Here is a 288,358-nt window from a genome sequence, read left to right on the forward strand (position 1 = left end):
CTTCTGATCTAAATTTGCTTTTTCAGAATATATAACACATTTTCAGTTGTTTCTGATAATATAACTACAACGTATATCAAAGGGTACAATTTCAATCTCTGTCCTGGATGTGGTCTCCATTGCTCAATACAAGACCATTGTTTCTTCAGTCACTTTCAGGTGAAGCCTCAGAACTTTCCAGCTAGCTTCTCTCCATTTTAATTCAAGGGTAGTTAAGGGTCATTAGAGAAAAGGCTTGGGCCAACTAAGTCCTACTATGATGAACTTATCCTCACCTGGTAAACCAAGTCTTTATTGCTTGGTAGTTTAATTTTCATTAACCCTTCTGCAAACCATAAACATTTCAGGAAAACAGTGGTAACCCCAAGAAATAGAAGGGTTAGACAGCAAAGGAGAAGCCTATTTTTAAAACAGGCAGATTTGAATAATTTAGCTTCTTTTCCTTCCCTACCCCTGGTTATCATTGTCCTGTGCCCCTTATCAAACTCTCTTTAGAGTAAATGTATGCTTTTGATGCTCTATGGCCATGGAAAGGTTTTCCTAATTCCAAAATGTCTATGATTTTCAGGACATTTCTGAGCATCTTTCTAAATTGGTCTTGTTTCCTCTATATTGGACTCTGTTTTAAAAAAATTCATATCAATCATATTTTGAATTTGTGGTATTTAGTCCACATTCCAAATATTCGATCCCATTGTCAGAACATGTATCTCATTTTTCTTTTCATTTTTTACTTTTTTGAGATGGAGTCTTGAGTCTTGCTCTGTTGCCCTGGCTGAAGTGCAGTGGCATGATCTTGGCTCACTGCAACCTCTGCCTCCCAGGTTCAAGTGATTCTCCTGCCTCAGCTTCCCAAGTAGCTAGGCACATGTCACCACGCCTGGCTAATTTTTGTATTTTTAGTAGAGACGGTGGCAAACTCCTGACCTCTGGTGATCCACCCACCTCGGCCTCCCAAAGTGCTGGGATTACAGGCGTGAGGCATTACACCTGGCCATGTGTCTCATTTTTCTAACGCTTATCCTTATTGGGTTATAGCCAATATAACCCAAGTTAGGGTTATAAACCCAAAGGTGCAACACTAATAGAAGAGTGATTCTGTTCTCTGCTCATCTCACATAGTTAGTGGAAACATAAAGTAAGTATTGAAGATTTATATGGGATGGTGATCATTTTTAGTTAGTCTTGAGTTGCTGGATGGAAGAGTGATAAGTCTTGAATTGCTAGAGGAAAGAGTGATAAAAGAAAATTGATATGGTTTGGCTCTGTGTCCTCATCCAAATCTCATGTTGAATTATGATCTTCAGTGTTGGAGGAAGGGCCTGGTGGGAGGTGATTGGATCATGGAGGCAAATTTCCCCCTTGCTGTTCTCATGATAGTGAGTGAGCTCTCATGAGATCTGGTTGTTCAAAAGTGTGTAGCACCTCCTTCTTCACTCTCTGTCCTGCTCCATTATAGTAAAATCTGCTTGTTTCCCATTCGCCTCTGACAGGATTGTAAGTTTCCTGAGGCTGCCCAGCCATGCTTTCTGTACAGCCTGCGGAACTGTGACTCAAAGCTCTTTTCTTCATAAATTACCCAGTTTCAGGTAGTTCTTTATAGGAGTGTGGGAACAAACTAATTCAGAAAATTATTTTCCGCCATTTAACTTTAAACTCAAAGATAAAGGTATGTTAACGGCAGAGCAGAGACACAAAAACTGTCTTGGTAAGTTCTGTTAAGTATGTAATTATACTTTCATGTATTGATAGACATGTACTTTGAAGAACTACAGCTTGATAATTATGTTATAATGAAGTACAAAAACAAATAGAGAAAACTGGCAGATTTACAACTTACTTTCATAAGTTATTCCTAACATGACCCATGAAGCCATATAATTGAAGTAGAGAAGTTGCTCAAGAACAAAGTTATTCTCCTTTTCATCTCGAATGCTCAGAATTTGTGATTTTGGATCTGTTAAATAAAAAATAATCAATAATTTTAATAATTACTTATCTAGAACACTTTGATAGGTTTAAAACATTTCAATTCTCACTTTAATATACTTCAAAACTTAAACAATATTGGACAATTAGAAAGATATGTAAAATAAAATTATGCCATTATACTAACAGGTTAAGGAGTTTTCAAATGTTTGATGTTAAATTTGGTCTTATGAAAACTAGTAGCTGAGTAGAGAATTTAAAACATTGATTCACTTCACTTTCCCCTATTTAAAGGTAATTTTCAGTTGGTATAAATCCACCCATAGTAATGATAGACTGTCAAAGATTACTCTATAATAATTAAAACCTCTTAGATGAACCATAACAGGGGTCCCCAAGCCCCGGGCCACAGACTGGTACTGTTAGGAACCAGGCCTGTTAGGAACTGGGCCGTACAGCAGGAGGTGGGCAGCAGGCAAGCGAGCATCACCACTTGAGTTCTGCCTCCTGTTAGAGCAGAGTGGCATTAGATTGACAGAGGAGCACAAACCGTCTTGTGAACTTCGCATGCGAGGGATCTAGCTTGCACACTCCTTATGAGAATCTAACTAAGGTCTGATGATCTGAGGTGGAACAGTTTCATCCTGAAACCATCTACCCCTCCCTGTCAGTGCCAAAAAGGTTTGGGACTGCTGACCTATATGACAGATCTTCCTTTTCCTTAGTTATCAGTATGAGGGTTAAAAGGCTTAATATTTCCCAAAGGGTGTTCCTCACAAAATTAACAAGGAGGTTCCAGAAAAGATCTACATGGATTTTAAAAAAGTTTGCAAACATTGGTTTAAACACAGTTAAACTCATTTATTTATGCCAGTATTTCTTAAGGTATATGTTAATGTACATTTGTTAATGTCCAACAGGAAGCTATGGTGTCTAGTGTTTCTCAATCTTTTTCTTTTTTGTTAGTTATTTTTTTCAACCCTATTCTAAGGATTTTTTGCAGAACATCTCTCAAGACTAATGTTATATAGAGCATGCTTTGGGAAATAATGGTTTGATATTTTCTATAGCAACTTTCACTAAGTTCATTGCTCCATTGGTTCCAACAGTTCCATCATTCGGAAGTCACAAATCCTTAGTGGATATCATAGGAATTATTGAGAGCCGAAAGTGTGAAATGTGCACCTCTTTAAGCTTAGCTGCTGCTTTGTGGTGTGTCTAAGCTTTTGACTGCTCCAACTAACCTATTTTCACTTCCTCTCTTGTGTGCCATTTCTTTCCCCCTTCCTTTTTTTTGGAGATAGGGTCTCCTGTCATCCAGGCTGGAGTGCAGATGGTGCCATCACAGCTCACTGCAGCTTCAGCCTCTTGGGCTCAACCATCCTCCCTCCTTAGCCTCCCAAGTAGCTAGAACTATAGGCATGTGCCATCATGCTTTTAATTTTTTGCAGAGAAAAAGTCTCACTATGTTGCCCAGGCTGATCTTGAATGCCTGGCATCAAACAATCCTCCCACTTCAGCCTCCCAAAGAATTTGGATTACAGGCATGAGCCAATGTGCCTAGCCCATTTCTTTTCCTTTTAAAGGAGAACTCACCTTCCTTACAACCATAGACTAGTTCTTGAATGGATGAGTAAAGAAAGGAGTTATGCCTATACTTTCCATTTTAACTAACACAAATTTTAATACTTTGTCACTGATAATGTAGATATTAGGAGATGAATATTTTTGACATCTAGTTACCAGTGCTAATTAGAAATATTTATAACACAGAACTTTTTTTTTAATTAGCAAAATACAATAAGTAATGACAGTATAATATACTTGATATGGTTTGGCTGTGTCCCCATCCAAATCTCATGTTGAATTGCAGCTCCCATAATCCCCAAGTGTCATGGGAGGGACCCGGCGAACTGAATCATGAGGGTGGGTCTTTTCCGTGCTGTTCCCATGATAGTAAGTCTCACGAGATCTGATGGTTTAATAAAGGGCAGTTCCCCTGCACATGCTCTCTTGCCTGCTGCCATGTAAACATATCTTTGCTTCTCCTTCGCCTTCTGCCATGGTTGTGAGGCCTCCCCAGCCATGTGGAACTGTGAGGCCATTAAACCTCTTTTTCTTTATTAATTACCCAGTCTTGGGTATGTCCTTATAGCAATGTGAGAATGGACTAATATAATACTTACTCAGTTTCTGGCATTTAGAATGAACTTCATCCAGTGTTGTTGCCATATGCCTATTCTTTGTTATTATGAAATTGTAGCAACAGTTCTGAAATGGTATCCATGGAGTATTTAGAACAGGAGATGGACATTTAACACTGTCAACTGGTTTGACCTCTTTTTCAGTCTCATCTAGAAAAAGAGTTAATGGTAAGAATTCTAATTTGAGATATAAATGTTAAATCCTGTTTGCAGTCATTAGGCTTGATTTGTAGGAAATATTCAGGAAGCCAAGAAGTAATATCCCAGTGAAGCCTGTCTGTTTATACTCAGATACAGCACACAAAAAGCCAACTTTCTATAGGAAGGAAATTACTTGACACAATTTTCTTACCCCTGCTGTGGCATGGAAGAATGTAAAAAGTGAGGTGCTATTAGGTTAAATGCAATTTCTGTCTTCCTGCATTACCAAATGTCAAGTACAAGGGGCCACCCCTAGAGATACTGTACAAACATATTCATTATTAAAAGTCACCTAACTATAACTTTGAGAATTCATTTTCAAGTTTCTGTCTACGGATACTATTAATTTTAAAGGAACATTTAAATGAAACACTTGATGTTCTAAATAAGTTATTGCTTTAACCAAGTCAAACAGAAATAATATTTAAAATCTGACATCTACAGTATCTGATTATGATCTTTTTCCATTTTCTGAAAAGGCCATACATTCACAAAGATACAAATATAAACATAGTCCACTTAAATAAATTAAACTGATTTAATATGTGGCAGAGATCACTCAGTATCTCTCCTGGATCACAATAAGTCCCTCTGTCCATGAAGCAATGTCTTCTTTCTACCACAAACCCACAAATGTGACCTTGACAGTTGTAAAAATACTTTCCTCTGACTGGGCTAGAGATTGCACACCTGACTCAGGCTAAGTTCATGAGATTTTCTCTAAGGATTTACGAAGTGAAATTTAGAAATTGTCTCAACTCATCTCCAGTTACAGGTTCAGCTCTATCCCCATTTTGGAGATCCTGAATTTCCCCTTGTTTTAAGCTGGCTTGAGGTGGTTGCTGTTACTTACAAACAACTGAATCTTTTTTTTTTGAGACAGAGTCTCGTTTTGTTGCCCAGGCTGGAGTGCAGTGGTGCGATCTTGGCTCACTGAAACCTCTGCCCCTCCAGGTTTAAGCAATTCTCTGCCTCAGCCTCTGGAATAGCTGGGATTACAGGTGTGTGCCACCATGCCCGGCTAATTTTTTGTATCTTTAGTAGAGAGGGGGTTTCACTGTCTTGGCCAGGCTGATCTTGAACTCTTGACCTCGTGATCCACTCGCCTCGGCCTCCCAAAGTGCTGGGATTACAGGTGTGAGCCACCGCACCCGGCCACAACCAACTGAATCTTAAGAGTGACTCATAAAAATCATGTTAGTTGTGATACTATGAATCACAAAAGAATTCTCATAAGTGTAAGCTTTCTACAAGTATAAATGTATGCAGAAAGAGATAGAGTAACATTGGGACTTTAAAGTGTTAATCCCCATTGTCAGCTGACGTAAAAATAAAGCATGCCTAAAATAACCCATTAATAATAATATATTTAATATATAATTCTGCTTGAATACAAATTTTCACAAATGTTCCTATAAAAAGACATGACTATAATTTCTTCACAATTCCAAAACCAGATTTTACAAAACCACTCCTCAGAAATTTTACCACTTATGAGACTGTTAATAATTTAAGAATTAAAATATATGAAATTCACATACTTCCTGAATAGTAGCAAATAGCACCTGGTTGATTGTCATTGCAATCAGCTGTTTTCCAGAATCCATCAGTGTCTAATATTACACAGTCTTCAAGTTGCCCATTAGTTTCAGCCCAGCGACTAAAATGAAGACGTTTCCCATCTGACCAACCAAAGTTGAGTTCATCCTGTAAGGAGCAGAAATACATTTCAAGTGGCACTATTCATGTTATCCCTTTGTATTATTTTGACTCCCATGGTCAATCTAATGATTTTTATTTTTTTTATATTTAACACACATTTACTACATGACAAGCATTGTTCTAAATGCTTTATAAATATTGGCTTACTTAATCCTTGTAACAACCATATAAGGGAGGTGCTATTATTATCTCCATTTTAAAGACGAGGAAACTAAAGGTATGCAACTTTGCAAAGTCCCACGAATACAAACCACACTGCTGGGCCTCTCTGCCAGGCTGTCAGTCCCTACAGTCTACGTCCTAACCATTATGCTATGCTGTCTCACACATAATTGGATCCACTGGTTATCAGAAATCAGAAAACTAAAATGGGATGAGGATCACTATCGGCACTGATTAGATCAGAGACAACCTGGTGTAGTGGAAAGAATATGGGCTACAGAGCTAAGCCCACATGGTTTTGAATCCTGATTCAGTCACTTACTAGCTTTGGTGTGCCATGTCTCCAAATTTCCATCCCCCATCAATGAAACCAGTGTGACACTTAACTTTGTGGGGCTGGAATTAATGGGATAATGTGTAAAGTCTGCAACTTAGGGGCTAGCTGGCACACAGAGAGCTGGTGGTTCCCTTCCTCTGAAGTCATCAGGCACTGTGGATCTCACACCACTGTTTTCACACTTGTTGGGGAGGGAAGCTTCTTCATTCACTAGATTCTGTTGTGTGCTAGAAGTCTGTGAACATCTGCCTTTACACTCTCCCAAGGTCCTGACCACCCATCTAGGTACAGGAGACGGACTGTGGGGTACAGGCCTATCTGAGCTTCCCCATGGTGCTGCCAGAGCACCGGGCCTTACATACCCACTGCTGAGTCTGGTGCTGGCCTAACAGACCCACTGAGCTAAGCTTTCCTGAGTCCCAAGACAATCTACATCACTAGTTTATTTGAAATATTGAACGAAGCCACACTTAGTGAATCATAAACAGCAATACAGTCAAGCTTCAACACCACTGGCTGCTTCATTCTGAAATGTTCATGACCAGAGTTCCAGCTGTAATCCTAGCCCCTAACCCTAACCCAGTCAGGGCCTAAGCCACTGTGGCCTCCAGTGTGGAGGCCGCGCGACTTTGCCTGCACTCATCCATACTGCCCTGCATTTCTTCCCCTTTGAGGCACTCCCCACCTAACCCTGTCCCTGATCCTTTGGAATTTCCATTCCATCTAAATAAATCATCCCACACCTTTTATCTTTTCACTGAATACAAAATATTAAGACTATAAACATCTTTTCAGTAATTCTTGATCTTAATTGATCTTAATTTAACTCTGGCTAGAATGCTCACACATTGTTGGTGGGATTACAAATTAGTTCAGCCCCATGGAAAGTAGTTTGGAGATTTCCCAAAGAACAAAAATAGAATTACCATTCAACCCAGCAATCCCATTGCTGGGTATACACCCAAAGGAAAATAAATCGTTCTGCCAAAAGACACTTGCGCTCAAATGTTTGTTATAGCACTATTCACAACAGCAAAGACGTGGAATCAATCTAGATGCCCATCAACAGTGGGTTGGATCAAGAAAATGTAGCACATATACATGATGGCATACTGTGCAGCCATAAAAAAGAACAAAATCATGTCCTTTACAGCAACATGGATGTAGCTGGAGGACATTATCCTAAGTGAATTAATGCAGGAACAGAAAACCAAATACCACATGTTCTCACTTATATAAGTGGGAGCTAAATATTGGGTACACATGGACGTAAAGATGGGAATGATAGTGTCTGGGGACTCTAAAAGTGGGGAGGGAATGGAGCAAGGGTTGAAAAACTACCTATTGGGTACTGTGTTCACTATTTGGGTGACAGGTTCAACTGAAGCCCAAGCCTCGGCATCCCACGCTGTATGTATTGTAACAAACCTGCACATGTACCCCCTGAATCTTAAATAAATACATAAATCTGGCTTTTCCAAGGGAATAATCTCCTTTCAGCACCCACAGGAAGGCTATTTGATATTCTATTCTTAGATACCACAGGGGCTGTGAGAAAGGAGTAGTGGATATTTTTATCTCCTTTTATTTCCTTTGAAGATTACTCCCTTTGTATCACTGCAAACTCCCCATGACATTCACTGAGGACTTGGTCGCCCTGCCCCTCCCTGACATTCAGATGGACATCCTAAGATGTCCCAGTTCTTGCTCTCCTCCCGGCCCTACCATTAACTTGGGATGCTTGTGTTCATGTTTCCAAGCCTTCTTGACTTCCTTTAATTCTATGTATTTTTACTTCTTCAAGCTGGGTACTTGAGTGACCCACTGCATGGCCACACTCTGCACTTTACATAACCCAGAGCTGCCTCCCCTCAGATACTGTAAAGGCCAACATCATTTCCTGCATGAATTTATAGAAAAATAACTGCTCTCCCTCTCTCCAGCTGCTTGCATCCTCCTCAGCCTTCCACACAGTGTCTTCTACTTAAATAAAGTAGAATAAATTCCACTTAAATAAAGTCTTATATTGTTACTACTCTGTTTAAAATCTTTCAGTATCTTATCATTGCTTTCAATGTAAAGTATTTATTAACATCCTGTAATTTTCAAAGAATTAAGGCAGCTATTAGGATATATAGTTAAACAGCTACACAGATTATGTTAAAATTAAGGGTGAAAGGGAAAAGAGAACCATAGGTAAAGGTTGAAAATAGGATAAGAAGTAAAACCCAAATCATTACATTGGGGGGAGTTACAAAATAGTCTGACTCCAGCTATCTAAAAAATAAATAGGTACACATAGAAAAATAACCTGACAGATCCATACCAAAATATTGAATCATGTTTATTTTTAGGTACTGGGATTACAGGTGACTTTAATTTTGTTATTTTAATTTACTGACAAATTTTCTACATTGCAATATTGTTTTTGTCTCAAAAGATTTGGGGTGACTGAAACTAGGAAATGTAATCACTCATTGCTTCCTCACAACAGACACAATGACGCATTTCACAGAATTTCCAACACTGAAGATAAAGCAAGTAAATGCAATGCTATGAAACAGTTGAGACTGTGAGGACTGGGTAAGCAGCTTCCCAATCTCCTGGCTTGATCTGGGTTAATTTAATTAAATTAATTAATTAATTTATTTATTTATTTAGAGATGGAGTCTCACTCTGTCGCCCAGGCTGGAATGCAATGGTGCAATCTTGGCTCACTGCAACCTCCACCTCCCAGGTTCAAGTGATTCTCCTGCCTCAGCCTTCCGAGTAGCTGGGATTACAGGTGCCTGCCATAATACCCAGCTAATTTTTGTATTTTTAGTAGAGACAGGGATTCACTATGTTGGCCAGGCTGGTCACAAACTCCTGACCTCAAGTGATCCACCCGCTTTGGCCTCCCAAAGTGCTGGGATTACAGCCGTGAGTCACCATGCCCGGCCGAACTGGGTTAACTTTAGAATACCCCGTGACTCAGAGAGACTATTCTTTAAGCTATTCCTAAACACTACTTTTAATTGAGCTTCTGATAACAATTCTTGTTTTTCCATCCATTCTTCAATTCAATTCTGAGTCTTCAATCACATTTTTTTTCCATGCAGCCCTAGATATACAGCCCTGGTATACTTTGGGATATACCATGGCTGAGAAAAGAGGTGGCCTATAATGCCAATAGGAATACTACAGCTTTATTTAAAAATCCCTGATTTAATTACAGCCAAAACTTCAGCTGTGTAACAATTCCAGTTTGTGCTACATGTGCAGAGGTTAGTGATGGGAATTAGTAGGAGACTAGCATCTTTTTTTTTTTTTTTTTTTTTTTGAGAGAGAGTCTTGCTCTGTAGCCCAGGCTGCAGTGCAGTGGCATGATCTTGGCTTACTGCAACTTTTGCCTCCTAGGTCCCGGTTCAAGTAATTCTCCTGCCTCTAGACTAGCATTCTTTGTTGGGCTATGAAGTGAATGAGAAGCACCTGAGACGTCTATCTAGGATCAGCACTTAAGATGGAGGAAAACATTATTCAACTTCCTTTTCAGAGTTGCTTAATTTTACTTTGCTGATTTTTTTCTTCTTAGAGACTGGGGTCTTGCTATGTAGTGCAGGCTGGATTTGAACTCCTGGGCTCAAGTGATCCTCTTGCATCCAGAGTAACTGGGACTACAGGTGTGCACCACGGTGCCCAGCAGTGCTGCTGATGTTGAAAGAGATGGAAGCTGGGTGTGGTGTTTCACGCCTCTAATCCCGACACTTTGGGAGGCTGGGGCAGGCGGATCACTTGAAGTAAAGAGTTCAAGACCAGCCTTGCCAACATGGTGAAACCCCATCTCTACTAAAAATACAAAAATTAGCTGGGCATGTTGGTGCATGCCTGTAATCCCAGCTACTGAGGAGGCTGAAGCATGAGAATCGCTTGAACCTTGGAGGCGGAGGTTGCAGTGAGCTGAGATTGTACTACTGCACTCCAGTCTGGGTGACAGAACAAGAACCTGTCTCCAAAAAAAAAAAAAAAAAAAAAAAAAAAAAAAGATAAAGAAAAAGAAAAAAAGAGAAAGGGATGGAAAGGACTCTTTAAAACTATCCATAGTGCTTCCACACACCCAACCACATCTGATTTTTAAATTCTTCTCTTATCTTTTCGTTGGCTGAAGAGATATGGGCAGCTTCAGATTCTAGCTCAGTCTTTGATTAGAATAAAAAAAAAGAAACGCTCAGATATATATATATATATATATATCTCCATTAGAACCGTTTCCTCATTTAAACAATGAAGTACTAGATCTTTCAATAGTGGAAAGATAATTGTCTCTAAAAACCCATATTGCTGCTAGGTGCCATGGCTCATGCTGGTAATCCCAGCACTTTGGGAGGCCGAGGTGGGCAGACTGCTTGAGTCTAGGCCTTTGAGACCAGCTTGGGCAATACGGCAAAACCCTGTCTTTACAAAAAATACAAAAATTATCCAGGTATGGTGGTGTGTACCTGCAGTCCCAGCTACTCAGGAGGCTGAGGTGGGAGGATCGCTTGAGCCTGGGATGTCAAGGCTGTAGTGAAGTGTGATGGCACCATTGTACTCCAGCCTGGGCGACAGTGTGAGTGAGCCCTTGTCTCAAAACAAAATAAAAAAACCCTGACATATTCCATGAAATTTACTGGAGTAAGATTTTCAGGTCTCCTGTTTGTTTTAGTCTGCTATGAGAGATGCTATGCACAATAAAAAATGTCGCTTTCCATCTCCCAGTCCTGGCAGCTGGGACTGAAAACTTACATCTTGACTAAAGAGTCCGATCCATAAGGAAGAGTTGTGAAGGAGCGCCTGCACGCTGAGGAACGCCTGTTGGTACGGGTCCGTGATGCTCACCAGCTGCATACTGTTTTTCAGACATTCCTTTCGAGCGCCGTGCCAAGTCAGAGTCTTTGGGATTATTTTGTATAGATTATTTAGATATTTTACAGTTTCTGAAGCATTCTGCAAGGTCTGTCTGCCTTTAACTTCTGCATGTAAAAGAAAACAACAACAACAAACCCTTCCCCACACTCTGCAAGTTATGGGACATTTTTTTCACATTTTCCCCCATAAGAATCTACTTTAGAAATTATTTACCTATTTATTTTATATTTTGGGTGAGAGAATTAGGTATGTCTTGCTGTATATCTTAAGTAAAATGTGTGAGCTGCAACGTTTATTTTCTAAAATCAGAACAAAATTCTTTTTATTTTTTTTTTTTGAGACGGAGTCTCGCTCTGTCGCCCAGGCTGGAGTGCAGTGGCCGGATCTCAGCTCGCTGCAAGCTCCACCTCCCGGGTTTACGCCATTCAGAACAAAATTCTGTTTCGTTTGTCTGATTTACAAAAGAGAAAATCTGCAAATAAATGTAACCTGCATTATCATGTCGTGTTGGTGCTAAATACCTCTTTTGTTTGAACTGCTTCAACAAGGAAGTAAATGTATTAAGTATCCCCTTACAAAGTTTTCACCTGGGAGAGCTAGCATGGAGAAATGTAAGAAATCATCCGCAAGAGGAGGTATTTGAATTATTGCTTTACAGTAGTACTTTGCTAATAAAGGAGTTAGTTAAAAACATGGAAAAAATGGGTAAAGATTAATTTAGCAAAAAAAAATTCCGCCAAAGCACATGAAATATCTACTTACAGTTCTCATTACATGACAAAATTTTTTCTTGATCATTTCTTAAAAACACATTGTGATCAACGAAAAATAATGTAATACTTTTTTAAAAATATATTTTTCAAAATATGGATGATTTCTACTTTTAAGTATGCATTCTACTTTTATTTGGATTATGGAAAGGCACAGTGATCTTTTTATAATGTTTCAAATCCCCACTTGTTTATTTTTTAATACTAAATTTAACAGTGACTACTACTAGTGGGCTTAAAGCTCAATACTGCACTCAGTTAAAAATATGAAGTTTTTTCTTTTCCTTTTCCCATAATAAAATGTAAAATCTGAAAAATGCCAGAGTAGAAAAAAGAACAAAATTCAATTACTATCATGGGATAACTCCTATTAACAAATTCCATCAGATACAATTAATTAATTAATTATAGCAATGATCCTTTAAAAAAATCATATTCCATTTGATAAACTCTGACTCACTAAGCCAATATGGATTTAGCCATGCTGAAATTTTAAGCCATATGATTATAAATTAATACAAATTCATTTATAGTATTAAAAAAGTTTTTCAGCTTTTATTTTAGATACAGGGGGTACATGCGTAGGATTGTTACATGTTGTATTAGACCCAGGTGGTAAGCACAGTACCCAATAGGTAATTTTTCAACCCATGTTCCTCTCCCTCCCTATATAGTAAGTGACTGTATATATCTAATAGCATAAAGTACCATAGTTATCTAGATAATGATTGTTACCTGAATATTTCTGACAGAGAGACACAAAGTGGCGTTCACTGCAGGATGTAAAATTCCACGTCCCAATAAACGGTGATTTTTGGAGGTTGAGAATTAGGGCACAGTGGTAGTGAGACTCTTCCTCAAAAATCTAAACAAAAAGGTAAATACATAGATGGAATCAGGTAACAATGGTCTAGAGATCCTAGCAAGAAAAGTTTAGATTCTAGATTGAATTTGTCCCCCTATAAAAGAATTCCATGAAGGACCTGACCATGACATTTCTTAGAAAATCTTAATAAACTTTCAAAGCATGGATAAAGGGTAATTAACTTTATAAAAAACAAAATAGTGGCAATCTTGATAAACATATTTTTAAAACAGATAAACTGTTAGAAATAAGACGAAACACCTCCAGTCACATTTAACACTCGACTACAGTGTAAGTAAGCAAAACATAATGGTTCAACTTATTAGATTTTTACAAACTTTTTGTAACAATAAGCTGCGTACCACATAACAGAATATACCTTTGAAAAGACTAAAAGGCAGAAATGAAATCGACAGGCGGACAGCCGGGGCGGCACCCTGAGCCTGGTTAAAGATCGACCCCTGACCTAACCGGTTATGTTATCTATAAATTCCAGATGTTGTATGGACAAGCGTTGTGAAAGTCCCTGTCCTGTTCTGTTCTGTTCTGATTACCGGTGCTTGCAGCCCCTAGTCACGTACCCCCTGCTTGCTCAATCGAAACCACCCCTCTCCCACCCATGGTTAAGCAAGCAGTTTGTCTAAAAAACAAAAACCCCTAGACGTTTGTGGTTTACAAAAGGGCGGGAGCCAATCAGAAACTGCCGAATGTTCAAACTTCAAAATGTCAACCAATCCCAATCTTGTAACTGCAAAAATGCCCTAATCTTCTGTAACCTGTTTGTGCCTTACTATAAAAAGTAGACTTGAGCTGTGCTCGAGACTTCTCTCTTGCCCTCCTGACTACGCCTGTACGGAGAGAGGTCCGGGTTCGAACCTGCAATAAAGTGATCCCGGCCGCTTGGCTTTGACTTCGGTTTCTGGTGGTCGTCTTTGAGGGGGGTCTCGGAATTCAGGGCACAACACCTTAAAGCTTTGATTCTATACTAGTCACTATAAAAATCTCCATATATTAAAACAAAAGTATCTAGATTTCATTTTCTGATCGCAATCGATAATATTAGATATGAAAATTTATTCTAAGTATATTATCCCTATAATTTTCTGTGTGTTTCGAACATATTGCACTTCGAAAGATAAGAAAAGTAAGTTTATATCAGGAGATACAAACAAAAAAAAATGCTACTCAATAAATAGGAAACCAAAAATGAACGAAAATAATTATGGGAAAGAATAAAACAAGAAATGTCAAAAAAAGAGGTATGGGTAGAACTTTATGTGGAGCCAAATGTGTATTATTAAATGTATTCTCTTTTTTAAAAGGAAATATGAACTGAATTTCATATAGAAGATTGGAAAATGAACAAAAACAGAACCCCAAGAAAAATGGGGTAGAAAAAGGTAGAAATAGTATTCATAATACAGGTCAAGCAATAGGAGTAGAGGGTGGAAAAGAGAGTGAACAAAACCAATAACATGCATCTGTTTCTGTAAAAATGTAAATAATGCAAAGTAAAAATGCAAGCAAAGATAATGGAGATTTTTAAAGTACCATAAGCAACTTTACTTCAATACATTTGAAAATCTAAATTAAATAGACAACTTTCTTGAAAAATGCCAATTAGCAAAACTGTCATAAGGAAAAGTGGAAACACCAAAATGTACCAATGACTTTGAAGGAAATGGAAAATTAATAATGGCTATTTGTTTTTTGTTTGTTTGTTTGTTTTTACTATCTGTCAGGTACTATTGTTAAAACTTTAAATAAATTATCTTATATAATCCTTATGTCGACCTTATGAGGTAGTACAACAGTATTAGAGCTTGCAGATAAGAAATTGAGGCTTAAGAAAAGTTAAGTAAACTTCCAAAGGCATAGTAAATTAAATGGCTGAATCGGAATTCAAACCCAGGCAATCTGATTTCAGAGCCTGGGCCCTTCACTGTTGCACCAAATTCCTTTATCATTAGAGTATGATCTCTGCAAAGAACAATGTAGTGTATATTTCAAGATAGATAGAAGAGAAAGTTTTGAATGTTATCTTTACAGAGAAATGATAAATCTTTAAAGTGAGGAATATGGTAATTACCTTGATCAGATCATTTAAATGTATGAAAGACTCAAGTATTTCACAGAGGTATAAAGAGCACTGATTAAAAAAAACTTACATTTTCTGGTATTCTCAGTCTCCTACTAACCAATAACGGGTGAAAGTTACTGTATGTCAGCTCTCTGTTATCCGTCCATTTGTTTATCCTTTCATAGGCAGTCCAGCGCAAACCAATCCATAAAGTAGCTTCCATATCCGGAAGCAAGGATGTAATAAAGTCTGTTAGAAAGAGATTTTTAAAAAGCATTTGATTTATTCAAATTAAAGATATACTAAAAATGTCAATGAATATCTTTTGTTTATCCTATCAAGATAGTCTTTTATCTGTTCCATAAAAAAAGAAGTTTAATAAGAATTTTTGTGTGTTAATTCCTCATAGCCTCCTAAAACTAACCTTGCCCCAGATCAGAATAAAACATGTTTCTCAAATAATTCCAGTACCTTGTTCAATCTGGCTCAACACTGAAGGAAGGGTGCCACCATAGGAATGACAGGTATCGCTTGCTTGAGAAAATGTGAGAGACATGGGTTTGATCTTTAGAAAACACTGCAAACAAAGACATATGTGAAACATGAGATTCCAGACACAGGAAAGCTCACATAGGAAGTAAAATGCTTCATCTTTTAGAGGGCTGCTAACTTTCGGTCTGTGAGATATGGTAACTCGCAATGTAGTACCATAAGAATTGAAGTTTATGCTCTCATTAATTTTTTATTTTTTTAAGAGACAGAGTCTCTCTCTGTTACACAGGCCAGAGTGCAGTGGTGCAATCATAGCTCACTGTAACCTTGAGCTTCCTAGGCTCAAGCTACCTTCTCAATTGAAACAACCGAAGAGCGGTCTTCAAACTTTCATATATATATAAATATATATATCATATCTTATATATCAGATACATAAGATAGTACATATAATATTTTATATATAATATCTTTAAATATATATATTTAAAGACCTCTCATTTATTAAGTGCTTCCTATGTGTTAAGCAGTTTGCGTAGTATTATCTCATTTAACTCTCACAACGGAGAGAGAAACTGAGGCACAGGGACATTAAATAACTTGATCCATAAGTGAAATAGACACACGATAGTAAGGTCAGTATTTATACTCTGTTCCACCTGATTTCAAAATCTGTGTCCTTAATCATCATCTCCTTATATCAAGAAACACTGTTGAAAAATTCATCTTTGGCAGGATATATTAATTCAAATTTATATCAGCTATGCAAATTAACACAGTACAATTACCTTGAGGAATTAAAAAGATTGTCCTAATTTTAAAAAGTTAAAATGTACTCCTAACTTTACTACAGATCCTTCCAGCTGTCAGACACATCTCTTTTTTCCCTTTTTCACATTACGATTGCTTCGGTATAGAGTGGTATGTCCCAAATTGCGTTCCTTGAAACATCCTACAAAAAGTTTTTTTTTTTTGAGACGGAGTCTCGCTCTGTCACCCAGGCTGGAGTGCTGTGGCCGCATCTCAGCTCACTGCAAGCTCCGCCTCCCGGGTTTACGCTATTCTCCTGCCTCAGCCTCCCTGGTAGCTGGGACTACAGGCGCCGCCACGTCGCCCGGCTAGTTTTTTGTAGTTTTTAGTAGAGACGGGGTTTCACCGTGTTAGCCAGGATGGTCTCGATCTCCTGATCTCGTGATCCGCCCGTCTCGGCCTCTCAAAGTGCTGGGATTACAGGCTTGAGCCACCGCGCCCAGAAAACATTTTTTTCCAGCTTTCTTATAGACTGGAGTGGTCAATGAGCCAAGCTACCCAACGTGGACAACCTCATCGGGTAACTTCTAGAAAAGACCCTCGCGAGAACACCCAGAATTTAAGCTCAGAAGCCTTATATTAAGGATGGCAGAGCAAAATCACAAGAAGCCTGATTTTGAAGACTTCATGGTGTTTTCACACAAACCTGCTTATCTTCAAATGTCTTTAATGTGACAGAATAAATGTTTTAACATACTGTAGCAACCTCTTTTCAGCAGCCAAATGCATTTCCTAATAGATACGTATACCAACATGGATTATGCATCTCGAAGAGGCAGATACAGAATGCAGCATTTCTCTAACCTATTTAATCATGAAACCCCCATTTGGAGGCAAGAGCGATGATTAACATTTTGTAGCATATGTGTAGTCCCCAAAAAGTAGTTCGTGAAATGCCAGTCTAATTTGATTGGCAGATGCTGCTTGGATGCTCTCCTTGAGGGGAAAAAGAAAACACAAGCCAGAAATTAAGTCAGTTTCCTACAAGGCCATAGGGATAGTCCTGACTATTCAATGCCTCCCAATCCATCAACAGATCAACTTTAGCAATTTAAGTGTTGGTAGCAACAAAATAGAAATGCTGCACTTTAAAAGACCTGTAGGCATGACCAACTTGAGAATTAATTCTCGATACCATCCACGGTTTCTGGCAACACAGAGGGCCAGGTGGGATCCTGAAACATGTAGTCTATCTCAGTGATGTTGTCACTAATGGGTTGCCATTCTGCCATAGGCTATATAACCAGCATGGAAGCAATCATTGTTGCATAATGTAGCAATTCTCTTTTTACCTTATTCTGAAAAGCAATCCATTGCTCAGAACATTGCACTTTAGCTGCAGAATCTGGGCTGTATTTCTCTAATGAAGAAACATTATATTTTTCACAGATGAAGGGCAACTTGGTATTACAGTCTGTTGGTTTACTTAAGTCTGAGAAATGAAAAGCAAGGATTACTATGGTGAGAATTTTTCAGTCAGTACTTTTTTTTTTTTTTTTGAGACAAGAGTCTCGCTCTGTTGCCCAGGCTGGAGGGCAGTGATGTAATCTTGGCTCACTGCATCCTCTGCCTCCCAGGTTCAAGTGATTCTCGTACTTCAGCCTCCCAAGGAGCTGGGATTACAGGTGCATGCCACCACACCTGGATAGTTTTTGTATTTTCAGTAGAGACGGGGATTCACCATGTTGGCCAGGCTGGTCTTGAACTCCTTGCCTCAAGTGATTTGCCTGCCTCAGCCTCCCAAGGTGCTGGGATTACAGGCGTGAGCCACCACACCCGGCCAAGTCAGCACATTTTAAAAGTAACCCCAGTAGTAAAGAAAGGTTCTTGAAATCAATCTTTCCCAAATGCTTAAGATATATTCCCTTTCTTCTCTAGCCACTTCTCTCTTCTATGATTATTTTTATCTGTAGGTTACAGCATACCAATACTGTCTATGAAACAGCATGTATTTTGTGTGACTACCATACCATCCCAGCGTGAAGGCAGGAGGTAGGAAGTTGAAGGGGCAGTGTAATCAGGGGAACGGGACCTAAACTATATTTTAGAACTGCTGCCTGCTTATCTTTGAAAATTTGCTTAGACACTTGTCAATTAGGAAAGTGGTAAGTTTATTTCTAAATAACTGCTTTAGGATAAAGGAAGTTAAAATATTCACAGTGAAAAGTACCTTTATTTGCATTGGGGATTTGAGCTATTGTTGTTAATAATAAATCAGAATAAGATGAAGTGACCAAACATATAATCAAAAGGAAAACAAGATTAAGCTAGAAACTGAACCTGAAGTTCACATATTACAAAATCAGCATTAAAGGATTTGAATTAACTTTACCGATAAGCCAAGTCTTGGCAGACATGTACAAGCATTCGTCTCCAAATGTCACAGGAAAGCGGTGCCATGGATATCGTGAGCTAAAAGAAAATGACAGATTTGACAACTCGTAATGTAATTAGGTGTTTCATTTTTTTTCTTTTTACTGTAAGTTATTTTATTTCTAAATTCAATGTTAATACCATCATTCTATACCCCTTTTTTCTTGATGCTAACATGCAAAAGGGCTTGTTTCTCTAATTTAGGCAGTTTATGGATTAATGTTCAAACTACTTATAAATAGAAATCCATTTAGTAAAAGGAATTGCTTCTTTTAAGTGATAACTTTACAAAGGTAGAATCAACGATGTCACCTACTAGGTAAAATGATCATCTATTGGCTGCTCGCTAATTCTTATCCACCACTTCTGTTCATCACCAGATATCTGAAAAACAAGCCAAATATCCATGCTTATATGTGCTGAGCTTTCTTGAGGGTTTTGATTCAAATACCTTGTCTTACTGTAATCACTAACCACTATAATTTCTAGACATTCCTTACTTAGATTTCAAAATTATACAAACCAGGACCTTGTGCCAAAGAGTAGTTGAAAACTCTCTGTATATTTACAGATCCTATTGTGGGTACAGGAAACATAGTAGCTGTAATTATGGGCATATATTAATTAGATTAATACTTTAAGTGGGCATACAGTATCCTATTGCAATTAATTATAAATTTAAAAATACAGAAATTATTTTTCTTCCCAAAAGCTATTTTGCAAAGTTACTTATTAGTAGAAACAGAAACTCAAGTTAACTGTAAAGTTGACTTTTAGTAAAAAATGTGACAGGGAACTAGAATCATTTATATTATCTACTGATGTTTACCTTATAAAGTGACATTTATTATTAATCTTGTATATTTTAAAACATAAGCAATTCTACTTAATTTTTCTAACATGAAACAAATTTGGATGTTGTGAGGCAGATCTGACATTAGAGAAAAATTTAATGTTGTAGATTTTGGCAAAATTTTTGTAATATTTTTAAATGGAATAAATACAAAAATAAGAAACATATTTAAAATATATTCTTTTAAATTACATTTGCTATTTTGTTTTTGATGGCTTTTAGTCCCGCAAAAGATGTTAGAGTAGCAAGAAAGCTGTGATTGCTGGCACAGTACAGGACGGCTTCTTCATAGTTTAGGTGAAGATCAGCAACAAACCAATATTCACTTCCTTCAATTATAAGTGGAGGTCCATGAATTCCAGCACGCTCTAAAGAAGAAGAAGAAAGAGATTAGAGTTATGACTATGCAAAGCAAACTGTGTCCTTTAAGCATGAGTTAATGTTCAAAACTATAAATAGTAATCAGATTACTAGCCCTCTCTGGCTGGGGCAGTACTGACTACAAGGAACAAGAGATTCCTGAGCCAGTAACTCTTGCCATTCCCCTGCACTCACAGGGAAAGAAGAAACCACCCTCATCACCTCATCCCATACCAGTCACTCACCTTCCTTGCCTGGAGAAATTTTGTCTCACTTGAAGATGTACAGAGAAGAAGCTGGCACTTAAATAATTAACTAAATGCATTAGTGACAAGGGAAAAGCAGCTTTGGTTAAATTTCAGTTTTCTTAACTCACCTGGATTGTACCAGTCTGGTGTTTTTGGAGTACGGCCTGTATGAGGAAGAAAGCAAGTGGCATTAGTACTCAATGACAGATCAGGGTATACTATAAGTAAGGCCTTTAATGTAGCTCAAAAGGACTTGCAGTATTGTTGAGGCTTGTCCATTTCTGGCCAAGCCATTTCACGTTTTGATCACTTTAGTTGTATTTTGTGGGGCCGATGCTAAAGCTGCTTTAGGAGCAATCCAAAAGGCATATCTGTTAAATATTAATGAAGTATTTCTAGCAATCTTTTACCTTGTGTCACAGAGGTCACAAAAGAAGTACAGATGGATAAAACATAGCTAAGAATTAGAAAGTAAAAACAAGTAAATAATGATATTGTCTGTGTCACATAGAAGCATAAGAAATAGGAACCAAAATAATCATCATTGTAAAGGGAAGTTATTCAGGAACCATTTCTCCATCTAATGAAACAAATAACTATTCTATAAACTTAGGTTGATAGAGTTCATTGTCTTCCAAGATATCCTTGGAAACAACGTACAATGCTCCAATGTTGAACCTTTTGAGAAGATGAGACAAAACTGAGAGGAAAATAATAAAAGTCACTGAGGATTCTCAGATGGAAATGGAGGAAATATGGCATGCTACACAGAATTCCGGGTTGGAAGCTGGGCAGGTCAGTGTGCAAATGCCCTTATGCATTTTGCTGCTATGGTATTTCGGATGAGTTGCTTAACTCTCTCTGAGCCTTGATTTTCTCCTCCATGAAAACTAGATGGCTGCCTGACTCACAGAGAGTGCAGGTCACATGTGACGCCCTGGAGGAAGCGGCCAGCACAGGGCCAGGCACAGAGCAGTTCCCCGTGGGAGCCTATTTGCTTTCTTCCCCCTTTTCATTCTGGCCACAGATCACATTGGCTTCAAGTCAAAGACATCATTTGCTTAATCTTAGAAATTACAGAGTAAAATAGCTAGTCTTAATTTTGGTGTGGCATGTGAGCTTCAGGCAGGCATCAGAAGACCCGACTCAGAGGACTGCCTGCATAGCCAGCATCTTTAGTCTCTCTCTCTGAGCCAATTCTATTCGTATTGGATAATTTCCAGCAATAACATTGCAAGTCAGCTCAAAATGTACATAGTTTCTTGTCTGTAATCTTGTCAAAGGCTTCTGATTATTTGTGTGTGGGGGAGGCAAAGCTATGTCTAACCTTTAAATACCTTTAAATTGTGAGAAAAGTAGGATGCAAGGTGTTTTTTATACAAGATTACAACATGTATGTGTGTATAAGGCATCAAGAAATACAATAAAAATAGCTATGTTTGGGTAATGGCATCATAGGTAATATTCCTAAAAACACTTCTATGAGCCTTATTTTTCACATAGTTTTCTCAATTAAAAAAAGAATATTTAAAAAGTACAAATATCCACTATGGTTGACGTTACTTCAAATTTACAGGTTGTCAAAATATCTCTTTTAGGGAAGACAGGATTCATTAGAACCAAGTAATAAAAAGGCAAGAGTCAGAGAAGAGGCATGGTGATTTAGGATACATAAGAGGAAAACTTCTTTGAGAAAACCAGAAAATACAGATGAATACAAGTTGAGAAAACTTAGGCTGCTCTAATAACCAAGAAAATATCCAACCAGCTGAATGCATCACATCATAACTTAGAAAGTTAGGTACAGTATAGTCAAAAAAGGGTGAACATAACATTTAAACCCTGGAGCAAGCAATCACTGATTGCTTCAAGTGATTGAGACAGACTGAGAACAGGAGTTTAGTATTTTATTTTCTTTCTGCATGGGGATCATAGAGGTGGAATTCTTTAGGTTTGTTTGATTAATTGATTTATATTTGCTAAGTGGGTTAATTCCTTTCTCTCTTGTTAAAAGTATATGTTAAAAAATATATATATACTCCTCCACATGCCTTCATACTATTTCCTGTGGTGACTAATTTGCCATTTCTAAGGTTGCCCTTGTTTAAACTCTGGGGTCTGCTCCGCTGCTCAAACAGGAGGTGGGGGTAGCAGCTCCCATCGAGGGCACCTTGGTTGGAACAATGACACTGTCTGCGGAATGCTAACAAATGCCAGAGAGTAATGGGAGGCGCACATTAACACTTCAAAACAGAGACATCGTCCGAATTAATTATGTACAAGTTACTTTTCCACTTGTTTAAAGGATATCCAAACTGGTTTTCCTTTGTCCCTTTTTCGGGTTTAATAAAGTAATCAAGAAAAACTCAGGCATAATTTATCCTTTAGAAAAACCCTCAACACAACTCTCTCTCTCTCTCTCTCTTACAAATGGTTTGACAGTTTGCCTTTGTGAAAGAGATTCGCTACTACCTAATGTCACATCTGAAGCTCTTTTAACTATTTTAGGGAAAACAGTCTTCTAATAGTCAGTTCCATGATGTGAACTTTGGGTTCTTTGAGAACTGGTAGGAGGATATACCTTTAGTTTCAATGATCTGTTTACATTCAGTTCAGAGATTTATTTTAAAACCTTCTATGGGTTTTCTGCTAATTAATTTAATACAGCCAATGTCTGCTTAAAAATAATGTGAGGCTGGGTGCTGTGGCTCATGCCTGTAATCCTACCTAGCACTTTGGGAGGCTGAGGCAGGCCAATCACTTGAGGTCAGGAGTTCGAGACCAGCCTGGCCAACATGATGAAACCCTGACTCTACTAAAGATACAAAAATTGGCTAGGTGTGGTCGTGGGTGACTGTAGTCCCAGCTACGCCGGAGGCTGAGGCAGGAGAATCACTTGAACCTGGGAGGCAGAGGCTGCAGTGAGCCAAGATCGCACCACTGCACTCCAGCCTGGTAGACAGAGTGAGACTCTGTCTTAAAAATAATAATAATAATAATTTGAGAATTAAAATCTTCTTGACATTTTTCTTAATATTTCATATTTTCCTGGAAAAAGTGAAGTAAAATGGTATCTACATTTCTCCCCACTCTCCTGTTACCAAAGGCTATATACTATCAATCTAACTGGCTTCTCAAATTTGAATTTATATAAAGTATTAGCAGTTTTGTAGTTCATTGAAAATTGCTTCTAAATTTTACAGGGACCTGCCACATTTTTATTTCTTGACTTCTGCCTTTATTGTTCCCAAGATTATCTTTATTTTTTCATTTTGCATCAAAATAAAAATTAAAATGATTCTACATTTCTCCTTTTGCTTAAAATAATATTTCATCCAAAATCTAATCTCCCTAAATGAACCTTACATTTTATCTTCTATGCAAATTTTTGCATGATCAAGAGTAAGATGTCACCAAACTTCAATAAGCTAGCCTTCTATTAGAAGCCAGAGTCAGGCAGGGGGTGCTCCACATATCAATTGCATCATCATAGGCTTTTAGACCTTAGAATTATAGATCACAATGCTCCCCTAGGTACTTTGAACTGAGCATTCACAATGTTAACATGAGAAGGTTGTGAAAGGGAACAATTACCACTTACCTTTTGGAATTTGGCACACCCATTCAAGTTTTGTATCACAAGCAAAAGGCCTCAAATAAATAAATTCTCTGTCATCATAGAAATGCCAGCCTCTTCGCCATGGCCTATGAAATACCTAAAAGAGGAAAAGTATTGCAGAACATTTTGAAGTTGATACATCCCTTATGGAACACTAAACTGTAAGCCCTATGATTTTGATCTGTATTTTAGCTCTAGCACCTAGATACTTGTTCAATAAATGAACACATGAATTAATGGAATATTTAAACAGTAATACCCTGAGCAAGAGCCTTCAAAGGGGCTAATAAGGGAAATATGTTGTAAGGTCATGTTTATGTCCAAAATGCAAATTTTCTCCCCCACGCCTGACAATTTTTGTTAGGATATTTATTTCAGAGGTATCCAAGCACCAAGCTGTGATCAAATGAGATCAGAAAGTGACATAAAAGTCCAGCCTCAGCGGCTCAGGCTCCTTCTCTGGTGTTACCATGCCATTTCTAGGATTTTGCCCTTCTCCAGGATGGCTCACTACAAATCCAGTTAGCAAGTAGGAGAAAAAGGATAGGGGAAGGCATTACTCGCGAGAGCATCCATCACTTCTTGGACTATTTTCTCTCAAGACCAAGTTTGTGGGGGTTCTGTGGCAGGTGAGGTAAGATTTTCTTACAGAACATTGCCCTGGTTGGGCTTGTTCCTGATGCAGGATGCATTAGTATCTCTTTATTTATTTGGTAGATTTTCAAATCTCTCCATACTTGGCAACTCTATTTCCCTAGAACACAGTTTATTGTACCAGTGTTCTCAACACTCCTAAAAATTCCATAAGCTTCTCTGAAGTTCTCACCTTTTCTTATGTTAAATTGGGAATCTATAAAAATGGCATGTACTACACAGTTTATTACTAAAAGAGTTACTTTGAAAATCGTGCTTTCCTGTGGCTTTAAGTTTCTTATTCTTATTTGTTATCCTGTTCTTATTGGCCTCAGCCTTCCTGTAACATTTCTGGTCAGCCACCTTGTTCAATCTCTTTCTTGGACTACAAATCAAAGATATTACCTGATGTCTCCTCCATCTTCATCTTTTTTCACTCTATATGTTGGCAGTTCCTCCAAATTCACTTCTTGGCCCCCCTTTTTTTTAAATATACATTTTCCTTTCAACTTAGGACTCTTGATCTCAACTTACCATAGCAAACATCTAATAGCTAGCTTGGATTCAAAATATCTAAACTAAAACATACAATTTTCTCCATAAATCAGTACCCTTTCTATTTCTATAAATGCCTAGTCATATAGCATAGTGGTTAAGAGTACCAGACCCAGACACACTTGGGTGTAAATCTCAGTTCTTTCAGTTTAAATTTACTCCATGTAAGCTGAAGTAAATTACTCACAGTTCGAATTTCCATGTGAGATGAATATAGTAACAGTGCCTACCTCACAAGATTGCTTATGTGCTGTGTGACATATGTGACATGCCTAGTCCAGTGGCTGGCTGATAAAGGAATTAATCAGATCAGTGTTAACTGCTGCCATCATCATCATCACAACCACCATAGACTATCACCATCACCATCATTATTATTGTCCCATAATATTCTTGTTCTTGCATAAAACATAGTCCTTACTCAATGGTGTCGTAATTGCTTGTTTACTTGTCTTTATTTTCGACTAGACTTTAGTTTTGTGAAGAAAACGGCTATGCCTTGTACCTTGTCACTGTTCTATCCCCCAGTGCCTCACTGACCCCTTAGACTGTTTATGAAATGGATTCATGAATGCATTCTGCAAAGGAAGATCCCTAACTGGTCTTTTATGCCTTCCAATCTTACCTGTTGCATTTTGTCATCTGTCTCAAGATGAATCTTCCTCATACCCTCCTTAGTTCATGTGACTCTCCCTACTCAGAAACTTTAAAAAATGCCCCGTTGCCTATCTAGAAGTATAGAAATTCCTTAACATGGCATCAATCTGATTTCCTAATACTGTTATCAAGGACAGCACCAATGAAAACTTCTTGATCTGTATTCTGTTCTCCTCACTGCCCTCTTCCTTCCACTCCCACCTTGTTTTATGCCACTTTCTCATACCATCCCCTCATAAGAAAGCCTTACCCTATCCCATCTGTAGAAACTCTATCCATCCTTAAAGTCCCAGTTCAAATCCTACCTCTTTCTGGAAATGGCCATGGGACTCACTTCCTCCTCTGAATTTCATTAGTCTTCCTCAGCCCACTCATTAGGAGCTTATTACTGCATGGTAATGAGGGAGGTTTTTTTGAATATGAATTTTATCCTCTCAAATGAAGTGTAAGTTAGGCTGCTGAGGGCCAGGCCATGGGTGTGCTTATCTCCAACCACATCTAACATCATGCTCCACACACAAAGACACTCCATGGATCTATTACTTGATTGCATATGATGATGGATTTATGTTTTAAATATGCAGATTTTCCAGCACTGTACTGACCTTGACAGCAGCACAGTCTCTGATGTCATAATCCTGCTGAAACTCATTTGGCATGATAATAGTAGACACCTGAAAAGACAAGAGAGGCTTGAGAATTTAAGACTGATGTACAAATATTTGCAATTTAGATGTAATGTAGGCAGCCTTAATCACTCAAGTGTGTTCATATGCCACAGAAAGAAAACTTTTTCATCTCTTTTTTATATCATGATGCTGAATCATGAGAGGACTTAGCAAACGGCATAATGTCATAAGTTTCCAAACAAAGGAAGCCACAGTTTCAGAAGTTGAGGTTAATGGTGTATTAAGTTCGCCATTGGAGTCATAGAGAATCAAGCTTGCAAAATGCTTTTCTCATTTTTTTTGCACGTGTTGAAATGCTTGTTATTTGACTAACTAATCTCAGGTATGCTCCAATTTAAAAATAAATTCAAGGAGTTTTACATTTAGAAAGAATAAAAAACGAGGTGACACAATCGTAATTTGGAGTAAATACTGAATATCTGAGAATAATTTTGCTCCTATAACTATTACATTAATATCTCCTTAGGATAATATAAACGTGGAATAATAGCAAGGATTTTTTAGAGGTTTCTTCAAACAAATAATTTCCTCCAATAAGGATACTTTTGGTCAGGCACAGTGGCTCATGCCAGTAATCCCAGCACTCTGGGAGGCCAAGATTGGCAGATGGCTTGAGCCCAGGAGTTCCAGACCAGCCTGGGCAACATGGTGAAACCCCATCTCTACCAAAAATACAAAAATCAGCTGGATGTGGTGGCATGTGCCTGTGGTCCCAGCTACCTGAGAGGCTGAGACATGAGGATCAATTGAACCCAGGAGCTTGAGGCTGCAGTGAGTCATAAGGGCACCACTGCACTCTAGCCTGGGTGACACAGCGAGACTCTCATCCCCACCTAGTCCCCTAGAAAAAGATATTTTATTTTTTGTGTTACTCTTCCATATTTAGATAATAAAAAGAATAGCTTCTCACTATAAAAATGAAAATAAAACAGCATAAAGAGAAAGCTTTGAAAACAATCACTTGTGGCCAGGTGTGGTGGCTCACACCTGTAATCCCAGCACTTTGGGAGGCTGAGATGGGTAGACTGCCTGAGTTCAGGAGTTTGAGACCAGCCTGGGCAAAATGGTGAAACCCCATCTCTACAAAAAAATACAAGAATTAGCTGGGCATGGTTGAGCACTGTAGCTCACGCCTGTAATCCCAGAACTTTGGGGGACAGAGGCGGGTGGATCACGGGGTCAGGAGTTAGAGACCAGCCTGGCCAATACGGTGAATCCCCGTCTCTACTAAAAAATACAAAAATTAGCTGGGCATGGTGGTACACGCCTGTAGTCCCAGCTACTCGGGAAGCTGAGGCAGGAGAATGGCGTGAACCCGGGAGGCAGAGCTTACAGTGAGCCGAGATCACACCACCGCCCTCTAGCCTGGGCAACAGAGCGAGACTCCTCTCAAAAAAAAAAAAAATTAGCTGGGTGTGATGGTGGGCGCCTGTGGTTTCAGCTACTGGGGAGGCTGAGATGGGAAGATTGCCTGAGCCTGGGAGGTGAATGTTGTAGTGAGTTGAGATCACACCACTGCACTTCACCCTGAGTGACAGAGTGAGACCCCATTTCAAAAAGAAAAAAATCACTCATACTACCCAAAGATGACTACTATATTTATAGCTTTATTATTTTTTGACTATATATAGAGAGACTATACATATGAGTTTTTAAAAATAAAAAGAAGACTTGTAACTTGTCTTTTCCCTTACTGCCTGTATGTGACTCTATTTTCATTTGACACATAATTTTAATGGTTGTATGATATGTGAATGTATTTATTTTATTTTTTACATTGGCAGATACAAGTATATGCATTTATCATACACAACATGATGTTTTGAAGTATATATACATTGTGGACTGACTAAATTTAGCTAATTAACAAATGCATTATTTCACATAGTTACCATTTTTGTGGTGAGAACACTTAACATCTACTTTTAGCATTTTTCAAGAATATAACATATTATTAACTATAACCAACTTGTTGTACAACAGATCTCTTGAACTTATCCTTCCTATCTAAATGAAATTTTGTATCCTTTGACCAACATCTCCCCAGTCCCCCACCTCATCTGCCCCAGCTCTTGGAAACCACCATTCTACTCTCTAGCTCCATGAGATCCATTTTTTTTTTTTTTTTTTTATTCCACATCTCAGTGACATCACATGGCATTTGTCTTTCTGTGCCTGGCTTTTTTCACTTAACATAATGTCCTCCAGGGTCATCCATGCTGTCACAAATGGCAGGATTTCCTTCCCTTTTATGGCTGAGTAGTACTCCATTGTGTACATGTACCACACTTGCTTCATCCATTCATCTGTTGATGGACACTTAGGTTGATTTCATATCTTGGCTACTGTGAATAGTGCTGCAGTCACCCTGTGAGTCTCTTAAACATTCTGATTTCATGTCCTTTGAATATATACCCAGTAGTGGGATTGCTGGATCATGTGGTTAGTTCTATTTTAAATTTTTTGAGGAATCTTCATACTGTTTGCAATAATGTTTGTACTAATTTACATTCCCACCAACAGTGTGCAAAAGTTCCCTCTTCTCTACATCCTCACCAACATGTATCTTTTGTCTTTTTTATAGCAATCATTCTGACAAGTGGGAGGTGATAACTTACTATGGTTTTAATTTGCATTTCCCTGATAATTAGTGATGTTGAACATTTTTTCATATGACTGTTGGCCATCTGTATGTCTTCTTTTGAGAAATGTCTATTCAGTCATTTGGCCATTTTTAAATCAGGTTGTTTTCTTGCTATTGATTTGTTTGAGTTCCTTATCTACAGTCATGCACTGCATAATGGCCTTTCAGTCAACCACAGATGGCCTACATGTATGTTCCTGCCTCCATATGCTTGTGTAGATAGTCTTCCTTGGAAGGTCTATCCTTCCTCCTCTAGGCCAATCTGAATACTGGCATTCAGATCATGGCTAGAAAGAAATGTTAGCCATCCCTTGAAGATGTGTTCCCACAAGATTATATTTTTACTGTACCTTTTCTATGTTATCATTGTGTTACAAATCCCTACAGGATTCAGTACAGTAACATGTTCTACAGGTTTGTAGCCTAGGAGCAATACAGAGCCTAGATGTGTAGCCTATATGTGTAGTAGGCTATACCATCTAGGTTTGTTTAAATATGTTCTATGTTGTTTGCACAAAACCGCTACCTAACAATGCATTTCCCAGAATGTATCCCATTGTTAAGTGATGCATGACTATATTTTGGATATTAATCTTTTATGATACATATATATATATATATATATATGATTTGCAAATATTTTCTCTTATTCTGTAGGTTTTCTCTTCACTCTGTTGATTGTTTCCTTTATTGTACAGAAACTTTTTAGTTTGATGTAATCCCATTTGTCTATTTTGGCTTTTGTTGTCTGCGTTTTTGAGTTCATATCCAAAAAAATCATTGTCCAGACCAATGTCATGGAGCTTTCCCCCTATGTTTTCTCCTAGTAGTTTCATAGTTTGGGGCCTTTCATTTAGTACTTCAATTCATTTGGAGTTGATTTTTGTATATTGTATGAGATAAGGGCTTAATCTCATTTTTCTGCCTGTGGAAATCCAGTTTTCCCACTATCATTTATAGAAGAGACTGTCCTTTTCTCATTGTATGCTCTTGGTATCTTTGTTGAAACTTTGTTGGCTATAAATATATGGATGTATTTTTGGCCTCTCTATTCTGTTCTGTTGGTCTATGTGTCTGTTTTTATGCCAGTACCATGCTATTTTGGTTACTATAGCTTTGAGGTGTATTTTTGAGCTCAGGTAGTGTGGTGGCCTCCAGCTTTATTCTTTTTGCTCAATATTTCTTTGGCTATTCAGGGTCTTTTTTGGTTCCATATAAGTTTTAGGTGTGGATGTATTATTTAACAAACAACTTGTTATTGAAACAGTGCTTCCATACTACCTAAAACAATAATGTTTTAACTTACTGGTGTACGATCACTCCATTGCCATGATCCTTGTAAATCTGGGCTCCTTTTATTCAAACCAATCCACAGCCAACGCTGGCCACTATGTAAAAGGCAAGTGTTAAAAATACAAGGACAATGCTTGGCAAAAATATTTAGCACTCACATGTCTAAAGTGCATCACTAATTGAAAAGCACAGTTTCAAGTAACATAAAGAGGTCTTTTGAAACGAAACTAAGCCCTTAATATGGGGTAGCTACATAAAAAGTACCATACTTTTAAAACTACATTTTAAGCTGTTTTCTTCATATGAAAGGCAAAAACCATTCTTTGAATTTTAAGAGGAAAAAAATGGAAATTATTCCAAGAGTTTTACTGTAGTGCTTGAATATTAAACAATATTTTCAGATACACTCAAAAGCAACAATAGCATTTCTTTAAAGTGTTTGTCTATAACACTATCAAATATTCTTCTTTAAAATGCAGAACTATTTGGCTACATTTTTGTTAAACAATATTTGAAACATAGTTGAGTTCCTACTACCCACTAAGATTAAACAAGAATGTGAGTATTGCTTATGTGCCAAAGAAATATACCAGAAAAATATATTAAGTAATCATTTAAGTGATTATGCTTATCATCTATAAGTATTATACTTTTATGTAAAAGGCATTGAGCTAGGAGCAATGATGACATAGAGAAGTTTAAGACCTACATCTACTCTCAAATGTAATATGAAATAGAGATAAGATATATATGAACAACAAACTAAAGACCATTTATGACAGCTATCAAATGAGTTGTATACATTTTAGATGATACAAAAGTTCAGAGAAAGGAGAGGTCACTGTGGACTGCAGAAAATGAAGAAAGACTTCATGAGGTTGGTAGGTCAAAAGATATTCTTCAAGGGATGGCTAACATTTCTTTCTAGACATGATCCAAATGCCAGTAATCAGATTGGCCAAGAGGAAGAAGGGTAGGCCTTCCAAGGAAGACTATCTATACAAGCATATGGAGGCAGGAACATATGTCTAAGTTATCCTTTCCCCTCAAATACATTTATGCTCTGGCCAGGGATAAATATACAACATAAGTAGACGTGATATAAACATAGAAAATTTTCTCTGCCTCTAACTCCATTTGAAAATATTTTCTAAAATTTATTATACTTTTGGGTGACAAATAATAATCCATATAATTTAACCTTTTTTGTTGGCACATGATATGTATGATCAGTACATGTGTGTATACATATATAAATGTAATATGCCTGTAAGTATAATATAGAATACATTTTAAAGAAGGGGTAGATTCCAAATCTAAAAACAATGCATATTCTCAAGTTCAGCAGAATATATGAAATATATGGAACATATAGCTATGAGTCTACAGAGAAATATAATAAGTTCATTTTAATAAAATATACTAGTGAATCAAAGGCTGAAACAAAGAATTTTAAACTAATTTCTTATTTTTAAATAAATAATTGCTTTTCTTTATTTCTTACCTTTGTTCAACATTACCTCATATTTTAACAACAATAAGTACTTTTTCATCTTTTCAACCTCAAGGTTTTTGACTTAATGCAATGGAATATGAATGAGGACTGTCCTGTTTTGGTTTTCATTGTTATATTGTTTTCTTCCACAGAGAAAGATCCACCAATTTGTGGATTTAAGATATATCCAGTGGAGACAATCAAGTCCAGTTTAAATTTAGTAGCTAAAGAGGAATTTGCAGTTTATGCCTTCTGCTCATCAGGGCTCTCTTACAGGCTTCCGAGTGTATCATACCACCCGAGTGCTGGATTTCTAAACCACAGGGTCTAGACAACTGGCATATACAGCACAAGTAGAGCCAGACAGCTACAATAGAGAGGCAGTTAAGTATTCCTCCTCATACTTATTTGGGGGAAATAACTTCATTTCTCCCAAATCTTTGCACACTATATATTTGGGCCTGGGGAATTCGTGTAGAATTTTGTGTTTCCCTAAAGTAAGCATTAGCTATTTTATCTTCTTTACACAATCCACAATACAACCAGGAAGACGATCAAAGATCATTTGTCACCTGCATTGCAGAGGCTCCCACTGGCAGCCTTTTTAGAGGTTTGTCCTCAACTTTCTAGGCTCCTTAATCCCTTACCCAGTCTTCTCTCAGCTAGTAGCTCCCCTTCCTTCCACTTAGAAACATCTCTGCTTTCAAGCCCATTTCTGGCTCCTTGGCTGCATCTCAGAGGACAGTTTCCTAGAGAAGAGTTTGCTCGATTGTCCAAAATTTCTAATCTCTACTACTTTCTGAAACTGAGTTTCATCTAAACACAGAAATTTACAGATTTCAGCTTCATTTTAAAGAACTCCCTAACATGTCATAAATATAGAAAATAATAGCTACGTGTATGTTATTTTTTTTGTGCGGGATCAGAAGTAGAAAATATTTCCTCAATTGTAACTCATTCCTGGTTTGACCTAGTTTAGCTGTAGGAAGATAAAGGGAAGAAGAAATTGGCTATCACACTAATCACTGCACACTTCCGATGTTGATTTTGGAAAATGTGAAGGAAAAAATTGTACCTGATCATAACCAGCGAATCAAGTCAAACTGAGATTCCCTCTTTCTCTTTACAAATTCCTGGTACTCCAAGCACTAAGTATATGGTTTTAAAACTACTGGGTTATGAAGAGATTGCATAAAAGGTTAATATGTGTAATTGTGTTAAGATTCCTATTCTCAATCAAATTTTCTGCTGTATCTGGTTGCTAAGGAAAACAGTATCTTAGCCATAAGCCCCAGTAAATACTATTTGATGAGGGTGCTTATTCTACAAAGCCTTAGATTTATGTCTAAATCCATTCATGCCACATCACAGGAGGTAGTGTACACAGCAGCAATGGCATCGCAAACAAGGCTTTCTTATCTAATCCTGTGGCTATTTTTGCCCTACAATGGCTTTCCCTGTTGGGCTACCATTAGCAGTTGCAAAGATCTTAGAGCCTTAATGATTTGGTGCACCATGAATCTTTTCCCCTGAAATACAAATAGAGATGTGGAACTTAGATTGTGAGAGGTACAGCAGTAATCTGACTTAACTCCTTGGCATGCAATACACAATTTGGGCAATGGATATCTTGCTGAGAAAGGTCAGTTCCTGCAATAAAAAGCCAAGGCATCAAGGAGTACGCTTTAGAATCAGTTTCTAATATAAACGGGTTTGCTTCCTTCTTTCCTTTAAGCCATAGTTATAATTTTGGTTTTAGAATATGTTCTGTAAGCACAGCACAGGCAAACAATTTCTTTATTATGGAGAAGTTATTAAGAAAACAATGCAGTCTGCTTACTATGGCATTGTGTTAGCTGCTAGGATTCGAGTACAAATAAAATACAGTTCCTATGAGTGAAGGGATTATGGAGATTTGTTTTTTCTCTGTGCTGTTCTGTTTTCTAAATTCAATATGCATTATTTTTATGATTAGAAAAAAATTAAACATAGTACATTCTGTGGAAAACAGGTTTTGTAAAAGCTATACGTGTAGAGATGTAAGTAAATGGAAAGGGTTTACATTAAGTGTTTACTATGTTTATAATCAGGAGCTAGGATTTGAGGTGATTGTTTGCTTCATTACCCGTTTTTATCTTTTCTAAATTTTATATAATGAACTTGTATTAACTTTTTAAAGAAGGGAGTGCTCAACAAGTGTGATTCAAAACAAAGAAACAAATCATAAAAGTTTCCTTTCATGTTTTGTTTCCTGGTGTAATTCATTCTGTATATGGATGCTCTTAATGGTAATTTCTATCACATATGATATTCCAATGTTTTCTACTTATTGTTTCTCACAAATATCTACAACCTCATTGCTTAGTACTTATCCATGGCTCTTCGTTCCAGTTAGAGTTACTAACTGCTTGCTTGGAATCTAGACCTTATATCAGCATTTTACTTAAAAATACTTTACCTTGATAGTATGATATTGTCTGTGTCAAGCTTGAAATCTGAGGGCCGTTAAGTTGCCCTGCTTGAAACTTACACATCAGGAAGTATTGGTGGTGTATTAGAAAGGCCATGCCCCACACATATACACTGTGGAATACTATGCAGTCATAAAAAAGGATGAGTTCATGTCCTTTGTAGGGACATGGATGAAGTTGGAAACCATCATTCTGAGCAAACTATCACAAGGACAGAAAACCAAACACTGCATGTTCTCACTCATAGGTGGGAACTGAACAATGAGAACACGTGGACACAGCGTGGGGAACATCACACACTGTGACCTGTCATGGGGTGGAGGGATGGGGGAGGGATAGCATTAGGAGAAATACCTAATGTAAATGATGAGCTAATGGGTGCAACAAACCAAATGGCACATGTATACATACGTAACAAACCTGCACATTGTGCATGTACCCTAGAACCTAAAGTATAATTTAAAAAAATGCACATGTACCCTAGAACCTAAAGTACGATTAAAAAAAAAAAAAAAAGAAAGGCCATGCTCCAGAGGTGGCCACCATGAGGACTTCCATGATCACCAAAGTCACACTGGAAGCTTTGGTCATGAGCAGATTGAATGTGAGAACTGGGTTAATGTCGCTGAAATCAGAAGCTTGTTCATTGGCATGATGGTAGGATTGGGCTCTCATTGGTAAAATACAAGTTATTTGAGATGCGGGGATTAGCTAAAATATTTAGAGAAACTCTCACACTTCTCAAGAATGTATTAGAATTTTGTGAGGCCACAGCCTGTATCTTAGTAGGGCTTGATTCTAAACAATCCCACATCCAGTCATTGGGTCCTGTGATTATGACGGCCTGATACTCACTACAATAGGAACAGAATGCTGCCACAGAATGCTGCCACATCTGCTCAAGTAAACCTGTACAAGGTGATAATTAAAACACCAAAAAGGACAGAATGCTGGGATGTTGTCAAGCTTACAAAACAGGTTGTATAAAATGTTTTGTGTCTGCTTCAATGAATGTTTGCATAGCAAATGTCTGTGTGTATGGAAAATTTTGGTCTGAATTTTGTATTTGTTATAATCTATTCTCAAGGTTGAGGGAATAGCTAACACTCACCTCAAAAAGAACCCGAGAGTTGGCATTTAGTATATACAAATTACCTTGGGTCAGTCTGCAGTGAAATTTTGTATATTAATTTCTAACACTAGACAATGATGTCTAGAATACCTGAGATTCTACACAGATGCTTAATAAATAAATATTTATGGAACACAGGTATTGTATTTTACATTAGGTTCCCAGTACACTGTAGTGAAACTACATTCTCTAGTGAGAAAAACACAGCAGAAACTATATTAGAGCAAATCTGGGCCAGGCACTGTGGCTCACATCTGTGATCCCAACACCTTGGGAGGCCAAGGAAGGTGAATCGCTTGAGCCCAGGAATCTGAGATTAGCCTGAGCAACATGGAAAAACCTGTTTCTACAAAAAAAACACACAAACATCAGCTGCGTGTTGTGGCATGTGACTGTAGTCCCAGCTACTTGGGAGGCTGAAGTAGGGGGATTACCTGAGTCTGGGAAGTTGAGGCTGCAGTGAGCTGTAATCATGCCACTGGACTTGAGTGACAAAACAAGACCCTGTCTCAAAAAACAAAACAAAACAAAACAAAACAAAACAAAAAGCAAATCTGGAAAATATGGAAATTTCCAAAGAAAATATTTTATTTATTTTTTAGAGACAGCATCTCACTCTGTTGCCCAAGCTGGAGTGCAGTGGCACTATCTTGTCTCACTGTATCCTTGAACTCCTGGGCTCAAGTGATCCTCCTGACTCAGCCTCCTGAGTAACCAGGACTACAGGTGTGTGCCACCATGCCCAGTTAATCTTTTGGTTTTTTTTTTTTTTTTTTTAATAGAGACAGGGTCTCCCTATGCTGCCCAGGCTGGTCTCGAACTCCTGGTTTCAAGTAATCCTCTCATCTCAGGCCCCCAAAGTGCTGGGATTACAGGTATAAGCCACCATACCCAGCTCAAAGAAAAGACTTTAAAAATCGCTCAAAATCTTACTTCCTAGAGATATAATAGCCGTTACCCTTTTTGATATATTTTTGCAGTCTAGTTTAAAGTGTAAATAATATGCTTTACTCTTTGATAATTTATCTTTTCCTCTGCTTAATATATATAAACATTTACACATTATAGTATTGTTTTTATCTTAATGTGCATGAGATGAATTTCAAACCAAGATTAACAATAGTGATGATATAGGGATCCTTACGTTTTTCAGACTTTCAGGGAAATGCACTTAACAATGCTTCATCATTAAGTGTGATATGGCTATTAATTTGAGCTATTCTTCTATTCTAATAAGAATTTATATATTAGTTATATTTATTAAATGTAAGTGTATATTTACGTATTAAACCAGGAATGAATAGTGGATTTTACCAGATGCATTTTCAGCACCTATTAAGATGATCACATGACTTGTGATTATTAATTCAATTGCTATTTGAGTACATATGAGACAAGCACATAACATAAGCAAGGGAATTGGAGACAAGAAGTAATAAATTAGAGACCATGGCAAATCGGAGAGTCAGGCCCCATTTCTGGAGGCCACCAGCTACTCAGTACTAACTTATTTGTTGCACAATGAAAATGTTGCTAGTTGCTTTAATTTTTAAAATTAAAAATTTTGTTTAAAAATTTATTTTTTAAAGGATTTTTATTAGAATTTCACAATTTTGTAGTATTTTGTGGCCCCTTCCTCCCAGGAAAAGAACATTATAGTCTTAGAGCTGGATAAGTACTAATTGGCAAGTTTTGTTTTAAGTCTCTTTCAAAAGCACAGACTTTATTCTTGAACAAATTTGCAGACTCACACTTAATCAAAACTGAAAATGGGCTGGGTGTGGTGGCTCATGCCTTCAATCCCAGTACTTTGGGAGGCTGAGGTGGGCGGATCACCTAAGGTCAGAAGTTCGAGACGAGCCTGGCCAACATGGTGAAACTCCTTCCTCTCTGTATATATATGTATATATGCATGTATATGTGAGTGTGTATAGATATAAATACACACACAGGCACCTTGTTTTTGTTTTTTGTTTGGTTGTGTTTAATGACTTAAGATCAAACTCCTTTCCTGGCAAACAAGGACATTCCAATTTCATATCCAAATCCCATTTTCTAGCTAATTTGTATGACTCATTTCTCCTTGACCATATCTGTACATTCTGGTCTCAGTTCCTTTGCTTATGTTCTGATTTTTTTCTGGCTCCTTCTCCTTCTCCTATCTTGCCTTTTGAAATAATACCTACCTTCTAAGAATCAGCCTTCTTTATGACATTTTTCCTGATTATACTCCCGGAAATACTCCCTCCCTCCTCTGAATTCCCAAGGCCCTTCCTTGCCTATGTTCTAGATTTTCTGCCATACATTGCTGTTGGACTTTATTAAACAAAGGGTAGGGAATACATCTCATTCATCTTTAGATTCCTCATAGTGTCTGCACATTAAGAGTGCTTGATGCTGCATGACTGCTAAGCAACAAATGACCTTTCAGATAATAAAACATGTCCATTTTTTTTTCCAACAGGGAGAGAGGGCAAGAACATGCCAATTTTGAATACCTAGAGGACATCAAATTCAGCATAGAAATTCTCATTCTAAAAGCATTACCTGAACTGGTCTGTTAAAAAGTGAAGAAATTCCTTTATTTCATCCACACGGCTGAAGCTAGAAAGGTGTGCTCCAAGGGCTTGGCAGAATCGTTCAGCTTCTTCCCAGTTCCTCTTTCTCACAATTCTTTCTGCATGGAATACCTTAGCGAAATATAACGTTCATTTGTTTTCTGGTATAATCTTAAAGTATTTCACAGTGTTAAAGTCAATTACTGTCATATATGTGGGCCCCTGAAATGAATTCTGAAAGGTGTAATGAAGGCTCAGGTAAATGCACAGATACTGAGACACAGACTGGTCCGGCTGAAAGTGCCAATTCAACTGAAGGCCAGCACAGATGCCAGTCCCTGTGGTCAGATGGATGGCCTTCCTCAGCCAGGCTGGGGAACTAGTCCAAAAAGATCCATGTTCTCCCATATTCCTAGGACCTTGAAAGATAAAATGAACCAGTAGGCAAGGCTGTAAAGGATACATACACATGCTTTGGGAGTAGGCTTTGGCAAAGAAATGTGCTAACAATAGAAATTTTGAATATAAGACACTGTGACCCACACAAAAATAGAACTATTTCTGACGAGGTAGAACCAAAGAGCAGTCTGCACTGGTGTGTGAACATTGATAGAAAGTGGCAAAAGTAAACCTGGAACTTGGGCTGTTTCAAAAGAAGAAGAAAGGGGAGAAAAAGAAAGAAGAAGAGGAGGAGGAGGAAGAAGAGATGATGACACAATGACAGGCCAATTTACATTTGTCCCAATTTTTCAGTTCCTTGTAATATAATTAGATGGTCTTGCCACAGCCCCCTGGTGGGTGGAGTATACTTCTTTGTCCCTTGGCATGGGGCTTGGCCATATGACTTACTGTGTTGATGGGATATTAGTGGAGGTAAAGTGAGCAGAGGCCTGAAATGTGCTTACATGGTTGGCTTGCCTTCTTGGGCTCCAGTGATATACCACGAGAACAACCAACCCCTGCAAACTGTTGCCCTTTCAGCCTGAGCCCTAGAATGAAGGGCTGGAGCCCAGCACAGCTGACCTGAAGTTGGCAGCAGAGGTCACCAAACTAGATCAGTCAAACCCTAGATGGCTTGGAGATCTGTGAGAATGTGAGGCTATGTGTTTGTTGTCATAGCCACTGAATTTTGGGGTGGCATCTAATGGTTTGTTTATGGGACTAGCTGACTGATGCAGACCCAAATATATAAATATAAATATATATATATAATTTTTCACACTATAAACAGTGCAGGAGCTATCAATTTGACAACAAGAATTAGAGGAATATGAGGATCATAGGCAGAGCGGCAGTGTGGCATATAGTATACCAACTTACTGGGAAAAAAAGACTTTGGGAAGGAGCCAGTTCTTGGGCCTGCCTTTTTGGGCAAGACACATGCAGGGTGTGGGGCTGAGCCACCTTATGCCAGAGGTTCAGCAATGCCCTGCCAAGGACTCTGTGCTCCAGAGCACTTTAGTTAGGTTACGTAGGACTATCGAGAAGAGCATAATTTGTACAAGGACATGAACTAGGATAGTGGAAAAATACCTTCATTGAAGGATAGAATGAGAATGTCACTTTACCTTATAACAAGAAAGACTTGTGGGGAAACTCTGCCAGCCTTCAGGACAGGGGTCATCAGGCTTAGGGGCTGCTTCTTCAGGCTCAAGGGGTCCACTCATTTTCTTGCAAATTGAAAGTGCTTTGAAGCTTCTGCAGTCCTTCACCTCCCACTTTCCAAGAGACTTTCCAGTAGACATAGCCACGCAGCCGCCCGGGGAAGCTGGGATTGAAGTGGAAAGCTCAATTAACAATTAAAATGTTAAAGTTCAAACATCTTCTAGGGTTCCTACTCTTTATTTCAGCCAAGTTGGGGAGAGAGAATAAAAAGACATGGAACAAAGAGAGGAAAGAAATGTGTTGTTCAGAATAATAATGATAGGTGTTTACTATTTGTAAAGTACTTTTTGAAAAAGATTAATCCTCACAACAAACATATGGGGGGATTCTATTGTCATAATTTGAGGTACAGTGAGAATTGACTTGTTCAAGGTCATAGAATTAGTAAGTGGTTGCCCCCAGGATTTGTGCCCAGGTGGTCTGTTTCTAGAGCTGTACCCTAAATACTATTGCTGCTTAGGATAGTGGTTCAAATTAGCTTAACAACTTTGAGCAGTTTTTTTTTTTTTTTGTTTTTGAGACGCAGTCTCTCTCTGTCCCCCAGGCTGGAGTGCAGTGGCCAGATCTCAGCTCACTGCAAGCTCCGCCTCCCGGGTTTACGCCATTCTCCTGCCTCAGTCTCCGGAGTAGCTGGGACTACAGGCGCCCGCCACCTCGCCTGGCTAGTTCTTTGTATTTTTTAGTAGAGACGAGGTTTCACAGTGTTAGCCAGGATGGTCTCGATCTCCTGACCTCGTGATCCGCCTGTCTCGGCCTCCCAAAGTGCTGAGATTACAGGCTTGAGCCACCGCGCCCAGCCTTGAGCAGTTTTTAAGCAACATAGTAAACCTCAAAACACAACTCTCCCAGATTCTGATCCAAAGGAAAAGCTGGTATAATATAGAAGGAGGTATGTGGTAACATACATTTGTTTACTATTTATTTTATGACAGTCATAATTTTATGTATTCATAACAGTATTAAAAGTATGAAACAGTATTAAAATAAATAATGCAAGATAGCCTCCATACTTCTTATCCATTGAGAATAATGGAAGAAAACACATTCAGTTTTGATAGAAGGTTAGGAAGCAGAGAGATGAAAATGTAAAGAGCCTCACATGGGCGCTTCGAGATTCTATTTGAGATTTACACAGAAAAGATTTTAAAAACTCACACTGGTGCTTCTAGCTCTGAGCCATTAGGTGGTGGTTTGGGAGAACTAAGTTTTTGAACTTCTTTCACTGGATTATTCTCAAGGACATAATAGGGAAGACACAGCCACTGCTTCTATGTATGTTTCCATAGATAGCCTCCAATCCTGAAGATCATCACGTCCCTCACATTTCAAAAGTAAGTGAGGAACACCTTTGAGAGGAGTGCTGCCTTTCACCAGTCACAGTATACTGCTACTTTAGTGCAGCACACTAACATGGCACATGTATACATATGTAACAAACCTGCATGTTGTGCACATGTACCCTAGAATTTAAAGTATATATATAAAAAAAGATTAAGACACTCACCTGGCTCAAGAAAATTCCAGTTGGAAAAGGTTACAGACCGCCTTGTTCCACCAACAGTTGCCCAATTATACTCTCCACGAGAATTTACATCTCTCAGGCCAGTCCAGAAGTATTTTCTTAGAGATTTATCATACTTTTTCATCAAATCATTTAGGTATTCTTGTTCAAATCTACAAAAGGAGAATCAAATTGGCAAGTGTTTCACAATGATTGACTCTATTTGAAGATGCACCTTTTTCTTATGAAGACTGTTTAGCAAAAGAACTCAGAGTTGAAAGTTTCTGAGTACAAGTTTACTGATGGTCACACCTGCTAGTGATAGTCAGATTGCAGTTTGTTCCAAAAGGGACCTCATCCTCGTAAATCTTGTAACAGGTTTCTCCATGTCTCTTCCAGCCCTAAATCAGAGGAAAAATGCTGTCAAACTGTTTTCCAGACTTGATGGTGTCCCCTTCCGGCAAGCATGTTTCTGTTACATTGATAGCATCTTAGAACATGTGGAAATTGAGGACATAGCTATTGAATTCACACATGTGATGGGGGTGGGATGCAATTTTCACAGATAACTTCCACAAGACTGTGAGCCTGTGTCAGACAAAAGGTATGGGTTAATTTTCTTTATTCTTGGAGGCTGGCTCATCATAAGAGTATAATATTCACTGGATGAATTATTTTTGAATATTGATAATATTAGTGGGGGAAGTAAAGACATCAGCCTTGAGGATAGTAATTCTACAAATATTTATAGAAATTTTCAAATTTCTGCTTCTGTAAGAAGCAATATGCTATAACTCACTGCCTTCTGGCTTGTTCTAACATAAATAAACAGAAACTAGTAGTTTCCTCAGTTTTATAAGTCTGAATTATTTAAGTCTCAGCTACCATTTCTAATCAAGAAGTTGTAACACTGCTTGAGAAAATTTACATAGGGATTTCACCTACCTCATTTGGAGGACACATCTTATCAGAACTTGCGTCGTTCAGTTTTTCTCCCTTTCTCTTGCATACATATTTTAGTTTCTCCTCACATGATTGGACTTTCCACTGACCTAGCTTTGAAAGGAGACAAAAACATTTGCTTGGAAAGGAAATTATTTACCGCATATTCAAAACTGAACTCACAAAAACTATGAGAGAAAGAGAGAGAGAGGAAGAGAGGGAGAGGGAGAGAAAGAGAGAGAGAGAGAGAATTAATATAAATGAATTATCAAATGTGAGAACACACTCCTAGAAAATGCTACTCAACAGGCCTGCAAAGTGATGGCTCACAACCAGTTACCTCAGCATCACCTCCAGGTCACACTGTGGATAAATTTCATTTTCTTATAAGAGTTGCAATAAAACCATCAAAGGACACTTAGTATAAAAGCTGAAGAGAGAAGAACTCAGCCCACAGTTGCAGCATTCTAGTCTTCTTCCTTATGGCACAGCCAAAGTTTGAAACTTTTAGGCACATCATCAACCTCCCTTTCTCAGTTTCCTCACGTGTAAAATGATGCTGGTGGCTAAAATAGCTATTCTCCACGAATTCTAGGTCAAAAGTTTCTTTCAACTCTACCTCAACCTGGACTTCAAAATTCTCTCTTTCAAATATGCTACTTAATATTAATTTGCTTAATTGACTAAGTCACTTTGCTTTCTTCGAATTTTAATAAGACGATTGTGCTAAGGGTCAGTTTTGAACGTTGGAATGCTGTCTAGGTATGTCATCAGTTCACTCTTGCCCATGGGAACCCCTTTCCATTTCTGATGTTCTTCTAAAGACATGTTGGATATCATTTTGAATAGAGCTTCAAATGTGACACCTTTCTAAATTTCTTTTAAATACACATAATATTTATTGCTTCCACTTAAGTCTCTTTAGATGTCTGAGTGACACAGTCACTTTCATAACCAATTAGGAGTCCACAGGAAAGTGATACAAACAAAACATAGAGGTACATATATCTTTTCTGCTCAAGACACAGCCTATTTTGGATTATTAAGGCTGAGCATTCTATAGGAGTAAGATGGTTTCTGAAAGATGTTAGGCCTAGTTTTTAAATAAAATCATTTTTTCACTTTTCAAAGTAGTATCGATATAAAACAATCTAAACATGAATTTGGAAGATGGGATTTTTCAGGTTAAATTGTGGTTATCTGCCAAATATTATATTGATGGCAGAAAGGTGGGTGGAGGCCCTGGTCCTGAGAGAAAGCAGGTTGCTAGAATCAGTCTGGCACAAGAATCTGAGTTCTAAAGGGATTCTCTGTATCTGTTTGAGACCAGAAAAGATGCTCTCAGATAGGATGTAGGTTGCTTATTTAGTAATTGCTTTTATTTACCTTTTTAAAGTAACTACCAGAAAGACAATCTAGACTTGAGATTATTTTTTGCCAACCTCTGGCACCACGGACCAGTTTTGTGGAAGACAATTTTTTCCACAGAGGGTGGCGAAGAGGATAGTTTTGGGATGAAACTGTTCCACAAGGAAGTGCAACCTAGATCCCTTGCATGTGCAGTTCATAATAGGGTTCGCCCTCCTATGAGAATCTAATGGTGCTGCCGATCTTACAGGAGGCGGAGGTCAGGTAGTAATGTTTGCGTACCCACCACTCACCTCCTGCGGTGCGACCCAATTCTTAACAGGTAATGGTCTATGGCCCTGTACCCTGATCCACAGGGCTCCTATCTTTTCTTTTCCAGCTTATACACAAACTTCCCAACCAAAGAAATCTTAATATTATCATTAAGTAAAACAATAAGAATATAAAGAAACCATAGGAGGTTTCCTACCTCTCCTAAGTAGGAAACACAGTTAGGCGTCTTATTGTAGGGAACATTTGGCTCATTCTCATCCCAATATGTTAGAGTAACTTCAGTACCATCTGACCACCGAAATAAAGTTGGTATATTTATGTTTTTAAGGCCTATCCATACTTCTTCTTTGGCATCTAAAAGAAAAATGTTTTATTTCTTTGATTTTGCTCAATTACATACTTTAATATTTATATTGTTATACGAATTTTTACATTCTGATACGGAGTTTTAAGAGCCTTTGTAGTACTTTAATTTGGTTATTAATATGTTGGTAAGACAGGCAGGTTGGGTAATGAAGGCTTTTTAAGTCACTTGTGCCAGTAAAGTACACAGGTAGAGCATCTGCAGGCTGGGTGTTCCTGATATCTGGTGTAGATAAACTTTGCTTTGTGGGATGAATGAAATTCTATAAATACAATCATACATATCCCAGTTTGAACAGAAATACTGTCCACTGCTGCCCTGGTATGACTCTGCTGCCTTCACAAGTGAAACAAGGAGCACCAGGCTGGCACTGAGTAGGTACCTACTCTGAGCTATTATTAGTGAATTCTAGGAAGAGATTATACTACTGTCAGTCTAGTATATTTTCCTTTACCAGTATTTAGCTTTCAAGTAATTATAAAAGTGAAGTAATTATCACTTAAGTTTTCTGAGCAACTTAAATAAAATTTAGCTCATGAGAAGAGGGAGATTATTCAATCAATGGTAGTACTGTCAAATTGGTTGCCACTAGGCACATGTGGCCACTTAAATTAATTAAAATGAAATAAAAGTAATAATTCAGTTCCTCAGTTGCCCTAGCTACATGCCAACTGCTCAAAAGCTGCATATGGCTAGTGGCCACCATACTAGACAGTGCTAATTGTAGAACAGTTCCATCACCAGAGACAATCCTATCTGACAGTCCTGACCTGTGGGATCAGACTGTAAGCTTTTCATTCCCACCAAGAGTCTAAAACCAGGGATACTTTAAAATGCCTTAAGCCTTTCAAATAGGATATTTTTAAAAACTTACCCTCATTATGGAGTTTTGTGATCACCACCTCCACATCTGCTAAAGAATGAATGCTGATTAGGTCACTACTGAAGTCTTTGCATTTCGCATGTGCCTTATCCCAGGAATTACTTTCATTTACCAGTAGATAGCAAAATCCATTATTTGGCAGCCAGCCTGCATCACAGCGGGTATCTGAGTACGTCCAGACATCTGGGGGAAAAGCAGCTATTTATATTCCAGTAAAGATACATCTATTTTGAATCAATAACATTGCAAATTATTTTTTCTTGAATAATGAGGGTCCTGGAAAACTGGGGAATGTGATGTCAGATGCTACAGTGACACGAATTCATGCGGTGCCTACCACATAAATGAGGTATATATGGCATCGTAGGAATTCCCACTGGGATTCAGAAAATGATGTGACTTTAACGTGCTTCAATGTGCTATATGGCTGAGCACAGACTATTAAAGGGTTTAGACACAATCAAGGGAGAAATTGCCCTTAGTCCAAGTAGACAGTAGAAAGATGTGCCTTAAGTCAGTTTCTGACAAATCTTTTCCTGGGTATGGAATTTGTTAGGTTTCCCTCCAGTCTCTGTCCTTGAGAAGATTATAAGAGGGCAAGCCTCGTTTTCTTGTATGGTCAGCTTAGCAAGGGGATGTAGATTAATGCTCACTGTTGAACAAAGGACAGGCAGAGATTTAAGGGACAGAATAAGACATTTATACACTTCGCATCCAAGAGATGGCAGCAACGGAGGGAAAGGGCAAAGGTTACCCCTGCACTTCTTTCCTTCCCTCTGTTAGACAGATGGACCTCATGGAATTAGTGATTCTGTTTTGACCATGATAAAGCTCACAATCGAAGGTCTAATCTTTCCAGATTAGAAAAAATGAAGTATAAAACTCTACAGAATACTTCTACCCCTGTTAACAAAACCAGAAAGTGAGTTGGTTACTCAGCCTTCACTGATTCAGAACCATTTGGAATATCCATTGTAAGAAAGCACAGCATCTTAAAAATGTGGACAGTTTGTTTTCTTACTGAAGGATAAAGTGATTCAGATTCAGCTAGCCTCTTACGCTTGGAAGATAACTCAATTAACTTTAATATTCTGAAATAGCATGTATTATTGTTATATTTCATAATTATGATAAAGGAACAGAGGAAAAATATCACCCACAATGGAACTTAATGCAATCATTTTCATATTCTAGTCTTTGTCTCAATGAATATATATTTTTACAAGATTAAAATGATAAGTAGGAATATCATTTGGTTTTGTTCTTTGTATTTTCCTGCTGGCACAGTTATTTTAGTAAATGCATATTATTCAATCATGTGGAAACATCATGATTTACTTAATAATTGCTACTGCGAGATATTTACTTAATCTATTATCAATTGCTCTAGCTTATTTTCATTTGTGCTGGCTTTTCTATTATGCCTTCTGCTGTATGGACTAAATGCGGTTTGAATCAACTTGAAAGACAAATGTTCATTTCCCCTATTATCTTAAAATATCCCCTTACATTCTTTATTTTAAATCTAGTTTTTCCTTAAAAATTGCTCTATGCTCCTTTTTAGATGACAAGACATTTGGATGCTTTATTCCCTTCACTCATAGTTCCTTTTAAAGCAGGACATTTAAAAATCATCCTTTCCCCTTGATATGATTTGGCTGTGTCCTCATCCAAATCTCACCTTAAATTCCCATGTGTTACGGGAGGGACCTGGTGAAAGGTAATTGAATCATGGGGGCAGGTCTCTCCCGTGCTGTTCTCGTGATAATGAATAAGTCTCACGAGATCTGGCAGTCTTATAAGGGGGAGTTTCCCTGCACAAGCTCTCTTTCTTTGCTCACCACCATCCATGTGAGATGTGACTTGCTCCTCCTTGCCTTCTGCCATGATTGTGAGGCCTGCCCAACCATGTGAGACTGTAAGTCCATTAAACCTCTTTTTCTTCCCAGTCTTGGGTATGTCTTTATCAGTAGCATGAAAATGGACTAATACACCCCTCCAGTTTTGAATATTAGTTTCTCTCATTTGGTGAGGATGTAATTAAATACCAGGTATACATCAGGCCCTGTGCTTGACAGGCAAGGCACTCCTCTTCTCCATTCTTTCAAAAACTCCTCACACCTTTCTACTCCTCAAAAACTTCAGCTGTTCTTAAGTCTCTTTCATCCCCAAACTCCCTGGAAAAAACCCCTCATTGTACACATTTTGTCCCTCTGCACCTCTCCTTTTTTACTTGAGTTTTCAATGCAAAGACCTGCCTGGCAGAGAAGGACAGAAAAGGGCCGGGTGCTATGGGGCACAGGGTGAAGAAGCCTGGGATTACTCCTGTGTCATAGGTTTTTGCCTTATTACGGATGCATGCACAGTAGTGGTTCTCAGACTTGAATATGCATCAGAACCACCTGGAGAGCTTCTTAAAACACAGATTGCAGCCGGGCGCAGTGGCTCACGCCTGTAATCCCAGCACTTTGGGAGGCCGAGGCGGGTGGATCACCTGAGGTCGGGAGTTCGAGACCAGCCTGACCAACATGGAGAAACCCCGTCTCTACTAAAAAATGCAAAAAAAATTAGCTGGGCCTGGTGGCACATGCCTGTAATCCCAGCTACTAGGGAGGCTGAGGCAGGAGAATTGCTTGAACCTGGGAGGCAGAGGTTGCGGTGAGCCAAGATCGTGCCTTTGCACTCCAGCCTGGGCAATAAGAGTGAAACTCCGCCTCAAAAAAAAAAAAAAAAAAAAAAACCACAGATTGCTCGACCCCATCCTCTAGTTTCTGATGTAGCAAATCCGTGGTGGGTCCTGAGAGCCTGCATTTCTAACAGGAAGAGGTGATGCTGATGCTGTTGGTCTGGGGATCACCCCTGGAGAACCGCTGCTCTGGAGAAAAAAGAGCCACATACGAACAGAAGTATATTTCCTATTTCGAATATCTCTGCCTTCTTCTGGGCATGTACATCCTTTTATTTAATATCCTTTACTACCTCAACCAAAGCTTTATTCATATATGGTTCATAACATCTAACCACAGGGTTAAAAATCAAGTACTTTTCGGTACTATCAGTATCAGAAGGAAAGGTAGAAATGGATGTCGGAAAAGATTTACTTGTTTTCACAAAACTATGATTTTAAGACCTATTTGTATAAGCATGTAAGAAAGATACCTGTTAACTCCACCGTATTATTTAATGGTTTCCTGCAGACATAGGGCAGTTGAGCTTCACAAGAAAAGCTCTGCCACAGACCAGACTCAGCATCCATTCTTGCGCAGCTGGAGCCACCAATAGTAGGTGCACTGGGCCTGTCTTAAAAGGGAACATTTTTCAAAGCATTAGAATGAGAAAGTTAGGGCCAGGATGGTGGTCAGAAAGAATAATTTGTATTCCTAATTTTATGCTTTTATGGGAACTCATAGTATAGTTAAAACTTAGCTAAATTGAAATGCATAAGCCTCAATGAATAATTATGTGCTTAAATCCTTGAGGAATCGCCATACTGTTTTCCATAATGGTTGAACTAGTTTACAATCCCACCAACAGTGTAAAAGTGTTCCTATTTCTCCACATCCTCTCCAGCACCTGTTGTTTCCTGATTTTTTAATGATTGCCATTCTAACTGGTGTGAGATGGTATCTCATTGTGGTTTTGATTTGCATTTCTCTGATGGCCAGTGATGATGAGCATTTTTTCATGTGTCTGTTGGCTGTATGAATGTCTTCTTTTGAGAAATGTCTGTTCATATCCTTTGTCCACTTTTTGATGGGGTTGTTTTTTTCTTGTAAATTTGTTTGAGTTCTTTGTAGGTTCTGGATATTAGCCCTTTGTCTGATGAGTAGATTGCAAAAATGTTCTCCCATTCTGTAGGTTGCCTGTTCACTCTGATGGTAGTTTCTTTTCCTGTGCAGAAGCTCTTTAGTTTAATTAGATCCCATTTGTCAATTTTGGCTTTTGTTGCCATTGCTTTTGGTGTTTTAGACATGAAGTCCTCGCCCATGCCTATGTCCTGAATGGTATTAACTAGGTTTTCTTCTAGGGTTTTTATGGTATTAGGTCTAACATTTAAGTCTCTAATCCATCTTGAATTAATATTTGTATAAGGAGTAAGGAAAGGATCCAGTTTCAGCTTTCTACTTATGGCTAGCCAATTTTCCCAGCACCATTTATTAAATAGGGAATCCTTTCCCCATTTCTTGTTTTTCTCAGGTTTATCAAAGATCAGATGGCTGTAGATGTGTGGTATTATTTCTGAGGACTCTGTTCTGTTCCATTGGTCTATATCTCTGTTTTGGTACCAGTACCATGCTGTTTTGGTTACTGTAGCCTTGCAGTATAGTTTGAAGTCAGGTATTGTGATGCCTCCAGCTTTGTTCTTTCCCATTACTGGGTACATACCCAAAGGATTATAAATCATACTGCTATAAAGACACATGCACACGTATGTTTATTGCGGCACTATTCACAATAGCAAAGACTTGGAATCAACCCAAATGTCCATCAGTGACAGACTGGATTAAGAAAATGTGGCACATATACACCATGGAATACTATGCAGCCATAAAAAAGGATGAGTTTGTGTCCTTTGTAGGGACAGGGATGCAGCTGGAAACCATCATTCTCAGCAAACTATCGCAAGAACAGAAAACCAAACACCGCATGTTCTCACTCATAGGTGGGAACTGAACAATGAGATCACTTGGACTCAGGAAGAGGAACATCACACACCGGGGCCTATCACAGGGAGGGGGGAGGGGGGAGGGATTGCATTGGGAGTTATACCTGATGTAAAAGACGAGTTGATGGGTGCTGACGAGTTGATGGGTGCAGCACACCAACATGGCACAAGTATACATATGTAACAAACCTGCACATTATGCACATGTACCCTAGAACTTAAAGTATAATAAAAAATAAATAAATAAATAAATAAAAATAAAACACTTGACCCAAAAAAAAAAAAATTATGTGCTTAAATATGTCTTTCTTCTAAAATATAGGATCTAAGGGGAAAATATTATGATACATTGTAGTTAATTTTAAAAACAAAAACAAAAACCAAAACTTTTTCCTTAAATGACTTCCAGGTCATATTCTATGGTTAGTAGCTCTTTTTTTTTTTTTTTTTTTTTTTTTGAGATGGAGTCTGGCTCTGTCGCCCGGGCTGGAGTGCAGTGGCCAGATCTCAGCTCACTGCAAGCTCCGCCTCCCGGGTTTACGCCATTCTCCTGCCTCAGCCTCCTGAGTAGCTGGGACTACAGGCGCCCGCCAACTCATCCCGCTAGTTTTTTGTATTTTTTAGTAGAGACGGGGTTTCACCGTGTTAGCCAGGATGGTCTCGATCTCCTGACCCCATGATCCACCCGTCTTGGCCTCCCAAAGTGCTGGGATTACAGGCTTAAGCCACCGCGCCTGGCCCAGTTAGTAGCTCTTAATCTGCTACTCCATAAAATAAAAATATTAAGTTGTCATTGTCATGCCATTAAGGCCTTGAGTTTTAAAGATTAAATTATCTTTAAAGATTCTATTTACTGAAATAATAAAAGTATTACTTCATTTGCTGATAAGGAAATTTAGCAAACTAAATTAATTCAAGTGACTAATTGGAATTTTATTGCTCTTAACTCAGTTTTCCTGTATGTGTGCAGAGCAGTTTTATACTGAAATCAGTGTTAACTTTAGGTTCTACATTTGTTATAAGTCTAAGATTTTATTTTTCAAAATTGTCTAATCCTTCCTTTGGGGAGAAAGTCTTTTGGCTAAATGGCATTTTGTTTGTTTTATCCCCTAAAAGACTCTCTTTGAGGTATTTATTTGTATTAGAAAATACAACCATGATGTTGTCAGTACTTGGGTGCTATAGTGGGGAGAGACCCCAGGAGTTTGAAAATGAAGGGATATTTCCATATTAGAGTTAAGCTGCAGATGAAACACAGCATGGGTGAGTCACAGCCATGCCAAGTTCTTTAGGGACACAGAATGGCTCCTGGGTCATGTGGTGGAGCTCCTTCTGCTCTTACATAAAAATGCAGGGCTGTTCTAAAGGTCTAAAGGTTCAAATGCCCAGTTGTCCATGGATGGTGTGGTTCAGTTTGGCAATAACAGTACCACAATTAAGAATGGTTTAGGAAGAAAACATTCTTCTGAGAGGTAACCATAGTAAGAGTTGCCAAGATGTGAAACTTTTCTAAGCTATTGGTGAGTGAGAAGTTTTTGCTTTTTTGAAGATTTGTTCTGTGCAGACGGGGTGGGGAAGGAGCAGTTACCTGGATCCCAGTTGAGAAAGTTTAATGGTTTGTGGTCTGACCATTCCCAGCCTCTAGCAGAGTATAGCTGATTTAAACCAATCCAGAAAATTTTAGCAATGCCTTCTTTTTCTGTAAGAATTAAAAAATTTTAAAAAGTGACAAAGTTGCCTAAGTTATTATCTAAATTAGACTTATTCTACTAATAACAAACAAATGTGCAGACCTTGATTGTAAGGCAGCAGTCACTGTAGGAGGCTGTCTATGCATCAAAGGCAGGCAATGCTAATAGACAAAAGTCTTCAGACTATTGAGAAACCCAAAGGCTGATAAGTTAATTCAATTCTTCTCTCCGATTAGCTTGTCAAATACCCTTTCATCTAAGGTAAGAACAGAAGCTTCTTAGAGTAGCTGTCTCACTATCTATTTTTAATCCTCTTTTATTAACATAGAAGACTTATCAAAAGCAGTTTCCATTGTACTTCTAGATTTGGAAGATCTGACTGGATTCTAGACCGACAATTTAAATTTATTAGGCACACATATTATTTGCCAGGTTCTAGGGATATAAAAACTGAAATGACAAAGTCCCTGTCCTCATGAGAATTTCAATCTAGTAGAAGGAGACAGACATGGATCCCTCAAATGATCAAGTTTTTTCTGGGACTGGATCAGAAATATGTATAGCAGCTGTTTCATAGATAATGAAATATATATATATGGCTCATGGCTCTAGGTCCCAAAGGGTCCAGTTTATACTAGAGATACTGAATGAGTCTCACACACACACGCACACACACACATGGTACAATGGAGATAAAGCATTCAAATTTATTATTTGATGACCAGATGCTATCAGCAATTAAGAAAGATAGAAGGTGGGTGGATCACCTGAGGTCAACAGTTTGAGACCAGCCTGGTCAACATGGTGAAACCCCGTCTATACTAAAAACACAAAAATTAGCCAGGTGTGGTGGCGTGTGCCTGTAATCCCAGCTACTCGGGAGGCTGAGGCAGGAGAATTGCTTGAACCCAGCAGACAGAGGTTGCAGTGAGCCAAGATCGCACCACTGCACGCCATCCTAGCTTGAACCCAGCAGACAGAGGTTGCAGTGAGCCAAATTGCGCCACTGCACGCCATCCTAGGCGACACAGCAAGACTCGGTCTAAAAAAAAAAAGAAGAAAAGAAAGAAAGAAAGATAGCTGGAAAGCAGATGTAATTTAGGTAGTGAGGCCAATTTCTGATATGTGACTCAATGTGCATATGCCCACAAAAAATGGATGCAATCATGTTGGTATGGGTTCATGTATATTGGAAAAAGAATGTGCAAATGATGGTAACGATTTTCAATACTGCTTAGGAAGTCACTACTCCTAGATCAGTATTTACACATGGTAGTTTTCAGTAAAGGGGCACTTAATAAAAATTTCTTTTCCAGATTTGGATATTGTGAGTTTTAGAGGTTAAAACACAGTTTTCTTGGGTCTTGGGAAACCAATAGTCATAATTAGGCATATTGATATGCCTAAGAAGCTTTCATACTGGAAAAGGAACTTGAAACATTAGAAACAGATATACTTCTAAAATTAATGGTATGTATTAAATATGGGGCATGTCTAGCCAGGAGTAGGGTGCAATAAGGCCCTTTACCATATTACCTTACTTTCATTAGTTATTAAAGACAATGGATGCATAAAGAATCATGCAACATTTATTCCTCCAAATGCATCATTAGATTGTTTAGTAGGATGTTGATTGTCACTTTGGCACTTTTCTCCTTGATTGAAGTCACAGTTTCCAAATGTCAATATTCTAGGAATCTTTAATTATTGGCACTTTTCATTCTCAACAATATTTTTTGTAAGTCTTCAGTGAGGTCTGGAATACAACTCCAATGCCAAACACTAGCCCATTCGGCTTATTTGGCAGATTTTCATTCTAAAGATCTGAATATTCAAGTGCCAAACAATACAGGAAAAGGGTAAAGCTACGAGTAAGAAACGAGGTCTGAATAAAGCTGTAAACAAAAAGAATGACAAAAGGCTTGTGGTCTTTTAATGATAAAAAGAGATAAAGATATCTAAGAGGGGTACGTAGTATTAACAAAAAAGTAAGCTGGGCATAATCCTGTGCTCCTGTAGTCCTAGCTACTTGGAAGACTGAGGTGGGAAGATCGCTTGAGCCCAGGAGTTCTGGCTATACTGTACTCTGATCACATCTGTGAATATCCACTGCACACCAGTCTGGACAACGTATTGAGACCCTGTTTCAAATAAATAAATAGGGTTCTGCAATTCTATATGTCGATATTCAAATCCCAATCTGATACTTCTTAGCTGTATGCTGTTGGGTATATTATTTCTAAGGATCAATTTCCTTATCTAGTGATAAACCATTTGTTTGATGAGGTTGTAGTAATGATTAATGGATTTATCTGGAGAAAGTAGGGCTTGCTTACAGTAAGCATTTATTAAATATTTCCAGTTTTTATAAAATAATGTGACAGAATATATCTGAATTCTTAGACAATACATGCTTGTTTACTATATAGCAATAAAGCTTACAGCTTTGTGCAAAAGTAAAAAATAACCCATGAGACCCATTTCTGCCTGCAAAGAACTTACAGTCTTATAAAAGGTGAATCCATTTGTATGTCTGATGCAATTTGTTTTCAAGTCAAACTGACTATTCAAATTTAGGCTCTGATAAATACTTGTGGGTGACTTTGGACAAGTTATATTTCCTCTCTGAGCCTCGCATTCCTCATCGGTAAAATGAGGATAACAATAATGTCCACCTCATAAGGTAGTTAGATGGGGATGAAATGAGATAATGTATAAAAAGCATTTAGTAGTCTGTCTGGCACATCATCATTATCATATATTATAATTATTTGTCTTTCATTCAAAGAATAACTCATCACGGACTCAGTAACTTGGGTTCCTTGATTTTTAAATATAATATTAAAATTTCTTTTTATATAGTTTATTTTGAAAGATATACAAGACTCTGGAAAGAGTTATAGAATTTCACTGAGTACATAAAAGAAGTCCTAAATAAATAGAAAAGCATATCATTTTCATGGTTGAGAAGACAATATTGAAACAGCAATACTTTTATTTATTTATTTATTTATTTTTTAAGACAAGTTCTTGCTCTGTCACTCAGGCTGAAGTGCAGTGATGCCATCATAGCTCTCTGCAGCCTCAATCTCCTAGGCTCGAGTGATCCTTCTACCTCAGCCTCCAGAGCAGCTGGGACTACAGGCACATGCCAATAGCCAAATTTTTTTTTTTTTTTTTTGGTAGAGACTAGGTCTCACTTGGCTGCCCAGGCTGGTTTCAAACTCCTGGCTTCAAGTAAACCTCCTGCTTTTACCTTTCAAAGTGCTGGCATTGCAGGTGTGAGCCACTGCACCTGGCCAATTCCTTTTTAATGAATCTATCATTCAATACGATTCCAATTAAAGTTACAATAGGGCTTGCTACTGAAATTAACAAGGTGATTCTTAAATTCTTATGGAAGGATAAGTGGTCTTTTAAAGTTTTTATTTATTCTTATCTATTAAGTTTTCATAATTAAAAATTTAAAAATTACAACTACCATCTCCCAAACAAAACAAAACAAAGTCCTATCTACTCTGTATCCATGTTATTAAACCCATGTTAAGATTCAGTAAAACACTCCTTGCCCCTGAGGACTGTACCCTTCCACTCAGTGGGAGGACCTTTACTGAGGCCATCTAGTATAACTTAACCATCTTCCTTCCCTTCCTTTAATTCTCTATTTTTCAATGTTCAAAGAGTTTAACTGTTCACTTTTTGAAAATTCCTTTCATTTAGGATTAGGGTGTCAGTCTAATCTTACTACGCAAACTTGTTTTCTGAACATCAATCTCTCTTTAGTTTCCATCACAAGATATATTTCTCAATGGTGAAATATGATTACATTCGGTACTTTTTTGCTTATGGGTTTCAGTGTAGAAGTTTAAATCCCGAGAGGTCAGAAAAGATACATACAAAGAAACACATCTGGATATGAAAACAGAAGAAGAAGTACCTTTACAATTTTAGCCAATTTGCTCTATCACATGCAAATAAAATCTACCTTTAAGGTAAGTTAATTCAGCAGCACTGTTGATGCTCAGTAAATCAGCTCCTTGATTCTGACATGAAACATAAGCTTCTTTCCAAGAAAGAGCCGTCTGAGTATTAAATTGGTAGCAACTTCCAAACTGCTCGTTCTTTTCCCAATTATCTTCACAACCATTTTCTGTTGATAAAGACACGTTAGTGATCATAAAGTAAGGATGTAATGTTTTCTATTACTTAGGATGCTTACAAATACTGCAAGTCAATTTGCATACTCTTAGGATATGCCCAAATGGAGACTGCCATCACTCGTTTAGACCATATTTTGATCACAATACAATTGGAATCATAACACACCAAATGACTCAGGCTGGTTGAAGCTTCCACTCTTTCTTATTTTCCACTCTCCTTTTATCCCTATCAATTACAATGCTGTGTTTTCGCCCATGTCCCTGACTGCCCTCTGCCTGAGATGTGAGTCTCGGTGTGCATATGTTGTGAACACTGAGCTAATGGAAAACAAGCTCATTTGAACATAGTGGCAGACTACAGCGGGTCTGCCCACAGCTTGCATAGAAACCACTGTATGTGTACGTGTGTGCACAGACATGCTGCTTAAATGGCCAAGATATTGAGCCCAAGTGACTACCTTATTTGGGAAACTATGTCTAAATTTCTCCTTAATATTTTAATAAAGAATCAAATATATGATATATAATTCACATTACATATGATTTATATATGTATATGTGTATATATGTGCATATAAACACATATACATGTGTTTGTAGAGTATACATAATTTCAGACAAAGAACCTGCAAGCTGTTTCCTGAATGAGATATAAAAGTTTTTTGACAACTGGTTCAAAATATATTCAGAGCCTTCTGTGTACACCCCACAAGAGGGGAAGTCCAGTGCAGGCTGTGTCAAGTGCATCCCAGGCTCCAACTGGGGGACTTTCCAAAAGGCCTCCTATAGCCAGTTACATATCAGATGTTATACTCATGATACTATAAGCTGGAAGGGCCTTTAGAGATCATCTTGTCTAATGTCCTCATTTCACACACAGGAACAAAGATCTAGAGGTGACTGTGGCAGAGCTATAATGAGGGCACTGGTCTTGTTGATCCTCTGAATGGCACATCCTGCTGCTTCAGCCATTTCTCTATGGCATAAATAGCAACAGAGATTCTGACATTTGGTAAAAACAAAATAGGGTGGATTTGAAAGCACATTGTCTAAAGGTTCATTATTACGACTAAGGCCCTACTTTTGTATATCCAGAAGCTTCCAGGAGTGGGATGGCCGTGTGTTCGCTATACAATATGACCTCTATGATTTAGCAGCCCTCAGGTTTGAGAAACTCAGTCTTGCTTCTTCCATAAAAAGTAACTCTAGGAAGCATATGCAGGCATTAACAACACTGTATGTGTCACACCCCCAAACCCCCAGCACACACAATACCCACAGGAGGCTAAAGGCACCAAGACACATCCCTGTCAAGGCAGCAAGGTACAGTGGGGGTAAGTATGTATAGCAGGGAAGGAGGATAAGGAATCCTTCACCAGTTTCCACAAAAACGTGGTCTGATCCTGACAGGCCGTTTCATGGATCTGGGCCTGCTGCCTCTCACCTGAGAAGCAGGGGTTTGCATTGGATAACCTCTAAGCAACCTTTCACATCTAAATTTCTGATCCAAATAAGGAGAGTTAAATGAAGTTGATACCTGCTTGACCAAACTCTGTTTATTATCAATTACAGCTGAAGAAAATACTGGCTTTTTCTATTTTAGTAGGTAGGTTACAGGTGTTGAGAAGCCTGAGCCTCTAATTAGATACGTAATCCTCAAAGACTGGTCCCCAGACCAGCATTATCAGCACTACCTGGAAACTTGCCAGATTTGGTGGTGCCACCAAAAATCTACTGAATCAGAATCTCTGGGCCCTAGATACCTGTGTTCTAACAAACTCTACACGTAATTCTGTTGCACCCTGAAATCTGAAGTCTTAACCCAGTATAATCTCTTCCAGTTGCTTAGAACTCTGCATTCTGAAGCTCAGATTCCCAAAGGAGGGATCAGCATTACTAATACCACCTGGCTGGCTGCTCAATGAGTCAGTATTGTGTAGCTGTTTGGGACAAGGACTTCATAGCCAGACTTTCTGGGTTTGAATCCTAGTTCTGATATTTATTAGCTGTGTGATCTTAGGCAAGTTACGTATCTCCCTTGTGCCTCACTGTGATCATCTGTAAAATGGGAATAAAGTATGATACCTTTCAGGGTTGCTGTGAGGATTAAATGAGTTAATGTATATTGAGAGCCTGAAACAGTATCTGACACCTGGCAGAGCCCTGTTAAGTATTAACTATTATTACTTAGGTCTGGAGCTCTTTCCTTTCTCTTTGCTATAGATTCTTTCAATCTATTGTCCATTAAGTAATATTTTGTGAGTACCTATCACATGTCAGGTACCGTGATCCCCTGTAACTCTCACCTAATTGGTGAGAAACTGTTTCTGTTATGTGCCAGATAATGATGTAATTGCTACTTTGGTCTCCTGTCTTTCTAAAGAATAGCAAATTCTTTAGCAAATCTCAGTTTGCTTCTGGTAAGAAGTAATGAGAAAAAGCACTCTGACAAACACACAGGAATGGTGGAAGGAACAGTGTCACCAATTTTGAGAGCCCCAGGAGGATCTATCTCTTCTCTTTCCTGCTCTTTGCTTCAGGCCATAAACATACTTAATACTTCACCATTCTAAAAGTGTTTTTCAACTGATCTCTTTCTTAAACTACCCTTTGCTTTTTTAAATAAAAATTATAGGAGGCCGCTGTTTTGGACTAAGCTCCTGATCTAGGACTCAAAAATCAAAATGGAGTCACCCATGCCAAAGTTCCACTCACCAAACTGAAACAGAGTTGTTATCTGGCCTTTTGGGAAATCAAGAGAGAGAGACAACTGCCTAATTTCCCAAACAGGCCAGTTTCAATCTTTAATTGGCCTGATTAAAATGAAGTGCCCTCTGTTTTAATGCTTAACCTGAAGTCACCTGATGTTAACCAATCGATTATTTCTCTATTGTTCTTACAAGGAAAGTTACTTTGAAACGACCAATCCACTCTTTGATTTTTGTTTTTGCTTTCTTCAGCCCTTTTTCTGTCTACAAAGCCAATCCTCTCTGTTCAACGAACTGGAATACTTACAGTACTCTTTTATGAAATGAGGTGTTGCCTGATTCTAGAATTGCAATAAAGCCAAATGAGATTGTAACTACATAAATTGGTTGCAATTTTGTCCTTTGCCAACTGTCTCTTCTTCTGCTCCGTGACACTTGCGAGGCTTACTTCCTTCTGTTCATGCTTCATTCCACTACAGCCCAGCTTCTACCCCCTCTAGTCTTCTGAAACTACTAAAGGTCAGCAGCAATTTCCTAACTGTGCATGCTTTTTCCACACTTCCTCTCCTTGAGGTGTCTGTGCTATGGAACACTCCCTCCTTCTTCTCCATGACACTATCCGCCTTGGTTCACTTCCAGGCCTGCTTCTGAAGGCAAATTCATGGCTACACATTACCTCTCTCTTCTCCTCCAAACATACACTCCTTATCCAGGATAATATTTTTGCAGTTACTTTTGAGTCGCTTTGAACTCTACCTTCTCCTTGTTGCCTCATATAAATGTACTGCCTTTCCACATAAAGTTTACCAGTCCATACATACCAGGCTTTAAGCAGATGCCCCACTTTCGGTCATATTCATAATTTAAGGTGGTGGCACACCATGGCCCACTATGGTCCTCATCAAGGATGCAATCATGATGCCAGGTCCCATCAACTAAGAATGGAAATTCACAAGGTCTCCCGTAGGAGTTCCCATCTCTGGTATAGATCTCTGGGTTGGAGAGGAAGTTGGGGAAAAGAGAGTTAAAAACTGGGTAGTCAAAACAAAACAAAACAAAACTGGGTAGTCAGCTTCAGTTGGCTCATTTCTAAAACTCTTTGAAAAAGAAACATTGTTGTTTAGAATACAATACCTGAGTGCAGGAATTCAGAGCATGGGTGCTATCAGGTCTGGACATGAATGCCGGCTCCCTGCTGACCCACCGTTTGCCTGTGGGCTAGCTATCCAACCCTCTAGTAGCCTCTGTTTCTGCTTTTGCAAATTGGGGCTAGCATTCAGTGATCATCCATGTGAAGCTTCACTTACTGTTGTGTGATGAGGAACTGAAATAGCCTGGCTTGGTCAGGTGAGGGTCTACTAACTCTGCTGTGGGCCACAGAGCACTTCACCAGAAAGGGTGCCCCGGCTGAGGTTACATTTACCTTTATTTTCTTTTCTTTAGAAAGTGTTAGAGCCAGAAAAATACCTTGGAACCACTAAGGGTAGGTGTGGACTTTGGAACCACCTGCGGAATTAGAAAGATGGACAAATAGTCCCATTGTTCAGAGACTGGAAATAGAATTGAGACTGTGGTTTATAAGCAAGTAAAAGGAAGAGCTGCTGAATTTCTGAGTAGCTTCTTGGGGAGGCACAGGGCATGGTGATTTGGGGTGTGAAAGAAGAAGCAATTTCAATGGGGCAGTCATGTGACTGGCTGGTGGTCAGTGAGGTAGTAGATGTAGCTTTTATTTTAATCATTTTCCCTGGTACATGGGGAGGAACTGAAAAGTGATTCCAACCTCAAATATGCCTGGAAATGCTGGAAAGAGTGTTTGATACTTATATCAATACTAATTCTCTTGGAAAGGTGTTTTTATAGAACGGCTAACTCTGTATCTCTTTCTGCCACAATTTTCCAAATCCTCAATTTGCTAAAAACCTCAGTCATTTACAGATCAAATAACGGTCATTAGATAAATCATAGTAATCAAATCTTATCACCCTTTGCCAGGCAATTAGGGTTCCTCAAAATGTCTCACAGATGTGCTTAAAAGTGTGGTTAAGACAGTATTTGATTCTACTTTCTTTTTCTCAAGTATCTGTCTAAAGTGTCAGGCCATTTAACAGCTTAGAATGTATTAAGCAGAACTATAGCAAAAGGTAATAATAATCTGGATGCTTTTCTTCACAAATAGTCTTTTAAAGATCATTGGCTTTATTTTCCTATGTCATATAAATAGTTTTCAAAAGGGTACTTCTGTTAAAGAGTAGGTTGACCTTACATTTTGTAAGGATTCTGCTTATTACCTATGTTTCAGTTTAACCACATCAAAAACCCCCCAATAGCTCATGACCAATTTCTCTTCCCATATTACAAACCTAAGAGGACAGTCCCTGAACACAAGGACTGTTCCTTGTAGAACCATCAGTTTTCTTTTCTAAAACCTTTGATTTTTGGAATATAAAGTGCCTTGGTATACACTTCTGTCATTTGTTCTTTATCATAAACCTGTGAGATCATAGGGGAAGTATTATGTTTGTCTGGGAAATCCCCATTTTTGCAGAGTAGTCAAGTGAGACATTCAGGCACTCAGCCGCAAGTGACAGGGATGAAAATAGGCTCTCTCTGACTGGACTCTTGACCTATAAGGACAACTTGTGACATCAGTGGGTGCTTTCTCAAGTTTCAAGTTAAATTTCATAGCTCAAAGCTGGGCTTCAATTAATAAGCTCTCTAAGTCACCATACATGCTTTGAAGAATGATAAGCATAGAACCACCACACCAGAAGCAGCTACATTGCGCTAACTGTTCGCTAAGCGTTTTGCTCCCACACATTCTTTGCTGATGCTGGACCTCTTACATGCCATGGGCTTCCTTAGCAAGACAGGCTTTCCTGGGAAGACTCTTCTCTGAATGTGCAAATTTATGGTGATAGCATCCTTAAAACAACAGCTTTATTATGCAATAGGTACAAATTTGTGAGATGAGGTGATTATGCAGAAAACTAGCAAATTAATGTCATCAGTAACATGAGACAAAATAGTTTCAATGGATAAAGAGGTTGTTGGCAGGCTTCTAAGAGTTGCCCAGAATTCTGATAGTTCTGCAGCCACCCTACCACAAAAAGTCCATTTCCTCTTCATGATTCACCAAACATTCAAAATTTGAAAAGTCCTAGTGAGATCAAGGTATCTTAATGCTATAAACGTACACCTGGGTGCTAGGTAAAAGCAGTTCACTCATAAAATTTATACAACTTCAGTTTTCTCTGAGATGAACATGACTCACACAGGATGGGAGTTGGGGTGAGAGGCAACCCAAGGCACAGTCATAAATTAATGTTCTTGTATCACAAGTGAAAACTTTGTTTATACTGCTAAAGCCAAGGGGGAAAGAAAGAAGCTGTTTGGGGGAAAGGAATACTGGTTTCGAGCCCTAGCTTGGCTGTAACAAGCTAGGTAACCTTAGATTTCACTTTGTTGGGACTCAGGTACCTTGTATGTTTTGTTTATATACTGCTAGATAGGAAGGTGGGGACAACAATCAGTATTGAGAGTCTGAGAGAGGAGTCCTAGAGAAAGTCCCTAACTTAAGACAGCAGTCCCTAACCTAAGAACAGAAGGGATATACATAAATTGAAAAGGGTAGAATTGCCAGGACTTCATATTTGATTATACTGGAGTGGTGGAAGAGGCAAGCCTGAAACCTCTCAGGTGACTTGCTAATTTCTGACATGTAGAACTTAGATGGTACCAGTCACCCAGACAGAAACAGAGAAGAGGTGGCAGGTTTGGCCCTGGCTTCTGTGCAAATTAAAACATGAGTTATGCCTTGACTAGTCACAACTATATATGCTTTGAAAAAAAAGCTTTAGTGTTTCAAACATTATATTTGAAAAAGTCAAGAAACATCTCATGCCTGTGGGCTATGCTGGTGGCATCGCTTAGCTCTCTCTGGGTGGTCCCCTGCGTAGGTCCTTAACCTTTTTTGTGCTACTGATCTCTTTGGCAGCTGGGTGAAATCCACAGAAGAACATTAGAAATGCATAAATAAAATACACAGGATAAAAAGGAAAACCAGTTATTTTGAAATGAAGACACTCTGGGGACTGAGGGAGTTTAAGATTATAACTATGCCCCTCAAAAGAATTAGATCAGGAGACTAAAAGAACACTGCCAAGAAAATTATCTTTTCTGATCCCTGGACAAATACAATGAAACAAGTTAAATCCAATTAAAAGGCTTTTTTTTTTTTTTTTTTTTTTTTCTTTGTTTTCTCTTAGTTGGCAAGTTGGAGAAGGCTTTTGTGGCACAGAATTTAAATTTGCTATTAAGTCATATCCAGAAAGCAACTGCTTTACTTTTAGGAGGAAACTGGCTCGCAGAAACAGACTGTCAGCTATTCAAAGGTTAGGGATTGATGAAAAGGAAAACCCCATCTCTAATTCTCTAATATTTCTCCATAACAGAACTTGACATTCTCAGAATAATTTCTGCATCCTCACTAGGAAATAGAAAGACTAGAAAGAAAAACTTGTGCGGATGGATAATGGGAAGTATGGAAGCGAAGCTGCTATCCTGACTTTGAGGCCAAATTTCGCTTAAATGATCTTTAAGAGAAGAAGAAAGCCACTGTAAAGCTAGGGAAATTTTTAAAGAAAGGCAAGGGGAAATAATATGACTTAGAAGACATAATTACATGCATATTGACATTTGGTGTAATTTAGAGCAACACAATGAAAAATATTTGCTTGGGAGATGGCTAATTACGTTTAGTGGTTAAAAAAATAAATCTACTCATTCTTTAACTTGGAAATTAGTTGTAGTCCAGTGCCTAGACTCAGAGCTAAGTCCATGGTCGGCTCCCCACAAGGCAATATTAATATACTTATTTTTGGAAGCAACTGAAAAACTCCACTCTTAAAATGCTGAATCATAAATATAAACATCAAAATTTGGTTGCTATGCCAAAAATGAAAATAAATAAGAAAATCCACTCAAAATTTTCCCATTTTATCAAAATCCGTAGGCAAGAAAAAATACATTTTTCCCCCTTCTCCTTCTTTTCTTTTTTAAGAGATGGGAGTCTCACTATGTTGCCCAGGCTGAAGTGTAGTGGCTATTTACAGGCGTGATCATTACACGCTACAGCCTTGAACTCCTGTGTGCTGAAGTGATCCTGCTGTCTCAGTCTCTTGAGAAGCTGGGACTGCAAGCATGCACCACTACACCTGGCCTTTCTTCTTCTTTTAAAACTTAGAATAAGATCAACATTATTAGATCATTTGACTTTTAGCCTGCAAAAAGATTTCCTGTTAATCGAATGTTTCCTTTCCTCTAGGCTTTAGAAGACCATCATAAGAACTACATTATCTATCTGATGAAATCCCAGGTTTATCACAACATGGCTGTGTGACCTCAGACAAGGCATTTAACCTTTCTTAGCCCTACCTGCAAAGTAGAGGCAAATATGCACTCGTAAGAATGTCACTCAAAGTAACTGCACAGTGCCTGGAACTGAAGAGCTCACTCACTGCCCTTATGAATGTATGACTCTATTTTTACTAAATTGTGCATGTTCAATATCACATGTGACAAGCACAACAGCAAATCGGTCAAAGTCCCTCTCTACTACTCACCGTGATAAGGCTGGTCACAAAGGCTTTCCTCTGAGCCTCCTTTCTTCCAGACATCAGATGCATTTGAGATTGCTGCGCCATGCCCATTCTTCAGAGCCAGCTGGTACCGGGCAGCACCGTACAGAAAGTGGTGCTCACATTTCCACCACAGCATGACACTGGAGTCACAGCTGAACATTCTTACCTCATTCACCGATTTGGTAATATCTAGGCCAAGGCACTTTTGGGAGTGCAAATGAAAGAGCCGATGCTGAGACACCCACTTCCATAACTTGTCCTCAGTTTCATCACAGTCCTCTGCTACTATCCAGCCATACACTGGCTTGATGCACTTGCCCGTACTTCCATGGACGATGGTGAAGGGGTCATTAGCTGAGTCAAATGGATAGACAGATTGTGGATTATGTGGTTGAAGTGCCTTGCTCCCTACTTGCTGAGGAGAGTCTGAGCACTACTGGACCGTTCCCATCCTCAGACTGTTCTCACTCTTTATAAGCTGCAGGGGACTACACAAGGTGGGACAGTGGTGAGCAGAGAGGCAGTGCAGTGTGTAGGGTCAGAGCACGGGTTCTGGAGCCAGTCCGCCTGAGTCCATATTTTGCTCTTGCTACTTATTAGCTATAGGATCAGGGCAAATCATTTAGCCTGTGTGCTCCAGTTTTCCTGTGATGGGTGTGAGCATGAAAGGAGCTAATCCATGTAAAGCATGTAGAGCAGCATGTATATTTGTTGTTGCTATTTCATGAAAGATTTTTCCCTTCTCATTTAATAAGATAAAAGAAGCTCTTTAGTTTTCATCTCAATGAAAAGTCTAGTTGGGACCATAATTCTGCCTTGCTTACATGTTAGCTACTATGACAGGGTAAATTATTATATGAAAAGTTGATGCTTAACACAGCATGTTCACTATATATATGTTCCTTTCTTCAGATCCAAGTACACAGTGAGGCCTCTGTGGTCCTCTGCCTTAGGGCAAGTTAGTGTGGCCACTAAAAAGGAAAATTTAAGGACAAATTTCTTTTTTTTTTTTTTTTTTTGAGACGGAGTCTCGCTCTGTCGCCCAGGCTGGAGTGCAGTGGCCAGATCTCAGCTCACTGCAAGCTCCACCTCCCGGGTTTACGCCATTCTCCTGCCTCAGCCTCCCAAGCAGCTGGGACTACAGGCGCCCGCCACCTCGCCCGGCTAGTTTTTTGTATTTTTTAGTAGAGACGGAAGGACAAATTTCTTACAGACCACTTCCCCCTAGATATTTTTTGGAGGCCTAAATTCATTGAGGTATGTCAGAGGAAACGGGGAAACTTCTGAGGGAGCAGCAGAACAATGGGGGTACAGAAACAAGAAGAAATAGAGATCTGGGTTCTGAGGGTAGGGGAACCTGTGGCCAGCTGCATTGTGGCACCCTCAGGAAGATAACAGGACCTGGGGAAACCCGGGGGATTGACTGTGTGGATCACCTAAGAAGGCTGAACCCCAAACTCCAGGAACTACCAGAGTGATGGCTGATGAGTCTTGAGCCACCAGATTCAAGATCCTGTGGGTTTGGACAATGGGAAACCCAGAGGTAACCAGCGGGATCCAATGACTAAAGAAGAATCCTCCCTGAATGTTCCCCTAGGACTCTGCATGAGCTGGGAAAGACCCCAGTAAGGACAATTATTGAAGTTCTGGCAAGCTGGTGGAATGGGAGCTCAGCATCAAATTTAATTGGGTATTCTGAAAATAAAGTAATGCATTGTTTCTTGCACACCTGAGTTTGTGGAATAAGATTCACATCTGTTACAAGAAACTATAATCGGATAATTTCGTTAGTTCTTTTACAAAGGAAAATTTTAAACAATTATAGCAGAGATCATCATGTTGATAAGAGTAAAGCTGAAATATTTTAGACAAGCTTAAGCAATCACTGTCAATGAACCAGAGTTCAGCAGAAAGACCTATAAAATTTTGGTTCCCCAAAGACACTTTCATTTTGATATCAGCGTCACAGTCACTGGTTTCACTAACACCAGATGCTTTTCCTAGTAATAATTCAAAGGCTTTCAGAGTTAAAAATTCCCATACCAGGGACTGGTGACTTGAGGGGAATTTTACCATGTAAATAATAACTATAAAATTAAGTCTGACTGCAGCTTGAACTTTGGAAGGATTTTTTTTTGTTCTGTTTTAAATAACAGAAGCAACAACAAGGGAACAACAAGAACAGCAACAAAAATCCTTTAAAGCTTATTTTAAATCTGAATTTTAAAAGTATTCCACAGGGTTGCAGGTAAGGATGTTTGATGTTTGCCATAGCAGCTTTCCTCCCTTACACTTTTTTTTTTTTTTTTTTTTTTTGAGATGGAGTCTTGGTCTGTTGCCCAGGCTGGAGTGCAGTGGCACAATCTCAGCCCACTGTAACCTCCGCCTTCCAGGTTCAAGTGATTCTTGTGCCCCAGCCTCCCGAGTAGCTGAGATTACAGGTGCCTGCCATCACACCTGGGTAATTTTTGTATTTTTAGTAGAGACAGGGTTTTACCATGTTGGCCAAGCTGGTCTCGAACTCCTGACCTCAGGTGATCCACCCACCTCGGCTTCCCAAAGTACTGGGATTACAGGCATGAGCTACCGTGCCCGGCCACATCCCTCACACTTTCTCCTTTGACATTCCTCTGCCATTTTCTGCTTGATGGACACAGGCTGGAAGGACAGTCAACAAAAAAGGAAAATGTACTATAAGATTACTACTTACACTTCCTCTCATGGCGTTCTCCCACAATTCAATAGCTACTCAGACCTCTGATCTACATCTTTTCTAAACTATTCTCTCTTGCCTCTCCAAAATAAATCTTGCATTCCAGAGTATCAAAAATTACAGAAGAAAAAAGAAGTCTGCTCCTGCAGGAGACGTGCCCATCACCCTTGTTGGAAACATCCCCTCTCCTGCCCTGCAGTCTTGCTGCTGTCTTTCCCGGGCATTCCGCTTTGTGCGCTTGATCCCAAACAGGTGAACTGGGGAAGCAGCAGCTTTGCCTTCCTTTGCAGTTTGCAATTCTGCATTTTTCAAAGTTTTTGTAGAATCCAATGGATTAGCTACATGTCTTTGTACAGTGGAAAAAGCAGGAGTTAGGAGTCCTAGATTGAAATACTAAAACACTACAGGAGAGTTGTGGAGTAGCTCTGTTAAAGTAGAGCTGCCAAACTTCCTAACAAACTGCTACATCTCTGAATATAGACGTTTTTCTCAGACTAACCCCTTGTTTGAACCAAGTATGCAATTGCAATGTTTGATACTTATAGTGGTCACTTAGTACAGATCTTAATTATTCATATACTTAAAGGAAACTTATTAGCCTCCATATATAAGGTACGTATATGCATACATTAGATAGGGAGAGTCCTATCCTTTCATGATGCTTCCCTGTATCTTTCTTTACCTTTAGCAGGAGCTGTTCAAACTGCCTCAGTCTTACGACCCTCATTGGGACAGTAGGTTGAAGAGCCGGAAGGAGGACTGAGAAAGAGTGAACATATTCCCTTATTTAGAAAATTTGGTATAGAAGGGCATATAAGCTATTTTAGAAATATATTATACTTTGAAAAGGTAATTACAGAGTAGATCTTATTTTATAAAACTTATTTTATAAAACAGATTCTTTATCAATAGCTTCCTATTAGATTTTGTTCACTTTACAACTTTATACCAGTCCTCAGTGGAGTTTTAGTATTTACCTCCAAATACACCATTGGGGCAAATCTAAAAGGCAGAATTTGATGAAAAGAAGCCTCATTACCCTCTAGATACATTTGTATATGCTTCATTTTATATAAATTCTCCAGTGTTTGAGAGAAAATGGCTAAGTAGCATTACCAAAAATTGAAAATAAATTTTTAGTATTTTTACATCCATCAAAGGAAAATCATCTCTCAGTGTTTTCTTATTGTCTGATCACTAAATAATTCCTGCCTTATAAACTCTAGACCAAACAGCTTCACACATTCCAAAGAGGAGCTGGATATTGACATATATAACCACAGACAAATGGATAGGGAAATAGCTTGGGAAAACAAGAAGGATGAAGATGGCAGCATTTATAATTTCAGGGGAACGTCCATAGATCACATATTAAGCATTTTGTAGAGTCTCTAACACGTGTTCAGAATGTACAGGTAAGTGCAGCAAGACAGAATCAGAAGTCTAGGTTTGTTAGTTCAAAAGTAGGTCCTGAAATGACAGCTGAGTCCATGGCAATGTCCAGGGAGTCAGAAAGTCTTCACGCATGATTGGGTGGTGTTGGCTGGTGAAAACCTCAGGAGTCCCTGACGGATTGGTTTACTTAAAGCTGTTAGCTCTCCAAGCAGCAGAAATGTAAACTAAGCACCTGGCACCTCCCCAAGGACAGAGGTGCTCCTTCAGTGTTTGGGTGATAGAGGCCACCTGCACAAGCCTAGCCACGCACGTGACGAGGTGCATGCTATCACCAGCATCATGAAGCGGACACTCTTGCCAAACAATTGACCCAAATGGCTGGGGGTTCAAAATTCCAGTGCTTCCCCAAACAAGGCCACAAGTCTGCTCTGAGGGTGAGAAAACATCGATCAGAGCAGCTGCTAGGAGTAAGGAAGGATACAGGATAACAAAACCCGTGGAGACCTAGCACAGGGCAAATAGAGTTAAACCTGGTGCTTTTTGCTTTGGGTCAGTGATAAAGGGCAGTGATTGCAGAGATTGCAAGAATTAAGGAAATCTTGAAATTTGTGAAGGAGATAAAAACAGGACTGAAGCAGATGTAGATGGGAACCAAGAGGTTAGTGATTGAAAAGTTAGTGCATTTTCACGGTAGTTAGTTGTTGCAGTGAACTTTTCCACCTTGGATTGTGGGGCAGGCAGAATAAATTCTCAAGGCAATAAAGGATCTTATTTTAAATGATTCCTTTGGTAGTTCCTAGCACACAGGGTCAAAGGAGACTAGAGAAGTGTGACTCAGAGCAGGGTTCATTGACAGGTCCTCGCTGTAGATAGGATGATAGCACTCACACTCTGAGAAATCTCTTCCCATCACTCTCCGAAGAAGTCTAAACCAGATGGTAACTTAGCTTAGCTGCAAAAAAAATAAGAGCCACCAACAATTTAATGTTTTTCAAACTGCCTGGACAGTCTTTTCCTTCCTCATACAGGCACAGTAACAGAAGTGGCCGGTGGGGGGTGGCCCATTGAGTGCCTATGATGCGGCCCAACCAAGAAACAAAGTCCTCTGCACACCTCTCGCCCGGGCAAAAAGAGAAAGTAAAAGCAACCGGTTGCTGCCAAGGGGTGTGGTGGGGTGGCGCTGGCACTACCCTGAACATCAGTGAAGGCTGTTTCTGGTCCTGCTTCCCCATTGAGAGGCAGCAGGTCCCCAGCCAGGCCCTTCAGCGTGGGGCTGTCAGCCTTGCGGGAGCGGGGTCGTTTGGAACTGATAAACCAAAGAGAAGAAAGGCTTGCTGCTCTAGGCGGTGGGTGACGGCATCATAGCTGACTCTTGGTCTTGGTCACTTTCAGAGGAGATGGTTTACTTAACCTGACTGCCTTTCTGATGCGCACCGTAGGCGCAGTGAAATCCGGGAATCGTTGGGAATCCTTGGCACTGTGGCTGGAGGCTCCTCTTGGCCCTGTGGCCAAGGTGACCAAGGGGCGAAGGAAAAGCGAGAACGGCCGGGACAGGACGCAGAGGGTAGATGGGGAACCCCATACTCCAGCAACATTTTATAAGACAGACGACGGAGCAGGGCACCTGGTCAAAAAAGCCTCAGTGAGCCTACTCTACGGTGGCCCGCGTCCCCTCTGCACCAGAAGGCCCCTGTCCTCCCACATCCACCGCGCCCTCCTCCGGGCCCCCGAGGGCACTGGGGCGCCTACTTCGCCACACCTCCCCTGCGGCTCACTCGTCCGGCTCCAGAGCCCCCCCCAACAGCAAAGCAGCCGTGACCTGCGCCGGGGGCGCAGCCCTGCTCCGGGCTGGAAGGCGGCAGAGCTGCGGCGTCGAGGCACCCAGTGGACTGCGGGGCGGACGCGCCCGCGGTTACCTGCGCGGCCAGAGGGTTCCGCGAGCTCGAAGCACCAGAGGAGTAGCATGAGGAGCCCCGCCGGGCGGCGAGGGGTGGCCCAGTCTGTCCTCATCCTGAGCAGGCGCAAGCTTTCCGGCCGGGTCCTCGGGGGCACGCGGCACCCGCCCCTCGCCCCTCCTGCTGAACGCTGCCTGCCCCACCCGCTCCTATATCAGGCCTTTAAGGGCGCCCCGGCCCCGCCCCCGCCGAACCCGACCAATCAGACGTGCGTCTCCTCGGCCCCGGGGCGGAGCGGGCCGGGTGTGGGAAATGAACAGGGCGGGGCGCTAGAAAACTCCGTGGGGTGGGACCGGCGAGGAAGAGGGACGTGCGGGTCGGTGGGAGAGCCAGGCACCGCACAGGCTCCTGCACTGGACGGTTCGGTCCCCGTCTCTTCATCAGCCAAGCTGGGGAGATGCGGCCCTTACTGGGACTTGGCACCGCCCTGGTGGGTGGGTTCTGTCAGTTTAGAACCTTGGGCTCTGCCTAGTTCACTGTGGTCAGAGACGACTTCTCCATTCCAGCCTAGACTGGAAAGGGATCCACGGTGTCTCCTGCCCCGGAGAAGGAAGTGAGCACCTGCCGCGTGGGTGACTGCGGCCAAACCTAGGAATTCAGTCGTCCTTGGCAACGTCTTGGGTATTTTGATAGTGCAAATGGTACACTGCAGTTCTACCCATAGTTGTTAAAGAATTAAAAGCAAGAATTACTAGAGTGACCAAACGACACTTCTAAGGATGACTTATGCTTTATAACAATTTGAGCTTTGCGAGTAAGCTCTTTGCGTAATAATTTAATGATAATAATAATTAGCTGGTAGAAATGTAGAAGTCTGCATGCAGAACCAGAAATTTCATGTCCCACTCACTTTCTTCCTGTGGACACTGCTATCATTATAAAGAGGCCAAATTCTTAATGACCTAAGTTGCTCAAATGTGAATGTTTTATACTTTTAAATCCGTCTTTGCTGAGCACATAATGTGTACCTGAGGTGGCCTCCATCCTTGTTGCATGAGGACACAAAGACCTAGGTTGCTCTTCCTGACTTCCACTGCCAAGGCTTCACAGACGGCTCCCAAACCTGCCTCGGCTCTGTCCTCTCCCCAGGGTCTGGCCTTTCAGTTCCGTAGATAGAGTGAGCACCTACCATCACAGGATCTGGGCACTCCATGGAACAGGAGGACAAAAAGGCAACATCTCTGCCCTCCCTTTAATACTGGGGAGACTGGGGCACTGTGATGGATAATATTGTCAGCTTGATTGGAATGAAGGAATGCAAAGTATTGTTCCTGGGTGTGTCTGTGAGGGTGTTGCCAAGGAGATTAACAGTGGACTGGGAGAGGCAGACCGGCCCTCAATCTGGGTGGGCACCATCTAATCGGCTGCCAGCGTGGCTAGAATAAATGCAGGCAGAAGCTGGAAGGACTTGACTGGCTGAGTCTCCTGGCCTTCATCTCCTCATCTTCATCTAGATGCTTCCTACCCTTGAACATCGGACTCCAGGTTCTTCAGCTTTTGGACTCCTAGACCTATAAAAGTGGTTTGTCAGGGGATCTCTGGCCTTTGGCCACAGACTGAAGGCTGTACTGCTGGCTTCCCTACTTCTGAGGTTTTGGGACTCAGACTGGCTTCTTTGTTGCTCAGCTTGCAGATGGCCTGTTGTGGGACTTCACCTTGTGATCGTATGAGTCAATACTCCTTAATAAACTCCCTTTCATATATACATGTATCCTATTAGTCCTGTCCCTCTAGAGAACCCTAATACAGGCACACACAGTGACACAGGGCAGAATGAATGGGGAGACTCTGATAAAGCTTAAAGGAAGGCAACATCTTAGCTGGGTCTTAAAGAATGGGTAGGAATTTGAGCAGGCACAGCTGGTGAGAGAAAACTAGTGACAGGGCAGAGACCAGAAAACGCAAGCAGAGTCAGAAGACAGTCAAGAGTCCAGGGTCGCTGCCCTGCAGGGTGTGTATCTGCGAGAGATCAAAGTGGTTGTGGTGGGGGCCCCAGTGGAAATGACAGCAGAAAGGTGAGTTGTGTCTGTTTTGTGAAGGGCCTTGACTTTGTTCTAAGGAACACATGGTGGGAATTTCTAAGTAGGAGAACCTGCCACTGATCTGATCCCCTCTGCCTCTGTGGCTGCCTGCCTTTCTTTCTGATCCTGCCCAGCTTGGAGCTCCTTGAGGGCAGTGGTCTTGCCGTATTCATTATCACATCCTCAACACTGGGCACAGGGCCTGTCCCAAAGTAAGCTCTCAATAAATGTTAGTTTAATCAATGAATGGATTCCTAGGGCCGCCACCTTAGTTAGCCTAGGGCTGTATGAGCTCCTATTTGCATTATATTGCAATAATTTCTCAATTGACCTCACTGCCAACAGTTATTATCCTCTCTGGCAAATGAATCCTTCTAAACACTGTTTGGAACATGCCACTTTTCTATTCAAATCCTTTCAGTGCTATTTGCATATAGCAGGAGTTCCTAAATGCTACTTAAGGGAAATTATGAAACGCTGAAATTTTGTGCAGCTTTATAAATGCACTGTTTTTTGAGGAGCAGGAGGAAGGGTACAAGGCTTTCATGAGAATCCCAGAGAAGCCCACGATACAAAAAGAAAACTCTAAGACAAAAAGCAAGTACCTCTACAATCTGAACCTTTCTCTTTTTTTGAGACGGAGTTTCACTCTTGTTGCCTGGGCTGGAGTGCAATGGCGCAGTCTCAGCTTACCGCAACCTCCACCTCCTGGGTTCAAGCGATTCTCCTGCCTCAGCCTCCCAAGTAGCTGGGATTATGGGCATGTGCCACCACGGCCAGATTAATTTTGTATTTTTGGTAGAGACAGGGTTTGTCCATGTTGGTCAGGCTGGTCTTGAACTCGTTACCTCAGGTGATTCACCCGCCTCAGCCTCCCAGAGTGCTGGGATTACAGTTGTGAACCACCGTGCCTGGCCTAATCTGACCCTTTCTCTTTACTCCCTTCGTATGTCACTCTTTGGTTCAAGCTACCTGTCTGAACCTGTCTTGCCTTTTCTTACCTCTGCCCATATATGCATATCCAGAATGCCATTTTCCCTCTACTTAGTTCGAACATTTCTTGAAGTTTCTGTTTAGATCTGACATTTTATGTAAAACACTTCTATCAAGGGATTAACCCTCTTCCAAAAATCTACATAATAGTGTGCATTCCGTTCACTTGGCATTTAACATGTATTACATCTTGCCACGATTTTTTCTTCAGGGACGTGCGCTGATTATTTCACCTAGGTTATAGATTCTCAGTAAATATTGTCAATGGTGACAATAAAAAGCAATGTGTCCTTCAGGTCTCACCTTGGATGTTACTTTCCCAAAGAAATCTTTTTTTTTTTTTTTTTTTAACTCTATGGTCTAGGTGAGCTTCCTCTATAACAGGTTCTCCAGGCTTCCCACACTTCTTCCTGATAGCACTTAGCACAGCTGGAGTAGATCATTCTGTGCTTGCTCATTTGTTTAATGTGTATCTCCCTCACCAGGCTGCAGGCTCCATGAAGACAGTGACTGTGCCTGCTTCATTCGCTTCTGTGTCCCTAATACCTGCCACATGATTTGCTACATGAATGAATAAGTAAATATATAGTAATGCCTCATAAATGATGCAGGCAATGGAAGGTCTAGACATTTAAAAGAGGGGAAAATTGGCTTGGGTGGGAGCAGCAGTTTTCAGGCACTGAACTGGATGTCCTTGGATGAGAAGCATTCAGTAGATAGAGGCAATGAGGATGCTACAAGCTGAGACAATGGTGTAAACAAATTACAAACATCTGCCACCCACTGGGAGCCAGGCCATGTGCTAAGCATTTCCCATGTACTCTCTTGTTTAGGAATCATCCTACAAAGTAAGTATTCCTATAATCCTCATTTTATAAATGTGGAAACTAAGAGAACACAGAGAAGACTGATACCTAGACCAGGTTAATAGCCACAAGTGAAGACACTATGATGGAAATCTAACTATAGAACTTGAATGAGTGTGTGAGAGTGTTAGTAATATTTTATTCCCAATCACAATTAGGGAGGAGGGGTAAAGGAGCTTTTAGAACTTCTGAAGTCATGTTTTTTAATCATAAAATAAATCATACCCCGAAAAAGAACAGTATGCTTGTTGGCCTTTGTGATCATATTCACCTTACTCCCACATCGAGGTAACCTCTCCTCTGAATTACTCGTCACTCTTTCTTTACAGTTTTCCCATGTATCATTCATTCCTTAAAGGGTACCTATAATTTTACATATTTTTGAATTTCATATAAATGAATCATTTCAAGGGTTGTGTTTTACTTGTCACTTGTCTTTTTGCTCTCAATTCTGTCTGTGACATTCTTCTGTGTTGGTGTGTGTAGTTGTAGTACATTCATTTTTATGTAACATTTCATTATAAGAATAAAGGACACTTTATGCATTCTCTTGTTGGGGGATGTTTGAGTAGTTTCCCGCTGGGTAGTTTCCATTTGGGTAGCTTGCTGCTCTTAATGCTCCTGTGAAGTTTTTGTACCTGTCTCTTGGTGCACATTGCTAGAGTTTCCTGAGGATATGGTCCTAGAAGTGGAATTCCTGGAGCATAGGGTATGTGTAGCATTACAATTATTGGACAATGCCAATGTGCTTTCTGATTTACACTGGTGTATATAAGCATTCCCACTGCTAAACATCTTCATCAATATTGGCATTGTAAAATTTTTGGTGGGGTGTAAAGTGGTATCTCCTAGTGGTTTAAAATTGCATTACCTTGATTGCTAATGAGGTTGGACATATTTTTCTCTGTGTATTGGTTATTCGTATTTCCTTTTCACATTCTTGTACAGGTTATTTGCCTGTTTTCTCGTAGATCTGTTCCCTGCCCTTTTCTGCTTTGAATCCCAAGTGGCTACCTTGCATTTCCCAGACCCCCCCTTACCTGTTTCCTTCTGGTTAGGGTCAGCCAATGGCCTGAGATGGGAGTTTGGGAGGAGTAGAACCCAGGGTATTTCTTTTCTCTCTGCTTTGGGAGAAGACCAAGCAGTGGCTGTGCCTCTTTGTGGTTCTAGCTCCTGCCTGGAAGCCCCAGCCTTTGTGTTCCAACTCCCACCAGGCAACCCCTGCCATACTACCAGCTCCTTTTGGGTTCTCCAATGTTCTAGCTCCTACAGTGTATCCCTGGTTCCTACACTGATAACATCCCTTCCCTGTCCTCAGGCCCCATGGATGTCAGTAGCTTGTTGTAGTCGTTGCTTTCAGAGTAGCCTCATAAGCACTTATTTTTAGCTCTTCCAGCACTTCTGTAACTCAGTATTTCCCTATATTAAATTTCTTCAATTGAACTACCTAGCATGGGTTTTGTTCTCCTTATTGGACCTTGAAGATATTGATTTTGCGTACAACATAATAGTACCTTGAGACAGCATCCAAAATTGAGTTAGATGTGGACTAGAGAAATAACACATGGGACATATTTAACCGCCTGGGGAGTTGTGGCATGAAGAGAACCAGTGTAGGAGTCATATAAACTGCAATTATGACGATGCCCACTGATTTTCCCAGGTGTAGTAAGAAGGGCCCCGGAGGCCCAGATAAGGACTTCGTCAAAGAATAAATTTTAAACAATTCCCACTACACCACAACAATTAAGATCTGCATTTATTCCTGGTCATAAGTAAACTCTTAAGGACTGTAGTCATGGATGTAGACCTCAAAGGGCAAATATAAGGTTATAATTCAACCACTTAAAAAACAAAAACAAAACAAAAAATTGAGTAACTCATCTTATTAGAATAAACTGAACTTTCTCCACAGACTTTAGAAAGAATTTCAGACAAGCAAATACCCAACTAGCATATCTACCGAACAGTGACAGCAGAGACTGGACAAGGAGTAGATGTGGTTGACTCATTCACTTAGTCCATTCCCTGTCCTCTCCCTTTATAGACAGGGAAACTGAGGTAAAGAAATTTTGGTGACCACTGTGGAAACGAGAAGCATTAGAGAGATTAGATGTAGACCCCTAAGATTGATGGAAAGATTACAGAAGTACAAATGAGAGCATCTTAGGGCTAGTTACCTGCTTCTGATGAGGGCAGAAGTGAAATTTGGGCATCCAACGGTGGATCACAGGTCAAAAAAATGCTAGTGTTGGTAAGAGTGTGTTACAAGGATCAATAATGTGTTTTGGGTAGGAGTGTAATATCACTAGCATGGTAGAATTCTCTAGGAGACTTTTTCATCCCATGTGCATGTTTTGGAGAATAAGGAAACAATTTTAGTGGTAAAGAGGATTTTCTGGATGTGAGAAATGTGATGAAGAGACAAGTTTTTGACTTTGGCAGAGACACTTATTCATCATATTTTGGCAAAGAGGCAAGAACTGGGGTGATGTGTTTGCCTTTTACTTATGTAATTGGAGGCTCTTTCCTCAGGATGAACTAAATTCATTGCTGAAATCTGTTCCAAGAAAACAACAGTTGGAATATAAATAATCAAAGCCCAGGAGTCTCTGCTCCTTGGGAATACTGATCAGGTTTGCGCTTTAGGACAGTTATTTTCCCAACTCTCACAGAAGATAGAAAAGGTCAGATTTTCTAGTTTTGGAAATCACAGTGTGATGTGACCCTCTTCCAAGCAGACTCATAACCCAGTGTCAAGTCTCAGGACCACCTAACCTGTTAGCAGAATGCTGAATTCCTGATTTTTAGAAACATTTTTGAAGGGTAACAGTGAGAGCCTACTACAAAATTTGAGCACTGAGAAGTATGACATCACGAAATTACTGTATTTATCAATGTTGCCATTTGTGGGCCTTTTCTTGACCTGCCCAATATCTCTCTCTGAGGCAGATGGTCCAATCCTTTTCCTGTTCAAGACAAGACCCAGCTCCAGCTCCCTATGGGCTTCTTTCAGGTCTTGCTTTGCTGATAGGCTCAAGGCCACCTGATGTGAGTTCACCACCTCTCTGTAGTCTCGTCTGCTTCTCAGTCTTGGAGGAAGAGCCAGCAGTCTTTTTCATTTTCCTTTCTTTTCTTTTCATTACTTTTAATTGACACATAATAATTGTACATGTTTATGGGGTAGAGTGTGATGTTTCAATACTAGTATACAATGTATAATGATCAAATCAGGGTAATTAGCATATTTAGCACCTCAAGCATTTATCATTTCTTTATGTTGAGAACATCCAAAATCCTCTTTTTTAGCTATTTGAAAATGTGGAATAAATAATTGTTAACTATAGTCACCCTACAGTACTACAAAACACTAGCACGTATTCCTCCTGTGTAGCTATAATTTTGTATACATTCACCAACCTCTCTGTATTCCTCTTCCAAATGTCCCCCTCCTCTCTTCCCTTTCCAGTCTCTAGTTACCATTATCCTACTCTCTCTCCCGGTTTTTTTTTTTGAGACAGAGTTTCACTCTGTCACCTAGGCTGGAGTACAGTGGCACCATCTCAGCTCACCACAACCTCTGCCTCCTGGGTTCAAGCGATTCTCCTGCCTCAGCCTCCCAAGTAGCTGGGATTACAGGCACCCACCACCAAGTTCAACTAATTTTTGTATTTTTAGTAGAGACGGGGTTTCACCATGTTGGTGAGGCTGTTCTCAAAATCCTGACCTCAAGTGATCTGCCCACCTCGGCCTCCCAAAGTGTTGGGATTACAGGCATGAGCCACCGCGCCCAGCCTCATTGTCTTACTCTTGACTTTTAAATCAACTTATTTAGCTTTTACTTATGAGTGACAATATGCGGTTTTTATCTTTCTGTGCCTGGCTTATTTCACTTAATATAATGTCCTCCAGGTTCATCTGTGTTGCCACAAATGACTTCATTTTATTATTTTTTATGGCTGAATAATATTCCATTGTGTATGTATGCCACATTTTCTTTATCCATTAATCTATTGATGGACACTTAAGTTGATTTCACATCTTGGCTATTTTGACTAGTACTGCCATAAACATGGGAGTGCAGATATCTCTCAACATACCTATTTCATCCCTTTGGAATCCCAGTAGTGGAATTGCTGGATCATATGATAATTCTATTTTTAGTTTTTTGAGGAGCCTCCATATTGTTTTCCATAATGGTCATACCAATTTACATTCCTACCAACAGTTTATGAGTGTTCCCCTTTCTCTGCATCCTTGCCAGCTTTTGTTATTGTTTGTCTTGGATAGAAGCCATTTTAACAGGGGTGAGAAGACATCTCATTGTGGTTTTGATTTGCATTTCTCTGATGATTAGCGATGTTAAGCATTTTTCATATGTTTGTTGGATGTTTGTACGTCTTCTTTTGAGAAAAATACCTATTTAGATCCTTTGCCCACTTCTAAATCAGGTTCTTGTGTTTTTCCTGTTGAGTTCCTTATATATTCTGGATATTAATCCTTTGACAAATGAATAAGTTTGCAAGCATTTTCTCCCATTTTGTAGGTTGTCTCTTCACTCTGTTGCTTGTTTCCTTTGCTATGTAGAAGGTTTTTTGGTTTGGTATAATCCCACTTGCCTATTTTTGCTTTTGCTGTCTGTGCTTTTCAGGCCTTATCCATAAAATCTTTGCCCAAACCAAGGTCCTGAAGCATTTCCCCTATGTTTTCTTTTTGTAGTTTCGTAGTTTTGGGACTTATATTTACATATTTAATTCATTTTGATTTGATTTTTCTATATGGCGGGAGATAGAGGTCTAGTTTCATTCTTCTGCCTATGGACATCCAATTTTCACAGCACCATTTATTGAAGAGATGTCCTTTTCCCAGTGAATGTTTTTAGAGCTTTTGTCAAGAATCAGTTGACTATAAATTCGTGAATTCATTTCTGGGTTCTTTATTTTGTTCCATTGGTTTATGTATCTATTTGTATGCCAGTATCACGCTATTTTGCTTATTATGGCTTTGCAGAATATTTTGAGGTAAGGTAGTGTGATGCCTCCAACTTTGCATTCTTTGTTCAGGATTGCTTTGGTTATTTGGAGTCTTTTGTGGTTCCATGCAAATTTTAGGACTTTTTTCTATTTCTATGAAGAATGCCATTGGTATTTTGGTAGGAATTCCATTGAATCTGTAGACTGCTTTGGGCAGTATGATCATTTTAACACTATTAATTCTTACAATCCATGAATGGGGACATTTTTCCATTTTTGTGTGTGTCCTCTTCAACTTTTTGAGTCAGAGTTTTGAGTTTTCAAATTTTTCATTGTATATATTTTTAGACTCCTGGGTTAAATTTATTTGTAAGTTGTGTGTGTGTGTATTGGAATTGCATCCTGGATTTCTTTTTTAGCTAATTCACTATTGGTGTTAGAAATGCTATTGATTTTTATATGTTGATTTTGTATTCTGCGAGTTTACTGCATTGGTTTATCAGTGCTAAGAATTTTTTGATGGAGCCTTTAGGCTCTTCTATATATAAGATCATGTCATCTGCAAACAGGGACAATTTGACTTTTTTCTGTCTAGTGTGGTGGGCTAAGAATATTTTGATGGAGGTTTTAGGCTTCTCTATATATAAGATCATGTCATCTGCAAACAGGGACAATTTGACTTTTTTCTGTCCAGTATGGATGCCCTTTATTTCTTTCTCTTGCCTGGTTGCTCTGGCTAGGACTCCCAGTACTATGTTGAGTAAGAGTGGTGAGAGTGAGCATCCTTGTCTTGTTCCAGTTCTTAGAGGAAAAGCTTTCAACTTTCCCTCATTCAGTATGATGTTATCTGTGGGTTTGTCATATATGGCCTTTATTATGTTGAGATATGTTCCTTCTAGACCTAATTTGTTGAGAGCTTTTATCATGAAGTGATGTTTAATTTTATCAAATGCTTTTTCTGCATTTCCTGAAATCATAAGGTTTTTGTCCTTTATGTTGTTGATGTGATGTTCATGTTTGTTGATGTGCATATGTTGAACCATCTTCATCTCCCTGGAATAAATCTTAGCCCCCTTTTCTTTTCTTTTCTTTTCTTTTCTTTTCTTTTCTCTTCTCTTCTTCTCTTCTTTCTGTCTTTTCTCCCTCCTCCTTCTCCTCCTCCTTCTCCTCCTCCTTCTTTTCCTCCTCCTCCTCCTCTCCTCCTCCTCCTCTCCTCCTCCTCCTCCTCCCCCTCCCCCTCCCCCTCCTCCTCCTCCTCCTTCTTCTTCTTCTTCTTCTTCTTCTTCTTCCTCTTCCTCTTCCTCTTCCTCTTCTTCTTCTTCTTCTTCTTCTTCTTCTTCTTCTTCTTCTTCTTCTTCTTCTTCTTCTTCTTCTTCTTCTTCCTCTTCTTCTTCTTCTTCTTCTTCCTCTTCTTCTTCTTCTTCTTCTTCCTCTTCTTCTTCTTGTAGTCTCTCTCTGTTGCGAAGGCTGGAGTGCAGTGGCATGATCTCTGTTAATTACAGCCTAGACCTCCCAGGCTCAAGCTATCCTCCCACCCTACCCTCCTGAGTAGCTGGGACTACAGGCACGTGCCACCCCACCTGGCTAAATTTTGTATTTATTTGTGTGTGTGGAGACAGGGTTTCGCCACGTTGCCCAGGCTGGTCTGGAACTCCTGGGTTCAAGGGATCCACCTGCCTTGTTCTCCCAAAGTCCTAGGATTAGAGGCGTGCACATGCCCCGCATGCCTCCTTTCTTAACAAAGCAACTTCTATACTCCCAACCATGTTCCTCCTCTCTCTAGTATTTTTTAGTCTCTCCCTCTCCATGACTCAGAGAAACAGAGACGCTATACATGTTTTAAATGTTTTATTTTTAAATTTTAACTTTTTCATAAATTTAGTGTAGCCTAAGTGTACAATGTTTATAAAGTCTACAGTAGCGTATGGTAATATTCTAGGCCTTTACATTTGCTCACCACTCACTCATTGACTCACCCCGAACAACTTCTAGTCTGGCAAGCTCCATTAATACTAAATGCTCTATACAGATGTGCCATTTTTTAAAATCTTTTTTTTTTTTTTTGAGACAGGGTCTCACTCCAAAGCCTAGGCTGGAGTGCAGTGGTGTGATCTTGGCTCACTGCAGTCTTGACCTCTGGGGCTTAGGTGATTCTCCCACCTCAGCCTACTGAGTAGCCAGGAGTACAAGTGCATGCGATCATGCCCAAGTGATTTTTTGTATATATATATATTTTTTGTAGAGACGTTTTGCCATGTTGCCTAGACGGGTCTCTAACTCCTGGGCTCAAGCAATCCAAATTTGAGGCCTTTTTTCTTTGTGGTATATTTTATTGTATAGACATTTTAAGCTTTAATTTATTCAGCTGTTTAAATCTTTTCTTTGTGATGATGCATTTCATCCTTGTTTAAGAATTTCTTTCCTACTTGAAGATCACAAAATTATTCTCCTATAATTTCTTATAAACATTAAAACATTTTCTTTACACCTTTAGATTTTTAATCCACCTGGGGTACATTTGACTTTATGATGAAAAATAGAAATTTTTAAATGTTTAATTATCCCAAATTATCCTTTGTACATTGATTCATAGTGCTTCTTTTGTCATACATACACATTCATAAATTAATGGGACAGTATCTGGGCTTTGTATATAGCTTCATTAAAATGTTTTCCCCCCATCTTTGCACCAATAGTAGCATAATATTTTTATATATTATACCTTTAGAATAAGTCTCAATTTCTGGTAGAGTGAAACAGTTCACTTGTTTTTCCTCTTCAAAATTACCTTGGCTATTCCTGCCCTTTTGCTCCTCTATCTGAACTTTAGAATCAGTGCGTCCAACTTTCATGAAAAACCTGTTTGGCTTTTCATTGGAACTGCATTTAATTTAAGAACTAATTTGAGAAAGATAACATCTTAATGATGCCAGTCTTTCATTCTTTGTGATCTTGGCCTTGCTCTTTCTTCAGTCTGGTCTTCTTTGGCATCTGTCTGAATGCTAAACAGGGGATAGGTACCGGATTTGGCAGTTGTTTGGGTCTCACTAAAGGTTTCTGAGTGGAAAGAGTGACATAATGAGAGCCTTGTTTTGATAATATTGGTCTGAAAGTGGTAGCAATTTGATGGGAGACAAGAGATAGAGAAATCGATCAGGACTCTTGCAAAGGTCTAGGGGAACAATAATGGAAGTCTGAATTTTAGTGGCTGCAGTGGAAATGGAGATAAGATAGCTGTGAGAGACTTTCCAAAAATAACATAATTGCTCTCTTTTGTAAGAAAAAGAGCCAATCAGCCTTCCTGCTTCTCTTCCTAAAGACAGATGAATGAAAAGCTCTGAAAGAAAAAGATGCTAAGACTTGCAGGGGTTACTTTCACCTGAGATAGTGAAAAATGATAATCACTAGAATAAGCCCTTAGAGCATCCTATTCCCTACTGCTTTTTCTTCTTCTTCTTCTTCTTCTTCTTCTTCTTCTTCTTCTTCTTCTTTTCTTTTCTTTTCTTTTCTTTTTTTGAGGTGGAATTTCACTCTTGTTGCCCAGGCTGTGCAGTGGTGCAATCTCAGCTCACCGTAACCTCTGCCTCCCAGGTTCAAGTGATTCTCCTGCCTCAGCCTCCCGTGTAGCTGGGATTACAGGCGCCTGCCACCATGCCCGGCTAATTTTTGTGTTTTTAGTAGAGACAGGGTTTCACCATGTTGGTCAGGTTGGTCTTGAACTTCTGACCTCAGGTGATCCACCCACCTCGGCTTCCCAAAGTGCTGGGATTACAGGTGTGAGCCATCGCGCCCAGCCTCCCTACTGCTTCTTTTCGGAAATTGTATTGTTCCCTGAATTCTAGTTCAAATAGACCTCTTCCATGAAGCCAACCTTGATTCTATCCGTTAGAATGAGGATGCCTGACAGGTTTTCCTTTGTATGACAATTATGTGGATGTTTGTCATTCATGTGGGAGCTGGCACCAAGTCTTAGGTTTTTATTCCCTACTCTCTGGCACAATTCCTTTTAATGCAAGTAAAAGAATAGCGTTCAGTAACAATGGATGATCACTCAAGAACAGAAATGGAAATCTTCGTTTATTCCATAAATGACACTGGTTGTTTCTTCTCCCTTTTGGGGAGTGGGGTCTGGACCACTGTGCTATATGAGGCCACTACAAGCGAATTTGGGCAGAATCTTTATGGGTCCTTCTATCCTCAATTCCTTCAAAGACACCTTGTATATTTTGTGACTTCATCGATTGTTCTATTGTTTTATAATGTTGTTAGTATATGATGACATCTATGTGTGAGTTCAATAGTCTTTTGGTTTAAAAGTCTTTTTAGTGTTTTATTATTCTTACAGTGAAATAATGTAATGCATAAATCACCTACCAGATTACTGTATGCAATTTGTAGAATGAAAGACAGATACCTAACAATTCAAAAATTAAAAACAGAATACAATCATAAATAAAAGTGTATCCTGTCTACCATGTAAGTAGCTGTAATAGGTTTCTGTCCCATGGGTGCTCCGACTTCCCTTGTGAGTTAATGAAAAACTAAGAATATATTATTAAGGTTCTTAAGTGTGGTTCAACTCACATTGTTCTCAGTGAGAAAGGCTGATTTATGGAGGTTTTCTATGTGTGTGTGTGTGTGTTATGTGTGTGTTTCCTATTGAAGTTATATTCCCAGGTTTGTTTCTTATATTCTTGTCTCATATTTTGAGACAAAATATGTCTCATATTTAATTCATCTCATATTTAAATGACATTGACACATTGTCATTTCTACATTGGATACAGAGAGTACTTTAGTTTCTTTAATTTGACACACTCAGTTCACAATTGTTGCCTGCATTTGTTATCACTTTGTCATTCTAAAGCCCAGCAGACACTATCCAAATGAACATGAATGCATTATCTGGAGAGAGCTCTGGTTCTTGCTTTGTGCTTCTTATACTCTGAGAGGTTGCCATGGCCCATGTTCAAAGCCCCTGATGAGGCACATATTATAATTCTCCATTCCACATGACCCTCAACCCTCATCATAGCTGATTGGATGAGGGATGAGTGCTTACCTGAAAGACAAACCAATCTCTAAGTGGCTTAACAGAATATGAAATGGCCTTTTTTGAGATGGATGGGTTCCCCAGAAGCAGGTACTGGGATGAAGATTTGTATAAACAGGCCCTGGTGAAAATAAATCTGCAAATAAAATCCAGGGAGTTTGTCTTGTTGCCACAGGACTCTTGAGGTAGGACATATTCCCAGAAAACAACTAGTAGGGTAGTGGGGCACATGCAACAGGAAAGAAAAGTAAGACAAACAAGGATGGAATCAAGCAAAGCCCTGTGGAAGGTAACTGTCTCCTTTTCACAGGGAGTGGGTCTGGAGATGCACGGGTCACATCATAGACAGTTCCACCAGGGCTGAGGGAGCTGGGGTATTTATACTTCTATACTTGTCAATCACTGGCTAATGCTGAACCTGGGGGGATATGCATTCACAGGCACTGTCTGCTATCTCTGCATGCAGAAAAAGCTGCCTCAGGCAGTCTGAGGGCAGCCCTCTGACAAAGAGATGCAGGTGCTTGTTGTTGGGAGTAAAAGCACGCTGGAAGGGAAGTACACAAAGAGTACAGCCATCAGAGGGGATCTGCATGGAGCCTTGTCATCGGGTTCTATAGGCCCAGTATAAGAGGTTGCTCAGCAGGGACTACTGTGATTATTGGAACTAATCAAATCCTCTCTTAGGGATTCTGGGTATGAGATACGCAGTTGTTAGCAAGAATTAATAAAGCAGCAGCATCTAGGAGCACGAAGAAATTGAAGGAGTTAAAAAGAATAGAAGCAAAAGTATACTGTTACGCGTGCGTGGGTGTGCCCTGGTTTGCTCAGCTGCACTCTTTAATTCCCCTAGGGCAGTGTTCTTTCATTACTCTATCACTGCCTTTTGTAATGACAGAATGTCTTTTTTTTTTTTTTTTTTGAGGCGGAGTCTTGCTCTGCCGCCGGAACTGGAGTGCAGTGGCCGGATCTCAGCTCACTGCAAGCTCCACCTCCCGGGTTTACGCCATTCTCCTGCCTCAGCCTCCCGAGTAGTTGAGACTACAGGCGCCTGCCACCTCGCCCAGCTAGTTTTTGTATTTTTAGTAGAGACGGGGTTTCACCGTGTTAGCCAGGATGGTCTCGATCTCCTGACCTCGTGATCCGCCCGTCTCGGCCTCCCAAAGTGCTGGGATTACAGGCTTGAGCCACCGCGCCTGGCCCAGACAGAATGTCTTAAATATAAAGTTAGGACAGCAGGTACGACTCCCCCAAAGAACCAGATAGTCAAATCCTTGGGTTCAACTACTTTATTATTCCACTTCCTTCTGTTTCTTGTTTACTTGTCTAGGTCAGGTGAGGTATAGATCATCACTGAACTCAACCTTCTGTGATTTTTCAGTATGAGTTATGGATGTCTTGGTAGAATTAGTCTAGAAATTGAAGGTGTTTGTAACACTTCTCTACCTCACTGGAAGGGCCAGCTTCATGGTGGGTAGTAAGCAGTTGCCTACAAACTGTGTGAATTAGTGCCAAGGCTTGTAGTATAAGTACTTCAACTTCTGGTCTTTTACCTAGCCCCCAGCTTCTCATTTATTATGTTCATGCAAATGTTTTCTGGAAATGACCCATATCAGTTAACAATCTAAGTTCATGTGCTCATGTATGATGAGACAGTTAAAAATCGCAAAACTATGGTTCCACAGAACAATTATTTTTTATAATCTAGAGTAACCCTCAAATCTGTCTTTGTAGTGACTTGCCAGAGAGAGGACTTCAAGTAGATAAACACTAAATTAGTGGAAGGACTGCCCATTTGGTGATATTGAGGTGAGCATTTTTTCCCCCAGGCCTAGTAACTTTATCTATGTGTCTGACATTTTAAGAAAATGTATAAGTAAGACTTCATGTAACCTTTCATGTAGATAATGGTCAGGTCCAGATGAGATTGGGGAAGGGAAAAGTGATTTACAATGCCAGTACAGCATGTGAAAACAAAAACAAAAACAAAACAACACAATGAACCTTGAGGCCCAGTACACACGGACCTTCAGCATGGCAGATAATCTAGCTCCTTCTAAAACCAAGTAGCTGTATCCATATCACTGCACACACCTTACCTGCCCCAAGATTTCAACTTCCAGTTGTAATAGTATCTGGGAGCTCCCAGGAGTAATGATGATATGACTACATTACATTTTTTTAAAAAGCGACAACATTCATTAGCATTTTTCGAGCACCTACTCTATGTCTTGCTTTTCTTATATATAAATTGGGACTAATAGTAATATTCACTTCATAAAGTTATTGTGAGAATTAAATGAAGGAGGCATTTAGATCAGAATCTGAAACATAGTTCTGGTGTGTAATAACTGATATTTATTATTATTGTTAGCTATTAAGGCTAGTATTGGAGCGATAAGAAATAGACAAGATATCTCCCTCTCTTCAAGTAGCTCTGAGGCTAATGGAAAATGAGATATATGAAGGAACATTTATGAATTGGTAGGATTTAGTGCAACAAAAGAGACATATTGAAGTCAGGGTCACAGCTTAAGGGAGGGAGTGGCTAATTTTTCTTGAGTATGTCATGGCAGATTTTCCAGAATGGAAGGCCATGGGGTAGCACATTGACACTGGGAACTTGGGAAGGTTGGCATATGGGGTAGTTGCATTAACTGAATATGTAGTGTCATGGAGATATGACACAGTGTAGTGCTCTTGGGATCTGTGAGTGGATGGATACCTAGCAGTGGAGCAAGGTCTGCCTGTACAGTAACATCCAAAGGTGATACTGGATGGTAAGGTGGAGCCATGTCAAGAAAGATCCTGTGTGCAACATTAGGGGGCTTCCTCCTTATCCTCTGTACACTGTAGATCATTGAAGGGTTTTACCTCCCCAACCCAAAAAGATGTAATCAGATGTAAAACTTAAAAAGATTACACAAAAACTCTGGCAGTTGTGGATACCTTTAAAGTTGATAAGACTGGAAGAACTATTAGGAAAGTCCAGGCAAGAGATGATGTTGAGAAAGGTAACTAGGACAGTATCAATGGGATATAGGTGAGAAAGAGATAAGAGAAAACTTAGTAGGATATAGACTATAATAAGCTGCTATTGAAAAGGTTAGAGATATGACTGATATTTAAGGTACAATAAGACCCTCCCGATTATTCTAAAGAAACTTCTCATTTTAATGATGATCAATCCATGTACAGTTGAGACTCCTTACATTTCTCTTCAAATTGTATACTGTGCTCTTGGTTTTTGTTGCACTTTCCAACTACACTTGTCTCCATTTATATTGTAAAAATTGGAAGAGGAGAATAAAGTCAGCAATCCCTTGATGATCATGGTAGTTTAGCTTGTATTTGCCATAGTTTATTGTCCATGAAAGGTGTCAGAATGAAGAATTTAGAAATACTGTCAAGTTAAAAATGGAGAATTCTATAAGTATAAAAGAAAAAATGGGATGATAATGAGAATATGTAAGGAGTATACTGATATATGTTAGTGAATTGCTCTATTAGAGTATCAGCACTATTTGGAAAGCCGTCAATGTCATCTCATATTTAAACTATTAAGTGCATGTTTAAACAGTGCAAATCTCTTGCATTCATTTCATGGCTAATCAATCCAGTCTGAAATAGTTTGCCAAACAGTAATGGGATTTTCTCTAACAGCCAGATACTTAAGTCACTAGACACCAAATTATGGGATAAAAACAATCAATTCAGCATCCCAGGTAATTATGGGCTTAAAACAATATTGTGTTGAGCCCTGGCACATACCCGCTCATAGCAGATGTCTTTGTTTTGGACCATTTTGATTATCTTGGTAACTCTAGCATGATGAATTAATGATGCAAATTATTTTTTCATTTTAATTTTGCATTGTAGATGGAGCTATTGGCCTTTATTATAACTTATTTTCTGTTTCAGCCAAGGTCTAAATTAGAGCAGTACCAGAACAGAAGGAGAGCAGGTGACATATTCTAGAGCTATTGGAAGGTATAATATCCAGAAGTATAAATGGCTGTTGGGAGGATACATTCCATGCTTCTGAAGTGGCCAACTGGTAAATGATGGTGCCATTTGCTCTGATGAGGGACTCAGGAGGAGGGGAAGATTTAAAGGAGGGTACATTTGTTTTTCAGATTTGAGGAATTTTAGATATACACTGAATGAATACAGTAAAAATTCACTAATCCCTTCAGTCTGGAACTCAAGAGAGAGCTATGTTGGAGACAGAGATTTGAGTATTATCAGTGCACAGAAGTAGATAAGTTCTAGGAGTGTCTAGACAATGAAGAATCTGGGGAATACTGACATGTCAGGAAAAGAGAGAGGACGAGGCGGCAAGAAGGCAGCCAAGAAGAAAACACTGGAGTGGAGAAAGAAACCATGAGGATAATTACAATTTGAAAGGTTTGGAGACCATTGATTTAATGGCTGACTTAATTGGTTTGATGGTCTCCAAACCTTTTAAATTGATGCCCAATCGATAAAATTTTTTTTGAGAAAATTCCATATATGTATACTGACAAATTATATATATATTTTAATCCACATAATAACTATTAGTAAAATTCAATTTCTTACAAAGTTAGACATAAACTAAATATATCTTTTCTACTGTAAAATGCTTATTTTCCCCATTTTATTGTCTGTCCATAAGGGAATGGTGATGATGTTGTATCTCTGCATACATGAACTTAGTCACAATGAATCATAGTGTCATTATTTGTAAGTTTAAATACATTTATAAGTTGAAATACATCTAAAAGAATTCTTGTAATAAATATTAACTAAACTTGTAAATGACAAAGGAAACGGTTTCATTTAATTAGCAGTGTTTTTCCTTCTTGGAGATAGGTAAAGTAATGGCACATCTTACAATCAATAGAAATTGTTTTCTTCCCACACCCCAGTGGATCATCTATTGTGCCTCACTTTAAGGACTGGATTTAGGCCAGTCGTGGTGGCTCACATCTATAATCCTAGCACTTTGGGAGGCCAAGGCAAGCAGATCACCTGAGGTCAGGAGTTTGAGATCAGCCTGGCTGACATAGTGAAACCCCGTCTCTATTAAAAATAATACGAAAAGTAGCCGGGTGCTTTGGTGGGCACCTGTAATCCCTGGTACTCAGGAGGCTGAGGCAGGAGAATTGCTTGAACCCAAGAGGCAGAGGTTGCAGTGAACTGAGATCCCGCCACTGCACTCCAGCCTGGGTGACAGAGCGAGACTACATCTCAAAAACAAAAAAAAATAAAAAAAAAAAAAAAGACTGGTTTTAAGAGGGAGGAGTCAACAGTATGTAACATCTTGAAGAAACTAAATAAAATATTGTCTTAAAAATGGAAAAACATTAATAAACTTTAGCAACTAGAAGATCACTAGAGGCCTTGATGGGGGCAGTATCAACAGTAGAAGAGGAGCAACCAGGTTGTAGAGGTTCAAGGAATAAATAGTAGCAGATTACATTGAATGTATACTTACTACATTCCAGACACTGTGCTTAGGACTTTGCATACAACACTGAGAAGTTATGATTATCCCTAATTTAAGATAATAATTAGAGACTTGCAAAGTCTAAGTGACTTGTACTATGTCATAAAGCTAAGTAAGTGGTCCTAGCAGAATTTGAACCCACGTTGACCGTCTCAAAAACTGAGCTCTTAAATAATATGCGCTAAGGTCTCCCAGCGTGAGGTTAGTGGAGACAGTGACCGAGTGTAGACAATGACTCTTCTGAGTAGCCAGGAAACCAGGTAGCTTGCCTATGGATAAGAGCAGAAAAAAAGGGAAATGGGAAATTGTAGAGTTAAGGGAACTTCCCCCTCATTCCCTCCTCCCGTCTTTTTTAAAAGATGTGCATGAATTGAGCATTGTTATACAGTGAAGGAATTGAGGCAGGAAAGAGACAGCATTTGAGGCAATTCTGCAAGAGAGGTGATAACTGATAGGAAGATTGCCAATGATCTATAGCACAGATGGGAAATTCAGCCTTAAGCAGGAGAAGGCTGTCTCCTCCACCACAACGAGGAAAGTGGTAAGACTGGAAACTGTACAGAGAAGTATGTAGGTTTTATGTGCAGGGGAGGAAGGGAACACATGGAAGAGTTCAAATGCAGGTTACTTATTTTCCCTGTGGAGTAGGAGACAAGGCCATTGCTTAGAGAGTGTGCAGGCTGGGGAGGAGATGGGATAGTCAGACTTGACAGGTATATTACTAAACTTGAAGCAGTAGCTGTGGGGAATGAGAACTGTAGCTTCCTTGGGACTGGTTAGAAGCCATAAACTACTAATGACACCAACCTTCATGGTATAGGATTTTTTTCCCCCAATGATGCCTGCCAGCTTGTGCCTAAGAACCAAACAGGTGGATTGAAAGAACGTTAGGATGTTATGCAGCATAGAGAAGCAACTGTTAGAAGAAAAGGAGGCAAGGGAGTTGAAGACTGCAAGAAAGGTGGAAGGAGCTGATGGACTAGAGAAAATTGGGGTATCAATGGTCTGGAAGCCTCAATGAAATTACTGGTTTGGCAGATGTAGGGGGAGTAGGAGAGTGAGGAAGCTTAAAGAAGAGAAGAGAGTTGAATCCAGGCATTTTTGCATGTCCCCCACCCCACACCTTGGAAGGGGAACGGTTATCTCCCATTCTCCCAGTGACCATCCTTCTAAACTCTTCCTTTTATGGCAGGACTGGAAATTGGAAAGCTACATTTCCCAGACTCCCTTTGTCAGTGGAGTTTCAGTTTAGAATCTACTGACTGGGGGACACTTGTATGAGATTTGCAAGGTAATAAAGGAGAAGTCATTTTTCTCCAGCTGCAGCTAGAGGCAAGCTCATGAGCACTGGCAGATGGCAGATATCTGGGAAGACCTCCTTCAGATTTCCAGGCATGCGCCTGAGAATCACTTTGGTGCTGCAGAGCTGAGATCCTCAGTAGTAGTTTCTGCAACCCACGCAACCCTAAATTTCTTGAACTGCAACAGCGGCTTCTCAGATATTTGCTCCCTTGGACCTTCCAGACTGTATAATCTTCTGATTTTCCATATTAAATATATTTTACTTGACATATTTAGAGAACTGTTTCCCTAATATAACCTTGGCTAATATGTCCTCCCAATTTTTCAATTGAGCTGGATCATGAGCTTTTCCATGATCACATTCATCAGTCAGGATGATCGCATTTCTATCAGTCAGTATTTTTAGTTGCCAGCAACAGAAAATAAATATAGCTAATTGAAAAACAAAAGAAATTTAATGAAAGGATTTCAGAAAGCTTGCAGAGTTGCTGGAAAGGGTGGAGAACCAGGCAGTGAGAATGAATCTAGGGAAAGTGGGACACAAGCAAAATCATGCCATAGAACCAGGGCAGCAACTGCCACTGTTGAACTCAGAGGCTGCGTGTCCCTATTTTTTTTTTTTTCAAGACAGAGTCTCACTCTGTTGCCCAGGCTGGAGTACAGTGGTGCTACCTCAGCTAACTGCAACCTCCGCCTCCTGGGTTCAAGCAATTCTCCTGCCTCAGCCTCCCAAGTAGCTGGGATTACTGGTACACGCCACCACGCCCAGCTGATTTTTGTATTTTTTTAGTAGAGATGAGGTTTCACCATGTCGGCCAGGCTGGTCTCGAACTCCTGACCTCTTGATCTGCCCGCCTTAGCCTCCCAAAGTGTTGGGATTACAGGTGTCAGCCACCGCGCTGGGCCCCTGAGCGTCCCTCTTTGAGAAAGCCAAGCTGTGCCCCTGTGCCCTAGACTTAAAGATGACAGGGAAAGTGAGCATCTGATCTTTCAGCTTTTAGAGTCATAGCTGTGACTCATAAGATGGGGAACCTCAAACAAGAGATTCAAATGCTGGGAAGCCTCACAACTTGTAAATGTCTACTCTGACATCCAGTTTGTATACGTGTGTGTATCTCTGTGTGTGTGTATCTGTGTGTGTGTGTCATAGTTTGTACCTTTTGTTTTCTTTGCCAAACCCTCCAAATGCTCATTGTCCCCACTAAGTCTCCTTATCCTTTAAGATTCCGCTTCCTCCCTGAAACCTTCCCAGCTGGAAGTGTCTGCCTCCTGCTCTGAACTCCCAATGCAATTTTTATTATTTGACCTTATTAAATCCTCACTTGATTTGTATTGATATTTGCGTTAAAAATATTAAGTTCTAGCATATTTAAGGTTGAACGAACATTAAAGGTCATCTACTCCGATGCCCGGCAGCTCATCAGCTCATTGAAGTCATGACCTGTCTTCTCCATGTTTGAACACCCTACAGTTTTGGGCGTAACACTTGCTTATGATAAACACCTTTAAATATTAACTTGTATTAAAGGAGCCCCCCCAGGATTTGCTTGTCCTCATTTCCCTGTCTGTTCCCGACACTTCCCTCCACCACCACCCCCTTCTCCTTACTCTCACAACCACTTATTGTAATCCAGACAGTCCTTTCTACCGATAACAACTCTTTCAACCAATTGCCAGTCGGGAAATTTTTAGATCTACCTGGAAGCCCCGCCACCCTGCTTTGAGTTGTCCCACCCTCCAGATAGAACCAATATTAATTGATGTATTATGTCTCCCTACAATGAACAAAAGCAAGCTGTGCACCGACCACCTTGGGCATGTCATCCGGCTCTCCTGAAGGCTGTGTCACAGATGCGTCCTTAACCTGGGCAAAATAAACTTTCTAAATTGCTTGAGACCCGTCTCAGATATTTCGGGGTTCCCACTTTCCTCACTGCTTTATTGAACAGTGGTCACTTTCTGCTGCTCGGCCTCCACTTCCTAGCCTGTTTGGGAAAATCATCGGGGTTAGGGCTGTGAGGCAGGCAGGACCCTGGGGAAGGTAGTAAGGGCCATTTCCCTCCCGCTTCCCTCCGCTTCTTCCCTGCTGGAGAGCTGGCATGTGACCTGCGCCCTGTCAGTCAGAGGTTTCAGCCTGGGACAGTCAGAAACCGTTTCTGGAGGTAGAAGCAGCGCTGTCTCAGGGCCCAGAGAGAAGCATCAGCCCTGGCGAGCTCCCCCTGCAGGCAGCATCGTGGTAGCATTCGCACCAAAGGCTCCTGTGGCCGGCGTGGGCTTGTAGCAGCTCTGAGCTGCCTGCCTCATTTGGTTGCTTCTTGTTTTCTGAGCCTGGTTCTCCAGCTCTGGCTCTGTGTGAGCAAGACCATATCCCATCAGTAAATCCTGTTTCAGCTTAGATGAGCCAGAGTTGGGTGTTCTGTGATTTGCTCCTAAGATCCCTGGCTGACACATTTTCTTCTTCCATCTCCTAAATGAGAGTATTCCCAGTGGTTCTTTTCCTGGCTCTTTTTTTTCCTGCCATCCACACTCTTTTAGCCAGAAAGTTAATCTATTTTCTGGGTATCAGTTATCACCTTTGCACCAATTTCCCCCAAATCTTTTCCCAGGTTCCACCTCTCTCCTGTGCGCTGGTTTAATCTCACATTTCCAATGCACTTCCCATGCATGTCCTCTGATGCATGAAAATCAACAAGACTAAAACTCATACTCACCAGTTTTCATCTTGCTGCTACACCTACTTCTCCTCCAAATTTCTGTCTTCCTTGCTGGACACCCAGACTTTGAATTTTTAAAATCTACTCTGCCTTTTACATCCCCAAACAAACAGTACCAAGTTTTGTTTATGTTTTCCTGCCCAGTAACTCTTACATTCTTCTTTTCGCATGTACTGTCACTACTTTGTTCTTGCCTGAACAATTGCAGTATGCTCTTTTCTGAGCGCCTGCTTCTAGCTGTCCCTCTGGGTCAACTTTACAACATGTGGTCAGTGTAATTTTCCTAAAACACAGTTCTGGTCATGTCACCCTCCCACCTGCCCCTCCACACACCTTCAATGCCTCAGGCTAAGGTGAAACCCCACCTCTACCTTCCACAACCAAATCCTAAACTTTATTTATCCCCCAAATCCCCTTTATTTATCTTATATGTAGAATTTTATAAAACACCTTATGATCCCTGATCATGTCCCATACTTTCCCACCTTCATGCCTCTGTTCAGGGTATTTTCTTTACCTGGAGTGTCTTTCTCTCAGTTCCACCCAAGTCGCAACTCAGGTGCCATCTCCTCCAAAACGTCCTCCTCCTTGTCACCTTGTAAAGAGCTTCCAACCTTTAAAATGCATATGAATCACTTAAACATCTTGTTAAAATGCAGATTCTGATTTATAAGTCTCGGTTAAGGTCTGAGAGTCTATTAATACATTTCTAACAAGTTACTGAGTGATGCCGCAGGTCCCTGGACACACCTGGGGTTGTGAGGCCCTAAGGTGAGGCATGCTCTATTATTAAACCACAGGGCAAGACAGCAGGGCAGGAACTATGTGGTATTCACTTACAATATTCTACAATGTTTACAGTACCCATTTAGCCTTCTCGAACACAGGGATTGGGCTTTATTCATCATTTTTGTTGAATACAGTGACTTGATCAGTTTATCTTAATTGAATATGCTTCTGACATCACCTCCTTTTCTTTCCCACCACACGGCTTTGCTTACTTCTTAGTTTAACTGGATTTCACATGGATAAATATCTGGGAAAAGGAGATGCCCTACACATGATTCACTATAGGTGTGGATGGATGGCCAAACATGTTGAAGATAGTGCTCATTTAATTATTGTTATAGCCAGGGTTCTCAGTTGTAAAAAGTGGAATGCACTATAGTTCAGGCAGAAAAGTAATTTATAAAAGTATACTCAGTAGCTCACAGGATTGTAGAGAGGGTCAGAGACAACACAGCAAAAGCAAAGCACAGATTACGCGGGAGCACTACATGGCCAGACCTTATGGACATAGACTCTGCAGCTCACCGTGGACTAGAAGGTAGTCCTGGAAACTTTGCTACTGCTGCTTCTGAAAGCTGTATGTGGCTGCCACCAACCTCATTAGAATGCATTCTGTGTGGGGCCTACTTCTGTATGTTTGTGTTAGTTTTCAGTATGTAACAAATTACCACAAACTTAGTTGCCTAAAACCACAGAAATTTATTCTCTCACAGTTCTGAAGGTCAGAAGTCCAAAATCAGGTATCACTGGGTTGAAATCAAGGTGTTGGCAGGCTTGTGCTCTCTCTCTGGAGGCTCTGGAGGGAACCCATTTCTTCCTTTCCAGCTTCTGGTGTCTACCAGCATTCTTTGGTTTGTGGCTGCATAACCAGAATCTTCAGGGCCAACATCTTCAAATCCCTCTCTGGCCCATCTTTATATAACTTCCTCATTTGCATGCACGTTGAATCTCCCTCCGCCTCCCTCTTTTAAGGATACATGTGATTGCATGTGAGTCCCACCTGGATAATGCAGGATAATTTCCTCATCTCAACATCCTTAACTGAATCCCATCTGCAAAGACTTTGCCACATAAGGTAACATTCAGATTCCAGGGATTAGGATCTGATATCTGTAGCAACTACTCTTCAGCCTAGGACAATGTTGTTTGCTTCTGAATCAAAGTCTCACTTGTATAGATCTCACTGGTGGAGCCCATGTCCCATGCCTGCTCCTGAGCTGCAAGGCAGGCTGGGAAGTAGCTTCCTGTCAGAACAGGTGTTCAAAGATGAAAGCAGCCAAAATGAATCTCAAATATCAAGTAAAATCATCTTCAAAGATTCATAAAAATGAAATTCTATGTAATAGACCAGCCAGAATCTTTAAACCGAAAGAAGTTACCTATTGCTGAATGCTTTAGGCACCAAATGTCAAGCCATGCAAGTATTGCTAAGGAAAGACCATCCACCTAGAAAACAATTTTCTTTTACTCTGGGGTGGGGGTGGAGGTGGTAGTGGTGAAAACAAAAACAAAAACAAAACAAACAAAAAAACCAAAGTAAAAACATGAGAAATGGATTTAGGGTCCTGTTCTTTTTTTGCTCCCAGGAAATATCTGTTCCAGACTCCAGTATGGACAATTCGATTAGATCCTATATTTTGTTAAGAATAACATTTGGTTGTATGTCATGGTACATCCCATTTCCTATCTGGTCTGAGGCATATTACTCCTGTGGTGCCCCACATTGTCCAATACATTTATGGTCATAAGGACTTAGGCAATACAATGTGGACAACTTCTGTTTCCTCAACACTCTGATATGTGATTTTCAAACAAACCAAAATGATCCTTCTTGTATCTGTCCCCTTTCCCTGATACACATGTATTTCTCCATGTCAGCAATGAATTTTCCAGCTCCTCTCACCTGTATACCTGTTAAAAATAATGGTGCTAACTCTTGTTTTCCAAGTCAGTCTGTTATAAAAAAAATCAAATAATCAATTAGGAGCTTGCATGTCTTAATTGTATTACAGCAATGGTAGGCATCTTACAGGCTGCACAGTGTCTGCATTACTTCTCCATCGTAGGTGTGCGTATGTGTGTATTGACAAGGGGGAGAGAGCCATGTAAAAGATGACTGATATTAGCATTTAGAGCAACTACATAGATGTCAATATAAATACATTTTGTGCTCTTATGTATAAATAATCTTCTGAGAACATTGTTTTTATTGTTGACACTTTCCTGCAGGTTTCTGAGACACACTTAAAATTCAATCTGTTCCCTTGAGCATTTTTGTGAATTTGGCAGCATGATAAAAACTTTCTTTTAGAAGGCCTGGAATCAAAGCAAAAAAAAAAAAAAAGTTGTGGAAAAATATGATTTTTTTCTTTAACCTTGGAGGCTTCCTATTTCTTTGTTGAGAGATTTTGTTCGGGAAGGGACTGTAGTAATATGATCTGATTGACAAGGATCCCAGCTTCCCCAAACACTAGCTGAAAATTTGGGGCAAATTCCTGACCCTTTCTGGTGCTCCATTTCTCATTATAAGATGAGAATAATAACCAGGTCACCTTCTTATTTTTCAGCACCAGTTACTTTCCCCTTTCTTAGATGTGACTGGCATTTTTAGAAAAGTATATTTTAGTGCTTGTCTCTCCCTTGGGTTCTAGAGTGGTTTTGTGTACATGAAACACTGACAAAATGCCCGTCTTTCTTTTGTCCCTGAATCCCTGATTTGATGCGACCTTTTTGGTGGGGGGAGGAAGGATGAAGGAGAGCTGGAGAGGTTCTGGAAGCTTTACTCTATGAATTAATACTTCTGCTTCAGCATCATGTTGGTATTTGATCAAACGTAAAAAGCTTCAAGCTTTTAATGTCCTGCTGACACCAGTATCAACAAAGCACTGAAGCGGAAGCTTTCTGGCAGCTGATTAGAGGGAAATTTTATTTCACTAGCTTTAAGACTAAGTATACCTTTTAGTAGATCTTTCTCAAGGATAAGCTACCTCGTGTATTATAAATCAAATTCAAGAGATTTAATAAAGAACCCTTGATAATTTGGTAATATATTATCACTGTGTTTTGGAAAGGCGATAAATGACTGCTTTTTATAGTGTAATTTAAAATAATAACATGGATTACAGTTGTGTTCAGTCATGAAAGTATAATTTAGCAGTTTGGGCTTATAATAACCTTTTTTTTTAGTGTCCACTCTTATTTTAGATCAAGAATGGCTTACTTGAGAATGATTTATTATGCTTGCTCTCAGAGTCTAGTAGGGCTGAACATGTGTTTAATTAGAATTTTATGTTGTTGTGTTGGAAAAGCTTCCCACGAAAATGAAATGGAAAGCTGGGGAAAAAAAGATGGCTAAATAGTGAGCCATTCCAATATCAAAAGCATGTTCCATGTTTGCAAGCTTGCTGTATCAGTAGGGGCTCTCCAGGAAATGGGTGGCTCACTCGAAGTGGTCACTGGAGAGGGTTTACTAAAGGGACTACTGTATTTATAAAGGTGTGAAAAGGTTAAAGGAAGTAACAAGGGATGATAAACTACCCCTTCCCCTGTCAGCTCCATGCAGCAGAGCGCCTTTACCACCCTAGGCCTGAAGAGGCAGTGTGTTTGCTGTTCCTGGACCTGGAAAACACTGAAGCTATGGAGAGGAGCAGGTGAAAGGGCACTGTGTCCCCAGTGGAGGAATGTGGCCAGTGCTAGGTTCCAGCAAGGCAAGGAGGGAGCCAAGGGGGACCCAAACCTCCAAACTTTCTTAATTTCCATCTTCAAATCTCCTTTCCCAGCCCCATGCTGGGCTGGACCCAACCGAAACTAGAGGGCAAGGACACCAAGGGACATCATCTGAGGCACACAGCAGGGTGAAGAAGGGTGGAGTGTGGCTTTGAAGGAATAGCCAGCATCCATACAGGACTGGAAGTGAGGAAGAGTGAATAAAACTGATGCTAAAAGACTTGGCATTTGTATTTGATATACATGTGATCAGTTGGAATCTAAACTCAATGATCTTCTAGTCCCCTTTTTCTACTTTCCAGTTATTACTAGTGAAAAAAGACTCTTTTAAAGTTCTTTTTTTTAACCTGTGATTAGGTGACTTGCAGGGCTGTTTGTTTATATCTTTGATCAGGTTGGATGCAAATCACTAGCTTTTCATAAGAATGCATCAGTCTCTAGAAACATGAAGCAAAACAGAAGCAACCCAGTTCTTGCTACTATCCAGGGCCGTAGGAGGAAGTTTGGCAATTCCTAAGATCCATCAGTAAAATCAAATGGGGAACTTTGCATTTAATTGTTTGTCAGGCATTTTGTGTATCCTCTGGGGTTCCTGATTCTCCCTTCTGTACTCCCTTCCTTTAACTCCGCACTTCAGAACTCTCCTTGGGGCTTCTTTCCTATTCCACAGACCTATTTGGGTACCAGTGCATAACTGCAACTATATCTCACCTTCCCAGGTATCTGATTCAGGTGAGAAGCCTCTTTCCCTTTCTCTGATTTTATGGTCTGATAGCATAGACTCTTTCATTATCCCTGGTCTACCATGACCCACATTCCTCTTAACCTCCTCCTTTCTTGCAGTGCTCTGGGGTCAGTCACACTGCAAGCCACCCAGATCAGAACTGGGAATCATGAGATTAGTTCTCATGTATTGTCACAAATTAGCCATGTATTACTGGCAAAATCAAAGAATATTTCTAAGTCTTCTGTTGTCATCTGTAAAACTGTGCTTGAAATAGATTTGTGATCTCTCAAATACTACCATGAAATAAGAGAGATGAGAGCTGGTAGAAGTGGCCTAGTTGTCTTCAAAGAAAAGGAAGGCTGTGTGGAGATGGGTTGGAAGTTAAAGATCACCATTATGCCCCAGGCATGGTTCCTGGTTTCAAGTCACAGAAACATAATTCTTTTCTGGACCAGGGGCTGCCATGCTTTGGCTTACTCAACTAAACACCTGCAAAAGCTGAGGTAGATGTAGTAATGCCAGTATATGACTGTTCTGCCATCTAAGAAAGCCTGGTGTCACTGTTGTGGAATCACTGCACCATGACAAGTTCCTCAGGTCTAGACCCCCTTTCTGGTGAGACTGCCCACACCTGTGCACCTCCTATAGCAATGTTCCAGAGCTGCCACTGCCCAAACAAAATCATACATGAGACTGAGGAGGACATCACAATGTCAGTTTATTAATTTACAAGGAGAAATAAAATGTTTAGGAATATACCTAACCAAGGAGGTGAAAGACCTCTACAAGGAAAGCTACAAAACACTGCTGAAAGAAAGCATACATGACACAAATGACTGGGAACACATACCATGTTCATGGATAGGTAGAATTAATATTGTGAAAATGACCATACTGCCAAAAGCAATCTACAAATTCAATGCATTTCTCATCAAAATACTACCATCATTCTTCACAGAACTAGAAAAAAATCCTAAAATTCATATGGAACCAAAAAAGAACCCACACAGCCAAAGCAAGACTAAGCAAAAACAACAAATCTGGAAGCATCACATTATCTGACTTCAAACTATACTATAAGGCCATAGTCACCAAAACAGCATGGTACTGGTATAAAAATAGTCAAAGGAATAGAGGAACAAAGGAACAAAGGAACAAAGGAATAGACCAAAGGAACAGAATAGAGAACTCAGAAATAAAGCCAAATACTTACAGCCAACTGATCTTCAACAAAGCAAACAAAAACATAAAGTGGGGAAAGGACACTCTACTCAACAAATGGTTCAGGGATAATTGGCAAGCCACATGTAGAAGAATGAAACTGGATTCTCATCTCTCACCTTCTACAAAAACCAACTCAAGATGAATCAAGGACTTATATTTAAGAGTTGAAACCATAGACATTCTAGAAGATAACATTGGAAAAACCCTTCTAGACATTGGTTTAGGCAAAGACTTCATGACCAAGAACCCAAAAGCAAATGCAACAAAAACAAAAATAAATAGATGCGACTTAATTAAACTAAAAAGCTTCTGCACAGCAAAAGAAACAATCAGCAGAGCAAATAGACAACCTACAGAGTGGGAGAAAATCTTCACAATATATACATCTGACACAGGCCTAACATCCAGAATCTACAAGGAACTCAAACAAATTAGCAAGGAAAAAACAATCCCACCAAAAAGTGGGTTAAGGACATGAATAGACAATTCTCAAAAGAAGATATACAAATGGCCAACAAACATATGAAAAAATGCTCAACATCACTGATGATCAGGGAAATGCAAATCGAAACCATAATGTAATACCACTTTACTCCTGCAAGAATGGCCATAATCAAAAAAATACAAAAAAATAGATGTTTGTGTGGATGTGGTGGAAAGGGAACACTTTTACACTGCTGGTGGGAATATAAACTAGTACAACCACTATAGAAAACAGTGTGGAGATTCCTTTAAGAACTAAAGGTAGAACTACCATTCGATCCAGCAATTCCACTACTGGGTGTCTACCCAGAGGAAAAGATGTCATTATACAAAAAAGATAACTTATACACGCAGGTTTATAGCAGCACAATTCTTAATTGCAAAAATGTGGGACCAGCTGAAATGCCCATCAATGAGTGGATAAATTGTGTGTGTGTGTGTGTCTGTGTGTATATATAAAATATATATATAATGTGTATATATGTGTGTATATCTGTGTGTGTGTGTGTAATATGAATACTAATCAGCCATAAAAAGGAATGAAGTAATGGCATTCGCAGTGATCTGGATGGAATTGGAGACAATTATTCTAAGTGAAGTCACTTAGGAATGGAAAACCAAACGTCGTATGTTCTCACTCATAAGTGGGAGCTAAGCTATGAGGACCCAAAGGCATAAAAATTATATGATGGACTTTGGAGACTCAGGGGGAAGGGTGGGAGAGAGGTGAGGGATAAAAGACTACACATTGGTTACAGCATACACTGCTTGGGTGATTAATGCACCCAAAATATCAGAAATCACCACTAAAAAAACGTGCTCATGTAACCAAACACCACCTGTTCCCCAAAAACCCCTGGAAATTATTAGATCCTCCTAGGGGTCTAACATACTCAAAGTCGGAGTCAGACTTTCTCTCAATGCCAGACACACCCATACAGAGGACCTAAATCCTAGCTAGAGATTTTTGGTGAACATGGAAATGAAACGAAGGAAGTCGCGCTTATAGCAGATGACCTAATAATGTACCCACCTCACCACAGGGATATCCTTGGAACTCTAAAATCATTTAGCCATACCCTAGGAGCCTTGGCAAGTCCCTTCTCCCAAAACTGCCGAGGACACCTGTCTCTGGCCTGCTTCCACAGGGGACTGTTTCTCTTCCCACCCCTTCCTCAGCACCTCCGTGATTTCCTTTTTCAGACATGTTAAATCAAGTTCCAATCTGACAGGTGGCCTGGGGAGCTATTCTTTTTCTTGCTTGCTTATTTATGCTTAGATCTATTCTGTGTGGATTCCAGAGTTCGGTTCTGAGGGAAAATCTTACTTTCTGTATGTGGAATAAGTCTCAAACACGAACAGCTGAAGCCACAGCTTACCACTTCCCTGTGCTGTGGGACCAGCCAAGCTACCTGTGAAATAAGGTGGTCCAGGTTGCTCCACCCATGGGTTCCCTCATATGCTTAGCACCAGTTGGTTGTGTTTGTTCCCAAATCTGTAAATGCCAATTGTACTAGACATTGTAATTATACAGTTTAATTATAAAACATAAAATAGGGCCAGGTGCAATGATTCATGCCTACAATCTTAGCACTTTGGCAGGGTGAGGAAGGAGGACAATTTGAGGCCAGGAGTTTGAGGCCAGCCTGGGCAACATAGCGAGACCCCGTCTATACAGAAGTTTTGTTAAATAATAAGCTGGGTTTGGTGGTATGTGCCTGCAGGCCCAGCTACTCAGGAGGCTGGGGGAGAAAGCTTGCTAGAGTCCAGGATTTGACATTGCAGTGAGCTATTATTGAGCAAGACAACTCCAAATATTGAGGAAAATTATACACATTTAGGGCTTGCACTCAAATTGTTCTACAGCTATGTTTATTTTTGAGACAGGGTCTCACTCTGTTGCCCAGGCTGGAGTGCAGTGGTGCGATCACAGCTCACTGCAGTCTCGATCTCCCAGGGCTCAGCCTCCCAAGTAGCTGGTACTATAGGCATGCACCACCACACTCTGCTAACGTTTTTGTATTTTTTGCAGAGACAGAGTTCCATTTTCATTTACTAAAACCTGGAGATTGTGAACAACACCTTATAGATACACTTTATGCATAAAACCAACAAGAAGGAATATAAAAGGAATGACATTGTCCCTACACCAAAAGATTAATGGATAAATGTATGTTTTTGTGTTCTAATAGAAAATAAAATGTTTAATGTTAAAACAATTCTTATGACTCTTTCCTTTAACTGACTTTTTTGATTTCCTGACCAAATAAGTCAGATAAGAGTGATTCAAATGCAGTAACACATATAGGTTATTATTTAAGTGTAACATTAACTTTACTTATTAATATGCAATTACAGATTATCTTCTAAAGCCATGCATAAACAAGTAGGTCTTGTTGCTTAATATCTCTTTCTTCTCCCTTCATTTCGCTTGGGACATTTAGCACAAGTTGCAGCAGCAACCACAGGCAATTTCTACTTTGAGCACCAGTTTCACCAAGCTCTCTGGTCCTTGCCTGTGGTCAGGAGGGTCTGCTTTGTTCAGACGCCCCCTCTGTTTGGTAGTGTGCAGAGACGGATTTTTTTTTGCACCTTTAGGTGTCATCTGGAGTAAAAGGGAAGGAAACAATTCCTTGTCTGATCAGAGGAGCCCTTACTTAAGGGCTGCCCGAGCTAGTGGCTTAGCACATTGATTAAGGCATACTCTGTCTTGAAGTTTGTCCTCAGCCTCCACAGAACCACATTTTGGGTCAGAAACTCCAAAACCCAAAGTTCCTGGGCCAGGAACTCCAAATGGTGACTCGCTGAGGCAACATTTCCTGTTACATTTCCATTCCTCCCCATTCCTTTCTGTGAGTTTTTCCTTGTTCTGTCTTCTGGTTCTCTATCTCCCCCTCCCCACAGTTGTGATGTCTACAGGGACAAGAACCCACTGTTTCCTAAATCTGTGAGTCAGGTTTCCAGCTCCTACCAAGCTCTGTATACTAAGAAGGTAAAGAGTAAAGTTTAAATAATTTCTTAGAAGTAGGAACTCAAGGAGCTCAAGTTAATTCACAAACCACTGTGCGAAGACAATAATAAAGTTACAGTTTCAGGGCTGGGGCGGCCAGGAGAAAACATTACAAATGGTCCTTTAACAATTTGCAATTTGCTATATTATATTAAAAATATATTTATTTGAAAAATATCCAGAACATATACATTGAATCTAATATAAATAAGAGACTTAATGGGAGAAACATAAACACATTTTACATTAATCTTGAAAAATCAATTTCCATTAATAAATAGAAGCACAGGAAACAAGCTGAAAATAGCATAGATCAGGATGTCTTTTTTTCTGAAGAAAAAAGATGATATTGCTGTTCATAATTACAAAAAATGGATGATAATATTTTAAATGAGTTAACTTTGGTCCATCATGCTTACTTCATGGTGTGAAGAAAACAGCACTTGAATGATTTTTTCCCTTAATTTGTTCTAAATTACAGCAAAGTGCTCTGCAAGAAACAAGTGCTTGTGTTAATTAATTCTGAATAAAGAAGGTCACTGGTATACGTAGGGCTCATTTTGTGGTTTCAGTTGTTGGCATTCTTCTGCAATTAGAATTCGTCATTAGGTATTAGAGGCACATGCATAGTTTCACTGTTTTAAATCCAGAATTTTAGATTTAGGCACATTTTAAAATTTTTCTCTAAAAGTATTCTGACCCCAAGCTAAAAACTTGCTTTCTAACTCAAAAAATACTAAAGAAAGCTGTTTTATCTAACATTTCCTACAATTTAATACATATTACTTATCTTGTTAAGCCTTCTGACAGAATTCATCAGTCTCCTCTCCTTTTTTTTTCTGATTCTCTTCTTCTTGATATTATTTATGTCACATTGCATTGCACTTACCATTTACATATTCCTCTCCCTGAGACTGAGTTCCATGAGGGGAGAGATGGGGTATTATTGGTATTTATAACCTCCGAGCACAGGACACTCTCTGGGCCACAATAGGCTCTAAATAAATGTTTACTGATCAGAATTGTTTATTGATATATTTTAAGTGCTGCCCATATACATTAACATTACAGTGCTTGCTAAGATACGTTAAAGTATGTAAGACTTCCGCATTTAGGTTTTCACTTTCTAAATCAGGGGTTGGCAAACTTCCTGTGAAGGTCCAGAAAGTAAGTATTTCAGGCTTTGCAGGCCATTCGGTCTCTGTTGCAACCACTCAGCTCTGTCATGGAAGCATGAAAGCAGTCATGCACAGTATGTGAGTGAATGCGGAATGGCAGTGTCCCCATAACCTTATTTCCAAAATGGGCTGCAGGCTGGATTTGGCCCTGCCAACTCCTGCTCTAAATCCTCATTTTGAAAGGCGGGGAAAGAGGTAATAAATATTCCAGGCATGTATCTTGATAATCACTACAGTCAAAGTTTCTAATAAATGTTGGCAATAAGAATCATGATGTACATGCCATTTTGGAAATGTCTCCCAATTTTTCTTCTCTAAGAACAAAATGGAAATGAAGTGAGTTTTTCCCTGCCATACCCTATTAATACTAAGGCATAAGGTTGTAGGGGATAAGCAGGAGTATGAGAATTAGAAGTACTGATAAGACAGGGAAGTGACACAAAAGAAGAATGCAGAGAAAAGAGAGCAGATGGAAGTCAGCATGGCCTGCAGCAAGATGTGTCTGGGTCCTAATCCTATAGCGGATGGTGTGTTAGGTAAGTTGGAGACACACAGGGTTTTGCCTTGCTTCTCATCTGAGACAGGAGAGAAAAAAACGTCATATAGCAGTGGTCCTCAAACTTTTTGGCTAGCATACAAAATTGCTAAAAGAATTGTGAAAGAAGGCATTTCGCTTCACGAATTTCTAAGTTGACAGCCAAAATTTTTTATAATTAGGATGCAATTTTCAGAATATTATAAATAATGACGCGTAAAAATAAAAGTGCCTTATCACCCTTTTAATATAGCCAATGGAATAATATCATAGCTAAATGTTAACTTTTTATATTGAAATGATTTTAGGTTTACAGAAAAATTGCCAACTTAGTCCAGAGAGGTCCTGTATAGCCTCCCTCAGCTTCTTCTAATGGTATATCTCACAAAACCATGGTATAATCATCAAAACAAAGAAACTAATACTGGTACAATACTATCAATTAAGCCACAGACTTTATTTTACTTTCCCATTTTCCCATAAAGTCCATTTTCTGTTCCAGGATCCAGTTTAGGATTTCAACTTGCATGTAGTTGTCATGTCTCTTTAGTGTCCTCCAATCCTTGACATTTCCTCAATCTTTCCTTCCTTTCATGACCTGGACACTTTTGAAGTGATCATTTATCTTGTGGAATGTCCCTCAACTTGGATTTGTCTAATGTTTTTTCATGATTAAGTTGAGATTACACATTTTGGGGAGGATACCAAAGAAGTCATGTGCCCTCCTCAGTGCCATACCAGGGGTACATGATGCTGATGTGGCTTATTACTGCTTCTGTTAACCTTGATCCCTTGATTAAAGAAGTTTCTTTACTGTAAAGTTATTACCTTCCCTTTGTAATTAGTGATTATTTTGGGGGGAATACTGTAAGATTATGCAAATATTCTGTTTTTCCTCGAACATTCACCCCCTAACTTTTGCACCAACTTGTAGGTCTTGCCAACAACAACTATTACTGTTGTGTTTTCCTGATAGTGATTTTTGTTTCTCCCATTTCTTCTACATCTATTAATTGGAATTTACTGGGGAGAAGAACTGTTTCTTCTTTTCATTCTTTTCATTCACTCATTCAATTGTTTACATCAGTGTGGACACACAGATATGTATTGTATGGGTTATAATCCAATATTATCATTTTTTATTTTTTGCTCAATTGTTCCAACATTTCCACTGGAGAACTCCTTCAGGTTGGTTCCTGTGCCCTTTGGACATGCCCCATCTTTCTGTGAGCACCTCCTTGTTTTCTGCCATCACAAGATATTCCAGTTTCATCTTGTGTTTTCCTGCCTTAGACCTGCAATCAACTACTTTCTCAAGAAGCCTAAGTTCCTTTGACTGGAGATACTACAACAATTTGAATTCTATCATAATCTATTTAAAAATAGAAATACACACAAATAACCTCTTCAGCAGTCAGAGATATTACTTTCTTTTAAGCTTGTATTTCCATTCCAACTCCCCTGCAGAATTTTATCCTAATGAAATATACTTTTATTTGTGAAATACTTTATTCATTACCTTATCATATTTTCCTGCAGTAAAAATATGTATATAAATTAAAATTATTTTTTAAGAAGTCCCTGTGAACATAGGCTCTAAGTATTATACATTTTCTTCTACACTGAGTTGTCATTTCAATTATTGTTAGTATACAATTGATCAGAACAAAATAAATACATTACAAAGATTAAAATAAGATCAGTATATGTCAAACTAAAATGATAGCAAATGGATCTCTTAATGAAATGGATGTATCACAGATAAAAATTAATTAGTATTAGTTAAAAATTGCCAGTATAAATCAAGCTTCAGCATCAATTCTGTTCTCTCCTTTTTTTGTAGGTATACATGCTGAGAAACTCTGGTAGAAATTGCTGGTGCTAACTGTAGTCAGTTATCCTGTCTTTCCTGAGGACACAAAGCAGAAGACTTCCTGGACTTCCTTTCAGTTAGCTTAGGTCATGTGACTAGCTCCAGCCAATGACACACGAGTGGAAGTGCCACGTGTTTCTTCCCAAACCCAGGAACTTAATAGTTCTCTAGTGCCATAGCGGCACTGGAAGCCCCATGTTCTGGAGGTAGGACACAGCCTGGACCTGTGAGTTACTGCTTGGAGGCAAGTGTCCTGACCATAGCAGGCTTCGCATGATCAATAAATTAACTTCTGAGTTTTGTTTTTAACCACTAGTATTACAGGGTTTGTTTCCACAGCATACTCTAACTTATCTTAACATAGAAACTTTGTTCATATTAAATAAGTAGATGGGACTAAAAGGAGGTTTGTTATAACAATATCCCTCTATTATTTGAATTCCTTTCTGATAGGTGCCAAAAAAAATCACTGATTCTACATTAAAATTTTTTTTTATCATCTATCAACTAACTGTTTGATTATGTCTTCCTTCAGTTTTTCGTAACGCAAAGAACTGGAAGCACCCTACTTGCAAAATGATTTGTTACCCAGTCATTAGAATGATTCATGTCAATTTCCTACAAGTAAAATTCAAAGGCTTTACTGAGACCCTTCAAGTAACTGTTCATTATGCCTGTTACTCTTTCACTTACAGGCACCTTGCTTTACCTGATATACAAATGAAGGCTGGGAAAAGTAAAATATCAATTCATTATAGTTCGGTCAATACTATTTTTCTATTAAAATGCCTTTATCATATTACAAGCTTTAATCAGAACACAAGAGCAGCAGATTTAGTTCATTCAATTAACACAAAATGTTCATCATAAAACTTAATGGGTAAAGTCAATCCTTGTTGTCAAACCAATGAGCCAAATAAAAAAAAAAGTTCAGAAAAGGTCTGAATTCATTTTTCAGTTCAAAGAAGGCTGTTAATACTGATCCTCACAACTCACATAGAAATCTAAGATAAATCAAGCCTTGGGACTTTCTTCTGGATAACATAAGATGTTAGGTTCTTGGCAACATACGCTTCACTTTGCTTTCACCAGACTTTTTCTATAACTTGTTTTCTGACAATAGTCAGGTAATAGATGAGATAAATTTTCAAATGAAGGTGGTTAGCACTCCAACTGTTCCACTGTATAATACATATTAATTCAGAATGTGAACATGGGGCAAAATAACTCATTTCTAAGTCATTGCTTCAACTTTAACAGAAAAATGTTCTAACACAGAAAAAGACATGAGGATCTACAGAATGAGTTTATGATTTCTTTATTAAAAGAAGCTTCACTGACATCAATACTTTGAATATTTTTCTTTGGAGCCATGGAGGATTTTCCCATAGTAAGATCTGAAATGAAAGCCATTTCTTTTTCTTTTTAAAGGTAGAGAAAGGCATTTGTGTAAAGAGAGGTGGGAAAGAAGAACCACGGGTGCTCTCAGGCAAATCAGTTATAAGAAAAAATACACATGAAGATTCTGGAAATTAAGTTTCTTAAAATACCCATGCTCCTGTATTCCTAAGGCATGTGTCCCCAGTTTGAAGACTGTTGACTTAGAGGATGTATTTCAACAGCCTGTGGAAGCTCCATAATGAATCAAAGATGGGTCTCAAGTTAACATCCTCTGTCAGCCCCAGATTGGAGGCCCATGGAGGACTCCAGGCCTTAGGAGACAGAGGGCTGGTTATATAGGAGGAGCATGGACCCATGAATGACTGAATAGAGCAAAGTCCTCTTGTCAGCCCATGCAGGTGTGGGTGAGAAAAAAACCTTTGCTGTGTTAATCCACCAAGACTGTGGGATTGTTTGCTAGGGCATTTCGCCTTTCTGTACTAAAAGAGTAGCTAATGGTAGCTAATAGGATCTCACCACTGCAGGGGTGAAGTGACTGCCTTGTAGCCAAGAACTGCAGTGTCCAAATAGGGAATTCAACAGGAGACACAGTCACTTCTCAAGAGATAAGACAGCACCAGGGACAGCCAGAATGAGGCCAAATCAAAGAGAACAGACTACAGATTAAAGCAACTGCAGACTTAACAGCAGGTCTAGCAGAATTCCCAAGAGTGAAGCCAGACAGCTATTCTCAGTGGACATCAGCTAACATACATCCACAGTAAGTTATCACCTTCTCCCCTCAACACTATCAGGACACAGCAAGTTCTCGTATATCCAACCACCGTTTTGAAAAGAGTAAAGAAACTCCAAAAGACAATGTTTAAGTGAACATTCAGTAAACATTTAAACCTGAAAGAAGACTGTTGTAATTGTAAGAGCCCAAGATACTGTTAAATGGAAAAACCCAAGAATTTCCATTACTCAGAGTCTACAAAGATGCTCAAATTAGTTATAGAAAATAATTGACTTTTGAAAGGGCACATTAACTATGTGTGAATTTGTGATCCTGCTGCTTTTTTGACATAAATGTAAGGACTACAAGTGTAATTTTGTTACATAAATACAGTATGTAGTGGTAAAGTCTGGTGTAACCATCACCAAAATAGTGTATAATATACCCATTACCTGCTACTTTTTTTTCTTTTCGTCTTATAGCTACAAAATCTAGTTCAGATTAAAAATACACGTGAGGCTGGGTGCGGCGGCTCATGCCTGTAATCCCAGCACTTCAGGAGGCTGGGGTGGGTGGATCACGAGGTCAGGAGATTGAGATCATCCTGGCCAGCATGGTGAAACCCTGTCTCTACTAAAAATACAAAAATTAGCTAGGCATGGTGGTGCGCGCCTGTAATCCCAGCTACTTGGGAGGCTGAGGCAGGAAACTCTCTTGAACCAGGCAGTCGAAGGTTGCAGTGAGCCGAGATCACACCACTGTACTCCTGCATGACAACAGAGCGAGACTCCATCAAAAAAAAAAAAAAAAAAAAAGTGAAAAAAGTTTCAAAAAAATTGCATATATATAAATGTAGCAGAATACTTTAGTACTATTTCTGCAAATTCGGTAATGGCAAGAAGTGTGTGATCTGTCCATGGGTCCAGATTCTCTGGAGATGTTGTTCAATACTAAACACCAAAGCATGGGGCATTGACAAGCAATACAGCTTATTTCTGCAAAATCACTTTCCGAACGGTGTATTTTGTCAAATTATTATGTGTGACTATATACCTTGACAGGAAGGCTGGTTGATTAGCAGTTTTTACAAGTCCATTGAAAAGAACAGAACTTTAATTCTACTCAAAAGATTGTTAAATTGGGCTTTTATACCATCTGGTGAGTTCAAGCCAATTATTCTTTTGAGTCATAAATACGCAACTGCCACATAATATAATATCTTTTAAAAAATGAAGTTCCAATACTTAAAAAATTATGGAAGTAGACTGTCTCAGTGTGTAAATTATAACAGTAGCGAAGAGCTGCTTTTGGAAGCTGGGTTAACTGTTGCAGGCCACAAGGATTCCATTCTTAGTGGTATGCTCTTCAAATTGTATTTCTAATGATGATGGTTTGCCTCCTAGAAATTAATTCATACTTTCTCTCAGAGCTCCCCCTTGTGACTAGTGGCCACTGGTTTTGAGGCAGTTGGTTGTAATAATTAAAATGCACACTCTCAGGGAGGCCCTGAGAGCCCGCAGCTTCTCTCTATCATGGAACTTTACTTCATTTTCATAACCACTTGCTATTTTCTGCATATGCATTTCTTTACTGAGTTACTGTCAGTTTTCCCTCATTAGAAAATAAGTGCCATGAAAGATAGCCCTTACCCCAAGTTGCTCACCTTAGCATCTCTGTTTCTAGAACAGCACTTTTTTTGAGTTGGGGTCTCATTCAGTTGCCCAGGCTGGAGTGCAGTGGAGCAACCATAACTCACTGCAGCCTCCAACTTCTGGGCTCAGTTTATCCTCTTCTCTTAGCCTCCCAAGTAGCTGGGACTACAGGTGCATGCCACCATGTCCAGCACACTTTTTTCTTGATAAAATCCAATAAACAGTTATGTAATGAGTACATTTTTAGATATTGATTATGAAGCTGTTTTCTTTATAAGGAACTAATAAAGGAAAATAAAATCTATAATTTTTTATTTACAGACAGTATCATAATCATTATTTACCATCTACACTAACTAGACTAATATAAAAGGAGATGGTTCCCAGAAAATAGCTTATTAAATAGAACACCTAAACTCATTTACATAATAAAGATATCTAGATTACTAATTTATTTAGTACTTCTCAACAATCGTCTGTCTGGTTCTAATGAGACTATAATTCAGATCTTTAGCTCTTCCCTTTTAAATCCAAGTTACATTTTATATCTTCCAGTTGTTAAGAGTCTTAGATATTATTCTGTATCTTTAGTTTTTCAGAAAGTCCATGAGTTTTAACAGTACAACTGTTAAAGTTTTAATATATTATTTTAAGCTTATCTATAAGACATTTTAAAATATCCAACTTAATAATCATTTAGTAATTGAAGGTTTAAGGCCACATTTTAACTATATGGTTGTTTATAAAAGTGTGCTGCTAATGAAGGTCTTTGCCATTTAAAAGAAGATCTTTTTCTTCTCCTTTAGCTTGAGATGTTAGACCTAATAAAAATGAATGTCACCTTACATATCAGTTGAGAGCCCAGAACCTGTGATCCTTAAGCATAGATATTAGTGTTTTCCAAATCCTGCTATTAAAAGTGAATTCAAAAAAAACAACTAAGAATCCTCTCAGAAGCCCTTTCCTTTTCCTCTCATATACAAGATTAATTGCTTTTTGCTTTTTTCTGTCTTTCTTAATGGTATGAGTGTGGGTAAATGTCTGAATAGATACCAGATTAGTTCTAATCCCCCAAATTTTAGTAGAGACACATTAATGCAAAAACTATTACTCATATTGATTTGAGAATTTTCAACAGGGAGTTTCTTTTAATAGTTCTTGTCTTTCTGAAAAATAACCAATGCATAATTTCTCCTTTTTAAGAATGGATCACAGTTTAGGGAAATGAATAAATCAAAACCCATCTGATTTGGTTAAAATTCAAAACCAGTAATCACTTCAAGAATAATTAAAATGGTGACCCAATTCACATTCTAATAGCATGTGGGCTGTAAAGGGAAAGGCAGATGAGAGTCCTGTTTAGTCTTCTTTACTCACCCTGGTGGCTGGGGCATTCTCTGACCTCATTATTATTGGTCACTCTTCTCAAGATCAGAAATGAGAATATTTTCTTCTAAATGTACTGTACTAAAGTTGGTTGCAGGATAGTAAGGATTCCGAAACCCTGCAAGTCTCCTGACGAAACCACCGTTATGCTTGTAGATGCAGAAGGAAAGCGTGCAAATGGCCACAGTGACTATGAGTGTCAGGACTACCACAAGAGGAATGATGCTGTGACTTGGTCCTGAAAGAAGATTTTTTTTTTTTTTAAAGGAAAATGTCAATGGCGATGAAGTAATGTAGATACTGTCATACAGTTGCTTTCTATCTTATTATTTCTAAGAAAAATCAAAATGTTCTGTATGGTATCAAACGTACCTTTTTCTGGCAGCTCCTCTGCAGTGTGAATATCTAAGATCAAATACAAAAATTAAAATGAGGTTTTTCTTTTAATTCAGCAAAAATACGTCATTACTTACACAGGGATCAGCAAACTATGACCCATGGAACAAATTGGGTCACCTGTTTTTATAAAAAATGTTTTACTGGAACTTAGCCACACTCATTCATTGATGTATCATTACAGCTGCTTTCGTGCTACAATGGCATGTGATAGAGACCATATGGCTCCCAAAGTCTAAAATGTTTACTAGCTGGCCCTTTACAAAAAAATTTGCTGACCTTTGATTTACTGTAATCACTGTTATTAGTGCTCACAAACACACACCCTGCTTTTTTTTTTTAAGCCAAAAAATTTTCATTCAGTTCCAGCACTGTGCTGCAATAAATATAGAGTAAAATATAAACCCTGCACACAAGGAACTCACAGTTTTGTTGGGATCTTATATGGAGTTTGTCCAGCAATGATAATCTGCCTGCCTCTTTACAAGGATTTTTAAATCAGCATCTTCTCACCTTTGTGATCTCATGGGCCCTTGGGGAATGAGCAACAGTTTCTCCATCCAAAAAGTTAGAGAGTTCCTATTTTAAAACTTCCTACTGTAAAAACACATCTTTTAAGTAGATGTTATATCAAAATGTGAACTCTTCTATTTTTGATCTAGGTAAAGATCCAGAGAAAGATACAGAGAATGAATCAGAGGAAGAAGAAGAAATGGATTTGTGAGTAAAAGAAGTGCCTTGATGTCCTACTGATGCGCATTCACTCTGATAGACATGAAAAAAATAAACACTGTTACCAATAGCAAAACCATACTTTTAAAAAACAGACTTTTTTTTTTTTTTTTTTTGAGATGAAGTCTCACTCTGTTGCCTGGGCCAGAGTGCAATGATGCGATCTTGGCTCACTGCAACCTCTGCCCTGGGTTCAAGCAATTCTCTTGCCTCAGCTTCCTTAGTATCTGGAATTACGGATGTGCGCCCCTACACCCGGCTAACTTTTGTATTTTTAGTAGAGATAGGGTTTTGCCATATTGGCCAGGCTGGTCTCGAACTCCTGACTTCAAGTGATCCACCTGCCTCTGCCTCCCAAAGTGCTGGGATTACAGGTGTGAGCCACTGCACCTGGTCCAGACTTGTTCTTTTAATATAAAAACAATGCCATTTAACGTTGCATTAAACTGTTGAAAACATGTATTATTGTGTTTTTATGAAGACACTTCTTTTAAATTGATGCATATCAGATGCCCAAATTTGCAGAATACAAGTGATAATTGAATATAGTCATATAATTTATACAGTGTACTTGGGATAACCATCACTTTAAATATAAAGATACATCTTTAAGAAAGACTGTTAAGAGTGTTTATTCTCAGAATAGAAGCAGTGGGCGGCATGGAAGGAGCACTTAGAAAACTTAGAGTTTTCTCTGTAGTCCTTGATGTAGCCTCAGTTTGGACAGGCACTTTTCCCATCTGTAAAATGGGGATATTTAAATTGCTCCACTACCTTGGAAAGTTGCTACAAAGGATGAAAGAGGTGTCGTCTGCATAATAGGAAGCTTTAAAGTCCTGTAAGACATGAAGTGTTTCTGATTTGTTCTTGATATTTAAACGCTAGTGATAACTTGGTCACATTATTTAACAGGCTCAGCCATGTTTTTCACGCAGAGTTGAGACTCACACTGTGGGGGTTTCAGACATTGGTGTCTACACCTGCAGTGTTTTCTCCTTCATTCCCAGCATCAGATCAGTCACCAAGGCCGGTGATTCTCTCTTCCTATTTCTCCCCTCCTCTTTCGTTCCTAGTTCAATTACTCAAATTACAAATGTTTCTCTTCATAGCCTCATGAGTTCTACTTCATCACAGGTGTCTACAGAGCACATAGAGGGTTTGTCTCTTCCACCACAAAGTTCAGCTCTTTAGCCTGGCACTATCTGTGAAAGGATCCTACGTTACTGTCCAATTTTATTCCCATCACCCCCTAACGTGAGCCCTTTGCTCTAATTGAAATACATTCTTAGTTGCTGCCTTTAATCAGGCTGGGCCTTTTCCTCTTCTGCTCCAGCTTCTATAATTCTCTTCATCCTTTGGGATCCTAAAACCTCATGTCTGCAGCCTTCTCTAGTAGTCCAGGCTACAGCGATCCCTACTTTATAATACTGACATCTAGAAATTGCTGTAATTATTATAGACATTTTCCCACCATCAGTGATCCTACTTAACACCCTATCTTAAAACTCTCTTTGGTTGTTTGCAACTGACTAGAAGTTTCTAGCTTAGATTTCTAAAATTATTGTTTATTTTTAATACTAAACACTAAGCATGCTGCTCATGATTAAGTTAGAATGTGACTTTTAGGACACATTATGCTTGCAACAGAGAATAACATCTCCTTGTCCACAACAAATGTACAGATTACATGTACATGTACACAACAACAAAAGCCTAGATTATATTGCCTGAGACCAAACATAAACCTTAAGCATTCTGAATAGCAGTCACCAGAATGAAGGTTGCTGGTTTACATTCCTGGTTGTATTTGCTTGAGGGAAAATGCTTTTTTGCCCATTAGGTGATCAACCAGGGGGACCCAAGAAAAAGCATAGTCTTTTAGCTGATTTATAATGATTTTTTTTTTTCTCCTATCAGAGAAAGAAGGAGCTGAACTATTCTCTGACTTGTTTGGTGCAGAACACGACAATAATGTCAGAATCTATCTGAATCCTCTCTAAACTTGGATTTTAAAAGCTTTAAATGCTGAAGAAATCAGTCACATTAGTTAAGGTAGAATCAAAATGAAGAATTACTCTCTGATTTTACCTACCTGCCTCCATTTTACATATAAAGCCCTTTTTTTCTTGACACGGGGATAGCTGCCATAATCCTTCCGGGATCCTCAGGGCAACACAATGATGGGGCTTGAAGTAGTCTGTGTCTGGCTTCCGAATGCCCCAGTTTGACTGGTCTGTGGGAGTTCCATCAAACCACTTTATGGTTTCATCTGTGAGAAAATTGCTGACTCATTATGAATTATGTGCATAGTTACCAAACATACTATGACTGGAATTAACCATAAAAAGCAGCCCCTGAATTTAATGAGACTCTTGAACTAATACATTCAACTCAGTAAATATAGTCATGTACTCAACATCAGAAGGTAGGCATTAATAAAGTTGCCTCTTTATTTTAGGTACAGTGTTCTAATTTAGGTCATTTAGGTTATCATGTTTCTTAATGTGACAGTTTGAATTTTGAAATATTCCATATATATACAATCAATTTAAATAAATCATTTGATAAACAAAACTAATTGAGTCAAGAAAAATCCTCTGAAGTCCTAACATCTTCATCATTACAAAATGGCTCGCTTTCTAAAAAGATTTTACAGTGAATTTCTTTAATAGCAAGCCAGCCACATACCAAAGGGGTAGGGGCGGTAGGACAGTCCATCCCATGTGTGGGCAATAGTGTATTGCCTGAAAACAATTTAAAACTAACAGTACAGCTAACTAAAAGTTGGTCTGCTTTTTATTATCACCATCTGCTTGAAATTCTGAACAATGTTGGTGATTAAAATACTCCTCCTCGAAAGGGTAGGCTCACCCCCCACCTTGGTACACCACTATAACAAGCTCTCCATACCAATTAAAATAATTTTCTTCACAAGTACCTTTCAATAACCATCAATTACATAAAGAAAAGAATACCATGATTCCATTTTATTATAAACTCTGGTTTTTATGAGTAACAAATCAGAATCCTAACAGCACAGTTTATCATGGAAACATTTCCATAACTCTATTGTGCTTTTATAACATTTAGAAACCTGGGATATTTTCAAGTAAATATGGTTTTGGTATGCGGTGACTAAGTCTGTGAACACAAAGTTCCAGTCAAGCATCCTCCTGCTAAGCATAAAGATAAACATGTTATTGTTTGTTTGTTTTTATTTTTGGTGTTCTGGGATTATTTTAAAAGACAAGAGTATAGAGAAAAGGGTTGCAATGTTGTTTTTGGAAGAAATGGCTTTAGGCTTCATGCTATTTTTTTTCACAGAAAATGTATCCAAGGAGAGTTTTCTGGCTCACAGATGCCATTATCATCAGCTTTAACAACCATGTATTTATTTATGTCCTCTCCTCTACCCAAATCACTTACTGTTACCATCAAATTGAGCATTCAACCAAACCATCTGGACAGAAGAACCAAAAGCAAACAGCTCTTCTAGGAGAAATGCATTTTCAGCCTCATCCTTGATTGTTAAAAGATTAGAACCTATAAGAGAGACAAGTAGAAAAGGAATATTTGTGTTTACACATAAATATACTTTAAAAAATGTTTCCTATACCATTATTTATAAAGCTCAGGTTTTGAAAAGTGAAAATTTCCATTGTAAATAAGATACTTTAAATTAAAAAAGTAAAACCAAATTTTTTAAAAGATACAAGCTTGCACTTCAGAAGTTAAGGCATAGAATATTAATTTTAGGGAACATTCAAAATTCATAATGCAAATGCATGCAAAAGGAATGTTTTCTTCAGAAAGTGCAGTATGCTGAGACATCATCTTAGGTTTCCAAATTCTACACTAGACATTGTTTCATATAGTAACTGTCCTCCAAACAAGAAATTTTAATAGTATTTATTTTTTCAATAGTTTTTGTTGCTTCTAAAGTCACTAAAGAATGGGATGAATAAAAAAGTCCACATTGTTTACTGAAATGGCAAGAAGGAGCACATGAAAGCATTTTTACCATCACAAAAACAATTACCTTCCTTTTTGCAAAATTCATGAGCAGCCTCAAAACTCATACTGTCTAGGACTGTAGAAAAACTGTAGCAATTACTTTTAAATTTTATCCAGGGAATAGATGTTTCTGAGCACAACTCTGGGTGTTCAGACGGTCTTGTTTCTGTGAAGAAAAACCAGTTATGATTTCAGAGTTGTGACTGGGTTTATTTATTGAGATAAATATTACATTACCTCTATAAAAGACCAAGATAAATATATGTAACAAGATTTCCATGGTAATACTCCAAAAGATTGGGTTTCATGTAAATGATTATAAAACTAGGACCAGTTTATAGCATTTCTGACAGAAAGAATCTTTACCTAAACATAACAAAATATGCTAATACACAGCTTTGTAGGCTTAGTTTGGGTGCTGCCTGGGTGAGGGTGGCTCTTTCATGTTTACAATTAGCATCCTAAAGGTTGGAACAAGCAGGGGCTATGACTCCCAGAGAGAGTGGCAGCTGACTGACGCTGGCAAAAGAGATTTCCAAATGTATGCATTTCATGCAGTGCTGTGTATCACAGATTTGAAAGTCCTTACCCACTAATAAACCTATGAAAGAAAATAATGCATTCAATAAAGTATCATAATGTAGCATAACATAAAATAAATAAGGGAACTCCAGGGAGACTTTATTTCAGAGAGCAAGCATGAGAGTTAGACACATCCATGCTGAGATCCCGGCTCCACTACTTACTAGCTGCGTGGCCATAGGCATGTTACCTTGCACTTGGTTTCTTTATCTATAAAGGAGAGCTAACAACAAAACCTTTAAAAATATTTTTTTTAATTACAGAAAACTTTTTAAGAGACAAAGTCTCACTCTGTCACCTAGGCTGAAGTGCAGTGGCACAATCATAGCTCACTGCAGCCTCAAACTCCTGGATTCAAGTTATCCTCCAGCCTCAGCCTCCCAAGTAGCAGACTACAGGCACACACCACCAAGCCCAGATAATTGATTTTTTTTTTTTTTTTTTTTTTTTGTAGAGAAAGAGTCACACTGTGTTAACCAAGCTGGTCTCAAGCTCCTGGTCTGAAGAGGTCCTCCTGCTCCTGCCTCCCAAAGTGCTGGGATTACTGGTGTATGCCACACAGCCACCTTCCTTACAAGTTGAGAAGTTTCAATGAGTTAGAGCCTGACACTTCTTAAGCATTCAATAAATGCATTGTTATTGAAAGGACAAGATTCCAAGAAAAGGCAAAAGCTAACAAAAAAAAAAAAAAAAAAAAAAGGGGGAAGGACAGCTTTTATGGTGTTTTAGAAGCACAATTAGCTTTTCCAAGATATATGCGGCTATCACTTACATTTAATCTGAATTGTTTTGATCTAAAGATATATAATTTGTATGTTATTTGATACAGTACCCAGAATGCAAGTAAATACATGCACTTTTACTAAATGAGAGATTTAAAAGGAGGCCAGCTTGTGTTAGCGAATTCTGTGCAGGAAACCTGATTTCTACTCTTGGTACTGGTGATGGACAGCTTGAGACACTTAGGAAGCTATTTAATGCTCTGAATTTACATTTCATTTTTAATAAAGGGGTTAGGCCAGGTGAACTTTAAGTGTAAATGAGATATTATGTAAAGTGCAGAGCCAGATATCTACTAAATATCCAAACAGTATCACCATCATCTTATTGTAGCTCTGGAATCCTATCAATCTTTGATTTAAACATGAATCCTCAAAGTCCTCCACACATGCTTGAAGCCCATGTTTCTCATCCAATTTCCCACCCCTCCCTTACACCTAACCTGCATTCAGACAAATTCCAACATCGGCTTTGCCTCATACAATCCTAGTCCTGTCTTCCTTCCCCATTTTCATCCAGCTTTTCTGCTCAGAATGCCTTTCCATGTCCCATTATTACCCATCTAAACCCATTCGTTTATCAAGGCCCATCTGCACTGCCGTGTCCTTCAAGAATCCTTTCTACCTTTCTCCAAATGGATACAATGCATTCTTTTTCTTGATAACCCCCATAACATTTGCTACCTCTCTTGTATCATTTTGTAGTTCTGTTTTTCTTTACATCACCCACCAGACCAGAGGCTTCTTGAAGACAGAGACTTCTTACTATACTCATCCTCATATCCCTTGCTTAGCACAGTGCCTTGCATACAGTAGTTACATAGGGTATATTTTTGAGTTGAATAGAATTGTACCTACCAGGGGGCACATGACAAATGGCACCTTGCAGAAATGACTCACAGGCTGTGCTATGCCAGTGTCCGTTGGTGTCGGCAAAAACACAGTCACCGTGGAGGGAGGACTCCTCGTCTTTCCAAAAAGTGAAAGAGGATTTGGTGCCATCAGACCAGTCAAAATTAAGACCATTCTGTGGAGGAAAACTGAGCCATCATTTCCTTGCCATGACTGCTGGCAGCATCATCCAGTGTTATCTGAGCATACTACAATTCCCACATCGATTGCTATTTTCACACACCTGTTTAAAGAGGGGCTAGGACATCTGTGAATACAGCTTGACAAACAGGAGTATCTGCCACAAATCAGATCTTTTTTGATTTCTAGGAATCCTTGGCTCCCTGCCACTATGATTTTCTAGTAAGCAATCAGCATGAAACTGGACCAGTACCTTGTCTTTTACAGTGAAATACATTTCAGATTGATCAAAGATTCAAACATAAAATTAAAAATGTAAACATGTTAAAGAAAACTTGGTTAAATTTTTTTGTACTGTTGGTGTGGGGAAAACCTTTCTAAGTCATAGAAAATCCAGAGGCCATAAAGCAAAATTGACTACATAAAGTTAAAACATTCTGTACTACATGATGCAATAAATCATCATGAAATATCATTCATTTATCTCTCCCACTGGCAAGGATTAAAATTTTGAGAATACCTGGTGTTGGCAAGGATGTGAAAAAATTAGACGTTATCACATGCTGTGGTTGGCATGTAAATTGGTGCAAACTCTTGGAGGGCAATTTGGTAGTACTTGTCAAAATTTAAAGTGTACGCAGCAATTTTACTTCTAAAAAATTATCCTACTGGAACAAGGATATTTCATGTGCATTGTTTACAACTGTGAAAAACAGAGAAGAACCCAAATGCCTATTCACAGGAGAATGGTTTAATAAGTTGTGGTACATCCTTACATGCCGTGTTCTAAAGAATTCACGAGATTTTTATGTGCTGACATGTGAAATTGTAAAAGATATATTAAATTAAAAAGCAAGTTTAAAGACAGCATGTAGAATAGGATCTCATTTGTGTTTGAAAAACAATATACACATTCTTCCATTACACGAATATATATGTGTATACATGGAAAATTTCTAGATGGCATGCAGGACAGTGTTCACAATTACTAACATTAGGGAGTAGAACTAGGGGTCTGGATAGACTAGTGTACTTTTCGCTACTTTGAGTGTACAATATTTTTATTTAAAAAATGAAAATAATGTATTCTGAGGCCGGGCGCGGTGGCTCAAGCCTATAATCCCAGCACTTTGGGAGGCCGAGACGGGCGGATCACGAGGTCAGGAGTTCGAGACCATCCTGGCTAACACGGTGAAACCCCGTCTCTACTAAAAAAAAAAAAAAAATACAAAAAGCTAGCCGGGCGAGGTGGCTGGCGCCTGTAGTCCCAGCTACTCGGGAGGCTGAGGCAGGAGAATGGCATAAACCCGGGAGGCGGAGCTTGCAGTGAGCCGAGATCCGGCCACTGCACTCCAGCCCGGGCGACAGAGCAAGACTCCGTCTCAAAACAAAACAAAACAAAACAAAACAAAACAAAAAGAAAATAATGTATTCTGTAAACCACATCCCTAGAGGAAAATAAAACCTCAAGTGCTTAATTATAAGGGGTACTGAACTAATTAATAATCACATTTCTAGACAAGAAGAATGATTCATTTTTTTCTTGGGGATTCATTAAATGCCACCAATTCCCAAATGCAGTGCGTGAGTTTCAGACGTGTTCCAGTGCACATGCAAGGCAGTATCAGGGTACTTGGAAATTTTCAGAGAACCTTTGAAGGGTATTGATTTCCAGACATTAGGTAAGTGGGTGTTTACCCTAAAGAGGTGTGCACTCTTATTTTGTAGTCATAGGCTGCTCATAAGCTTGGTCGAATAATTGCATAAACCAATTATTTAAGTATTATATTTATTATTATTTTTGAGATTTTTTTTCAGTGCTAATTTCAGTGGCCAGATCACGAAGGAGGTAGATGCTAAACTTAATTATTCAAGGATGTCTCAAGGGAGTTAGGATACCTACATCTGTGGTGAACAGTCCAATCCAGTGGGCGTATCCTAGCCGGTTGAGGACAACAGTGAGGAAGGACTGGTGATACTGGTCTGTGATGCTGACCAACTGTGCTCCGTGCATCAGGCAGGTTTTTATTGCTGCGTACCAAGTCATATTTGCATTAATTATTTTGTAAGTTCTGTTTCCATATTCTAAGGTATTGGGCATTGGATACATATCAGATGTATTTACACTATGTCCAGAAGTATCTAGAACAAGAACAGCAACAAAAGTCATTTGTAGCATTTGGATGACAAAGGAGGAGGCAAAGCTTAGCATAGATCCTTGTCACTATGATCCATGTTGATCACAGAGCTTTCTTCTGGAATTGACTGTTTCAAAACGAGGACACTATCTGAAAGTGTAGGTGATGCTAAAAAATGAGAACACTTAGGAAATTTAATGAATCATTTTTCAAAAACATAAACATTGATTGAACTATTTCTAGAAGATTTCCCGTTTTTGACCATCCTTTATCAAATTGACTGCTTTTTGGTGGAACTGATGTTGATCTTCTTAGGTGGGTTTCACTCCACTAACTACACTTGGCCTAATCCACACTGCTCTGGCAGAACTTAGTGCTTATTAATAGCAGAGAGGCACATGTTATATAGTCACATACTACATTGCAAACCTAATATTACAGGTGCATATTATCAGGTAAAATACTTGATAACCCTTTTGACACTGATAGTCACTATTGTGCTTAATGTTTGCATGTATAAATTCTAAAAGGAATTTTAAAAAATAAAGTTAATAAATTCTTAGAAATACACACTATACTTATAAACAGTTACTATTAATATGTCACCTGTCAGAGTCAAGGTTTATAAATTAAAAGGCAAGGTTTTCCCACACATTGTCAAGCATTGGTGCTTGAGTGTTCGTGAGTGCCTCTGATCATGTGAAAACCAAGCCTGTGTTTATGAACAGGTGTTTCCTCTCTAATATGTGCGTTTGCCTTTCTGTTCTGTACTATGTTATATACTAGGATAGATTAAAGGTTTAGAAAACCTAAAGGACAAAAACAAGGTAAGAGTTTTTGTACCTTCTGATCCAAAGTGACTTGAATTTCTGTGTACCGGTTTAACAACATTTGGTGTTGGAAAGAAGCATGTGAGGTGTGGATAGGTCATGAGACTGGGACTTAATCCTATTCCTGGCCCTAACTGGCTAAGAGTCCTTGGGCAAATAAACCTTTCTAAACCTCAAATTTATGGTCTCCAAGAGGTGATGGTCTCCCTTGGAGAGGTGTGGATGGAATTGAACAAGATATCCACACAGCGCACACACTATTGTATGGAGACACAGAGAGCATCCTATGATTGTTGCTTCTTCCTCCACTCTCCGCCTCCGGTCATACTCCCTCCAATAAAAATGGCAAAGTGGGAAACTGAGCTTTATCTGAAACCGTTACCTCAATATAGCAGCCGTACATATGGAAAAACCAAAGTAAAATGAATCTATTTAATTTCTATAAATTGTGATAGCTCACACTTTTATCATATTTGTATTCTTTGCTAGAAGTCTGTGCCCAGCCTATGTGCCCAGTGTAATGGTTATTCATACAAAATAAAAATAATAACAAAGTAGCTATTTTAAAATACTAACAATTCGTAAAATTAAATGAAATTCTTTGTATATGTTACCAAAATGCCAATTTGACTGTTTTTTTCCCCACTGAGTTATATATCTGTATTTTTACATATATAAATTTCTCCATATGTAATTGATTCCATTAAGTTTCAAAACAAGTTATTTTTGAGCAGCAGGGTTTTTCCACCCATTACCCTGAAAAAGAAAGATCTATTGGAAACCAAGTTCTAAACTGGGGAGTCTTGCTTTGCCATTGTGTCTCTTCTTATTTGGTTTCTTAATTTTTTTGGTAGATAAAAGACTTTGGGTTCAAGCCCAATGTGAGCACATAAGTATCTGGCAAATGGAGAAGAGGAGCAGAATTCGAAGAGTCATTGTTGGCTACAATAATTAGTGTAGTTGAACAATACTTTTTGGAAATAATAAAAAAACTCTATTATTTGTTAAATACATGCTAGAAGTATGCTAAGTGTTATATATACATAGAGTGTGTGAGATGGCTATTACTACATTTTGCAGATGCAGAAATCATGATCACAGAAGGTCATGACTTGACTGAAGCTTATCTACAAAGGAGGGTGGGAACCCATGTGTGGTGGGCACTCCAGTGCCTATGCTCTCAATCACCACTATTCTATACTATCTCTAAAGGAAAATCTACACTGTTAGTCCCAAAAATATCAAAGAGAGAAAGTGATGAGAGGGCAAATTCCAAGAATAAATCAACATTAAGGTAGTAGAATAAAATCATTGTGTTTAACTGAGATTCTCTTGAGTGTGTTATTTTTGTTTTGTTTTGTGTTGTGCTGTTTTCCCAGAGACAGTCTTGCTCTGTAGCCCAGGCTGGAGTGCAGTGGTGCGATCTCGGCTCACTGCAACCTCCACCTCCCGGGTTTAAGTGATTCTTGTGCCTTAGCCTCCCTAGTAGCTAGGACTACAGGTGCCCACCACCACACCAGGTTAATTTTTTGTATTTTAGAAGAGACGGGGTTTCACCATGTTGCCCAGGCTGGTCTTGAACTCCTGAGCTCAGTCAATCCATCCGCCTTGGCCCCACAAAGTGCTAGGATTACTGGTGTGAGCCACCTTGCCCAGCAAGGATTACTTATGTTTTTAAGCCTCGAGTTCCTCATCTGTAAAATGGGAAACTTTTACTTACTTCATAGAACTGTCTTGAGGATTGTATGGCAAACTGAGCATACACTCAAGGCACAGTGTCAGGTACATCATAAATGTGTAAGTACCTGGCATGCTCATATTATTTCTTTCCCTACAAGGCTCTGCTGTTCCCATATTACTCTTCCTATTACAGATCTAGTATCTTTTTTTCAGTTCCTGACCACTATAATGTTTAAGTGGTAACTGAGAACCAGAAATGGAGCTTCCCTGGCACTGCTTTTTCAAGGATGGGTTGATAGTAACATTAGAGACTTCACACATATGCCACATTAAGAAGTAAAATTCCTATTCCAAATAAGCATATATATATATAGCATATATATATATATATATATATATATATATATATGCTAGACTGCCCAGAGTTCCACACAGCTCTAGACACCAACTATGGGTTTCTTGGGTGGTGTGGGCAGGGGTACATACCCAGCATTGAATAAAAGCATGAGCTGTTGTTTGTATTTATACTACTCAAGGTCAGTTATAGTGCATTCACACTGCTCATTGACCCTGTTGGCTATTTGTAATAGTGTGGCTTTGGCATTTCACACAGAAACTATTTGGGGGTTCCGCCCATCAGATCTAGAAGCTTGCTGCATACCACATTTAGCCACAGAGACCATTTTCAGGGTTCCAAAAATGGAGCCAGTATGAGTTGGTTTATTTCCCTGATTCTTTCCCAACATTTTCTCAGTGACCTTTAAAAAGCACCTGAACAGATACATAATCCCAGAATGAAGCGGTAAACCATTTAATATGACTAAGATAGATACATAAATCTGGGCATCACTCAAGTGGCCTCAGCAGTCCTTAGAATCCCACTAAAGGGCATAAGCCTAGGGTAGAGGAGATTAAATAACTAAACTTACGTAAAGCCAAAGAAGTGCCTGACACTGTTAGCCATGAAGCTGTTAGCTACACAGCTGTGTAAAACCAACATGGAAGAGAAGGATGGACTTTGGAAACGAAAGGAATAAAAATCCAAATATTTCTCACCTTGCATTTTTTCACATACAAACCCATAGCCTTCCTTTCCACAGTCTTCAAAATACCATTTTCCAGTGAAATGAAAATTGGGATTACTTGAGAGCAAGGCACAGAGAGGAATGTGTTTCTGAACTTCAGTGGTATTGTGATTTGGAATCTTTAAAATAATACATATTATCAAAAGTATGATAACATGTAGCATTATTATAACATTAAAATTTGTATTAAGAACATTATTTTTAAAATTAAGACACCATTATTCCTTTATTTGCATTTAATAAACTTATTCACAAGTCATTTCATAACCTACAAAATAAACAATTATTGTGATGTTTAAGTAAAGTAATTATATTTATGGAACACATAAAATTATATCAAATTACATTAAAAATTAATGTATTAATGACAAACTAGTATAAAGTTATACCTACAAAATACAGGAAATAAAAAAGCTTTAATAAACAAGTCTTGAATAAAATATCTTGCCAAAGTGATCTCTAAAAAATAAATCTTAAAACTTACATTTATTGTATCAAATGGAGACCAGTTAGAATATACCACAGGCTTTCCATTTAGCCATGTTTCATAATCATCATTTTGTAAACCTATCCACACATTAGTGGTCTGGCCAAAAAGATTCATAGTAATGAAGGCTGAAAAGCAGGAATACATTATCTAATTTAATACTGCAGAAAGCATTTGGGTAATCACTGAATCCTATTTATAGCTATGATTATATTTAAATGCCAGCAAAACATAATTATGAATCATTTGTAGGAATTTGTTACTTTATCCTTGTTAAGGTAATGCAGTTTCTTTCACTTTTGTTTTAGCTTAAATTGACAGAAATTAGCTGGATAACCTGAGATTTCATCATATCATTAACAAAACAATTTCCAGTGTTCATTAATTACCTTTCTAAACAAAAGAGGATTTACCTACTATATTTAAACTAAAGTATATAATTGTTTAAATATCAAATAAAAGCATGTAGGTAAATCTAAAGGGATCTAAAAATCATACCATGCAATTACATGTAGATTATACCTGAGACTCTTTTAGCCATTTTGAAATATAGGCCATAAATATGTCCTTATTCTTTCCACTGCTACTGGTAAGAGAAAAGGCTCCCAAACCCAGCAGTTTAGAAGCAATGCAGCACACTAGCTTTTACAGATATCATGAAATAAAACCTATGGGTCAAACTGAAAATTTGTGTATCATCAGCAATACAGTATTTTAAATGTTGATTTGGGAATGTTAGTATTGGTGGGGGGATATTTTAATAAATACTTGAATAAAAATGGTTATCTTGGCCTGGTTGGATCTTGAGTACTCTACCTTGCTCCACTTCACTTTCAATGGCGACCAGGGTCCCTGCTTCTTCAGCACAGAAATGTTGAGCATGTGTCCAGTTCTTCCAACTGCTTGGGTCTTTGGGGATATTCAGCAAAAGGCACTATCAAAAAATGTCAAAACAAAACATTCATTTCTGTATTTTTCTAAGTGAATTAAAAATTTCCCAAAAACACTGAATATCAGTTTTGAAAATTCTTTATAATTTTCTTGGGCAGAAAGAACTCATTTTTCTTTCAACTCCTCCAAAGGTGTTACAGTAAAACAAAGAGCAGCAGCTTTCAGGGTGAGTTAATGACTTGCCTGCATTTGCAGCAGGCAGGAACAGAAGCAGGGATGCGTTTTGTCCTGTGAAATGTCAGAACAATGCCTTCAGCACAATGAAACGTAGTATTCTTCCTAAAAAGGAGCCACCCTGACTGCAGAGTTTACACTGGCGTATTTAATCTAAAAAAAAAAAAAAAAAAAAACAAAAACAAAAACAAACCATTCTGGGGGTGGCAATGAACAGCTTAGTTCAATTTTATTTACAAACACACTTCCTTACTTTAAGTGAGAGAGAAGTAATGGGGAATCAAAGCACATCAGGTGTTTAAATTCACTAAATACTTGAGTCAGCCATTTGGTCACTAAGTCTACTGGCAAGAGCCAGAGAAGAAAAATAAATGATTCCAGTGGGACAGAAAGCAAGGGTATGACCAAAGAAACCTGAAAGAAGTAGAAATGAAGAGGAAGGTTGGCCATCAATGTTAAAGGGAACACAAAAATGGTTGTGGAATTTGGTAATAAAAGTTGAGTGTTATGCAGGAGAGAATCATGTCTGTATCATGGCAGAGATTTCTTTTCTTTTCTTTTCTTTTTTTTTTTTTTTTTTTTGAGATGGAGTCTCGCTCATGTCGCCCAGGCTGGAGTGCAGTGGTGAGATCTTGGCTCACTGCAACCTCTGCCTCCTGGGTTCAAGTGATTCTCCTGCCTCAGCCTCCCGAGTAGCTGGGACTACCCGTGCGTGCCACCATGCCTGGCTAGTTTTTGTATTTTTAGTAGAGAGGGGGTTTCACCATGTTGGCCAGGATGGTCTTGATCTCTTGAGCCTGTGATCCACCCGCCTTGACCTCCCAAAGAGCTGGGATTACAGGTGTGAGCCACTGTGCCCAGCCGCAGAGGTTTCTTTCTTATGGGATGGGATGAGAAATAGAATGATACATACTTGACAGGACAGGCAAGTTCAATGAAATTTAAGAATGTTGGTAGGACCAGATGGAGTTAAGTGAGAGGAAAAGATAGAAGAGAAAGGTTATAATGGGTCAGGCAAAATTCCAGAGCGGTCAGGAGAAACTTTATGCAAAGGATATTTCATCTGGAATTGCTGGGGATTCTTCTCTCATATTCAATTCTCTTATCAGTGAACACAGACAACCAGAGTGATCGATAGGTCAGATCCTAAGATCTTGCCACTGAGAAAAACCCAGCTACGGGATAATTCTAGGTTAGCATGGAAGCCTACACTTGAACAAGCATCCTTTCCTATCTTATTTTGGAGTGGTATCTGATATAGTTTGGATGTCTGTCCCCTCCAAATCTCATGTTGAAATGTAATTCCCAGTGTTGAAGGTGAGGTCTGGTGGGAGGTGATTGGATCATGGGGCAGATCCCTCACGAAGGCTTAGGACCATCCCCCAGGTTATGAATGAGTTCTCAGTTCACGCGAGATCTGATTGTTTAAAAGTCTGGAACCTCCTCCCACCTCACCTTCTTGCTCATGCTCTTGCCATGTGACATAATGGTTCCCTGTTACCTTCCGCTATGATTGTAAGCTCCCTGAGGCCCTCACCAGGAGCAGGTGCCGGCACCATGCTTTTTGTACAGCATGTGGAACTGTAAGTCAAAATAAAACTATTTTCTTTATCAGTTACCCAGTCTCAGATATTCCTTTACAGAAATGCAAGACTGGTCTAACACAATATCTTTCCCCATCATTCTTTAATTTCCAAATTTGTCGGTTCTCCACCCCTTCCCCATCATCATATACCTTTTAAAAGCAGAGAGACTCTTACTCCTCTTTGAACATCACACCAGAGAAGTTCCCTAGTAAACATTTATTAAGCAAAATAAAAGCCAACAAACCTTAAAATGGTTGTCAAATGACATTGTCAGGCATTCTCAATTTAGCTCAGTGGTTCTCCAACAGGACAATTTTGCCCCTCATGGTATATTTTGATAATGCCTGCAGATTTTTTTCATTTTTGCAATTGGGGAGGGGATTGCTATTGGCAACTAGTGGGTAGAAACCAAGGATACTGCTAACCATTTGCAAAGCACAGGTCAGGTCAGTCTTCCAAAAGAAAGAATTATCCAGCCCCAAATGTCAATAGTGCAAGGTAATTCTTTTAAAAACTCAGTCCTGATCATGTCACCCTTTAGTTTAAACCCTTCAGGAATTTTCCACTGCTCTTACGATAAAAACCGGAAACCCTGAACTAGCTTGAAGTTGAGTTGCCAACTAAGAGAGAAAATACATTTTCAATTCTTCTGGTCCTTTTTGTCTTGTTTGCTTCACAAAGGAACTGAATTGGCTTTCAAGGAGTTTAATTTTATAACAACTATCCTTTTATCTATTTCCTTTCACTTTGCCTCTTTCCTCTAATTACAAATTCTAAAGAGTGGCACATATTAATTATTGGGAAGTCTTATCATTTAATGTGAATTCACCTTGTGTTCAGATAGTTACACTAACGAACCATTCATAAATACCAATGAACCTCATTGGTTCAGTTAGCTCAATAAATCTCTCCAGAAAAACACCCCCCTCTGCTTCCTCTATGTTTGCCTCAGCCAGGATTTACTAGCTTGACTACGGAAGTGTGGCCTCCCATTACCACGACTTCATTGTTTCTAAAAATATAACATATTTACTAACACACGCCGAAATTGTGTCATTAATAATTAAGGCAAAGCAGCAAGATGAAATGCAGCATCCTTAATTAAAAATTGTTTACTTACTAATTTGTAAAATGTGATCAAGTTTAATGCATCTCTGATTATTACTGTGAATTAAGGGGGTCCTACTCTATTCTAAATGGGCTTTCAATAAAAAATTCTTTTTTGTCTCAAAATCATTTCTAGCTCAATATTTGAAAATGAAATTCAGTTCCCTCCAAACTTGGTCCTTTCCCAGTGTTCTACTCACAATGAATGCCATGGTCAGTATGTACTTATACACATATAAGAAGCCTGAAGCCTCAGAGGCATCCTCACCCTCCCACTCCATCTCCCCAACAGCCATACCATTTGGACATCTCATTTCCCAAAAAGTCCCCTCACCCATCCCCCATTCCCACTGCTTCATGGTCTCTGCCACCACCATCTTAGCCCAAGCTACTAACTCTTGCCTGCACTACAGCAATAGCTTCCTAACTGCCCTTACCTTTCTCACACTTGCCCTTCTCCCATATATCCTTGGCTCTGTACCTAGAGTAACTTTTAAAATTTGGTCCTGGTCACGTCCTTCTTTAGTTTTTAACCCAGCAAGAGTTTCCCATTGCTCTTAGGATAGAGGCCAGTAGTCCAATACGGTATCACCCGTTCCACTTCTTCTGTCTCACCTTCCGCCACTCTAGTTCTTTATGCTTCCTTTAGTTTCTTAAATGTCATACTCTCCCCTTGCTGCAGGACCTTAGCACATGCGGCTCCCCCTATTTTTAATGTTCCTTGCCTTTCTGACCACTTCAGTCATGTTCTCTGGCTATACACTTTTCTAGAACCACATAACTTTCCCTCATTACAGACACCACAATTTTAAATTAAACAGCCATTTTCCTGATTGATTTACTAATGTTTGTTCTCCCTCTAATGTGTAAGGTCCAAAAGAGAAGGGGCTGTTTCTGTTTTTCCTCACCGCTGAATTCCCGACATCCAGCATAGTCAAATGAATGAATGAATAAAGTGCTCCAATTTGAGTAAATTCCAAAAAGAGGTGAGACTATTTTTAAGGAAAAACTATGTTATGCACAAAATCAAATATTGACTAATCCCAAACTAGACAGTGGAAAGCAGCCATTACCACTCAAACCAGGTCTTGAATAAAAATATGTAAGTAGAAGCACAAGAGTTAATCACACACACACACTTAGAATTTCTTCCTCCCACAGATCTGCTGGGACAAGTATCTTAGATGACTCACTTTTTCTGGGTTAACCCCTGGTCAAACCTCTTCTACATTGTCAAACACAGAGAAAACTATTTATGAGACATCAGAAAAGATGCTTAATTTCTGTGTATCTCAGTTTTAAAAACTCTAAAAGGTGGTAAATTTGTCAACAAAGTAGGATTTTTTTTTTCCTTAGAAATAACCAATAAAAATTAGTCCTAGGAAATTCACAAACAAGAAGCAAAGTTTAATGGGACATAATATATTGGAACTCATTTCAGAACTGTGAAGTAAAGAAGGTCCATCATTGTTATCTCCCAGTTTTCCTTCTGTAGCTTTATCTGTTAATAGGGAAAAACCATCCCACTTCTCTCAGCTATCAACTCTCCTATTAGCAGTTTTTCTAATAATCTGATAAACCCACCTGTTTCAAGGTGTAGATGACAGATGAGGCAATCTCAAAAATATTTCCCTTTTAAAAATAAAGGAAAGTGTTGAGACAAAGGAGTGAAACTCCAGTGGTGGAATTTTAGGCATTAATGTGCAGGGGAAGGCACTGTGGGTGGGGAGCCATGCATGGTGACTCTGACATTGTGCCAGGTGAATTGCCACCTACTCATGAAGCCTGCTGTGATGATATCCTTTGCAATCAAATTCTCCTAATGCGCTGAAGAAAGAGTTGTGGAACTATGACTGTTGAATTGCCTGGCAAATGTTGGCTACACATTAGAATAACTGAGGGAGCTTTTAAAAAATACGGATGCCTGGATCCCATGCAGATCAGCTAAATCAGAATCTTCAGGACGTCTCCTGCACCTTGATGTTTTTAAAAAGCTCACCTGCTGATTCTAAATATTTGACCAGGGCTGAAAACTACTGATCTAGCTGTTAGTTATCAATAAATTTTTTTTTATAGAACTCTGAGCTACATGAGGGTGTTTTAATCATGCCCCAGGGCTAGCTTCAGAAAGCACCTCCTCTCCCCGCCATTCTCATGCATGTATTTATGCCCCTCTCTATTCCTTTCTTGGGAGGCATTCACTTGCTCTTTTGCCCTGGGTCTGCTCCACCATCACTACCACCATTCCCATAGATACACACTCTCTACATATGCACAGGAAGACACATGGGATGGAGCTGAACTGTGTGGGTAAAAATCAAGTTTGGGGGAAGGACAATAGCAAAAGGCTGAACCAGAAACAACTATTCCATGTTTCTAAGAATTATTTATCAAATGCTAAGGATTTGACTTGTCATTAATTTCCTTAAAATATCCTCTTTTAATCTTAGAAGAAAACCTGGGCAATACCATTCAGGACATAGGCATGGGCAAAGACTTCATGTCTAAAACACCAAAAGCAATGGCAACAAAAGCCAAAATAGACAAATGGGATCTAATTAAACTGAAGAGCTTCTGCACCACAAAAGAAACTATCATCAGAGTAAACAGGCAACCTACAGAATGGGAGAAAATTTTTGCAATCTATCCATCTGACAAAGGGCTAATATCCAGAATCCCAAAGAACTTAAACAAATTTACAAGAAAAAAACAAACAACCCCATCAAAAAGTGGGTAAAGGAGATGAACAGACACTTCTCAAAAGAAGATATTATGCAGTCAACAGACATATGAAAAAATGCTCATCATCATTGGTCATTAGAGAAATGCAAATCAAAACCACAATGAGATACCATGTCACGCCAGTTAGAATGGCAATCATTAAAAGGTCAGGAAACAACAGATGCTGGAGAGGATGTGGAGAAATAAGAACACTTTTACACTGTTGGTGGGAGTGTAAATTAGTTCAACCTTTGTGGAAGACAGTGTGGTGATTCCTCAAGGATCTAGAACTAGAAATACCATTTGACCCAGCAATCCTATTACTGGGTATATACCCAAGAGATTATAAATAATTCTACTATAAAGACACATGCACACATATGTTTATTGTAGCACTATTCACAATAGCAAAGACTTGGAACCTACCCAAATGTCCATCAATGATAGACTGGATAAAGAAAATGTGGCACATAAACACCATGGAATACTATGCAGCCATAAAAATGGATGAGCTCATGTCCTTTGCAGGGACATGGATGAAGCTGGAAACTATCATTCTCAGCAAACTATCACAAGAACAGAAAACCAAACACTGCATGTTCTCACTCATAAGTGGGAGTTGAACAGTGAGAACACATGGACCTAGGGAAGAGAACATCACACACCGGGGACTGTCAGGGGGTGGGGGACTAGGTGAGGGATAACATTAGGAGAAATACCTAATGTAGATGATGGGTTGATGGGTGCAGCAAACCACCATGGCATGTGTATACCTATGTAACAAAATTGCATGTTCTACACATGTACCCCAGAACTTAAAGTATATTAAAAAATCCTATTTTACACATGAGAGGAGGCATGAATTAGTAACTAGAACAGTGTGTTCATGCTTTGGGGTTGTTCACTATCTGTACTAGAAATGTGATTTGGACATTAGCTAGGCATTCCTTTATGCCTGTTCCCTAGAGACCATGCCAGGATACACTTGTTCTAACAGTTGTGAAAAACTAACTGTCACATACTGGAGTGAATTCAAAATGGATCAACAGCCTAAATATAAACGCTAAAACCATAAAGCTCTTAGACAAACACACAGGGGCAAATCTTCATGATCTTGGATTTGGCAGTGAATTCTTAAGTATGATACCAAAAGCACAAGTGACAAAACAAAAAGTAGATAATTGGAAACTTTTGTGCATCAAAGGACATTATCAAGAAGGTTAAAAGACAAGCTACAGAATGAAGGAAAATATTTATAAACATATATTGGATAGGGGTTTAATATTTAGAATATATAAGGCATTCCTATAACTCAATAATAAAAAGGCAAATGATCCAATTTAAAAATGGACAAAGGGCTTTAATAGACATTTTTCCAATGAAGATAAACAAATGGCTAAGAAGCACATGAAAAGATGCTCAATTTCATCAGATAATAGAGAAATGCAAATAAAAATCACAATGAAATAACACTTAACATGCTCTAGGATGGACATATAATAGCCAGTGTTGGCAAGGATGTGGAGAAATTGTTGAAAACATCATGCGAATAGGCCAGACACAGGACAAATATTGTATGAGTTTGCTAATATGAAATATCTAGAATAGGCACATTCATAGAGATAGAGACTAGATTAGAGGTTACCAGGGGATGGGGAACAAGAAGTTAGTGCTTAATGGTTACAGAGTTTCTGTTTGGGATAGTGAGAATATTTTGGAAATAGAGATGATGGTTGTATAACATTGTGCATATAATTAATGCCATTGAATTGTACACTTGACAATGGTTAAAATGGCAAATTTTATGTCACATTATTTATGACCATAAAAATGCTTTAAAAAATTAATTGCCAAAGGTTTTAATAAAAGACTTAGTAATACTCAGTGTCTTATTGAATATTATCTGCAAGTTTCTCATACTGAAATGTGAAAATAATTTATACCTGGTAGCAAGATTTTATAGTTTCAGAAAATAGGAAGTATACAGAAAGTATCAATGATTAAAAAACAGTGTACCTCTATACTATCATAAAGTTTTAGAGTGTAATTACACCACTCTAGAAAATATCTCACAGTGCTGCTGAGCTCATTGTATCATGGGGCTAAGCTGATACGGCAACTCTTGTTTAAAAAAATATTATTAAAGACTTCATGTTTTAAAGAGCAGTTTTAGGTTCACAGCAAAGTTAAGAGGAAGGCAAAGGCACAACTTTGGGAGGCCGAGGCTGGCGGATCACCTGAGGTCAGGAGTTTGAGACCAGCCTGGCCAACATGGTGTAATCCCGTTTCTACTAAAAATTCGAAAATTAGTCGGGCGTGTTGGCAGGCACCTGTAACTCCAGTTACTTGGGAGGTTGAGGCAAGAGAATCACTTGAACCTGGGAGGTGAATGTTGCAGTGAGCCGAGATCATGCCACTGCACTCCAGCCTGGGTGACAGAGTGACAGTCTGTCACACACACACACACACACACACACACACACACACACACACACAAAAGGAAGGTACGGAGATTTCCCATACATTCCCTGATCCACACATACACAGCCTCCCCCATTATCAACATATCCTATTACCCCAGAATGGTACATCTGTTACAATCGATGAACCTGCATTAACACATCATAACCACCCAAAGTCCATAGTTTACATTAGGGTTCATTCTTTGTGTTGTACATTCTATGAGTTTGTACAAATGTCTAATGACATGCATCGACCATTGTGGTATCATACAGAGAATTTTCACTGCCCTAAGAATCTTCCACAACTTCATCCTTCCCTCCCTGCAACACCTGGCAACACTGATCTTTTTACTGTCTCTCTAGTTTTGTCTTTTCCAGAATGTCATATAGTTGGAATCATATGGTATTGTAGGCTTTTCAGATTGGCTTCTTTCACTTAGTAATATGAATTTAAGTTTCCTCCATGTGTTTTAAAGGCTTGATAGCTAATTTCTTTTTAGCACTGAGTAATATTCCGTTGTGTGGTTGTACCAGTTTATGCATTCACCTACTAGAGACATCTTAATTGTTTCCAAGTTTTGGCAATTAAGAATAAAGATGTTATAAATATCCATGGACAGGTTTTAACGTGTACATAAGTTTTCAACTCCTTTGGGTAAATACCAAGGAGTGTGATTGCTGGATCAAATGGTAAAAGTATGTTTAGTTTTGTAAGAAACTGCCAAACTGTCTTCCACAGTGGCCGTACCATTCTGCATTCCCACCAGGAGTGAATGAGAGCGCCTGTTGTTCGGCTTCCTTGCCAGTATGTAGTGTTGTCAGTGCTATGGATGTGGGCCGTTCTAGTAGCTGTGTAGTGGCAAATCACTCATTGTTGTTTTAATTTGCATTTCTGGAGTAGCAGTCCTCAAGTGCCAATGTGAAGTGGCAGGCGTAGGAAGGGGGCAAGACCACCAGACTCAGGGTCAGAAAACAAAAAGTGCATCTTGGTCTGATGCTTATTCACTGTGAAGTTGCAGAAAAGTCACACAATATTGTTAGCATCTGTCTTCTCATATGTAAAATGAGGATAGTAATTCTATATATTTTTAAAATTCAGTGATACAAGAAATACACATAAAATCAATTAGCTAAGAGGGGAAGTAACTCAAATGTCCACCAATGGATGAATGGATAAACCAAATGTAGTCTATCCATCCAATGGAATATTGTCCAACCGTCAAAAGGAAGTCCTGTCACATGCCAGTGTTGATGAACCTTGAGGGCATTATGCTAAGTGAAATAAGCCAGTCACAAAAAGGCAAATACTGTCTGATTCCACTTACATGAGGTATTTAAAGTAGTCAAATTCAAAGACACAGAAAGTAGAACAGTAATTGCCAAGGGGTTCGGGGTAGGAAGAACAGGGAGTCGTTTAATGGGCAGAGTTTCAGTTTTGTAAGATGGAAAAGGCCTGGAGATTTTTTGAATGACAGTGTGAGTATATGATACTTAACACTAGTAAACAGTAAACAAAAATGGCTAGAATGGTGAATTCTATATTGTATTTACCAGAAATTTAAAAAATTAAAAATCAGTGCCAAATATCTAGTGGGTACTCAATGAATGCGTGAAAAACCCAAGCAACCTCATTTCTCAAATTAACAATGGGAGGAAGATCACAAAGGAGAGAAAGGCCTGCCAATATAACTGAACACTTCGATTAAAAATGGGCTGTCCACAATTGAAGAGGAATTTCATATTAGCATATGAAATGATGACACAGTTTGGGTTTTTTAATTTTCTAAGAGTTAAACAATTATAATTTGGGATGCATTTTAATTACTTCCACCTAAGGCCTATAAAGTTATTTTATTATAAAATATGAGGAGTGGAGGGAAAGCCTAGGCCTTAATTGAAGGCAGCATCAGAAATAATAAATCTGGTTTAAAATATCCCCAATGGCAATTTCTTTTTCTTAATTCAAATCTGCATGGAAGCACCAGCTTTATGAGGCTCCAGATGACATTGACCAAGCTAAGTTATTAGTCCCTCAATTCACTAGTGGGCAGAGTTGTATGCCAGCTCCAGGCAGGGAAAACACAAGAGTAGGAGTTGGAGTCTGGGTCCTCTGAAATTTACAGCTTATTTGGGAGCAGAACCTAGACACACAGGCATGTAGGCACATACATACACATGTGCACACACACGCACACACATGAGCGCACACACACATGCATACATACATATGTCACACCTAATGGAACATTCATACAGCACAATAAATGACTATGCCAATGGTAAAACTGAGTATAGAAATGAGGGGCAGTATCCAGGCTGTTTTTGACAAAAATTTTTTGTTCCAAAAGATTTGTTACTAAATGGAAAACTCAAATTTCTTGAAAAATTTCTTGAAAATAGTGACAAAAAAATTCCAGGTCCTATGGTCAACTCACAGCTTTTAAAAGTCACTTCCACTTTTTGAACATTTTCCAAAATTAGTGTCTACAAAAGAGAAACAAAGGCATCTTTTGAAAAACAAGCTTACCTTGTAGTTAAAATATAGCCATCCTTTGGGACACGTTCCATGTTGTTTCGGTGTATCTTTCTTTTTCTCTATGAGCCAAACCTTTTTTCGCTTACAGATACTAGGCATAGAAACTGAACACTCTTCACTACCCCAGAGTCCTGGAGGAGAAAATGGGTTAGAAATGGTTTAGGAACAACGGCAATTCTTTGAAGGCATTCTCTATTGATTGCTATTTTTATGACTGCTGTGGTTTTTCATAATTTACTTTTTAAAATCTAGAATGAACTAAACTACTGATGATAGATTTCTCTAGGGACAGCAGTTAACTGGGCAAGGGGCCAAATCAGTAATTTTAATTTAAGAATGTAGAAATTTTACAAATTAAAAAAATCTAAATAAATACTGCAATCTGAATCATAGAACTGATTAAAATCTTAAGAGTATTTGACTTGTGTAGCAAAAGAATACTTCGTAGGGTAACAATGTCATTTTAAAACCTTCAACTTCAATGTACAGAGAGGAAAAAGATTCTAAAATAGTAGATAATTTCTACTTTATAATTCTTTAGAAAATATAATAATTTAGAAAAATTAACTCAAGAACTTCCAAGAAAATAGCATTTCTTAACACTGACCCTTAAATCAAACAGACTCACATATAGACTTGTCTTCAGTAAGATATATCCTCAAATCCTCAGCCTCTGACAAACTGACTGTTTTTTTTTTTTTTTTTTTTTAATTTAGAAGAGCTATATTTTCAGAATAAAGATTATAGAATGCATTGTATTGGCATCCAAGTCATAAATTCTGGAACAGGGCAGAATGCATGCCAATTGCAAGGGCAGGCTCAGTTTTCTAGATCAGGAATATGAGCCCAAAAGATGTTGGCATTTTGAAGGAGGGGCTGGAATGCTATTTTCAATGCAGATTAGCTGCTATTCTCCCAGACTCTCAAAACAGTCCTTTCTGTAGGCTGTTGTGACACCTGCTGGTAAAAGCAAGCTGATTAACCACATGGATTTTCCTTTCCTAACTCTCTGCAGAGGCCCTCACACCCAAAATTATTTCCCATGTTTATCCCTCTCCTGGTCTGGGGCACAGGTTAGTTATGAATCTGTTAGAGTAACGGATATCATTATCTTTTATTGGTTAGAAAGAAGGGGAATGAGTGGACCATCGACCTAACTACACTGCACTGAGAAAGAGAATTAAAAAAACCAATCTTCAACCTAAATGTGCTTCTAAATCCAACTTGCAAACAGTTGCCATTCTAAAGCAGGCAACGATTGATGCCAGGTATTAAAAGAAATAAAGAATACTGACTTGAATCAAAACATTTATTAAATAGGACAATGGAAGTAAATTTCACAGATGTTAAAGTTCTGGCCCATTATAAATTGCATATAGGAATAGATTTTTTTTTAAGTGCTTCCATTGAAATGTCATAGGGAAAAGTATTTGTCAGGCATTTTCTTTTTTAACAGTTTTATTGGGCCCATTTCTGGTGCTGTTTTGATTTATGAGGTAGGACTTATTGAGATGTAAATTATTTACGAGAACATGAATACAGGGATTGAACAGAAAAAATGTCCATCCTTAAGCCTTATGGCAGACAAAACTGAACACATCAACTGAAAAGAGAAATAAACAGAAACTTCTCATGGAAATGATGCAAGGAAAAGACTTTAAGTCTCCTGAAAATTATCACTTTGTATTATAAACCCAAAAATGGGTAAGTAAAATAACCTGTTACAGAAGAAATAAAGCCACATCTCTGGCTCTGATTGTTCACAGTTCTTTCTCTTCCTGTGTCCCAATTCTGGTATATCACTGGTGTTCCATCTCTCCAGCTGTGGGAAGATTAAAAATGTTAAGGTCTTCTCGCATTCTGCATGTCCAGTCTCCAACATCATTCTTAGGGTTTTGAGGTAAGGATTGAGGATATAATATTCCATTAAATTTAAAAAAATACTCATATGCAGCATAGTGCCTATAGTTAACAATATTGTATCATATACTTAAAATTTTTCTAAGGAAGTAGATTTTTTTTGAGATGGAGTCTCGCTCTGTCACCCAGGCTGAGTGCAGTGGCATGATCTCGGCTCACTGCAGCCTCTGCCTCTTAGGTTCAAGCGATTCTCCTGCCTTAGCCCCCTCAAGTAGCTGGGACTACAGGTGTGCATCACACCATGCCTGGCTAATTTTTGTATTTTCAGTAGAGACGGGGTTTCTCCATGTTGGCCTGGTGTCGAACTCCTGACCTAAGGTGATCCGCCTACCTTGGCCTCCCAAAGTTCTGGGATTACAGATGTCAACCACCGCGCCCAGCTAAGAGGGTAGATTTTATGTTAAGTGTTCTCATCACAAAAATGAATGAATTAGTGAATAAATAAATAAATGAACAGAGCAGGAGAGAAAGCTTTTGGAAGTGATGGATATGTTTATGGCTAGATTGTCGTGATGGTTTCATAAGTGTATTCTTTAAAAACTTCTCATGTCTTTGTTAGAGAAGTGAAAATTTATAAGTTAATGTTTGAAGGGTATTCAACAAATTGATCACTAAAATTGAATCCAATCATTCTGCAAATAAAACCTGTCAAACAAAATTAAATGCAAATGAATCTAGGTTCATACCGAAATTCATCATTAGCTCTTTCTTCTTGAAGTCCAATCCACCAGCTTGCACCATACTTTGATAGCTATTAAAAGAAATTTTAAAAGTCAGCATTTATTCTACTTGCTTTCCTTTTTCACTATTAAGATTAATGGGGTTGCTGCTAGTGGCTTTCTATTCTTCAGTATTTTACCCAGTTATCTAAGGAAGAGTATACTAAGGCCTAGCATTTTGAGAAAACCTGAAACTTCATTATTCTAAAATATTCCCTCCTCATTATGAAGGAAAAACTGGAATCAAACATGGATAATAATTTTAGTTTCATACAACTTGAAAAGTAATATTTCTAACTCTCTAAGAAGGATTTAAAAAGTAATATTAGAAAATGAATTCATTTTCTGACAAAAATTTATTGGCTTATCCTCTCAGTGATTTACCCTCTTGGTGATTTATAATTCATTGCATATGTCACATGTATTTGAAAAACAATTTAAGGTATCAAGGCATCATTAGTGTAAAGATATTGATTTTAGGTATTAGTCTGATTGCTAAGCTTTAAACAGTATAAGCTTTCCTTCCCATTCAAATAGAGAGACACAATATAGGACAAAAGAATACTACAGAATGCCCAGTGTTTAACAACTAGAAAATTATCCTTTTGATGAATCATGTCCTTTGCAGGGACATGGATGAAGCTGGAAACCATGATTCTCAGCAAACTAACCCAGGAACAGAAAACCAAACTCCGCATGTTCTCACTCATAAGTGGGAGTTGAACAATGAGAACACATGGACGCAGGGAGGGGAACATCACATACTGGGGCCTGTTGGGGGGCAGGGGGCTGGGGGAGGGATAACATTAGGAGAAATACCTAATGTAGAAGACGGGTTGATGGGTGCAGCAAACTACCATGGCACATATATACCTATGTAACAAACCTGCACGTTCTGCACATGTATCCCAGAACTTAAAGTATAATAATAAAAAAAGGAACCAGATTTATATATGTCAACATGGACACATTTCAAAATATGTACTTTTTTAAATATAAAATTAAACTGTTTAACAAAAAATTGGAATTTTAATAGATTATAAATTCTATGTGAACAGAGTGATATAGTTATCATAAAAAACCCATTTAATCTAAGATTGTATTAGTAATGCTATAGTGTTCAGAATAAAGGTAGTAAAAATTAGTAAGGAAATAGAAGACTTGAACGACAACAACAAAAGGAAAATAATCCTTTTACGTTTTATTAATTTTACACCATTATTAATCACTTGGACCTAAGTACAATAAAGTATAAAATTAAAGTACCATGTGCATGCATCTGTGTGCGCGCGCACGCGCACACACACGTTAGGGCAGATGTACTGACTTATGACCCAGGAAATTGCAATTCCCTCTTTAACTATAAAAGAGGAAGAGGCAGTAAGGGTTTTTCTAAGACCTGCAAATCAGCATACTTAATGGTGTATTTCTAAGACCTGTAAATCAGTATACTTAATGGTGGAGGGGTGTGTGTGCAGTGTGTGTTGAACTGTAACTTAATTTTTATATGCGAAAATCCTGTTAATTTGAAGGCATTATATATTTAAATTTGTACTCTCATTTCTTCTGTAAAGACATGGGAAGAAATTTTAAGATATATTATTTTTCCATAGGAATTTCAGCTCTCCATACAACAGAACCCAATAGTCCTCTAACAGTCTAATTTGTAAACAGGTATTTTTATTCTGTAAACAGCGTGGCTGTTTGTCATATCAGCAATTTGAGAATAATGCAAGATGGAACAACTGTAATTTTGGATCCCTGAGGTGTTGTTTCCTGGACGTGTTCTTACAGGCTGAATTCAGATTCCCATTGTCAGACTTTGGAATCTGTTACTCTAACAGATTCATAACTAACCTGAGACTGGCTGTGAACTCAGTGGGGGAACCACAACAATTTCATTCAATCATTCTACCTAAAGAGGTTTCATGTGCCACAGGACTGGAAATCATGGCCTGGATTGTTCACTGCCTCAATTAAGGACCTCTAAAGAGGAATTATAACCACTGCATCTTAAGTGGCATATTTATTACCACCTCAATTATGGCATGGTAACTTCCACATGGTACATCACAACCTGCTGTGATATGGCACAGAACTGAACTTCATAGGAGATGCTAGAAGATATCCAGAATGGAACATCCAATGTGAAAATGGATGTTTGAAATTTTAGCTTAGGAAGGCCGCAACAGTAGAAGACTTATTAATATGTGTTTGCATAAAGAAATATGATAGAGAAGTAAGCTCAGGGCTTAAAAAATGTCATATGAACACGCATTTTATAACATCAACTATGTTTTGGTGTATACAAACAGCCATTATAGTTAGTGTCATATGGAAACAGCATTTACCAAAAACAAACAAACAAAACCCCACAGTGACAGTCAATATATTAATCTATAAAGCAATATAAGGAAGAACAACCTGTCATCTTTTAAAATGCTCCCATCAAGAATGACAAAGTGATATTTTGGAGAAGGACTAATAGATTTGATATGTATTTTAAGAAGCACTTAGAAATAAAAATTTAATAATAATGGTAAATTGCCATTTCAAAATGACAACACTGCAAAACAGTGTAAAAATGTCAGACAAGTGGACTGATTAGCTAGTAGTTTGTGTCAAACAAGTCCTAAAGTGCTTGCAGCTTTTTTTCAGCATTAATGTGATTATCAAGATGGCTCAAAAAATAAATTCACTCTGATTATGCTTTACGGTCTTCTGTTACTCAAAGAGTGGGAGAGAAAATATTGACATTCTTTTTCCAAGATGGAAACATTTTTTTAAAATTTATTTGCTTCGGGTTTTTAAAACTGTATCTAGCTTTCCTGCTCATAATTAATTTTTTGACACTGCAACTAAATGTTAGTTTCGTTTTTCACAATTCTAATCACTGCTCTTCTTACGGGAGCCATACAAAGCACATATGTAATTTTAAAAATATTTAATTATTTATTTGTGCTTTCCTACATTTATAAGATAGACGTGAGACAGAAGTGAGTGGAATGACCTCTATACATCTTGCTCCTCATCATGGAATGAAATAGCTTCTGGATTGACCCATTCCAGTAGGATGTTCTTAGGTATAGGGTTTCTTTCTTACAAAATGTGAACACCACTATCACCACCACCACCATTAAGTGCCCAAGGCAGGCACAAATTATGCACGAATAAGAATTTCTTGGAAAGCAACAACTTTCTTCTTTCCAATTTGATATCCTTTCCCCTTGGACCCTGCAATAGATTAAATGTTTGTGTCCCCTTAAAATTTACATATTGAAATCCTAACTCTCAAGGTGACATATTACAAGGCAAGTGGCAGGTGATAAGGTCATGATGGCCGTGGCGGGGCGGGGGGGGTCGGGTCTCATGAATCAGATTAGTGCCCTTAGAAGGGGGCCCTGGAAAGTACCTTTGCCCCTTCCACTATATAAGTATACATATGAATCCCAGCACTTTGGGAGGCCGAGGCGGGTGGATCACGAGGTCAGGAGATCGAGACCATCCTGGCTAACCTAGTGAAACCCTGTCTCTACTAAAAATACAAGAAACTAGCCAGGCATGGTGGTGGGTGCCTATAGCTACTTGGAGGCTGAGGCGGGAGAACGGCATGAACCCAGGAGGCGGAGCTTGCAGTGAGCCGAGATCGCGCCACTGTACTCCAGCCTGGGCGATACAGTGAGACTCCGTCTCAAAAAAAAGAAAAAAAAAAATAAGTATACATATAAACCAGGAAGTGGGCATTCACCAGGTATCAAGTCTGCCAATGCCGAGATCTTGAGTTTCCAGCCTCCAGAAATGTGAGCAATAATTTTCTGTTGTTTGTAAACTGCGTAGTCTATAGTGTTTTGTTATAGCAGCCTGAAAAGACTAGAACAGTCTCCCCGGCCCCGTTCTCAGTATACAAATCCTATACCTTCCCATAATTTTCTTTTGTAGCACAGTGGGGAGATTAGTCAGCACCTTACCCATGAAACTGATGCGGCATTCTACATCAACATGGTCATAGGCCAGGTGACAATTTTGCCATATGAGGCACCATAAAGTTTGTCTGACTTGAGATCAGAATCTTCAACCAGATCATGGCAGTGGCTATTATGCATCAAACTGCTCAGCCTGTGGGGTTTCACTCTTCCCTTCTATGGGAGGCATTAACTCTGCCATCCCCACTGGCTTCCCAGCTTCCAAAGATTAGGAGATGAATTAAGAGGAAAGGTGAAGACAGAAGATCTGCTGAAGTTCCCAGCAGAGCTAAAGCTCTGTTGGAAAGATCAAAGAAGCCCTTCATTGTTCATGTCTGAGACAAAGCTGGCAGCCATGTTTTGGGGAGGATTTTGGAACTAGCATTTTGATGTAATGAAGACATTGTGCTCTTACATGCCCTGACACCGCTGTTCCACTGTCACAGGCGGCACCATGTAGGGTTTTTACATGACTGGATGAGTAAGATGGCCTGGGTTTCTTTCCAAATTCCACCACTTAGCTGCTGTGTAACCAAGTTGCTTAACCTTTTTGAAGTCTTAGCCTCCTCACTTGTAAAATGTACTAATAATAGACTTCCCACAGAGGGTTCTTGGGAAGATTACATTTTAGTACTTATCGTAGTACCTGACACAGTTATGGTAAGTACGGCCAAATATTAGCTCTTTTTGGGATGTATACTTTGCATGCCTATGGATTAGTTTTCAGCCATTCATCTGGTCTCTTGTTCTTGCTCTCTGAGGTGAGGAGTATGGTGTCTGGCTAAAGAAATGTGTATTTTCCGACACCATGATATGGAATTGAACATGCTCATATTGAACATTATGATTTTGGCTTGAGTGTTCCATTTGTAAGAGTGGAAGGGTGACAAAATAGTGTACACATTTATGATGAGGAACATTCCAGATCTAGTGGTTGTTCTGCCACTGAGTTTCTGTGGAACTACGTGATTGTCATCTGACTTCTCTTTTTCTTGGCTTCTCCATCAGAATGTAGCAGGAGTCCTGACCTGCTTGTACCTCATGGGCTGTATGTGCAACAGACAGGATACAGAGACAGTAAATCCCCATGAACTGTGAGGAAGGACATTTCTTTTTCAAGTCTAGGATGCTTTAATACAGGGCTTCATTTTATAGTCAACTTACAAAGATATAAAAAGATGATAGGGCTAGAAAGGATTCCTGAAGATCATGAAATATGATTAAATTACAGGAAAAGAAAATGGCTTTTTCTTGCTTTCAAAGCTTCCAAGGGAAAGTTGGGAGTGAGGATTTCCTGCCTTCATGCCTCCATTGTAATTTGTACTCTCTGTGCCCTTTCTATTTACTACATCATATCATTTCTAGCTTCTTTATTTTATTTTATTTTATTTTTTTGAGGCAGAGTCTCGCTCTGTCGCCCGGGCTGCAGTGCAGTGGCCGGATCTCAGCTCACTGCAAGCTCCGCCTCCCGGATTTACGCCATTCTCCTGCCTCGGCCTCCTGAGTAGCTGGGACTACAGGTGCCCGCCACGTCGCCCGGCTAGTTTTTGTATTTTTAGTAGAGACGAGGTTTCACCGTGTTAGCCAGGATGGTCTCGATCTCCTGACCTCGTGATCCGCCCGTCTCAGCCTCCCAAAGTGCTGGGATTACAGGCTTGAGCCACCGCGCCCGGCCGCTTCTTTATTTTTTAAATTTAATTTATGTTTTAAAAATTGACAGATAAAATTGTACGTATTTATTGTCTACCACACGATGTTTTAAAGTATATATATCTAGTCTTTTTAAAAACAGAGACTGTATCTCATACATTTTTGCATCTTTGACAAATACCCCAGTGCCTGGCACATACTCGCTAATTAATGCTTACTGAAGGAACACACTGACAAGTGCACTATTCTTGGCCAGTTTATTTTATTATTTAATAGGTCTTGCATGTTTCTTTCTTACTAGCTTAGTTCTGCAAGGAGTTAAGTGGCCTTTCTCTACCTTAAGTTGAAATAGAAAACTACTCCTTACTATTTTCTGTATATTAGTCTTTACAAACTTAAAAATAATGCACTCTTATAAGATTTGAAGCTTTAAAACTGCCCCATCCCCCGGGTATTCCTCATCCCTCATTTGAGCTTAATTTTCCCCTGTGGCGTTTATCCACTTATTTTTTTCTAATATATTATATAATTCTATTTACTCGTATTGATTATGGTCTTTCTTCCCAGACGAGAATATAAACTCCATGAAGATAGGAATTTGGGTCTGTAGAACCTCATGAAACAATCTCGACATGCTCACCATTATTGCTAACAAAGAGTGAAGAGGAGGGAAATGACTGAGCAATACAGTAAACCTGTATCTCCATTATTTTTTCTTAATCTCTATAACAGAAAAAAAAACAATTCTCAAAAATCTATGGTTTTACTGAAATCTATGGCTTTTACTGAAATTTAAATAAATATCCGAAGCCAAACCGGAAAACCATCCCTCTCTCCGTCCTAAGGGCAAAAGAAGGCGCTAAACTCTGAATTTTTCGTGGTGAGTTATGTTCAAGTACCGTTTTAATTTTGCTGTGGATGAATTCTTGCTCATGTGCAGAATGAATTGTAAGAAGATCACTGTGCAGCCAGCTACAGACAAACCCAAAATTCGACCATTCTGAGGCAAAGGTATGAAAAAGGTATTCTGCATCCTGATAAAAGAGCCAGGGTACATCTGAAAGAAAAAGAAACAGTGAAAATAGTGCTGAAAAGATAAATAGGCATGCTAGGATTCACCTCAAATTTGTGATTTGGTCACTCAGCATTAAAAATAATTGTATATACACACACACACAAATTTGCACACACACACACCGCACACACACACAGACACATGCACATAAATAGATAAATAACTTGCTTTTTTTCCTTGGTCTATCTCTTGCAAGATACCTTCACCAGGATTAAAAGATCAGGGGTAGATACATATTCTAAAATCACATGTCATAAAAATGATTGACGATACTAGTCCTTAACCATATTTAATGACTACATTTGTTAATTATTAATTTGAACAAATTAGCTCGAGGTTGACACAAGAAAAGAGAGGCTTGATTTGAGAAATATAACAACACATTAATGCTATATAGTAGCACTTATATGGTATATATTAATAATTAGAAATTCAAGAGCTGCAGAGTCGTTCTTACCGTACTGATACCAGAAGGGAATCTTGGGTTTCACATCTGCAAAGTGAAAGCAAATCACTTTGACTGATCTTGCTTCTCAAGTGCATTGTCTGTGAATTACTTCAGCTCTAAACACACTATTTTGTCCTTCATCTTTTAAAATATCACTTTAAAACAGGTACATTGTGCTGTTTGGAATATGTGGTGAGTTCTCACACTTGAAGAGGAGGCTCCAGAGAGGCTTCTGATTAAAGAACGAAGGACATGAGCACTTGCTGAGGCCTCTGTGTGTCACACACTGTACTAGGTGCTTCCACTTACTCGTTGTACAAGTAATTCCGTTTACTTTGTAATGTCAAAGTGACATTTCTCCCAGACTATACTTGCACTATAAATATTCTGGAATATTAGCTGGCTACCTTAGTTCCCAGTGAACTACCTTGGCATCCTGCATTGGTGTCACTTTTTCTCATTTCATACAGAAACATTTTTTGCTACAATAGTGTAATTTGGTTTATCATGCAGGTTGTTGATATTGTGGTTCGGGGTGTTTAAACTGAGAAAGTACTAGAGATTATTAGAAATCAAACACATAGCAAAGATCTTATTACTGTTTTTACCTCTTGGGATTTTGCATATCCATTCACGTTTGGAACCACAGTGTAAGGGCAGCAATGTTTTGTTTGCCTTATAAACAGCACAGTTTCTTGCATCTTCTCCAAAATAATTATTGTCTAAAAATGAAGAGACAACCTGCAGCAGATGAAGTTCATTATTTCTTAGTGATGATCCCCCCACAAAGTTTCAAAAGATCAAAAAGGGCATCCCTGTACATAAGCATTATAGGCTTCTACAGGAAGCTTCAGAAATGTCTGGATGTCATTCTAGTTGAAGGTTATTTCACATTTGTGAAGAATAAGCTAATCAATATTTAGCTTTTTAAATTTAAAGATTCTTAAAAAAAAAAAAAAAAAAGCCGGACATAGTGTCTAACGCCTGTAATCCCAGCACTTTGGGAGGCCAACGTGGGTGGATCACAAGGTCAGGAGATTGAGACCATCCTGGCTAACACAGTGAAAACCTGTCTCTACTAAAAACACAAAAACAAAAAATTAGCCGGGCATGGTGGTGGGCGCCTGTAGTCCCAGCTACTCAGGGAGGCTGAGGCAGGAGAATGGCGTGAACCTGGGAGGCGGAGCTTGCAGTGAACAGAGATCACTCCACCGCACTCCATCCTGGGTGACAGAACAAGACTCCGTCTCAAATAAATAAATAAATAAAATAAAAATAAAAAAAGGTACGCTACTCCTTTCTCCAGAAGGAACAAACGAAACGCAAGCTTTTTTTTGCATCTTTTTCCAACTGGGAACATTTTCTAGCCTTGGGATCCTGGGTAGACTTAGGGACTCAAGGGTGTGCCAGATCTTGGTATTAACTTTGATTTTGATTACTTTGAACATATGCTAAGTTTTTTGCCTCTAATAACTACATTCTGAGCCATAGTTAGCTTTAATCAGGAATCTATCAGGTCACTTTCCATGAATGACCACATAACTCATATAATTCACATTACAAGGGTATTAAAGACTCAACCTTCTCAATTATTTAATGACTACCTCACAGAAGAATGGATGGACAACAAGTAAAATTGGGGTAAAAATTTGGGGGAAAAAAGGATGCTTTTAAATCCCTTATGTTCCTCCTTAAACATGTACACCGTCATGCAATAATTCATCTATCTTAAATATGTATAGCCTCAGGTTCAGAAAATGGTGTGATTTGAATTCATTTTGTCCAGCAGATATTGGTGAGAAGCTCGGCCACTGTTTCATGGCCTTATCTAATTTATTCTGACCCAGATTGTGTATTCCTCTCCTATTACTGATGAGTTTGTTACACTAAAACAAAAGAAAGTGTTCTCAACCTCTATGTATCACATTTTCTTTTTCAAGTACTATATTGACTTGAACCACCCAGCTGTCCCATGTAGTGGCTGCCATTTATGGGGCAGGTTGACCCTGCTATGCCTTTTCTGTTTTCTGAGCCTTGGTTTCTTTATCAGCAAAATAGATTAGTGGGGCTGAATGACCTTTAAAATCTCTTCCTACTCTCTCCTATAAACCTCTTCCTTGACACTAATTTGAACACCACCTTGGTATGGGGCTTTCTCTATTGTTTTTTACTACTTCAAAGTTTGGCTCCTGATATTTTGCCAACCGTGAGGTATTATAGCATTGTGACTTTGGAGTCAGACAACCTGTGTGCAAATCCTGGCTCTCCTATGTATTATTTTAGGCAAACCACTTAATCATTCTAATACCCATGGTACTGAGTAATTGTAAGGATGAAATGAGATCATGTAGGAGTGCATTCAGCTCGGTGCTCAGAACAACATGAGGACTCAATCGACAGCAGTTGCATGAAGTGCTCACTGCAGTCTCTCAGGAGTCGCCCCATTTCACAGGTGAAAGTGAATAATGTGATTTTTCATGTGCCGTAGGATGGATCCCACTTCAATCTAGGACACTACTTCAGCTTTTTTCCCTGTCATTTTGAGAAAAATGTGAGAATTACCGATTGCAACTGAAAAAAAAAATGCAATAGTGAGTTCTCTCTGTCCTTCATAGAGGTTTGCAAGTATGGGAATGAATGAAAAGCAAGACTTTTTTCCTTCTGGAACAACTTGCTCTAGAAGGTGGTATTTCTAAAACTTGCATTACTGTCCTTTCAGAGTGAGGTAAATGAAAAATCATTCTCCAAAATAATCTTCCTTTCATTATGACACGGACAAGGCTCCCATACTCAGACATCAGGTGCTATGCAGGATAGGGAGGTACAGGGTAAAGGGAGTCTTGTGTTATTTAAAAGAATAGCTGCTTCTCTGCCAGAGAGACTCTTCATATGGGAGATGGTTTGGGGGGGACTTTTTGGAGGTTTTTTATTCTTTTTCAGGATGGTTTGGGGAGACTTTTTGGAGGTTTTTGATACTTTTTCAGGCTGAGATTGTACAATGGCCTCAGAACAATGTGGCTAGCAAACATTTCCCAGGACCTTGCCAAATAATTCTCCTGGTACCATGATCTGGTGCAGTTTTGTCACGGGAGCTCTGGCCATCATTTCTAGGTTCTCTTGGTTTACCACGTGGTTCTGGGGCCACTTGTTTTGAATCCATCCCTTTTCTTCAGTTTGAAAAGACTTACAGGAGTTCTATCAGACCACTCCCACGAGCCAGCATTCAGTGGGTTTCGTTTATTAAATCCAATCCAGAACTGCCTTTCTTCTGTCCTGTGAAGAGAAGAAACAAAAGCTTTGCCTTTCCCATCAAATTTACAGCATTATGTGAAAGGTTAAAAAACATTCAAAAATATTCGTGTATGCAGGAAGCAGCTGATGCTACTGGCAGGATTGATCAAGTCAACAAGCAATGAACATTTTAAATGTGCAAAACGCTGTGCTATGACATGAACTGAGAGAAGAATAAGCCTCACATTCTATTTCTCTTGGTTGGTGTGATTTGCTCACAGGTGATATACAGTTGGGGAAAAGTCAGCTTTTATTGAGAACATGAGTTTCTCATCAGGAATAGCAAAGCCTTTCAGTCAGGACAAGAACACATGAAAAGAAAATTGGTAAGAAATTTTGGAAATCTCTAGCCAAGAGGACCTTTCACTACTTCACTGTGTGTTTACTACTTCACTATACTATTTATTCTACTTTACTGTGCTTTGATTTGTTGTTCTTTTGTTAAACATTCATGTATTCTCTGAAAGTCAGCCATCATCATCTTCATTGAATAAAAGGTACACAGTAGGTTTTTTTAATTTTTATTTTTTCAGATATCAACATAAATAATTCTAAAGCCAGTCACCCTGAGCCATGGTAGATTAACTTCAGTCATCACCATTGGTTTAGACTTGGCAAGAAGCTCCACAGAGAGTCACCTTCTCCTCTATGAGGCAGAGTACAAATGTGTCCAGAGTCCTCAATCAATCGAGTAATAAAGCCTAATTGTGCAATTAACCATCTCACTAAGATCATTTTCTGAGAATAATTTTGAAGAATCAAAGATTTAAAAGATTCAGATGTCAGGACAGATACTTTATTTTCCTTTGTGCAGAGAAGCAAACCTATTCTGAGGAATTCCTTCTCAGATATGTCAGCTACTCTGTCTGGATGACACAAATTAAAAGCAAATTCAGCTTAGAAATCCAAGAGATCACTGGTGCCCAGTTGGTCACTGTCATGATGACACCTTACATTGAAGGTTGGGAGAAGGTGAGAATGGCCACCTTCCGTTTAAGCCAAGCACACCAATCTCCATGGCATAGGCTGAAAATCCATGTCACTCTCCTGGTGTGACCTTTGTCTTTCCTCACTGAATTCAGAGATCTATGTCTTTCCTGCTATATACTGGCTATTGAAAGGTGAAATGGTATTTACCTTCTCTTCATCAGTTTACTGAAATTGTATAACATTTAATAAACACACATATATGTGCATACGTGTGTGTGTGTATGTCTGATTAATAGAAATAGAAAAGCAGTGCCATAGGAAGGAAAAGCAGCATACCTGCTATACCTGCTAACTATGAGATCTGGTATGTTTGCTATAATTAAGCATCAAATTTGACTGAATTCTCTTGTAATCTGGGAATAAAGTGAAATATGCACAGTTACTGATAATTTTTTTTTTTTTTGAGACAGGGTCACACTGTCACCCAAGCTGGAGTACAGTGGCACAATCTTGCCTCACTGCAACCTCCTTTTCCTGGGCTCAACTGATACTCCTACCTCAGCTTAGTCTCCTGAGCTGGTACTACAGACGTGTGCCACTACACCTGGCTATTTTTTTTTTTTTTTGTATTTTTTTGGTAGAGATGGGGTTTTACCATGTTGCCCAGGCTATTCTCTAACTCCTGGGCTCAAGCAATCTGCCTTGGCCTCTCAAAGTGCTACAATTACAGGTGTGAGTCACTGCGCCCAGTCAAGAATGTTTAAATATTTTCTTTAAAGATGGTTCTTGCTCTGTTGCCCAGCTGGAGTGCAGTGGCAAAATCATACCTCACTGTAACTTCGAACTAGGTTTTGCTGGGACTACAGGCGTGGCCACCACACACAGCTAATTGTGAAAATTTTTTGGTACAAACTGAGTCTCACTATGCTGCCTAGGCTGATCTTGAATTCCTGGCCTTAAGTGTTCCTTCCACCTTGGTGTCCCAAAGTCCTGTGACCCACTGTGCCTGGCTCATATTATACGGCTTTTGTGATCAGATATTGAAAAACTATGATTTGATAGATGCTTGGGACTAAATTCTATGAGACATTTTAAGCACGAGAACTTATATAAACAGAAATGACAGTGACATTTGATCTTAAAGCAAACTGGGAAGCAGTTTGTGTGTGGTTGTCATATGGCAAACCTCACTAAAATGCAAAGGCAGAATATGCAAATATGTTCTGCAGGAAGCTAAAGTAATGAAGTAAAATGTAACTTTGAACAATGGAGACTATCACCTATTCCTTGGATTTATGGCCTCAGACCTGGCTGATAATCCAATTAGCCAAGAAGCTTCTTAAACTTTTCTTCAGACTCAGAGAGTCTGACTCAGCAGCTCTGGTGTGAGGCCAGAAAGCTCTGTAAAAAAGGTGTCCCGACCAAGTGTGATGAGGAGCCAGGTTCCTGAGTCATGGCCTCATGTCAGCATTTCCCGAAGGGACTAGCAGTTCTGTGGGATGTCAATAAGTGTTCTTAAAAAAGGGATTTGTGGTCAAAGAAAGTGCTTTCTTCTAGAACCCTTTATGATGCTAATGTACATGGCAAATCTCCAAGACTGTACATTGTTTTGCAAACATATTTTACCATAAAATCTCCTTCCTTCCCTGCAGAATGCTGCACAAGACTCACATGGAGAGATGTCAAAAACTCCCAGCTTTAAGGTCATTGTTGTAGATGTGGAAGATGAATAATTTGATAGATGTTGCATGTTAATCTTTTCATGGGAATGTCCTACAAGGAAACTTGTGGGAAAGGCGAGGAGGATTTTCCTCAAAAAATAGTACGGGATTTTTCTCTGGGATTCAGGCCAGTGTTTCATTGAGACTTCAGATTTCCAGAGCTCGAAGCAGAGTACCTATTATTATAGTTGTTTTCATTAAATAAATATAGAGAGCCATTTTGTCTGTCACATCTATTGAATTCTCCAACCAGCTATGCATGTAACTGTGCCCCTTCCACAGAAGATACTCTCACAGTGCAGGCTGACTGACAGAACATTCCAAAGTGAGAGGCCAAAGTGGGGAGTGGGGTTTCACAGGAAGGGGACAAGATGACTGTCTTCAAATATTTGAAAATAGCATAGATTTGATCTGTATTTGTTCTAGCTCAAATTGAGGGGAGGCAGATTTCTAGCTTATTAGAAAACTGCTCTTTGAAACCAACCTTCTGCAATGGAATGGGCTTTCTCCCAAATAAGAAGCATTCTGAAACGGGAAGGAATTACACAGACAGCGGATGACCACGGTATGTGGTGGGAGGTAGCACAAGACAGTTTAGAGTTCTTCCAATTTAAGCTTGAATTTCTAACTCCACTGAATTCAAGGTTCTGTAAACTTGCAAGGTGGATACAGATAAGAGAAAGTTTGTTTCCTCAAATGAAAACTTAGGAGGTTGGGTTGGAATTTAAAAGAAAATTACTGGGACTCTTTTTTTTTTCAAACAAAATCTTACATAGGATCGAATTATATACAAAATTATCAGCAGTGGAGCTGGTTGGAGCTGCTCTGGTGAGGCGTGGAAGGATCCAGGAGCTCTGCCTACATGGCCCTCTCATACTCCTGGGGTTCCAGGATTCTTGGGATCCTTCCACAACACTTTGAAAACCACTGGGGTAGATAATTCCTGAGTTTGGCAGGAAAGCTCTATAGTTCTGACCTGAGGCACAAAGAAAAGATTTCAAATATCTAAACAATTGTCACTTTGTTCTTTGTTTTATGAAATGAGAACCTGGTACAAGATAAATACAAAACTATAAATATAAAACTATATTTATTTTTCTTGGCTTTGGGTGTAATACAAATATGGGAATTTTAAATAACTACTTGAGATACTCACCCCTCAGAAGCCGTTACCGAGAGATAGAATATTTGACTGTAATTTTTCATAATTAACAAGTATTTACCAATTAAATTTTGAACGTAAGAGCTCATTCACAAAATTCTCTTCCTCAATGTGGGCAAAGCTTGCAAGATGAGCTCCAAATTCTTCGCAAAATGCTTCAGCTTCTCTCCATGTTCTTTTCATCAGAATTTTTTCACTATGAAATACCTGTACAGTAAAAGAAAATAAATTAACATTGTTATAGATAAGGTGAGGTTGTTAAACTCTGCTCTAGAAAGTGAGAGTATATAATTGTCATTATTCTTTATAAGAGCTTGATCTAGTGGGAGGAAGTAACATTTACTGAAGTAGAATGTGCCCAGTCATCATAAAATTATTAATTCCTTTTATCCTCATAACAAATTCCTGATGAGAATGTAATAAACTCAGTTTTACAAATGAACTTTTTGAAGAATTTTTTTTTCACCCTAAATCTTCTGTGACTGGCATGTACTTGTCCCTCAGTAAATATTTGTCAATAGATAAATAAAGTCAGGCCAAGAGAGGTTAAGAATTTTAGGTCACACAGCTATAAACTGGCAGAGCTAGGATCAGACCTACAATTCCTTGCTTCCAGAGTCCATAAACTTCCATCCCACCAGACTGTCTTCTGACAGATTAGAATTAGCAGACTGATCATTACTCTGCCTGACCCAGGGCAAGAAATGAGAAATGAGACCTGGGACCTAGGGTAGCTCTATTTCTAGAGTCTTTGGATCTTAGTTGAACTGGCAGATGCAGTGGTTCAGCTGTCTCTAAAATCTCTGCTGCTTCTCAGCTGTCTTCATGGTGGCAGGAAGAAGCCAGCTGAATGGAAGGTCTTCTGTTGGCTTTTTTAAGATTGGGGAAAGGGATTGAAGACCCAGAGCTCGCAATCCCAGTCCTCTGTACCCTTCTTATTTTTAACTGCCTGGCACTAAGCCTGAGCCTCTGATGCCAGACAGGTACACCCTGTGGCCAGCCCTCCCCAGGCTCTTATTTGCTGAGACCAAAATGAATAGCTTTCCAAGTCCTGTGGACCACAGAACAACCTTTCCATCTTTTAAATTATATGTCAAAACTTGCCTCCTCTGGGAACCTCTTCCTGAATCACTCTAAATTCATAAATCCTACTACCATGCCTATCACACACACACCATGCATTTGTTGACATATCAGGGTGATATATAGTAGAAAAGGCACCAGACCAGAAGTCCCAAACCAGGGATTTATTCCAACTCTGTCAATAAATAATCATGATCTTGGGCAAATCACTACATTTCACATGCCTCAGTTTACTGATCTCTAAGGTTTAACTTATTACTGGGCGAGGCCACTTTTGGGCCTATTATTCTATGAATGTAATGTAGGATTATATATGTGTACAATTTAAATTGAGCACATTCACAGCTGCTTCATGCCATGTACAAGCTACAACAGTTCCGGAGATAGAGTCTGTCTTCGTTCTGCTCTGCCGTGCAGAGCTGCTGGGAAACTTTCTCCCAAGACTTAGTGAAACCCTATTTGTAAAATAAACCAAAACAAAACCACCAAACATTTTAAAAAATCATATTTCAAAAAATGTGTTTCTGACAAGATTGTAGGAACTAATTTAAATGTAGGATCTAAAGCTGATTTTAAAAATTGAAATTTCTTCACATACACACACACACACACATTATACACATACAAATCAACCATATGCATTAATTTGTTTGATCTTCAGGTGTCTGGCAAGCTGCAAAAGCTATCCTTATTAGTAAAATTGTATCATTCAATAATGAAAACTTTATTTGTTGGTTTACAAACAATATGAAATTATACCACTTAACACCCTCTGAGTGTCTGCCTCCTTCACTTGGTGTATTAACAATATTGCAGGAGGACAGGTCCCCAGATGACCCTTGCTGACCCAGCTCTTCCTCTTTTTCTTGGCAATTCTCAGGCAGAGTGTACCAAGAGTGCAATATCATGAGATAAGGAGAAACTGTCCTTATCCCTCCTAGAATAGGATGTCTTGCAATACTTTAGCTCAGTGATCCAGGTGGTACCTCGGATAAAAACCCAGAGAGGAGCGCTTTCCGGAGCCCTCAGCTGTCCTGCAAAGTGGGGCATATGCAGACAAGATTCCATCTTCCTGGGGGTGCTTTGCTGAGCCTTGGGGGAATGGCTCACCATAGATCCTAGGCTTCGGTTGCTTCTTGCTGCCTATCTGTGAATACAAGTTGAGCATCCCAAATCCAAAAATCCAAACTCCAAAATGCTCCAAAATCCAAAACTTTTTGAGCAGTGACCAGACACTCAAAGGAAATGCTCACTAGAGCATTTTGGAGTTTGAATTTTCAGATTTGGGATGCTCAACTGGTAAGTACTATGCAAATATAAAAAAAAAAAAATCCGAAATGCAAAGCACTTCTGGTTCCAAGCATTTCAGAAAAGGAGTACTCACCCTGCAATAAAGTTATTTTGCCCATCTTGTTGTGTGGGAATTCTGTCTCACCAGATTCATACTCTGGCAGCCAAGTTTGTGCAAAAACTCCTGTCAGAGCTAGGAACTTATGCAGAAACTGGTTAGGTGTTTAGAGTTCTCCCCTAGGAGTGATAACCAGAGCACGGTGCCCTCCTTCCAGGGATTAATGGTATTTCTTTTCTTTATTTCTTTATTTCTTTTTTTTTTTTTGAGACAGAGTCTCGCTGTGTTGCCCAGGATGGAATGCTGTGGTGCAGTCTCGGCTCACTGCAACCTCTGCCTCCCGGGTTCAAGCAATTCTCCTGTCTCAGCCTTCCAAGTAGCTGGGACTACAGGTGCATGCCACCACGCCCAGCTACTTTTTGTATTTTTAGTAGAGATGGGATTTCATCATGTTGGCCAGGCTGGTCTGGAACTCCTGACCTCAAGTGATGTGCCTGCCTTGGCCTGCCAAAGTGCTGGGATTACAGGCATGAATTACCATGCCTGGCCAAGTGCATGGTATTTCTGCTGAACAGATATCAATCTTCATGAGGAAGCCTTCAATATCACCAGGATGTGTCGATTTTTTTTTACTTAAAAATTATTTGGAATATGATTGAAAGGACAGAGACAGGCAACAAATGTTGATTAAGCACCTGCTGTCTGTCAGGCACTGTTCTGGAAAAAAAAAGAGTCCTGGAATAAAGGAATTTGGGATACATGGATCAAATTAAAATAGTGTTAGTCCTGTTAAGAATGCCCATGTAACCTTGGTATCACCTTGAAGCAGCTGGCCAGACCAGGCTCTGACTCCCAGTCCAAATAGCAGGGGTGAAAGGGCCATCTCTCTTCATACTCTGCTGTTTCCTGATTTTCAACTGGCTGCTTGCACAAGGACATTGCCTTAAAGTGCCGACAGTCCTTCACTTCCCAGCTACCAAGTGGATGCCTTCCTCGCATGGCAACACAGCCACCACTGTAGCCTAAAAGCAGAAAACAAGCACTTTTAATACCAGACAACTAAAACGTTTTGTGCTCAGAAGACTGCTCTTTAGAGTGTTGAATAATTGACATCTCATAATTAAGCACCCAGACAGGAGCAATCAAGATGAAAACGAATGTCTTATTGACCTGATTATGTCATTTCTCTTCATCTCTGGAGAAAATAATGCAAGATGGGAAAGAGAGAAAAGACAGTGTGAAGGCTGAAATTTGGACCTTGTCTGCTTTGTGCTCAGATGGCAAATGATGAAGAATTAGGAGCTGTTCCTACCTGGAACCAAAATATCCCCCGTATTTCAATATTATACTTCGAAATCTCACTGTGAAAAATCAACAATGAAAAGTGCATAGTGCTCATCCTCTAACAACTGGATTCAACAGGGGAAAATATGTGAATAACAGATTCAAGGTAAACCATAAAGTATACAACAGAAAACCAAACTGTAAACCTTGGAAGAATGAAGAGAATGAGATGAATTCTTTAAATGAGGTAAAGATCTGGGGGCAGGGACAAGGCTGACATCAGAGAAAAGGAAGAGAGAAACAGAATTAGAGAGAGAGAGGCTTTTGCATGAAAAGCGAAGTACAGAGATTTTCCCTCCCACCTTCATAGTATATGTGAGATACTGGGAAATGTGATATACTAGTTATGGACAAAACTCCACTTTTTTCTTTGTGTATGCTTGAACATTTTAGAAGGTAAAATACGTTTTTCTACAGAAGCAATGTATAAATGAAGATTCTTAAGTTTGTCAGCAAAATCTATACAACTCATATGACAACAACAACAAAAAAAATGCACTTCAAATTTCAGTGAAGAATAGTAGAAAGCAATTCTATTCCAAAAATAGAATTAAATGAGTAAGAATGAGCTTGTTTTTTCTTGAATCCTGGGTGATCATTTAATTACTTAACACATTCATCAACAACAATAAAAAATTGTACATCTGCAATGTGCTCAGCTAGGTTGTATATTAGCTGCTTGAAAGAAAAGGATGAAGCAAAGCAAACCAAAAACCAATTCTTAGTTTCGTGTGAGATACAGACACATAAACAAGCAATTGTAATAAATATAATGTGTAAAGTGCCATAGTAAAAGGTGTGTTCAAAGTTCTGGAGGAGACATCAGAAGGGGTGATGGAGCCTCACCAGAGATGTCAGTAAAACATTTGCAGGAAGTGACATTTGAGCTGAATTTTGAAGGATGAAAAGGAGACATGAGTTTTCAAGGCATGCTTGTAAAAAGAGAGTGATTATAGACAAAGCATCTGAAGACTTGCGATGATTCTGTACCTGAAGACTCTTTAAAAAATGTCGTCACTTGCTACTTGATATTTATCTTGCTTAATTTCCCTTCAGAAGTAATGGCTTCAATGTTTTCAGATACTGAGTAACTGGCATTGTGCCTGTCATCTATGTTCTGATTGTTTTATGCTCATGGAAAGACAAAACAGAAGGAAAACGAAGAGTGCAGGTGAGAAGAAAGAAGACAAAGGAAGACATAGAGCATCTCTTTAGGAATGGAATCATTTGCTAAAGAATGAGATGAGTGTATGAGTGTTTGTGTCTTCAACAGTCCTGGCTACACAAGTGTGTTATAGGTACCAGCATCACCATGGCAAGGCGGTTCTGATCTGGAAGAACTCCCTGGGCCTGTGTGATTAATCAGAGAGCCTCAAAGGTAAAAATGGCCAGTGGTAAAAGAGGAAACACGCTATGTCTCATATAGAAGAAAAGGAAGTCAAGGAAGAGTTGGTGCATCCAAAATCCATCAGATGGCTCTACTGGCCGAGAACAGCTAGCTGGTGTTATAGATGCAAGGTTGTGGGCAGGCAAGGGGGAGAGATTATAGTATGTAACTGCCCCTGCCATTAGTGGAGCTTTGAAGGTCTGTTGAGTAACTTCAGAATGCAGCTCACAGTCCAGCTAGATCATGAATAATACAGGAGATGCTGCATGCTCTGTGCAATAAAACCGAACTGGAGAAATCCACGTGGAAGCCCCGAATACAATATATTTGTGGGGCTGCTCTAGTTGAAAGAGGAGGGAGCACACACATTCCTGCTCCATTCCCCCATCCTTTGAGGGGCCCCAGTGGAACCTCCAGAAACTGCACAGCACAGGTAGGAAACCTCGTGGAAAGAACTTCGGACTCGGAGCGTGAAGTTTGGGGTTCTAGTCCCAGCACAAATCTTCAGTAACTGGAAACTTGAGGATGTGAATTAATCACAATAGGCCTTGTCTAAAATATGTGAATAATAATTCCTTTTCTTCTCATGGGTTTTCATGAAGATCAAATGAAATAATGAGTTGAAAAGCACTCTATAAAATATGAAGGGCTAAATATACCCCTGCAATGTTGCTATCATGCTTATGGCCATTTTCATTACAAAAACCAGGATTTAGTGGCATGAGTTCTGCCTGTATGTTCAAAGAATTTTTCAAAAGTTTGAATCAGCAAGTTTGAAATGTAATATACTTTTTTGTTGGTCTTGCATTTTGTCTCACTTTCCCACATCAGACAATGATTAAATAGCTTTGGTTTTAGATGCTATAAGATATTCGACTCATCTTCATTAGTGAAGAAGGAGATGTTTGTGAACCACTATGAAGATGAAAAGTGCTGCAGGAGTGGTATCGGTATTCTAAAGTGGTGAACTTAATGGAACATTTGACCCAAATTTTAGAGTCTCAGCCCCAAAGAAGCAGTAAAGTGGTATAATAAAGGGAGACCAGGCTAAGGGAGAGATAAACTAAATTTATAAGCCTATATTGTGGGGATGCTTGCAAAGCCAAATAATAAGGGTAAGGGTGTGGGAAAGAGCAGAGGCGAATTTTCTTTCAGAGAAATTGTTCTTAAATTTGATAACTCACTTCCACTGGGGAAGAAAAATGATTATTCTCAGTGGTGAATCTCACATTTTGACAGATTCTCCTTACCTGCCATACCCTCACCCCACTCACTCTCTCCTGCAAACATGAATGGGGAGACTTTCTGTCAATTAAGAAATTCTAATTCACCAAGTTATCTAACTATGCAAAATTAAGTGAGCTGGGAAAACCTCCACTGTCCACCTCTCTGCTCAAATACCTAAAAACAAACCCATTGACCAAACCTTTTTGTGCTGGCTTTTCAGTGCCCCTAGGCAATTATTTCACTTGAGTCTGCCTACTTATTTTCCAGTTCCCCGCAACAACCCTTTACATCCTCATCTCTCAAGTCCTCTACCCTCTCACCTTCCCTCTCTCTCCTTCTCTCCTCTGACAGAGGAAAGTGAAGCTCTTTGGGCAGGCTAGGCAAGTTTCCTACAATGCTGTGTATCTGCCAGGCACTGTGCTAGGCAATTTATATGGTCTTTTCCCTGTTTAACTTCAGAAACTCTTTGAGACGGGCATTAGTGCCTGATTGTGCAGATGGAAAAATTAGGGCACAGAGGCTTAGTAACTTGCCAAAGGCCACAAACGTAGTGGGCTTGCTCCAGGATTTGAAACCAGATTTATTTGGGTCTACTGTGAGACAGTATCAAGGTACAGAGTGAGTGGGTGGGCATTCGATTAGCAGTTGAATAAATGAATGAATGAGTTCCCCTAAAATTATGCTTCTGTTCCATGGGGCTCTCTCACATTCCCCTGATCCTGTTTCTCTCCTGTGTGTGGCCACAGCATTTCCTTGAAGATCTACTGTCACATTTTTACTTTCCATGACAGTTACTTACATGATTATGAGGACATATGTCAATGTTCTAAGGGCTTCTCAGAAATTAGACTGGGTTTATCCTTATTTATGTGGTGGCTCATTTCAGAGCTCTGATGAGCCTTAAAATGGATTGGCCTACTGATGGGACAGGCTTCTTACTACTCCTCACTATGTGCAGGGCACTTTCAAGAAAATAAACCTGACTTGCTCTATTGGGATCTTATTTTCCTTGTCATTTGCAGATTTCCACGGGCTCGGAACAATCGGGGTGAACATGCCCCGGAGTCATCCCACAGGAATGGAACATGCCAGGGGTATCTAGGTCTAGAAACAAAACATTTTTCACAGAGCCTGAGTTATGGATGGCTGCAAAGGACTGATCGAAAGCGTTTATTTTTCTCAGTACAGACACCTATGAGCCTCTAATATAACTTGGAAAAGTGTTTTTGAATGTCTTAACAAGTTATAGACTCATCTATTTTCTTTCACCATAGAGCAACCTCCACTTATATTGAATCTTGAATCTAGGTACAAAGTACATTTTAGTTTCTAAGCATTAGCTTCTCCTTGACTGAGAAGCTAATTTATCATCTTTCCATTTAATCAGTGGCAATAATTAGTATGGATGAAAACCATTTTTCCTGTTTCATCTGAATATTTCATTTCTCTTGAAATACCAACTGTCATAGAGAGCCTTTGTTGTCGCTTTTTACTAAAAATAACAGGACTTTCTGGTGTTTTAAGAATGGGAAATTTGGCATGAAAGAAAGGAAATACAGTTAAAATATAGGTTAATTAACTTTGTAGTCCTGAATTCAAATTGCAAGTATGAATTTGAACTCAAAAAGTGTTTAATCTTACACACACACGCACACAAACACACACTTCCTAGATGTGTCCACTGAAATAGCCTAGAAACAATAACAAACCACAAACAACGAGAACCCGTAAGCCCAGTCTGTGATGCTGAAATAATATCATTTCCCATCAAAAGAAACCAGGGTTTCTTGATGCAATGGATGCTTCTATAAATTTCTGCAGCAGAAATTTATATCTTGTCATACCAGATAGCAAGGACACTATCAAAGACTACTAGGATCACATCAGAAGGATTCAGAAGATATTCCTTGAAGAGATTCCCATCACAAAGATGGGGCATTTGAGCATTAAAAAGAATAATTCCAATGGACTAAAACATATCAACTATGTTTAAAACCCTGACTTCATAGTAATGCTAAAAAAAGAAAAACACCTCTAATGGGTCACAGATGAAGGATGCTAATGAAGAAATAATTATTTTGAAAGCTAGTAAAGGGAAAGAACTAAGCATTTGTTCTGTGTTTCCAATACAAATCGTACCATGGGGTAACAAAAAATTGATTGAAAGGAATTACCTCTTTATAGGACTATCCCAGCTATAAATGAAGAAACCCCTAATGAGTCAATGGATCTAAGAATTGACCATCAAAGGCTGCTAATATCACAAAAAGAGAAAAAAATTGGACATTATGTGCCTCCAGACAGAGCACACAACTAACTATGAAACAATCTTTCAAAAAAAAAATCTGAATTTGATCAATCCTTTCATTCTTTTTAAAAATAAAAATGCCTATTTTATGAAAAAGAAAATAGAGTAACACATTAAACAATGTGATGTGAATACAATCAACAAAGCCCAGACTGCAGGAAAATTTAGAAGACAAAGCACATTTGCATTAGCAAATAAAGGCAGGGGTGGAAATTGGGGAGGGGCGGGAAACACAGAGATGAAAACAGACTTTAGGAGATCTATCAACCAATTACAAAGCGTGAACCTTCTTTGGATCTTGATTCAAACTAGCTGTAAAATACATTACATAATATTTATGAGCCATTTAGAAATTTGAGCATTAACTGAAGATTTATAATGATAGGCAATTATAGTTAATTACTTTAAGGGGTGATAATTGTATTATTATGTCTTTTAAAAAGAAGTCTCCATTTTTTGGAAATAATGCTGAAATACTTATAGATGAAACAATATGATGTTGAGGATTTGCTATGAAAAAATATGGGAAAGGGGTGAGGGTACAGATGGAAGAAGATTGGTCATGAATTGATAATTTCTGATGCTTGGTGGTTCTACTACTGGTAGATACCACCTGGTGGTAATACTATTTGGTGAACATAATACTAAGTTGAAAAAAAAATGGTGGAAAGGTGATTCCCTTCTGATTTGCTTTTATGCAAGTGAAATGAGTGACAGGAATGATAGGAAGGATGAGAGGGACTTTTGGGGGTTCTGATGTGTTCATGCAGGTTTGTCAGTTGTAGCAAATATACACTGTGGTGTGGGATGTGGGGTGAGTGAATATTTTGCTGGTATGACATAAAGACAGAGTCCTGGCTGAGTTTACAAAAAGCTGTAGGCTTCCTGTTCAGTGGTCAATTCATGTAGTTAGTCTTTGCTGGATTAAGATTCTGACGTGGGGACGAAGCTAATGTATTATTTTGTGACAGGCAGGAAAGAAAAGGTGATTTAGGTAGTGTTTCTGCAAGTTGCAATTTAAAAGAAAAAGGGAAACACAGAAGCTTTTATATTGCTATTTTCTTCAAAAAGATTTACATTTTCATCTTATTCAGAGACAATTTACTCAGTGTCAATCAGCTTGAGCAGCCAAACTGAACATCATGGCATTATTTTTGCTTTAGGGAAAAGAGAAAAAGAGTAGTGCCACTCAAATAAATTACAGCAGAAACTTATGAATGGCAAGAAGCTCTGCCTCAATTCCAGATTTCTGACATCTAAATATGCCCCCAAGAAACTTAATATTAAAAACCAAAGATTTTCTCTACTCAAAATGTATTAATTTATTTTGACAAGTATAGACATTCCTAACAAAATTCCTAAGTGTATAGAAATGATACCTAAACTTTTTTTTTTTTTTGCAGTATAGTGTGACATGGAAGTTTATTTATCTCTTTATTTTAATAATATTCATAGATTTGTAGAACAAGGTCTTTCTGTTGAGCGAATTATGATGTTACTTGTTTGGAGCTATGGAAAGTCACCAGTTTCCATACAAATTTCCTAAACTGATGTTTATATACAAAAAACTAATTTGTCTTCATTTCACTTTGCATGCATCTTTCAAAAGCATAATTTTAAAAAATTAATAACAGAAAGTTTTAGGTTGACAGCAAAATTGAGTGCAAAATACAGAGAGCTCCCCTTTAACACCACTGCCCTCCAATCTCCTTCACTACAGACATCCCACACCATAGTGGTACATTTATTACCACTGATGAACCTACACGGACACATCACAACCACCCAAAGTCCCTCTCATCTCCTGCGCCATCTCTGTCACTCATTTCACTTGTATAAAAGCAACTCTATCATCTATCATCTACCTATCTCACCTATGTCTGAATATATTGCTGCTATTATTTTAAACATACTATTATTTGTTGGATCAATTAAGAATAAGAAAAATAGAAGTTTTTGTTTTACCTTCATTTATTCTCTGATGCTCCTTCTTTCTTTACATAGATCTGAGCTTCTATATCATTTTCCTTCTCTCTGAAGAATTTCTTTGAGTATTTCTTGCAAGGTAGGTCTACTAGCAACAAATTTCCCGAATTTTTGTTTGTCTGATAAAAATCAGATAAAATCTGATAAAAATTCTCCTTCATTTTTAAAGGATAATTTCACAGAGTATAGAATCCTTAAGTTGGAGGGTTTTTTTTCTCTTAACACTTTAAATATTTCATGCTACTTTCTTCTTGCTTCAATGATTTCTGAAGAGCAGTCAGATTTAATTCTTATCTTTGCTCCTCCAGAGGTAAGGTGTTTTTTCCCCTCTGGCTTCTTTCAAGATTTTGTCTTTATTTTTCATTTTCTGAAGTTCGAATACAGTATGTCTACGTGTAGTTTTTCGTGCGTTTATCTTGGTTGGTGTTCTCAGAGTTTCCTGGATCTGCGGTTTGGTGTCTGATATTAACTTGGGGGAAATTCTCAGTTATTATTGCTTCAAATATTGCTTCTTTTCCTTTATTTCTTTCTTTTCCTTCTGATATTCCCATTACACAGTTTGTAGTTGTCCCACAGTTCTGGAATATTCTGTTCTGTTTCAGTCTTTTTCCTCTTTGTTTTTCAGTTTCAGAAGTTTGTATTATCACACACTCAAACTCAGAGATTCTTTTCTCATGTGTGTCTAGTCTACTATGAACTCATCAAAAGCATTCTTCATTTCTGTGATGGTGTTTTGATCTGTAGCATTTCTTTTTGTTTTGTTTTGTTTTGTTTTCTTAGACTCTCCACCTCTCTGCTTACAGGATCCAGTTGTTCTTGCATGTTGTCTACTTTTCCCATTGAAGCCCTTAGCATATTAATCATATTTTTAAAAAAATTGCTTGTCTGGTAGTTTCAACATCCCTGTCATAGCTGACTGGCTCTGATGCTTGTTCAGTCTCTTCAAAATGTGTTTCTTGCCTTTTAGTATGTCTTGTAATATTTTTGTTGAAAAGTGGATGTAATATACTGGGTAAAAGAAACTGCAGTAAACAGGCCTTTGCGATGGAATGGTAAGGTGTGAGAGGAGGGGAAGTGTTCTACAATTTTACCATTAGGTTTCAGCTTTTGGTGAGCCTGTGTTCCTGGACTGCGCCCTTGACCAGCGAATACTTCTCAGTTATTTTTCCCTGGTTGGTGGGACAGGATGGCTAGAGAGCTGGAGCGGGGTATTTCCTTTCCATCACATGAAAGGATAGAGCTGGCTGGAGTTGTAGATTTCCCTTCCTCCAGATGAGTCAGGCTCTGATAAAACTCCAGCAGCAGTCTGATAAAATAGCCTCTCCTGAGGTGGGGCCTTGTTAGCAACGGAATGCTTTGCTATATTTCAAAATGGTTCCTTTTCCTCTCCCTCTGCTGGAAGCATTAGGGAATTTTTTCTCTGATATTTCACTGTGATAACCTGATAGATTACCTGGAACTAGAACTCACAAAAGTGTGGGGGTCCCCTATGACTGGGTCACCCGGGAGAACCCTCAGAGTTGTCTGTGCTGAGCCTCCAGCAATTTTATCAATGACAGTTCAGATGTTCCTCTCCCAGCACTGGTTCCTCTGGAGGTTTCTGCTGATGGGTTTCTGATCCAGGAAGTTGTGATTCTCTGTATCTTTGTATTTTTCCAGTTTTGGGCGGCAGTGGTTTGCCTTGTGATGGGTCTAAGAAGAGTTGTTGATTTTTCAGTTTGTTCAGCTCTTTACTCATTAGGATGGTGTAACTTCTAAACTTAAGTCTTCAAAAGTACAGGGTTTTAAACCGTGTATTTAACAGAGAGAAAGTAAACTGACTTTCTTTGATCTCTCTCTTTTTTCTTTCTTCTAATTTCAGGAGGTCTAAAGGAATTTTTAAAAAAACATTTAACACTAGCTCATAAGTGTTGGGGAAATGTGTGTGTAGGCCACAGTCATACCTTCCTTTAAAGCTCTGTGGTTTCCCAGGGTGCTCACATTGGTGACTGGTCCAGCACAGAATAGGTCCTGCATCTTAGAATGTATGGGTGAGGAACCCTAATAGGTTAGCAATGTCACTGTCTGTAGCTTTAGGTAAAATCCTGCAAATTATTTCTCTGCAATAAGAAAGGCTAATATTTATTAATTATTTATAATGCAGTAGCAACTATGTAATATTTCTTTTAATCCTCACAACAATCCTGTAAGGTAGATACTATTTACTGTCCTTATTTTAAAGAAGAGGAAACTGAGATATGGAGAGATTAAGTAATTTCTCTGAGATCATAATGCTGGAATTTGAACTTTAGTTCAGCTCAATAGTGGGTAGGTACTCTTTATGCATATGTTATCCTGCAGTGCAGTCTCTTATATCTATTTATATCACCTTACTTAACACCCTCAACGAAGAACACTTCTGATCTTAATATTTTTTGATCCAAAACCTCTAGTGGCTTCCTATACCTAGAGAAGAAGTGAAAACTCTTTAGCTTGTAATATTAGGCTGTGGTTTCAATGTCCTACTCTGGCCTTATCTTTTACAACTCTTTTGCATATATCTTAATCTCTAAATACACAGTGCTCCTAAAATTTCTTAGAGTTGCCCCATATATTTGCTTCTGCTGAGAAAATTCTTTTTACTTCTTTAACCACTAAATCCTACTATATTTCAGACATTTTCAATCCCAGGTGAAAGGCCACTTCCTCTTGAACTTTTATGGTAACTTCAATAAATCTTCCCTTCATTTAACTATTAGAATACTTTATTTTATACTTCTTACAGCACTCACCACATATTTTCCTCTTGCCATGGTTTGAATGTAATATATCCCTCCAAAATTCATATGTGATAGTATTAAGAAGCAGGGCCTTCTGGGAAGTAATAAAGTCATGAGTGCTCCATCCTCATGAATGGGATTAATGCTTTTATAAAAGAGGCTGAGGGGGTGTCCTACTCTCGTTTTGCTCTTTTTCCCTTCCACCATGTGAGGGCACTGCAAGAAGGCCTTCAGCAGACACTGAATCTGCTAGCACCTTAATCTTGGACTTCCCAGCCTCTAGAACTGTGAGAAATAAATTTTTGTTATTTATAAATTACCCAATATGTGATATTTTGTTATAGCAGCAGGAATGACTATGACTGTATATATGAGTTATTTATTGTATTTGCTATCACCACTCCTAGATTACGGCAACATGAAGGCATGCACATTAGGTAATTTTTAAATGTCCCTTGTCATACAAATGCCCTATAAAAGCTCATTAAATGAATGGCTTTAATTATGCAATAGGGTTATAGAAAGAAAAATTTTTTTTAAAAAAACACAGAGGGAGACATCTCAAAGATTGAGCAGTACCTTGAATACATGTGTTTATCTCTTCTCTGTCCTAAAATCTCATGTGTTAAAATAAATGGTGCTATGAGAAATAACCAGCAGATTACGCACCCTGAAAGATTCTTTCAGTCAAACTAGTTGAAATGCTAGATAAAACATTTTGAAAACATCTTTATAAATGTACGGCTGAGTTGGCATAAAATAAACAAATCTATAGAGCTTGCAAATGAAGTAAAAGTATGAACCATGGTAGCCAAACTACCTTCCTAGTGGGATTTACCCTAAAGATTTCTTTCTAATTCTGGAGATCTTGAGCATCTGCTTTGATAGTTGCGTGGAGATTTTGAGGGAAAGGAGAGGAAGCTTAACAGATATACAAAATGAAAAGTCTAACAGAAGAAACTTGCATAAAATAGAATCCCAAATGGCCACTTTTGGTAAGTGTACATGAGAACATACTCACTCAGCTGTTTGTAAGGAAACTTGTCTCTGTCAATCTTGGCAGTGAATAATAAGAAAAGAAATAACTTTCTAAAGAATTTATAACCACAACTCAAACTTCATGCAGGTTAGTCATCGAACTCATGCTACCTATGTGTTCAAGAAAACCTCAGTCAGAGCTTTTAAAGTGGTCCTTAGTTGGTAGTGCCTCAAACTGAGTGATGGAAACAAATGCTAATTTTCATTGGAGGAGCCCAACTTCAACCTAGGGGTTACAGAACTCCCATAAATAAAGTACATAGAAAAGTTAGCAGTTCCAGGCAAAACCCACAAAGTGAAAGAAATGAGATCCAGAAACAGACCCATAAAACTTCAGGTATGAGATTGCTAGAAACCAAATACAAAATAACTTGGATATATTTAAGGAAATAAAAGAGAATCTTTAAAATATGAGTAGGAAACAAGTGACAACAAAGAGCCACAAACCAAATTTAAAACAGAAATAGGCTTTCTGGAAATGAAATAAATATAGTTAGCATATGAATACACCTAAACAAATATTCATTGCAAAGATAGCCACAACAAAATCATGGCCAACAGAAATGAAATAGTTCAGAATTTTCAAAACTAGGCAGCAACAGCAAATTATAATCCTTTTAAAGATGAGAGCAAAGATAGTATTGCTGATTTTGTTAAGAATGCATGTTGAATAGCTAGTGTAACATACAGAAACATAGATTTAGATAATACAATTTCCAGATAAGTAAAGGGGAAAGAATGAAATGAGAAAAGAAGAAAAAGATAAATTCAAAAGATGGCAAGCAAGAAGAGAAAACATGACTAAAAAGTGCAGGATAAATGGAAAGGACATAATAAAATGGAAGAGATGAATCCAATTCTATACATAATCACAAAAAATGTAAGTAAACCAAACTCTGCAGTTAAGGACAACAAATGTGTGAATAAGGTTTTAAAAATTTAGTTATATGCTGTTTATAAGTGATACATTAACTCTAAGAACACAAAAATATTCAAAGTTAGAAAAAATAAAAAAAGTACTAGGCCAATACTAATTTTTAAAAAGTTACTGTAGCTACATTCATGGACAAATTAACTCTATGGAGAAAATAATTTTGAGAGAACAAGAGGATCACTCAGGATACTATACCGATTTTGACACCACAGGTAGGATATCAAATTCTAAACTTGTACGTTGCTAATAAAACAGCCTAAAACGTATGTAATATAAAAACTCGACAGAACCACAGGGAGAAGTTTATACATCCACCATCGTAGCGGGAGATATTTAACACTCTCAGCAATTGATTGATCACGTGGGCAAAAAATATTCAGGCTATAGATGATCTGAACAACACATTTAACATAATCTGTTGACAGATATGAAGCATTTCATGTAGCAAAAGCAGAATATGCAACCTTTTCAAGTACATATGGGATATATATAAAAAAAATGATCACATGCAAGGCCATAATACCAACTTTGTATTTGAAAGGAGAGGCACCAAACAAACAGTATTTCTTGACCACAGTGCAATTAAATTAGGTATTGACAACAAAAGGAACTAGAAACACCTGTATTTTAGGAAATTAAAAAAATCTTCTAAATAATTTATGGGTTGAAATCATATTCATATTGGAAATTAGAATGTATTCTAAATTGAAACATTATAAAACTCTACTAAATCTTGTGGGATACAACTCAAGCAGCACTTGGAAGGAAGTAGGAAGCCTCAATAGTCTTATAAGCATTACAGAAATTGAATTTGTGGTTTTTAAACCTCCTATATAAAATATGAGGCATATTCTAATAAACGTTTATTGTATAAATGTTTACTGTTTTTATTTGTTACACTAGCTATTCAAGCATTCTCTCTTCAAATACTGCCTCTCCTCATTCATTCTAACCTTTCCTTTTATCATTCCAATTACTCAGCCTCTCCTCCATGTTTGTTGATATTTTTAAAACATTTTCTACCTCTGTGTCTCTTCCCTCCTCTTCAGGGAGGGAAGAGCCTAGGGCCCCTAAGCCATTTCCTCTAGATACAAACTTGGTAACTCTTTGCTGTTGTCTCTGGCATTGCCCTGATGGAGATCCAGGCAAGCAATAACTCACTCTGAAATATAGGGGCTGTTGGGTCTAGGCTGTCGACCTCAGCTTAATACAAGAGCCTGAAGCTTGTTCCACAGAGACAGGTTCTAGTGTAGGCTGTGGTGGAAGCCATCAGTTTCTCTGGTACTGACCAACCTGGCACAATTTCATGCCTTGGGATTCAGAGCCGAACACCTGAGGATGAACTAGTAGAGCTGGAATCCTGGTTAAGGTACCTCAGGCAGTGACTATGAACTGACTGGATGTACCCATATGTGCCCATCCACTGTACTTTGAAGTTTAACTGACCATTCTGAACTGAGCAAGCGCCTGAGATTCTTAGATAATGGGGTGGGGGGTGGGGTGCAGGTGGGGAGAAAGACTTTAGGAGGGAGAAACTGGACTTGCTGCTAATAAAGGCAGTGGTGGTCTTGAGCGATGAATTTATACCTTTAATATGTCAAGTGACTCATATGGATTATACTTTTAAAAACGACCATCAGGCCAGGCAATTTGGCTCATGTCTATAAACCCAGCACTTTGGGAGGCCAAGGTCGGCAGATTGCTTGAGCCCAAGAGTTCAATACCAGTCTGTCTCTACAGAAAATACAAAAATTAGCTGGGTGTGGTGGCGCATGCCTGTGGTCCCAGCTACTGGGGAGGCTGAGGTGGGAGGATCACTTGAGCCCGGGAGGTCAAGGCTGCAGTGAGCTGAGATTGTACTACTGCAGTTTAGGCTGGGTGACAGAGCGAGACCTTGTGTCAAAACAAACAAACAAATAAGTAAATAAATAAATAAATAGAAACAAAGATCTGCCATATGTCACCCCCTGTTAACCTGTGCTGATCCTTGTAGTTGATTTAGGCATTAAGAAAACATTAAGAAAGAATCAAAGGAGGTGGACCAAGGGGTAGAAGGAATTTGGAGTAAAGAAAACAGGAGCCAGAGGTGAGGGAGGGTTGGTGATGCAGCTCACTCTACTCACTGGGCTGGTGTGCGTTCCAGTGTGTGTACTGCACCGGCTCGGGTTTCCGCCCTGCTGGCTTCCAAGTGTATTCTCCTGTATCATTTTGGTCTTGAAGAGCTATCCAAAAATAACTGTCCTTCATTTTTACCACACTACTGATCAAACTGGTAATAAAAGCCTGTTCAAACCTTAAAAGGGGAAAAAAGAAGTGGTTATATTAAGTTTCTGGGCAATAAAAAAAAGTCATTAAAGCATAATGAAGTGCACAGAATGGCCCCAGAGTAAGCATTTCTCATTAATTCTTTAGAACATGGAGCAGGAAAACACCCCAAGACCCTGAACGTTACTAATAAATGCCGCATGTCAGTGCAATTCCCAGAAATACACGAGTGAGGAGAATCTGACTCTTGCATATGGGGCTTAATTCTTGCACGGAATAGAGTCCAGCTCCAATTTCAAAGCATAGGTAGTAAAGTTCATATGGCCAGCAATGCATTTCTTGGAGTACGATGTGGCCTATTTTGTAATTAGGCCACACACCACACAAACCATGCCACAATATGCATGGGGTAAGGTTGGGCAGGAGGGAGGAGGAAAGATATTATGGTTTTCTGAATGAGCATTTACTAATACAGAGTTCACATGCACCCACCTACCATACTTGCCTGGGGAGAAAGAAACAGAAATTAAAGTAGCCATTTTATGTCTCCCAAATCAGTGTGTTCATAGGCACAGGTAGGTCTCAGCTTATTCAAATGTGTTTAAATCTGCATGTTCACTAAAGAAAAATGTGAAAGCCCAGGAACTAATCTAAGGCTCTACATCCACTAATGTACTTCCCAAACAGCTGGATGAATTACTGTTTAGTGATTGGTGGCAGTGCCCCCTTTCCAGTATGAATGCGTCAAAAGCAGAATCTAGAAAACTTGCATACATGCTTCCACATGCACACCTACCAAGAAAATCATGACTATTAAAACTTAACTAGCATTGAACTTTTCAGCTAAGTTGAAACTATCTTGAGAAAGCTATTTTTAGAACATATGAAGTTAGAAGAAACACATTTGAAACAGTGGTGACTTCCGGGCAGACCTGCTGAGTCAGTGGGAAAGGAAAGGCTGAAGCCAAACCTAAGGAGAAAGCAAATTAGACCTTTTTATTCAATTTTGGTGGTTTTTTTCATTACTGTGCATCCTTCACTTGCTAAGGGAAGCAAAAGCAATGGGGTCATTTATGAATAGAGGAGTCTCAAAGGAAATAGGAGATAAAAAGAGAGAAGAATAAAAAGAAGTAAAAATTTTAAGTGCCTTACAGATATTATTAGCAACATTTAGAGATCTTAGGCATTTATGGTACTCATCTTTGCAGGGGAAATGGATTTTCATCATGCTTTAGTAAATATTTTCTGCAGATACTCTATTAATAACGTAAATAGCACATATTTGAAACAGGAAAAGTTCTTTTTTTAATCCAGATCATACTGGCAGAACCTTATATAAATGTGCTTCAAAAGAAATGTATAGAAGACTAAATATTGCCTACATGCTGTTGTAATTTTCCTTACACTTAAGTTGGTTCATGCTCTCGATAATATACGATCTGCTTTTCTCTATCTCCTCCAAGGCAGAGTAAGTAATACCGGGTCAGGGAAGTGCTGGGAGGAGAAGGGCAGGGTCCCTGGTTAGGCCTCCACCCCTGGCCCGTGCCCCCAGACCTAGGTGAGGACAAGCATTTCTGTTTTCATGCCCAAATGTTGCATTTCCCAAGACCACCCTGGCTCGCCACGCCCCCATCCTGTGCCTATAAAACCCCCCGAGACCCTAGTGGGAGGAGAGACAAGCGGCTGGACATCCAGAGGAACACACCGGTACAAGAGCACACCGACAGGCGCCGGCAGAGGCCGGCAGGTCATCGACAGGAAGAACGATGTGGAGTTTGGCCAGAAGGAAGTTAAGAAAATAACTCCACTATAAAATTCCCCCCCCATACATAGGAATAAACTATACAAACGAGAAGGACTTGTATACTGAAAACTGCAAAATGGTGCTGAAGGAAATCAAAGAAGCCACAAGGAAATGGAAATAAATCCCATGTTCATGGCCTGGAAGACTTAATATTGTTAAGATGTTCATACTACCCAAAATGATCTATATATTCAATGCAATCCCTATCAAAATCCCAATGATATCTTTTTCAAAAATAGAAAAGTTCATCCTAAAATCCATATGGAAATTCAAGGAACCCTGAATAGCCAATATAATGTGAAAAGAAACCAAGTTAGAGGTCTGACACTTCTTGATTTCCAAACTTACTACAAAGCTACTGTAATCAAGACAGTGTGGGCTGGGCATACTGGCTCATGCCTATAATCTCAGCACTTTGGGAGACTGAGGCAGGCAGCTTGCTTGAGCCCAGGAGCTCAAGACTAGCCTGGGCAACATAGTGAGATCCTGTTGCTACAAAACATAAAAAACATTTGCTGTGAGTGGTGGCGGTAGATGTCTGTAGCCCCAGCTACTAGGGAGGTCAAGGCGGGAGGATGGCTTGAGCCCAGGAGGTCAAGGCTCCAGTGAGTTATGATTGAACCACTGTACTCCAGCCTGGGTGATAGAGTGAGACCCTGTCTCAAAAACAAAATGAAACAAAAAACCAGTGTGGTACTAGCATAAAGACTAACACATAGGCCAGTGGAATAGACCAGGAATAAACCCTTGCATATATGTCAAATGATTCTCAAGAATGGTGTCAAGACTGTTCAGTGCAGAAAGGACAGTCTTCTCAATAAACTGTGTTGGGAAAACTAGACATCCACTTGCAACAGAATGAAGTTAGACCCTTACCATATACTATGCACAAAAACGAACTCAAAGTAGATTAAAGACCTAAACATAAGAGCTGAAACTATAAAACTCTTAAAAGGAAACATAGGAAAAAGGCTTCATAACACTGTATTTGGTGATGATTTCTTGTATATGATTCCAAAAGCACAGGCAACAAAATAAGAAATGAATAAATTGGACTTCATCAAAATTAAAAACTTTGTGCATCAAAGGACACTATCAACAGAATGAAAAGGCAACCCACAAAATGGGAGAAAGTATTTGCAAGTTATACATCAGATAAGGGATTAATATCCAGAATATATTGAAAATTCCTATAACTAAACAATAGAAAAGACAAACATCCCAATTAAAAAATGGGCAAAGGACTTGAATAGACGTTTCTCCAAAGAAGATATACAGCTAGCCAATAAGCACGTGAACATGAAAAGATGTTCAACAGCATCAATCACTAGCGAAATGCAGATCAAAACCACAGTGAAATACCACTGCACACCCAGTAGGGTGGCTATTATCAAAACAAAACAACCAGAAAATAGTAAGCATTGGCTAGGATGTGGAGAAACTGGAACCCTTATGCACTACCGGTGGGAATGGAAAATGGTGCAGCCATTATGGAAAAGAGTATGGTGGTTCCTCAAAAAATTTAAAACTAAATTATCATGTGATCCAGCAATTTCACTTATAGGCATACACGCCAAAGAATTGAAAGCAGGGACTCGAAGGGTATTTGTACATTCATGTTCATAGCAGCATTAGTCACAATAGCCAAATGGTGGGAGTAACCCAAATATCCATTAATGGATGGATGGATAAACAGTATGTGTGTATATATACAATGGAATATTAATTAGCCTTAAACAGAAAGGAAATGCTGACACTACAACATGCTAAGTGAAATAAAGCAGACACAGAAAAAACATAATTACACTTACATAAGACACCTAGATAGTTAAACTCACAGAGACAGAAAATAGAATAGTAGTTGCCAGGGTCTGGGAGGAGGGGAGAATAGGCAGCTATTGTTTAATGGGTACACAGTTTCAGTTTGGGAAGATGAAAAGAGTTCTGGAGATGGATGATGGTAGTGGTGAACAACAATGTGAATGCAGTTAACACCACTGAACTGCACACTTAAAAATGACTAACATGGTGAATTTTATGTTTATGTGTATGTTACATATATTTTACCACAATAAAAAATATTAACTGCAAAAGTGTTTTGGGGAGATATGACAGTTGCAGGAAAATGGTAGAGCTGTAAAAATACTTCAAAATAATGCACATTTAAGCTTAGGAGAGGCACAGTGGCTCACGCCTATAATCCCAGCACTCTGAGAGGCTGAGGCAGGAGGATTTCTTGAGCCCAGGAGTTCAAGACCAGCCATGGCAACATGGCAAGAATCTGTCTCTACAAAAAAATTAAAAAAATTAGCCAGGCATGGTGGTACACGCTTGTAGTCCCAACTACTTGGGGGGCTGAGGCAGGAGGATTACTTGAGCCCAGCAGGTCAAAGCTGCAGTGAGTCATGAAGGCACCACTACACTCCAGCCTGGGCAACAGAGTGAGACACTGCCTCAAAAATAAATGAAAGTAAAATAAACTTAGGAGAAAATGAGATATTGCAGAATTTCTCACTTTCGGCAAAATTCACAAAATTGAATGCCATTTGGGTTATTTTGTACCAATATTCCATGGCTGATTGATTCAAAATTTAGACATACATGGATTTAGCCAATTATCCATTATAATTTTGGAACTCAACTTTTGCATTCATGCTTTGTCTGGAAGCAAAGTGGCCAGGCCTGAAAAAAATTTGTAACAATCAGCAAGCAAATACGAATTTGTTACTCAACAATAAGGATCTGTTTTTCTTCCCCTCTCTATTCCACAAAGTGTTAAAAGTCTTAGACCAGGAGCAGTTGCCTGATCACAAAAGAAATAAGTAATTTGTAGCAGGTGGTTCTAATTGTGCCCATCAAACCTGTCATTCTATTGTGCAGAAGAGTGGAAAATCAATTAGCAACTACAAGCTTGGGTACTGAAGAGTGACAGGAGTGTCTTAACTCAAACAGGAAATTAGTAATGGAAGAAAATGATTACCATGGCCGTTAGTGGACACTCCTGGATCTGAGAGACTTTCTGTCTACTGCCAAATCTTCTCAGACAAAAGATGCTGTTTGCAAAAATTCCAAAGTGTATTGTGAATCAAAAGTAGTACAGTGTGGACCCTTGTTTCTTCCCTGATGGGGTCTGAATGATTAAAAATCAAGAGCATTGGTCCTTCCTTTCTTCAACTCGTGAGTCCTGTGTTGGAGTCGCTGCTTTGAATGCAGACATGTTTGGGGGTAGCATAAGTATATGTTAACTGACTTGGACAGATGACACATCCCTGTTCATCTGTATTCCCTCAGGGCTTGACTGGTGACCAGGCAGCACGCCAGCACAGGGCAATCTGGACAGGCCTAGGAGGCCGAGACTGGGATTAAAAACAGACTTCCTATGTCATAGTTCTGCTTTAGAGCTGGACCTGGCATGAGCGCTGGCTACTGACTACAGTTTACCAGAGAAAACATTTAAAAGTATTCACAACATAGCCTTGTATCCAGTTTTGGGGAAAATGAAACAGATTTTTTTCCCCAGATACTTTCTGTCATTTGTATGAGGTCCCCAAAGGGTTCATAGAATGTGAAGCATTTGTTCTAATAGATTTCTGCCTTAGCTTGGGCCACTTTGGTGCTATGGGTTATCTGTAATGTCACTGTGAGTTTATCTCAGCTCACTGCAAGCTCCGCCTCCCGGGTTCACGCCATTCTCCTGCCTCAGCCTCCCAAGTAGCTGGGACTACAGGCACCCGCCACCTCGCCCAGCTAGTTTTTGTATTTTTTAGTAGAGACGGGGTTTCACCGTGTTAGCCAGGATGGTCTCGATCTCCTGACCTCGTGATCCGCCCGTCTCGGCCTCCCAAAGGGCTGGGATTACAGGCTTGAGCCACCGCGCCCGGCCCCCAAAAATAATTTTCTAATAAACTCTTGGCTATTAATTTTTTGTGTGGTCAGGTGACATATGAAAAATAATTAACACAGCGCCAGGTATGTGGCAGGCACTCAATGAACATTAAACAACAACAACAACAACAAAAGACACAAAAACCAGGTGAAACAATTAGACTTATTTTCTTTGGTAAAAAACATAATGAAATTGTAATTAACAAAAGAGCATATAGCTTCATTGGTCAGGCTCCTGTAAAGTCCAGTGTTGACTCACTGACTGGAGGACTTCCAACCCAAGGTGCTCTTGGAACCTTTTGGGTGAGTTAATAAATTGATAAAGGCTTTCTTCTGCCTGTTAGCCAAACCTGGGGGGAGAAAGGTAAAACTAAAAACAATGCTGAAATACATCAAAGGTAGTGCTATATTTCGATGGGAGGATCTCCTGAAAGTAAAATGTTTCGCCAGGTGATTTAGTCTGCCAAATGCTATCAATCCATTTGAGTGTGTGTGTGTATGTGTGTTTTTTTTTTGTGTGTGTGTGTATGTGTGTGTGTATGCATGCCTGTGCATTGTTTGGAACAGAAGTTAGGTAAGAAGGCAAGAAAGTAAGAGGGTAAGAGGAGGAAGGACATACTGGCAGCTTTGGATGTTGACTTCCAATGTGGGAGGAGCAGAGAAATTATACAGGAATTCCTCTACAAATTAGACTTACATGGGAAGGGTCTCTAGGTAAAACCAGTTGTCCTATTTGCTGGTATTCAGTGAATACTTTTAAAGGCAATGGCCCAGGCAAATATGCAAGTGACTTGCTTTGCGGGTGTAGTTTCCTGTGGCACCACGGGAGTTCTACCCTGCTTCTGTCTTCCCCAGGAGGAATGGGTCTCCCAGGTGTTCCAGCCCCCACTGTCCTCCTAGCATCGATAGTGATATGAGGTCACCTTTGCTCTTGGTACTTTTATCTGCTACAGGTATTATGCATCGGTAGCATGCTGCAGATTGTATGGAGTGTAAAAAGGGCACAGTCTCTGTGCCAGCATCAGGAAGGCATATGTGCACAGAGAAGTCTCAATCTAAATAAAATAGACAGAAGAAGTGACGGTGAGGGATTTGAATATCCTCTACATATTATAGTTTCTTTTCTGCTAAAAACACCCTGATACAACTCACATACATTACATTAAAAAATTACTTGTTAAGTAATATGTTTTGGCTGAGCACGGTGGCTCATACCTGTAATCCCAGCATTTTGGGAGGCTGAGGCTGGTGGATCACTTGAGGTCAGGAGTTCAGACCAGCCTGGCCAACATGGTGAAACCCTGTCTCTACTACAAATACAAAAATTAGCAGGGCGTGGTGGCGGGTGCCTGTAATCCCAGCTACTCATGGGGCTGAGGCAGGAGAATTGCTTGAATACGGGAAGTGGAGGTTGCAGTGAGCTGAGATTGCACCACTGCACTCCAGCCTGGGCAACAGAGCAAGATTCTGTCTCAAAAAAATGAAATGACATCAAATAAAATAAATAATGTGTTTCTTTTCCAGTATAAGCAGTTAGAAGATAAAATCTAAAAACATCTGAATATATTAGAAAAGCTGGATAATTAATAAATCTTTATGGAAAGTAAAGGTCACCTTAAATGTTACTATTTATTACTCAAAAACCAATTCTGGAATAACACAGTATAATTTAAATTCATCTCAATAAATAATTTAAATAATTTTGTACTTTGATGTATAGCACAATTTAGATTTTGACGAGTTATGATTATAGCTAGATTTTATCATTCCAAGAGCCCTCATGTCAAAGCCGTCTTGTTTCTGTTAAAAAAAAATTAATTTACCTGTTTGTAATGGTTACAAGTGCAGGAGGACAGTAATAACCACTGGAAGCTTGGTCAAAGCTTCGAAGGACTGTGTCAATTTTGTAACAGAATCCACCATGTCTCTCCCATCCCTTAAAAAGAATCAAAGGGAAATTAAGGACACAATCTGATTTAGTTAAATACCAAGAGATATTTTTGCATACTCTTTTACCACCTACATGACTGTCTTCTCTTACTCCTTTAAAACTCCTTGAATTTTTGTCTTGATATTTTTATATTTATTCTATCTGGTAACACCATTAACTACAGCCACTTCTACATTTATTTGATTTATTATCTTAAAACCTAAAATTTTTAATTTACTTAAAATGTAAAACCTTAAAAGTAAATGAAAATAAAGGGCACTCATTCAAGATCTCTGCCTCTCTCTCTCTCTCTTTCTCTGTCTCTGTCTCTGTCTCTCTCTCTCCCCCGCTCTCTCCCCCCGCCCCCAACTTACAGAATTTCATATAAATGGCCCTGACAGGAGGGTAGAAATTAAGTGTTGACTCTAGGATCAGGATGCGTGGGTTTGAATTCTGGCTCCACTACTGTGCAATCTTGTTTAATATCTTAGTTTTTTCATCTATACAATGAGGATAATAATAGTATTTATGGGGCTGTTCTGAGAATCAGAGAAGGACAATGCAGATAGAGATTTCAGAATTGAACAGAGGGGAAAGAGAACATGAACAAAGAGAATATACATCTAGATAATATAGAGTTTTCCAACTTTCATATTGATTATTTCATGTTATCCCACTGAGATTCATGGAGATTAGGGACTTGGATAAAGTCAAACTAGTGGATCAGCTGGGCCTGAAACCCAATTCTGGCACAGTCCAGGATGGTCTTGTTTGGAGCATAATGCTTCCAAATAGAAAATGGCCAATATGTGTATTTTTTCTTTTTTTTCTGTAAAGATTATTCCTAAATTAACTGGCTCGCCTTTTAGAGGGGAAGAAAGTAAGCTTTGGTACTCAGACAAAAATGACAAACACGCAGGTCTACGTCTTAACCCTGGGAACAATGAAGGGTGGCTCTATTCTTTGAAATCATGCAGTACAGTCTATGGCCACACCACCCTGAACGTGCCCGATCTCATCAGAAATCATACAGTATGAAAGACATACATTCATTAGTCCTCTATATTTAAACTGAGCTATTTTAGTTCTTTTTTCCCCAATATTATGATCACATGATTTTTATCTATTTTAATTTATTCACCAGTTTTAAAACACTCTTCATTTTATGCTATGCCAATACTTGCCAGCTTTTGATCAGTCATAACATCATTTCTCATAAATTTCTTGGAAAAGATTTTGGTCTTGCGGTAAATTAAAGAAAATCCTAATTTAGAAATCAGCTATGTTAGTTCAAACATATCATTAACTGAGGTGGGAAGCACAGGAGCTCCCACATCCAGCCATCTAGGATCTGCTCTGAACTCACTCTCTTTCACCTCTATTCCCAGTCTTCTCTCTGTGAGTAACTGACAGCTCCATACAGCTCCTTCAGGCATCCCTCCAGGATAGGAGCAGGGATGTTAGACTGCTCCTGTACTTGGAAGGACAGTGAGAAGTAGGCTGGCAATTTGACCTTTCTGATAATGTATTTCTTCTTCGTTAGAAGTTTTTAGATCATAGGCTGCTTAGCAAAGCAAACAAACAAAAAAATCCAGTAACTGAACAGGCTCAAGAAAAGGGAATGAAAAATAGATCTGGCATAGAATCATCAGAAAAACAGACTTATTACTTCAAGGCTTTGTCCACACAATGAATGTGGGAGGGATAACTGATTATATCAGTTAACCCTTTGTACACTAGGTGCTATTTCATTTTTAAATGAAAGGATGGTGGTGACAAGACTGAAGGAATTGCTCATATTGTCCAATCCCAAAAAAGTGACTCAGAAGGAAAAACAAATCACTTTTTTTTGCTTTGAAATTATCAAGATTGATTTTACAAATTGATTTTTCAAGTGCAGACTGTTTAGAGAATTGCATTGAAGCAACGTTCTAAGAAAGAGAAAACTTTCAAAACCATATTCATAGACTGATGCATAATAAAATTAATGGAAATTTCCTCACAAAGCTAGAGAACTGGCTATGAACTCAGAAACTTTAAATACTGCTAATGCTGGCTGGAAGGGAAGCAATGAATAAAAGTTTGAATAGAACATCAGTTCTGTTTCTGCAGTGTAAAAAGTTAATTGTCCTTTCAACAAAAATAAAACACGTTGAGTTTCCCGGGAAGCCACAGTAAGACAAATACCCCCTCCCTCGCCCCTGCCCCGTCTTCAATATTTCAGATCAGGTAGAGATTAATCAGATATCAGCTATAATTCAGAAATTGTAATCATTAGATAAAATGGTGACATGTCAGCTATGGCACATCTATTATCCAGCTAGAGTATGAAGAGTAGTTCACTTGTTTACACATTGATTAACGAATAAAATGAAGATTCTAAGGGGATGGGTCATTGTTCAATTGCAACACAAATAATTGGACAGAAGAGAAAATAATTAAAGCATAGTTGCATAAAAACCAGGTCTGGAAAACTGTTGAGACTGATACAGCATAGTTCACTCTGACTCAGAGGAACACAATTGTTTTCTGACATCTCACTTGAAAACTAGGAAAACCATAGGTCAGGCACAGTGGCTCAAGCCTGTAATCCCAGCACTTTGGGAGGCCGAGGATGTAGATCACTTGAGGTCAGGAGTTCGAGACCAGTCTGGCCAGCATGGCAAAATCCTGTCTCTACTAAAAATACAAAAATTAGCCAGGCATAGTGGCGCATACTTGTAGTCCCAGCTACTCGGGAGATTGAGGCACGAGAATTGCTTGAGCCTAGGAGATAGAAGTTCAGTGAGCCAAGATCGTGCCACTGCACTCTAGCCTGGGTGACAGAGCAAGACTCTATCTCAAAAAAAAAAAGAAAAAAAAAAAAAAGAAAGAAAGAAAACTAGGAAAATCAAGTGTGAGACAGGGCATCACACAGACAGGATAGTCACTGTACAGATTCTGTATCAGGACTATTTACATTTTTAATCTCAAAAGAAAAGCAATCTCATGTAGAAGATAACAAGACAATGTTTCTCAGGACAAAAAGAAAAGAGGAAAGGAAAGAAGCCGGGTTGGGAGAGAGAGAGAGCAAGAGAGGAGAGAGAGAGAGAGAGAGAGGAGAAAGAGAAACTCACTTCAAATTGATGGTGGAATTGATACCTAGCTATGAAGTTCCTGTACCTAAATTGCAATGTTAACAGCACTTACCTCTTGACATCCTGATTCAGCATCAGAGAGGACATGGCCTGCTTTTTTACAAATGTAAAAAAGTGTTTCTTCACAATTTTTGACTTTCCAGTGTCCCTCCTATGGAGAAAAATGTTACAAGAGAATGAATACACTCTGTGCTGATGCGGGTGGGCCCTAGCAATTCTTACAAATAAAAATATGATGAATAATGTGTCCCGCATGGGATAATGTTTCAGGCAGCACCCCACTTTGTCATGAAAAGGGTTCACACTTTCTCTAGGGATGGGAGGCCCCTCTCTCCAGCATGAGTTCCAAGGTGTTCAATCTACAACTGGGTGGGCGGGAGAGAGGAAGCAACTATCAACAACTGGTGCTTCTTGACAGCTGCCATGTGTTGGCTTAATGCAGGGCGATTTTCATATATTATCTCAACGTTCCAGTGAGGTAGGGATTATTATTCCCGTTTTAAAGGTTAGAGTTAGCATTTTACATGGTCCTAGAGCCAGTAAAAATTGGAGCGAGGATTAATACAAAGGTCAGCCTGGCTTTCCATTAAGCTGGTCTCAATTTTTCTGTGAAAAGATGGGATAGAGCCACGGTTCTCAATCTCGAGTGTGCTCAGAAGCACCTGGAGGGCTAACTGAAACCTAGCTGACTGGGCTGCATGACCAGTGTCTCATTCAGTAGTTCTGGTGGGACTTGAGAATTGGCATTCCTAACAAGCTTTCAGGTGGTGGTAATGCTGTTGGTCTGGGGGTCACACTGTGAGAACCACTGGGATGAAGCCATCCTCCTGACCAAGTGAGAGTGCTGATACCTCTCTTCAACCAATTCTAAGTGTTACATTAAATGCTTTGCTGCTTTCATGTCTCTACCTGGTGCTGGGGAAATTCCTGGAAGCCACCATGAAGCACCCTAGGTAATACTGGCATAGATGAAACTCACGTTCACCCTTCAATGATCGATCCCTCCATCAGGAATTTGAACAGCACCACCCCATCTCCTCTTTATATGCTAGACAGATACCTTCATGTTTTTCTCTAATCCTATTGAAGGCTACTCTCAGATCTTTCATTAATAATGATATAATAACTGCTAACAGATTAAAATTTTATCTTCCTGTAGGATTTTTTAAAATAACACAAATCAGAACCTTAGACTAAAGTTACACAATTCAAATTCCAGGTGATATTTCACACACCTAGAATTTTAGGGGAATGTGGAGCCCTTCCATGACCCTTAGAAAAATACAATATCCAGGGCTGACACCTTCATCTGTAAGAGGAGCCCTGCATCGCTTCCCCAGGGAGTCTTCCAGCAAACCATCCAGTTACAGGATAGTGTCAGACATTCTGTAGTTAAGAACTGTGTCAACTGTGATTTGTTAACTTGTTAATTATAATAATTATATTCATACTGAGTTCTACTCCATGGAAATAAATGTTATTTTTTGCACATCTACTATTCAAGGAGCTTCTGAGTTGCCAGAAAAGGGGCCACAAAATATTACACTTATGGCAGCATTGTCCTGACATGTCCAATACTATTAATACCTATCCTCAATCTCTTAAAAAATAATTTCTGTCCAAATATTGGCTCCTGTTCTGTAAACTTGCAGAGCAACACACCCATGCCTGTCAATAAGAAATGATCACCTAATTTATATCAAAACTAATGAACCAGTAAATCAGCAGATACTGTGGAATAAACTGTGGTGGGCCAGGCGCGGTGGCCCACGTCAGTAATTTCAACACTTTGGGAGGCCAAGGAGGGTAGAGTCCAGGAGTTTGAGACCAGCATGGGCAACATGAAACCCCACCTCTACTAAAAATACAAAAATTAGCCAGGCATGGTGGTGCAGGCCTGTAATCCCAGCTACTCGGGAGGCTGAGGCATGAGAATAGCTTGAATCCAGGAAGTGGAGGTTGCAGTGAGCTGAGATCGCACTACTGCACTCCAGCCTGGGTGACAGAGTGAGACTCTGTCTCAAAAACAAACAAACAAACAAACAAACAAAACATTGTGGTGGATTTCAGCAGAGCTAGACCCAAGACAAACATTGAGAGGTATTGTTGCTCCTTCTTCATATGGGGCTAAGAGACACGGCCTTAGCATGTATAATTGTTACTGCACTGTACAATTGTAATTGTCTGTGCTAGCATTAAAAGATGAAACCATGAAACATGTTACAAAAGTTAAGTGCTCAGAAATGCTTCCTGTTTGGCTGGCATAATTACTTTGTCAAGCCATGTCAGTAACATTTAATAAACTGCCTCTTGGGGGAACTTGACAGAGTATCCCGGTGGTTAGAAGAATAAGGGCATCTACCAAGTCCCAAAAACCTCCTAAAACTCAGCCAGTGTATTCAGCAGCTATCTTGATCAAAGAGATTAAGTCTATTTTAGGCATAATAAACTGTTCAAATGGCTTGGGATTAAACTAATTCTGTATAATCAGATGTTTTAGATAAATGAGAGACTAGAACATAGGGATGAATGTGATGTTCAGACTACTGGGACCACTCCATCCACATGAGGAAAAGAGCAAGATTTGCCACTGATCCATAATTTTCAAAGAGGTTACACATACTGTTTAAATCCTTTTATGTGAATAAGATAAAGGAGCTTAAAAACCATCACTCTCCAGAGTAATCTTCCATCCCTCAGTTCTTCCCCTCATCTTCATCACGGCAGTCAATGGCGCCACCATCCACCAAAACCGTGGTTGCTCAAGCCAAAAGCCGACCTCTCTCCCACCCCAACATCTAACTTAGCAACCCCTCCTGTTCTCCAAAGCACACTTGGATCTGTCCACTTCTCTTCACAGTCACTACCCTAATTCAACTCTGGTGTAGCCTCCAAACTGGCTTTTCTGCTTCCATTTTATCCCTCTCCTAACCATTTTCTGTGTAGCAGCCACAGTTAATTTTAAAATGTAAATCAGATCATGCCATTCGTTTCCTTGAAGCACTTTATTGATTACTATACCACAGTCTAGAAACCTGGCATTTTAGAATTCCTAGTGCCCGTCTCTTACGACCTCCTCACCACTGGTCTCCTTTTTGATAATTCAGCATAGCAAGTCTTGGTCTGTCTTTGGGCCTTTGCACTTGCTACCCTCTGCATGTTCTGCTTAGAATATTCTTCCCCCTTCTCTCTGAGAGTTTTTTTTTTTTTAAGTCCAAGCTTAAATGTCAACTTTTCAGAAATGCTTTCTGTGACTATCTTGTCCTTCCCCAACCCAAGCTTTTCACTATCATGTCACATATTTCCTTGGACCAATCATTACAACTATAATTACTATGTTTTTTCTGTGTGTACTTGTTTACTCTCTAACATGGAAGGCCCATGAGGAGCAGGGACTGTGCCTGTCTTGGTCTCTGTCATAGCCCAAGGCTCCAGCACAGGTGGCCTTCAGTACAAGACCAGTAAAGTGAGCACTGAATAAATGAATCGACTTACAGACTGCTCTGCTGAGACACACAGCTGGCTTCTATTTGGAAAAATTTGGGGCTCAAGTGTGTGCCAATTAGTAAAGATGACTGAAGAGTCATTAGACCATTCAAAGGAAACTGGAATTTTATTGCTGCTCAAACCAATCCATGTTTCTGATGCATTTTCTGTAAGAGATAAATGTAAATTACTTATGGGATCCTATTATTTGCAAAGGAGATAACACCCTGGAGTTACTACCAAAATATACCACTTCACATGTGATTTCTTCTTTATTTCTTTGCATAATGAAATCTGTTTAAGTCTTGGCATAAAATGTCTGTTTAAACGTTTTCCCCTCTCTGCTATGGTTTGAATGTTTGTCCCCTCCAAAATTCAGGTTGAAACTTAATCCCCAATGTGGCAGTATTGAGGGGGAGCCTCTAAGGGTTGAGTGGGTCATGAAGGCTCTGCCCTGATGAATGGATTAAAGGGTTAATGGATTAACTAGTTCTCATGGGAATGGTACTGGCGGCTTTATAAGAAGAGGAAGAGAGGCCTGAGATAGCACACTCAGCCCCCTCTCCATGTGATGCCCTGTGCCACCATGGGACTCTGCAGAGAATCCCCACCAGCAAGGAGACCCTCTTCAGATGTGGCCCTTTGACTTTGAACTTCCCAGCCTCCATAACTGTAGGAAATAAAGTTCTTTTCTTTATAAATTACTCAGTTTCTTTGTATTCTATTATAATCAATAGAAAATGGACTAAGACACCCCTATAATATCCAAATCTGCTTGATATAGGCCTTATAAGTGAGGCAGAGTGTGAGCCAAAGCCAATGCAACAACAAAGCCTAAGCAGGTTGGATTCCTGGCGCTCTGGTTTCTGCTAGAACCGTGTATGTACGTTAAGTAGATCTGAAAAGTCTGGTTTTGCTTCTGCCTAGAGAAAGGAAAAATAGGAAGACCCATCGGATTATGAAAAGGGCATGAAACAAACAAACTTTTAATGATAGTCTAGCTTAAAGATAAGTTTTTTTTTTTCCCCCAAGAGATGTTGGTGAGGATACAAAAAAAGGAACACTTACACATTTTTGGTGGGAATGTAAATTAGTACAACCTTTATGGAAAACAGTATGGGGATTACTCAAAGAACTAAACATAGAACTATCATTCAATCCAGCAATCCCACTACTGGATATATACCCAAAGGGGAAAAAATCATATCAAAAAGACACCTGCACTCATATGTTTATCACAGCATTATTCACAATAGCAAAGATGGAATCATGTAAGTATCCATCAGAGGAGGGCTGGATAAACAAAATATGGTTTTATATATATATATATATATATATACACACACACACACACACATATATACACATATATATATGCATATATATACACACACACACACACACATCACGGAATACTACTCAGCCATAGAAAAGAATGAAATCATGTCTTTTGCACACAGGTAGCACTTGAGGCGATTCTGCTAAGTGAAATAACTCAGAACATCAAATATGGCATGTTCTCACTTATAAGTGGGAGCTAAACAATGGGGACACATGGAGATATGGAGCAGGATAAGAAACACTGGAGACTCCAAAAGGTGGTAGGGGTGAGGCTGAGGGTCGAAAAATCATCTGTTGAGTACAATGTTCACTATCTGGGTGATGGGACTGCTAAGAGGCCAGACTTCACCACTGCAATATATGCATGTAAGAAATACTCACCTGTACCTCTTAAACCTATTTTTTAAAGTATGTTTTTTCCTTTTTCTTTTTTCTGCCATGAGAAAAAAGGAGCAAAACCTCTTAAAGGAATTGAAGTGGAGTTGCTGGAAAAGGAATTAAAACTTGACAGCCTAGGTAGGAAAGGACCTTATGTGGCTGAAAGAAATGTGTAAGTGCCCTTGCTGAGATAAGCAGCCCACAGGGTTCTTTAATCCCCAATGCAAAGGATTAGGAAAAATAGCAGAGAAAGATGCATGTTTTCACTCCATACTAAAACCTAACAATTGAAAATGTCATCAGAGTAGATCCTGGAAATTTTTTTGTGTTTTTAAAAACTGAAAAATGAAATAAATAATTTCAGTATTTTTCAGCAGAAGTCTGTCAAATACATGACACATTAAAGAGCAAGCCAACTCTGATGGACTCAGGCTGGGTGGAAGCCAGGAGCCTAAAACTCCTATACATGGGGAACAGTCTGAACATCACCTCACCAAATAAATTACCCATGTTCACCAGCTAAAATTGTTTATATCCAATTATTTGCCTAAGGGGTTCCCTTTATTATGTGGATTACATGATAACAACACACTACTGCTATCTAGTGGCCATAAGGCTAAATTACAGGTTTAGGTTTTTCACTAGAAGTTTTAGGAAATGAACTTTCTTACTTTACAAAAAAGTTAAAAATCCTCTAATATATGTGGCATATATGAAGATGTTACAAAGTTTCTGAACATATATTTTGTAAAAATCCAACAAATTTGAACTCCTGAAACATTTAGAAACTTTAAATATATGTGTCATGAATAACCACTTTTAAATAACTTAAATTTCTTTTCAACTCTACTAATAAAAGTAGTTACTACATCATATTTTATACCTCTTAAACCAAAGGCAGCTGGGACTCACCATCTCCAAGGAGGGTTACAAGAAACTCCACCTCTGCTAATGAGGTTATATCCATTAATGCACTGTTATCAGCCTGACAAGAACGCAAAGCCTTATGCCAGGTCTTTTCTTCTTTCCGTAGTTTGTAGCAATTACGATTGTAGGGATTCCAGCCAGGGTCACAGTGGGTAGCATAATATTTCCACGCATCCTTTTCTTTTTAAACCAACAAAAAACAATGTCATTTTCCACAATTATTTTAACATTACTTATTACAGTTTATGTAAATTGCCATTAATATGATTACTTTAAAAATGTGAAAAACAGAAATATACAAAATGACATATATCATGGAATTCTAGATCTTCAGAGTTGAGAAGGGTCTAATCTATGATCTAGATCTAGATCTAGGATAAAATGAACCTCAGTATTTCATTTTCCAGATGAGCTAGTGAAGGTACAAAGAAGTAAGGAGAGGAGGGATGGCAGCAAGATGGCCGACAGAGACACATGTGTCAGAAGCCTTTGAACAACAGCAACTCCATCTTGTTTAGGGGCTGAGTAAAATAAGGCTGAGACCTACTGAGCTGCATTTCCAGGAGGTCAGGCATTCTACAGGATGAGACAGAAAGTCAACACAAAATACAGGTCACAAAGACCTTGCTGATAAAACAAGCTGCAGTAAAGAAGCTGGCCAAAACTCATCAAAACCAAGATGGTGAGGAAAGTGAGCTCTGGTGATCCTCCCTGCTCATTATGTGCTAATTATAATGTATTAGCATGCTAAAAGACACTCCCACCAATGCCATGACAGTTTACAAGCCATGGCAACATCAGGAAGTTACCCTATATGTTCTAAAAGGGGGAGGAACCCTCATTTCCGGAAATTGTATACCCCTTTCCCAGAAAACTCATGAATAATCTACCCCTTGTTTAGCATATAATCGAGAAAGAACTGTAAGTGTAATCAGCTGAGCAGCCCAAGCCACTGCTCGGCCTCTGGAGTAGCCAATCTTTATTCCTTTACTTTCCTGATAAACTTGCTTTCCTTTTATGGATTCGCCTCCAATTCTTTCTTGGGGTCTGGATTGGGACCCCTTTCTGGTAATACCTGGCGCTTGTCCCTGCCACAGGAACAGCCAAAGCAACGAACAAATGATTACATTTTCACAAAGGCAGCTGAAGGAGAGTGCTGGAGCACATCAGGAGAGTAGCAGAAACAACATGGAGCACAGAAACCCTTGCCACCCCCACCCCCACAATCTCCCCCAGTCCCCATTGGAAGCAGCTTAGAGCCAGGAGAGACTTCTCCCTGTAAGGAAAGGATGAGCAAGAGGACCCCAGCAGCCTCCAACACCACCAGGGTCACCTACAGTCCTTGCCACTGGGGACCCCTGCAGTCTTCACAGGCACTAAGCCCAGTTGAGAGGGCTGCCTGGAGTCTACAGGACTATGCTTGCCCCAGAGAAAGTTCTGTCGCTGTACCCTGTCTCTCTGTGGCCTATGGGGCTATTGTGCTGCACCATCTTGAAAAAAGAACCACTGCTAGAATGTCATGTTTTGCTCCAGGAGTGAGTAGCCACAGCACCTCTCCATCCTTGAGACTTTGTAACCACTGCACCACTTCTACCTTGTGGCCCACCAACCCCATGCCAAACTGCTGTGGGGCTCTCACTCTACCTGGCGTGGCCAAGTTGCCACGAGCTGCTCTATTTACCTTTCCTGGTTGTTGCTGTGCCATGCCCCTCAGAGCCTGAGCTGGCTTATCACCCTGCCTCCAAAGAAACGGTGCGTTGGCCTCCCAGAGCAGTCATGTTCCCCAGTATGTGTGCTGAAGTGGCGCCCGGCCTTCCAGGAATCCCTGCCCTGGCTGCCGAGAGCAGTCACACCTCTGGCACCTGAGCTGAAGTGGCTCCCAAATCCAGGGGAAACAGTGCTTTAGCGGCCCAAAGCAGTCATACCCCTCAACACCTAAACTGAAGCAGCCCCATCTCATGGGGGAATGGGTGCCTTGGCTGAGCTGAGCAGCTGTGCCTCGTGGGGCTTGGCTGATGTGATACCCTGCATCCAACGGAAACAGCATTGGCAAGGCTGGGACATCCTGCCCTACAGGCCAAACAGCTGTAGCACCCTGCTTTCCTGGAACTGGACTAGTCCCACAAAGCCTGAACTGCTGAGGCACCCCACCTTCCCCGGGAGAGGAGTCATCATTTTGCTGCTCTTTGCTCCCCAGGAAACGGGCCACAGCCATATGCCACCATTCCTGGGTCCTTGCTGCTACTGAACCTGACCTCATAGAGTCTGAGATACTGCTGTGTCCCACCATCCCAGGGCCCAGAGTCACCACTGCCTGGTGCTTCATCCCCTAGAGCTTGAGTTGCCACTGTGCCATACTGGTTCTGGTTCCCAAATTACAGCGGTGCCCTGCTCCCTGGAGCCAAACCTCCAGAGTACCCCTTCTTCCTTGGAGGTAAATATATAGTCAAATTCAGAATGTTCAAATACTGTAATGGTGATCTGTAAATCATTTATATCTCCAGTATGAAGATTAAAGTCAAAATTGTCAAAAATAGGTTGGGCACAGTGGCTCACAGCTATAATCCCAGCACTTTGGAAGGCTGAGATTAGTTGAACTCAGATTAGTTGGGAGGATTAGTTGAACTCAGGAGGTCGAGCTATGATCATGCCACCATATTCCAGCCTGGGCAACAGAGCAAGACCCTGTCTCTAAAACATAAATAAATAAGTAAATAAATAAATAAATAACCAAAATGCTAAAACATAACTATAGCTACAATAAATTAAGAAATACACAATATTAAAAGATGTAAATAGTGACATCAAAATTTTAACTATTGGAGGTAGGGTAAAAATCTAGAGTGATTGTATGCAACTAAAGTTAAGCAGTTATCAGTGTAAAACAGTCCATTATAACTACAAGATGTTTTATGTAAGCCATGTGATAACCACAAAGAAAAAAAATAAAACTATAGCAGATACACAACTGATAAAGAGAAAGGAATAGAAATTTAGCACCACACACACAAAAAATCACCAAATCACAAAGGTAAACAATAAGAGAGGAAGAAAGAAACAAAGAATCTATAAAACAAGCAGAAAACAATGAACAAAATGGCAACAGTAAGTCTTTACCTATCAATCATTACTCTGAATGCAAATGGATTAAATTATCTAATCAAAACACAGAATGGCTGAAAGGATAAAAGGTTACTAGGAGTCAAAGACAGAAAATGAGCAGAGGTAGGAAAAAGGATACAAGTAGCAGATCTGTAGGATGAACAAGTCTAAAAGTCTACTGTACAGCATGAGGACTATAGTTAATATAGTGTATTCAGGATTCTTGATAAATGAGTAAATTATAGTTGCTCTTGTCACAGTGGGGGAAATGGGTAACTAAGTGAGATGATGCATGTGTTAATTTGTGTCACTAAAATAACCATTTTACTATATATATATATATATATATCCTATGACATCATGTTGTATACTTTGAACATACACAGTAAATTTTATTTTAAAAAATAGTAAAAAAGTAAAACAAACAACAACAACAAAACCAAAGAAGTAAAGAGACTTTACAAAAGACATACAATGAAAGCAAGGTGTTGGGGCTAGGTATAAAATTTAACAGAGCTGTTCATTTTTGAAACCTTTTTACATTTAAAAGAAGTATTATGGAATACAATTTAAATGGTATTCCAAGGATTTTATACATAGTATATGGGTGAGGTAGATATTTATCCCCAGCTGAAAAGAGCCTAAAACTCTGACGACTTCCTCTAAAATGGGGATGACAAATAGGTTTCACTTTGAAGATAAGTCTTGAGTGTCCACAGTGTTGCTCTGGGCTGATATGGACGCCAGGTGAGGCTTTCAGGAACACAGTGCCATGATGCTTGGATGTTGGAGGGCAGTGGTGATGCACATGCTATATGTTGGTTTTCCTTTCTCACGAGACTGTCCCCTATCTGATGATGCCATTTTTACCTTATTTTATTAACCACAACGAGATGCGTCCACTAAGAACGAATTTAAACTAAATATGATTTCACTGTGGGAAACAAAACATTCTTTTAAAATTGTTTCTAGGACTCTGACAGCAATTGGAATTATGGCCAAAGAGTGTTAGAACCTTGTATATCATTGACCCCAGTGGTTTTCGGCCTAAAAAAGTACTCATGACACCCTTTTTAAACTTGGAATTTTAGGCTGCACGTGGTTGCTCACGCCTGTAATCCCAGCACTTTGGGAGGCCGAGGTGGATGGATCGCCTCAGGTCAGGAGTTCGAGACTAGCCTGGTGAACATGGTGAAACCCCGTCTCTACTAAAAATACAAAAATTAGCTGGGCATGGTGGCAGGCGCCTGTAATCCCAGCTACTTGGGAGGCTGAGGCAGAACTGCTTGAACCCGGGGGGCAGAGGTTGCAGTGATCCGAGATCGCGCCACTGCATTCCAGCCTGGGTCACAAAAGCAAGACTTCAATCGATCCGCAGAAGAATGTGTTGAACTTGAAGCAAAGCAAATAATCCAAACAAGCTAACTTAACTACTCCCATTTCTGGTCTTCTGACCTCAATTAGCAGACCAGAAGGATAAATATAACAGAAAAAATGAAGGGTGGCAGGAGGGAGTGCAAGATGGCATAAGAAAGAAAGAAAAAATGAAGGGAGAAGGCATGGAGAAAGGAATGTGAAAGAAGGAAGAGAGGGAGGGAAAAGGACAATAACAGGTGGTAGCAATTTCAGCAAATTCCTGAAATAATGGACAAATCTCTACATTAAAAAATGGCAAGATGCTTCTTCTTTCCCCAACTTGTACCCCATATTCTACAAAACTTCTAGACTTAGCTATTTAAAGGAAAATGAAAGTTAAAACTTGATTGTAAGAGACAATATTTAAAAATGATAATTCAGCTTATTATTTTAAATCTAGAGTTTTTCTAATATTTTTGCAATGATTCTTTAAAAAATGGTTATACTGGCTGGGCGCAGTGGCTCATGCCTGCAATCCCAGAACTTTGGGAGGCCGAGGAGGGTAGATCACGAGGTCAGGAGATTGAGACCATCCTGGCTAACATAGTGAAACACCATCTCTACTAAACATACAAAAAATTAGCCAGGCGTAGTGGCGGGTGCCTGTACTCCCAGCTCTCAGGAGAGTGAGGCAGGAGGGCAGAGCTTGTAGTGAGCTGAGATTGTGCCACTGCACTCCAGCCTGGACCACAGAGCGAGACTCCGTCTCAAAAGAAAAAAAAAAGTTATATTTTTATCTCTACATTTGGAGTGAAGACATTAATTCTCGGAGAAACTAGAAAGAGGTTATAGACCTGAAAACAGAAATAATTGGACTTCTGGTAGTAGATTGTGATTAGATATTATTTAAGTATTAACTCCATCTAAAAAGTCCTGCATGTGATTTCAGGGAGTAGGGTGTGTTACTAATAAGAGATTCAGAGTGTGCCAGAAAATCAATGAAGTAAATAATTATATAAAACTGTTTTTTAAATTATGTTTAATTTCTAGGGGAACAATAAATAAAACTCAAAACTAGAATAGAAGAAGAAATGTATCTTGTTTTTCTAATACAGAATGACTAAGAGTGCACATTTTTTAGAAGAGAGGAAGAAAATGTTTGCTATGCTTAGTTTATTTCAGTTTTTAGTAAAAACCTAAATGCATTTGTTAAAATAACAGTCCCTTTGACACAGCAGCTATTATCTAGTTACACATTTTTTTCATATAAATATAAACTAGATTTAGCTAAGTTTACATTATGAATTATTAGTAAAAAATAGAGAAGTTTACATATATTGAGAGGACAAGTAAACAACACCTAAGAACAACTTAAAATAAAAACACTTACCAACTATTTCATGATCAGTGTGGTTTAGATATTTTTTACATATATATGGCAAGGTGGACTCACAATCCCGACTCCTCCAGGCACTTGGCATAAATGAACTGAATGTTCCACAGTGATTTTCAACAAATGGCTCAAAATTTACCTCTGAAAATACAAAGAGTGTGTTTAATATTAGAAGCAAAAGCAGCTAGTTTAATATATATTGAAATGTAGTTTCAGCATCAAGGGGATAGCCTTTCTACTTGTCATATATAGTAAATCCTGTAAAGGTGTTATATCCTACAAGATGTTATGCATGATTTTGCAGTTACAGTCCAGGTATGTCAATTAAATGATTTCCCAAAGATTCCAAAAGACCCAATTTTACTATCTTAAAGTAGAGAGATACTTTGCAATTTGTAGCTATTTTTAAAGCAGCAGACTGGAATCTTGGCTTGTACCCAAATTCTCCTGCAACTTTGGCTAAAAAGCTTATCTTCCTGGACTCTATTTTCTTGTTTGGAAAAGCTTGCCTTAAAAGAATTCAGTCAGGTTAAAAAATGTTTATAAACTACTCTCAAAAAAGCATGTCCTACGTGCACGGGAAATGCTGCGGTGTAAGGCTGCAGGATGATGCCACGTGACAAAGGCAAAGAAAACACTGCGGGTACCTGGGCTCCAATTTAGGTAGCTGAGCGGTGCTCCATCAGACCACTGCCAGCCAGCGTGTTCATCCAGCTGATTGAGACCGATCCACACCTCCACTGCTTTACTGCTCATGTGCTCTGAAATGAAAATTATGAAGCTTCAAAAAAAAAAAAAAAAAAAAAATCCAGTGTTACACATCTTTCTTGTTCTCCTATTCCTGGATCATGGAGTCAGAAATTAATCCCAGTCAATGATAGGAAAAGTGCACAGAATGCACGTGGTGCTTCTGAGTGATAAAGCAAGTTCCCACCATCTTGAGAAACAGAGCAGGCTCACTGACAGCTGTTTTTCAACTCTGAATGCTTCATGCGAGTACCCAGAAATGTTGCCTTTCAGGGTTGTCAATCTAGACAAGGGTGCATGGTTGCACACTTGAGGCCATCTTACTTGAGTGAGCTCATGAACTTAAAGGTTTTATAGGGTGGAGGAGGAGGTGTGCAGGGTCACTCCCAGAAAGTGAACAGAGGCACATCTTCCAAGGTTAAAAATGTGCTGAAGTAGATCAGGGAGGGGTGTACAGTGTGAGAGCCACCAGGAGTTGTCTGCTCAACAGGAGGGACCAGAGTGTCTCGGGGCATCCCTAGCAGGTTGGGACCTAAGGCTGTGTGCAGTGCAAACTAGAGGCTGCTTCCACAGCTTGAGGTGGAAGAAGTTTTTATGGCAGGCTGGCTCTGTGGCCCCTCCTCTTAACCAGTCCACTACAACTCTTGGTTTAAGGTTAAGGCAATACCGAGTTTGTTAAAGACACTATGAATAAAGACATGCATTGACGTGCAGAAAAACATAGTTATCAAAATTATAGAATTATGGGAATTTTTCTTCAGTTTTTCTTTCTGTGCACCTAAATTTTAAACATTCTTCCAGAACAAATAGGTACTATTTGTGCAGTAAAAATGGGGAGGGGACCAAAACCCAGTATCAGAAACGTAATGAAAGTGGCAATTTTGTGACGCTTTGAAATGTTGCCATTTACTCGTTTAATCTACAAAAGAGAGCATTGTTCGCTTACAATTCACCTGCTTCAGAGCCCAATGTATTTTTAGTCAGATACAGGGGTCCTGACTGAGATTAAGACCCTGACGGATGAGAGTTATAAACAGGGTGACCATATGCCCCCGTTTTCCTGGAAAGCTCATGGTTCATGCTGGTAGTTCCAGAATAATTATTAATCGCAGTCCCTTTTACTATCAAAAGAGTCTCAGTTTGGATGATAGACTGTATGATTACCCAGGTTGTGAAGGTCATTGGAGTCATATAACAAGGCTGCAGCATCCTCAGTGACTAGACATTTCAATACAATTGTGAAAAACTCAAAGAACCTAACCCATTTAGGAAAAGAGAAAAAGGTGCTTTATAATTTTGAGATCCCCAGAAATCAATAAACAGAAACAGCATCCTATACGTGGGTTTCACCCTTCCAAGTTTCCATGGCATTCACATGGAATCTCTTTCTAATGTCCATTTGATTATTCCTTTCAATAGCACCATTTGATTAAATCATTTAGCAGGTCTTATGATGATAAGAAGTGAAATGGATTGACAAGGCAGGGAGAAATTTTCACATTTCACATCCAGGCAAGTGCCAAGTGATATTTTAAAATCTAGTCTAAATATTAAAACATTAATTATTCTTATCTTAGAATTATTTTGAATACTCATTGTGCAATTGTTTTAATAATGCAGATAAAAAATCATTGTGCAATTTATAATCTGTGTCTGAAGGCACAAAAAACCATCTATTTATCTTTAGGACTAAGCTGGCCCACAATACTGTAATAAGAAACTCGAATTTAAATTCCTTTGGATATTTCTTGGCATTCATGACAGCTTAGATAATTCCTTGTACCACAGTACATGTTCACCAGAAACAGCAAGAAACATTAGATTATTTTCATCTTTAAAAAATACCTTGGTTGGAATGAACAGGTTTCTGTCTTTATGAACAGACTTCTGTTTTTCCAAACAATTCCCAAAGACTAATTATAGAACTGAGGTAGTTAAAGCAAAGTCCCTGACATGTCTTTTTTTTTTAAATTGTTATTCAAATTTGATGAATAAATCCAGACCTTCTCATGACAGATCCTTGCAGTTAAGATAGATAATTGTAATTCATAAATGGCATGTAAACTTTTATATGAAAACCATTTCAGGCTTACAATGATTTTGAAAATTGATGTTTTTCTGCACTATGACTTACTCAGATCAAATTCAATAATAATTTCTGACTTTTGCACAGCTGTGGGGAAAGGGTGGGCACACATTGCTCATTCATTTCTTACAATCCTTCTGGAAGATATTAATGACTTACAAAAGCTTTAAAGTGTGCTTACTTTTCCATCCAGTGAACCCACTTCTGCAAACTTATAAAAAAAATTGGGGAGGTATGCACAAAGCTATGTGCAGGGATGGTTTATAATATCAACAAATAAATAAATAAAAAAATAACAAATGGTTTCATCAATATATCTCTAATAAAAGGAGATTCAATCAATATATTACCACTAACCTATACTACTATGTAACCATTAAAAATTATTATGTAGATCTATATTTATAGATACAGGCAAATGTTCATTATATGCAGGTAAATAAAATAACCAGACTACCAAACTGTGTACATAGTTGTTGTTAAATGGTTAACACACACTGAGTGTTTGTTATGTGTGCCAGGCACTTTTCTATGATTTCACCTGTATTAAAATATGTAATCCACACCAGGAATTTGCATTATTATTATTTCCACTTGGTAGAGGGGGAAATTGAGGCACAGAGCGGTTAAATCACTTGCTTGAGTAACCCTGCTACTCAAGTGGTAGAGGCAGGATTCAAACCCAGGTGGCTCCCTGCTCTCCTAACCACTGTGCAATAGCTGCCATGTTTTAATTTGTTTTTATTTTTTGTTTATATATTTATGTATTTTGATATGGAGTCTGGTTCTGCCGCCTGGGCTGGAGTGCAATGGCATGATCTTGGCTCACTGCATCCTCCACCTCCCAGGTTCAAGTGATTCTCCTGCCTCAGTCTCCTTAGTAGCTGGGACTATGGGTGCATGCCACCACATCCGGCAAATTTTTGTATTTTTAGTAGAGAGAGGGTTTCACCATGTTGGCCAGGCTGGTCTCGAACTCTTGGCCTCAACTGATCCACCCGCCTTGGCCTCCCAAAGTGCTGGGATTACAAGTGTGAGCCACTGCGCCTGGCTGCTGCCATGTTTTCATATAATACCATTTTATATATATACTATGTATGTACACATGCATTTATATGTTTTTGCAGAGAAACACAGTTATCTCTGGATTACAGAACTATGGGACCTTTTTCATTGGTTTTTCTTTCTATATACCTGAATTTTACAAATTATTCTAAAATAAACATGCACTATATATGCAATAATATTTGGAAAAAACTGGCATCAAAAACTGTTAATGAAAGTGACTCATTTTGTGATATTTTCTAATGTTTCCACAAGTTTTTAAAGAGGTGTATGTACACACATACAAATACATTTAATCTATAAAGGAAAAGTAAGAGGAGAGTGTAGGAAATGAGTGAAACACAAGTCTTAGTTTACTGGCACAATTCTTTTAACACATTATTGTCTATACTGCTAGTTAACATATATGTGCTTTTGCTTTTCCCACCAAAGTTTAAGATTTTGTTTTTGGGACCCACCAGAAGGCCTATTATGTACCTGCACATGGTGAATGATAGGTAAGATTTCATTTAATTAATAAAATGCTTAATGATTTATTAATGGAAATGGAATGGCTAAGATCTCCAGAAGAGCAAGAAATAGCCCTTAAATTTAGAAATCTTCCTGATTCACTTGTTAGAACTGCAACTCTCCTGGGTCCCTTGCTGTGGCCTCAAATTCTCTTCTCCAAGGGGGAGAAAATAAGAAAGACATCACCGGATGCCAAATGGAATCACTCAAGGTTCATGGAAACATTTTGGGTGAGAGTTTTGGGCCATATTAAGGAAAGAAAAATATTTTTTAAGAGCTTTTTTTCAGAATATATTTTTGTATATGTGAAAACACTTAACAACAGTCTTTTTATTGTATCAGTATCAATGTGCATCATCCACCTACTTACCCCTTATGAAATTTTCTTCAGTTTCATCTGTAATACTTAACAGAGCACCTCCTTGCATCTGGCATGAAGAATGTGCCTCGCTCCAAGAGAGAGATGAAAGCAGGTTGAACTGGTAACAAATATGTGAATTGAGGTCCTTCTCCCAAATAGTATCACAACTTACTTCTGCAGAAGCTGGAAACAATGGCCGTTAAAAACATCCAAGTCTTATTTCATCTATACAGCAACATATTTGTAAGATAAATCTGAATGGAATTATTCCATCTTGCAATCTCTAAAACTTCAGTGCCTTATCTATTCTTGATTAGGTCTTTATGATAAAATCTGCATTGCTATCCCATTGTTAAGATATGGTTAAACTCTTTCATGATTTACCTAAGGAAATATCAGAAATCACCTATGAAGAAGCTATAATCCTTTCCAGAGTAGTAACAGGAACCAGTTTTAAGAGAAGGAAATGGAAGCGAAGTATTTGTGAAAATAAGATCTGAGTTCTTTTGTCATTTAGAACTTTACATTGAAAACTTCTGTCTTTAAAAGTTCATTTTAGTGATACAAATGTTATTTCAAATGCATTTCTTACCAAATACAAAATGCTAAAACAAAAGGATAGAGTAGGAATATAAGCCAATAGTAAACACAAGTTTTCAAATAAACATCAAGCACCGGAACACTGACATATAGTTTAAGAAAGTTCTTTCAGCCAAGAGGAATAGAAGCAAGATCCACTTGTAAGACACTGGCCGAAGACTGCATAGTATGCTCAAAAGTAAATTAAATAAAGTATGAAATGTGGAGCTGAAGTCCAAAGTTTTTTGAAATAACAGAAAATTAAGACTGAGTTTGGGTGCTTTTGCTAACATTTTAAATCAAATTCCAAGGTGAACTAAGTAGCCACAATAATGACCGGAAATCACACTCAAACAGAGAATGTCAGAATGCAGAGAATGTGAGCCATACTGCAGCATGACTGAAAATGACTGACAGGCAACCAGCTGAAATCTAGGACAGCCTTTCCCAAAGTGTGATTCTCAAAGTAAGACAACTTTAAGAGGCTCCCCAAGAAAATCTGAGACATAATGCATGCATAGGGTTCTCTGGGAAATTCACAACGAACATTAGCATATTCAAGGCTCTGAGAAGTTTTGGAGTAAACAAATGTGCTTAATTTTAATTCAGTGTACTTCAAACTTCTTTGACAATAAAATCTGTTTTGTTTGTTTTTTTCTCCCTCATAACACTTAGATGGTCCCCTTGGGAAATGTGGAAAATTTATTTTCATGTCTGGTTGCAACACACATTCCAGAGGATTTAAATCACATATAAATCTAAGGTTGTCTATAGAGTTTCCTGACTGATACCTGTGTTTATAGAAGGATCCAAGATTAAAGGAAGGCAGAAGACAAGGCTATCACCAAGTAACACTGAAGGGAAGGAAAAAAAAGAAAGGAAAAAGAGAAGGGAAATTTTCAGTAACCATTTTGCTGTAGTGGCTGAAATTTCCCAATTGAGATGGAATCCTTAGAGATTGTTTTCAGTTAAAATGCTAGGCCTTCCCTGAGATGGACAATTTGCTACTACGTATTATGAGGCACTAGTTCAGCCATACTCACCCACCATGACAGCTGAGACCATGATGGGGGAGCGGGGGTGTGTTCATAGTTTTGGTGTGCATAAGAATCATTTAGGACAGTCACAGTGGCTCATGCCTGTAATTTTAGCACTTTGGGAGGCTGAAGTGGGAGGATCACTTGAAGTCAGGTGTTCGAGACCAGCCAGGTCAACAAAGCGAGACCCTATTGCTACAAAAAGAGAAAGAAAGAGGCTGGGTGTGGTGGCTCATGCCTGTAACCCCAGCCCTTTGGGAAGCTGAGGCAGGTGGATCGCTTGAGCCCAGGAGTTCAAGACCAGCCTGGGCAACATGGTGAAAATTTTTTGAGTGCTGATACGACACCACCTGATCTCGTGTGATGGGTTTTGGTCAATACTTTGTTTCATGCACAAAATTATTTTAAATATTGTATAAAATTACCTTCAGGCTATGGGTATAATGTATATATGAAACATAAATGAATTCTGTCTTTACACTTGGGTCCTGTGCCCAAGTAATCTTATTATGTACATGCAAATATCCTAAAATCAGAAATCCAAAACACTTTTGGGCCCAAGAATTTTGGATAAGGGATACTCAGCTTGTATAAGAATTTGTACTTCTATACAGGCAGACACAAGTCCTTTCTCTGCTTCTCTAGGTGGACTGCATGTCACTCCATGAATCTTATTTGTAAGTTGTAAGTAACAAATGGAATGAAAATGTTGTCGTAGACACTGTGATGTGCTGCTCTTTAAGGATTGCTTTGGCAGAAGAGTCTCTTTGCCCAATGTCACTCTCCCTTCCCAAGGGCAGTTGACAGACCACGACTGGCCAATGCAGTGATATACTTAGCCCCCATCTCCCAACAAGGGGCAACTCTGACGGGTCACGCCAGCTTGAGAACTCTGAATAGAGTTGGTCTAGGGGCTGTCAGGCCTGCATCAGAGCCTCTTCTGTGCAATCCTGCTCTCTTCCCTTCCTTTCCACAAGAACTGATCCTGAAGGGGCTCCCCAAGAAAATCCCATATGTTAACCTTTGGCTCAAAGACTGCCCCCCGGGAACCCACCACCTTCCACAGGCTCCCACCTTGACCTGGGCATTTGCACTTACATATAGTCTCTCCTTCCAAGCCACAGAAAATGCGGGATCAAAGGCTGGTGTTTCAGGTATGTTTATTATTCTGGAACAATTCTAATCTAAGGGCTAGAATCCTATTGTTTATTCTTTACATCTTTGATTGTCTTTATATCATCTCTTCTATTGCTAAATTATGAGCTCCAGGGAAGCAATCGTGTCATATATAACTTTGAGTCTCCTATTATGTGATGAGAGATTACCAAAATCTTTTTCATGGTGTTATAAATAGGTGATTTTCCCCTCCTAAACTACATCTCTTTTTTAATGAACTGAAGTGCATACGTAGAATGACTTGGGAAGTATTTCATCCTCTTCCAATTTCCCACTTAGTCTCTCATCCACTCAATCTAGCCATTAATGTATATCTTGTTTAAGACCATCAATGACCCCTGTGTTGCCAAATTCAGCAACTGTTAGTTTGAGACTTTATCAAACAAGGCCCTTCATCAGCACTTGGCAGGCTGAGTTCCCTCTCCATGCTGATTTACTAACTCTTTTCTTGACTTCCCATGCCAGGCTACCCTTAAACCTCCCTGGCTGCCCCCTTTCAGTCTCCCTTGCTGATTTATTCTTCTCTACTCAAATTAAATGTTGGAGGCCTCAAGACTTGGCCCTGAGCCCCCTTCCTTTCTATTCTACACATTCTTTCTGCACATGGCTATCTAACTTGTTCTCATGGGTCCATTTACTATAACTTCCAAATACATAGAGATCATTACATCTACCTACCTAGTCCACATCTCTACATAACTGACTCACATATAACATGTGCCAACCTGAATAGTATTTAATTTTCTTTTCCAACTGTATATCTCCATAAACTTAGCTATGCATGTCAGAAACACGGAGTCTGAATTAATGTCTCACTTTTTCTCCTAGCCTCCAAGTTCTTAGGAGTGAGAAGTCCTACTCCTGGTTAAAAACCTATATGTGATTCTTGAGGCCTGACCATAGGCAGTTACAAAGCCTTTACCTGGCAGGCCTCATGGGGGAAAGCTGCCCCTACTCCAGACTTGGTGCTGAGCTGGCACACTGCAGTTTCTAAAGAGAGTCATAGTTAAGGGTTCAGGCCCCTCAAGCCCATCATGCTCTGTGTTATTTGCGTTTCTGGCACAGGTGCCTTCCGTTCCTACGTATCTTTCTGTGTGAGGCCTTGGGCCAAGGTCCTCTTCAGGTGCCTCTGCCGAAGCTGGTATGGAGCGGGAAGGAGAGGAATCTTGAAGACACTTTTTCCCCACTCTGACTCAGTGCTCAGTACTTTTTGACTCCTAGCTCTTCCCCTCACCTTACCCCAACCCAGAATCTATACAACTGAAAAGCCTTTGTTGTTGTTGTTGTTGAGGGGTCTCTCAACGGTGAGCTGAGCTGAACTCCACGTCTGTGCTGATCCACTGACCCTCAATGGCGGTGCTGTTCCCTGGGGAAAAATGGAACAGGGGGAGGTGGCGAATTCTTTTATTCTCTTCATTATACCATCGTAGTGAGTGATCAACAGCTTAACACCTTCATTTTTGGTTCGTTGCTTTAATTAGCTACTCCAACACATGACAGCTCAGCTGTCTCCAGCCCAGCTAAGCTCCTGACAACCAGGTCCTGTTCAGTTTATCTACAGGTTAGATCTTCAATACATCCACATTTCTCCAGTCCCCTTGCTGCCACCTAACTGAAGGCACCACTACTCCTGGCCCAGACTATTGCTCTAGCCTTCTAACTGGTCTCCAGGATTTGCCTATTGCTCCCTTCCAAGCCATTCAGTATAATGGAACCAGAGTAATCCTTAAATATCTTTTTTAAAAAAAATCATCACTCCCCTGCTTAAAACCCTTTGATGGATTTCTTTTGCACTTAGAATTAGGTAAGTCCTTACATTTATGACATTCTGAACTATCTAGCCTGTCCATGAGTTGGGCTCTGTCTGCCCTTTCAGAGTGTCTTGTTTCTCTCTCCTTCAATCACTGTACTCTTGCCATGTTGACTTCCTTAGATTGCAATAACCTCTTTCCCCCTTCAAAACCTTCAGACATTTGGCCAGTGACATGCTGAGGGCTGGGGTGGAGGAGCAGTCAGCCGGACAGGTGGGCGTATTTGATCAATGACATTGGAATTGTTAGAGCATGTGTATGGTGAATCAAAAGCATGCTGTCTTTTACTTGGTTTTATTATTATTTTTAGTTCTATTTAAACCACATACCCCCTTTATTGCCTGCATCCCATGCTGACCACTCCCTCTCCTCTTCCTTTGCACATGGCTGCATCATGCATCTCTGTGTGAATATCTAATTCCCTCATTTTCCATTTTGACAACTTCTACTCATCTCTTGGGAAGTTCAAATACAACTTCCTCAGGAAACCCTTCCATGACTCCCAATTTTAACTTTGGTTTCTCATTTATAATACTGTATTTTCTTAAGGTAGAACCCATGATAAACTGTAATTATATATTAATTTGGGTATTATACTTGAATGTGAATGTCATCAGGGCAGGCACGATGACTTTCATATTTCACATTCACAGTTGTAACCCCAGGAGCCAGAGAAGTCCCTGGCACATAGTAGGTGTTCAATATCTGTTTGTTAAATGGATAAATGAATCAATGGTCTGTGGAAATGGAGGTCAAGGTCAGGTCAGGCATGCATTGTTGTAGAAGTCAAGAGGAGACAGCGCCCTGAAGAAGGTATAGACAATTCTTTTGCAAATTCTCTTTACGTAGAGAACGAGAGAGAGAGGTGTTTTCAGGAGGCAGAAATGGGAATGAAAGAATTGCATTATTTTTAAGATGTTATTTTAAGACTCGCACAGGGCTAACTGCTAAGGAAAAGGGCCCAGCAAAGAAGCACCGGGGGTGTGCACTGGAATCACCTAGAAGTTTGTTAAAACACAGATTGCTGGGTTGCACTTCTAGAATTTCTGATATGATGGTCTAGGGTGTGACTGCTACTTGCATTTCTAGCCAGCTCCCAGGGAATTCCAATGCTGCTGGAACAGGGACCACACATTGAGAACCATTGAGATACAGGTTAGAGAAGGTTGGATGGGGTGCTCCAGAGTCCAGGTGGGGAGACTTGGCCTACACAGGAGGAGGAACATCATCCTCATGCATAAAATGAAGGAAATAAGGATGGGCACAGACGCAGGTAGGCTTAAAGACGAGGGAGCAGGAAGTTGCCAAACTGCCTGTCTGATGGATCTTTTTGCCATTATGAGGTAGGAATTGAGGTCACCTACTGAGAATCCGAAAGGAGACTGGAAGGTAGGGTTAGAAGTTAAAGGAGAATAGAGAGGTTGGCAGGGTCGTCGTGGGGTGTGAGAGCTGCATGACAGAAACATATAGCATTGCTGATTCATGTTGAGGGCTCAGGAGAGAGTAGCCATACCTTTATTGTATCAATCTGCTTGTTTTTCTTTCTTGCAGGGGGAGGGGGTGGGCAGGCAGTGACAGAGTCTTGCTCTGTCACCAGGCTGTAGTGCGGTGGCGTAACATTGGCTCACTGCAACCTCCACCTCCTGGGTTCAAGTGATTCTTCTGCCTTAGCCTCCTAAGTAGCTGGGATTACAGGTGCCCACCACCACACTCAGCTAATTTTTGTATTTTTAGTAGAGATGGGATTTCACCATGTTTGCCATGCTGGTCTCAAACTCCTGACCTCAAGTGATCTGCCCACCTCGGCCTCCCAAGGTGCTGGGATTATAGGTGTGAGCCACTGTGCCCAGCCTAAATCTGCTTTATTATAGAATTATATAAAAATAAGGTTCAAGGGCAACCATATCATTTCACAGGTTGATATTGTAAAAATATCTCAAAGTGTGGTTCTGCAGCTGTGTAAGGCAAACCACCAAGAAAGACCTAGAATGGCCCATAATTGCCGCTAAGCAAACCCAGAGAGATTCCTGTATGTCATCCTTATTGCTGAAGATGTTTTATTACATCCTTTACTGCTAGTATATTTGTGTATGTGTTTATGAATACTACATTTAAATTTTGCTCATTTACAATCAACTTTTTTTTTGAGACAGAGTCTCCCTCTGTCGCCCAGGCTGGAGTGCAGTGGCTGGATCTCAGCTCACTGCAAGCTCTGCCTCCCGGGTTCATGCCATTCTCCTGCCTCAGCCTCCCGAGTAGCTGGGACTACAGGCGCCCGCCACCTCGCTCAGCTAGTTTTTTTTTTTTTTTTTTTTGTATTTTTTAGTAGAGACGGGGTTTCACCATGTTAGCCAGGATGATCTCGATCTCCTGACCTCGTGATCCGCCCATCTCGGCCTCCCAAAGTGCTGGGATTACAGGCTTGAGCCATCGCGCCTGGCCAATCAACTTTTTTTTTTTTTAAAAGGTAACATCATTTTACACTGAGATATTTAAAAAAAACTCCCACATAAGAAGGATGAGATAACAGTAGTACAGACCTTTACTTTATTCCACCCACTCTTCTCTGTCCTATTCACTTGCTGACCCCATGGAAAGAGCCATCAGCTTGCTCAGGTTTCAATCTCTGACATGTCATTTTGAGTTTTATTGGCTACCGGGAGCCAAAAGTAACAAGAAAGGAAGAAAACTGGCACTGAACAAATAAACATGCTGTCTGCTGGTTGTGGTAAAGGTCAGGAGAGCTGGAATCCGGCAGGCTGTCAAGCAGAGGAAGCTTCTGAGCTGTAGGAGGCTGAACAAATAGATAGTCTGGGGAATGAAAAGCCCAGAGCATCACTGAACCCAGGCTTCCACTGGGAAACTATCATTGGCTATAAGCGACAGAGGATGGTGGCAGGGTTCTTTTCAGAACCTTAAGGAGAATGTTGTAGTTTTTTTTTTTTTTTTTAAGTCCCTAGTATTAGAACCATGTGAAGTATGTGTTAACTTTATTAGTATCGGTTCATTTATTTGGTTTTAACAATGACCTCTATTGGGGATGGAAAAGGAAAGAGAAAACATGATGCAAACAAAATGACAATAATAAAAATAATATGACATCTGGTTCAGGAATCCAAGGAGTGTAGGGATTACATGCATACACACCTACATGCATACATTTAGATTCAGATAGAGAAGGCTGGTGATCTGACAGTTATAAAATAACGAAATGCTTTCATGCTGGTTGCTGAATAGCCACTGTTCTCAGCTTCTCTATTACCCACTGCTGCCCCAGGCTTCCCTGCACCCCACCCCTGCATTCCAGCAGCTAAGGGGTTAATATCTGCAGAGGGCCTCTGGAATTCCCAACCCCACACTAAGGTCTCCACTACGATTGACCAATAGCCCATACCATATTGGCTGTTAAATGTATTGATATTATCCCTGTATATAGATGTATATTGCATAGAATTATCTCCATATTATTAATTGCTTGATGATGAATTATCTGCACCAGGGTCACCTGGGGCACTTCTCAGAAATGCAGATGTTTGGGTTTTACATACCACTCCCACTGCATCTCTGGAAGATGGGCCAGGATATGCATTTAAACTATCCCCCAGGTGATTTTAGGGCATTGTCTCAAATACAGCCTGCATTTTCTGGCATACAGCAAACCTGTCTGTCCTGTCTTCTCTCTAGATGCCAAGTTCCTTAAAGGGAAGATCCTAAGTCCTAAAACTCTTGGCATTCATCACTATGCCTAGCTTAGGGCTTGTTGACTGACAACAGAGAGGAGAAATCATGGATTCAGAAGTATATGCTGAAAAGATAAATTGGGTTTGATGCTGCTGCTGCTGTTGTTGCTGCAGCTGCTGGCCACAATGGTTAGCCCTTGTGGGTGCTTACTGTGTGCCAGACATTATGAAAAGTGCCTTGAATGCTTCATCTAATTGAATTGCACAATAATCCTAATAGGTACATTATCTACATTTTATGGCTGAGGAAACTGAGACTCAGAAAGATGGAGAGAGCGTCCCAAAATTTCATTGTTGGGAGGAAGCAGAACTCCAATCTTGACCTGTCTGATTATTTCAAAGCTTATACTTTCCTATTTACCAAGCCATACTAGCTCTTGGATTAGAAAACAATTCTACAGATACTTTATAAATCAGATTCTTTGGAGTTAATCTCTTCAATTTGCTTTTGCTTCAAATTTATTTGTTGCATTTTATGTATGCGGAGGGGAGGCAGGCATGGGAGATGAAGACTGTAAAAGCTGTACTCTCTGACTCACAGAAACCACGGGAAAGGAAATTGAATATAGAAAGTATGAGGAATATATAAATATTCTCTAATACTTGAGAACAACTGGAAACTTTTCAGCTAAATAAAAATAAAATAAAATAATAAAGCACTAACTGAATAAAAAGTTAGAACATTGCCACTGCCATTGACCTTTGAAAATCAAGATAAGAAAAGAAAAAAAATGAGGTTTAATCCAGAAGGTAAGTAGTAAGGAAAGGGAATCAAGACAAGAATCCACTGTCAAGAAATAATGAGGGCAATTGCGATTTTAGAAAGATCATCAAGAGGCCAGCTGGTGCCTGGACTTGACAATGGGCAAGACAAGCAGCCTGGATGTGGAGAAATTAAGGCAGTTCATAAGAGGTAGTGGATTGAAAGGCTAACTGGGTTTTATATGCAATCAGGTTTGTTTTGAAGTATCCAGCCAAGAAGCTGGGATCAATGAGATCGCAGAGTATTATAATTCAATTCTGGTTAAAACATCATTATGCACTGAGCTTAATGAAGAATGGCTAATTAACATCTCTTGAATGTATGGCAAAAAAGAATATACATTAGAATTGTCTTTTCAAGGCAAAAACAAAAACCCCATTCAAAATCTGAATTAATAGCATCAGGGTGCTTATTCAGACTTCAATATATCAATCCCAGTGCTTTTGTTTAGATACAGATAACTTTCTAATCCTCTTTGATTCATTCATGACATATAGAGAAGACAAAATTTATTCTTACTGGGATCAGGGCAAAATCCCCACTTTTCATCTCTTTCATAACGGCTTGTCGTGGCACACCACAATAAGTCATCTTCCCGACCTTCATGGGTACATTCATGATGCCACTGATGGTTATACTGGAAGGGAAACACACACGGCATCCCATGGGTGTTCCCTTTGATTGTGTGCAAATCTAGGAGAAAGAAAGGTACAAAGTCAGATAAGTATGATGTCAGCTTTACCTTTGGAAACTGCTACACATCAAAAGCATTTTTTATGGACTGAAACCCTCTTAGGGGCAGATACTCACTACAGCAGAGTGAGCCCTCAGGTCCTCACTGTCTCCTGTCAGTAGAAGTGTGAGACCAAGAGCTGGGCTCAGAGGAAGTGCTGATACATGGTTTGCTTACGCATTTATCTACTTGTTTACTTACTATGGTGAGCTGCCACAGTAACATTCATACTTGTGGATGGAAGAGAAGGAAACTTTAATGGAGATTTAACTTCATAATACCTTCCAGTCCCCAAATACATCAGCCATTAGCATCTAAGGCTCAATAGATTCATAGGCATTTATTAATTTATTCATTCAATAACTATTTATTGAACATTTAGTGCACTCAGTACTGGGGATACAACAGTGAACAAACCAGCATAAGTTCCTTAATGTGGAACTTCTATTCTAGCAAGGAGAGAGAAAAAGAAAGCAAATATACAAGTAAACATACAGTATCATTGCAGGTAGTGAAAAGTGCCATGATGAAAAATAAATAGGATGAGAAGACAGAGTGGTGTGTGTGTGTGTGTGTGTGTGTGTGTGTGTGTGTCTATGCATGAGACAGAGGGAGAGACAGAGAGAAAGAGAGAGAGGGAGAGACAGGGTGGAGGAGTACAGGGCACTACTTTGGACAGGATGGGCAGTGAAAGGCCTCTCTGAATAGGAACTGGGTGACCCAAGAGTGCAGGTCTTTAGACAAGAGTTGATCCAGCAGAAGGAAGAGAAAGTAAAAGGAATCTGAGACAAGAACAGGTGTGGGTGAATGAAGAAGAGGAAGGAGGCCCTCTGGGAAGGGGAACCAGGGATGTACTGGAGTGTCAGCGCACATAGGGCTGTCTCCCTGCCATACTGTGGGCTTTGGCCTCTACTCTGAGGGTGGGGGCAAGTCTCTTGTGCATTTCAAATGGGAAAGTGACAGGTTCAGATTTCCATTTTTAAAGAATCACTGAGGGTGCAAGGGGGCAAACAGCCGACATGGGGAGAGGGTGAAGCCAGACAGCTGACTGGGTGACTTCTACAGTGGTCTAGAGTGAGACGATCATGCAGATGTGGCCTGCTGGCTGCCTTCTCAGGGTTTTGCAATACTTGGTCATTCTTGGCCTTAATCAGGAATCAACAAAAACTTTTCACGACTCAACTGGGGCTGCCAATGGTAGGTCCTGGGGCAAAAGGACCAGCTGTGGAGAGCCCCACCTCTTTCCCACAACTGGCAGGGGGCGACCTGAGCTCACGACATGTCACCAGTCACCAGTCTTAGCAGTTAGGGCTACTTAGGAACCGTAGGTATTTCAGGACATGACCTTTTCTTTCAGTCCCCTTACTTCTACTCGGAAGCATATGTTCTCTAGAATCTTCTCCTGCATGCACCATGAATGTGGGTATGTGGCTAAAAAAGCTAACATGAAGCAAAATATCAAGTTCCTCTTCAGAGCTGTAGATTATTCAGAGTGCTGATTTGTAGCACTAGCTTTATTTTAGTGAGCCTTGAAAATGCCTGGCCCTTGGCTCTGTCTCTTTTTAATCATTTCTTCTTTAGGAGTTCCTTGCTCTGCTTCCCAGGACTGTACCGAATTCTTAGGAGGATATGCTCTTGTGAAAGCATAACTCTACAGAGCACCACAAGGGGAGGGACTCCGCTTGTCCTGTGGGCCTCTGTAAACCAGGTGCCTAGCCCAGTGCCTGATGAATGTGGGGTGGATTTGTCAGCAGTGCTATATAAAAATGTGGGATGAATGGATGGATGGATGGATCGATAGATGGATGGATGGATAGAGTGAACTACCAAACAAACCCTGAGGGACAGGTTTGAGATTTTAGAATTTAACTATGTAACTTTCTTTCTTTCTTTTTTTTTTTTTGTTTAGAAATGACAAAGATAACCATAGAAAATGAAATTCCCCTCTAAACCATGCTTCCCCACCGACCATGCTTGGCACACACCAAATAACCCCTGACAACAGTCTGTCATTTATCTTCAGGTGACTTGCAACATGATCATCACATGAATGCCAGCCAGCATCAGGAGGCATTGGAGGGGCTCTGGATACATACCTCCATAGGTGGGGATGCGTTTTTATAATAAGAGAAATGGTGGCAGGGGAGGAGACGTTATTATATTTGTCATGACAAAAGTCTTCAAATATCTTTTCCTTCCACCTTCCCTTTCTCTCTCTCTCCTGTCTGCTTGTTCTTTCTCTTCCTTTCCATTGATTCCCAGAGTCAGTTAAATGTTTTTCCTCCCAATACCTTTAAATTCTGAGAAGTTCTGCTTCTTTAGTAGAATGTAGTATGTCCATTCTGAGACTCTCATAACCCTTTTACCATAAGCAAGGAAGCAACTAAAATGTATTTAGCAGAAGTCCCCTGAGGGTCCAGGCTTTGTATACTTCCTTCACATAATGCTTTACAAATCTTTACTTATAGGCAAACTTTAAAAAAATACCATTCCCTGAGTGCTTCTTTAAATTATTTTTACCTTTGTGTAGATATTCACAAATGTCTCCACCATCTGACACATAAGAAATCCACTTATGAAAATACTTCCGTGAGGCCACCACTGTGTTGTCAGGCGCCACCTGGATGGAGTACTGCAGCGGGCCAGTGATCATCTTCCTGTTACAGTGCCACCGCAAGGAAACGAGGGTGGAGTCACATTCATATAAGCTTAAGGGCTGCTCTGGGGCAGAGAAATTCAGGCCCAGACAACCGCTGCCTCCTATGTTAAAGAGGCCATGGTTTGAAACCCATTTCCACAGCATGTGCTTGTTTGCTTGCTTGCAGTTCTCCAGGGTCAGTACCGATTTACCTGCTTGAATGCATTCCTTCAGACTCTCACTTTGGATAATAAATATTCCTTTATCTGAAACAAAAATCAAAGACCTGGCATGAAATTTTCATATATAATTCACTAGCATCATGAGGATCTCAGTGTGCATATCTAAGTGCGATATGCCACAGTTGCTGGCCATTTCCCACAGATCTGGCGTTGTTGAGCAGGGTCCATCTGAAGGGCTTTATTTCCATAAAACAAAGGAGTTTCTTGGGAAGCGTAAAAGGGCTTATGGAGCCAATGGGAGAGCTCTGATCTAAGACCTCATTGGCCATATAGGAACAAGGGTTACCTGTCAATCCACTCAGGTCTGTTACTGACAGAGGTGGTGCGCTCACACAATTGGTTAGAGAGGGGTATTGGTAATAATACTCAGGGCTCCTGGGGAGGGACACTGGGTGCCCATGGATGGGACAACACTGTCTCAGACAAGTGCCTGAATGTTAGGGACACAGCTGCTGAATCAAGAGCCACTGAATGAAACTCTCTACCATCAAGTTCCTGTAGAAAACCGAAAGGCTATCAATGAAATGCTGCTTTGTGATGCAGGATTCAATGCTGGTCAGAGTACAGTGCTTCTCAGCAGTACAAAGGTGGAGGCAGGGACCTCTTGCTATCGGGATAGACTCTTAGTAGGAGACGGCTTACTGGGTGGGGCTGGCAGAAGCAGGTAGATGCCCAGGCCAATAGCTACGGCACCACACTTCGAAACATGAGAGGTGACGGACCACCATTATGATGGCAGAAACCAGAGGCCACATGGACGGTTAGAGAAAGTAGGCATTTTGTGATACGCCCCTGAGCGCTCCTTCCTGGATCTGGAAGAAGGGATTTGGGTGAGTTTCCTGTGGAAAAGCTGGTGGGACCAGCCGGGGAATACATGTTAGCTGCCAGCCTGCTACCTGACTTAACCCAAGTTGCGGGCCTGGAAGGCACCTAGTACTCAACAGTTAGTATGAACTTGTTTTCTCTCAGGCTTTTTGAAGATGGAAACCAAGTCTCATTTCTTTGGTCTAAGCACAGAGTGTGTTGCGCACATGGTGGAAATTCAGTCAGTGCTTGCTGTTGATGAAACACACCAGCTGCTGCTGCTTCAGCCTTTGGCTGCTGAAGTCACCTTGGTCAGGTCTGGTCAGGCCCAGGCACTCTTTTGTTCTCCCAGTAGCTGGGTTCCCCTTTTCTATTTTACTTCCTGTCTATTTTTCAAAACTCTGAAGGGACATGATAGGGTTCCCTCGAATGTCTGGGGTTTAGGGTGGGTCGTGTCATGGAGGGCAGAACAGGTACAGGCACAGGCCTTGGAGAGGTTTGGGACAGTGCAGGACAGGTGTTCTCACAGATCCACGAGGGAACAATGCTTCATTCTGGTAAATGTTCTTTTGGTTTCTCCAAAGTTAATCAGCCTGTAAATCAGAACTGATTTACAGTTACCAAAATCACTTAAGATACCGTTTCAAAAAGATTGTCAATGTATTAATAAATGCTATACCTCATTTAATAATTGATGACCTTACTTATAGCCATAGATTTGAGGAGTTGAATTAGTTGTCAGAGAATTGCTTTGATCACCGTACATCAGAGCAAAAGAGAGGGGGTGGGGTGGGGAAAATGAATGGTTTTAGGGAGATTTCATTTAGATCAGGAAATTTGTTTTCCTAATGAGGGCCTTGTCTGCATGGTTATTAGTAATAGTGATTCAAAATCAAATCCACCTCTCATCAATGTGACATGGAGTCCGATAATTAACCTTCTGTCCAACTCTCCTTTTCACCTTTTCATGCCTGGGTAGAATGTTCACCTTAATTTCTGTTGTAACCTACTAATTACTTTCTAGCTAACCTAGAGTTCATTAATTTTTCATCAAAGGATAATTACTTTACTATAATGGTTTTGTAGTTCAGCTTCTACCTAATATATATATATTCAAATGTATTATAAGCTCTGCAACGTACTGACTGTGCCTCAGTTTATACACCTCAGATAGGTGTATAGACGACCTGGCTAGTGGTTGAGAGCTCTGGAGTCACGTAGAACCATCACGGACCCGCTGTGTAACTTTGGGCAGATTGCTCCATCTCAGTGAGCCTCATCTTTCCTCCTTGAACTGGGAATATGTATGGTACTCACCTCTTAGGGATGTTGAGGATATTCCATTGAATAACCCATGAAAAGCACACCACATACTACCATGAAAAGCCTTAGGAAATGGGAGCTATCATTATTACTTTATCTCTCTGACTTCCTGATTCTTGGTCTATAGATCCAGCTGCAGACCTGGTTGAACCTACAGAGTGCTAATCTCAGCATCCCTCAAAGGCTTCTCCTCTTACACTGTGAGCACAAAAGCTTATTTTTACTGCAGTTTCTGCAGCACACAGTGGGTGCAGACATCTTAGTTTTAAACAATGCTATCGTTTTTTTTTAAACAATCGCTATCACCGTTTATGGAGGAAAAATACTCTCCAAACAACCAGATAACAAAATCTTTGCCACATTTGTTCAAATATGTGTGCAATGATGAATTAAGAGCCTTCATCTGTTGATTTTCTGCATTACCCACCAGTAAAGTCTACACTGTAGGTTTTTTAATAGAAAAGAGAAAAATACATGGTGTTGACAAGCAGTGTGTAGATGTGGGGAACGGGTGGTCTGTGAATAAGTGGACATGAAAATTACAAACCTAACATTTGGGGTGAATAAATATTGTGTGGGGCGAGGGGTTTGAAAAAAGGTCTTGCTCTGTCACCCAGGCTGGAGTGCAGTGGCACTGTCATGGCTCACTGAGGCCTTGGCCTCCTAGGCTCAACTAATCCTCCCACCTCAGCCTCCTGAGTAGCTGGGATTACAGGTGTGTACCACCATGCCTGGCTAATTTTTTATTTGTTTGTTTTTGCTAGAGATGGGATCTCAATATATTGCCCAGGATGGTCTCTAAACTCCTGGGCTCAAGCAATCCTCCCACCTTGGCCTCCCAAAGTGCTGGGACTATAGGTGTGAGCCACCACGCCTGGCCAATAATACTTTTAAACTTCCAAATTAGTAAGTGTTAAGAGAAAAAGGGTGGCAGAAATTGGAACTTCTGTATCACACCAGCAATCATAAAATTACTTTTCCAAAGCAGAACATATTAGACACACCTAATCCATTGCTACTTAATTTTGGGGTGCTACTTATATTTCCATGCCAGCTGCATTTAGGAAATAGCTTTAGAAAAGTTTTTCAAAATCTGCCATAGGCAAGTAGCTCTGGTTCACCAATAATAATCAACATGCTGCCTCCAAATATACTAAGTTAAAAAATGACTTGAGCCCATTTTTCCATTAAGTTGTAATAGAATATGATCCTGGCACTGTTAATCTCCATAAATTCACTGAAGAGAAAACAATTACTTTCAAACAGACTATGAGGAGACTTAATATAGGTATCAATATTCTGATTGTTATTATATGCACATAATGTCTCTAACAAAACTATAATGTGAAAATAAGCTGGATTTTTTAAAAGATGAAAATCAAATGTGGGAGGAATCAAGATTGATTATACATGTCAAGGACATCAGTTCTGCTTGAACACTGATTAAGTGATTAATGAAGTACTGCCAGAATTACTAAATCTCTTTGCAGGAAAATGTTATTATACTTCCCTTCATAATTATAAGTTTAAGAGGAGAAAAAGGATTGATTTATTAGAAGAAACTTATAAGCTAATTTCTATCCTTTTTTTTCTAAAATAAAATCCATGGAAGACAGTGGTTCTACTTTCTACTTCTGAGTTCCTTTAGGAGTAGATCATTTCAGATCCACTCTTTGGCCCCATAAGATAACGTGCACTCTTCTAAGGAGTGGGAGGAGAACATTTCATTGATCAACTGTTAAACCAAAGTTTAGGGTATTACCTTTATGACTGCATATGGAACATTCATTCTTTCAACTAGCTTTCATTGGATGCCAGCTACTTCATAGACACTGGGTGAGATGCTAGAGATAGAGAGAAATTATTTGCCTAAATATTTGTCCTTTGAAACTGTGTATATTTGTTCTGGAATCATGGGAATTTGGCTAGCTAATGAAAATAAGGGAGTTCCATCAGTTCCAAAGAAAACATTGTAATCGCATTTAAAATAAGCCCTTAATGGTGGGGCGTGATGGCTCATACCTGTAATCCCAGCACTTTGGGAGTCTAGAGCAGGGGAATCACTTGAGGTCTCTACTAAGAATACAAAAATTAGCTGGGCTTGGTGGTGCGTGCCTGTATTCCCAGCTACTCGGGAAGCTGAGGCACAAGAATCGCTTGAACCCAGGAGGTGGAGGCTGTAGTGAGCCAAGATCAAGCCACTGAGCTCCAACCTGGGGGACAGAGTGAGATTGTCTCTCAAAACAAAGAAACAAACAACAACAACAAACTGATACAATAAGCTCTTAAAAACAAGTGATAACATTTATAAGTGGGTGGTGAACAATAAGAACACAGGGACACAGGGAGGGAAAGAACACACACCGAGGCCTGTGGCCGGGGAAGGGAAAGCATCAGGATAAAGAGCTAATGCATGTGGGCTTAATATGTAGATGTTGGGATGACAGGTGCAGGAAACCACCAGGGCACACATTTCCCTATGCAACAAACCTGCACATCCTGCACATGCATCCCGGAACTTAAAATAAAATAAAATATGATTTTAAAAGATTTAAAAAACTAAGTGATAACAAATAAGAGAAAGAAAATAACCCAAAATTTAAGACACTGAACCGGCTCTTCAACTGATGTCACATGTGAGTTGGACAGGACCCCTCAGTGTCACCAGACTCTGAGCAGGGAGCGTGCACACACATACATTTGCCCACTTTCTAGGGAGGACAAAGTGGGGCAGTGCTGGAAAGAAGACAGGTGTGGCAGAGGAGACTCACTTCATCCATAAACCCCGAACCATGAACTGCAGAGCTGGATGGAACTGTAAAGATGATTTGACTGAACCAATCTTTTACTTTTTTTTTTTTCAAATTCATTTTTGTCTTAGAAGTTTTATATCTATCTACTATATTCAGTCCAGGTATAGCTTTATTTACATGCATTCATTTACAACTTAAGAAAGAAGAAAATAAACTGTTATAGATTGTCGCCAAACATTTTGAAGTAGCTGACTTGAAATTTCTGATGACAAAGATCTATCAGGTGCTTAATGTGGCATGGTTTGGGAACCCTGCAGACAGAAGGATATATATGTCATAGTGTTTGCCTGCAAGGAAGTCACATTCTCCCTGGGAATCCCTGAAATACACAGAAAATAATTATAACTTAATACCAACATATATTTTGACATAGGAGATATAAGCAAAATGGTGTGCCATGAGGTTGGAGTCTAAAGCCTGGGGCCATTATTGCAGTTTGATCTGTCTGTGCGAACAGCAGACTGGTGGTACCTACAGGAGGTTTCTCCTGAGGCCCCTCCACTTGACCTTCTGCACCCCTTCTGATCACCTCTACTTGCCTTTGGTGTTCCCTTTAGCTTTAGACAGCTCTTCTCTTAGAACTAGCTGAATGAAGGTTTGAAGTGTTAAGTGAGTAGGATAAGATTTGTACCGTTAAGCTTTTGCGAAGTTTCTGCATTTTTAACAAAAAACACTTGGAAGAAACAATAAAACAGCAATTTTAATGGTGGCATTTTAGGCAAACAAAGGACTTTCTGGTAATCAATAAATTATATCATGAAGGTGTTCACCTAATCCAACTATACACATAAAGTCAGTCTCTGTGTTGCCCCATTAAGGGAACTGGAAGGAAAAGTTCCAGTGCATGGTTCACATCAAGTGCAATGAGTAAGACAAGCCATTAGAAAGCCACAGCATGCAGGCTGCAGCCCAATTTCAATCTCCTACCCCAGTCCATAGGTTTGAAATTGCTTCTACTCCATGTACCCACAGAGCTAGTGCTGGGCTCACGCCCTTCCTGCCCTGCAGCCTCTCTTGACTCTGTCCATTTCCTTGCTGTTCTGACAGTATTTAGGTTTCAGCAGGGACACAGTCCAGAAGGAAATGGGAAGGGCATCTCTCCTCTGTAACCAATCTGAAGGTGAGCAACTTCTCTCTTGAGACGTATTGACCTTTTCCAGCTTCACAAATTTGAGTTTGTCTCTATCTGTTCCATCTAGTGAACAATGGATTCAGAGCCGATTGCATTCCTAAGATTACTCTGTAGCAGGAAGGGATACTGTAAGCTGCTGAATCAAGTCCTATTCATGGCCGAGTGATGCAGAAAATCTGGATTCTTAATATGACCTTTCAAACCAATAAGTGAGGAATTTCCCATGCTTGCAGCAATCAGCATGTGTATGGTTCTTCAAAGAATAGATCCACGGAACAAAGTGAAAAGTGGGCTAGCCCTTCCTACCTCTCCCTGCATGAAAATGTGCATTTTATCTCAAATCATCTGAGTTTTCATGCGTCTCTTAATCTGAAGCTTTTGAGTTCCTGTCAATTGCCTTCTATTAATCAGCTAAAAAGTTAACCAAATACATTTTTAAAGAAACCTCTTTGTCCTGTCTCAGAACTTCCTTCTCTTTCTCTGTCCTAGCATTGTCCTTAACTCTGAGCCTTCTTTATTCTCCTATAGCTACTGAACCTGGATAATCACCATCTCCACAGGGTCGTGGATCCCTCTTGATAGATCTTTTTACATGTTCTCTTCCCTTTTCTCTCTAACCTCCCCGAATTGCCTCTCCAAGTTCCATGAGGCACACAATAGTCTTTCTCACATGTGGGAAAAATGAAACCCAGCATAATCAGTGCCAACGGCCTGCAGTTCTGTGAGGCTTCAAATTGCCTGTTACTAACCCCTGTGCCAGGAGGGGTTTACCCTTTCAGACTGTCCTTGCCACTCCCTGGCCATTCCTGTTCCCTCCTCTGTCCTCCTGCTCTGTCCTTATGTAGCAGTTGCTGACCCTGGCAGAAAATCTCTCTTCCGTGATTCTTTGCTAGACCTCTGTATCTTACCAATGAATTTTTAAACTGAGTTGAAAACATTCTTCTTCCTTTTAGCTTTTCGTCTCTTCTCCCATTGTTTTACCTTTATTTAACTGGAAAGTACCTAACAGACATTGCTGGTGTAAAAATCGCTATTGACAGCAGCTCCGTGATTACCTTATACACTCTGTTGAAAATATACCATCTCAGTCAAAAGCGTGCCTCATTACAAAGTGCAAGTTAGGGCAAGGACAAAAAGACAGAACATTGTTAAGATGCCCTCACAAATGCCTGCATATTAAAGCCTGGAAATGATTCAAAGACTGGGTCACAAAAAACCAACAAAACCAGAACACAACTCCATCATCAACCAAAACAACTCTGGAAATGATATGGCATGACTGAAAACAAAAGTGCTTACAATGAGCTATCCATCTTAGCTGCTTTGAGAGTATGGCCATTAAAAAAAAAACAAAAAACAAAACATTTACTACAGTGCAAAGTAGAAATGTTAAAAACAAAAACAAAAACAAAAAAACAACCTTTAGTGGTAGGTAGAGTGTTAGTCCCTGTATTGATTTGCTACTAGAGTTGCCATAACAAAATATCACAAACTGAGTGGCTTCAATGACAGAAATTTCTTTTCTTATAATTCTGGAGGCTGGAAGCGTGAGATCAAGGTGTGGCAGAGTTGGTTCCTTCTGAGGGCTGTGAGGGAAGGATGGGATCCTGGATTCTCTCCTTGGCCCCTGGAGGACCACCTTTTCCCTGTGTCTCTTCACATCATCTCTCTATGCATATTTCTGTGTCCAAGTTTCCCCTTCTTATGAGTATACCACTCATAATAGACTAGGGCTACCCTAACTGCCTCATTTTAACTTGTTTACCTCTGTGAAGACCCTATCTCCAAGTAAAGTCTCATTTTTATATGAATTTGGTGGTGGTGGGAAACAAAATTCAAGTCACAACCATCCCTATCATTCTTATTCAGGCTGTCCGCATCATTTGCAGGGTCCAGGGTACAATGAAAACATGTGGTCTCAGCTGGACATGGGGAAGTCAAGTCAATGTCCCTTTCCCTTGGGCCCACAAGAGATTGCAACCTCTGAGCTATAACATGCTTGGAATATAGTGCCTGGATTGAGGATACGTGACACGTTCCCACTCAGCCCTCACAGAACCCACAGAAGTACTACCAGTCCGGTGGTGACAAATGCTGCCTTGCACTGCCCAGAAATGCCACAAGGCATCCACTCCCAGGGCCCAGGCCTCCAGTCCCCAACTTCAATGCAATCTGGTTGCCACTGTGTGCAGAAGGCAGCAGCAACTGTGGGGCAGGAGTAGGGGGGAGGCAGCTGAGAACCCATCCTGGGGAGGTAGACAGGGGACCCCAGGCAGAATTGAACAGAGGCTCCAAACCTCTGGCTTGAGTTCCATTGTTCCATTGGACATCACGCACAGCACACAATTTCAAAGATAGAAATAATTACAAATCCCAAGACCCCAAACCATAGAGCTTTAAACCCTAAGTGGAAAGAAGGCCCTTCTGACTATAGGACCCTGTGCAACTGCACTGGTTATATCCCCATGAAGCTCTCCTTGTTTGCATTTGAACAAGGTTAACATTATGGAAAAAAGACCTTGGCAAACTACAGAGCACTTCTTTTAGGGCAGAACTGCTTAAAACTAGCAGAGCATCTGCCTTGGTTTTCCCATCTGCACAACGGGTTTAATAGTAATGCTGGGGCTGGGTATGTAGTTCACATCTGTAATCCCAGCACTCTGGGAGGCCGGGGCTGGAGGACAACTTGAGACCAGGAGTTTGAGACCAGCCTGGGCAACACAGCAAGGCCCCTTCTTTACAAAAAGTTTAAATTTATAATAAAAAGAAAAAATAATAGTGCTGGCCTCACAAGACCTTGATAAGGATTATCTCAGTTATGATGATCACTTTGTAAATATTAATAAAAATAAAAGCCAATCTTAACTTTGAATACGAATGGTGCCAAAGAGTAGCAAAATGAAAAAATGTTTATAGTTAAATAATTACTTTGAGATTCCTGTTTATATTTTCATAATTGAAAAGTTCTCAAGAGCAGAATACCAAAAGCTAGAAGTGGTAACACTATTTTATTTCCATATTTCTTTGGAACTGTAGTTGTCTGGAAAGTATCATAAATTAAAAAGCCAAGTGGTTATGACTTTTCTGTTTTGTTTAGCTCTGTGTCACAGAACCCAAGTTACAGAAATTCTAATTATAATTTTCTAATTTTCTGGAGTGGCTTTATAAAATGTTTTTCCCTAAATGACTTTATATAGTGTTTATATGGTGTTCTTTTGTTTATTTTATGAACAATAATATTTCTTTTTGCTTTGATCAGTTCAAAATATAATTTATGCTCCTAGCTATGCATTGGAACATCTCCAAAAGGCTCTCAAGCATAATTTCTAAAAAGAAAAATGGAGGGAAGGGTTTATAAATGTCTTAATTCGATTACTTTGATAGATTACATGAGGATTTGCGGCATTAGAATTGAGTTCAGAAGAGGCAACACAAGGGGATCGTTTCTTCAGAAAACTTGATATAAATAAGCAGATTGTTAGGTCAAAGAAGGGGAGCTGCAGGGACAACTAAGCCATCTGTGTGGCCCCATCTTTCCTGTCATGGGCTTGGAACCTGCATTGTGTGGTATCGGTTACGGTGACAACCAACAATAGGAAAATAGTTAGAGGCTTAATGAGAAAGAGTAAATAGGACCAGGAAAACTGGACATCTATGCCGACTCACAAAGGCTTGCCAGGAAAGGAGGCAGGTAGAGCGGGTGGGATGAGAAAAGTATGAAGGGGAAGAAACGCTGAGGGATGACAAACAGAAACGGGGGAAATGGAGTCAAGACGGCTAGCATGATTCATGGCCAGGAAGGACAGCTAAACCACTCTCTGATCACACTTTTACTGAAATTCCATCTCCAGATTAGTAGAATGGCTCATTACCTAGGGACATCAGAATTGCCTAGAACAATACATAAATCAGTAGCTTCGCACATTTCTGCTTTAGGAAAATATCACTCCCACTTGTGAAAGGAGGGGTTTGGAAAAGGAGGAGTTGCGGAGAGCAAGAGGCTGGCCTCCTGTTCTTCCTGCTGTGAAAGCAAATCGTATCCTCCTGTCGTGCAGCGGGATACAGAATGAACCATACCCTGGGGTCACAAGCTATTCAGGGATCCTTTGCATTAGTGCTGAGTGCTTGATTCAAACCCCATGCCACAAGTTCCTGTGGGCTTAACCCTTCTTCATCTGTAAAAGAAGGGTATGTATTAATATTGCCTGTCTGTTTAGGTGAGGAGACAATGTGTCGATGTAAGTAAAACAACAAAGAGTAACGACTCCCCAACTGTTAGAAAATACTAGAAGCAGTAGAGGGGCATTTTTACCTTTGTATTAGGAACAGAAGCTATGTGGGAAATCTCAGGGCTACAGCTTCTCCCCTCTGCCGCCTCCAGGTAGTGGCTCTTATTGCCGTTTTTCAGAAGGTGGCACCTACACCTCTTCCTCGCCACTGGGGCCCTCGGCCCTGAACCACTCTTCCCCACGTTCACCATGGTTTGATACCAGCAGACTCTCCACTGTTCTCCACACCCCAAAGCCACTTTAGCTTCCACACAAATGACCTAACACTCTGACTCAATGCTTTCCCAACTGCAGATTGTGGCCCATTTATGGTCATGCAATCAACTGAGCGTGTTATGACTAGCTAGACAAAACAAAACAGAATGAAACAGGGGGCAATGTGGCAGCATGTCATATTAGATAAGGATATTTTTTTAAAATGAAACATTGTTTCAGTTATACATATGTAGACCTATATGCTGTGGGTTGTGACGTAAAATGTGTTTCTTATTGTGGCTTGCTGACAAAAGAGTCCCAAACTCTACTCCAACCTAGCTTTGCTCAGGACACTGGATTCCTTGACCTCTCTGTGGTGAGGACCTTCTTTTGCCTCTTCTCCACTTTGGTGACCACTCCCACAACCATATCACAGATCTGGTCACTACCAAGAATAGGTCCATCTCTAAAACTTGGATTTTGCACTCTATAACCACTACCTCTCCTATTCTGCAATTTTCCCTCATCTCCTAACCTTCACTAACTGTTTTCTTTTGTTATTGTTTTTAAATATATATTTTCCTCTTTTTAAACCCTGTTTCTTGAACAAAACTTTCTGTTCCTCAATCTTCCTATCGGGATTGACTTAGCTCAGTTTTAACTATCCAGACGGTTTCTTTGCTGTCCTCCAGAATTACCCTCTTCAAGGTGACAGGAGACCCTCTCTTCAAGGCCCAAATTGAATATGGCGCTTCTAAACTTAAACATGCGATCTGGTTCCCCTTTGTGCAAACCTACAAGGCCCTTCTCAGCAGTACCCAATTCACTGGATCAGACTTTCCGGAAGCAGGGCGCCTCCAACCAACTCTTCCTCATCTCTCTCATGTTTCCAAATATAGACATGTCACTGCTTCTTGTTTTGCCTGGGGCCCTACTCTGGTGGTCTACCCCACCCACAGCCCCAGATGAAGCAGCATCCATCCCTGTGTCCACCTCTTGCCCCTGCCATGGTCTATTAGCCAGGGGAAGGCCTTCGACTCGAGGGTAGAGCACAGGAACTGACTAGCATGCTGTGAAGAGTGTAACTGGACCCCTCTCCTAGGAAATTAAGGGACTCTTCCCAGGAAGCTAAGGGAGCTACACAGGAAAGTCCTGCTAGTCAAAGCCAAAGAAACTAGTCAACAGATAGAACAACCAAGCTGGAGACACCATAGAGCCCCAGAGACGGAGAGAAACACATAAAGTAATGCTTCATGTCAGTGGCCAGTACCTGTGTCCCAGAGATCTGGCTGCCCTGAAGAACCTGTCCTGGGTCCCCCTTGAGATCCTGGGACCATTACAACAACTCCACATTTGCTTGAGTGACCTTCAGCGGGCCTCTTTCCTTGAATCCAAAAGAGCTCAGAAGGGAACTTTCAGCTCACTGAACTTTTACTGTTGCCTGACACATGATCCTGTGCCTTTGCACATGAAATATGCATTCCCAGGAATGCTCAGTCTCCCTTTTCCTATATGGCAACTGCCTACTTATCCTTTAGGAAAACAAATGTTTTTTTATGAGCCTCCAGCTCCCCAGGCCAGCGCCTCCTCTGCATGCCTTCAGCACTTTGCTCATCCCTAGTTATCATAAGACCTCTCTTGCTGTTTTGTAATTGTTTGTGTTTCTGTATCTGTCCCTGGACTCGCAGCCTCTTGGGGCCAGTGTCATATCCTACTCATGTTTTTACCTCCCCAATCTGGAGGTGGGTAGCAGATTCTGTTGGTTCCCTCCTCACACTCCCTAACCTGGAGCTCACTCACCTGCAGACAGGCCCCGTGCACTCCCAGTGACTTTCTGTGGCTCTCTGCCTGAGAGTTTCAGGGAGACCAGGAGCACCAGGGGGTGAATGCCCCAGGAGTGACCCTTAGACAATGAGAGGTGGGAGTTGGTGGATAAATACTTCAGCTTCTTGTCTGTCGGTGGGTCCACTGAGTTCTATACAGTTCCTCAAAGGGTCCTTTGTGAAACTGAGCCCCAGTGGCCTGTGGTGGCTTTCTTCCCTCCTTGGTCTCATGTCCTCACTCCCTTACCATGCTTCCTAGAATCACCTCCTAAAAAACAACTACTTGCACCCTAATGAAAACATATCTCAGGAATTGCTTTTGGATGAGCCCAAGTAAAACAGGGAGATAAAACACATAGTGCCTGACAGAGAATGAATGACTGAGGTCATCAGCCCCTACCCCTCTTTCCATCGGCACAGCATGTCAAGAGACATCCTGTACACCCAACCCTGTTTCACTTTATTCTCCCAAGTTAGGACCTGATGGTAAGCACACTGACCACACACTCATCAGCACCCTCACCTCCCTTGGTCACTGGTCATTTGGAAGAGCCTACCCTGAGAGTCCCCAGGCACTGACACAGACTTGGGTTCTTTCCACTCCTGCTCTGGGAAGCTGAGCACTACAGAAAGAAACTCTCCTACGATATTACTTGGGGACTATTTCACATTGATCATTTTTCAACCCTCAACAAAGCTTCAAAACCATTTTACTTGCCCCCGATCATTTCCTTCAGCAATGACTATGCCCAGCTTTCACCAGGATGCTCCATCCTCTTCTTCTTTCTCCCCCCTGTCCTCTTTGTATCTGGAGTACTTGAGTGAGTGAAGTTAGCATGTCTTAGCACTTGCTAGAAGAAGGGCTCAGATTCTGATCAGGGAAAACAAACCACAATCAGGCTCCTTGGAATAACCAACCAGAACAAAGGTCCCCAAGCTTTTCTGCACCAGGCACTGGTTTCATAAAAGACAAATTTTCCACAGACCAGTGGGGTGGTGGGGTGGGGGATGGTTTTGGGATGATTCAAGTGCATTACCTTTATTGTGCACTTTATTTCTATCATTATTACATTGTAATATATAATGAAGTAATTATACAGCTCACCATAATGCAGAATCAGGGGAGCCCTGAGCTTGTTTTCCTGCAACCAGACGGTCCCATCTGGGGTGATAGGAGACACTGACAGATCATCAGGCATTAGATTATCATAAGGAGTGCAACCTAGATCCTTCGCATGTGCAGTTCACAATAGGGTTCATGTTCCTTTGAGAATCTAATGCCACCACAATCAGATCTGACAGGAGGTGGAGTTCAGGCAGTAATGTGAAGGATGGGGAGCAGCTGTACACACAGATGAAGACTCTTTTGTTCGCTTCTGCTCACCTTCTGTTGTGTGGCCCAGTTCGTAACAGGCCACAAACTGGTAGGTGGCCTGGAGGTTGGGGATGCCTGAACTAAAGGTAGGAGGAGATGAGCTTCAGACCTGCCAAGTACAGTGCTGTACACAGGGTAGTAAATAATTGTTATGGGGCTGTCAACCTGTCAAAATAGTCTGGATTAGTCAGAGGAGGAGGGCGCCATGGTGAGAGGGCAGCAAAAGGACAACACTTAGATTAGTACTATTACTAGCTCCATTTGACAGATGAGGAAACTGAGCTACTGACGGGTGAAATACTTGTCCAGGGTCACACGATGGTAAATGGCATAGTCAGGATTTGAACTCAGACCGTCTAGCTCTGAAGTCCAATAACTTAGCTACTACATGATACCGTATCTACTGACTTTTGAATACAGAATCGTATTGCCCATTTTTACACTGTTGAAAAAGACATACCCAAGACTGGGAAGAAAAAGAGGTTTAATTGAACTTACAGTTCAACATGGCTGGGGAGGCCTCAGTATCATGATGGGAAGCGAAAGGCACTTCTTCCATGGCAGCGGCAAGAGAAAAATGAGGAAGAAGCAAAAGCAGAAATCCCTGATAAACCCATCAGATCTTGTGAGACTTAGTCACTATTAAGAGACTAGCATGGGAAAGATCCCATAATTCAATTACCTCCCCCTGGGTCCTTCCCACAACACGTAGGAATTCTGGGAGATACAATTCAAGTTAAGATTTGGGTGGGGGTACAGCCAAATCATATCGAGAATTATTGATAAATCATTGGAAAATCATTACAATACAATATATCATCTGCCTCCCAAGGCTGGCATGCTTATAATACATATCAGATCTATAAATAATACATATCAAACAATTCAGATAAAAATGCTGTATGTATAATCTGCTATACATTATCACATAGCCATTATTAGTGGATTGGAAATGAAAATGAGTGTGCATTTTTCTCTCAGTTGCTCTGTGGATGTCAATCGTGGCTAAAGTGAGTCAATGTGGTACAGCGAACACAGCAGTAAACTGAGGCACCCCAAAGCATTGCTAACTACATGGCAGCCATATTTTAATTTCCACATCTGAAGAACAGAGGGCTAGAGTAGACAATGTCTCAGGTCCTTTTCAATGTTAAGATTTTGTTTTTCCATTTTGTATTGACAGTAAAAACTTGACTTCAAATCTATCTAGCTTACACTTGAAATTCTATTGATGCAGATGACTGGAGTCAGGGAGGGAGCCTGCGCGAGGATTGGTACATAACCTCTGTGCTCCTTGGAAAATGAGCAGCAGCATTTTCATATCTGAAGAATCTCTATGCCAACTATTTCAACCTTGTCAGATTTGCAAATTGCACCTGGTAGGTACAAGGGCTAGCAGATGGCTCTAATTTCAGAGTGCCCTTGACTACTAAAAAGAAGACACTGATGAGAATTTGTCTTAGGCCAGGATTTGGGTCTGCTAGATATAAAAAGGATTAGCCCTTCGCTCAGAGATCACCAGCACATACTCTGTGTGGCCCAGTCCAACTTCTGTCCTGTGGGCTGCTGCCCTGTTCTACCACCTAGTGCCCAGTCAAAACCCACATTTTAAAACGCAAAGGAATAACCACTGCATGGTAAACTTAGTGGGAAGGAATCAAACATACCACGGCATCAGATGTGCATCCACAGGAGCAATTTTTATTGAATTGACCAAGAAGGTAAGAGCATCTCTGACTTTGGTCACTTTAGAATAAGAATGGTCTTGTTCTACCTGCCCCTGATTAAGCCTCCAGGGATCTTAGAAAACACAGTCTAAAAAAGATTACCTCAAAAATGTAGACATATTCTACCGGGGAGGAAAAAATGTGAACGCAGATACTGATCACATCTTGTGTTACCCCTTCTCTCCAAACTTATCTCCAAGGCAGAGAGGGTGGAGTCTGCCTGGAGTCTCCTCCTGGCATATTTAACTCCCTCCTGTCCCCCTCCTACTTGCATATATGGACTTCTGCACTTAGGCGCAGGCTTCTCTGCCTGAGGTGGCCCATTCTCGAATGCGGACCCCTGCAGGCCGGAAATCTCCTTCCATCTCTTTACACATCCTTCTGAGTCTCATGTGTAGTAGGTGCTCAATAAGTGTTTGCTGAATTGGTCTGTGTGCGCACGTGCGTGTTTGGGGAGTAACTTAATTCTCAGGGGTCCCATGTATATAACAAACCCCATTTTTCCTCTGACAGAGACTAAGGCACAAAGGCTCCAGATCACACAGCTCATGGAGTCACTGGGGCTCCTCTCCCTCACCTGGTCTGATGTTTTCAGGCCGGGTGCGGTGGGTCAAGCCTGTAATCCCAGAACTTTGGGAGGTCGAGGTGGGCAGATGACTTAAGCCCAGGAGTTCGAGACCAGCTTGGGCAACATGGTGAAACCCTGTCTCCACCAAAAATACAAAAACTTAGCTGGGCGTGGGGGCGCGCACCTGTGGTCCCAGCTACCCGGGAGGCTGAGGTGGGAGGATCACTTGACTCCGGGAGGCAGAGGCTGCAGTGAGCCGAGATCCCGCCATTACACTACATCCTGGGCGACAGAGCAAGACTCTGTCTCAAAAAAAAAAAAAAGTTTTCCTTCAGGAAGGGGTGGACTGGGGAGGCCTGGCTTGGGGGTCACTCCGCAGGTGGCGGCGCACACTCTGAGCGCTTGTTTTGCAAGGGGATGAACTGAGCCTTTTTTTTTTTTTTTTTTTGGCCATCATTTATCCGAGATGCGATCGGTCCAAATAAGCAGCTCTCGGAAAGTTTCCGTTTTGAAACTTCTCCGACACTCCTACCCCGGGCTGGCTCCGGGTGCCAGAGCCGAGAGGAGCTGCCTGCGAGACCAAGCCCCGCCCCCCCCGCCGCCCGACTCCCGCAGGAATCAGGAGGGTGCTGGGCCGCGGGAGTGGGGTGCTGGGCCTAGACATGAGGCTGCAGGACACCACTCCCTCCCCCCATGCTCAAGACTGCTGACACATGAACCCCTACAAACGCGGCCGCCCTTGCCCGCCAGCTTGGCCCCTAGCTTCACCCCTTCTTCCTCTCCCTCGACCACCCCGACCCCCCTCCCCAACGTACCTATCCAGTCCCCGACCCTGGGAGACTCACCCCGCCACTCCAGGAGCCGCTCGGGGGTGAGCGCCGCCGCCACGTCCTCGGCGTAGCCCCTGGGCGCCCCCAGCAGCAGCAGCAGCAGCAGCAGCGACGGCGACAGCAGCATCGCTAACCACTGGGCTCGCCGGGCGCCCCTTGTCCTGGGAGCCCAGAGCCGCACCCCAAGCACCCGGCCCTGCCGCGCGGAGGCGGATCCGCAGCCTCCTCCGACCCCACCCCTCCGGGGGCCTCGACACCCCCGGGCCCTGGAGACCCGCTCCGCCACCTCTGTCGCCACAGTGAACGGACACTCGGGGCTCTGGCTGGGACGCGGGAAAGTCGAGGAGGTTTTCCCCGCCCTACCCACTGCGGCTTGGGGAAGGAGGAGGAGGAGGGGTGAGCCATCTGCCCATCCCAGAAATTCCTGCCTTTGGGGTGGGGACAGGAGCAGTGAGGCTGCCCAGCGCACACTCCCTGCTCCTCCAGCTCGCGGCCCCGCTCTCTCCTTTCAGGGGGAGGCCGAAGAGGAGTTGTGGGTGAGCGATTTGAGAATCTCCAGGACAAGGAGCCTGACATCCGGGTTTGCAAACCACCCGGATTCTGGAAAACACCGCGGGTTTGCAGCGGACAGCTTAGAGTGAACCCAGCTGCTCTGAGACCCGGGCGCTTTGGGAGCGCCCTGGACTCCTCTGAAATGTGGAGCACTGGAAACCCCTGAGGGGCCACCCCGTGGTCTACCTTCCTTGCCACAGAGTAACCCAAAGATTCTTCTATTGTTCAGCTCCTTCGGTTTTGAAATAACCTCCTCTTTACATCTCCTTTGATCCCCCAAGCTCCGCAAAGTAGCCGGGGTCCCTATTATCCCATTTTTACAGCTGAGAAACCCTGCCCAGAAAGTCGAAGTGCTTTGCCCTAGGTTACTTCCTAATCCAGCAAAAATTTCTCTGTAGTAAGTAGGACAGTCCTGGCTAGAATGTAGTCCTTCTAACTGTCCTCCTTCAAATAACCAGCAGAACACTGTAAGTGTTTAATATTCTGAGAACAGGCTTATATAAGACCTTTCCTCAGCGGGACCTTGACATTAGTCATTAAAACATAAGAGAGGGGGAGGGGAGGACAGAAAGCAGAGCCTGGAAGGAAATGCCCAGCAGGGAGGAGGATTGAAGGTCAGAGCTAAAAGTGGAAGAAGGGAAAGTGGTTGTCTTGGCCACTGCCTTAACAAAAAGTGCTCAGTCCTGCAGGAACCTCAGAGAGCCTCAGAACTGTCTGTCCGAGGACAAAAGGGGCAAGCGTTTATCCATGGACTTTATCCTTCCCTGTTGGTAAGGGAGATCCTAGGGTAATTAACTCTGCTGCACTGTTCTACAGCAGTGGTGAGTTTCAGGCATGGTCCCATGCCTTGTCTCTGAGAAGCCCTGGGTGCATAGCATGGCAAAAGGTGAGGCGCTGTCAGGTTGCTTCTCAGGGGGGTGGGGGGGGACAGCTAGGGGAGACAGGCTGCAGAGGGGGCTGGAGTAAGGTGAGTTGAGAGGATGTGAGAGGTTCCAATGTGTGTGGAGTCTATAACATATCATTACATGTAGAATTCAGCATCCCTGCTTGAAAACATGCAGAAAAGAGATACTTTAAGCCTAGTAGATTACACAGACTTCAGCTACAAACTATGTATCCATCTCTCCTATGGTCTCAGAACTACATTGCTATGGGAATATCCCCGTAGCATTATAATAGAAGATTTGGCCCTGCCTGAGCAGGTTGGCATGCATTGCAGCAGGCAAGTGCAATGCATGTGGCATAATTAGGTCATAAAATGGGACACTGATGCTAATCTCTGGTGAGGTCCAGGGCAGTGACAGTAAAGGGGAGAAAGACTAGGCTGGAGTGGGCATAGAGGCCTAAAAGTGCTCAGATAGTATGGTGGATATTGGGAGGAAGGGGCTGTTCTAGGATGGGAAGAAGTTGTGAAAAAAATATATATTATACAAAGGTTAGAGTGAGAACTGCTTGTATGGGAGAGAGTGAGGCATGCCTGGTTGAAATAAAGGGCAGCCACTGGGGCACGCTGACGAATGAGGACAGTTGCTGGGACATTGGGCTACCTCTCACTGGCTGTGCACCAGTGTGAGTTGTCCACGTGCTATGGGCCTGTTTTAGTCTCTGTATAATGAGGGGGAAAAAAGCTTCCCTCGACCCATAGCAGATACAATTCTGAAGTAGCAGAGCTAGGACTATGAGTAGGATAAGAAGGGAGAAACAAACCTTATTTCATCTTCAGAGCAATTAGTATAATGAAGAGAGGTGATGACAGCTTCCTGGCCTACCAACCCCATATTTTCTATTCAACCATTAGAATGCTCATAAAAGAGCTACTTTTTCTTTTCTTTCTTTTGCTTTTTTTTTTTTTTTTTTTTTCTTTTTTAATCTGTTGCTGAAACACTGCAGCTTTGAAATGGAAATCTGTGGTAAAGAGCTTTTTAACCTTCAAGAAAATGACCACCACCCATATCCTGGTCTCACATGTGTTTCAGGTTCATGAGGCACTGTAGGGTCATGGTTAAAAGAGGCGGCTCTGCTACTTACCAGCACACCACTTAGTTTGCCCCAGCCTCAGTTTCCTTCTATGTAAAATGGAGATAATAATGTTTGCTTCATTGTGTGGCTGCATTAAACGAGCTAATGCATGCACAGTGCTTAGCACAGTGCTAGCACACTGTAAAGTTCACCTCTGGGAGCTGTGGGTGTGTGGGGAGGGCATGAGGAGCAGAGAGCAAGAGCAAAGGAGAGCTTAGAAGCCAGGCTGCAGAGCACTGTGCTAATGGTAATTATGGCTCTGGACTCTAGCTGAGGAACACGGTAGGCAGGGCTCAGTGCCTGCTGGCCTTTGTACAGCTTCCTATTGCTTCCCTTCTCCTTTGGAATTGGAATTCATTATTTATATCTCTCACCTGAATGTGAATTCCAGGACAGCACACTTCCTGGCACTTAGTCATCTCTCAGTTTCTGCTGAATGAGCGAAGGAATGAGGGAAGAAAAGAAAAGAGGTTGAAAGAAATAAAGTCAGTCTTCACTTGACGTCATCTATAGGTTCTTAGAGACTATGATTTTAAGCAAAATGGCATATAATAAAACCAATTTTCTTTTTCTCATCAATGTCATAATGAAATCACGTTGAAGGAAACAATGTTATTTGAGGACCTGCTATATGTCATTTCACTCAAAATTGCAGTTTCCAAGAACCTGTTCATGGTGTTAAGTGAAGACTTCCTGTACAGTGTGTGGGGTCATTTGAAATCTGAGAAAAATATTAAAACTTTGAATTGTATTGATAGTGAAGAAAATGGGATTTAAAACTCAATGTATAGATTGTGGTTTGTCAAAATTAACAAATTTTTTGAGCACTGTATGAATCAGGGTATCAGCAAGAAAGGGTGAGGTCCTGGTTTGTTGAACGTTTACCCAAGGGACTGTGAACCCCCAAAATTTGAGACGGGCCTCAGTTAATTTAGAAAGTTTATTTTGCCAAGATTGAGGACACATACCCATGGCACAGCCTCAGGAGGTCCTGACGACATATGCCCAAGGTGGTCAGAGCACAGTTTGGTTTTATACGTTTTAGGGAGACATGAGACATCAATCAATGTATGTATGATGAACATTGGTTTGGTCTGGAAAGGCGGGACAACTTGAAGTGGACAGCAGGGCTTCCAGGTCATAGGTAGATAAGAGACAAGTGGTTGCATTTTTTCAAGTTACTGATTAGCCTCTCCAAAGCAGGCAATCAGATATGCGTTTATCTCAGTGAGCAGAGGGGTGACTGAATAGAATGGGAGGCAGGTTTGCTCTAAGCAGTTGCCAGTTTGACTTTTCCCTTTAGCTTAGTGATTTGGGGGACCCAAGATATTTTTCTTTCACATCTCTCCCCTTTTCTTCTAAAAATATCTTTTGAAGGCTGAGCATGGTGGCTCACACCTGTAATCACAGTACTATGGGAGCCTGAGGCAGGTGGATCACCTGAGGTCAGGAGTTCAAGACCAGCCTAGCTAACATAGTGAAACCTCGTCTCTACTAAAATACAAAAATTAGCTGGGTGTGGTGGTGCACGCCTGTAATCCTAGCTACTCGGGAGGCCAAGGCAAGAGAATTGCTTGAACCTGAGAGTTAGAGATTGCAGTGAGCCGAGATCATGCCACTGCACTCCAGCCTGTGTGACAGAGCCATTCTCCATCTCAAAAGAAAAAAAAAAAAAAAGTCTTTTGGAGAAAATTAGTCTCTGGTTCCAGGTTTTGTCTTTTTATCTGATATCTCACGGCTAGGATGATTTATTCCTAGACAGGTAGGTCCTGAGTTATTAGGAAAGCTCATTTTTAGAAGGTTGTGAAGTCTCATGTCCTATGGAGAAAATAGAGGGAGGAAGGGAGAACAACAACAATAAACAAAAGAACCATTTTGGAAAATCAATGTAGGCCACATTACTCTGAAGTCCATATATCAGTAGGCAGGTATGAAAGTGGCTTATGTATGTAAATAGGTGGTTGTTATTGTCTTCTGAAGTTCAAGTTGTCTAGCCTCAGTTTGCAGAGCTTTATGTAAGCACAGTTTTGTTTTCAGGGACTCCAAATTAGGAGAAATGGGGGAAAAAAGGCAAAAAAATTGAAAACACTGTTTTGAAAACTAATAGCCAAAAACAATTAGAATTCAGTCCAAACTGTAGAAAATAATAAAATTGAAAAATATCAGGCAAGACTAGAATCTAACAACAGGTGCACTACAGTTTTGAAACATAATTTTTCTCTCTCCAGACAAATCATGGTAGAACTGATTTGCTTTACTATACTTGTCCTAATTATTTGCATACAGTGCAGCAAGAATAATTATTTTTTGCATAGGCTTTTAAATCATCTTTGATGGGACTTTGTTCCATAGAAGGAATCTCAGATAAGACTTTTTTAAAGCTGAACCCAGTGATGAATTTGTGCCACCTAATACCTGTGAGTTGGGTGATCCTTTCCTCTTGAGGTTCCAAGATAAACTTGGAGCTCCTGGGCCTGTCAGAAAGTGAAATTCTTTACTTACCACTGTACATGGAAGGTATGAGGTCAGTTTCCCCAAGGGCTTTTATTGACTCCATAGGTCAAGTTTGATTGCTTAAAGGAATGCACACAATTAAAACCTTGGTAAAATAACCAATTTCTCCAATTGTGTCCTGTTGCAAAATGAAAATAGATTCTTATTGCACTTATGCAAATAACTGTATTGCCGTAAGTTAAGAATACCCACAAATAGTTTCCAAATTCTGGAGAAATCAGGTACAGAGAAACAAATATGCTCCAAATTGTGTTTATAGGAGTATACTAAATTGTTAAAGTTGTCAATAGCTCAAAAAAAAAGTTTCCTTGACTCTGAAAAAAACAAAACGAAGGATCAGCAACATTTAAAGCACAAATCAAAAAGATTACTTTAGTCTTCTGTCAGTTCATTTTACACAGTTAACTCCTGTTCTGCTTGATATTCATGAACATTTCAGCTCTCCATGAGAGTCCTGAAAGTTTTTTCCTCTATTCTAATGTCACAGTCTGTAAAGTTATCAAAAACCTGCATTTAAGAACACCTGTTAGAGTTTTATAGCTGATTATAAAACCACCTCGTAAAGAGGACCAAAACAAGACAACAATTATTTGTGGATGACAAAAAGTTTTAGGGCAGCCATAGTCAAAGACACAATTGATAAGGAAATGTGTTACCTCTGTGGCACACAGTAATTTAACATAACAATTATAAGTATTACTGATAATGTACAGTAAGTCATATCAGAATTATAGGAGTGCCCATGATTTTGGAACAGATACCACATATTTATATAAATACAGCCTAAAGAAAACCAAACACCATTTCATCTTTGGCAATGTTTTCTGTATAATTTTTATACCAGATAAACCAAACAATGTCATTTTTGAACTTTAAGGAACTTAATATCTTAAAAGATTGATTAGGTTAGAAAAAGACATAATTTATAATTTGATTTTGGAAAGTTCATCAAATATCAAAGGTTTAAAACTCTTGATATCACAAAATAAGATCATTCATTTAACCAAAGTGATAACTCAAGGATTTAAAAAAGGCAAAAACCTTCATTCTTTGAGAAAGGAGACTTAACGTTCCAAACAATAAGCTAATAAAAACAACATGAAGCCAATTAAATTTGGTTTTTGAAATTGTATAAACAATCTATAAAATTTTAATCTTGACCATAAGATATAACTTCCCTAAACCTTTTATAACCTTTATTGAGGAGTCAGTTAATGCTTCAAGACAACCTTGTTAATTTGACACAGGGGCCCACATGCTAGTCTTGCACCACTGTGCCTTTAACATTAATGATTAATTTATAGAGAAACAACTTATTTTATCTTTCAAAATCAGCCTTTACAATCTCATGTGCCCATATTTTCCATGACAGTCCCTGGAACTTGAGTTGAAATAGCTTTAATTTCTGGCCGTGTGTCTTAGAAATGCAGTTTATTTTGATTGACGTCTCCTACAGGGCCTGAAAATGGGGCTTTAATTGCTGTCAGTGTTTAAAATGTAGTAGGAGTTGCTGTCCTTTTTAGACTCAGGAGTCAAAGCCCTGTAACTCAGTGTCACAAGTATTTTAAAAGTGCATACAGAGAGATGAGAGATAGATGGATGTAATAACCTTCATTTAAAAATTTTAATCTCCGTTTTTTTCCTAAGCAAACCAAAACTTAAATGATAATATGACAACTTGATCATATAAAAGTTTTGGGTCTTTAAAAAATAAATCCTCTTATTGTGACTTACACAGACTATTCATGATATGCTTGGACTTTCTGATTTGTTCTGAACATCCCTCTTTCTTAAACAACCAGTCATTTTACTCTAGGACTCAATTTACCATACAAGATTCTTTCTCATATGAAATTATTTTCCTTTAAGCTTTCTTACAAAAAACCCTCTTTATTTTAATAACTTTCTTTACATCTCTTTTATTTCCTGGTTCCTTTTACCTTGTTTTATACCTGACCTTTAAATGAACTTTGAATTTGATAAAAATTGTTCACCATTTTTTTTTAAAGGACACATTTGTTTTGAATGTTTTCCTACAAATATATTTTTATTGGAAAATATCCAAATAATAAAATATCTGTTATTTAATTTGATATAACTTTAGATTCTAAATTATGATTATTTTGTCTACAAGTATTTATTCTATTACATTTACCTAATAATTTTTTTTATCATTTACCTAGATTATTTACAAAAACTGTGACTGTCATTATTTAAAGTTATAGAATCACCATTGCAAAATTGTAATTGAGGCAGTGAAAAGGATTTCACCTGACTGACTCCATCTTGCTTCTAACCTCCAAACTGTTCTGTTCATTCATGGGCATAGGTCTAACTAACTTTGGGAGGAACTTAGTTTGTAGTTTAGCTTTGAAACAAAGACTGTAACAGTCCTTTCCCAAAACAAACCTTACTGACTGTAGAATAGACCACCTAAAGCCACAAAGATTAGAAGATATGGTAATCGTACTAAATTTAAGATGTAGCATTTTTTTATTAAACCAATATCAATATCTTATTTATTAAAGATTACTCAAGCAAAGGTCATTCTGATTTGGGCTGGGTTTATAGTTTTGTAACCCCTATGCCAATATTTTGACAACTTATAGTATTTGGCAGGGATAAGTATGAAATTGCTTGATTTATAAATGTAAACAAAAATGTATGCTGGCAATTCTTAAGACATTTCTAATGATACTTTACCAATAATTTTAAAGTGAACTTATTTATTAAACATTTTACTTAAGTTACATAAGTTTGAAAAAGCATTTTACTAGTCTTTTCTTTTATCCTGATGAGGTATTTGATCCAAGTGCTTTTATTTTCTTAAGCCAATGAATTAGAGGTTTTTTATACTTTTTCAGTAGTGAAACATTGTGTACACATAAATACACAGACATATTAGGCATGCTGATAGAAATACATCTTATAGATCATAAAAACCTTTTTTATTTCTATCTTAGGCTATCAGATTCTAGATAAACTATTTCACAACCCTAGGCAGTAGTCAGCTTAATAGCCTTAAATTTGCATATTAAAGGAAACAACTCAGGTGAAAACCAAATAGCAAAATGTATGTCATAAGGTACAGAGAGAAAATATCTGGTGGTCCTAGAGGGATATTAAAGATGGATGTCAAATCAGACAAAAAATTATAGAAATCTATCATAGCAGTGTATAAGGAGACCAATTTTATCTACATAGGGACTACCTATCTTTAAACAGGATCTCTGAGCTCTGGGCAAAGCTCCCACTGAATCCTGGGTCTCCAAAAAGGAAGAATTATTATGAGTTTAGACCTTGTGATGCTTTTGCAGTGTACTTAAAAAAAATTTTTTTTCAAATAAAGACATTTCCAAGTGTCTAAACCACACTCTTCCTTAAAGAAACAGGAGTACCTCTGTGGCAACAACTATTTTAGGCAAAAAAAAAAAAAAAAAAAAAAAAAGAAAACACACACACACACAAACGAAAAACAAAACAAAACAAAAAAACTCAAACAAACAAAAAGGTAACACAATACAAAAGTAAGCAGTTAAGAGCTGAGACAAACTTGTCTGTTCTCATTATTGTGGTTCCATAAGGTAAAACAGGCTTCTCCCCTAAAGGGAGCCTGCTGCCTTCCCTATTTTCTTTATGGAGCCCCATATATGAGTGCATTTTAGGTCCACCATACAGCAGTGGGTGCAAGAGAAAGGAGAGACAACAGAAGTAAATGAAGAAAACAGAATTCAGGAAACTGAGAAGAAAAAGCTTTTGCTCAAAAAAAGACAAAGTCCTAGGAGAAAAACAAAAAGAAAAACATGAAGGCATTTTAAATACAAACACACACATATGCACACACACACACACGTTGGATGTTAGCTTTCAATTAAGCTGACTTTTAACCATTGAACTTCTTTAAAAAAAATCTTTTTAAATCCCATTACCATATTTCAGGTAGGACAAATTGCTGCGATTTCAGAAGTATAGCTATTGATGTTTCGGTTTTGCCTGGCTAGCAAAAAAGTGGTCTTGTTATGTAAGTAAAGTCACTTAGTAGTCAAAATCGAAAATCTTTCCTCTTTTTTTTTCCTTTTGCTGATCATTTTTCTCCCCCCTCCCTTTTTCTTTTTTTTTTTTTTTTTGTGGGAATTTAGCCACCTCAGAAGCCTTGTTCCCCATAATTTGGAACTTTCTTTGGATTTGATCAAGTCAGACAGAGTTGATCAAACCCAATGGGAAAAAGACCCAACAATGAAAACCGAACCAGACAACCCCCCCACAAAAAAACATGGTTAAGCAAGACAAACAATTGTACAACTTATGTGATTACTGAGTGCTCTAATGGTAAAGAGAAATTAAGACCAGTTGGTTGTTAACTTTCTCCAAGACAAAAATCCCTGTTCAGTTACTTACCTAGGGGTGGGTCTCATGCTGAAAATGTATCTCCACCATCCTAGAAGCAGAAAAAAAAAAAGAAAAAGCTTATATTCCCTGTTGGAAATGAGCTCAAACTCCATGAAGGAGTTATCTGCCTTCTATTGTCATAGAAGCAGAAAAACTTGCCTTCCTTGTTGTAAGCAAGTAAAACTCCAAAAAAAAAAAAAAAAAAAAAAAAAAAAGGGGGGGATAGAGGGGAGTTGAAAAAAAATAAACTTTAGATCTTGACCAAATTTTGGGAAATCAGGGATTCTCTGGAGGGGGTGCTCCCAGACTTCCACAAATTGTCCTATTGGTTTGAGCCATAAAGTTAGCTCATGCTGGTACCAAGCACAGAAAGGAGATTTGTTAAAGGTTAGGGACACCTCCACTCAGAATCCCTTCATGGTTACCAAAATGTGAACCCTGAAAATTTATGACAGGTCTCAGTTGATTTAGAAAGTTTATTTTGCCAAGGTTGAGGATACATGCCCATAACACAGACTCAGGAGGTCCTAGTGACATGTGCCCAAAGTGCTCAGAGCACAGTTTGGTTTTATACATTTTAGGGAGACATGAGGCATCAATCAATGTATGTATGATGAACATTTGTTTGGTCTGTAAAGGCAGGACAACTTGAAGTGGAGGAGGGGGCTTCCAGGTCATAGGTAGATAAGAGACAAATGAGTGCATTCTTTTGAGTTTCTGATTAGCCTCTCCACAGGAGGCAATTAGATATACATTTATCTCAGTGAACAGAGGGGTGACTTTGAATAGAATGGGAGGCAGGTTTACTCTAAACAGTTCCCAGTGTGACTTTTCCCTTTGGCTTATTGATTTTGGGAGCCCTAGATATTTCCCTTTCACAGGACTATTTACAAAGGTATGGGCAGAGTGAAGGGAACCAAAATAGGATGGTGAAGCACCCAGCTTCTGGCAAGAATGAAGCTGTCTTTACCACAGGTAGACCTGAAGGAACACAGGGGCAGGGAGCAGTAGCACGGGCCTAATGAAAGCTGTACCCTTGGGACAGAGGGCATCTGCCAGGACAAGAGAACAGCAACTACTACCAACTGAAGCCTGGTGGGGAGGAAGCTGAGACAGTAAATACCCTGTCTGTCTTCACCTGCTTTCTGACATCTTCCCATTGGCAGAACCCAGCTGGAATTCAGTGGGCAAAGAAGTCCACAGAAGCCAGCTTCCCAGAGTACAGAGCAGAGTGGAGGATGATAGAAAGAAAAATATTGTATGATCTCATTTATTTGCAGAATCTTACAAAATAAATTTGAATAAATAGAAATAGAGTAGAACAGTGGTTACCAGGGAGAGGAAATGGAAGAAAGTCAAGGATACAAATTTGCAGTTATGTAGGATGAGTAAGTCTGGAGAGCTAATGTATAGCATGAAGATTCTAGCTAATGATATTGTATCGTATACTGAAAAGTTGTGAAAAGAGTAGATTTTAGGTGCTATTAGTACACACACATAAAGACAACTATGGAAGGTGATGGATATGTTAATTTTTTTGGCTTTTAATCATTTCACTATGTGTATATATATGTCAAAACATTATGTTGTATACCTTAAATACATACAATAAAAATAAATTTTAAAAAGCAATAAACATACAACTACCTTATTTGTTTTCTAGGTCTGCCATAACAAAGTACCACAAACTGGGTGGCTTAAAACATTGGGAATTATTCTCTGTTTTATAGACCAGGAGTCCAAAGTCAAGTAAGCCAAAGGAATGAACTATTGATGCATGCAACAACATGACTGTGCCTCCAAATAATTCTGCTGACTGTAAGAAGCTAGACAAATAAGAGTATGTGCTTTATGACTGCATTTATAGAAAATTCTGGAAAATGTAAACTGATATGTAGTGACAGAAAAGCAGATCAGTGGTTGCCTGGGAATGGGAATGAAGGGCTAGCATGGACAGAGACTTAGCTGAGCCAAGAAGGAACGAGCAAATACTCCAGACAGACTGAATAGAGGTGAGAGTGCACATAAAAGGTGCTTGAGAGACTCTTGTAGCAGACAGATTGGATTGCATTGGGATGTTCTAGGAGCATTGAGACTAAATAGAAAAGCTGGTGCTAGATCCAAGATCATGTTAAGAACTTTATGCTGAAGCCAGGAAGAAGTCATTAAGTGGTTTCATTGCGACCAGATTTATGTTTTACATTTTAGAAAGAATGTTTCTGCTGTAGCATAGAGAATGGATGGGGTTGAGCAATTCATAAGGCTTAGGAGGCTGCTGCAGGAGCCTAGATAGAGAGAGGGCAGTTGTCTCGACTAGGAAGGAGGCAGTGGAAGGTAAAGAAATCTGAACACACATTTTGAGATACTGAAGAGGAAGGATCATCAAGATGTAGTTTTGACTGAGTGTGTTGGGGAGTAAGAGGGGAAGTTGTCAAGAATGATTTCCCATTTTATGGCCAACCTAATTGCTTCATACACTGAGAAACAGTTTGGGGAAGGTGGAGGATTTCAGTTTGGGATTTGCTGAAAGGCTGATGGGACATCCAGGTGGAGATATCCAGAGGGCAGTTGCATATTATGCGTATCAAAGTCAGAAACAGTCTGGAAGCATAGATTTGGGAGTTATCTGTGGTTAATAATTAAAGCCATGGGAGCATGTGCAATTGCCTAGGGAGTACAAGTTGAGAAGAAAGAGGAGAGGCCTGAAAGAATCATAGGAAATAACAACATATAAGGACAGCTAGGGAAGCACGCTGAGATGGAGTTAGAGAGGCAGGAGAGGCTAGGTAGAAAGTGTGGTGCTCTAGAAGTTGGGGAGAGTGTTTCAAGGAGATAACAAAAACAGCTTCATATGCTCTGGCGAGGCCAAAAGATTAAGGATAGACACATGTGCTGAATTTTGGGACAGAGAGGTAAATTATGAGCTTGGGAAGAATGCTCTTAAGGGTTGGAGGCAGGAGACATATTGGTGGTTTGAGAATGACTAGGAGCAGAGACAAGGATAGACAACTCTTTCAAGCAGTTTGTAGTTGCAAGGAGAAGGAGAAATGGCTGTATAGTCTGTGGGTATGTGATCGGGGAAGAAGGAGAATGTCTGGAGGCAGTTGCATATATGGGTACCAAAGTCAGAAACAGGCTGGGAACATAGAATGTTGTTGTTATTGTTGTCATTATTACATTGTTAGATGAGAGATTTAACATGTCTGAACCCTGATGGAAAGACTGTACTAGGGAGGGAGAAGTCAAAAATGCTTACTCTGAGGGAATTTATAAAGTAAGGTCCTTGAGAAGACCGAAGTTTCCAGATCCAAAACTAAGAGGACTCACTTTAGAAAGGAAGGTGGCACCTCTCATACAGTTGAAATGCAGGAAATAATAGTGTAGACCGAGGTAAGCCTGTAAGCTGTGGGTAGAGTTGAGAGTTCTCTCATCTGCTAGCTTCTAGTTTCCCTGAGAAGTGACAGAGGAGTTCATCAGCTAAGAATGAAGGGAGAGCTGGAGTTGGAGAGAGTGGGTGAGGCTGGCTTCAATATAAAACAGCAGAGAGAGCTGCTGGGGAGACTGGAAATCTGAAAATCACCAGGGGCCCAAATGCAGTCCAGGACCAATGAATTTATGAAGACTCACGTGTTTTCTTAATAATGTTCAGCAGTGCAGGTGTCGGCAGGAAGAAAGTGGGCACTGGGCTTCTTCCATGCTGATGTTGCCTAATCAGGATGTTACATGCAAAAGAGTTGAGGATATGGGCAAGGGAAAGGTTGTAGTTCTTGGTGGGAATCTCACCGGACTCAGCTCCATGACCACAGATGGACAGGTGGTGGCAGGCAGAGAGGGCTCTGGGGCCAGACTGCCAGGTTCAGATCATGGTTTTGTCACTCATCAGTTGTGTGACTTGGGCAAGCTGCTTGACCTTCATGTACCATAGTTGCCTCATCTGCAAAACTGAATAATAATAATAGTGCCGGCTGGTCATGGTGGCTCACGCCTATAATCTCAGGACTTTGGGAGGCTGAGGAGGGTGGATTACCTGAGGTCAGGAGTTTGAGACCAGCCTGGCCAACATGGTGAAATCTCATCTCTACTAAAAATACAATAATTAGCTGGGCATGGTGGTGGGCGCCTGTAATCCCAGCTACTTGGGAGACTGAGGCAGGAGAATCACTTGAACCCGGGAGGCAGAGGTTGCAGTGAGCTGAGATTGCAACATTGCCCTCCAGCCTGGGCAACAAGAGTGAAACTCAGTCTCAAAATAATAATAATAATAGTAATAACAACAACAACAATAACAATTGTACCTATCTCATTAGCTTGTTTTGGAGAATAAATGAGTTAATACATGGGAAGTGCTTAGAACAGTGACACATAGTAAATACTCAACAAAAGTAGCTTTTATTATTAATTGTTATTACTTAAAATAAATAAAAATATCCTGCAGGCAAATAAAGAATGAGTATTGATTTGTCTTCTTGACGGTTGGAGAGAAAAGCCGTATGACATTGTCCTCATTTCTTCCTAATAGCTGCCATTTATTGAGAGGTTGGTATGTGCCAGGCTTTATGCATTGTGCTCACAGTGCGGTGGTTAAAAGGTCATATTGCCTAGTTTGGAATCTTCTCTGGGACCTATGCTAAGTCACGGCACTTTGCTCAGCCTCAGTTTCTTTTGTGTAAATTAGGGTAGTAGAATATTCACTCCATAACATAATACATGGACAGCACTCATAACCTGGCAAATAATGAGTGCTCACAAAATGTAGCTAGGGTTGCTAGGTAATACTGACAACAGCAACACCATGAAGTTTGTATTTTTAAAATCACTGGATACTGATAAGGACACTGCAAGAGGTTAAGTGACGCATTGTTAAATCTCTATCCTGAGTTATTCATTAACTACATGTAATAAGCTATTTCATTAAGAGGCAACTGTACTACAGATAAAAGAGAACATTGGTTTATATAAGACAGGAGTTTTCTAACCTATTTAATATGTATATTTAGCAGCTATCTCCCAGCTACTTATTAAACACTTCTGGATGTGTTCAAAATATTGTTTTATGTTGCGATTTTGCAGAACCGTATTTTAACTAATAACATCCACAGCGGCTTGAGTACTGAGAGGTGAAAAGAAGTGAAAATTTACTGGGCTACAGGCCAATTTCAGTAGTGAATTAATGAACTAGCTGCTCACCTTAGTCTAAGCAGCAATTTATATCAATTTAATTCAATTAATGGCTTTCCCCGTGTGTGGTTCTTAGCCAGAAAGAAAGTTTCACTTACCCAGAAGTTCCATTTGAGCTTCTGTCTTGATTGGGCTTGCACAGGGTCTCTTTCTTCCCCTGTCAGTGAGCTAAGCCTAATTTCTGCGTGCTCACGCCTTCACTTCTGCTTCCTATATGTAACTTTGTTGAGGCGATGCAGAGGAAGCAGGCAAAGGGGCACACATTGTTAAAAGAAAGAGGCAATCACCCTGGAGAGAATGTGCACCTGCAGCATATGTTTCTGAAACCTACGAAGGCCCTGTAATGCTCAGCCCTCACTGTGGCCAGAGTCACCTGGGAGTTTTAAAATCAGGGCTCTCAGCCCCTCAGAGATTCTGATTCAGTTGATTTTGGGTAGGACTAGGCAACAGTATTTTTTTTGAAAAGCTCCCAAAGTGATGGATTCTAATATGCAGCTAGAGTGGAGAAGGGCTGGGTCTGTGCAGAGAACCCATTCTGGGTTCTGAATAGAAAAGGGCAGGAGGTAATGCTTGGGACATGGAAAGAAAGGGAAATCAACAATAAGTTGTTCAGTTGGGGGAGAGAAGGCTGGTTTTAGAAAACAATTTCCAATCGGCTGTGTTGTAATTACAGAGAGAATGGGGAGCAAGGCACAGGAAGCCACAGCAGACATATGGCTGTCATGGAGTGTGTTGCTGCCTGACTCTAGGAACCCCAATTTGGGAACCAAAGCTACTGAAGCATCTTCCCAGGCATTGCATCTCTAGTTAACATCCTTTGAACTCTATAACCGTCCTGGAACTCAAGGGGAAAGGCTGGAGAGTTAAACTAATATTTACTTAACATCTATTAATCATTTTCTAGGGATTTAAATATTCTATATCAGTTAAGATTCAGGAAAGCGTATAAAAGTTTTTATAATTACCAATGTCCCTTATAAATAAAAATAACAAAATTAAGGTCTGTCATCTTTTGGTTTCATCCAAACTATCCACCAATAAATGGAAGCGGAGTCTGTGAATGTATTCACATCTGGAAGGAAGAGGTAAGGGGAGAAAAAGGAGGCAGACAGAGAGCAGGTTGGACTAGGTGGATGAAAATGCCTTCTTCCATTATTTCTTAGCTATGTTACCTGGGTCAAATTACATAATCTTGCTGTTTCTTCCTCTATATACGGGACAATAAAAACCTGTCTTGCAAGGTTATTGTAAGGTGAGAAATGAAGTGAGCCAAACACCTGGCACAAGTAGGTCCCCCAGAAGTACAGCCACAGTCACTCTGAGGGAAGGAGGCTGGTCCTAGAGGATCAGGGACAGCAAGCCTGCATGATCATACTTATCTTGCTTGCTTGGAGGGTTGGATACTTTGTCAAACTTTATTTCTAGGCAATTCAAAATGCTAAAGCTCAGGGTAGTGGAGATAATGGGGATTTGGCATGAGGTAATCATGGGACTGTGAAAAGAAACTTGTGGACAAAGGTCTTCACCGAACTTTCCAAGTAAAACTGGTTAAATATTAAAGTTCACTGTGACTTTCTGAGAAGAAGATTTATAAAGCTAAGTGAATTGAGCACTAAGAAATTGGCAAGCCTGTTTTATATTGCTTAGCTCTCTTAAGAATCATTTGAGGCATGCTGTATGGTTTTTCCTTAGCTTAACATGTTTTCTGGGTTAAAACAGGAATTCCAATGTTGCCATGTGCAAATTTTATAAAAGGTGAAGATGTGGATGGACAAGTGATCAGGAATCTATGACTATAACTTAATTTTTTTCGTGTGTTATGTTTATCAATTAATATATAGTTTTGTTCCCGCATAATGGCTTCATTTACATTTGATGCTGGAAAAAAGCAAGTTATTAATATAGGGCCAGAAACCTCAGCTTTTGATGCTAGAATTGATAGATTAAATAAAATTTTAATATTCCTAGTGAATCCAGGGAATTATAAAATTATATAAGTCCCTTGTTATAGCTTTAATGGGGCATAAATGACATATAATGGACTGTACACATTTAAAGTATACAGTCTGAGAGTTTTTGACATACTTTTACACCCATGAAAGCATTACCATAATCGAGGTAGTGGCCATACCTACCATTCCTGCAAGCTTCTTGTGTTCTTTGGTAAGTCCTCTGTTTTACCCCTTCCCACCCCAGCTCCCAGTCAATTATTGAGCTGCTTTCTGTCACTATAGATTTGTTTGCAATTTCCAGAATTTTATGTAAGTGAAATCATACAATGCATATTCCTTTTTTTTTTTTTTTTTTGGTCTGACTTCCTTCACTCAGCATATTTTGAGATACACCCATGTTACACTCATCAATAGTTCAATCTTTTTTATTGCTGAGTTGTAGTTCATGGCATGAATGTACCACAATTTGTTTACTCATCATCTGTTGATGGATATTTGGGTTGTTTCCACTTTGGGCCTATTACACATACAGCCGATATGAACATTCGTGTATAAATCCTTGTATGGACATGCCATTTTATTTTTCTTGTGTAAATACCTACGAGTGGAATGAGAGGATCACACAGAAGTTATACTTTAACTTTTTACATTCTCACCAGCAGTGTGTGAGTTCTAGTTCCTCCACATCCTTGCTGTTCTGAGTTGAACTGTGTCCCCTCAAAAGATGCTGAAGTCCTAACCTCCAGTACCTGTAAATGTGACCTTATTTAGGAGTAGGGTCTTTGCAGAAGATCAAGTTAAGGTGAGGTCATTAGGGTGAGCCATAATCTGATATGCCTGGTGTCCCTACAAAGAGGGGAAATTTGGACATAGGGACAGACATACACCTGAAGAGAACACCATGTGAATATGAAGTCAGAGGTTGGGGTGATGCATCTATAAGCCTAGGAGAGCCAAAGACTGCCAGGAAACCACCAGAAGCTAGGAGACAGGCATGGAACAGATTCTCCCTCATGACTCCCGGAAGGAACCCACCCTGTCAATGTCTTGATCTCAAATGTGTGGCCTCCAGTACTGTGAGACAATACATTTATACTGTTCCAGCCACCTAGTTTGTGGAAATTTGTTAGGGGAGTCCTAAGATATGAATACACTTAACAACATTTAGTATGGTTGATCTTTTAAATTTTCACCCTTCCAATAGGAAGACAGTGGATTTCACTGTGGTTTAAATTTCTGTTTATCTAATAACTAATGATTTTGAAAATCATTTCATGTGCTTATTTGATATCTGCATGTTAAATAATGGTGGAATACATGTTCAAATTCTTTGTCTCTTTTTTCTTCTCCATTGGGTTGTCTTCTTCTTATTGAGTTTTGAGAAATTTTTATGTATTCTAAATACAAGTTCCTTATCAGATATATAATTTGTTAATATTTTCTCCCAGCCTGTGGCTTATATTTGTGTTGTCTTAATATTGTGGTTTTTTTTTTTTTAGACATAGTCTCACTTTTTCACTCAGGCTGGAGTACAGTGACACAATCTTGGCTTGCTGCAACCTCCACCTCCCGGGTTCAAGTGATTCTCCTGCCTCAGCCTCCTCAGTAGCTGGAACTTCAGGTGTACACAACCACACCTGGCTAGTTTTTGTGTTTTTAGTAGAGACAGGGTTTTTGTCATGTTGGTCAGGCTGGTCTCAAACTCCTGACCTAAGGTGATCTGCCCACTTTGGTGCCAAAGTGCTGGGATTACAGGCGTGAGCCACTGTGCCCATCAATATTGGTTTTTTGAAGAATGTAAGTTTTAGATTTTGGTGGTTCACCTTATCAATAAGTTCTTTTATGGATCCTTGAATCTAAGGAATCTTTGACTAACTCAAGGTCACAAATATATTCTGTTTTCTTCTAAATGCCATTATGCTTTTAGATTTTACTTTTAGGTGTGTGGTTCATTTGGTGTTGATGTTTATGCATGCTGTGAAGTTTTTTTTAAAAAATATGAATATTCAATTGTTCCAACATATTTATTGGATAGACCATCCTTTCAAAGCAGCATCACTGTCTGGGGTAAATACCTAAGATTTGTTGTCTCATGGCCACAGAAAACTAGGACAGAGATACATAAAATGTGAAGTTCAGAGGAGAATTTTAATAGGTGAAAGAAAGAGAAGAGCTCTCTCCTGGAGAGGTGTCCCCAGTGGGTTTTCCGGTCCACAGCGAAATGGAAAGGGTTTTATAGATGAGCTTGAGGAGGTGGTGTCTGATTTACATAGGGCAACAAATATTGGTTGAACCAGGTGTGCTATTTGCCTAAGGTGTGAAAATCTGGTTAGGGCTAGGTGTGCCATTTGCATTAAGTGCAAAAATCTGGCCACCCCCTAATGTTTTATTAGGGTGGCCACCCACCCTAATCTTTTGTTATGCAGATGGATTCTCTGCCTGGCTGGCACCATGTTGCCTGCCTCTTTACTGTCCACATGGTGGCAAAGAAAAGGGAAGATGGAGCCTCCGTGTTGAACATACCTGGCCCCCAGGTAGACCTTTTCTATTGGCACAGCTGCTGACATTCACCTGTGCAAGCTTCCAGCTTGATAATCTACGTCTTAGGTTATCAGCTTGTCTTAGATTATAAGCAGCTAGATTATCTATGTCTGCAGCTCGATTTTTCAGGCTGCTCTTTATTAGAAAAGGAATGGTTTTGAGGCTGCTTTTTCTATTAAAAGGGAAATTCTGCTGAGGACTCTGTTGCCCTTACTATCTGCCTAAAGAATTTCTTTCTAGATCCTGTATCATAATCCCCCCTCAGGAGTGGTAGCTCTAACTGCTATTAGGGGGTGTTGGACAATGACTCTTTCTGGCTACTTCCTGCTGAAAAGCGGCATCGTGTGGGGAACAGCAGTTAAGGCTCCTCCTGGGGTCAGTCTAAGGACCCTCAGAAGAATGGTGTGTCCATGCATGGTTTCATCACAGCACTGTATGAAGTTTAATAGCTTCTAGGTGAGAAGAGATAAATTTTACAAGACGGTTTGTTGTAAATATATGTTCAATATAGGGTTTTAATATGAGTATTACGATTACCTCTATTTGGCCAGTCTCAGTGGCTCACACCTGTAATCCCAGCACTTTTGGAGACCGAGGTGGGCAGATCACCTGAGGTCAGGAATTCAAGATCAGCCAGCTAACATGGCGAAACCCTATCTCTACTAACAATACAAAAATTAGCCAGGCATGGTGGCAGGTGCCTGTAATCCCAGCTACTCAGGAGGCTGAGGCAGGAGAATCACTTGCACCCATGAGGTGGAGGTTGCAGTGAGTTGAGATCATGCCACTGCACGACAGAATGAGACTTTGTCTCAAAAAAAAAAAAAAAAAAAATCCACTATTAGTGCAGGTATTAGAGGCCATAACCATGACAGCAGAGTTTGTTTGATACCTCTTAGTCACTTTGACGGGTTGTAATGCTGGTTTGACTCTACCAGATTTCACTGTACTTCACTAGAAGCACTAATATAGAAGCAACATTTTTCCTTTTAGGAAAAGTGACATTGGATTGGGTGACCAGAGTAATCTTAGTGTTAACTTTGGCTAAATCTTTCCTGTAATTATCATTCCTGTTATAAAGATGATAACTAGGCAGAATATCACAGCAATTAGAATTTTCCATCCAGAATTCCACTTTGCAGGTTCCACAGTGTATATTCCTAATGCAAATAGTAGAGTGAGTATAGCAATCCTACAAGTGTGGTGAAATAAATAATTTCCACGTAAAATTTTACACACTAAGATATAGAATTTCCCTTTAAGGGTCAAAAAGGAATTCTAATATCTGATAGCAAATCTTGAGAGGAACAGTAGAAATGACTAAAAATAGAGAAGGTAGGCGTGGGACTGAGTAGGTTGAGTAGCCCCCACTCATTTACTTATCTTTTACGATTTTCGGCTTAAGATCTCCTATTTCTTCACATTAACATCCAGGACGTTCCTCTGGGCTGTCTGGGGCTTTCCAGCTGTCCAGCTTTCCAGGATTTGACTCAAATGTAATTTATCCAGGAGTCCATACCCGTAACTTTTACTGTCTCGACTTTTACCGTCGAGGGTGTTGAAAGAAGAGCAGTGTAGAGTCCTTCCCAGCTTGGGCTTAGAGAAGGAGAGCAAGAAGGGAGAGCTTTCACCAATACCAAATCTCCTGGGTTCATAAAGGTGGTCCTATTTCTTGGGGTTGGGTTTCTGCTAGTTGTATTAATTCCTATTGGAAGTGAGCCAGAGAGGTTACATGCTTAACCATTTGAGAGGCTTCCTGGTCTAATAGACCAGGAAAAGCTGTCCATACAGCATTTTGAAAGGGCTTAGATCTAACTTTAAAAGGGTATTTCTCACCCACAGTAAAGCCATGGGAAGAAGAGTGACCCAAGGAAGGTGAGTTTCTTGGGACAGTTTTCTGAGTTGTCTTTTGATGACATCATTTGTTTTCTCTACCTTTCCTGAGGACTGGGGTCTCCAAGCACAATGGAGATGATATTGTGTATCTAGTGCCTTTGAGACCCCCTGTGCGATGGCTGCCTTAATTGAGGGGTCTTTGTCACTTTTGAGGTATTTAGGTAGGCCAAAGTGGGGAGTTATCTCATTCACTAACACTTTTATTACCTCAGAGGTCTTTTCTGTACAGCATAGAAATGCCTCTACCCAGTTAGTGAAAGTATCTACCCATACCTGGAGGTATTGGATGCCCTTCATCTTTGGCATACGGGTAAAGTCTATCTGCCAGTCCTCCCTGGGATAGCTGCTCATACTTTGGGTTTGAGGAGGAAGGAGCCAACTGTTGAGGGGATTATTTTTAAGGCAGACTTCACAAGCATTAACAACCTATTTGACTGTTTTTAATAAGTTCTCTCCTGAAAACAATCTCTGGGCACACTGATAAATTTTATCCTTTATCAAGTGAAAAGCTTGGTGAAGAATTTTAGGGACTTTTCACAAGCTGGAGGGTGGCAAGTGGAGTTTATCCTCCTCTGACTGTAGCCATCCTAAGGGCTGGAAAGTGTATCCTCGAGAGATGGCCCATTCTCTCTCTGCAGCGGAGTGCTGAAGCTGAATTTATCTTATGGAGCCTTCCCAGATTAGAGGGGCTTCAAGTGTGTGGATGCCCTGAGGCTTCATTGCTGCTGACTTGGCTGCCTGATCAGCTAGCTTGTTTCATTTGGCTATTATATCTATTCCCTTCTGATGTCCCTTACCATGCATCATTGCTATCTCTCGTGGAAGAAAAACTGAGGATAATAACCTGTTAATTTCCTGGTGATATTGTGTAGGGGATCCATGAGCAGTAAGCATGAGCATGGAGAACTAGGAAAGCATACTTGGAGTCAGCTAACTTTTCTTTGCTTAATTCAAGTGCCCTTGTAAGAACTATCAGTTGAGCTAGTTGAGCACTTGTGCCTGGAGAGAGAGGCACACTTTCAATACCATCATTCAGAGTGACAACTGCATATCCTGCCTTATGAACTCCTTGCTCTACAAAGGAACTTCCATCCGTGAAGAGGGTCCAGTCTGGATTTTCTACGGAGTTTCCCCGATATCCTCCCTGGCTTCATAGGTCTGTACCATCACTTGCTCACAGTTACGTTCCGTTTTCTCAGGGAGGAAAGTGGCCGGATTTAAGCAAGAACAAGTTTTCAATTGGGTTGTAGATCCTTCTAACAGCAAATCCTGATATTTAAGGAGCTGGCTGACTGTTAGCCAAAGGCTTCCCCTGGAAGACAGCCATCTTGCTACATTATGTGGGGCCATTTCCCAGGCCCCACATAACTTTAAGCCATTTCCCAGGGTTAATTTGGTGGCCTCTGGTACCAGTCAGGCCACCGTGGCAACTGCTCGGAGGTATGCTGGCCATCCTTTAGCCACCAAATTAAGTTCCTTACTCAGGTAGTTCAGTGGCTGTTGAGCTGGTCCTTGGGCCTGTGTTAAAACTCCTAAGGCCATTCCCTTCCTTTATGATACATAAAGATTGAAGGCCCTCCCTGTGGGAAGGCTGAGGGCTGGTGCCCTAACTAAGGCTTGTTTTCACTGGTTAAAGGCCTTTTGAGCTTCAGGTTCCTAGGTTAGGAAATAAGTTTCAGCTGCTTGAGTTTCTGTTATGAAGTGACATAAGGGAAGTGCTATCTCACCATACCCAGGTATCCATAGTCTGCAAAATTCCATAGTGTCCCCAAATCCTCTTAGTTGCTTGAGGGTTTTAGGGAGGGGAAAGGAGGAAATAATCCTTTCTTCCCCTAATTCTCTGGTCCCTTCAGTCAATACCAAACCCAGGTACTTCACTGAGGTTTGGCCAAACTGGACCTTAGATTTTGAATCCTTACATTCTGTGTCAGCTAAGAAATTAAGAAGAGCTTCAGTGCCTTCTTGAGAAGCTTCCTCAACTGGGGCACAGACCAATATGTCATCTATATATTGCAAGAACTGAACTGAGGATGGGAAACCTTGGAAAGGTCCTTTGACCCTGCCTGTCTTAGTAAGTAACAACTATCTCAAAATCCCCAAGGCAGCACCATCCATGTTAACTGGGTGGTTTGGCTGGAGGGATCTTTGAAGGAAAACAAGTATTGAGAGTCAGGATGTAACAGTATACAGAAAAAGGCATCCTTTAGCTCTAGGACTGTGAATAACTTAGTTCCCTCAGGTATTTGAGTTAGCAAGGTATAGGGATTAGAGACCAGCAGATGAATTGAGACTATGGCCTCATTAATGAGGCAGAGGTCCTGAACTAGTCTTCATTCCCCATTGGGTTTCTACACTCCTAATATTGGGGTGTTGCAGAAACTGTTACAGGGTTTGAGGAGGCCCTGCATCTTCAGGCTATTAATAATGGCTTCTAGCCCTTTCTTAGCCTCTGGCTTTGGGGGATATTGACTCTGGTTAGGAAAAGAAGTGGGATCCTGAAGATGGATATTGACTGGCCTAGCGGTTATAGCTCCACCTATTCTTCCTTGAGTTGCCCATACTTCTGGATTAATATTAGCTTCCACCACGGGGAGACAAAGAGTGTCCTGGGGCTCTCAGGATGCTGGCCCCCATGTGAGCTAAAATGTCTCTACCTAATAAAGGAGTGAGATTTTCTAGCATGATTAAGAAGGCACATGTAAATAATGGGTTCCCACCAACTACAACTAAGGGATTGAGAAAAATTTCAGGTTAGAACCTTTCCTGAGATGCCCATATGGTTGTGCTACAGGAAGAAAGGAGGTCTGGATCAGAGAGGAGAAGAGAGAGACTGGCTCCAGTGTCCAGAAGGAAGTCCACCCTCCTTCCTTCAATTTCCAGAATTACCCAGGGCTCCTGTGCAGTGATGGCAGTTTGAGTTGCTGGAGCTAAGAGTTCAAGCCCTGGGAGCATCAGTCCTGTTGGACCATCTGTGAGACTGGTTCTGAACCCAATGACCTTCATTTCTGGGGGCAGTCTGATCTCCAGTGGTCCCACCACAGGCTGAACAGAGTTGAGGTGGCTTCTTCTTGCTGCCTGGGCACTCCTTCTTAAAGTGCCCTGACTTGCCACACTGGTAGCAACCAGTGGATGCACCTCAGGGATCCTGGACTTTGCAAGCCGACAAAGCAGTTACTAGAGCCTCAGTCCTTCTCTTGTGTTTTCACTCTTTCTCTTGGGCCTCCTTCTGATCCCTCTTATGAAAGGCGGAGGTGGCTACCCTTAGGAGGTTTTCCAAGGTGCTATCTGGCCCTATACCTGCTTCTGCAGTTTCTTCCTAATATTGGGAGCTGCCTGTGTAATAAACATTTCCTTTACAATTAGCTGTTTCTTGACTGAATCAGGGGATAAGGAGGTATTTTTATTAGTGCCTCTCTCAGCCTTTCCATAAAGGGTGTGGAATTCACATCTGGCTTTTGGTCTATCATAGATAGTTTAGTGTAATTAAGAAGTTTGGCCCTAGTTTTTCATAGGTCTCCAATATGCACGTTAAAAAGTGTTTCCTTTTCCAGATGAGTTCATGTCCTTTGCAGGGACATGGACGAAGCTGGAAACCATCATTCTTAGCAAACTATCACAAGGACAGAAAACCAAACATCGCATATCGTTACTCATAGGTGGGAATTGAACAGAAATCACTTGGACACAGGGTGGGGAACATCACACACTGGGGCCTGTTGGGGGCTGGGGGGCTGGGGGAGGGATAGCATTAGGAGAAATTCCTAATATAAATGATGAGTTGATGGGTGCAGCAAACCAACATGGCACATGTATACCAGTGTATCAAACCTGCACGTTATGCACATGTACCCTAGAACTTATAATAATAAAATAATATTTTTATTATTAATTAATAAATTATATATACAATTAATATAATTTTATAATAATAAAAAAGTGTTTCCTTTTCCATTCATCTGTGGAGTCATTGGGGCTCCATTCAGGTTTGTCAAGAGGTATTGCTTCTCTTCCTACTGGGAATAATGGTTTCCCTATTTCTTCACCTTGACTATGTTCTTTTCCTTTTTGGCCTGCTGTAGGAGACATATTGCTTCCCTCCAAACTTCTCTGCTGCCTGCAGAGCTGCCTGTTTTCAGCTGTGGTTAGGGTTTGGCTTAGGAGCAGCATAACATCCCTCCATGAGAGGTCAAACACCTGAGTTAAATTTTGGGAAGCTTCTATATACATATCAGGGTTGTCATAAAATGAGCCTAAGTCTCTCTTTATTTGCCTATTTCACTTATGTGTGATGAGAAGGTAACATGAATCCTAGTGGCATTACCTCCATTGGGCATTTCCTGTAGGGTTAAGAGTGAAGTTGGGAGGGTGGAGAGTTTTGGAGATGGTGGAACTGGAGGAGCTGATGGCACAGTTGGAGGGGGCCCCAAATAAGGGGGACAAGAAGGGCCTGGACACTCAATGTCTGCCTCAGATAGTTCCCCTGGAAGTTGCTTCTCTAATTTTGTGGAACCATTCCCTATGGGCCTGCCTGCTATGACTGCTAAAAGAGCTGGGTAGATTGTGCCATGCATGCAAAAATCTAGTAAGAAGGCTATATCTTTGTGCAAAAGCAGAGTTTCAAAAGAGTGCAGGCTGAAGATGGTCTGTTACTCATCTAGAAAGCAAAGTGAGAAAAAAAGTGTCCCTTTAGTCTCTTTCCTTTCCTTTGGATTAGCCCAAGGTGGAGGGGAAGATAGGGGAGGCATCCCCTCAACTGTTTTCCCTCCATGGTTCCCTGAGCCCCAGCATCCATTAAAGGTGCCGCCCATGGATGCAGGCATGATCCTCAGCCATGGAAATGGAGGAACTGAGTGATTGGGATTAGTCATGCTCACCCCACCCATGTGACTAGTTCTCCACTTCCCTTTGACTTCCTAGACCTGTGTGACCTGTGTCACTCCCCAGTAAATGGATCTTGGGTAAGACTATGTAACAGTTGCATTTGGCAAGGCCTTTTAATGGAGGGAGTCCTGGACTAAAACATTTATTTTTCAGCAGCTCTGGTTAAGTTCCAGACATAAAATCCCCTTACTATTTAAGTACCATTCTAATTGGAGGCAGAAGAGGTGACTTAAAAGAACATAGGGACTGAATGGCAGTCTTTCTGATAATGGGACAGTATCAAGACTAGAATTTTGTTTTGGAGAACCTTTTCCTCCCCATTGTTGAGTTTTCCTGTTCACAGAAGGGACATAAAGCCTGGTCTCTGGTAGAGGAGTGCCAAAAGGGAGGACAATTGGGGAACTAGAGTGTTTCATCAAACAGCTGACAATGTGCCTCATGGGGAGGAGTCCTATTCAACTAGGTGGTACTGTTGGCCTTAAAATACCACGTCTTCTCCAGACCAAGGGTAAACAGAGAGACACTCACTGGAGGGGATGGCGGGGAGAAGGGGAAGAAGACCCCATATTTCTAGAAAATTGCAAAAACAGCAATCCCTTGAGCTATATTCCTGGTTACTATGGCATTTCCTGATCTTGACTAACAGGATTACTTCCCTGAATTGTAAAAATTCCCACAGCATTGCATACAGAGAGTGCATAGGAGACACGGTGGTTGCAGACAGAAAAGGAGGAAAATTGTGATATGAAAAGCTTGGAGATCCTGTTTCCAATGCCCTTCAGGCTGTCAGAGGCTGGGGTTAGTCCAGAAGGCTTCACATAACACCAGGGTGTGACCCTGGCCAGGAACCCTCAGTTACCTCTGAACTTCTTCCAGCCTCATGTGACAGCTAGGCTCTCTGTGAAAAGCAACTGTTTCAAAACAAAGCCAACATTCCCAGCACCCTGAGGGCACTGAGGAATTCACTAAGTTCTCCTGGCAAGCCTGCCCCCAGTTTTGTAAGGCTGGCAGCCACACTAACTGTTTTTAAATGACTGAAGGGGGCCCAGTGTTTGCTTTGATTTTAAAATGGAAGATGGAGGCCTCAAAATGAGAAGAAAGGGTTGGGGTCTGCTCCTATACTCACCCTTCTGATGAATCTACCCGGATGGGCCCCCAAAATGAAGCAGTGCCATTGTCTGGGGTAAATATCCAAGATTCGTTGTCTTATGGCCATGGAAAACTAGGACACGGACACGCAAAGAATGAGGAAGAGAGCGGAAGTTTAATCGGTGAAAGAAAGAGAAAAGCTCTGTCCTGCAGAGAGAGGGGTCAGAGCATATTTTCTGGTCCCAGGCAAAATGCAAGGGGTTTTATAGATGAGCTTGAGGAGGTGGTGTCTGATTTACATAGAACATGAAAGATTAGTCAGACCAGGTGTGCCATTTGCATAGCATATGAAAATCTGGCTGTCTCCCTCCTAATCTTTTCTTATGCAGATGAGTTATCTGCCTGGTTGGCACCATGTTGCCTGCTTCTTTGCTGTACACATGGTGACAAAGAAAAGGGAAGATGGAGCCTCCATGTTGAACATAACTGGCCCCCAGGTAGCCCTTTTCCATTGGCACAGCTGCTGGCATTCACCTGTGCAAGCTTCCAGCTTGTTTATCTATGTCTGTAGCTCAATTTTTCACACTACTCTTTGTTAGAAAAATAATGATTTTGGGTTACTCTTTTTGTTAAAAGGGAAATTCTGCCGAGGACTCTCTTGCCCTTCTAGCTGCCTAAATAATTTCTTTCTAGGTCCTGTGTCAGTTTTTCCATTGAATTGCTTTGCACCTTGATAAAAAAAAAATGAGTTATCTATATATGTCTATTTCTGGACTCTCTTTTCTGTTCCACTAAATTATTTATCTTTACATCAGTACCATATTGTTTTGATTATGGTAGTGTTCTCATAAGTTTTGAGGTCAGGTAGTGTTAGCCTTCTAATTTTGTTCTTTTTCAGAATTGTTTTGGCTGTTGAAGATCCTTTGGATTCTGATTTGAGCTTCACAACCAATTTGCCAATTTCTACAAAAGCGTTACCGGGATTTTGATTGGGATTGCATGGAATTAAGGATCAATTTGGGGAAAATTGACATCTTAACAATATTGAGTGTTTTGACCCAATGAACAAGAAATATCTATCCATTTATTTAGTCACCAACTTTTCTCAGCAATGTTTCGTAGTTTCTAATTTATAGATCTTTTATATTTTTTGTCATATTTATTCCAAAATATTTCATATTTTTGATGGTCTTATAAGAAGCATTCTTTTTTAAATTTTCCAGTTGTTTGCTGTGAATGTATAGAAATACAATTGATTTTGTAGGTTAATCTTATATCCTGAAATCTTGCTATCCTCATTTATTAGTTACAGTAGTTTTGTAGATTCTGTTGGAGTTTCTGCATAGATGACCTTGTCATCTATGAATATAGACAGCTTTATGTCTTTCTTTCTAATCTATTTTATTTATTGCCTGATTGTACCAGCTAGAACCTCCAGTAGTAGCTAGGATAGTTAGCATGTTAACCCTAAAGTTTTGTAGCTGTCCTTTATCAACTTAAGGAGGGTCCTTTCTATTCCTAGTTTGATGAGAAGTTTTATCAGGAATGGATGTTGGATTTTGTCAAATGCTGCTTCTGCATCTATGAGATGATCATATGAATTTTCTTTTCAGTTTGTTAATATGGTGAATTATGTTATTGATTTTGTATATTAAACAAACCCTGCATTTCTGGAATAAACTCCATTTGGTCCAGGGTCTACTTTTACCTTTCCTTTTCTAAGCTCCATGAAGACCTTTGCTTTCTACTGACACTGTCTTTCCTCAGACTGTACGGTAGAAAATGTCAATTGTCTTGGGGCTTTCTTGTGGAAAATCACATCTCAATCCCATTCTTGTTGCCTTAATTATATTTGTGGGTTTCCAAATCTCCCTAAATCTCTTATTCAAAGATGGTCTCTTGGGTTGTTTCTGAAAATGGTTAATGACCTCCTTTTGAGCTGACTTTTCACTCTCTGAGTGATTTTGCTTTCAGAGTACTTTAATTGCCAAATCAGGGTGGTACACTTCTACTTTACAGGCTGGATAAAGGCATGCCATGCTTAAACCAAGTCACAGGTGGCGTCACGGTACTTTCTAAAACATTCCACTCCCTTAGTGTGATGAAATACTCTGCCTTCTGGAATTTTTCCCTGCTCCTTTGTCCTTAATTATATTCCCAGAGACGGTTGTGTGACTCACCTGTGTGAGCTACAGAAAATCTATGCATCTCTTTTTAGTAAATTTCTGTTTTGACTTGTGCATTCTAGTCAGGTAAATTCCTGTTTGTTAGTAAGAGTGGTTATTTTCAGAAAGGCTAAACCCAAATCTGAACTGGTCCTGGCTTGTTTGAGTTTCTTAAAAAATGAGATCTGGAATCTGTCACTTATGCTTGTTATTTATCATAATAGTTGTGGCTTTGTTATTTCCATCAGTACTCTTATTTTTGCCTGTAGGTCCTCACGACCTACGTCATTCCTCCACTCCTGCTTCCTTATTTTCCCACCGCCATCCTACTTCCCAGAAAAACTTGAGATTTGTTTGGTGTACTGTCCCTCTGGGATGACTGGCTAGGGAAAGGACTGAATAAGCTACATGATTGTAAAATTACTCTTAGAATTCAGCAATGACCTTTAAGGGTCTACAGATGTTAATTTGAGAAATGTTACTTTAAATTGGTTTTCCTTTGTCTACCTTCATATCAAATATTTCTGTCCTTTGAGTCCCATACCTTTCCAAGTGTCAGTGCCCAGTGGGAATTAACAGTCTTAACATTCAGACCTGAATTTTGTGGCCTGTGTTACTTACTGCAGTCCTTGGAAGATTTGAGGGGCCCCTTCCAGTGCTCACACTCACCTCTAGTATCTGGAGATACTCAGGGGGCACCTCACATGCCCTCATGGCAGCTTGTCAGTGCTCCTTTAGGCAGCTACTTCCTTGGCAGTCTCCATAGCTCCATGCCCAGGCTCAGAACGCTGCCCCACCTTTCATGGCATGTGCTGAGCGTCTGCCTTTAGGCCCCTCCCAAGGTTCCAGTGGCCCACTGTGTTCCCTGTGCCTGCCTGTCTCTAGGCTTCTGCTCAACCTGCAGCACTGGCAGGTCCCTGCTCCACTGAAGCCACTCAACTCCAGTCCACAGCTTGATGCTCTGCCTTCTGAGCTGATAGACTCATCTTATTTTTAGCCATTTGGAAGCAGGTCTCCTCTTCTGTACTCTACTTGTCTCAAAAGGGACCCACATTAGTATTGCTTGGGTCCCAAGAGTTCAGTAGGTCAGATTTTAGTTTATATATAGTTCTTTTGAGGTGTAGTTTAAGGAACTGCCACCATATTTACCCAGAACCAGCGTTCTCCTCTTACAATATGACCCTTGTTCTGAGTTATCTAACTCTGAGGTCCCCAACATTTTTGGCACCAGGAACCAGTTTCACGGAAGACAGTTTTTCCACAGACTGGCCAAGGGGATGGTTTCAGGATGATTCAAGTGCATCACATTAATTGTGCACTTTATTTCTACTATTATTACATTGTAATATGTAATTATACAGTTCACTATACTGTAGAATCAGTGGGATACCTGAGCTTGTTCTCCTGCAACTAGGTGGTCCCATCTGGCAGTGATGGGAGACAGTGACAGATCATCAGGCATTAGATTCTCATAAGGAGTGTACAACCTAGATCCCTCACATATGCAGTTCACAATAGGGTTCCTACTCCTATGAGAATCTAATGCTGCTACTGATCTGACAGGAGGTCGAGCTCAGGCAGTAATGCAAGCAATGGGGAGTGGCTGTAAATACAGATGAAGCTTTTTTAGCTTGCCTGCCACTCACCTCCTTCTGTGCAGCCTGGGGATTGGGAACCCCTGATCTAACTCATGGTATTAATGTTATTGTTTTTCATGCACCTAATGGTTCTTTGAAACTTGTCTTCTGTTGTACCTTCCCCCTTCACCAGTTCTTCAATCATACCTAGACCCCCAACCTTGGGTACTCTGCTTTTTTTCTAAGAGGATGATTATGAGAGGCACTCAGTTAATGAATGAAGCTACCATTTATTGAGCATATTAGGTCAAATACTTGAAAATGTTATTTCATTTAATCCTCACAATGACTCTAGGGAATCGGTGAGGATATATGCAGTAGTCATAGAACACAGAACCAAGCTGAGAACAGGAGTGTCCGTCAGATTGCTCTCTCTCCCCTGTGAACTTGGTATGTGAAGTTAAGACATGCATATTTATAACCTGTTACTAAATTATCTAATTCTAAAGCTAATTATCTAAATCTTAGACTAATTCTAAGCCAAGGAATTAAAATGATAACTTTGTGCTGAGAAAGTTGCTCTGCAACTATAGGATGAAATTATATTGGGTGCTTCCCTGGGTTTCTCTGGAACTGGAACTATTTTCAGGTTGTTGAATGAATTATAAAATTTTATTAAAGCGTGTGTTGGTTGTCTCTACAAATGGATATTAAATTTGATTAAATCAAACACTGACTGAACATGTGTGGCTAAGACCAAGGAATCCTCAGAGAGAAACATCATATATTTTATTTTTTGCCTCTATGACAAGTTCCTATCTTTTATTATTCTCAGTGTTTTCAATCTTCTTTTATTTATATCTTTTATCTCCAATTCCATCACTTTGATAAACAAAGGTTCCAAAATATGATATACTTCTAGAAATCGATGAAATGGATATTCAATGTACTAAAACTAAGCAAGCAAAATACATTTAACAGTTTATTTCATTTAAATTTTTATTATCTCACTAATAGTATTTTATAGAGAATATAGTAAAGTGTAGTTATTTCTTATAGGAGATGAACAACTAAAAGAGGCATAATTTTTTATTTTAAAAGAAAAACATGGAGCAAAAATAGTTATTAATGAAAGAGAAAATTATGAAAAAACTGTTGTTTATTGATAGCATTAAAATGTGTGTGTATATGTGCGTTTTGTTAAGACATTTCATAAAGGTAATTACACCTTGAATTCAGAGTACTTTATGTAATGTAGCCTAAGAAGATCTCTTAAAAAACTACTAAATGGTAACCATTTTCAATTTTAAAAAGACTTATCCCAATTTGTATCTCCAGTAGCTTGTTCTGGGGGGAGAAAAAACAAGAAAGTAAAGACAAGGGCTTCAGAATTACCCATATTGGAGAACTTTCCTTGCATGGTCATTAATATTTTCTGGCTACATTTGCCATCACCCACACCCTCATTCTTACCCTTGTCTCCATCTTCTAATTAATCATCTAGCAAAGCAGGGCATCCTGGCTTTGGCACATTGTCCACTTTTTCCTCCAATTCTTTCATGTCAAGCAGGCAGGGCCCCTTCTGCTGAGTATTTGCTTCCACTAGTACCAGCCCCCAAAGGGAAGAAAGGGAACCATCAGGACAGCAGTGTGTGAGCTCTGCAAGGATATTGTGGGAAGAGGACTTTCAGACAACACTTCTACCCATGTGAGCATAAAAGAGCAGCATTTCTAGAAAACGTCAGTATGGATATGGAAGATTTTGCTGCCAAGAACAGATTCCTTGACATGCTGAGACCCCTACCTCAAAACAACCTCGATTTCCCCACCCCTAGGACTCATGATATTGAGATAAAACTTCACACATATGTGCATAGTAGCAGTCCCCATCTGATTTAAAGAGTGGTAGACAGGGCTATTGAATGAGAACTGAGCAGAACATTTCCCCACCCCAGTTCTCAGGTGTATTAATTTAACTCTCAGGCAGTTAGGTCCACATGGATCAGTGCAAATCCATGACTATATCTGGAAAAGCAACTTAAGATGTTTAGTACCAAGGGGCAGAGAGTAGCACCTCTCATTTTATACAAAAGAAGGGACAAAGCCAAGGTGAGCTCTAGAAGAGACTATCACTATAAAACAGGGTTTAAGACTGAGGATTTTGGAGTGAGAGGTGCTCAGGTTCAAATCCCACCTTTGTAATTTACAGACTCAGTAACTCTGGGCAAATTCCTTAAGCTTTTTGAGGCTCAGTTTCTAAAGAATAGGGGAAACATTTAAATATGATATATGATAAGATGCATGTATTGTTTGTTTATTATTTATCTGCTATAACCAGCATTATGCAAAGCATATTATATATATGATCATATTTAGTCAGGGACTGAAGTATGCTTTGCATAATGCTGGTTATAGCAGATAAACAATAAATGGTGCCTTTTGTCATTATTATGTCTTTAACTGGGCATTTATAAGATGGTATAGCATAGTGGTTAGGAGCATGCATTCCAAATCTAGGTTGCTTGGATTCAAATATTTTCACCTTGACCAAACTCTAGCCAGTCTCCTCTGACCTCTCTTTTCAACTAGGCTTCACCTTTGGCCTATAAAGACTTAAAAGGGCAGGGCACAATGGCTCACACCTGTAATCCCAGCACTTTGGGAGGCTGAAGTGGGTGGATTACTTCCCTCCTGGAGTATGGAACCAGCCTGGGCAACATGGGTAAAACCCCATCTCTGCAAAAAATACAAAAATTCGTGAGGTTTGGTGGTGCATGCCTGTTGTCTCAGCTACTTGGGAGGCTGAGGTGGGATGATCATTTGAGCCCAGGAGGTGGAGGTTGCAGTGAGCTGAGATAGCACCACTGCACTCCAGCCTGGGCAACAGAGAGAGACTCTGTTAAAAAAAAAAAAAAAAAAAAAAAGACTTGAACAAAACACTAACACCATTTTTAGTAACTCAAGTCTGCATCCCTAAGATGACCCTGACCTTACCCCTCTTCAAGTGCCTGTCCGACAAAACTCAAGGCTACCAAAAGAATTTACTGTTTGTTCCAGCCTATGCCTGAAGATAGGACTTGTCCTCCAGCCTCTGTGGGAGAGTAGAAGCCTAACTTCCATAAATACCAGTTAATAAACTCAGACGGATTTCACATGGACCAAACCTCCTTCTCACTTTTTGTAATTTTTCACTTCTCCGACTCTCCCGAGCCTCCACTCACTCCCCACTGGATTTCCTCTTCTCCCTTTAAAATGCCCAGTAACTGAGGTGGAGCAAGATAGCGGAAGGGACATCAAATTGAAAAACTGTCCACACAAAAAATGCATCTACATAAGAACAAACATCAGGTGAGTGATCACAGTACCTGGTTTTAAGCTCATATCATTGAAAGAAGAAGTGAAGAGAGTAGAAAAGACAGTCTTGAATTGCTAATGCCATCCCTGTCCCATATCCTGGCAGCAGCCTCATGGTACAGACACAGAATCTGTACATTTGGGGGTAGGAGAGTGCAGTGATTGTGGAACTTTGCATTGGAACTCAGTGCTTCCTGTCACAGTGGAAATCAATGCAGTGCAGAATTCAGCTGCCGTCTATGGAAGGAGCATTTACATCAGCTCTAGACAGAGGGGAACTGCCCATGCCAGCACTCAGAACCTGAGTTCCAGCAAGCACTACCACCTTAGGCTAAAGTGCTCTGGGACCCTAAATAACCTTGAAAGGCAGTCTACACAACAAGGACTGCAGTTTCTGGGCAAGTCCTAGAGCTGGACTGGGCTCAGGGCCAGGGGACTTGGGGGACATACAATTCAATGATATATCAGCTGGAATAGCCAAGGGAGTGCTTGTGCCACCCCTCCCCCAAACTCAGGCAGTGTAGCTCACAGCTCCAGGAGAGACTCCTTACCTCTGCTTGAGGAGATAAGGAAGGATAAAGATAATTTTGTCTCGCAACATATATATCAGCACAGCTATGATAGGATAGAGTACTAGGCAGAGTTGTGAGGCCCTCATTCCAGGCCCTAGCTCCTGACCACCATTTCTAGACACACCCTGGGCCAGAAGGGTACCTGTTGCCTTGAAGGGAAAGACCCAATCCTTGAAGGATTCATCAACTGCTGACTAAAGAGATTTTGGGCCTTGAATTATCAACAGTGGCAGCCAGGCAGCACTTGCCATGGACACTGGGTAAGGCTCAAAGTCGTGTTAGCTTCAAGTGTGACTCAACACATTCCCAGCCATAATGACAGGATCAAATTCACACATAACAGTATTAACCTTAAATGTAAATGGGCTAAATGCTCCAATTAAAAAACACAGACTGGCAATTGGATAAAGAGTCAAGACCCATCAGTGTACTGTATTCAGAAGACCCATCTCACGTGCAGAGACACACATAGGCTCAGAATAAAGGGATGGAGGAAGATCTACCAAGCAAATGGAAAACAAAAAAAAGCCAGAGTTGCAATCCTAGTCTCTGATAAAACAGACTTTAAACCAACAAAGATCAAAAGAGACAAAGAAGGTCATTACATAATGGTAAAGGGATCAATTCAACAAGAAGAGCTAACTATCCTAAATATATATGCACCCAATACAGGTGTACCCAGATTCATAAAGCAAGTCCTTAGAGACCTATAAAGAGACTTAGATTCCCACACAATAATAATGGGAGATTTTAACACCCCACTATCAACATTAGACAAATCAATGAGACAGAAAGTTAACAAGGATATGCAGGAATTGAACTCAGCTCTGCACCAAGCAGACCTAATAGACATCTACAGAACTCTCCACGACAAATCAAGAGAATATACATTCTTCTCAGCATCACATTGCACTTATTCCAAAACTGACCACATGGTTGGAAGTAAAGCACTCCTCAGCAAATGTAAAAGAACAGAAATTATAACAAATTGTCTCTCAGACCACAGTGCAATCAAACTAGAACTCAGGATTAAGAAACTCACTCAAAACCGCTCAACTACATGAAAACTGAACAACCTGCTCCTGAATGACTACTGGGTACTTAACGAAATGAAGGCAGAAATAAAGATGTTCTCTGAAACCAAAGAGAACAAAGACACAGCATACAAGAATGTCAGGGACACATTTAAAGCAGTGTGTAGAGGAAAATTTGTAACACTAAATGCCCACAAGAGAGAGCAGGAAAGATCTAAAATTGACACCTTCACAACACAATTAAAAGAACTAGAGAAGCAAGAGCAAACATATTCAAAAGCTAGCAGAAGGCAAGAAATAACTAAGATCAGAGCAGAACTGAAGGAGATAGAGACATAAAAAAAACCCTTCAAATAATCAATGAATCCAGGAGCTGGTGTTTTGGAAAGATCAGCAAAACTGATAGACTGCTAGCAAGACTAATAAAGAAGAAAAGAGAGAAGAATCAAATAGATGCAATAAAAAATGATAAAGGGAATATGACCACTGATCCCCCAGAAATAAAAACTACCATCAGAGAATACTGTAAACACCTCTACGCAAATAAACCAGAAAATCTAGAAGAAATGGATAAATTCCTGGACACATACACCCTCCCGAGACTAAACCAAGAAGAAGTTGAATCTCTGAATAGAACAATAACAGGCTCTGAAATTGAGGCAAAATTAATAGCTTACCAACCAAAAAAAGTCCAGGACCAGATGGATTCATAGCCGAATTCTACTAGAGGTACAAGGAGGAGCTGGTACCATTCCTTCTGAAACTATTCCAATCAATAGAAAAAGAGGGAATCCTCCCTAATTCATTTTATGAGGCCGGCATCATCCTGATACCAAAGCCTGGCAGAGACACAACAAAAAAAGAGAATTTTAGACCAATATCCCTGATGAACATCAATGCAAAAATCCTCAATAAAATACTGGCAAACTTAATCCAGCAGCACATCAAAAAGTCAATCCACCATGATCAAGTGGGCTTCATGCCTGGGATGCAAGACTGGTTCAGCATGTGCAAATCAATAAACGTAATCCAGCATATAAACAGAACCAAAGACAAAAACCACATGATTATCTCAATAGATGCAGAAAAGGCCTTCGAAAAAAATTCAACAGGCCTTCATCTTAAAAACTCTCAATAAATTAGGTATTGATGGGACGTATATCACAATAATAAGAGCTATTTATGACAAACCCACAGCCAATATCATATTGAATGAGCAAAAACTGGAAGCATTCCCTTTGGAAACTGGCACAAGACAGGAATGCCCTCTCTCACCACTCCTATTCAACATAGTGCTGGAAGTTCTGGCCAGGGCAATCAGGCAGGAGAAAGAAATAAATGGTATTCGATTAGGAAAAGAGGAAGTCAAATTGTCCCTGTTTGCAGATGACATGATTGTATATCTAGAAAACCCCATCATCTCAGCCCAAAATCTTAAGCTGATAAGCAACTTCAGCAAAGTCAGGATACAAAATTAACGTGCAAAAATCACAAGCATCCTTATACACAAATAACAGACAGAGAGCCAAATCATGAGTGAACTCCCATTCACGATTGCTTCAAATAGAACAAAATACCTAGGAATCCAACTTACAAGGGATGTGAAGGACCTCTTCAAGGAGAACTACAAACCATTGCTCAGTGAAATAAAAGAGGACACAAATAAATGGAAGAACATTCCATGCTCATGGATAGGAAGAATCAATATTGTGAAAATGGTCATACTGCCCAAGGTAATTTATAGATTCAATGCCATCCCCATCAAGCTACCAATGACTTTCTTCACAGAATTGGAAAAAACTACTTTAACATTCATATGGAACCAAAAAAAAAGCCTGCATAGCCAAGTCAGTCCTAAGCCAAAAGAACAAAGCTGGAGGCATCATGCGACCTGACTTCAAACTATACTGCAAGGCTACAGTAACCAAAACAGCATGGTACTGGTACCAAAACAGAGATATAGACCAATGGAACAGAACAGAGCCCTCAGAAATAACACCACACATCTACAACCATCGGATCTTTGACAAACCTGACAAAAACAAGAAATGGGGAAAGGATTCCCTATTTAATAAATGGTGCTGGGAAAACTGGCTAGCCATAAGTAGAAAGCTAAAACTGGATCCTTTCCTTATACCCTATGCAAAAATTAATTCAACATGGATTAGAAACTTAAATGTTAGACCTAAAACTATAAAAACCCTAGAAGAAAACCTACGCAATACCATTCAGGACATAGGCATGGGCAAGGACTTCATGTCTAAAACACCAAAAGCAATGGCAACAAAAGCCAAAATTGACAAATGGGATCCAATTAAACTAAAGAGCTTCTGCACAGCAAAAGAAACTACCATCAGAGTGAACAGGCAACCTATAGAATGGGAGAAAATTTTTGCAATCTACTCATCTGACAAAGGGCTAATTTCCAGAACCTACAAAGAACTCAAACAAATTTACAAGAAAAAAACAAACAACCCCATCAAAAAGTGGGCAAAGGACATGAACAGACACTTCTCAAAAGAAGACATCTATGCAGCTAAGAGACACATAAAAAAATGCTCATCATCACTGGCCATCACAGAAATGCAAATCAAAACCACAATGAGATACCATCTCACACCAGTTAGAATGGCAATCATTAAAAAGTCAGGAAACAACAGGTGTTGGAGAGGATGTGGAGAAATAGGAACACTTTTACACTGTTGGTGGGACTGTAAACTAGTTCAACCATTGTGGAAGACAGTGTGGCAATTCCTCAAGGATCTAGAACTAGAAATACCATTTGACTCAGCCATCCCATTACTGGGAATATACCCAAAGGACTATAAATCATGCTGCTATGAAGACACATGCACATGTATGTTTATTGTGGCACTATTCACAATAGCAAAAACTTGGAACCAACCCAAATGTCCGTCAACGATAGACTAGATTAAGAAAATGTGACACATATACACCATGGAATACTATGCAGCCATAAAAAGGAATGAGTTCATGTCCTTTGTAGGGACATGGATGAAGCTGTGGATGAAGCTGGAAACCATCATTCTCAGCAAACTATCGCAAGGACAGAAAACCAAACACCACATTTTCTCACTCATAGGTGGGAATTGAACAATGAGAACACTTGGACACAGGAAGGGGAATATCACACACTGGGGCCTGTTGTGTGGTGATGAGGGGGAAGGATAGCATTAGGAGATATACGTAATGTAAATGATGAGTTAATGGGTGCAGCACACCAACATGGCATATGTATACATATGTAACAAACCTGCACATTGTGCACATGTACCGTAGAACTTAAAGTACAATAATAATCATAAAAATGCGAAAGAGAGTTCTTCAATCTCAAAGTAAAGGATGTTGATAAGCAACAAAAAATTGTTTAAACATACAAAACTTGCTGGTAAGAGTAAACACATAGAAAAACAGAAAATTGTAATACTGTAATTGTGGTGTGTAAACTAGTCATATCTTGAGTAGAAAGACTAAAAGATGAATAATCAAAAATAATAACTACAACTTTTCAAGACAGAGATAGTACAATAAGATAAAAATAGAAACAACACAAAACTAGAAAAAAGGGGAAACAAAGTCAAAATATAGAGATTTTTAAATTAGTTTTCTTTTTGTTAATTAGTTTGTTTATGCAATCAATGTTAAATTCTTGTCAGTTTAAAATAATGGGTTATAAGATATTATTTGCAAGTCTCATGATAATCTCAAAAAAAAAAAATACAACAGGTACACAAAAAATCAAAAGCAAGAAGTTTATACCACCAGAGAAAATCATCTTCACCAAAGGGAAGACAGGAAGGAAGAGAAGACTACAAAACAAGTAACAGGCCGGGTACGGTGGCTCACGCCTGTAATCCCAGCACTTTGGGAGGCCGAGGTGGGCGGATCACGAGGTCAGGAGATCGAGACCATCCTAGCTAACACGGTGAAACCCCGTCTCTACTAAAAATACAAAAAAAAAAAAAAAAAATAGCCAGGCGTGGTGGTGGGTGCCTGTAGTCCCAGCTGCTCGGGAGGCTGAGGCAGGAGAATGGCGTGAACCTAGGAGGCGGAGCTTGCAGTGAGCCAAGATCACGCCACTGCACTCCAGCCTGGGAGACAAAGCAAGACTCCGTCTCAAAAAAAAAAAAAAAAAAAAGTAACAAAATAATAGCAGCAAGTCCTTACTTAATAATAACATTGAATGTTAAGTGGACTAACCTCACCTCACACTTCACCTATAAAACATACATAGACTAAAAATAAAGGGATGAAAAATGTTATCCCATGCAAATGAGAACCAAAAAGACAAAAACAATAAAAAGGGACAACGAAGATCATTATAAAATAATAAAGGGATCAATTTAGCAAAAGATATAACAATTATAAATATACATACACCCAACACTGGAGCACCCAGATATATAAAGCAAATACTATTAGAACTAAAGAGAAAGATAGATCCCAATACAATAATACCTGGAGACTTCAACACCCCACTTTCAACATCGGATGGATCTTCCAGACAGAAAGTCAACAAAGAAACATTAGACTTAATTTTCACTATAGACCAAGTGGACCTAATAGATGTACAGAACATTTCATCCAATGGCTGCAGAATACACATTCTTTTCTTCAACACATGGATTATCCTCAAGGACAGACTACATGTTAGGCCACAAAACAAGTCTCACAACATTAAAAAAAAATTACATCAAATATCTTCTCTGACCACAGTGGAATAACACTAAAAATCAGTAACAAGAGGAATTTTAGGAACTATATAAACACATGGGAATTAAATAATATGCTCCTGAATGACCAGTGAGTTAATGAAGAAATTAAGAAGGAAATTGAAACTTTTCTTGAAAGAATTGATAGCAGAAACACAACATATCAAAACCTGATACGGTTTGTATCTGTGTCTCCACCCAAATCTCATGTTGAATTGTAATCCTCAATGTTGAAAGTGGAGCCCAATGGGAGGTGATTGGCTCATGGGGGCAACAAAAGCACTACTAAGAGGAAAGCTTATGGTTACAAGTGCCTACATCAAAAAAGTGGAAAAACTTCAATAAACAACCAACCCAGTGATGCATCTCAAAGTACTGGAAAAGCAAGAGCAAACCAAACTCAAAATTAGAAGAAAAGGAATAATAAAGATCAGAGCAGAAACAAATGAAATTGAAACGAAGAAAACAACAGAAAAGATCAACAAAATGAGAGATTTTTTTTTGTCAAAGATAAAAAAAACTGGCAAACCTCTAGCCAGACTAAGAAAAAAAGAGAAAAGACCCAAAATAAATAAAATCAGAGATGAAAAAGGAGACATTACAGCCAATACTGCAGAAATTCAAAGGATCATTAGAGGCTACTATGAGTAACTATGTGCCAATAAATTGGAAACCCTAGAAGAAATGGATACATTCCTAGACACATACAATCTACCAAGATTGAACCACGAAGGAATTCAAAACCTGAACAGACCAATTACAAGTAACAAGATTGAAGCCATAATAAAAAGTATCTCAGCAAAGAAAAGCCTGTGATCCAATGGCTTCACTGCTGAATTTTACCAAACATTAAAAATCCCAAAAACCTAATACCAATCTTACTCAAACTATGTCAAAAAATAGAGGAAGAGGGAATCCTTCCAACCTCATTCTATCAGGTCAGTATTAATTTGATCCCCAAATCAAAGCACATCAAAAAAAGAAAACAACAAGCCAATATCTTTGATTAACATTGATGTGAAAATCCTCAACAAAATAATAGCAGATAGAATTCAACAACACATTAGAAAGATTATTCATCATGACCAAGTGGAATTTATCCCATGGATGCAAGGATGGTTTAACATATGTACATTGGTCAATGCAATACACTATATCAACAGAATGAAGGACAAAAACCATATGACCATTTCAATTGATGCTGGAAAAGCATTTAATAAAATTCAACATCCCTTCATGATAAAAATCTCAAAAAGTTTTGTATAGAAGGAACATACCTCAACACAATAAATATCATATATGACAGACCCACAGCTAGTATCACACTTAATGGAGAATAACTGAAAACCTTTCCTCTAAGATATGGAACATGACAAGGATGCCCACTTTCACCACTGTAATTTAACATATTACTGGAAGTCCTAGCTGGAGAAATGAGACAAGAGAAAGAAATAAAGGACCATCAAATTGGAAGGGGAGAAGTCAAATTATCCTGTCTGCAGATTATATGATCTTATATTTGAAAAAACTTAAAGACTCCATCAAAGAACTAGTAGAACTGATACATTCAGTAAAGTGTCAGGATACAAAGTCAACATACAAAAATCAGTATGCCAACATACAAAAATCTATATGCCAACAGCAAGCAATCTGAAAAAGAAATAAATAGCTACAAATAAAATTTGATAGTGAATGAGTGAGTAATCATGAGAGCTGGTTGTCTTAAAAGTGGCACCTCCCCACTCCCTGCTCCTGCCATGTAAGATGTCTGCTTTGCTTTCTGCCATGAGTAAGAGCTCCCTCAGGCCTCCTCAGAAGCAGAGGTGCCCATGATTCCTGTACAGGCTGCATAACTGTGAGGCAATTTAACTTCTTTTCTTTATAAATTACCCAATCTCAGCATTTCTTTACAGAAATGTGAGAATGAACTAATACATGAACCCAGAAACAAATCCATACATCTAGAGTGAAATCATTTTCAACAAAGCTGCCAAGAACATTGTCGACAAAAGAACAGATTCTTCAAAATAAATGGTGCTGGGAAAATTCGACATCTAAATGCAGAAGAATGAAACTAGACCCCTATCTCTTGCCATGTACCAAAATCTCAGATATTTCTCTACAGAAATGTGAGAATGAACTAATACATGATCCAGAAACAAATCCATACATCTAGAGTGAAATCATTTTCGACAAAGCTGCCAAGAACATTGTTGACAAAAGAACAGTCTCTTCAAAATAAATGGTGCTGGGAAAATTTGACATCAAAAATCAAATCAAAATGGATTAAAGACTTAAATCTAAGATCTCAGACTATGAAAATACCACAAGAAAACGTTGGGGAAACTCTCCAAGACATTGGAATGGGGAAAGATTTCTTGAGTAATACTCCACAAACACAGGCATCTAAAGCAAAAATGGACAAATGGGGAACACATCAAGTTAAAAGGCATGGTGGCTCATGCCTGTAATCCCAGCACTTTGGGAAGCCGAGGCTGACAGAGATCACCTGAGGTCAGGAGTTCAAGACCAGCCTGGCCAACAGGGTGAAACCCTGTCTCTACTAAAATACAAAAATTAGCAGGGCATGGTAGCATGAGCCTGTAATCCCAGCTACTTGGGAGGCTGAGGCAGGAGAATTGCTTGAACCTGGGAGGCGGAGGTTGCAGTGAGCCAAGTTTGTGCCACTGCACTCCAGCCTGGGCAACAGAGCAAGACCCTGTGTCAAAAAAATAAAAATAAAAAAATAAAAAAATAAAAGAAAAGCTTCTGCACAACAAAGGAAACAATCAACAAAGTGAAGAGACAAGCTACAATATGGAAGAAAATTTTTGCAAACTATCCATCTGACAAGGGATTCATAACCCGATTATATAAGGAGCTCAAACAACTCTATGGGGAAAAAAATCTGATTTTAAAATGGACAAAAGATCTGAATAAACATTTCTCAAAAAAAAGACATGCAAATGGCAAACAGGTATATGAAGATGTGCTCAACATCACTGATCATCAGAGAGATGCAGATCAAAACTACAATGAAATGCCATCTCACCCCAGTTAAAATGGCTTTTATCTAAAAGACAGGCCACAAGTGCTGGCAAGGATGTGGAGAAAAGGGGACCCTCATGTGCTGTTGGTGGGAATGTAAATTGGTACAACCACTATGGAGAACAGTTTGAAGGTTCCTCAAACAACTAAAAATAGAGCTACATATGATCCAGCAATCCTACTCTTAGGTATATGCCCAAAAGAAAGGAAATGAGTATATCAAAGAGATATTTGCACTCCCATGTTTATTGTAGCACTGTTCACAATAGCCAAGATTTGGAAGCAACCTGTGTCCATCAACAGATGGATGGCTAAGGAAGACATGGTACATACACTTAATGGAGTAGTATATTCAGCCATAAAAGGAATGAGATCCTGTCATTTGCAACAACATGGATGGAACTGGAGGTCATTATGTTAAGTAAGCCAGGCACAGAAACACAAACTTCATATGTTCTCATTTATTTATGGGAGCTAAAAAGTAAAGCAATTGAACTCATGGAGACAGAAAGTAAAAGGATGGTTACCAGAGGCTGGGAAGGGCAGTAGAGGGGGCAGGGAGAGGAAGGAGTGACGGTTAATGAGTACAAACAATACAGTTAGATAGAATGAATAAGATGTAGTATTTGATAGCACCACAGGGTGACTATGGTGAACCATAATTTATTGTACATTTCAAAATAACTAAAAGAGTATAATTGGATTGTTTGTAACACAAAGAAAGACTAAATGCTTGAGGTGATGGGTACCCCATTTACCCTGATATGATTATTACTCACTGTATGCCTGTATCAAAACATCTCCTGTACACCCTAAATATATACCTCTACTATGTACCCACAAAAACTTAAAATTATAAAAATAAAGTAAAATAAAATAAAATGCTCAGTAAGCATAGTGTCTGGCTTTGTTTATCTTTGACACTTCAAAGTCTGTTAGGCTGTGTGACTTGGGGACTTTACTTAACATCTCTGTGCCTCAGTTTCCTCACTTGTAAAATAGGAGATAAAAATAATACCCCCCCATAGGTTTGTTGTGAGCTCTGAATGAGTTAACATGTATAATGTACTTAGAACAGTAGGTGCTACCTTAAGTTAAATTAGGTTTAGCTTAAATCTGCCTCTTGGTAAATTTGGCCTGAAGGTTTCTCTGTACATAACGATGTAACCTAACGGTGTGGAAACAGACTGTAACTTACTCTTGTAATGAGTAGCCAAGTCTCAGCCCATCACAGAAGCCATACTTCAACCACTTGTAGGTGGTCACCTGTTCAAATCGTGTTCAAATAGGGCAAATGCAGGGCTGTAACCAATCTGGTTGTTTCTGCCTGTCACTTCTGTTTTCTGTATCTCGCTTTCCCTTTTCTGTCCATAGATCCTCTCTGACCACACAGAACTGCCAGAGTCACTCTGAACCTACTCTGGTTGAGGAACTGCCCGATTTGTGACTTGCTCAATTAAACTCTATTAAAATTAATTCATCTAATGTTTTTCTTTAAACCCTAATTTTTTTGAGCTTTTGATTTTTTTTCTTTTTTATTATTATTATTATGCTTCAAGTTCTAGGGTACATGTGCACAACTTGCAGTTAACCCTAATTTTTATTAGCAATGCAAGCTCTTTAATGCTAGTAAGATATAGCTATTGAAACAAGAAACATATATGTATGTATTTACGTATACACATACACACTCATCTATATCATGTATAGCAAAGTCAACTGGATTAAAAAAATAAACTTTTCATTGGGCCAGTTATTGACAAACAACAGAGTTCCTTGATACGAGAGCTTCAGATATTGACTTGGAACAGGATTGATTGATATGAAAGACCATAAATGTAAATGTATTTTAGGCCAGAAAAGTAAATACTATTTGAGCAGTAAGTTCTTTCATAAAATACATACCTGGAAATTGCAAAGGTCAGATTAAAATTTCAAACTGAACTAGATCCTCTGTGGGATTTGTGAAGTCTTGCCATGTCAATGACACCAAAGAGTGGCGAGTGGGGTAGTGGTGGTCAAATCTGTGCCTTTGACTGCCAGGCATCTCCCAGGGCCTAGCTCCAGGAGAGCTCATGAGATGCAAAACTTCTGGAGTGCCATGCTGCTCCCTTGCTGGTTGTGAAACCAAATGAGAAAGATAGAAGATCAAGTTTTCTACCCTTTGCCCAGTCTAGAGTGATTCACTTTTGGATTCACTTTCCTGGGAGGCGGAAATTGCAGTGAGCTGAGATCATGCCACTGCACTCCATTTTGGGTGACAGAGTGAGACTCTGTCTCAAAAAATAAATAAATAAAAATAAAAGAAATTCGACTCTAAGGGCGCACCCTCACAGGGCATTGTGTCGTTTTTTGTCCTGCTTTATTTTCTGTTAGTTCTTAGGACTGTTAGACAGTCTTAGTCCGGGCTCCTTATATAATAAGAACCCAAGCAAGGTTATGTGCTAATGTTTTATTGGGGGGTGCTATCCCAGCGAAAAAGGGCAGGGAGGCAGCTAATGAGGGAATGGAGATACAAGATGAGGCATTGGGAAGCTGGCCACCGCTTCCGCAGAAGACATTGCTGGTGGCTCAGCTCCCGTTCATCTACTGGTTCCTTCCCATCTCTGTCTCTTATGGATCTACATTCCTTCTTCAGAGTGTTGACTCCTTGAACCTTCCTGTTGTGTTATGTGGTCCCTTGGGGCAGCAGCTAGGGAAGCCATTCTGGACTTGGGCACAGGAATTGCAGCAGCTCCTCAACCTGTGAGGAATTAGGAAGAAGTTGGGGTTTTACTACCAAGGGAACTGTGCAGGGGTAACTCCCGGCATAGGCCTGGAAAGCAGGTGGGGCCAAGTGGATCTGGGGTCTGCACAAACTGGGTCCAGGACCCTAATAATGTATATTTACTGGTTTATTATTTTCTGTCTCATTCGGAAGCATAGAGATTACTTGTTTTGCTCATTGTTCACTATATCCATAATCATAAGAACAGTGTCTGGCATATGCAAGGCATTCAATAAATATTTGTTGAATGAATTTATTGAGTTGCTACTGTGTCAAGAATTGTGATAGCTGCTAGAAGACACAAGAATTCCACCTCCCAGATGGAAAAATTAAGAAGAGAAGGGACTTTCTTGGTGCTGTTCAAAATGGGAGCAGTTTCTCTATTTTCAGACATTTGGCCTTTAGTTTACAAAAGACAGTGTGTTTCAGAATATAAGTACTCTCGGTTTGACTTTGCCTGTCGTTTTGTAAGAAATGGGCCTTTAAAAAGGGATTAAATAGACTCCTTTTGCCAGCATTTGGTCTCTCTGTGCTTAATTTTCCCGATTCAGAAGATAAGCATGGCACCATGATACCTAACAAATGGATGTGCAGAAGAATACACTCCCTGACTGCGTGAGTGTGCTCAGGCTGCTGCAGCAGACACCACAGACTAGGGGGCTTCCACAACAGGAATTTATTTTCCCTCAGTTCTGGGGGCCAGGAGTCCAGGGTCCAGGTGGCAATTGGGTTGGTTTCTTATGAGGCCTCTCTCCTTGGCTTGTAGTTGGCCACCCTCTCCCTGTATCTTCACATGGTTTTCCTTATGTCTGAGTCCTAACTTCCGCTTCTTATAAGGACACCAGTCATACCGGACCAGGGCCCAACTCCATCACCTTATTTTAATTTAATTATCTCTCTTTTTCTTTTTTGAGATGGAGTCTCAGTCTGTCACCCAGGTTGGAGTGCAATGGCCTGGTCTCGGCCCACTGCAACCTCTACTTCCTGGCTTCAAGCAATTCTCCTGCCTCAGCCTCCCGAGTAGCTGGGACTACAGGTGCCTGCCACCGCACCTGGCTAATTTTTGTATTTTTAGTAGAGACAGGGTTTCACTATGTTGGCCATGCTGGTCTCGAACTCCTGACCTTGTGATCTGTCTGCCTCAGCCTCCCCAAGTGCTGGGATTATAGGCATGAGCCACCATGCCCAGCCTTTAATTATCTCTTTAAAGGCTCTATTTCTAAGCACGACTACAGTCTCAGATATTGGGGGTTAAGACTTCAATACATGAATTTTGGGGGGACAGGGGCTATTGGGGGTGGAAGATGATACATTTCAGTTCATAGCACTAACCCTAAAGAACTTGACTTTACAAAATGGTGATGTCCAGGCCCACTCCCTGCTGTCTCTTGCCTTCCGTGACTGCCTCCTTTTGCTCTTCTCCTTGGCTCCAGACCAAAACCAGCAAGGCAGTCAGAACAGGTCACAGAGGAATCCAGAAATCCAAGAAGAGGGTTTTGTACCAAGCAAATAAAAGAAACTATCATCCCTCTGAGGTTCCTTGTTTAAATTACCATGTTTATTTACATCAACACAAAATACAATAATAAACACGACAAAACCATTTTATCTTCAGGTAACATAACTCTTCAGTGAACAGAAGTACTACTGTTAATGTTTTGGCCTTTCCAAGGTCCCGCCTGGAGTCAAAACAGTATTCAGAGAAAGAGCAGATTCTTCTCTACCTTCCCTAAAACACACACAAAGGTAACTTCTATTTTCTAAAATCCCATTCCAATAATAATAATAATAATAATAAAATGCAATACTAAGTCCATGTAGAGGAGAGGATTGCTGTTGTGTCATCAGCGTTGCAACCTTATGTTGCTGTAGATTTCCCCCAGGTTCTGTGCATCAGTCAGGAACATAAAGGGTATATTAGCCCTTCGGATTTTCAAGGTGATTGTTCAGTAATTCTTTCATCTAGCCGTGTACTCTGTAAAGGTCTGATTTACCTGAGTTATTTAAAAACCAGCAATAAAAGAGTCTCCAAGTGATCAAATGTATACGGATCTATCTTGTAGAATTGAAGAAACTTATAGATTTTGCTGTGACAATTCAATGGACAACCACGAAGCCTCCACTACATAATGAACTATTCACCTAGTAAAAGCTTCACATTACAATTTAATCAAAGGTCATAAACATTGCGCAAAAGTACAATATCTTATCTGTATGCCAGTAGTTTAAATGCTATTTGCTTAGTCTCAAATACATTTTCAAACAAATGACAGTTATTGCTTAACTAACACAATCTTTCTATTATTTCACTGACAAAAGAGGCAGTTTCCTGCAGTGGAAAGAGAAGATGGCTTGGAGTTAGAAGATCTAGATTCTGAACCCAGCTCTACTCACTCTGAGCCATTGTTTCCTTATGAGGATCAAGTGAGATCAAAGTGCTTTGTAAAGGAGTAATAACCATAAGAAATAATATTCTAGAGTCCATCTCTTCCATCAACTGATGGATCCCTAATTTGCACATGTATTTTGCAAGTAAAATCTTACCTCTTAAAGTAAATGTATGATGCATATTCACCACATGCAGCTGAAATGTGCAAGTTGGGTTACATAGATGGGAAAAGAGTATGTATTAAAAAGCCTTTAAGACTTGTATACTTTTGATGTACTTGATTTAGAGCCATTTAAAATTTTATTGTGTTTGTGGCTCACGCCTGTAATCCCAGCACTTTGGGAGGCCGAGGCGGGCGGATCACAAGGTCAGGAGATAGAGACCACAGTGAAATCCCGTCTCTACTAAAAATACAAAAATGTAGCCGGGCGCGGTGGCGGGCGCTTGTAGTCCCAGCGAGTCCCACTGCCTCAGGAGGCTGAGGCAGGAGAACGGAGTGATCCCGGGAGGCGGAGCTTGCAGTGAGTCGAGATCGCGCCTCTGCACTCCAGCTGGGGGACAGAGCGAGACTCCATCTCAAAAAAAAAAAAAAAAAAAAAATGTATTGTGTTTAACACATGTTCCTTTTATATTATAGGAGTGCTCTTTGAATAAGCTAACCATTTAAAGTATTTTTTTTTTAAAGAAACTTTTCTGTGACAATTACAGGGTTTAAAAGACTGTGCAACTGAGTGAAATGGATTGAGAAATATGGGGGAAGTAACAGTTTGAAAACTCAGGGTCAAAAAGGAAACTGAGTGTAGAATATCGTTTTTCAGGTAATTTAAAAATAAGCTAAATGATAGGGTTGTTATCTTTTTATTTTTATAGGTGACTTCTTAATTTATAAATTACTTATTCCTCATTTGTAAAACAAATAAAATATTTGTGTACTTAACGTTTAGGTGTGTATAAATTCACAAAAATTATTAACACTTAATGTTCAACCTTATATTTGGGGTATCTTCAGAAGAATTGCAACCTCTTTGCTGAAGTAAAATCAGAAACTCATTTTTCAGAGATTTCAAAAAATTATCCTTTAAGAGAGGGCATATTTCCTACAGGTTTAGAATTAATTGGCAAGTATAGATATACAATGTGAGTATGTGGGCTTTGTGACTTTGCTGAGACAAAGAACTCAGATAGCTGCATTCCTGAAACAAATGAGCCTCTAATTTCAAACATTTTTCAAATGCAAATCAGGCCCCCATGAATCATTTTGATGATTTTTTGAAGCATTAATGCAACAGAGTTAGTATTCCTCAAATGATCCCCAAAGTCACCTCTTTGCTAAGGATATTTCTCTTCTTGATTATTTTGAACCTGCCAACGGTCTCTCACCTTCATGTAGAGGATAACTTATCTGCAAATGTCCTATTATTATCTTAAACCAACCTCATTTTGAAGCAACAAAGAGAAAAAAATTAAATAGTGCATTAACATTTCATACCAGTGAAACAGACTTTTTTCATGCATAAAGTAGTTCTATCCATCTGTGGAAAGGTCCACCTTTTGTTTTTCCCTGTGTTTATAAGTTACATTTTTAAAAGTACTCGTGGAGCCTCTGTAGAGTGGATTGGTTCCCTGAAAAAAAAAAGATTCAAGTGAAAGTATGTACATTTTGTTATTATACTGTATTAATACAGTATATTAACTGCAAATGGAAGAGCAGAGTCAAGCTCAATCTTGGAAACTATTAGAACAATTTTGATTAACTTGGTATTTCATAGATTTAGTGTTTTGCAATTTACACATTTTCATTTTGTTAAATATACAGAACACGTCCCATATGTATATTCTAAAAATCTTACCTCTTTTGGTAATGCACAAATTTACAGATAGAAAACAAGGCTTCAGCTATTGTGCTCACTGCTGTTTTCCCAGCACTGTGTCCCTGGCCCAGAGCAGGTGCTCAGTATGTATGGAATGAGTGGCATGAACAGTGATAGATGAACCAAAAGTGAAATCAAAGCCAAAAAAGTGAAAAACAGGAAAAGCGAAACTGGTAGAAACATACAAAAATGAACGACACAGTATCTGCCTTTAACAAACGTGTTACTGATGAGAGGCATCAAACAAGGGCACAAATAAACATGCTGAGATCAGATCAGATCAAAACTCTGGGTAGCCAAAGAACCAGCTGTCTTTTGCTTACTATGTAAAACAGTGTGTAAGACAACCACAAGAGACTGTTATGGAGGACCCTGGGGTCATGAAAGAGTGGCAATCCAAAGGCAGGCCAGGAAAAATGACTTTGCCTTGGGTACAGTGGGGAGGTTGGGTGTGGGACTTCTGGGTAGCTCACCTGTGCTGCTTGGGCTGTAGATGTGCCTCCAGGTGCCAATAGCAGTGGTGCTGTAGCCAAAAGGACCAGAAGGTCCAGAAGGATCAAGCCTCTTTAGTTGTTCCAGGCAGGAGGAAGATATTTGGGTAAGGTACGGTTTCTTCTCTCCCACTTTCCAAGGTTGACCACACAGGCTATGGCAACAGACAGTCTGGGTCCAAAGCTAGCTCCACCACATGACCGTACTGAAGCCACTCTGAGCCTTGGTGTCCATATCTGTGCCTACCTTATCCAGGTAAAGTATTTTAGCACTGTGTGTAGCACATAGCAAATGCTCCATAAATGCTGCCTCTTCTCATTAGTTCCTATTTATAGTTTTTCTTCACATTTGGAATTTCCTTTTCTTTTAGGTTTTACAGAGGATTATTAAGATATTTTCCCCCAGGGCTTTGGTACACTTAACATTTCTAAGCCCATTACTGAGTATGTATGGAATCCAGGTACTGCCTCTGACCTTCTAAGTTAAAATCTTATGCTTTGATCACCTCATTCCATGAATTATAGCTATGGTAACAATTTCTAGGGGTGGATTTGAAAAAGAACATGATTGTCTTTGCTTGCTCAGTACATTTCTTTCAGCTCTTAGAAGAATTGAATAAAACTGGAAACACTCCCTGGTCTTTCCCACTCATTGGCCTCAGTGCCCTCATTGTGAGTGGGAATCACAGCTGCACCCATTTCTATGTTGTCCAGAGCCAGTGGCCTGACCTCTGGTCAGTGGCGTGTTACCTTTGCTATGTGCCTTTAAAGAGATATGCTATTTCTATAATAAAGCCAAACAGAAAAGAGGTTCCTTTGCTGATGGTGGATGATGGGTGAAAGCTAAGTTGATATAGTGCTTCTATTCCTGAGAGCAGCCTGGTTAATTCTGAGGGACCTCCAGATCTTATCTAGTCCTGCTGCCCTAAGAATTTGAGATTTTGAAGGCAAAGGGCAGACTGATGTGAATTTAGATGTAGATGGAGTCTCATTTGCAAATAAAAATCATGCATGGAATTCTATTAAATTTGAGAGACTAGAATCTAGTTGGTTACAGGAGAATGAGGGACTCAATTGAAGAAGCAAGATGGAAAAAAGTAAGAGGTTTAGGCCAGCAATGACAGGGTAAGCCTGTCCTGGAGGAAGTTCTCGCTTCCTCCAGGAAGCTCCCACCTTTTTGAACAGAAAAGACACTTTGAAAGAGGACACAGGTTGTGAGCAGGGCCAGCTTAGAGCTCTGTAGGACCAGGTACTTGTTTGTAGGTGCACCCTATATCATGTCAAACATATTGCAATACACCCATATCCCACACTTGAGTGTGACTTGAGTTGCAACTGACAAGATAACACAATGTTATTTAGTAGATATTTAGTTGAATGTTTAATTTTTATGGCAGAATTTTCATTCTGTATTTTAAAGCAACTTCTGTATTTTAAAGCAACATTCTGTATTTTAAAGCAACTTCATTCATTCAGGTCTGCAATATTTTGGGAGTCCCTTGCAAAACTGGTTTAGGGCCAAGACATTGCTTATAGGGAGTGATGGGTAAAGCAGACTTCACTAGAGTAAGACGGTAAGGTGGAAGTGTAAAAGTGGATGAAGAGCAAGTACATATTGCTGTTGTGTGTGGTAGGGTATTTTCTGGCCTTAGCTGAAGATCAGAGGTCAGGATAATGCACTCACGTTGGGTTTTGTTCCAGGAGGAGGTGTGGAAATGTCCACACTACCTCCTCTAGTGCTCTTCTGACTGTAACCTCTCTACACAGACTTTCCAGGAGAAATGCAGGCTTGAGTCCTCTCTATTTCAGGTGAGTGTGCAATCCACTGCTCAGAAAAGGTCAGTTTTCCCCTAACCATCTGGGGTGACCAGGCTGATTCCCCCAGGAGTCTGGGAGTGCTAATTTAGGCTTGGATTTTGCAAATGCAATAGCACATTTTTCAAGATTGAAAAAGTGGTAATAGGAAAACTCTGTCATGACCCACAGCTTCCTTAATGATCGACCAACTGCCAAACGCAGACCTGATTTGCTTAGCACAGTACAAAATCAATCCATGACTGCAAGAAATGTCAGGCTGAACATTTTTTTTTTTGCCTCAAGTTAATGACTTGTCATCCTAGAAAAAAATGTCTAATCAAAAATGAATTTAAATATGTTTCATTTGTGTTTTCATAAAGAATATGTGGGGGTGGGCATTATTTTTAAAAGCATGATAAAAAGATAACCTTTCTTTATAGCTGCTCTGAAAGGTTTTAGGAGGTAGGAGTGGAGATCTTTCTGTCTTAAGCCCTGTCACTTTATGAGTCCAATGCAGTCCTATGGCCAGGAGGCCTGACTGTCCCGATTGTCCCTGGAGGGCACTGGGTTTCCAAGACCAGTCAAATTCACTTCTTCAAGAAGAACTAGGTTTCAGAGAAAACACTCAATTAAATTGAAGACTTCTAAACGTGTACAGTAAGTGACAATTTTTTCCAGTAGGATGTTACTGAAATTTAAACTGAATTATTTGAGTTAAACCTTTTTTGCATCCAAGTGAATAATTACTATCCAGTCATTATCTAGTCAGGAACATCAAACATTTGTTATTCAAAGAAACTCAATTTAATAAGGGAATAATATTTTCCATTTATGCTTTTTTTTTTTCTGTTTAATGCATGTTTGGGTCGCATGTTAGACGAAGAAACAGCAAAAATTCAGTATTTGAATTTCAGTCATGTTCTACATCCTGAGGGAGAACGATTCATGTTTTTGGGGAAATTAACTGTTAATTAAAATGTTATTTTAAAGATATTAATCACTTGTCAGTATTTATGCCTCTGTATGAGAACATTGAAATGTGCTGGTTAGTAGATACACATCACGTAATTGCCCGAGTGCGTGTTTGTGGAACACCTGCTTATTATTTCTAGGAGGGTCAACCAAAGGCTGTGCTTAGGAGAACAATGAATAATTAGGCTTCAGCTTAACTATGCACCAAAAGTTAGGGAAGTCCCTTAACTTCTCTGAGCCTCAGTTTAGCTCTTCAAAATGGAAATGCCAGGATTATATCATGGGGCTTGCTGCTATTGTCCTTTGTGGCAACTTAATCACATTCTTTTACCAGGTTGCCCTTCTAACCATCACAAGGCATTTGTTGGAGAGTTGATAAAAGTCAAAAATAAACACCTGTGGCCAGGGGTCAGGTGACGTGAACTGTCCTACAACTTTGGGCTTATTAGTACTGTGTTCTAAGTCACCAAGCCAACCTATCTGTTTACCTTTACATTGTTAGGAATGAGTAAATTATATCTTCTCCTGAGGAATTTTGCTTAATTATGGAAAACACATACATTCACAAAAAGAGGAAAGCTATATAACAAACCTCCAAAGACCTATCACTCAGACTCAACAGTTATCACAATTCTGCCACGCCTGCTTCAACTATCCCTCCATCCCACTCTCTTGGCTGAATTATTTCAAAGCGAACCCCAGCTTTCATCTCCTTTCACTTCTTCAGTATGCATCTCTAAAAAATATGGATATTTTCTAGCAATGTCACCATGCCATTATCATACCTAATCAAATTATACTTATTTGCTATCATTCTAATACCCAGCATGTATTAATCTTTTCTCAGTCGTTTCATGTATTTATTATTTATTTTGGAGACTGGGTCTCACTCTGTCGCCCAGGCTGGAATGCAATGGCATGATCGTGGCTCACTGCAGCCTTGACCTCATGGCGTAAGTGATCCTCCTGCCTTAGCCTCCCAAGTAGCTGGGACTACAGGTGTGCACCACCATGCCTGGCTAATGTTTGTATTTCTTTCTGTAGGGACGGGGTTTTGCCATGTTGCCCAACTCGAACTCCTGAGCTCAAGTGGTCCAATCCTCCTGTCTTGGCCTCCCAAAGTTCTAAGATTACAAGTGTGAGTCACCATGCCTAGCCTTTCTCCAGTTGTTTTAAAAATGTATTTTTATGGGAGGACTGTTCAAATCATGATCCAAACAAGATCCAAATTTCATTTGGCTGTTGTATCTAGCACATTTTTAATGGGAAGATAAAGTAGATAAAAATTTTCACTGTTGATTTTCCTGTACCTTATATTATGATTAATTTACAATAAGTGCATACAACATAAACATCCCTTATCAAGATAAATTTATCAAAAATGGAAAATTCCATTTGCTTTAGGAATTGAAGGCATTGCTATAAAAATTGTTAACATCAAATTATTTGCGTGGACAAATCCAAAGGAGCATTGTGTCTGCCTGCATTTTCTCCAGTGATATCATTGTTGTTAGAATCAGCAATGTAAGATAATTGCTGTTAGATACCTGGACACACCATTAGAGGTAGAGAGATGAAATTAAAACCATGAAATTGTTTCTATGGGTCTCTAGAAATGTAATTATCTCTCCCGTGGAAAAGAAACACAGAAAACTATAGTCCTGCCTTCTGCTTGCCTCTTGTGAAGAGAAGGCACTTAAATTATTCCTACTGAGTTTATGTATTTAAAGGTTAATACTTTTGGGCTTTTCTTCAGGTCTCTGTTTAAAATTTATGTTATTCAGAAAAAATAACTGCATGGCATTTAAAAAATCATCTCAATTTTGCTTTGTAACCGATTAGATCAGTAACAAGTATTTCCATAGAAATTGGCATGAATTATCATACTACTTATGAACATTATTCCATTCATTATAACATAACCAATTTATGGAAATGTTTAGATACAGCACCTGTGCTTTATCAAATGGGGCCTGAGGGATAATTCCTAGTGGTGAGGAAGCACTGGTAAAAATATACTTCCCTGATGTCCCTAAGCAGCTGTCTCAGGAGCCTCATGAGACTCTTCATCGTGGTGGAAATCCCCACTGCACTGAGACAAATCTATGCTATGAGGGTCGTCTGGGTCCAGATAATGGATAGAGGTTCCTTTGCCCCCGAAGCAGAACAGAAATCAAAGCTGTTGGGGTCATGGCAAGAGTGGGAGAGAAAAAATGTGACACCTGCACTCTCAGAACAGAAGAAAGCTGAGCCCCTCAGTCTCTTCCACCAGCCTCTTTCTCCCCTAGACAGGGAGTAGCCCTAAGTTTCCACATACCGTTTGCCACTTGGCTTTTGATCGTTCTGCTTCAAATTTGGCAACTTCTTTACGATCATGAAATGACACCAGCAGCTTCCAGATGCACAGCAGGACAACCCCGATGAGAAGAATAGCCAGGGAAACCCCCAACATGATCATGGGAATGTTTGGAGGCTTTGGACAATCTGCAGAAATAAAGAAAATTATAAGAAGGTGGTAAAATCAACATTTTGACATTAGAAAGGCATTTCGTGTTGGATTTTCCATCTACTTTTTCTGCAGCAGAGGATAAATATTGACACCATCTTTGCTTTGCTTAAATTTTAAAAATGAGTTACTTGTTGAAGGATAGCCCTGCATTCCTTCAAAGTAGAACAAAAGATAAAGGAAGAATTTAGTTATTCAAAGTAAATGTATATAGACTTGATGGCTGACTCTAAAAGAGAATCCAAAAAAGTGATAATTAATGCACATGGAATATTTAAAGGATTAAGAAAAAAGACTAGTTTAATCACTAAAAATGGTCTCTTCTGAGTCCATGATAAAGTAGAAATGGAGTGTGTATGTGTGTGTGTGTGTGTGTGTGTGCTGCATGAGATCAGTTTTTTTATGGACCTTCTTGAATCATGGGGAGTCTAGAAGACTACATTAAAATTTATATAAAACCTATCCCTTGAAAAAATTACTATTTCCTTCTTTCTTTATAGACAGAAGACAATGATGGATTTCAGTTCTATTTTGTTGAACCCTAATGCAGTAGTCTGGTTTTGGGGAAGTTCCTGGACTAAATTCAGGAGAGGTGGATTCAATTCCCATCTGATGTACAGTAGCTTTGTGAATGTGATCCAGTCCGTTGACCTCTCTGAGCCCCAGGCCCTTCACCTGTACAACAAAGTTCAGTGTTCCCTTAACTTTTCTGATAACAATAAGCTGAAGTGTTCTTGCTTACTAACACGGCTTCCTAGACCCTTTCCCCAATATTCTGATTCAGTGGGTCTTGGATAAGGCCACTGATTTTGTATTATTAAATATTCTAAATGATTCTTATTTTCAAGCAAGTTTGGGAAATTAGATGTTCTGTAGGGTCCTTTCAACTTGAATATTCTCTGAAATATTATTTTGACTCTATTGATATTAATGTAATTTTGCCATTATACAGTACCTTTCCTAATTCACAGCAGAATGACTAATAGTCCTTGCAATATGCCTAAGAGATGATACATTTCTTAATGAAACATTATAATTATGCTCTCCTCTTACTTTCATGGAAAAAAAAAATCCCACATAACATTATCGCTAGATATCTGCATCCCTCTGCAAGAAATGAGGCAAAATCCATGGTATCTGGGGAGGAAATGAATGATGCTTAGCTTATCCTAAGTCTTACTGCTTTTAGAGATTTAATAAGGAGAGTTATACACATATGACTAGTCATGCTGTCTTTAAGGTAAGGATCTGGAGTCGATGTGAATCTGAGTAGGACTAATTACCCACTAACAGCATGATGCCTGGCCTCACACACTTTTGTTCTTTGGCCAAGAAACCATGTAAAGAGATTATGCATAAATAATAAAAGGAGCTAATGACATATCTATTACTGTATGAAGATCTAAAGACTATATTCTCACATAGCAAATGAACCATAGCTGCCTCTAATAGGTTAGCACGTTCCTACAAATAAAGCAGCAGGCTTGTGTCATGAGAATATATACTGGCTACATCTTTGGCTAAGAAATGCCTGCGGTGGGGCATAGTATGCTCCTGCTCGAAGCAAGATGAAGCTTGCTACAATCCTGCACCTAGACATGAATTAGGAGAGTTCTCCAGAAGGGACTAAAGAAGAAATGGGTGCGGTCTGACAGAGATAATTAAGAACTGAAAGTCTCAGAAATTGTACATTTCTCAATTAAAGATTTTGGTCCAAGTGCCAGAGCAGGTCTTACACAATAGAGATCTTCACTTTTCATACTCAGATGTTTCTTGAGTTGCTCAGACTGCAAATGGATTTCTACATGGAAGAAGAGGGTCACCTCTATCACTGTGTGCAATGTGGCCTATTGAGTCCTGGTTGGTGCAGCACCTACTTCTAAGATCCTGAATATCTAACTCTGCTACATGCGTTGTGCAATCTGGTAGCTCAATGTGCCTATTGAGTGCTTGAAATGTGAGTTTTCCCAAGTAGCTTATGCTGTAAGGGTGAAATAAACACTGATTTTGAACACTTGGTATGAAAAAAATGTAAAAAATCTCAGCTTTTATATTGATTACATGTTGAAATGACAATATTTTCGATAACATGGTAAATGAAATTCATTTTACCTGTTTCTTTGACTTTTTCATGTAATTATTAGAAAATTTTAAATTACATATAGGGTTTGCCTACCAGTTCTGTTGGATGCTGCTGATCTAACATCCTTTTATGATTCAGATATGTATGATGATTGTATAGCCAGCAGGAGGCAATAGAGCACAGTGGTTCAGAGCATGAGCTCCAGGCCAGGCTGCCAGAGCTCCTCCACCAGCTCTGGCACGTACTTACTGCCAGACCTAGCAAATTATTTAATGTCTCTATGCCTCAATTTCCTTACCTTTAAAATGAAAATAATAGTGGTACCTGTTTTATATGGTTGTTAAGAATATTAAGCGAATTATGTAAAATATATAGAACATCTGGCAAATGGTATTAGTAAGGGCTCAAAAAATGAGAGCTGCTATAATAATTAATATTACTATTGTTACAGCAAATACAGCACTCTTTCCCCTTTTCTATCCTCATCACCTCAAGGACCTGGAGCCTCTAAGTTGGAACCTGTGGGTATAGCATCTACCCTGGCTGGTACTTTCCAGCCAGGAAGCCTTCCTGACTATCATTCCTTGACTCTGTTGCGGCTCTTATGCTCTGGAAGTCCCTCCAGATGGTGGGGGCAAGAAAGAAGATGAAAGAAATCTGTGTCTACAAGCACCTGTGTCTACAAGCACCCTGGTGGCGACCCTTCACCCAGCTCTTTTTTTTTTTCAATTTGCTTAGAGGACCCTGGGGATCAGCCCCTTTCTCTCTTCTCAGTTTGCCTCTTCTACCGAAGCCTCCACCAGGCCACCCTGGGATTTTCTAGTCTGAAAGCTGTGAGACGGGAGACAGGAGGGACTATGGACTTCTGGGGACAGGTTCTGCTCTGCTGACCCCTGGAAGCGCCAGGCCTACCCAACCATGCGGACATTTGTTGAGGAAGAGGGAGCCTGGAAGCTGTCAGG

General features: G+C 39.7%; 3 protein-coding genes across 5 annotated transcripts in view; all 3 read right to left on the reverse strand.

Annotated features, from left to right (window-relative positions):
• Window positions 1-70,108, reverse strand: part of LY75 (lymphocyte antigen 75) — a 96,554-nt gene extending 26,446 nt beyond the window's left edge. Inside the window, exons 1-28 of one of the 2 annotated variants that reach the window (XM_023217375.2) lie at window positions 69,924-70,092; window positions 63,882-64,253; window positions 59,082-59,252; window positions 55,378-55,542; window positions 51,290-51,400; window positions 48,195-48,335; window positions 45,027-45,218; window positions 43,985-44,142; window positions 42,151-42,261; window positions 41,518-41,606; window positions 41,209-41,378; window positions 39,608-39,807; window positions 38,029-38,171; window positions 30,397-30,478; window positions 26,363-26,431; window positions 23,895-24,009; window positions 20,422-20,457; window positions 19,878-20,053; window positions 19,149-19,216; window positions 18,792-18,871; window positions 17,752-17,891; window positions 15,629-15,734; window positions 15,246-15,406; window positions 12,948-13,077; window positions 11,320-11,546; window positions 5,876-6,041; window positions 4,116-4,283; window positions 1,841-1,957 (exon numbers count right to left, since the gene is read on the reverse strand). In XM_023217375.2, the coding sequence (XP_023073143.2) occupies window positions 1,841-1,957; window positions 4,116-4,283; window positions 5,876-6,041; window positions 11,320-11,546; window positions 12,948-13,077; window positions 15,246-15,406; window positions 15,629-15,734; window positions 17,752-17,891; window positions 18,792-18,871; window positions 19,149-19,216; window positions 19,878-20,053; window positions 20,422-20,457; window positions 23,895-24,009; window positions 26,363-26,431; window positions 30,397-30,478; window positions 38,029-38,171; window positions 39,608-39,807; window positions 41,209-41,378; window positions 41,518-41,606; window positions 42,151-42,261; window positions 43,985-44,142; window positions 45,027-45,218; window positions 48,195-48,335; window positions 51,290-51,400; window positions 55,378-55,542; window positions 59,082-59,252; window positions 63,882-64,253; window positions 69,924-70,017 (3,958 nt within the window). In that variant the 5' untranslated portion in view covers window positions 70,018-70,092. Of the gene's footprint in view, window positions 1-1,840; window positions 1,958-4,115; window positions 4,284-5,875; window positions 6,042-11,319; window positions 11,547-12,947; window positions 13,078-15,245; window positions 15,407-15,628; window positions 15,735-17,751; window positions 17,892-18,791; window positions 18,872-19,148; window positions 19,217-19,877; window positions 20,054-20,421; window positions 20,458-23,894; window positions 24,010-26,362; window positions 26,432-30,396; window positions 30,479-38,028; window positions 38,172-39,607; window positions 39,808-41,208; window positions 41,379-41,517; window positions 41,607-42,150; window positions 42,262-43,984; window positions 44,143-45,026; window positions 45,219-48,194; window positions 48,336-51,289; window positions 51,401-55,377; window positions 55,543-59,081; window positions 59,253-63,881; window positions 64,254-69,923 lie in introns of both variants that reach the window. The other variant, XM_023217376.3, reaches the window with a different exon arrangement.
• A 32,290-nt stretch (window positions 70,109-102,398) lies between these two features.
• On the reverse strand, window positions 102,399-229,627 carry PLA2R1 (phospholipase A2 receptor 1). 2 transcript variants are annotated; one of them, XM_026447757.1, is made up of 31 exons: window positions 229,042-229,627; window positions 211,788-212,171; window positions 209,054-209,227; window positions 199,438-199,611; window positions 195,307-195,420; window positions 194,657-194,800; window positions 188,794-188,988; window positions 186,172-186,329; window positions 182,729-182,827; window positions 179,433-179,545; window positions 171,779-171,948; window positions 157,492-157,694; window positions 154,303-154,448; window positions 150,326-150,410; window positions 147,746-147,878; window positions 147,147-147,182; window positions 146,514-146,671; window positions 139,970-140,034; window positions 139,082-139,185; window positions 137,355-137,494; window positions 126,643-126,760; window positions 125,824-125,954; window positions 125,311-125,458; window positions 121,510-121,748; window positions 119,433-119,601; window positions 117,239-117,379; window positions 116,626-116,742; window positions 115,292-115,468; window positions 112,444-112,476; window positions 112,063-112,309; window positions 102,399-102,926 (listed from the first exon to the last, which is right to left on the reverse strand). In XM_026447757.1, the coding sequence occupies exons 1-30, from the start codon at window positions 229,151-229,153 to the stop codon at window positions 112,095-112,097; spliced, it is 4,395 nt and encodes a 1,464-aa protein (XP_026303542.1). In that variant the 5' UTR covers window positions 229,154-229,627; the 3' UTR covers window positions 102,399-102,926; window positions 112,063-112,094. The 2 variants fall into 2 exon arrangements, with proteins under 2 accessions (XP_026303542.1, XP_023073274.2); XM_023217506.2 differs by lacking the exon at window positions 102,399-102,926 and having other exon boundaries at window positions 111,815-112,309.
• A 49,573-nt stretch (window positions 229,628-279,200) lies between these two features.
• The window catches only part of ITGB6 (integrin subunit beta 6), an 84,126-nt gene continuing 74,968 nt past the window's right edge, over window positions 279,201-288,358 (reverse strand). The window contains exons 14-15 of the mRNA XM_023217500.2: window positions 285,125-285,291; window positions 279,201-279,299 (exon numbers count right to left, since the gene is read on the reverse strand). Of these exons, the coding sequence (XP_023073268.2) occupies window positions 279,201-279,299; window positions 285,125-285,291 (266 nt within the window). The remainder of the gene's footprint in view (window positions 279,300-285,124; window positions 285,292-288,358) is intronic.

The sequence above is a fragment of the Piliocolobus tephrosceles genome, chromosome 11 (genome assembly GCF_002776525.5).
Source record: "Piliocolobus tephrosceles isolate RC106 chromosome 11, ASM277652v3, whole genome shotgun sequence".
In the NCBI taxonomy this organism is placed as follows: Eukaryota; Metazoa; Chordata; class Mammalia; order Primates; family Cercopithecidae; genus Piliocolobus; species Piliocolobus tephrosceles.

Bases quoted from the DNA above. Each gene is read 5' to 3' on its own strand.
- PLA2R1 (XM_026447757.1), bottom strand. From the start codon at position 229,153: ATGCTGCTGTCGCCGTCGCTGCTGCTGCTGCTGCTGCTGCTGGGGGCG. The intron at 157,695-171,778 runs GTGAGTAGAGTG...TTCTGCTTTTAG, and splicing joins CTGGAACGCACACCAGCCCA to GCTACAGTGGTGGCTGTGTT. The intron at 126,761-137,354 runs GTAAGCTTGTTT...ATTTTTTGATAG, and splicing joins GGCTATATTTTAACTACAAG to TGCCTTTTGCTGAATATCCC.